At 52.9% G+C, this 276,473-nt stretch overlaps 12 protein-coding genes, 1 long non-coding RNA gene and 1 pseudogene across 74 annotated transcripts; 6 read left to right on the forward strand and 8 right to left on the reverse strand.

Moving 5' to 3' along the window:
• Window positions 1–2,574: 2,574 nt before the first annotated feature.
• Window positions 2,575–13,580, reverse strand: COQ4 (coenzyme Q4). 2 transcript variants are annotated; one of them, XM_055270932.2, is made up of 8 exons: window positions 13,447–13,580; window positions 13,229–13,360; window positions 11,136–11,232; window positions 10,492–10,594; window positions 5,588–5,677; window positions 4,357–4,486; window positions 3,705–3,798; window positions 2,575–3,173 (listed from the first exon to the last, which is right to left on the reverse strand). In XM_055270932.2, exons 1-8 carry the CDS (start codon window positions 13,514–13,516, stop codon window positions 3,002–3,004), a joined length of 888 nt encoding a protein of 295 aa, XP_055126907.1. In that variant the 5' UTR covers window positions 13,517–13,580; the 3' UTR covers window positions 2,575–3,001. The 2 variants fall into 2 exon arrangements, with proteins under 2 accessions (XP_055126907.1, XP_055126908.1); XM_055270933.2 differs by lacking the exon at window positions 5,588–5,677.
• On the forward strand, window positions 13,447–28,709 carry TRUB2 (TruB pseudouridine synthase family member 2). 3 transcript variants are annotated; one of them, XM_055270929.2, is made up of 8 exons: window positions 13,447–14,075; window positions 14,947–15,078; window positions 19,761–19,835; window positions 21,363–21,424; window positions 23,136–23,217; window positions 25,933–26,005; window positions 26,511–26,647; window positions 27,626–28,709. In XM_055270929.2, the coding sequence occupies exons 1-8, from the start codon at window positions 13,967–13,969 to the stop codon at window positions 27,949–27,951; spliced, it is 996 nt and encodes a 331-aa protein (XP_055126904.1). In that variant the 5' UTR covers window positions 13,447–13,966; the 3' UTR covers window positions 27,952–28,709. The 3 variants fall into 3 exon arrangements, with proteins under 3 accessions (XP_055126904.1, XP_055126906.1, XP_055126905.1); XM_055270931.2 differs by having other exon boundaries at window positions 13,453–13,893; XM_055270930.2 differs by lacking the exon at window positions 14,947–15,078 and having other exon boundaries at window positions 13,911–14,075.
• Window positions 20,088–23,215, reverse strand: LOC129478838 (uncharacterized). Its single transcript, XR_010119945.1, has 2 exons — window positions 23,120–23,215; window positions 20,088–21,566 (listed from the first exon to the last, which is right to left on the reverse strand). It is a non-coding gene; the product is annotated as an uncharacterized lncRNA (long non-coding RNA).
• An 18,956-nt stretch (window positions 28,710–47,665) lies between the features above and the next one.
• SWI5 (SWI5 homologous recombination repair protein) lies at window positions 47,666–61,836 on the reverse strand. Its single transcript, XM_055270945.2, is given in 6 exon segments — window positions 47,666–48,003; window positions 50,602–50,696; window positions 51,968–52,089; window positions 60,451–60,552; window positions 60,554–60,626; window positions 61,718–61,836. Coding segments are annotated over 6 exon segments (546 nt in total). The 5' UTR covers window positions 61,807–61,836; the 3' UTR covers window positions 47,666–47,938.
• On the forward strand, window positions 61,140–82,095 carry GOLGA2 (golgin A2). 16 transcript variants are annotated; one of them, XM_055270841.2, is made up of 27 exons: window positions 61,140–61,320; window positions 63,239–63,361; window positions 64,352–64,432; window positions 68,713–68,817; window positions 69,075–69,118; window positions 69,238–69,301; window positions 69,718–69,777; window positions 69,961–70,041; window positions 70,910–70,948; window positions 71,219–71,269; window positions 71,358–71,451; window positions 71,548–71,654; window positions 74,485–74,543; window positions 74,873–75,014; window positions 75,829–75,918; window positions 76,025–76,132; window positions 76,329–76,416; window positions 77,089–77,426; window positions 77,702–77,815; window positions 78,510–78,755; window positions 78,840–78,915; window positions 79,347–79,453; window positions 79,705–79,923; window positions 80,011–80,113; window positions 80,196–80,302; window positions 80,378–80,534; window positions 80,622–82,095. In XM_055270841.2, exons 1-27 carry the CDS (start codon window positions 61,237–61,239, stop codon window positions 80,834–80,836), a joined length of 3,102 nt encoding a protein of 1,033 aa, XP_055126816.1. In that variant the 5' UTR covers window positions 61,140–61,236; the 3' UTR covers window positions 80,837–82,095. The 16 variants fall into 16 exon arrangements, with proteins under 16 accessions (XP_055126816.1, XP_063491838.1, XP_055126820.1 ...); XM_055270844.2 differs by having other exon boundaries at window positions 61,165–61,320; window positions 77,107–77,426; XM_055270843.2 differs by having other exon boundaries at window positions 61,165–61,320; window positions 69,976–70,041.
• Window positions 82,096–82,673: 578 nt separating this feature from the next.
• Window positions 82,674–134,313, reverse strand: DNM1 (dynamin 1). 20 transcript variants are annotated; one of them, XM_055270896.2, is made up of 23 exons: window positions 134,039–134,313; window positions 119,330–119,403; window positions 118,902–119,051; window positions 118,381–118,584; window positions 117,548–117,646; window positions 117,293–117,453; window positions 115,511–115,653; window positions 115,248–115,383; window positions 114,984–115,051; window positions 111,679–111,817; window positions 103,773–103,859; window positions 98,406–98,476; window positions 98,126–98,177; window positions 97,909–97,920; window positions 95,560–95,673; window positions 91,422–91,531; window positions 90,412–90,523; window positions 89,961–89,972; window positions 89,143–89,313; window positions 87,544–87,785; window positions 86,961–87,176; window positions 84,777–84,813; window positions 83,206–83,267 (listed from the first exon to the last, which is right to left on the reverse strand). In XM_055270896.2, the coding sequence occupies exons 1-22, from the start codon at window positions 134,197–134,199 to the stop codon at window positions 84,792–84,794; spliced, it is 2,556 nt and encodes an 851-aa protein (XP_055126871.1). In that variant the 5' UTR covers window positions 134,200–134,313; the 3' UTR covers window positions 83,206–83,267; window positions 84,777–84,791. The 20 variants fall into 20 exon arrangements, 17 of the variants coding, with proteins under 17 accessions (XP_055126866.1, XP_063491859.1, XP_055126867.1 ...); XM_055270900.2 differs by having other exon boundaries at window positions 83,206–83,906; XM_055270898.2 differs by having other exon boundaries at window positions 83,206–83,909.
• On the forward strand, window positions 133,310–171,809 carry CIZ1 (CDKN1A interacting zinc finger protein 1). Of its 14 annotated transcripts, none has more exons than XM_055270866.2 (18): window positions 133,313–133,485; window positions 146,694–146,868; window positions 147,110–147,225; window positions 150,250–150,321; window positions 152,418–152,662; window positions 156,589–156,682; window positions 156,880–156,988; window positions 157,979–158,321; window positions 158,478–158,670; window positions 158,889–159,010; window positions 159,616–159,813; window positions 160,923–161,047; window positions 167,776–167,863; window positions 168,364–168,477; window positions 168,682–168,831; window positions 170,714–170,783; window positions 170,998–171,119; window positions 171,474–171,809. In XM_055270866.2, exons 2-18 carry the CDS (start codon window positions 146,699–146,701, stop codon window positions 171,681–171,683), a joined length of 2,541 nt encoding a protein of 846 aa, XP_055126841.1. In that variant the 5' UTR covers window positions 133,313–133,485; window positions 146,694–146,698; the 3' UTR covers window positions 171,684–171,809. The 14 variants fall into 14 exon arrangements, with proteins under 14 accessions (XP_055126837.1, XP_055126841.1, XP_055126834.2 ...); XM_055270857.2 differs by lacking the exon at window positions 133,313–133,485 and adding exons at window positions 145,448–145,700; window positions 168,183–168,260 and having other exon boundaries at window positions 157,979–158,670; XM_063635771.1 differs by lacking the exon at window positions 133,313–133,485 and adding an exon at window positions 145,973–146,122.
• A 2,146-nt stretch (window positions 171,810–173,955) lies between these two features.
• Window positions 173,956–177,990, reverse strand: BBLN (bublin coiled coil protein). Its single transcript, XM_055270949.2, has 2 exons — window positions 177,719–177,990; window positions 173,956–174,455 (listed from the first exon to the last, which is right to left on the reverse strand). The coding sequence occupies exons 1-2, from the start codon at window positions 177,795–177,797 to the stop codon at window positions 174,283–174,285; spliced, it is 252 nt and encodes an 83-aa protein (XP_055126924.1). The 5' UTR covers window positions 177,798–177,990; the 3' UTR covers window positions 173,956–174,282.
• Window positions 177,991–184,711: 6,721 nt separating this feature from the next.
• LCN2 (lipocalin 2) lies at window positions 184,712–188,684 on the reverse strand. Its single transcript, XM_055269915.2, has 7 exons — window positions 188,474–188,684; window positions 187,769–187,899; window positions 186,445–186,524; window positions 186,137–186,256; window positions 185,878–185,979; window positions 185,037–185,063; window positions 184,712–184,852 (listed from the first exon to the last, which is right to left on the reverse strand). Exons 1-6 carry the CDS (start codon window positions 188,609–188,611, stop codon window positions 185,044–185,046), a joined length of 591 nt encoding a protein of 196 aa, XP_055125890.1. The 5' UTR covers window positions 188,612–188,684; the 3' UTR covers window positions 184,712–184,852; window positions 185,037–185,043.
• Window positions 188,685–204,071: 15,387 nt separating this feature from the next.
• On the forward strand, window positions 204,072–204,125 carry LOC129479951 (uncharacterized; annotated as a pseudogene).
• Window positions 204,126–206,475: 2,350 nt separating this feature from the next.
• LOC129478843 (putative uncharacterized protein FLJ37218) lies at window positions 206,476–207,393 on the reverse strand. The gene has a single exon (XM_055270960.1). The coding sequence runs from the start codon at window positions 207,302–207,304 to the stop codon at window positions 206,765–206,767; it is 540 nt and encodes a 179-aa protein (XP_055126935.1). The 5' UTR covers window positions 207,305–207,393; the 3' UTR covers window positions 206,476–206,764.
• An 86-nt stretch (window positions 207,394–207,479) lies between these two features.
• On the forward strand, window positions 207,480–215,547 carry PTGES2 (prostaglandin E synthase 2). 6 transcript variants are annotated; one of them, XM_063635899.1, is made up of 7 exons: window positions 207,480–207,924; window positions 210,819–211,016; window positions 211,713–211,771; window positions 212,412–212,561; window positions 213,128–213,328; window positions 213,785–213,902; window positions 214,966–215,547. In XM_063635899.1, exons 1-7 carry the CDS (start codon window positions 207,898–207,900, stop codon window positions 215,092–215,094), a joined length of 882 nt encoding a protein of 293 aa, XP_063491969.1. In that variant the 5' UTR covers window positions 207,480–207,897; the 3' UTR covers window positions 215,095–215,547. The 6 variants fall into 6 exon arrangements, with proteins under 6 accessions (XP_063491969.1, XP_055126933.1, XP_063491968.1 ...); XM_055270958.2 differs by having other exon boundaries at window positions 207,914–208,540; XM_063635898.1 differs by lacking the exons at window positions 207,480–207,924; window positions 213,128–213,328 and adding an exon at window positions 207,939–208,540.
• Window positions 215,548–226,957: 11,410 nt separating this feature from the next.
• Window positions 226,958–268,348, reverse strand: SLC25A25 (solute carrier family 25 member 25). Of its 6 annotated transcripts, none has more exons than XM_055270950.2 (11): window positions 267,933–268,319; window positions 235,243–235,369; window positions 235,069–235,156; window positions 234,335–234,370; window positions 233,963–234,074; window positions 232,615–232,773; window positions 230,314–230,466; window positions 229,936–230,043; window positions 229,673–229,840; window positions 229,027–229,177; window positions 226,958–228,946 (listed from the first exon to the last, which is right to left on the reverse strand). In XM_055270950.2, the coding sequence occupies exons 1-11, from the start codon at window positions 268,191–268,193 to the stop codon at window positions 228,762–228,764; spliced, it is 1,548 nt and encodes a 515-aa protein (XP_055126925.1). In that variant the 5' UTR covers window positions 268,194–268,319; the 3' UTR covers window positions 226,958–228,761. The 6 variants fall into 6 exon arrangements, with proteins under 6 accessions (XP_055126925.1, XP_055126927.1, XP_055126929.1 ...); XM_055270952.2 differs by lacking the exon at window positions 267,933–268,319 and adding an exon at window positions 244,364–245,047; XM_055270954.2 differs by lacking the exon at window positions 267,933–268,319 and adding an exon at window positions 237,719–238,398.
• A 319-nt stretch (window positions 268,349–268,667) lies between these two features.
• Window positions 268,668–275,337, forward strand: NAIF1 (nuclear apoptosis inducing factor 1). Of its 2 annotated transcripts, XR_010120185.1 has the most exons (3): window positions 268,668–269,942; window positions 272,662–273,188; window positions 274,745–275,337. XR_010120185.1 is itself a non-coding variant. In XM_063636811.1 (2 exons), exons 1-2 carry the CDS (start codon window positions 269,432–269,434, stop codon window positions 273,132–273,134), a joined length of 984 nt encoding a protein of 327 aa, XP_063492881.1. In that variant the 5' UTR covers window positions 269,204–269,431; the 3' UTR covers window positions 273,135–275,337. The 2 variants fall into 2 exon arrangements, 1 of the variants encoding a protein (XP_063492881.1); XM_063636811.1 differs by having other exon boundaries at window positions 269,204–269,942; window positions 272,662–275,337.
• Window positions 275,338–276,473: the final 1,136 nt, after the last annotated feature.

Raw genomic sequence — 276,473 nt, forward strand, 5'->3', positions numbered from 1 at the left:
TGGGTGACAGAATGAGACCCCATCTCAAAAAATAAATAATAATAAACAGAAGATGATAGCATGGAGAGAGGGGGAGGGGGACTAGGGACTGCTTTAGATGGCAGGAAGCCCAGGAAGACATCTCTGCGGTGACATTTGAGCAGAGATATGAATGACAAGGAGCTCACCATGTAACAAGCTGGGGACACAGTGCTGTTCCCAAAGGCAGGAAGAAGCCTGGTGTGTTCAGGGAGCAGGATGAAGGCAAGCATGGTTTACTGAGATGGGAGAATAGACATTTCTAGGCAGAAGTTGGTAGGGCCTCACCAGTGATTACCTATAGCCAGTTTGATTTTTCTCCAATCATGAGCTGGTAACACAAATGCCACCCTATGCTCAGGAGACCAGACTCCATTCCCAGCTAAGCCTGACACTTTGTGTCCATCTCACAAGTGCTATAAAGGCCCAGGGTTGTCCAGGCACTGCCTGCCTAGAGCAGGTGAGCTGCCCAGCTGGGCAGTGAAGGCCATCTGTCTGACCTCCGCTGCCACCCTGGCACTGTTGACTTTAGTGAGCTGCAGTGGGGGTGCCTGGGACCCTGGGAAGCTGCAGAAACAGCTGGCAGGTCTGCAGAGACTGGTGAGGATGGGGACTCACTAGCATGGCCTCCTTTTCCCGCAGAGATTCAAGGAGCTCAGAACAAGGTTTCTCTCCTGAAAAGTCCATGGTTCTGAGGTAGGCCTCCAGCCTCCCCTGCCCTTCCTCTGCTATTGGGATCCCTGAACCAGACGTGGTGTGCACAGGGAAGGCTGGGGCCCTGGTATGGCAGTGCTGAGCAGGTCTTCAGACAACCCGTGGTTCTAACCCCAGCTTTACTCGTTAGTAAAACACAAGCAAAATACCACCTCACTCCTTGGGTGGTGACCTTGAGGTGTCAATGCGATAATGCATCTCAAGTGCTTAGTACTGCCTGACATATAGTACAGTTAGAAACTGATTATAGATAGGGAAACTGAGGCACTGGTAAATGTACCAGGGGGCCTGTGGCCTGTGTTTTAGTTACTCCAGGCAATTCTCTGCCTGCCTCTGGCCATCAATCATCTATTCACGCAATGAGGAATTGGCTTGAAAAATGCTAAAGCCTCTTCTATCTTGGGGCTTTTCTGGTTCTAAATCCCAAGCCAGGGCCACCCACTCTTCTAATACCTTTCATCCAGCCGGTCCTTGTTCCTTGGCTCTTACCCAAGGAAAATGCCTTTTTGCCACTCCAAAATGAACTGCAGCCTTTTGTGCTTATGAACACAGTAAGAATAAAACAGCTCCTGATTGGCTGGAAACAGTGGTTCACATCTGGATTATTTGGAAGGCCAAGGGTGGCAGGATCCCTTGAGCCCAGGAGTTCAAGCAGCCTATGCAACATAGAGAACTCATCTCTACAAAAGATTAAAATTAGTTGGGCGGCCAGGTGCGGTGGCTCACGCCTGTAATCCCAGCATTTCGGGAGGCCTAGGTGGCTGGATCACCTGAGGTCAGGTGTTCAAGACCAGCCTGGCCAACATGGTGAAACCTCATCTCTACCAAAGATACAAAAATTAGCAAAGCATGATGGCATGCACCTGTAGTCCCAGCTCCTGGGGAGGCTGAGATGGAAGAATTGCTTGAACCTGGGACGCAGAGGTTGCAGCGAGCCGAGATCATGCCACTGCACTCCAGCCTGGGCAAAAAGAGTGAGACCCTGTCTCAAAAATAAATAAGTATAAATAAAAAAAAATTAGTTGGGCATGGTGGTGCGTACCTGTGGCCTCAGCTACCGGGGAGGTTGAGATGAAGACTGCTTGGGCCCAGGAAGTTGAGGGTGCAGTGAGTCAAGGTTATGCCACGCACTCCAGCCTACATGACGGGGCAAGAGCTTGTCTCAAACAACAACAACAAACCAAAAAACCCCACCTCCTGCTCCTTGGGCCCTTTTTCTGAATTCCGTCTTCTGAATGTCCCCTCAGAAACTCCCACAATAGTCCTAGGGGGTGAGTGCCTTAGGATTCCACTTTTCCTGATGAGGAAATTGGGACTCAGAGAGGGGAAGGGACTTGCCCTAAGTCCTCTGCTGGAAAACAGGGAGGAGTTGGCTGGGCGCGGTGGCCCATGCCTATAATCCCAGCACTTTGGGAAGCCGAGACGGGCAGACCACGAGGTCAAGAGATAGAGACCATCCCAGCCAACATGGTGAAACCTGTCTCTAAAAATACAAAAATTAGCTGAGTGTGGTGGCACGCGCTTGTAGTCCCAGCGATTCGGGAGGCTGGAGCAGGAGAATCATTTGAACCTGGGAGGCAGAGGTTGCAGTGAGCCGAGATCTCGCCATTGCACTCCAGCCTAGCGACAGAGAGAGACTCCATCTCAAAAAACAAAAAACAAAAAAACAAAAAACAGAGAGGAGCTGGGAATTTGAATCCATGTCCACCCAACTTCGGCCAGAGGAGAGGGGACAAGCAGCTAAAGCCCAGGCTGGGAGGGAAACTTCTGCCCTAGTGCTTGGAAGGCACAAGAGTGCCAAAGTCAGGGGCATCCCTGGGGGAAAGGAGGACAAGCAGACACTTGACCTGATGGGAGCCTTTATTCACATACTCGCCTCCCCCTCCACTTCTCTCTTCTTAGGCTTTTGGAATTGGGTATAGCCCTCACTCCTGTGAGGACACCCAGCCTGGCCCCCAGCAAACCTGGCTGGCTGGGAGGAGTTGCAACAAGAGTGCTGTGACATCCCAGCATGAGCTCAGACGACTGATACTGTTCATGCGTAGTTCTCCTTGGGCAGCTGCTGGTCCCCCTGGGAGTGCCACTGTACTGCTTGCTCCCTGCGGGGTTCGTCCTCAAGGCCACTCAGCAGTGGCTGTGACAAATTATGATAAATGTTGTCCAAGGATCAGTGTTCAAAGAAGAGGAACAAAGGTGGTCAAGGGAGCCCTCTGCCTCCAAGGGAAGCAGTGGGTGGGGGAGGTAGGCCAGGCCCCGCTGGCTCAGGAGCTCAGGCCAAGCCCTGGACGTGCATGGGTGGTGCCGTAATGCCCAGCTCCTCCCGCAGAGCCCTCAGGGACTGCTCCCAGCGCCGCTCATAGTACAGGTTGAGGACACATGGGGCTCTGCGCCCGTTCTGAACGGCCCATGGGATCAACTCCGAGACCAGCACTTGCAGGCTCCTGTGGGGCAGCAGAGGAAAAAGAAAACATCAAGTCCCTGGGGGCCAGGCACTCGACTGCTCGGCACTTGTGCATTTTCTCAGTTCATCCTCACAAAGACCTCGGAAGGAGGTAGTTATTATCCCTGCTTTTCAGATGAGGCAACAGAGCTCAATGAGGTGGAATCTCAAGCCCAAAGCCACACATCTTGAACATGTCGAAGCTCAGATTTAAATCATGGCTCCCTCACTCCAGAATCTAACACCAACCTGCCTTCCCACTGACGCTGGTCGTTCTGACCCTGCACTTAGGCCTGGCCCAAGAGACCCCAGAGTCCTGTGAAACTTACAGGCTTTATTTGCTCACTTGAAGACCCTTGCCCCAGGCCAGTTTCACATCTCTGCTCCATTCTTTCTACCCTTACTTCCTGGAGAACTGGAAGGGGCTGCGCAGGGGCCTGTGTGCTCTTCCTACTTCTAAGAGCCCTGGTCCCTCTGAGTTCTGTCCTGATACCACCCTCAACCCCGACCCGGCTGCCACTTGAAAACTTACTGAGCACCAAGTCGGATCGGTCCAAAGAGTGCACCCAGGATGCACATGGGCAGGCCAGTCTGGACAGCCTCAAACCATTTCACCACGATCTCCCCTGTGGGTGAGGGATGGGTTGGGAGGTGAACAGGCTATCTGAAAGAAAGGCTAGTGGTGCTCACAGCAGGGTAAAAAGAGGCAACTATTCCTCCCTAATCTCTACTGGGGTCAGCTGTGCCCAGTCCTGGCCTGTGCTGGGCCCTGGGGCACTTGGCTAGAGGGCCCAAGAGTGAACAGAAGGGAGTAAGGGATGGAAAGGAAGCCTGGGGTCAGGGCGCCGAGGACCCCATGACCCCATAAGCCAGGCTAAACACTCCAGGATGGTTCCTGCAGGCCTTAGGGAGCTACTGAGGTTTCAGAGCAGGGAGGCAGCTAAAGCCTAAAAAGACACCAGGAGCCTTCAAGATGGGCTCTGCTGCTCCATTAGTGCAGGAGCCCTGAGGAGCAGTGGGAGGGAGAAGGGGGACATGTGCCAAAGATGCTACTAAGATGTTCAGGTAAAGCAGAAATTGAGGCACCAAGCCAGGTGATACAGAGGGTGGTGGAGATAGGCAAGCCCTGCCCTGGCCCTGAAGCCACCCCAGGGAGACAGGCCGTTAGGGTTGGGGGCACTCACCCAGAATGTTGGTGGGCATCCCCAGCAGGGTGTGAAGCATGTCGTGCACCTCCCGGTACCGCTGAATCACATACGCTAGCTCCTCATCATCCACGAAGCGGGTAGGTGCTCGGGTGTCTGGGGAGACCCTCTGACAACCATGAGCCTCCCCTAGAACCCTTCCTGATGGCTCCAGGACCCGATTTGCCAGTCTGTCTCTGACACTGTCACAATTCTCACCAAACTCATACCCTACTAGAAAACTCTGGCGACTAGCCGGGGGCCGAGGCTCATGCCTGTAAATCCCAGCACTTTGGGAGGCTAACGTGGGCGGATCACCTGAGATCAGGAGTTCAACACCAGCCTGACCAATACGGTGAAACCCTGTCTCTACTAAAAAATACAAAAATTAGCCGGGTGTGGTGGTGCACACCTATAGTCCCAGCTACTCGGGAGGCTGAGACAGGAGAATCACTTGAACCCAGGAGGCGGAGGTTGCAGTGAGCCGAGATTGCACCACTGCACTCCAGCCTGGGTGACAGAGACTCGGTCTCAAAAAAAAAAAAAAAGCCAGAAAAAAAAATACAAAAATTAGTCGGGTGGGGTGGTGTGTGCCTATAGTCCTGGCTACTCAGGAGGGTGGGACAGGAGGATTGCTTGAGCCCAGGAGTTTGAGGTTACAGGGAGCTATGACTATACCACTGCACTCAAGCAAGACATTGTCTCTAAAAATAAATAATGAAGCCCCAAAGACCCTCATCCTAGCACAAGCTGCTCCCAGCTTGGGGTGCTCTCTCCCACTACCCCCATCTTCACTGTGGTAACTCCTACTTATCCTTCATGACCTGGGTTAAGTGTCTCCTGTCCCCCGTCCCTTCCCCCCACCACAGAGAGGCCACCCCTAACCTACAGACCAAGTGGGTTCATGTTATGGTCTCTGGAAGCATCATTCACCTCTTAGTGGCACTCAAAATAACTGTACCTTGATGTTTAGTGGATGTGAGTATTAATGTCTCCTAGACCTGCACTGTCCAGTATGGCAGCTGCTTGCCACATGTGGCAAGAAAGGTGTCCAAGTGAGATGTGCTGAACATATAAAATACACACTAGACTTCAAATACTTAGTGTGAAAAAAATGTAAAACTCTCAATGATTTAAAAATATTGATTACTTGTTGAAATAATACTTTGGATATATTGGGCTAAACAAGATGCATATTTAAAATCAATTCTAGCCAGGCACGGTGACTCACGGTTATAATCCCAGCACTTTGGGAGGCCGAGACAAGCGGATCACCTGAGGAGTTCAAGGCCAGCCTGACCAATATGGTGAAATCCCGTCTCTACTAAAAATACAAAAATTAGCCAGGCATGGTGATGGGCGCCTATAATCCCAGCTACTTGGGAGGCTGAGACAAGAGAATTGCTTGATCCCAGAAGGCAGAGGTTGCAGTGAGCTGAGATGGTACCATTGCACTCCAGCCTGGGCAACAGAGTGAGACTCTATCTCAAAAAAACAAACAAAAAAATTCCACCTTAATTTTAATGGCAAAAAAATTAATTTATTTTTGCTATTAAAGTAGCTGGCAGAAAATTAAAAATTACCTACGTGCTCACATTTATTTATTTTTATTTATTTATTTTTTTTGAGACGGAGTCTCGATCTGTCTCCCAGGTTGGAGTGCCATGGTGCAATCTCCGCTCACTGCAACCTCCTCCTCCCGGATTCAAGCAATTCTTCTGCCTCAGCCTCCTGAGTAGCTAGGATAGGCATGTGCCACCACACCTGGCTAATTTTTTTTTTTTTTTTTTTTAGTAGAGACAGGGTTTCACCATGTTGGTCAGGCTGGTCTCAAACTCCTGACTTCGTGATCCACCCGCCTCAGCCTCCCAGAGCGCTGGGATTACAGTTGTGAGCCATCGTGCCCGGCCGCTCACATTTTATTTTTATGGACAGTATCCAAACAGCTTGTCTGCTACACAAGGGCAGGACTGGCTCTGTTTGGCTTATTCTTTTACCTCCAGTAGCCTGATCCAGGGCCTGGATGAATGAACATCTCTTGAACATATGAATAAAAGGCCAGTCCTGGGCTCTTATCTGATCCCAGAACTCTCCTCCTCTTAACTGCCCACTGCCTCTGAGTACTCAGCAGCACCCATACAGAGTGGGAACAGCCTGGTCTTCCTGTTCCCAAAGAATGGCCTTAGCTCGTTGTGTGAAGCTGAAGGTGATCATAGAGTATCCACCAGGTGCCGGCACCTATGGTGTCTTTTACATATATTATCCTTTCATCCTTGCAATCTTAGAGGTAAATACTGTTATTACTTCAGATATAGATAAGGAAAACAAGGGCCGGGCGTGGTGGCTCATGCCTGTAATCCCAACACTTTGGGAGGCCAAGGCCAGCGGATCACCTGAGGTCAGGAGTTTGAGACCAGCCTGGCCAATATGGTGAAATCCTGCCTATACTAAAAATACAAAAATTAGCCAGGCGTGGTGGCGTGTGCCTGTAGTCCCAGCTACTCAGAAGGCTGAGGCAGGAGAATTGCCAGGAGGTGGAGGTTGCAGTGAGCCAAGATTGTGCCACTGCCCTCCAGCCTGGGTGACAGAGCGAGACTCAAAAAAATAAATAAATAAATAAAAATAAGGAAAACAAGGCTCAGAGAGATAAAGTAATTTGCCCAAGATCACACAGCTAGTAAAGTGGCTGAGTCAGCATTTGAAACCAAGTCTGCTGGATTCCAAAGCCAGTGGCTTTAATATCCATTACCAAGGCCGATAAGTGCCCTGGAAGATATATGGGAGGTCCTCTTACTTCTGATGAGGAATCTGAGACTCAGCCAGGTCAAAAGATTTGTCCAGGCTTGTAAAGCTGGGAAGAGAGCCAGGATTCTCACTCAGGCTCCTCCTAATTCTCAAGCCCATGCCTGTAGTCTTGATACTACAAGATGACCACACCTCTCACCAAAATCAGCCTCAGGGAGGAGAGGGTGGCCTCACCTTGAACCTTTATCTAAATCTCTGTGGGGACAAAGGTGCTCCTTCACATTCCATGAGCTGCTGATTTCCTTGCTCTGGAAGTGTCACAATCGCCAACGCGGTTACAAATGGGGCTGTGGCTGAGCAAGGTGTCCTAGCAGTCCTATTCCTGCTACCCCCTCCCCTCTACAGCAACAGGGCTAAAGACTGGGGGAAATTCAGAAGACTGTCCCTCCCTGTGTAGCACTTGAGGCAGGTCACCCTGGTGAGTTTCCCACTGATGAAATGACTTGCATCCTGGTGAAATCTAAAAGAGATGGTTTAAAATAGGGCAGGTGATCGCCCCGTCAAGGTAGCTGTGCGGGAGACTGTGAGGAACAGAACATCGTCTCGGGGACAATAACTATTTAGAGCAGTGGTTCTCAACTGCCCACCATGGGACATCTGTAATCTCTGGAGACACCTGTGGTTGTCACAACTTGACGGGGGGGTGCTCCTGGCATCCAGTGGGTAGAAGCCAGGGATGCCACTAAACATCCTACCAGGCTCAGGACCGCCCCCACAACAAAGAGTGATCCAGCCCAAACATTAACACTGCCCAGCTTGAGAAACTGTTCTAGGGCAACCTTTGGAGACCCCTCACCTCCATCAGCCTGGCTGGCTCTAGCAGCCAGGCTGGATAGCCATTTGGCAGGGGTGCCTTGATGGGATGTGTCTGTATTGGAGGAGGGAGGGAAAATGACAGGGACAGGGAAGATGGGCCAACTGGATCCTAAGGTCCTTTACAGATCAGGTCACTTTACTATCCTGCTCAAAACCTTCCACAAGTTTCCTACTGCTCCTATTACAAAACACAGACTCCTTCTGGTGGCCTACAGGGTCCAGCCCTGGCTCCCTTTCCAGCCCACTCACTGTCTCCCTGCCACTCACTCCTCTGCGGCCACACTGGTAGACCTTCCTTTCCCTAAACACATGGGGCCTCTGCCCTTGCCATTCCCTCTACTCAGAATGCTCCTCAGCTCTCCACAGGGTTGGCTCCTCCTTACCTTCCAAGTCTCCTCAGAGGAGCCAGCCCTGACCACCCCGTCAGAAGTGGCCGTACCCTTCCCAGTACCAAAGCTGTCTTCTATCACACTAACTTGTTCTCTTCATAGCTGCTAGAATGTAAGTTCCACAAAGGCAGGCTTTTTGCTGGTTTTGTCTACTGTATCCCAACTGCTGACAGTAGTGCTGGTATACATTTTTTTATTTTTGAGACAGAGTCTTGCTCTGTTGTCCAAGCTGGAGTGAAGTGGCGTGATTACGGCTCACCGCCCTCGACCTCCTGGGCTCAACTGATCCTCCTACCTCAAACTCCCTCCCAGGTAGCTGGGACTATGGGTATACACCACCACACTTGGCTAATTTTTGCATTTTTTGCAGAGACAGGGTTTCACCATGTTGCCCAGGCTGGTCTCAAACTCCTGGGCTCAAGTGATCTGCCCACTTCAGCCCCCCCAAAGTATTAGGATTACAGGCATGAGCCAACATGCACAGACCAGTGCCAGAATATTCTAATTACTTGAAACATTTTACCTGTATTTTTATATGAATTTTTTTTGTTTTGTTTTGTTGGAGACAGAGTCTCACTCTGTCGCCCAGGCTGGAGTGCAGTGGTGTGATCTCAGCTCACTGCAACCTGTGCCTCCCGGGTTCAATCAATTCTCCTGCCTCAGCCTCCCAAGTAGCTTGGATTACAGGTGCATGCCATCACACCTGGCTAATTTTTGTATTTTTAGTAGAGACAGGTTTCTGCCATGTTGGTCAGGCTGGTCTCAAACTCCTGACCTTAGGTGATCCTCCCGCCAGCCTCCCAAAGTGCTGGGATTACAGATGTGAGCCACTATGCCCTCCCTGAAAAATTTTTAAAACTATTTTATTGTCTACCTCTCCAAGTAGAATAGAAATGAGGGCAGGGAACTTGGCTGTCTAGTTCACCATTATATCCCCAGTACACAAAACAATGGTTGGGCTGGGCATGGTGGCTCACGCCTGTAGTCCCAGCACTTTGGGAGGCTGAGGCAGGTGGATCACTTGAGGTCAGGAGTTCAAGACCAGCCTGGCTAATATGGTAAAACCCCATCTCTACTAAAAGTACAAAAATTAGCCGGACGTCGTGGTGCGCACCTGTAGTCCCAGCTACGTGGGACGTTGCGGCAGGAGAATTGCTTGAACCCAGGGAGCTGAGTTGCAGTGAGCCGAGACGGCGCCACTGTACCCCAGCCTGGGTGGCAGAGCGGGACCCTGTCTCAAAACAAAACAAAACAAAAAGGGTGGGCCGGGCGCGGTGGCTCACGCCTGTAATCCCAGCACTTTGGGAGGCAGAGGCGGGTGGATCATGAGGTCAGGAGATGAAGACCATCCTGGTTAGCACGGTGAAACCCCGTCTCTACTGAGAAATACAAAAAATTAGCCGGGCATGGTAGCGGGCGCCTGTAGTCCCAGCTACTCGGGAGGCTGAGGCAGCAGAATGGCATGAACCCAGGAGGCGGAGCTTGCAGTGAGCCGAGATCGTGCCACTGCACTCTAGCCTGGGCGACAGAGCGAGACTCCCGTCTCAAAAAAAAAAGAAAAGATGGCACATAGCAGAGCCTCAGTTAGTGAATGAGTTTGCCAATAGTTGGGACACCCCCTTCCCCCTCTCCTTGTCCTCCCTGCCTGGGGCTGGAGAGTGCCACACCTGCCATACCATAGGGAAAGCAATGTCCTTGGAATAAGGGGACACAGTACAGCAGTGAAGAGCATGACTTGGGGTTGATTACCATCTCCACTAATACCGCTTATGTGAAATTAGCAAGTTTGCTTCACTGCTCTGAGCCTCTGTTTCCTTATCTACTAAAAGAGGATAATAATAGAACATACTTGACAGAGTTGTGGAGGGATTCAGCAAGATCATGGATGAGGCTGGCATCAGGCATGCAGTGGGAGGTTAATGAACACTGGCCAGTATTATCAACTGGAGGCATGTTCCCACCCATTTGCCTATCCCATAGAAAATGACAAAGCCTTGGCATGAGCCTGAAGAGCACTCCTGCCGATGGTGGCAGCTTAGGGCTCCTCTTTCCTCAGGGTGTCATGCCTGTGCTATTCCTCTGTCTTGTCTGGTGACTGCCAGATACACAGGAGCTGAAAACTCACGTTCACATCCAGGAAACGGAGATACTCGCGACCCAGGGAGCCTTCCGGCAGGCTCTGGAGCTTGCCCAGGTCGAGGGTGGACGTTGAAATCCGGGGACGCTCCCTGAAAGGCAAGACTTGGGCATTGGGAGGGTGTGGGCAAAGGTAGGTGAACGATCCAACTACAGCGAGCTGAGGGGCGGGAGAATGTACAGAAGAGCAATGTGGCCACCACAAGGCTTAATGGAGCACCTACAACTGGCCAGGCTAGTGTCAGGGACTTAGGATACTACCCCAAACCAAGGACATGGGCAGGGGCACAATCTCAGCAGGAAGACAGTCCTCGAATGTGACCAGAGTACTTGCAAAAGGTACTGCAAGGGAGGGGTAAAGCCAGCACATGTTATGGGAACTTAATGAAGGCACAGAGCCCTGTGGCTGAAACTGGGCCAAGGCCATCACACTGCACAACTCAGAAGTCATCACAGTGTATACACATGTATGTGAATGACACCCCTGGAATTGGGCAGTGCCCAGCCTGTGCAACCACATGTAGCCAGGGTATCAATAGCTCCCTAGCGGAACAGAACAAACACAGTGTGATTCTAGAGAGGTCAGAATACCTAGAGAATGCCCCCAGACCCCCAGGCAGAGCTGGGACCTACTGCAGGATCTGGGCACCCTCTGGATCCCTCCTCATCTGGTCTCTGAGGACCTTCAGGGTGCGGTGTCCTGTGGTCTCCCCTAGAACTGCGACCATGTCTGAAAGGAGAGAAACGGGCACAAGTGGGGGATGTCATCTTAGGTAAGTTACCTGACCTGGTCTAAGCCTTTGTTTCCTACAGGATAAATTAGGGATAATGTCTAGCTCTTTGTTATAAGGATTCACGTTAAACACTTAGCAAATTACCCAGCACACAACAAGGGATCAGTATACATATCTATAGTTCTTATTCTTAATCTACCGGGGCGGGACAGCTCTGGTTAGCACAATGTTCTAAAGATTTTACAAATCACTTTTCACAATACAATATCACGTCTCCATTGACTGGTAGAGGCTTAGGCATCAGAGATGCTGGACTACAGTCCAGGTGTGTTCACCATCTAGGTGACCTAGTACAAATTGCTTCACATTTCTGGTGTTTTGTTTTGTTTTTTTGAGACAGGGTCTTGCTCTGTTGCCCAGGCTGGAGTGAAGTGGTGTGATCATAGCTCACTGCTAGGACTACAGGCATGCTAGTTTTTTTAATTTTCTGTAGAGATGAGGTCTTGCTATGTTGCCCAGGCTGGTCTTGAACTTTGGCCCCAAGTGATCCTCCCACCTTGGATTCCCAAATTGCTGATATTACAGGTGTGAGCCATCATGCCTGGCCTGCTTCACATTTTTCAGCCTCAGTGTCTTAATTTGTGAAGTGCAGACAACACCTTTCTTAGCTGGTTAATGTGAGAAACCATGAAAATCATGCATATATAACACTTAGTGGCCAAGTGTAGCGGCTGACACCTGTAATCCCAACACTAGGGGGCTGAGGCAGGATGATCACTTGAGGCCAAGAGTTCCAGAGCAGCCTAGGCAACGTGGCAAGACGCCGTCTCTACAAAAAAATTAAAAACTTCGCTGGCCTTGGCCGGGCGTGGTGGCTCATGCCTGTAATCCCAACATTTTGGAAGGCCGAGGCGGGAGGATCACTTGAAATCAGGAGTTTGAGACCAGCCTGGGCATCATAGCAAAATCCCGTCTCTACTAAAAATACAAAAATTAGCCAGGTGGCACAGGCCTGTAATCCCAGCTACTCAGGAGGCTGAGGCACAAGAATCGCTTGAACCTGGGAGGTGGAAGTTGCATAGAGCTGAGATTGCGCCACTGCACTCCAGCGTGGGCCACAGAGCAATACTGTGTCTTAGAACAAAACAAACAAAAAACCACTGGGGACATGGAGATATAGTGTTTCTTTGTTTAAGACAGGGTCTCGCTCTGTCGCCCAGGCTGGAGTGCAATGGTACAATCACAGCTCACTGCAGTCTCGAACTCCCCGGCTCAAACGGTCCTCCCACCTCAGCCTGGGAATACAGCCACATGCAACCAGGCCCAATTAATTCTTGTACTTTTTTTTGTAGAGATGGGGATTCGCCGTGTTGCCCAGGCTGGTTTCAAACTCCTCAGCTCAAGCCATCTGCCCGCTTCGGCCCCCCGATAGGGATTATAGGCGTGACCACTATAATAGTGCCTAGCCTGTTTTTATTAGTAGGAATAACAGTACTTCCCAGAACTCAAAAATCTAGAAGGCATGAGAAAAACACTGTAGAATCTTAGAATGTTCTAGTCACACATCCAGCAAGTATTTATTGAGCATTTACTATGTGCCAGGCACTATCCATAAGGCTGCAGATGCAGTGGAACGAGGCACACATGGTCCTTGACCTCGGAGTTGACTTTCTAGTAGGATGTTATAAACTGATCGGTACTTATGAATCACCTATTTAGTCTCTAGATGTTCTCAATATGGCTGCGTGACAGATTCTCCCAAGTAGTTTAAAGACAGACTTTCGGTTTCCACGCCCATTTCTCCCTCCACTGCAGATTCAGATTCAGATTCAGTGCGTTTTGGTGGGATCCAGGAATCTGCATTTTCATAAACGTTCCGAGTGGTCACGAGCTGCAACCAGGTTCTGGTACTCCGACCTAGGCTATGCTCCAGTTACCCACAGGAAACGGCTCCAAGCCGCCCCCACGGAGGCGAGCCGCGGGCGGTCTTACCGTGGCGGTAGGGGTTATAGAGCGCCATCGCCGCGGAGCCGGCGGCCAACAGCGCTTTCTGCAGCGGGGAGGTGGGGATGTGGTGCGAGTATAGCGGGCCGGCGCCGTCGCTCCTGGCCCGGAGGGGCATTTCTGCGGGGAAGAAAAAGGCCGAGGTCAGAGGAGCCGGGCGCCCTCAGGCTCCTTCCCGCCTGCGCCCGGAACCCGGCGCCACTTGCCTGCCGCAGGCCGCGGTAGGCCGGGGAGCCCGCGGAGCCGGCTCCGGACAGGGCGCAGCAGAGTCGCCATAGCAGCGGGCGTCCGCGGAGGATGGGCGGGCACGGAGAACACGGCGATTCTGTCAGGCGATGGAGCGTCGGAGGGGTCAAAAAACACTGAAAAACCGATTCTGACCGCGTTGCCTACGGCCTTTCGAGGAGAAACATCGCTGCACGGGCAGAAGACATGTAGGCCAAGTAGGCGAAGGAAACGCACGCGAACTGTCTACCGTCTACGTCCACCGATCCAAGACTCTCGCCATTTCACCTCGCCCCAGAAAGTGTCTGCAAAGGACACGCAACCACGCTCACTCAGCGCCGGGCCCTATTTCCTTCTCCACAGCCGGTTTTCCCCGAAGACTATAAAATGCGAACCTCTTCCGGCTGTGGAACATGGCGGCGCCCATGGTAAGGACCACATTTGGGGGCGGGGCCTTGCGGTACTTCCGTCCAGGTCCAGCGGGTGCTGTGATCTTCAAGTATGGGGTCTGCTGGCTTATCGCGGCTGCATGGGCTTTTCGCGGTCTATAAGCCCCCGGGGCTAAAATGGAAGCACCTGCGGGATACAGTGGAGCTACAACTGCTGAAGGGTGAGTGCCTCGAACCAGACCCACGTTCCCGCTCTCGTTCTCTTGGAAGTCCATCTCCGCTTCTGGTCCTTCCCGCAAAACAAAATCACGTGACCTATTCGCCTGGGCAGAGCGCTTTCCCAAACGCCTGTTCTCTGTGCTTTCTTACTCCTCACTTTCCTCTGTTTTCCGAGGGGGGAACTGACAGTATTGTTCTTTGTCACACGGTTACTACGTTGTAGAGTCTATTTGAATCCTCCTGTTTCTTAACTACTGCTATTCTGCCCTCTGCACCATGGGCTTCTGCTTTGACTTCTATGTCATACTTCCCTGTTGTCTAATCCCCCAAGTGTTTGGACAGAACAAGATATTCCTGGCCAGGCGTGGTGGTGCATGCCTGTAATCCCAGCTACTCTGGAGGCTGAGGCAGGAGGATCGCTTGAGCCCAAGAGTTTGACATTACAGTGAGCTATGATGGCGCCATTGCCTCCAGCCTGGGCGACAGAACGAGGCCCTGTCTCTTTTTTTTTTTTTTTTTTTTGAGACGGAGTCTTGCTCTGTCACCCAGGCTGGAGTGCAGTGGCGCAATCTCGGCTCACTGCAAGCTCCGCCTCCCGGGTTCACGCCATTCTCCTGCCTCAGCCTCTCTGAGTAGCTGGGACTACAGGCGCCCGCCACCACGCCCGGCTAATTTTTTTGTATTTTTAGTAGAGACGGGGTTTCACCGTGGTCTCGATCTCCTGACCTCGTGATCCACCCGCCTCAGCCTCCCAAAGTGCTGGGATTACAGGCGTGAGCCACCGCGCCCGGCTGAGGCCCTGTCTCTTAAAAGATATTTTATATGTACATATATTTGTATGTATGTGTGTATATATTATCTCTGTGTGTTCAGGTCTCAATGCCAGGAAGCCTCCCGCCCCTAAACAGCGTGTTCGCTTCTTGCTGGGCCCCATGGAAGGCAGCGAAGAGAAGGAGCTGACCCTCACAGCCACCAGCGTACCCTCTCTCATCAACCATCCACTGGGTAAGGCAGATTTAAGCAGGATCCTGTGTGTCACTTCCCAGGAAATCCCTGAGCAGAGTCAGTGTCCCAGTGCTCAGATTCCTGTGCCAGGCCCTTGAAGGTCTACAGAGGAGTGAGGTATTAGACTAGGAATTGGCAGATTTCCTTGGAAAGGGCCAGATACTGAATATTTTAGTTTTCAGGCCATGTGATTTCTGTTGGAACTGCTCAACTCTGCCAATGTAGTGCCAAACAGCTATAGACAGTATCTAAAGGCATGAGCCTAGCTGTATTCCAATAGAACTTTATGAACATTCATATTTGAACTTAAGGTAATTTTCACGTGTCACGAAGTACAGTTGCCTCTGAGTCTATGAGTTCCACATCCCATGATCCAGCTTCAGATTGGCAATATTTGGGAAGAAAAACACAAAGTTCCAAAAAGCAACACTTGAATTTGCTGTGCACCTAGTACTGTGTTGAATCCACTCAAAGTGATGCATAGGCATTATATTAGGCATTATAAGTAATCTAGCCAGGCGTGGTGGCTCACGCCTGTAATCCCAGCATTTTGGGAGGCCAAGGATGGTGGATCACGAGGTCAAGAGATCGAGACCATCCTGGCCAACATGGTGAAACCCCATCTCTACTAAAAACATAAAAATTAACCGGGCGTGGTGGCAGGCGCCTGTAGTCCCAGTTGCTCGGGAGGCTGAGGCAGGAGAATCACTTGAACCCGGGAGGCGGAGGTTGCAGTGAGCCGAGATTGCGCCACTGCATGCCAGCCTGGCAACAGAGCAAGACTCCGTCTCAAAAAAAAAAAAAAAAAGTAATCTAGAGATGATTTAAAATATGTAGGAGGGCCAGGCCTGGTGGCTCCTGCTTGTAATCCCAGCACTTTGGCAAGCTGAGGTGGTGGATTACTTGAGCCTAGGAGTTTAAGATCAGCCTGGGCAACATGGGGAAACCCTACTTCTACAAAAGAATACAAAAGGCCGGGTGCAGTGGCTCACACCTGTAATCCCAGCACTTTGGGAGGCTGAGGCGAGCAGATCACCTGAGGTCGGGAGTTCGAGACCAGCCTGGCCAACATGGAGAAACCCCGTCTCCACTAAAAATACAAAATTAGACAGGTTTGGTGGCACATGCCTGTAATCCCAGGTTCTCGGGAGGCTGAGGCAGGAGAATTGCTTGAACCCGGGAGTCGGAGGTTGCGGTGAGCTGAGGTTGCGCCATTGCACTCTAGCCCGGTCAACAAGAGTGAAACTGTCTCAAAAAAAAGAAAAAATTAGCCAGGTGGGGTGGCACATGCCTATAGTTCCAGCTACTCGGGAGGTCGAGGTGGGAGGATCACTTGAGCCCAGGAGTTCGAGGCTGCAGTGAGCCGAGATTGTGCCACTGCACTCCAGCCTGGGTGACAGAGCGAGACTCTGTCTCCAAAAAAAAAAAAAAAAGAGGCCTAGGTGGGCGGATCACGAGGTCAGGAAATCGAGACCATCCTGGCTAACACAGTGAAACCCTGTCTCTACTAAAAATACAAAAAAATTAGCCGGGCGTGGTGGCAGGCGCCTGTAGTCCCAGCTACTCTGGATGCTGAGGCAGGAGAATGGCATGAACCCAGGAGGCGGAGCTTGCAGTGAGCCGAGATCGCGCCACTGCACTCCAGCCTGAGCGACAGAGCGAGACTCCGTCTCAAAAAAAAAAAAGTGGCCAGGTGTGGTGGTTCATGCCTGTAATCCCTGCACTTTGGGAGGCCAAGGTGGGTGGATCACTTGAGGTCAGGAGTTCAAGACATGGGAAAGCCCCGTCTCTACTAAAAATTGGCTGGGCACGATAGCACGTACCTGTAATCCCAGCTACTCAGGAGGCTGAGATACGAGGAGTCGCGTGAACCTGGGAGGCGGAGGTTGTGGTGAGCCAAGATCGTGCCACTGCACTCCACCTGGGTGAAAGAGTGAGACTCTGCCTCAAAACAAAAAAAAGGTATGTGGGACGACATGCCTAGATTATATGCAAATACTATGCCATTTTATATCAGGGACTTGAATATCTACAAATTTTGGTATCTGCAAGGGATCCTGGAACCAATCCGCCTGGATACCAAGGGACAACTGTAGTATTCTATTTATTTAGAGACAGGGTCTCACTCTGTCACCCAGGCTGGAGGGCAGTGGTGAGATCGCGGCTCACTGAAACCTCTGCCTCCTGAGTTCAAGCAATCTTCCCACCTAAGCCTCCCGAGTAGCTGGGACTACAGGCACAGGCCACTATGCCTGGCTAATTTTTTTTTTTTTTTTTGAGACGGAGTCGTGCTCTGTTGTCCAGTCTGGAGTGCAGTGGCGCGATCTCGGCTCACTGCAAGCTTCTCCTCCTGGGTTCATGCCATTCTCCTGCCTCAGCCTCCCGAGTAGCTGGGACTACAGGTGCCCGCCACCATGCCCGGCTAATTCTTTGTATTTTTAGTAGAGACGGGGTTTCACCATGTTAGGCAGGATGGTCTTGATCTCCTGACCTCGTGATCCACCCGCCTCAGCCTACCAAAGTGCTGGGATTACAGGCATGAGCCACCACACCCAGCCATGCTTGGCTAATTTTTGTATTTTTTGTAGAGATGGGGTTTTGTCATGTTGCCCATGCTAGTATTGAACTCCTGGGCTCAAATGATCTGCCTGCCTCGGCGTCTCAAAGTGCTGGGATTATAAGCGTGAGCCCCTGCAACTGTTCTCTTGATTTATTTATTTATTTTTATTTTTTATTTTTTTTGAGACGGAGTCTCGCTCTGTCGCCCAGGCTGGAGTGCAGTGGCACAATCTCGGCTCACTGCAAGCTCCGCCTCTCGGGTTCACGCCATTCTCCTGTCTCAGCCTCTCCGAGTAGCTGGGACTACAGGCGCCCGCCACCACGCCCGGCTAATTTTTTGTATTTTTTTTAGTAGAGACGGGGTTTCATCGTGGTCTCGATCTCCTGACCTCGTGATCCGCCCGCCTCGGCCTCCCAAAGTGCTGGGATTACAAGCGTGAGCCACTGCGCCCGGCCTCTTGATTTATTTTGAACCATTGAAAAATGGAAAAACCATTCTTAACTCATAGGCCACAAAAAACAAGCCAGATGCGGTGGCTCATTTCTATTATCCCAGCATTTTGGGAGGCCGAAGCAGGCGGATCACTTGAGGTCAGGAGTTCAAGACCAGCCTGGCCAATGTGGTGAAACTCCGTCTCTACTAAAAATACAAAAAAATTAGCTAGGTGTGGAGGCAGGTGCCTATAATCCTAGCTACTCGGGAGGCTGAGGCATGAGAATCGTTTGAATCTGGGAGGTGGAGGTTGCAGTGAGTTGAGATCGTACCACTGCACTCCAGCCTGGGCGACAAAGTGAGACTCCGTCCCAAAACAAAACAAAACAAAACAAACAAACACCAAAAAAAAAAAACAGTCTTCAGGATTTGACTTGTGGACTGTAGTTTGCTGACCCTTTTTCTATTCTGGGACTCCAGGTGAGAAATGAGACCCTAGGTAGAAGTCCTAAGGTAGGAGTTTTAGGGTTTCTGGGAAAGAATGATTTTTTTTTTTTTTTTTTTGACAGAGTCTTGTTCCGTTGCCCAGGCTGGAGTCTGGAGTGCAGTGGTGCGATCTCAGCTCACTGCAACCTCCACCTACCAGGTTCAAGCTATTCTCTTGCCTCAGCCTCCCAAGTAGCTGGGATTACAGGTGTGTGCCACCACACCCAGCTAATTTTTGTATTTTTAGTAGAGATGGGGTTTCACCATGTTGGCCAGGCTGGTCTCGAACTCCTGACCTCAGGTGATCCGCCCACCTTGGCCTCCCAGAGTGCTGGGATTACAGGCATGAGCCACCGCGCCCAGCTGAAAGAGTGATTTTTTTTTTACTGAATAAAGTTGCCCAACAATGGAACTGGTTCTGGTAATGTGCCCCCATCACTAGATGTGATTAAGGCATGTGTCAGGGAATCTAGAGGTTTGACCAGAAACCTCTAAAACCCCTTGGACTTGTGATATTCAATGACTCTATTATATGGTAACAATAAGAAGTGTAATATATTGAGTCGCCACTCTGTACTAGGTATTGTGTTAAGCTTCCCCCAAGTACAATCCTCATTGATATCACCACAGTCCTATGAGATGGGTCCTATTTTCATTTCACAAGGGAGAAAACTGAGGCTCAGTGTTGACATTTAGTAACATGGCCTGGATTCAGTAGGCCTTTAACTACCCTGGACCCTTCCCCTAGATTCCTCTTAATCTGTAGAAGTGTAAACACTTCTGGCTCATTCCTGCATTTATTCTTTCAATAGTTGTTTCCTGAGCAGCTGGTGAGTTGACATACCCAGGTTCTGCCTTAAGGAGCTCACAGCCTCCATTTTCCTCCAGGGACTCTTCTTCAGTAGAGCTGGGCAGGGAACCCCGCACTCTTGACCTTCAGTGTTACGCCAGTCTTCTTAGAGCCTCTCACTGGGAGACTGATGATAGGCAGAGCAAGAGGCATCTTGGGCTGCCCTTTGGATCCCAGGGCACTGAGGATACAGTTCAGGGTCCCAGATTCCATGACGGGGAAGCCTGAGAGTCTAGCCTGATGCTAGTTTGGGCTCCTTGAGGCTCCATTCTGAGAACGAGGTCAACATGCAGCCCAAAGCCATCCTGGGGTGGCATTTAGTTGAGAAAATGGACCCTGTTTGTTTGTTTGCAGTATGTGGACCAGCATTCACCCATCTCAAGGTTGGCGTGGGACATCAGCTGGATGCCCAGGCTTCTGGAGTACTTGGTAGGTGATGTGAGAAGCCTGGGGCTACAGTGATAAGGCTTGAGAAAAGATCCCGAAGCTACCAGGAGCCCAGCCCACTTCTTACCTGGCACCCACGTCCCACCACTCCTCTCCTGCCCTGATTCCTGCCCCAAGGCTGATCAGCTGGGGAGTGGATAGGTGGGATGGAGCTAATCAGAGGTTAATACCACAGTCACCCACCTTTATTCAGTGATTCCCACACATGACGTAGTTCGAGGCCCTTTATGCACATTTATTTACCACAACAACTTTATTAGGTAGATATTGTATGATTTTATGGAAGAAGAAAGTAGGACTTAGGTGACTTGTTCTGGGTCCCATGGCCAGTGAATACCCCTGGTCCGGAGAGGGAAAACCATCATTGCATCATGGGGCAGCCAGGCACGTGACTCTGGACCTAATGGCCAGGGCCTGCATGTGGCTGGGTCTGGACACACAAAGCCCTAGTCATGAGCCATCTGTGTCCCCAGGGTCAGGTGGTGCCCACGTCCTCCAGCCGCGACAGTCACAGTCCCCTTGTCTTGCTTCCTGAGGCACAGGCAGGCAGACATGATCTCATGCCCCCTCTCCCTGTTCTGTCTCCCCACGAGTGAATGCAGGGTCATTCTCTCCCTCAGCCAGAGGGAGAAACAGACTGGGAGAAAGGCAGGAAGTGACCACAGTGGCCACCGTTTATTGGGCCCTTCCTGTGTGCTGACTGCACAGCACCCACAGGAATCAGTATTTTTTTTTTTTTCCTGAGATAGAGTCTTGCTCTGTCTCCCAGGCTGGAGTGCAATGGCGCGATCTCGGCTCACTGGAACCTCCGCCTCCTGGGTTCAAGCAATTCTCCCTGCCTCAGCCTCCCGAGTAGGTGGGATTACAGGTGACCGCCACCACGCCTGGCTGATTTTTTTTTTTTTTTTGTGAGACGGAGTCTCACTCTTGTTGCCCAAGCTGGAGTGTAGTGGCATGATTTCGGCATCACACCTGGCTAATTTTGTATTTTTTTGGTAGAGATGGGTTTCACCATATTGGCCAAGCTGGTCTCAAACTCCTGACCTCAGGTGATCTACCTGCCTCGGCCTCCCAAAGTTCTGGGATTACAGGCGTGAGCCACTGCCCCTGGCCTTCAGACAGTATTTTTACCCCCATTTTACTGGTGGGGAACTTGATGCTCAAAGAGGCTAAAGATTATACTCAGAGCTGCCCCTGATTTGAGTGCAGGTTTGTGTGACTAGGCCAGGGATCTCTTCCTCTCAGGTGTCAGAATCCCCTGGAGAGCTTGGCAAGGATCCTAGGCCCCCTCCAACCATGAGTCAGATTCAGTGCATGTGGGTAAGGCCCAGCAATCTGCATGTGACATATACCCAGAGGGGTGCACTTGCCCCCTGTAGATCTTTTTGCCTTCTTGTTGCCTTTGGCAGCATCAGAAAACGGAGTATTCCGATAGTGGGGTAGGGGTGGGGATACTTAGGGGAATGGGAAGGGGGTCCCAGGTGTGAGATGAGGCTGGCTGCTTTTCAGTGCTCGGCGTGGGACATGGATGCAGGCTCCTCACCGATATGTACAATGCTCATCTTACCAAGGTATGAGGTTCTGGGGACAGACTGCTTCTCCCTTGGTCCTTTCCTGGGGGTCACCAGCAGGATTCTGAAGCTTAGAGGATTCCGTGGGGGAACACCCAAGCCGTAAGCAAGCATTTTTTTGATGATCGTGTGCGTGCAGGGGCTGTAATAATAATAACAATAATAACTACTGGCGTTAGTGTATGCCGACTACTCTGTGCTGAGCACTGTACCTGGATTCCTTTAGGGAAGCCTCACAGCCTCCCTGTAAAGTGGAATCTGTTGTTAGCCCCATTTCACAGATGAGAGAACTGAGGCTCAGAGAGGAGCTGTCACTTACCTAGATCATGTAGTTGTTAGGGCTTTAAGAGCTGGGATTTGAACCTAGGTCTCTCTAACACCAGAGCTTGATCATGGTGCCATTCCCTATTCTGTCCCAAGACTGAGAGGTAGATGTCAGCATCCTGCCCACAGGGAGCTTACCATCCAGAGGTGGGGTCGGGGCTATGGAGTTTGATACCACAAAGTATGTACGCAGGTGCCACGTTATGGGGCCCACATTTTTAGTGGTTAAGGGCACAAATTCTGGAGCCCAATGGCTTCAGTTTGAACCCCAGCTTCCACCACTCTGACAGCTGTGTGTCCTTGGGTGGATTACCTAATTAATATCTGTGTGCCTCAGTTTCCTCATCTGTAAAATGGGAATGAGGGCCAGGTGTGGTGACTCATACCTGTAATCCCAGTACTTTGGGAGGCTGAGGCAGGAGGATTGCTTGAGCCCAGGAATTTGAGACCAGTCTGGGCAACATAGCAAGACTCCATCTCTATTTAAAAAATTTTTTTAATTATTATAATTTTTATTTTTTTTTAATTTTTTTAAATTATAAAAATTTTAAAAATTGTGGCCGGGCTCAGTGGCTCCTGCCACTTTGGGAGGCTGAGGTAGGTGGGTCACTTGAGGCCAGGAGTTCAAGACCAGCCTGGACAACATGGTGAAAACCTGTCTCTACTAAAAATACAAAAAAATTAGGCAGGCTGGTGGCGCATGCCAGTCCTCCCAGCTACTCGGTGATCCACCTGCCTCTGTCTCCCAAAGTGCTGGGATTATATGTGTGAGTCACTGTACCCAGCCAATCATTACTTATCTGTGGCAGATGGGGTTAGCTGCACAGATTCAGAGGAGGGAGAGTTTTTACAAGCAGGGATGAGCAAGGGCCTGATCTGGGCCATGAAATCTTACTCTATTTAGAGGTGTAGAGAGAAGCCGACAGGGCATGTTAGAAGGGGCTTGGGGTGAGAAATTGCCGAGTTAGGTTGGAGAGGAGAAACATGGAGGCCTGGGGTGGCCACAGGGTGGCTGTCAGCGGTCAGCACCTTTGGAGGCTGCCAGTGCTCGTTGTCATGGAAACCAGCCAGCAATCTTGTAGGAAGCCTGCTGACTGGGAGCCAGGTACCATGTCCTGCTGAATCCGGGCAGCAGCACTGTGAGACTGGCCCTGTTACTGTCCCCAGGTGACGGGAGAGCTTGAATACAAAGAGAGCAAGAGCTGCTGAAGGCCACATGACAGAGCTGGTGCCCTTCCTCATGGGGCCGTGGAGCAGTTGGGCAGGGGCTGGGCACATGAGCTCCCTGAGGGAGACCTGAGGACCCCCCACCCCCAGCTTCTGGGGCAGGGGCTACTAGGGCTTAGAGTGGGGTCTCTGACGGATCTTTACCTCCCTGTCCTTGAAGGATTACACAGTGCGTGGCCTCCTGGGCAAAGCTACAGATGACTTCCGTGAGGATGGGAGGCTGGTAGAGAAGACAACCTATGGTGAGAACCGGAAGTGGCTGCCGCTGCCTCCCTCGCGTTTGCTTTCCCTGAGTCCTCTCCCCGCCCTAGGCCACGCTGGCCACTTCTCAGTTCCACTCCACACACCAGGCTTGGGCTGAGGCTTTGGCCACGGGATCTGTGCTCCAGGAGCACCCTCTACTCCCCTGCTTGCCTGGCTCAAATGTAACATCACTTCCAAAGACTCTACTCTCTCTCCATATCGTCAGTTTTTTCCCTTTTCCTTTTCTTTTTTTTTTTTTTTTTTTTTTTTTTTGAGATGGAGTCTCGCTTTGATGCCCAGGCTGGAGTGCAGTGGCACGATCTTGGCTCGCTGCAAGCTCCACCTCCCGGGTTCACGCCATTCTCCTGCCTCAGCCTCCCGAGTAGCTGGGACTACAGGCGCCTGCCACCACGCCCGGCTTTTTTTTTTGTGTGTATTTTTAGTAGCGACGGGAGACGGGGTTTCACTGTGTTAGCCAAGATGGTCTCAATCTCCTGACCTCGTGATCCGCCCACCTTGGCCTCCCAAAGTGCTGGGATTACAGGCATGAGCTACCGCGCCCGGCCTTTCCTTTTTTTTTTGAAACGATGTCTCGCTCTGTCGCCCAGGTTGGATTGCAGTGGCTTGCGATCTCAGCTTACTGCAACCTCCCCTCCCAGGTTCAAGCAATTCTCCTGCCTCAGCCTTCGGAGTAGCTGAGATTACAGGTGCACACCACCACACCCAGCTAATTTTTTGTATTTTTAGTAGAAATGGGGTTTCACCCTGTTGGCCAGTCTGGTCTGGAACTCCTGACCTCAGGTATTCTGCCCACCTCGGCCTCCCAAAGTACTGGGATTACAGGCGTGAGTCACCACGCCTGACTACTGTTCTAAATTTTGAAAACAGGCTGGGCGCAGTGGCTCACGCCTGTAATCCCAGCACTTTGGGAGGTCGAGGTGGGTGGATCACAAGGTCAGGAGTTTGAGACCAGCCTGGCCGATATGGTAAAACCCCATCTCTAGTAAAAATACAAAAATTAGCCAGGCGTGGTGGCAGGCACCTGTAGTCCCAGCTACTCAGGAGGCTGAGGCAGGAGAATCGCTTGAACCTGGGAGGCAGAGGTTGCAGTGAGCTGAGATCGCACCACTACACTCCAGCCTGGCAACAGAGTGAGACTCCATCTCAAAAAAAAAAAATAATAGTAATAATAATACAAAAAATTAGCCGGGCGTGGTAGTGCACACCTATAATCCCAGCTACTCGGGAGGCTGAGGCAGGAGAATCGCTTGACCCCAGGAGGTGAGGGTTGCAGTTTGCCGAGATCTCACCACTGCACTCCAGCCAGGGCAACAGAGCGAGATTCCATCTCAAAAAAAAAAAAAAAAAGGCCAGGTTCGGTGGCTCACGCCTGTAATCCCAGCACTTTGGGAGGCCAAGGCAGGCGGATTGCCTGATGTCAGGAGTTCGAGACCAGCCTGGCCAACATGGTGAAACCCCGTCTCTACTAAAAATACAAAAACTAGCTGGGTGTGGTGGCGTGTACCTGTAATCCTAGCTTTTCAGGAGGCTGAGGCAGGAGAATTGCTTGAATCCAGGAGGCGGAGCTTGCAGTGAATGGAGATTGTGCCATTGCACTCCAACCTGGGCAACAGAACAAGACTCTGTCTCAAAAAAAGGCCGGGTGCAGTGGCTCACACCTGTAATCTTAGCACTTTGGGATGCCAAGGCGGGCAGATCACAAGGTCAGGAGATTGAGACCATCTGGCCAACATGATGAAACCCCGTCTCTACTAAAAATACAAAAAAAAAAAAAAAAATAGCTGGGCGTGGTGGCACACACCTTTAGTCCCAGCTACTCGGGAGGCTGAGGCAGGAGAATCGCTTGAACCCAGGAGGCAGAAGTTGCAGTGAGTTGAGATCGTGCCACTGCACTCCAGCCTGGGTGACAGAGCGAGACTCTGTAACCAAAACAAAACAAAACAAAACAAAGAACTTTTGAACACAAAGAAGGAAACGATACTGGGGTGTACTTGAGGTAGGGGAGGGTAGACAGAGGGAGAGAAGCAGAAAAGGTAACTATTGGGTACTGGGCTTAATACCTGGGTGATGAAATAATCTGTACAACAAACCTCCACGACAAATGTTTACCTGTGTAGCAAACCTTCACATGTACCCCTGAACCTAAAATAAAAGTTATAAAGATAGAATGCCCTCGCCGGGTGCGGTGGCTCAAGCCTGTAATCCCAGCACTTTGGGAGGCTGAGGCGGGCGGCTTACGAGGTCAGGAGATCGAGACCATCCTGGCTAACACGGTGAAACGCCCTCTCTACTAAAAATACAAAAAATTAGCCAGGCGCGGTGGCAGGCGCCTATAGTCCCAGCTACTCGGGGGGCTGAGGCAGGAGAATGGCGTGAACCCAGGAGGCGGAGCTTGCAGTGAGCCCAGATTGCACCACTGCACTCCAGTCTGGGTGACATACAGACTCCATCTCAAAAAAAAAAAAAAAAAAGATAGAATGCCCTTACAATGCTGAGTCATGTGTATCTTTCTGAGAAGAAGGTCCAGTGCTTTCATGAGAATCTCAAAGGACTCCCAACCACCCCGCCATGGGGATCCCTCCAAAACATCCTCTCTCCGTGTTCCAGGGATGGGGCTGGCCTCAGGGGAAGGAGTTTGCTGTGACCAATCCTCAGCAGGTACCTGCGCACTGACAACCCCCTGCCTTTTCCAGACCACGTGACCAAAGAGAAGCTGGACCGCATTCTGGCCATGATCCAAGGCTCCCATCAGAAGGCCCTGGTGATGTGAGTAGGGCCCTCAGGGAGGTACTGGGAGAGCAGTAAGTGCCCTTGGCTCCCATAGGCTCCCCCAAACCTGGGGCAGATTCCATGGATCTTGTTTTTAGAGCCCAGAACCAGACAGGAGCTACCTGTTTCTTTCTTGGTGTTAAGAAATGGTTCTGTGTGCCAGGTCTTGGGTTGGCCAATGAGAGGCCAAGAAGAGCAAGAGAACCAAGCTGTCCTGCTGAGATTATATGATCTAATGGCAGGGAAACCAGGGACCACATCATCGGAGCACAGAGCTCAAGGGCAAGAGCAGCCAAGGAGTTAAGAGCTTGGGCTCTGGAGCCACCTTACCTGGGTTTCCTGACTATCAGGCACCTGGTGATGAAGGAGGGCAGGGAAGGTGGCTGGAGGAGCCACGGTGGCAGGGCACACAAAGCAAGTGAGGAGCTTCCAGAGAGGTGCTTCTCATGTGAGGGAAAGGGTAGGTGGCCCACCCAGCTGCAGCCCCCCTCCTGATCTGCAGGTACTCCAACCTCGACCTGAAGACCCAGGAGGCCTATGAGATGGCTGTGAGAGGCCTGATCCGGCCCATGAACAAGTCCCCCATGCTGATAACCGGCATCCAATGCCTCTACTTTGCACCTCCGGAATTCCTCTTAGGTAGGTTGGCCAAGGAAGTTGGAGCAGTGAGATGGGGCCCCTGGGTTTGGGAGTCACTCAGGAACGCTCTTGCAGAGGTCACTGTTGTCTGGCTCAGCTGAGGCCAGCACACGCCGCCCTGATCTCTGTGGGCCAAGGCATCAGGTGCCAACTTCCTTCCCAGCCCTGGCCTGGACTTGGCTGATGACAGAGCTCACAGAACAAAAGCTCTCTTATCTCTTGCCAAGTCACCCTTGGAAGCCAGACCTTACCAAGCAAAGGTTATATTTAGTGGCTCATTTCCAGAGCTGCCATGTTTGAAGCTGTGAGGGCTCCATCAGACACAACTCTTACCTCCCCAGTCCCACCTAGCTCAGGCCCCTCTTATCTGTGTTCCTTTTGTCTCTCCCTGCCCCCGCCCCTTTTTTCTGTTGGTCATGTTAATGCCTGCTCCTCTGCTTGGGCACTGAACTCTCTGTTTATTAAGCACTTTCCATAAATGATCTCTGTTACTCCTCATAACTCCCATTTTACAGATAGGGAAACTGAGTCTTAGTAAAAGGCAGGTTCTAACCTGGGCAACATGGCAAGACCCTGTCTCTACAAAAAATAAAAAATTAGCCAGTTGTGATGGCTCAGAATTGTAGTCCTAGCTACTCCAGAGGCTGAGGCAGGAGGATCATGTGAGCCTAGGAGGTCGAGGCTGCAGTGATCTGTGATCATACCACTGCACTCCAGCCTGGGTGATGGAATGAGACCTTGTTGCCAAAAAAGGGCAGATGCTGACTTAGCAAGTCCCGGTGGGGCCTGAGGTTCTGCAAGTCTAACACATTTCAAGTGGCACCCACAGGGCAGGTCCTCTGAATAGCACAACCTGGAGAGCTTAGGGGTCTTGCTAAGGTTGTTACATACCTAGGAGGTATCCAAGGGGTGTGAGTTCACAACCACACTAGAGGCTGTGCTCTCACCACCATGTCTGTCATTGTGTGTCCCTGGCAGAGGTGCAGTGCGTGCATGAGACGCAGAAAGAGCTGCGAAAATTGGTTCATGAAATCGGCCTGGAGCTAAAGACCACTGCTGTCTGCTCCCAAGTGCGGCGCACGCGCGACGGCTTCTTCACGCTAGACAGTGCCCTCCTGAGGACCCAGTGGGACCTAACCAATATCCAGGATGCTATCCGGGCTGCTGCCCCCCAGGTAGCTGCAGAGCTGGAGAAGAGCTTGAGCCCAGGGCTGGACACCAAGCAGCTCCCCAGTCCGGGATGGTCCTGGGACTCCCAGGGCCGGAGCTTTACCTTGGGGCTGGAGAGGGGTGCGGGGCAGTGAGTGCCCAGGCAGCTGCTGGGGCAGTGGATGGATAAATAGAAGAACTGCTATGAGCTGGACCTGATAGCTGTATAGAAAGTGACAGTAGGAGGCTGGGCGTGGTGGCTCACGCTTGTAATCCCAGCACTTTGGGAGGCCGAGGCGGGTGGATCACGAGGTCAGGAGATCGAGACCATGGTGAAACCCCGTCTCTACTAAAAATACAAAAAATTAGCCGGGCGTGGTGGCGGGCGCCTGTAGTCCCAGCTACTCGGAGAGGCTGAGGCAGGAGAATGGCGTGAACCTGGGAGGCGGAGCTTGCAGTGAGCCGAGATTGGGCCACTGCACTCCAGCCTGGGCGACAGAGCGAGACTCCGCCTCAAAAAAAAAAAAAAAAAAAAAAAAGAAAGTGACAGTAGGGGCACCTTTTCTACGTGTGACACAAAACTCAAGCTGTAACAGAAAGATCAATGGACTTGACCCAACTGAAAAGGAAAAACTTCTGTATGGAAGAAAAGACAGTAAACAAATGACAGACTGATAGAAAGTATTGGCAAACCAGGCGTGGTGGCGGGCACTTGTAATCCCAGCTAGTCCCAAGGCTGAGGCAGGAGAATTGCTTGCACCCAGGAGTTTAAGGTTGTAGTGCGCTAGACGGCGCCTGTGAATAGCCACTGCACTCTAGTCTGGGGAACATATAAGACCCCCCCATCTCAAAAAAAAAAAAATCCCCAATAAACTATGTGCCCATGAAAATTAAAAATTAAAAAAAATTATAAGTATTTGCAGTGTCATTAACCAAGGACTAATATCCACAATATACAGAGAGCCCTTAGAAATCAATAAGAAAACGGCCGGGCGCGGTGGCTCACGCTTGTAATCCCAGCACTTTGGGAGGCCGAGGCGGGCGGATCACGAGGTCAGGAGATCAAGACCACGGTGAAACCCCGTCTCTACTAAAAATACAAAAAAATTAGCCGGGCGTGGTGGCGGGCGCCTGTAGTCCCAGCTACTCGGAGAGGCTGAGGCAGGAGAATGGCGTGAACCTGGGAGGCGGAGCTTGCAGTGAGCCGAGATTGCGCCACTGCACTCCAGCCTGGGCGACAGAGCCAGACTCCGTCTCAAAAAAAAAAAAAAGAAATCAATAAGAAAACAATGACAAAATTAGGCAAATGAGATGAAGTGTGTATCAGAAGAAATCCAAATGGCTAGTATGCCAGAAATGACACTCAACCTCTTTAATACTGGAAGACATAAATGAAAATGAGATGATTTTTGTTGTGTTTCTGTTGTTGTTTTGAGACGGAGTCTCACTCTTGTTGCCCAGGCTGGAGTGCAGTGGTGCGATCTTTGCTCACTGCAGCCTCCGCCTCCCAGGTTCAAGTGATTCTCCTGCCTCAGCCTCCCAAGTAGCTGGGATCACAGGCGCCCGCCACCACACCTGGCTAATTGTTTGTATCCGAGATGAGGTTTCACCATGTTGGCCTGGTTTGGCCTCCCAAAGTGCTGGGATTACAGGCGTGAGCCACTGCACCTGGCCGGGACCTTAGTCTTTTCTCTTAAAGATCTTCAGTTTATTGAATGAGCTCCACCCACAATTGTGGTGGATAATCAGCGTGACTCAAAGTCTACCAGTTGACTGATTGAAATGTTAATCTTTTTTTATTTTTGTTTTTGAGACTTGCTTTGTGGCCCAGGCTGGAGTGCAGTGGTGCGATCTAGGTTCACTGCAACCTCCGCTTCCTGGGTTCATGCCATTCTCCTGCCTCAGCCTCCCGAGTAGCTGGGACTACAGGCGCCCACCACCATGCCCAGCTAATTTTTTTGTATTTTTAGTAGAGACGGTGTTGCACCGTGTTAGCCAGGATGGTCTTAATCTCCTGACCTCGTGATCCGCCCGCTTGGCCTTCCAAAGTACTGGGATTACAGCCGTGAGCCACCACACCCGGCCTGTTTTGTTTTTATTTTTCTGAGATGGAGTCTCACTCAGTCATCCAGGTTGGAGTGCAGTGGTGCAATCTCAGCTCACTGCAACCTCTGCCTCCCAGGTTCAGGCAATTCTCCTGCCTCAGCTTCTCGAGTAGCTGGGATTACAGGTGTGTACCACCACACCTGGCTAATTTTTGTATTTTTAGTAGAGACAGGTTTCACCATGTTGGCCAGGCTGGTCTGGAACTCCTGACCTCAGGTGATCCACCCATCTCGGCCTCCCAAAGCGCTGGGATTACGCCCACCTTGGCCTTCCAAAGTGCTGGGATGACAGGCATGAGCCACCACACCTGGCCTGTTGTTGTTTTTTAGACAGGGTCTTGCTCTGTCACCCAGGCTGGAGTGCAGTGATGCAAACATGACTCACTGCAGCTTTGTCCTCTCAGGCTTAACCATCTTTCCACCTCAGCCTCCGGAATAGCTGGGACTACAGGCACGCACACGGTATCTGGCTTATTTATTTATTTATTTATTTTATTTTTGAGACAGGGCCTCGCACTGTTGCCTAGGCTGGAGTGCAGTGGCGCGATTTTGACTCATCGCAGCCTCGACCTCCTGGGTCAAGCGATTCTTCCTGCCTCAGTCTCCGGAGTTGCTGGGATTACCGGTGTGCACCACCAAGCCTGGCTAATTTTTGTATTTTTAGTAGAGACAGGGTTTCACCATGTTGGCCAGGCTGGTCTCGGACTCCTGACCTCAGGTGATCCGCCCACCTCGGCCTTCCAAAGTACTGGGATTATAGGCATGAGCCACTGTGCCCGCCCTGTTTTTTTTAGACAGAGTCTTGCTCTGTCACCCAGGCTGGAGTGCAGTGGTGCAAACATGACTCACTGCAACGTCATCCTCCCAGGCTCAACCATCTTCCCACCTCACCCTCCAGAATAGCTGGGACTACAGGCGTGCACCATGATGCCTGGCTAAATTTTTTTTTCCAGCTAATTTTATTACTATTTTTTTGAGACAGAGTCTTGCTCTGTCATCCAGGCTGGAGTGCAATGACACGATCTCAGCTCGCTGCAACCTCCGTCTCCCAGGGTCAAGTGATTCTCCTGCCTCAGCCTTCCAAGTAGCTGGGATTATAGGTGTTCGCCACCATGCCCAGCTAATTTTTGTATTTTTAGTAGAGGCGGGGTTTCACCATGTTGGACAGGCTGGTCTCAAAGTCCTGACCTCAGGTGATCTGCCCACTTCAGCCTCCCAAAGTACTGGGATTACAGGCGTGAGCCACTGTACCTGGCCCACCTGAGATCAGGAGTTTGAGACCAGCCTGGCCAACATAGTGAAACCCTGTCTGTACTAAAAATACAAAAATTAGCCAGCTATGGTGACGCACTCCTGTAATTCCAGCTACTTGGGAGGCTGAGGCATAAGAATCGCTGGAGCCCAGGAGGTGGAGATTGCCATTAGCTGAGATTGTGCCCCTGCATTCCAGTCTGGGCGAGAGAGTGAGACTCCGTCTCAGAAAAGAAAGAAAAAAAAAAAAAGGCCAGGCACGGTGGCTCACGCCTGTAATCCCGGCACTTTGGGAGGCCAGGGTAGGTGGATCACAAGGTCAGGAGTTCAAGACCAGCCTGACCAACATGGTGAAACCCGTCTCTACTGAAAATACAAAATTAACCGGGCGTGGTTGCGCGTGCCTGTAGTCCCAGCTACCCGGGAGGCTGATGCAGAAGAATAGCTGGAACCCAGGAGGCGGAGCTTGCAGTGAGTGGAGATTGCGCCACTACACTCCAGCCTGGGTGACAGAGTGAGATTCTGTCTCAAAAAAAAAAAAAAAAGAAAAGAAAACAGAACAACATCAGCAATATTTAGGCAAGCAGAATCCAACGAAATGGTGAGGAAAGCTGGGTGGGAGTGGACAGTATCGGCAAAACTCAGTTCTTTGGAAAAATTAGGTAACTTGAACGTAGGGCACATGGGCTGTCACACCACCCTATTTAGAGTCCTTATTGGCATAGAGCTGATAAAAGTAGACTCTGTGATGGCCTCTCATGATCTCAGGATAGCAGGATAGGGGAACTCTGAGTCATGGCCAAAATATTTGGTCAATGTACAGCCTCAGACAGCTGGGAATACCACCCCAAATCACTTGGATAAGGAGATGTTTTCCTTATTCTGTGTCTTTAACTCTGAGAAGGATGGAGTTGCACAATCAATGATTGTTAAAAATGTACCAAATCTGTAAGCATCATGAGGTGTTTAAGCTGAGCTTTTAAATTAAAATTCTGCTGGGCGTGGCAGCTCATGCCTGTAATTCCAGCACTTTGGGATCCCCACACAGAAGGACTGCTTGAGCCCAGAAGTTTGAGACCAGCCTGGGCAACACAAGGAGATCCTGTCTCTACAAAAAAAAAAAAAAGCCGGGCGTGTTGGTGTGTGCCTGTAGTCCCAGCTACTAGGGAGGCTGAGATGGGAGGATCGCTTGAACCTAGCAAGTCAAGGCGGCAGTAAATGGAGATCTGTACTCCAGCCTGGGCAACAGAGCGAGACCCTATGTCAGAAAAAAAGGAAAAGCCACCCAGCAGGCTAAGCATGGTGGCTCATGCCTGTAACCCCTGCACTTTGGGAAGCCAAAGCAGGTGGATCACTTGAGGTCAGGAGTTCGAGACCAGCCTGGCCAACATGGTGAAACCCTGTCTCTACCAAAAATACAAAAACTAGCCGGGTATGGTGGTGCTTGTCTGTAGTCCCAGCTACTCCAGATCTGGGCTGAGGTGGGAGAATCATTTGAACCTAGGAGATGGAGGTTGCAGTGAGCCGAAATCACACCACTGTACTCTAGCCTGGGTGACAGAGTGAGACCCTATCTCAAAACAAACAAACAAAAACCCCACCAGCAACCTTGCTAACAAATCCACAGGCCCCCACATCTGCCAGTTGCCCGCCTGGATGAACTGGGCTCCTGGGGGAGAGGTGTGGCCCCCAGGCTACTCATCTTGGCTTTGCCAGCTGAAGGGCCTGGGTCGAACCTCAGCTTACTGTGTTTACTGACTGGGTAATGTGACCTCTGTGAAGCTGGTCACCTATCTATAAAATGGGGATTAAAATGACACTCACTGGCTCATTCTCTTTCATCCCACCCACGTGTGTTAATCGCGTGCTCCTGTAGGCCAGCCACTGCTGTGGGTGCTAGGACTTGGTACTCAAGGACAGATGAGGCTGTAGGTCTCACAGAGATTATGACATAGTGGGATCAAGCAAGAAAATAATGGAGTGATGAGCACAGGGAGGAGATCTGGCTGGTCGTGAAGCAGAGGCTGGGAAGCTGATTTATTTTATATGTCAGTATGTATGTAATTTGTTTTTTTTTTTTTTTTTGAGACAGAGTCTCACTTTGTCACCCAGGCTGGAGTGTAGTGGCACGATCTTAGCTCACGGCAACCTCTGCCTCCCAGGCTCAAATGATTCTCCCTCCTCAGCCTCCCAAGTAGCTGGGACTACAGATGCACACCGTGACACCTGGCTAATTAACACTCTTAAAAAAAAAAAAAAAAAGGCTAAGCCAGGTGCAGTGGCTCACACCTGTAATCTCAGCACTCAGCACTTTGGGAGGCTGAGGCGGGTGGATCATGAGGTCAGGAAATCAAGACCACCCTGGCTAACATGGTGAAACCCCATCTCTACTAAAAATACAAAAAAATTAGCCGGGCGTGGTGACGGGCGCCTGTAGTCCCAGCTACTCAGGAGGCTGAGGCAGGGAGGCGGAGAACCCGGGAGGTGGAGCTTGCAGTGAGCCGAGATCGCGCCACTGCACTCCAGACTGGGCGAGAGCGAGACTCTGTCTCAAAAAAAAAAAAAAAAGGCTAAAATGATAAATTTTACATTATGCACATTTTATCACACCCACATAAAAGCCATAAAAACAAAACAAAAGCTCTTTCTTGACCTCATAACTCTTTACAATTACTGCATTCCTTTGCCTTCTTTAGAGCAAAACTCCTGGAAAGGTTGTCTCTAGTCACTCCCCAGTTCCTCTCTTCCCACACTCCCCTGAATCCATACCAATCAGACTTTCCTTCGCCAACACGCTCCTGAAATGACTCTTGTCAAGGTCAACAATGACCTCCTCCTGGTTAAATCCAGCAGCTCCTTCTCAGCAGCATCTCATACAGCTGGTCACTGCCTCCTCCCAAAAAAACACTGCCTTCAGGAGGCTTCTCCTGGTCTCCCTGTCTGCCTCCCTGGTTCCTTCTCAATCTCCTTTGTCTTTTTTTTTTTTGAGTCAGAGTCTGGCTCTGTCCCCCAGGCTGGAGTGCAGTGGCACCATCTCGGCTCACTGCAAGCTCTGCCTCCCGGGTTCACGCCATTCTCCTGCCTCAGCCTCCCGAGTAGCTGGGACTACAGGCGCCCGCCACCACGCCCTGCTAATTTTTTTGTATTTTTAGTAGAGACAGGGTTTCACCATGTTGGCCAGGATGGTCTCGAACTCCTGACCTCGTGATCCGCCCACCTCGGCCTCCCAAAGTGCTAGGATTACAGGCTTGAGCCACTGCGCCTGGCCTCAGTCTCCTTTGTGGGGCTCCTCCTCTCCGAAGCTCCCCTCTGGCCCTGGTTCTTCCTCTGCCCACACCCAGTCCCTTGGTGACATCAACTCAATATTGCCATGGTTTTTCATATTATTGTTGTGAGATAGAGTCTCGCCCTGTTGCCCAGTCTCACTCTTTTGTTGTGTAGTGGCGTGATCTCAGCTCACTGCAACCTCCACCTCCTGGGTTGAAGTGATTCTCATGCCTCAGCCTCCTGAGGAGCTGGGACCACAGGTACGAGCCACCATGCCTGGCTAATTTGTGTATTTTTTGTAGAGACAGGGTTTTGCCGTGTTGCCCAGGCTAGTCTCAAACCCTAGACTCAAGTGAACTGCTCACCTCAGCCTCCCAAAGTAGTGGGATTACAGGCATGAGCCACTGCACCTGGCCACCATGGTTTTTAATAGCATTGATGCATTATACCAATGGTGCCCATTTTTACACCTTTAGCCTGACTTCTCCCATGAACTCCATTATACTGTTAAGCATTTCCACTTAGGAGCTGTGTTTGCATCTCAAACTGAACACTTCTGAATCCTAACTCCTCATCTTCCCCCAAGACTGGCTCTTCCCAGGGACTCCCTCACTCCAGCGCATCACAGCTTCACCCTTTTCTAGTTGCTCAGGTCAAAACCCTAGCAAGGTTCCCTTTCCTCGGACCCCATATTTATTTGTTTATTTATGTTTTGAGATAGAGTGTCACTCTGTTGCCCAGGCCGGAGTGCAGTGGCACGATCTCGGCTCACTGCAGCCTCCACCTCCTGGGTTCAAGCATTTCTCCTGTGTCAGCCTCCCGAGTAGCTGGGATTACAGGTGCATGCTACCATGCCCGGCTAATTTTTGTATTTTTAGTAGAGACGGGGTTTCACCATGTTGGGCCAGGCTGGTCTCGAACTCTTGACCTTGTGAACTGCCCACCTCTGTCTCCCAAAGTGCTGGGATTGTAGGTGTAAACCACTGTGCATACCCCATTTTTTTTTTTTTTTTTGAGACAGAATGTCACTCTGTCGCCGAGGCTGAAGTGCAGTGGTGTGATCTCAGCTCACTGTAACCTCTGCTTCCCAGTTCAAGCCATTCTCCTGGCTCAGCCTCCCAAGTAGCTGGGACTACAAGCACACACCACCATGCCTGGCTAATTTTTGTATTTTTAGTAGAGACAGGGTTTCACCATATTGGCCAGGCTGGTCTCGAACTCCTGACCTCAAGTGATCCACCTTGGCCTTCCAAAGTGCTGAGATTACAGGTGTGAGCCACTGCACCTGGCTCATACCCCATTTTATTTTTATTTTTTGAGATGGAGTCTTGCTTTGCTGCCCAGGCTGGGCACCCAGTGGCACGATCTCAGCTCACTGCAACCTCCACCTCCTGGGTTCAAGTAATTCTCCCACTTCAGCCTCCCGAGTAGCTGGGATTACAGGCATGAGCCACAGCACCCAGCTATAATACCTCATATTTAAATCATCAGGCTCTAACTTCAAAATACGAGTGTTTCCAGAATCTGACCACTTCTCACCGTTCACCTGCTGCTCTTGGTCCTCCTCCACTCAGTGGACAGAAGTCTCTTCTAAAAGTACAATTGGGCCATGTGCGGTGGTTCATGCCTGTTATCCCAGCACTTTGGGAGGCCGAGGCAGGCGGATTATCTGAGGTCGGGAGTTCGAGACCAGCCTGACCAACATGGAGAAACCCCGTCTCTACTAAAAATACAAAATTAGCTGGGCATGGTGGCGCATGCCTGTAATCCCAGCTACTTGGGAGCCTGAGGCAGGAGAATAACTTGAACTCAGGAGGCAGGGGTGGTGGTGAGCCGAGATCGCACCATTGCACTCCAGCCTGGGCAACAAGAGCGAAACTCCATCTCAAAAAAAAAAAAAAAAAAAAAAAAAAGTGTATTTGGATCTTATCACATTTGTGCCCTTCCCATCTCACTTAGAATAGAAACCCAAGACTGGGTGCCTTTAATCCCATCCCTTTGGGAGGCTGAGGCAGGAGGATTGCTTGAGGGCAGAAGTTGGACACCAGCTTGGGCAACAAAGTAAGAACCATGTCTACAAAAAATTAAAAATTAGCCAGGTGTGGTGGCACACACCTGTAATCCTTAGCTATTTGAGGGACTAAAGTGTGAGGAACGCTTACCCCAGGAAGTTGATGCTCCAGTGAGCAGTGATCACGCCACTGTACTCCAGCCTGGGCAACAGAGTGAGACCCTGTCATCTCTAAATAAATAAATAAATAAATAAACAGAAGCTCAAGTCCTTAAGTGGCCTGAAGCCCTCATGATCTACACCCCCCACTCCATTCCTTCTTAACTTCTCCTCTGCCCTCTCCATTGATGCCCTTGCTGAGTCCACACTGGCTTCTTTTTTTTTTTTTTGAGATGGAGTCTCATTCTGTCTCCCAGGCTGGAGTGCAGTGGCGTGATCTCAGCTCACTGCAACCTCTGCCTCCTGGGTTCAAGCGATTCTTATGCCTCAGCCTCCCAAGTAGCTGGGATTACGGGCTTCCCACCACCACGCCCAGCTAGTTTTTGTATTTTTAGTAGAGATGGGGTTTCACCACGTTGGCCAGGCTGGTCTCGAACTCCTGACCTTGTGATCTGCCCGCCTCGGCCTCCCAAAGTGCTGGGATTACAGGCATGAGCCACCACGCCCAGCCCTAGCTTTTTTCTTTCTTTTTTTTTTTGAGACGTTGTCTCGCTCTGTCACCCAGGCTGGCATGCAGTAGCATGATCTTGGCTCACTGCAATCTCCGCCTCTGGGGTTTAAGCCATTCTCGTGCCTCAGTCTCCCAAGTAGCTGGGATTACAGACGTCCTACCAACATGCCCAGCTAATTTTGTATTTTTAGTACAGACGAGGTTTCACCATGTTGGCCAGGCTGGTCTTGAACTCCTGACTTCAGGTGATCCACCCATCTTGGCCTCCCAAAGTGTTGGGATTACAGGTGTGAGCCACTGTGCCCGGCCCCTCTGAGCACTTTAGCAGGAGCCTGGAAACTTATACCAGAGATAGGCTGGGTAACAGAAGGGACTAACATTAGTCACACCAAAGGAGCTCCTATCTCGGTGACTGTGTATCCGGATGCTGCTGTGGGTGGTGGAGGCTGATTAGGAGACAAGCATCGCAGGTAGGCGGCCAGGGTGTGGTTAGTGGTGGGGGTGGGGGTGCTGTCCCAGGGCCTTCTAGCAGCCATGGGGTCTGCAAAGCAGGCTGCGGTCAAAATGACCTCCTGCCCGCACTCTTCTTCCAGCAGTTCCCACCTCAAACCCTACGTGTACTTTCTGACCACCTATGAAATCAGAAGCGAGAAGAGCCCTAAGATGGGAAAACAGGTCTTGCTCCTCCCTGGCAAACCAGCTGCGCAGGTTTGCTGGTGCAATTGTGGAGAGTGGAGGAGCGGGGAAACTCCAGGGAATGAATGGAGCCGGCAAATGCCAGGGTCTGGGAGACAGCTCTGGGGCGAATCCAGATAAAAATCATGCCTGGGTTTGATCTAGCACGGACCACAGCAAGCATTTAGGGTCAGGTGGCTGTGTAGATGTGTTTGAAGATGGGCTGGTTTTGAGGCAGGATTTCAGAGGATGTGATTACTGGTAGTCAGAAGAAGCAATTTCATCAACCATCAAGATATGCGCGCAGAGCAATGTAGCAAGAACACCCAAAGGGCCAGGCACGGTGGCTTACGCTTATAATCCCAGCACTTTGGGAGGCTGAGGCAGGTGGATCACTTGAGGTCAGGAGTTCGAGAGTAGCCTGACCAACATGGTGAAACCCTGTCTTTACTAAAAATACAAAATTAGCTGGGCATGGTGGCACATGCCTGTAATCCCAGCTACTTGGGAGGCTGAGACAGGAAAATCGCTTGAACCCGGGAGGCGGAGGTTGCAGTGAGCTGAGATTGTGCCATTGCACTCCAGCCTGGGCAACAAGAGTGAAACTCTGTCTCAAAAACAAAACAAAAAACACCCAAGGAGTTTATTAAAATATATTTTTGGGCCTGCAAAGTCAGGATTCCTAGAGGTTGGACACCCACATCTTTATTTATTTATTAGAGACAGGGTCTCTTTCTGTCACCCAGGCTGGAGTGCAGTGGCATGATCTCGGCTCACTGCAGCCTCGACCTGGATCCTCTTGCCTCAGTCTCCTAAGTAGCTGGAACCACAGGGATATGGCACCACACCTGGCTAATTTTTGTATTTTTTGTAGAGATGGGGTTTTGCTATGTTGCCCAAGCTGGTGTCAAACTTCTGGCTTCCAGTGATCCTCCCACCTCAGCCTCCCAAAATGCTGGGATTATAGGCACCCAGCCCCAAATCTTTACTTAAAAAATCCCTCTCAATCCCAGCAGTTTGGGAAGCTGAGGTGGGCGTATTGCTTGAGCCCAGGAGTTCAAGACCAGCTTGGGCAACATAGGGTGACACAATCTCTACAAAAAATACAAAAATGAGTTGGACATGGTGGCATGCGCCTGTAGCCCCAGCTACTCAGGAGGCTGAGGTGGCAAGATGGCTTGAGTCTGACAGGTTGAGGCTATAGTAAACCCTGATCACACCACTGCACTCCAGCCTGGGTAACGGAGCAAGACCCTGTCTCAAAAAAAAAAAAAAAAAAAAAAAATCCCCCTCAGATAATTGTGCTACTCAGAAGTTTGGGAATTAGTACCTGGCCTTTAAAGAGCAAGTGTTTGAAGCCGGGCGTGGTGGCTCACGCCTGTAATCCCAGCACTTTGGGAGGGAGGCTGAGGTGGGCGGATCACGAGGTCAGGAGTTCGAGACCAGCTTGGCCAATATGGTGAAACCCCATCTCTACTATAAATACAAAAATTAGCCGGGCGTGGTGGCGCGTGCCTGTAGTCCCAGCTACTCAGGAGGCTGAAGCAGGAGAATCGCTTGAACCTGGGAGGCGGAGGTTGCAGTGAGCTGAGATTGCGCCACTGTACTCTAGCCGGGGCAACAGAGTGAGACGCTGTCTCAAAAAAAAAAAAAAAAGAGCAAGTGTTTGAAACCTCTTCAACTCTGAATCTGCTCCTTCTCTGTGCTTCCTTGGGAAAGTGACTTAACCTCTCTGAGCCTCATTTACCTCATTTGGAGAATGGGGACAACTCTACCTACCTCTCAGGGTGGCCATGAGGAACACATGTGATAGGCAGAGCATTAGGCTCAGGGTCTGGCACAGAGAATGTTCTCCAAGTTAGAATGTGCTCATTAGCTGCTATAATGATTATTCTGCCAAGAACTTTTGGGATTGTGGGATGAACATGAGAAGCTGAAGGAGTCAAAGGTCAGGAGGGACTTTACTCCTGTCCAGAGTTAGGAATGAGAGGCTCACTGGGAAGGAAGCCGAGCAGGCTACCTACAGGAACCAGGAAGGAGGGGCCCAGACCAAGTCCAAGGCAGAGGCTGTTCATTTCTGGCCACTGACCTGGCCGCTAGGTCAGGGCCCTGGGCAGATACAACATACAAGAAACATAGCAGGGCTCTGTGGTTAAGGCCTGAGGCTTAAGGGCTTGGAGAGTGCTGGGTTCAAGTTCTGATTCCTGTTTTAGTAATGCATGACCTCAGATAAGAGACTCAAGAGGCTCCACTGGGGAGGCAGGCAACACACTGTGGCTACTCAGCCAGGTTCTGGAATCAGATAGCTTCGCTGCTTATCTGCACCCCCATGAGCCTCAGTTTGCTCCATTTGGAAATGGGGACTCTCAACCACTCTCTGTTGTTGGGGGCAGTCAGTGAGATACTGTGGGGCATGGTGACTCAGCTCCCTGTCTGACCTATAGAATTGTATATGTGCTGGTGATTGTGGCCATCAATCCCTTATCTGGTGAAACCTTTGGCTCATAACTGGTTTGGGTGTGTGATTGTTACCTTTCACCTCATTCTCAGGCCCATCCACATGACGTGGAACCTGGAGCTTTCCTCCCAATTCCTCCAAAGAATCAGGGTTAGGGGCCCCAACATCCCTTAGCCCCAGCCACAGAGGCACTGGCCCCTTGGCTGGGGCTTCCTGCCTTCCCTCTCTCCCCAAGTGGCCCCTCCTTTTTTTTGAGACAAGGCCTCACTCTATCACCCATGCTAGAGTGCAGTGTGTAATCATGGCTCACTGTAGCCTTGACCTCCTGAGCTCGATCGATCCTCCCACTTCAACCTCCTGAGTAGCTGGGTACCACTATGCTTGGCTTTGTTTTTTTTTTTTTTTTTTTTTGAGACGGAGTCTTGCACTATCACCCAGGCTGGAGTGCAGTGGCGCAGTTCGGCTCACTGCAAGCCCCGCCTCCCGAGTTCACGCCATTCTCCTGCCTCAGTCTCTCGAGTAGCTGGGACTACAGGCGCGCGCCACCACGCCCGGCTAGTTTTTTGTACTTTTAGTAGAGACGGGGTTTCACCGTGTTAGCCAGGATGGTCTTGATCTCCTGACCTCATGATCCGCCCACCTCGGCCTCCCAAAGTGCTGGGATTACAGGCGTGAGCCACCGTGCCCGGCCCATGCTTGGCTATTTTTAAAATTTTTTGTGGAGGATAGGTCTCACTATGTTGCCAAGGTGGTCTCGAACTCCTGGGCTCAATTGATTGTCCCGCTTTGGCCTCCCAAAGTGCTAGGATAATAGGCATGAGCCACCACACCCTGCCCAGCTGATGTGGCCCCTTCTGAGCAAAACTAGAGTGGGGCATTATTTGGTGACACTGCTCTGTGACACATTTCTGTGTCAGGCCACCCAAAAGTGACCCTTTCAGTCCCCGGGGACAACAGTGCAGGCTGTACTGCGTTAGTATTTTGAACTCCGTAGGTGCCGGATGATAAATATTTTTGAGTAGGGTTTGTACCGGATATGATCAAACAAGCCATGTATGTGTACACACCAGGCAGAGTAACCTCTGCCACCTGTTTTCCAGCACATGGGGGCACGCCCTGAGGAATCCACATCTCGCAACTGCTTTCTTCTTACTGCCCCTGGTTGCTTCGAACTCCTGAGAGGGGTGCTGCCAGAGAACCCCCTCTTCTATGTGTTCTGAGGATTCAGCCTTCGTGAATCTGGCCTGGCAGGCTGGAACCTTTCCAGCAAGGCCTTCCCAGGGCTTGCTTCCCAGGGCAGTTGGGCACATCTCTGAGTGGACACTGCCCCCTCGAGGCTGTGCCCACCATGACACCTGGGAGAGCTGAGCTCACACAAGAGAAACAGACCCAGGTGGATGCTTTCCTTCCAAGTGTCCTCCCTGGGTGCCTCAAGGTTGAACCAAAATGCAGAGCTGCGTTACGATTGCGTTTAGGGGAGACTTTCATCTTGCACCAAGAATCCAAGTGGACATAGCCTGCAAATCACCATCCCTGATCACCTTTCAACGAGACCAAATCCCTTTGTGTCCTGGGCCAAGTTTTCTGCCTCTGGAATACTCTCCCACATTTTTTTTTTTTTTTTTTTTGAGACAGAGTCTCACTCTGTTGCTTAGGCTGGAGTGCAGTGGTGCCATCTTGGCTCACTGCAACCTCTGCCTCTCGGGTTCAAGTGATTCTCTTGCCTCAGCCTCCTGAGAAGCTGGGATTACAGATGTGTGCCACCATGCCCAGCTAATTTTTGTATTTGTAGTAGAGATGGGGTTTTGCCATGTTGCCCAGGCTGGTCTCGAACTCCTGACCTCAGGTGATCCACCCGCCTCAGCCTCCCAAAGTGCTGGGATTACAGGCGCAGAGCCCTCTCCCACATTCTTACCTGGCTGCCTCCTACTGGACAGACATGGATGTCTCTTCCCCTGGGAAGTTTCCCAGTGTCCCATATTAGTTGGATGCAGCTCCAACATGCTTCCATAACCCTGTGGCAGCGTTTTATCCATATTGTCATGGCTGCTTGAGTTTCTGACCTCCTGCTGGCAGGTGAGCACTGTGTGGCAGGGACCCAGAGCCTGGGGCTCCCCAGCACCTGGCCCTGACAGTTTTTTTTTTGTAGGAAGAGGCAAGACCAGCCAGCTCTCCACATAGAGAACATGGTGCAAGGTGAGAAAACCTCAAGGAAGGGCTCACCTCTCATGGGGCTCCCACCCATTCAGAGCCTGGCTGCTTCCCTCTCCTCCTCTTCCTCCACCATAAAACCAGGTTGCCGGCCAGGCGTGGTGGCTCATGCCTATAATCCCAGCACTTTGGGAGACTGAGATGGATGGATCACTTGAGGTCGGGAGTTTGAGACCAGCCTGACCAACATAGTGAAACCCTGTCTCTACTAAAAATACAAAAATTAGCCAGGCATGGGGGTGGGCGCCTGTAATCCCAAATACTTGGGAGGCTGAGGCAGGAGAATCGCTTGAACCCAGGAGGTGGAGGTTGTAGTGAGCCAGGGTTGTGCCACTGCACTCCAGCCTGTGGCAACAGAGTGAGACCCTGTCTTAAAAAACAAACAAACAAAAACACAAAAGACAAACCCATGTGGCCCAGAACATTAAGGGAGGAGAGCAGGTAAGGCACTCAGGCACTCACCATCTCAGGTAAGGCAAAAGCTGGGAGGGACTGGGTAGAGCGCGGTGGCTCACGCCTGTAATCCCAGCACTTTGGGAGGCTGAGGCAGGTGGATCACCTGAGGTCAGGAGTTTGAGACCAGCCTGACCAACAAGGTGAAACCCAGTTCTACTACAAATACAAAAATTAGGCAGGCGTGGTGGCGCATGTCTGTAATCCCAGCTACGTGGGAGGCTGAGGCAGAAGAATCACTTGAACCCGGGAGGTGGAGGTTGCAGTGAGCTGAGATTGTGCCACTGCACTCCAGCCTGGGGGACAAGAGCAAAACTCCATCTCAAAAAAAAAAAAAAAAATTAAATTAAAAAAAGCTGGGTGGAACCTAAGATACGTGAGAGCCTCAGAAGCCCTTCACAGTCCTGGTTCTATCTATCTCCAGTGAGGTCACTAGCGCTCACCCAAGACCTAAGGGAACAGGAGCAGAGCCATGTCCATCAAGGCAAATGCTGAGTGTGTGTGAGATGCAGGTGGAAAGGATGTCGTCTGACGTGAATCTGACAAAATCTTGTTCCCTGGGGGCATCTGGTTTGGTAAGAGTCTGATGTGAGGCCTTGTGTGTAGAATGGGGTTAGACAGATCTGGGTGTTGGTGCCAGCTGCCCCTGACTCACTGTGGGACTTTGATAGGTTGTTTCCGCTCTTGGAACCTGTTTCCTCATCCAAATGGGAACAATTAGGGGACTTAGCTCGAAGGTGGTTGTGAAAACCTGTTGACATGAGGAGAAAGTAGAAAGCGTAAGAAATGACAAGGAAATCCCAGAAATGAGAAGGAAATGACAAGGAAATCCCAGAAATGAGAATGCCTGCTGCCTGGGGCCACTGTCACTGAGGCTTGTGCTTTTTGTGTGTGTGTTTCTTTTTGAGACAGAATCTCACTGTGTTGCCCAGGCTGCAGTGCAGTGGTGTGATCTCAGCTCACTGCAACCTCCACCCCCCAGGTTCAAGGGATTCTCTGCCTCAGCCTCCCGAGTAGCTGGGACTACAGGCATGTGCCCCCATGCCTGGCTCTTTTTTTTTTTTTTTTTGTATTTTTAGTAGAGGTAGGGTTTTGCCATGTTGGCCAGGTTGATCTTGAATTCCTAGCCTCATGTGATCTGCCTGCCTCAGCCTCCCAAAGTGCTGGGATTACAGGCGTGGGCCACCACACCTGGCAGTGTGTTTCATCTAGAAGAGCTGATAGATGCAGAAGAGTGTCTGAAGTCTGGACCAGGACCACAGCACACTTGATGGCAGGGTGTGGGGGTAATGAGTTGCTGTCTAGCTCAACCCTAGGAGCCCGGTTGTGGGCAGTTGCCCACCAAATACTCAAAGCACCCTTTGGAGGTGGGTCCTTGTGGCTGACTCCCTATAAAATACCTGTGTGCTCATTCATATTTCCCAGCCTCCCTCTTGGTTAGTTTGGGCCAAGTGACTAGTTATAGACAAGGAGCTGTGAGTAGAAGTTATGTCTCCCAAATATGGGGGAGTTGGTTTGGAGTTGATGTGTCTTCATCTCTCTCTTCCCCTGCTGTGGTCACTCTGGTGGCCACATGTTTGGATGGTATAGCTCAAAATAGAGGAGGGCAACCAGACCCTCATTAGACTCTGAGACAAACATACCTTTACTGTGTTCAGCCACAGAGGTTTTGTGGTGGTTTGCTGAGTCGGCTAATGCTAATTACCCTAGTGAATACAGCACTACTATTATCTCCACTTTATTGGGGCCACGTCAGTTGCTCATAGTCATACAGCTCGTAAGTGGACAGAGCTGAGACTCAAATCCAGGCCTGATTTGCATGGCTTTTTTTTTTGTTTGTTTGTTGAGACGGAGTCTAGCTCTGTCGCCCAGGCTGGAATGCAGTGGCGCAATCTCACGCCATTCTCCTGCCTCAGCCTCCCGAGTAGCTGGGATTACAGGCACCCGCCACCATGCCAGGCTAATTTTATTTTTATTTTTAGTAGAGACGGGGTTTCACTGTGTTAGCCAGGATGGTCTCGATCTCCTGACCTCGTGATCCACCTGCCTCGGCCTCACAAAGTGCTGGGATTACAGGTGTGAGCCATCGTGCCCGGCCATGGCTGGTTTTTAGAAACCAAGTTTAACCAGGTTGGCCAGGCTGGTCTCAAACTCTTGACCTCAAGTGAGCTGCCTGCCTCAGCCACCCAAAGTGCTGGGACTACAGGTATGAGCCACCACGCCTGGCCTAAAATTTATTTATTTATTTTTATTTTTATTATTTATTTATTTTTTTTGAGATGTTGTCTTGCTCTGTCGACCAGGCTGGAGTGCAATGGCGTGATCTCAGCTCACTGCAACCTCTGCCTCCCAGGTTCAACAGATTCTCCTGCCTCAGCCTCCTGAGTAGCTGGGATTACAGGTGCGCACCACCATGCGTGGCTAATTTTTTATATTTTGAGTAGAGACGAGGTTTCACCATGTTGGTTAGGCTGGTCTCAAACTCCTGATCTTCCTGCCTCAGCCTCCCAAAGTGCTGGGATTACAGGTGTAAGCCACCGCGCCTGGCCTATTTTTATTTTTTGAGAAGGAATCTTACTTTGTTGCCCAGGCTGGAGTGCAGTGGCATGATCTTGGCTCACTGCAAGCTCAGCCTCCCAGGTTCAAGCTGTTCTCCTACCACAGTCTCCTGAGTAGCTGGGATTACAGGTGCGTGCCACTACACTCAGCTAACTTTTTGTATTTTTAGTAGAGATGGGGTCTCACCATGTTGGCCAAGTGGTCTCGAATGATCCACCTGCCTCAGCCTCCCAAAGTGCTGGGATTACAGGTATGAGCCACTGCACCCAGACCCTAATACATAAATTTATTTGTTTTTTGAGACAGAGTCTCACTCTGTTGCCAGGGTGGAGTGCAGTGGCACAATCTCAACTCACTGCAACCTCTGCCTCCTGGGTTCAAGTGTTTCTTCTGCCTCAGCCTCCAGAGTAGCTGGGACTACAGGCACATGCCACCATGCCCAGTTAAATTTTGTATTTTTAGTAGAGATGGGATTTCACAATGTTGGCCAGGATGGTCTCGATCTCTTGACCTCGTCTCCGACCTCCTTGGCCTCCCAAAGTGCTGGGATTACAGGCGTGAGCCACTGCAACTGGCCTACTTTTTTATTTTTATTTTTTTTCGAGACGGAGTCTTGCTCTGTTGCCCAGGCTGGAGTGCAGTGGCGCAATCTCAGCTCACCGCAAGCTCCGCCTCCCAGGTTCACGCCATTCTCCTACCTCAGCCTCCCGAGTAGCTGGGACTACAGGCGCCTGCCACCACGCCCAGCTAATTTTTTTGTATTTTTTTTTTAGTAGAGACGGGGTTCCACCGTGTTAGCCAGGATGGTCTCGATCTCCTGACCTCATGATCTGCCCGCCTTGGCCTCCCAAAGTGCTGGGATTACAGGCTTGAGCCACTGCACCCGGCTACTTTTTTATTTTTTTGAGACGGAGTTTCACTCTTGTCGCCCAGGCTGGAGTCCAGTGGTGAGATCTCGGGTCACTTTTTTTTGTATTTTTAGTAGAGATGGGGTTTCTCCATGTTGGTCAGGCTGGTCTCAAACTCCCGACCTCAGGTGATCCACCCTCCTCGGCCTTCCAAAGTGCTGGGATTACAGGTGTGAGCCACCGTGCCTGGCAAAATTTATTTTATTTTATTTTTTTTTTTGAGACTGAGTCTCGCTCCGCTGCCCAGGCTGGAGTGTGGTGGCACAATTTCAGCTCACTGCAACTTCTGCCCCCCGGGTTCAAGCGATTCTCTTACCTCAGCCTCCTGAGTAGCTGGGACTATAGGCACTCGCCACCATGCCTGGCTAATTTTTTGTATTTTTAGTAGAGACGGGGTTTCACCGTGTCAGCCAGGATGGCCTTGATCTCCTGACCTCGTGATCCCCCCGCCTCAGCCTTCCAAAGTGCTGGGATTACAGGCGCGAGCCACTGCGCCTGGACAAAATTTATTTTTAACAAGAAAAAAAAATTTACCTCTGGGAACACAGAAGATAATTTTTAAACAAAAAGGGGGTCTCTCAGCTGGGCACAGTGGCTCACACCTGTAATCCCAGCACTTTGGGAGGCCAGGGTGGGTGGATCACGAGGTCAAGAGATTGAGACCATCATGGCCAACACGGATGTAGTGGCACGCTCCTGTAGTCCCAGCTACTTGGGAGGCTGAGGCAGGAGAATTGCTTGAACCCAGGAGTCAGAGGTTGCAGTGAGCCGAGATCGTGCCACTGCACTCCAGATTGGGTGACAGAGTGAGACTCCATCTCAAAAAAAAAAAAAAAAAAAAAAAGAAAGCAGAGGGGTGGGGGGGGGGGGTCTCTCTTCATTGCCTTGGCTGGTCTTGAACTCCTGGCCTCAAGTGAACTCCTGCCTTAGCCTCCCAAAGTGCTGGGATTACAGGCATGAGCCACCACACCTGGCCCACTCTAAGCTCTTGCCTGCTTCTTCCCAGCCCAGAAAGGCAGTATTGCAAAGCACAAGCTTGAGTCTGACCTGAGCTCAAATCCTTGTTCTGCCACTTACTAGCTGTGTGACCTTGGGCAAGTCACTTTGTGTCCTCTCTGAGCCTCAACGTCTTCATCTGTAAGATGGGGATAATTATGCTAATTCCTCACAGGATGATTTTAAGCATCAGAGACAATGGATATACAGCATTAGCACAATGCCTGGCTCATGTAAGCCTGTTCTAATCAAAGGCACGCTCTCTTTATCCCAGGTACTATCGGGGGCTATTGGAGAAGAGGGAATCAGTGTACAGATATGTTTATTGACAAATAAAGTACATGTACCCCTACACAAGTATCACTGCGACATTTCAGGAACCTTGGAGCTGGGAACGCCCCTTCCTCCCTGCCCGCCTCTTCTCTAGCCTCCTCCTGATTGGGCTTGGGCTCTCTAGAAAAGTGCTTCTGGCATTTTCTCACTGGAAACTCTGTAGGTGTGCTGGTTGGGCTCTCAGCGTTTTATCATATCCACACCCTTCTGTCCCTGGGGCTGTGGACAAGGGGCGATGAGCCTGCTCAGTCATTCATGTCCAGCCCAAACTCTGGATACAACTCTTTGGTTGTGACACCTCGGATCACAGCTGAAAGGAAGGAAGGCAGGCTGAATCTAAAGTGGGGAGAGGTGGGAGGGAGTAAAGCCAATGCCCCGAGCCAGTGTCACTGCCCTGACCCACCCAGGACCATCTCTGGCTTCAAGCCGGTCCCCACACTTGTGCCTCACCTAACTGGCCGAGGTAAGCTCCCTGCTACTCCTTCCAGGCTGTCCCCCGCGGGCCTCGCCTAGCCACGTTGGAGCTTCGCCATGTGCCAGCCACTGTATTCAACAATGGACCTACGAGGACTCCTTGGACCCTCACCCCATTTTGCAGAGGAATGAAACAGAGCTCCCTTGATTCCATTCTCCACACAGAGCTGCTGGATTCACCTGTTTCAAATGTAAGCTGATTGTATGCTGTGCCTGCTGAACATTCCAGACTCCTCAGCATGGCCCACATGCTCGAGTTTGCCCCTCTGCAGCCTCCATGATGCTATTCCTCCTCTGTTCTCCACAAAGACTGGTCCTTTCTCCTGAGGAAGGGTTCTCAGAGGCCTCCCCTGACCACCTATCTTACCCCCACCGCCCCCCTGTTCATACCTCAATATTCTCCCCATCTCTGCCCTTTGTCGCCTTCACAGCACCTAACACATTTTGTAATTAACTGCTGAGTCTACTTACTTCCTGGGCATTCCTCCACCCCCAACAGGAAAACAAACCGCATGAGAGCAAGAGACCTTAAATTGTCTGGTTCACCAGTGTCCTCAGCACTCTGTAGAGTGCTGGGCACAGAGCAGCTGCTCAGTAAATGTTCACTGAATAAACAAAAACGACACCAGGTGCGGTGGCTCAGCCTATAATCTCAGCACTTTGGGAGGCCAAGGCGGGTGGATCACTTGGGGTCAGGAGTTCGAGACCAGCCTGGCCAACATGGTGAAACCCTGCCTCTACTAAAAATACAAAAATTAGCCGGGGGTGGTGGCGGATGCCTGCAGTCCTAGCTACTCAGGAGGCTGAGGCACTAGAATCACTTGAACCTGGGAGGCAGAGGTTGCAGGGAGCCGAGATCACGCCACTGCACTCCAACCTGGGTGACACAGTGAGACCCAGTCTAACAAAAAAAAAAAAAAAAAGAAAAAAAGGGATAGGCCACTGGCTCCAGGTCATATGACCTGGAAGTGACAGGCCTCATGCTGATTCTCGCTACTAAGAGCTTGTATTCTTTTTTTTTTTTTTTTTTTTGAGACAGAGTCTGGCTCTGTCGCCCAGGCTGGAGTGCAGTGGTGTGATCTCGGCTCACCGTAACCTCCGCTTCCTGGTTTCCTGGGTTCAAGCGATTCTCCTGCCTCAGCCTCCTGAGTAGCTGGGATTACAGGCATGTGCCACCACACCTAGCTAATTACAGGGTTTCACTGTGTTGGCCAGGCTGGTCTTGAACTCCTGACCTTGTCATCCACCCGCCTCGGCCTCCCAAAGTGCTGCTGGGATACAAGTGTGAACCAGCGAGCCTGGCCTTTTTTTTTTTTTTTTTTTTTTTGAGATGGAGTTTCGCTCCTGTTGCCCAGGCTGGAGTGCAATGGCACGATCGCAGCTCACCACAACCTCTGCCTCCCGGGTTCAAGCGAGTCTCCTGCCTTAGCCACCCAAATAGCTGGGATTATGCATGTGCCACCATGCCCAGCTAATTTTATATTTTTAGTAGAGACAGTTTCTCCATGTTGGTCAGGCTGGTCTCGAAATCCCAACCTCAGGTGATCCACCTGCCTCGGCCTCCCACAGTGCTGGGATTACAGGTGTGAGCCACTGCTCCCGGATGAGCTTGTGTTCTTAACCACTAGGCTACGCTCCCCTCACACCCCCATCTTCTTGGGCCCTGATCACCCCCCTCTTTTCATCCATCTATAGTTCCCACCTCCAGTTTTTTCCTCTCCTCCTCTGGGGCCCATTGTCCAATGAAACACAGAGAAGCCCTCCCTGCCATGGAATCCTGGATGCTGAAGGCATTTCTGCAACAAGTGCCAAAATTCATGCAGCAACTGGGCAGACAGCCCAGCTCTGAACACTACCCCAGTGGTCACTGGCTGCTGAACATCAGAGTGCCCAGCACTCCAAGCCAGGGGATGGAACTGAAGGGTTTGTAGGGGCCACCTGCACATTTCCTCACCTCCAAGGTAGGCTGTCCTAGCCAGCATGACACGCAGGTGTTGGTGCCTCGGCTAAAGCCCTCTAGATAGCAAGATTTTGTTCAGGGAGGAACAAAATACTTCCTTAAGACATAAAGGGTCACCCTTGCACTTGCTGCCTCTTTAGCAAGCTAGCCACTTGAGGCATGGATGGTATCTCGATCACTCTGAGTAGGTCCCAGAAGACCGGGGAGACCCTGAGTTCTCCGTCTGGCAGATGGGCAAGCCCCGCTCAAACCTGGCTGCAGCTCCAAAGCAGGTTCTGTACTTGAGGAACAAACCTAGGTGGCCAGGGAGACCAGAGGCTGGTCAGGAGAGGGGCTGGGGCAGCCTAGGAGCAGGCCAACTGCGGAGGGCGTGAGATTTGGCAAGTTAGGAGGCCCAGGAGCAAAACCCAACACCCCTAGGTGAGACGACACCCTATGATGCCTGCCTGTTGCTCTGGAGTCCCAACTACTCACCTAGTTTGCCCATCAGCATCTGCCCCACATCCTTGATGTCATTGTACTCGTGAAGCTGGGTAATGTGGTCCTCCAGTTCATCCACACTGTAGCCTCTGGGATGAGCGATGGAGAGAGGGGGAAAGACAGCCCAGTTAAGAAAGCAGATGATGGCCCCAGGCTCAGACAGTAATAAGGCATCTGTAAGGGCCTACTCGATGATAGGTACTAGGGATATGGTGACAGCAAGATAGGCCTTGCCCTCATGAAGCTTACAGCAGGGCAGGGGATCTTCCCAGGTCCTCACTCCTGGCAAATGTGCCCTGTCTCCTTAGGGTGGGGTCTCCAGCCACAGTGGTACTATGTGACCCTGGCCACAGCTGAGGGACTCGCAGATGGGCACATGATCCAAACAGCTAGGTGGATTCTCTCAAGTGTGAAATGCACATTCAAAGGCAGCTCAGTCTCTGCCATGTGGCTGGAACAAGAGGTGTGGGGAACTCCAGGAGGCGTTCAAGAGCCAGCTTTCCCTACACACTGAAAACTACACCTGCAGAGAGAGAATGGAGTCTGTGCAGAGGGAAGCAGAGGCGGAGAACATGGCTGCAGAGACTGGGAGAGCGAGAGCTTCCATCCCAGATAGCTTTCCAGGTCCTAGTTCAGGCCCTCCCACAGCCTGAGCATCTCCCTACCTGAGGCTGCTGATATGTCCTGAATACAGAAGCATAGTCCCTTCCTTCCTTCCTCCCTCCCTTCCTTCCTTCCCTCCCTCCCTCCCTTCTCTTCCTTCCTTTCTTTCCTTCCTTCCTTTTTCTTTCCTTTCTTTCCTTTCCTCTCCCTCTCCCCCTCTTTCTTTCTTTCTTTACCAAGTCTCACTCTGTAGCCAGGCTGGAGTGCAGTGGCGCGATCTCGCCTCACTGCAACCTCTGCCTGCCAGGTTCAAGCGATTCTCCTACCTCAGCCTCCCGAGTAGTGCACAGTCCTATTTCTACGCTAGGCCAGTGCGACTGGGTTTTTCAGTTACTGGGCAGTTAGAGAGTTAAATCTTTTTTTTTTTTTTTTTAAGACAGATTCTCACTCCATCGCCCAGGCTGGAGTGCAGTGGCATGATCTCAGCTGACTGCAACCTCCATCTCCCAGGTTTAAGCAATTCTCCTGCCTCAGCCTCCCAAGTAGCTGGGACTACATGCACGTACCACCGTACCCGGCTATTTTTTGTATTTTTAGTAGAGACAGGGTTTTGCCATGTTGGCCAGGCTGGTCTCAAATCCCTGACCTCAAGTGATCCACCCGCCTCAGCCTCCCAAAGTGCTGGGATTACAGGCGTGAGCCAGTATGCCTGGCCCAAAGTTATCTTAACCATAATGGGGAACCCAGTGAAACTCACTCAGATATGAACTGGCAGATCTCCTTGTCCAGCATGTCCCTCTTCTCCTTCAGTTTCTGAATGTCAAGGTGCAGAGACTCCTCGCTGGTACCATCAGCCTGGCCAGACTTAGGGGATGGCCTCTGAGAGGCAGAAAAAGTCATCAGCCACACTGATCAGTTATCCACAATTCACAGCCTACATGTCCCCCAGTAGTCACTCCCTGCTTCTGCTTGCTAACAGGCACCCTAACCCCCTAAATAAGACTGCATTTCCAAGCCTTCCTTGGAATTAGATGTGGCCCTATGACTAAGTTCCAGCAAGTAGAACTTAATAATCTGGGATTTTTTTTTTTTTTTTGAGACGGAGTCTCGCTCTGTTGCCCAGACTGGAGTACAGTCACCTGATCTTGGCTCACTGCAACCTCCGCCTCCCAGGTTCAAGTGATACTCCTGTCTCAGCCTCTCGAGTAGCTGGGACTACAGGCATGCGCCACCATGCCCGGCTAATTTTTTTTATTTTTTAGTAGAGATGGGGTTTCACCATATTGGCCAGGCTGGTCTCGAACTCCTGACCCCGTGATCTGCCCACCTCGGTCTCCCAAAGTGCTGGGATTACAGGCGTGAGCCACTGTGCCTAGCCCCACCCCACAATATATATATATATATATATATATATATATATATATATATATATATATTTTTTTTTTTTTTTTAATAGGGTCTCGTTCTGTCACCTAGGCTAGATTGCAGTGGCGTGATCATAGGTCACTGCAACCTCAAACTCCTGGGCTTAGGTGATCCATCCTCTAGCCTCAGTCTCCGACAGTGTTGGGATTACAGGCATGAGCCACTGTTCCCAGCCAGTGACTGGGAATTGTCCTCCCAGGAAGAGGGCATGCCTTTCTCTGGCCGTCTTCCTTCCTGCTGGATGGAATGTGGATGCAGTGCTGGAGGTGAGCAGCTATCTTGGATGATAAAGTACAAGTCATACACTGAAGATGTGGTGGAACCAGATGGAGGCCTGGGTGCAAATGAACTGTTTAAACCACTGTTATTTGGGGTTTTCTTTCACTCCTAGTCAAACCCCGTCCTAACTAATGGGCCTGCCCTTGTCCCCAGTCTGACCCCACAGAATCTGCTCCAGATCTGTCTCGGGCTCTCCACTCATTTACAATGTCACTGGTTGTTGTTTTTTCTTTTTTTTTTTTTTTTGAGACGGAGTCTCTGTCGCCCAGGCTGGAGCGCAGTGGCACGATTCTGGCTCACTGCAACCTCCGCCTCCCGGGTTCAAGCAATTCTCCTGCCTCAGCTTCCTGAATAGCTGGGATTACAGGTGCACACCACCATGCCCAGCTAATTTTTGTATTTTTTTAAAACAGAGTTTCACTCTTGTTGCCCAGGCTGGAGTGCAGTGGCGCAATCTCGGCTTACTGCAACCTCTGCCTCCCAGGTTCAAGCGATTCTCCTGCCTCAGCCTCCTGAGTAGCTGGGATTACAGGTGCCCGCCACCATGCCTGGCTTTTTTTTTTTATTTTTATTTTTTTTTTTATTTTTAGTAGAGACGGGGTTTCACCATGTTGGCCAGGCTGGTCTCGAACTCCTGACCTCAGGTGATCCACCCACCTCGGCCTCCCAAAGTGTTGGGATTACAGGTGTGAGCCACTGCTCCTGGCCTAATTTCTGTATTTTTAGTAGAGACAGGGTTTTTGCCATCTTGGCCAGGCTGGCCTCAAACTCCTGACCTCAAGTGATCTGCCTGCCTCGGCCTCCCAAGGTGCTGGGATTACAGGCGTGAGCCACTGTGACCAGCTGTCACTGGGTTTAAAATCTCATTGGATAAAACCCTTCCTTAGGGCTTTCATCTTTGCCCTTTCTGCCTGTAGAAGCTGTGAAGGCCAGTGCCTAGTACACAGCCAGTCTTCAGGAAATGTATGTTGGATGAGCTGTCTACACATGATACAAGAAGGGACCGAGGAAGACGGTCTTCCTGGTTTTAGGTTAGTGGCTTGTAACCAGTCACTCAGAGGAGTGAGTGAGCACTCTCTGCCAGGAACCGACAAAGGGTCCAGGAGTGCAGCAATGAATGAGACATCAAGCCCAGCCCACTGCTCTCATAGAAGGCATAGCCTAGCCCCAAAGAGAAAGCGCCCAGTAATGAAGTTCTTCCTCCAGATGCTTCCACTTAAAGTTCTACTTATGTATCGCCCCATCAGAAAGGCCCTCTCTGACAGCCCTGTCTACAACAGTAATGTCTCAATCACTCACTATCCCTTTTTCCTGATTTTTAATATTTTTTTGAAATTTATTTATTTATTTATTTATTTATTTATTTATTTATTTTTTTTTTGTATTTTTAGTAGAGACGGGGTTTCACCGTGGTCTCGATCTCCTGACCTCGTGATCCGCCCGCCTCGGCCTCCCAAAGTGCTGGGATTACAAGCGTGAGCCGCCACGCCCGGCCATTTTTTTTGAAATTTAATTTTTCTTTCTTTCTTTTTTTTTTTTTTTTGAGACAGTCTCGCTTTGTCACCCAGGCTGGAGTGCTGTGGCGCCATCTCAGCTCACTGCAACCTCCGCCTCCTGGATTCAAGCTATTTTCCTGCCTCAGCCTCCCGAGTAGCTGGGATTACAGGTTCACGCCACCACACCCGGCTAATTTTTCCATTTTTAGTAGGGACGAGGTTTCACCATGTTGGTCAGGCTGGTCTCAAACTCCTGACATCGCGATCTGCCCACCTCAGCCTCCCAAAGTGCTGGGATTACAGGCGTGAGCCACCGTGCCCGGCCTTTTTTAAATTTAATTTTTCTTTTAAGATGTGGTCTGTCTCGCTCTGTCATCCATGCTGGAGTGCGGTAGCACAATCACGCCTCACTTGTAGCCTCAACCTTCTGGGCTTAAGCAATCCTCCCACCCTAGCCGCCTGAGTAGCACAACAGGCATGTGCCATCACACTCAGTGAATTTTTTTGAAAATTTGTAATTTTTTGTAGAGATGGGGTCTTGCTGTGTCACCTAGTTTGTTCTCAAACCCTGGGCTGGAGCAATCCTCACATCTTGGCCTCCCAAAGTGTTAGGATTGCAAACATGAGCCACCACACCTGGCCTCCTGATGTTTTATAGCATTTTTCATCACCTGACAAGTTATGCATTTCATTATTTTCATTGTCTTACATTGCTTTACATCACTGAAGTGTAACCTCCATGAGGGAAGGGACTTTTGTTCACTGCTGATTGCACAGTGTCTACAACAGTACATGGCACATAGTAGACACTCAATATTAATATTTATCAATGAATGAATAAGTAACCAATAAACGAATTATAAGTCTGAAAAATGCTTTGAAGTTGAAGTACAGTGTGCTATGGGAGAGTCTAACGGGGCAACTGGACTGACCCAGGAGTGGGGATAAGGCTTCCCTGAGGAAGCTAAATTTTAAAGGATGAGCAGGCTTTAGCTTGGCAGAAAGGTGGAAGAAAGTATTGCAGACAGAGGGGACAAAACAGTTGGCCCTCTGTATCAGTGGGTTTCACAATGAAAACATCTGATGGAAAAAAAGCATGGTTGGCCAGGTGCAGTGACTCACACCTGTAATCCCAGCACTTTGGGAGGCCAAGGCAGGCAGATAACGAGGTCAGTGGTTCGAGACCAGCCTGGCCAACATAGTGAAACCCTGTCTCTACTGAAAATACAAAAATTAGCCAGGCATGGTGGTGCTCACCTGTAGTCCCAGCTACTTGGGAGACTGAGGCAGGAGAATCCCTTGAACCTGGGAGGCAGAGGTTGTGGTGAGCCAAGATCACACCATTGCACTCCAGCCTGGGTGACAGAGCAAGACTCTGTCTCCAAAAAAAAAAAAAAAAGCATGGTTGAGTCTGTATTAAACACGTAGCCTTTTTTTTTCTGGTCATTACTCCATGGGGATCCTGGCAGCAATCTCCATGGATACCCAGGGGTGAATGTGTATCCAAATGCCTTAAGGCAGGAGACGGCACATGTGTTCAGGGGAATGAAAGTGGTTTCCACGTGTGTGAATGGGTGAGTGAGGGGACAGTGGTGTGAAAAAGAACAAATGCGAAAAAGAACAAATGCAACTGGGCGCGGTGGCTCACGCCTGTAATCCCAGCACTATGGGGGGCCGAGGCGGGAGGATCACGAGGTCAGGAGATCAAGACCATCCTAGGTAACACGGTGAAACCCGTCTCTACTAAAAATACAAAAAATTAGCTGGGCATGGTGGTGGGCACTTGTAGTCCCAGCTAGTCGGGAGGCTGAGGTAGGAGAATCGCTTGTACCCAGGAGGCAGGGGTTGCAGTGAGCTGAGATTGCACCACTGCACTCCAACACTCCAGCCTGGGTGACAGAGCAAGACTCTTTTTTTTATTTTTTAACTTTTATTTTATTTTTATTTATTTATTTATTTTGAGACGGAGTCTCGCTCTGTCACCCGGGCTGGAGTGCAGTGGTGCAATCTCGTTTCACTGCAAGCTGCGCCTCCCAGGTTCACACCATTCTCCTGCCTCAGCCTCCCAAGTAGCTGGGACTACAGGCGCCCGCCACCATGCCCGGCTAATTTTTTATATTTTTAGTAGAGACGGGGTTTCACCGTGTTAGCCATGATGGTCTCGATCTCCTGACCTTGTGATCCACCCACCTCGGCCTCCCAAAGTGCTGGGATTACAGGCGTGAGCCACCGCGCCCAGCCTGACTCTGTTTATTTAAAAAAAAAAAAAAAAAAAAGAACAAATGCAACCATGAGTAGTGCTATTAGAAAGGAGAAGAGGCAGAGCCCACTTCAAGAGCTTGGGGTTCCTCTGATGATGCAAGGGCAGTTGGAGGAGTTGGTTTGTGGTCCTGGTTAGGAGGCTGAGTGTGATTTCAGACTTGGCAAGTGGGAAGGCAAAGATTCTGCAGGCAGCTCTGAGTGTCCCAAGAAAGGTCAGGGCTGGAGAGAGATAGGAGGGTTGTGGGCACTGGGGTGGGCTGAGGGAGTGGGAGTCAGACCTTGGAGCAGGTGTGTAGAAACAGAATGGCAAGAGGAGAGCAGAGCCACTCGTAAATGTGTGGGCGAAGGATTACCCAGGTGCCGAGGCAAGAGACTGAAGGCACAAACTGTTTCAGTATAATAAAGAAAGTAGTTAGAATAAGAATAGTCATAATACAAATTAGACATAGAGATGATCATGGACAATTATCAATCATTAGTATAAACACTATTAATCATTAGCTTTTAATATTACTTTGTTGCATTACTAATATAACCTAAGAATAACCGGCGAGTATAGGGTCAGGTGCTGAAGGGACATTGTGAGAAGTGACCTAGAAGGCAAGAGGTGAGCCCTCTGTCACGCCTGCATAAGGGTCGCTTGAGGGCTCCTTGGTCAGGTGGTAATGCCAGTGACTGAGAAGGCACCCGTTACTTAGCAGACCGTGAAAGAGTCTCCTTTCCTTAGAGGAGTCAGGGAACACTCTGCTCCACCAGCTTCTTGTGGAAGGCTGGATATTATCCAGGCCTGCCTGCAGTCATCCGGAGGCCTAAACCCCTCCCTGTGGTGCTGTGCTTCAATGGTCACGCTCCTTGTCCACTTTCGTGTTCCTCCCGTACTCCTGGTTTCTCTTTGAAGTTTGTAGTAGACAGTGGTAGAAGAAATAGTCAAAGTCTTAAAGTCTTTGATCTTTCTGATAAGTGCATAGAAGAAAATGCTGATGTATGCTGCCTTCCCTCTCTGCTTTGGCTACCTAGAAGGGAAGGGTCCACTGGCCCATGATCACGTGACTTGCTTGACCTTATCAATCACTTGGATGACTCACCCTCCTTACCCTGCCCCCTTGTTTTGTATGCAATAAATATCAGCGCGCCCAGCCATTCTGGGCCACTACTGGTCTCCATGTCTTCGTGGTAGTGGTCCCCCGGGCCCAGCTGTTTTCTCTTTATCTCTTTGTCTTGTGTGTTTATTTCTTACAATCTCTCGTCTCCGCACACGGGGAGAACACCCGCCACGCCCCGTAGGGCTGGATCCTACAGAAATGCCCACATTTACCTCAGGAGTGGCAGGAAGCAAAGGAGTCAGCCAAGTGGGCACAGAAAAAGAGGCAGGAGAGGTCAGGAGGGTGCTTCTGCAAATAGGCCCAGAGAGGAGTAAGCCCAAGGTACCGCTTAAGAGTTCAGTTCAAGCCCAGGTGCGGTGGCTGACGCCTATAATCCCAGCACTTTGGGAGGCTGAGGAGGGTGGAACACTGAGGTCAGGAGTTTGAGACCAGCCTGGCCAACGTGGCAAAACCCTGTCTCTACTAAAAGTACAAAAATTAGCTGGGCATGGTGGTGGGCACCTGTAATCCCAGCTACTAGGGAGGCTGAGGCAGGAGAATCACTTGAACCTGGGAGGCAGAGGTTGCAGTGAGCCGAGATCGTGCCATTGCACTCCACCCTGGGCGACAGAGCAAGATTCCGTCTCAAATAAAAAACAAAAAACAAAAAAAATCTCAGTTTCTCAGTTTAATGCCCCCAGCTCTGCTGCGTCCTGGCTATATTCATCTGTCTGGAACTCACAGGCCTCACCTCAACATGAGGACAGTAAAGCGTCTTCTCAAAGGTTGCTGGCTGGAAGGAACTGGAAAGATGATGTATTAAAGGAAGCTGAAGGGACAGTGCTCAATAGAGCCTCCTTTTTGTTTTTTTTTTTTTTTGAGATGGAGTCTCGCTCTGTTGCCCAGGCTGGAGTGCAGGGTGATCTCGGCTCACTGCAACCTCCACCCCCTGGGTTCAAGCGATTCTCCTGCCTCAGTCTCCCAAGTAGCTGGGATTACAGGCATGTACCACTATGCTCAGCTAATTTTTGTATTTTTAGTAGAGATGGGGCTTCACCATGTTGGCCAGACTGGTCAAAATCCTGACCTCAGGTGATCCGCTCACCTTCTCCTCCCAAAGTGCTGGGATTATAGGCGTGAGCCACTGTGCCTGGTCGAGCCTTGTTTTTAAAAGTGGAAGGAATGGAAGCTGGGCATGGTGGCTCATGCCTGTAATCCCAGCACTTTGGGAGGCCAAGGCGGGCAGGTTGCTTTAAGCTCACGAGTTTGAGACCAGCCTGGGCAACATGGCGAAAATCTGTCTCTACTGAAAATACAAAAAAATTAGCCAGGCGTCATGGCACACAACTGTGGTCCCAGCTATTTGGGACGCTGAGGCAGGAGGATGGGTTGGGCTCGGGAGGCAGTGGTTACAGTGAGCCCAGATCGCGCCATTGCACTCCAGCCCGGGCGACAGAGTGAGATCCTGTCTCAAAAAATAAAAAATAAAATAAAAAAAGAGAGAAGGAACGAATTAGCATGAATGAGAAAGGCGTGATCTGCAGTGAGTTACCCCGTGGTCAAAGACAGTGGATACCAACCCACTTGCAGAGAGAAGCTCAATCAGCCCGGTGCTTTTGGCAAACTGTGGCTGCCACCCCGTCATCGTCATCTGAGCTCACTGTGAGTTGCCCTTCAGGCTTTGCCTCTGACCCTGCCATCTCTGGAGAGCCCTCTTTGCAAGCCCAAGCCTGGGCTCCCCATCTCAGAACCATGTGCATACTTTTGTCCTGGAATTATTTTTCTGCCTGTGGCTCCTGGAGGGCAGGGGGCTATCTGGCATACACCTGCAATGCAGCAGTTGCTAAATCAATGAACAAATACCAAGTCTTTCCCGATCTAACTTCTTTTTTGTTTCTGAGACTTAGTCTAGCTCTGTTATCCAGGCTGGAGTGCAGTGGCGCAATTTCGGCTTACTGCAACCTCCGCCTTCAGGGTTCAAGCAATTCTCCTGCCTCAGCCTCCTGAGTAGTTGGGATTACAGGCCTGCACCACCATGCTCGGCTGATTTTTTTGTATTTTTGGTAGAGACAGGGTTTCACCATGTTGGGCAGGCTGGTCTTGAACTCCTGACCTCAAATGATCCGCCCGCCTGGGCATCCCAAAGTGCTGGGATTACAGGTGTGAGCCACCGCACCAGGCCCTCACGATCTACCTTAAGAGTGGTGGTAGTTGTAGTGGCAACTCCATCTGGGGGATGAGAGAAGGAGGAGACTGTGTTTTGGGGGTGGCTTGCCAGAGAAGAGGAGAGACTATTAGCAACTAAAGAAGTGGCCAGGGTGAACGCCAGGCATTTTCCTGATTGGGGAGCTGTGGGTTTGTTTAAAGGCAGGGCTGGGTGAGGGGTGAAACGAGCGGGGAGGAGAGATGGCTGGTGCTGGACTGGAGTGAAAGGCATCTGAGGGGCCAGGAGACAGGATGGGGAGGGAGAGGAGTTAGCCTAGGACAGGACACGATAGCACTTCTTTGAAGACTGGCGGGCATGAGGAAAGGAAGGGGAGGGGTTCAGGGATGACCTGGAGGTTCTCAATCGACTGGGAGAAGATATGGAAGAGGGCCAAGCGGGGATTGGCTGCTGTTGGGATGGGGAGGAGGGCCGGGAGCGCACAAGGGAAGGTCGAGGATGGGAAGGGGGGTGTGGAGGAAAAAATACTCACAGGGGATCGGAAGGCCCCGCGGCAACTTCGGGTAAGTCTTGGTTCAGTCCTAGAGAGGAATCCGAGGGGAAAGCCTGATTGGACCCACAGCCCGCTGTGAGGACAGGGGTACTGTGGGGATGCGGGAGGAGGAGCAGTTGGGAGGTAGAAGCGCCAGGGACTGGGACTGGATCCATCTGGAAACGGGGCAGATACGCTCTCAGGATCAGGATAGAGACCCTCTAGGAAGGGGGCGTTCTGGGACGGGGGCTGTCTGGATCACTGGACGGGAGTCTTTGGAGGTGATTTCTGGGAAGGGAAAGTCTGGGGCAGGGCTGTGAGGAGTCAGGAAAGAAATCGTGGAGTCCGTTCCTCGCTCACCTCCTGAGCCCTGGGGTCCGAGGCCCCCGGATCAGGGGGTTCAACGGCGCAAGAGGGTCCAGCGCGGGAGTCGGAGAGCCGCCTCTCAGGTGCAACGGGCAAGGAACTCTGACCGGAGCGTCAACGGTCGCACAGAAAGCTGCGCGCGCACCCAAGGAAAGCCGGCCCACCCCCCCCTCCCGAGGTGGGCGGGGACAGCTGTTGCGTGCGCAGCTTTTGTTGTGACGCCACAGGTCCCTCTGGCCACTCCGCTGCCTAGCCACGCCCCCTTCCGCTTCATATTTCTCATTGACCAATGGGGTTTGATCTTTGAGGCCACGCCCCTATTCTGCGCTCTAGTACCGCCCTGGTTAAGCCTCTTCTGGCTCCGTCGCACAGCTGCGCGGTGGCTGACTGACTTCCGCAGTGGTTGCCGGGATCGCGCTGATGTGGCCCCAACCCCGCCTCCCTCCCCGCCCCGCGATGTCGGAAGAAACCCGACAGAGCAAATTGGCCGCAGCGAAGAAAAAGGTAAAGTGCACCGGGTCGCGGCCCCCCGACCCAGCCCCAGCCCCACTCCGATGGCAGGACCATGGCCAGAGTCCGTGCCACTCCTGAGGCACACCGGGCGGGGCTCCCCCCGGCGCGTCTGGGCTCCCCCTACCAAAGTCTTGTCAGCCAGCCCCGCCCCCTCAGCCGCCCAGCCCCCGCCCTCGCCAGTCGCCCCCGGGTGACTTTGGGCTGGTGACTCCCGGGGCTCCCCGCTCCAGACTCGGCCCTCACCTCCTGCCTCCCGAAGTCCGACCTCCCTGGGCTGTTTGGGCTGGCCTCTCCAAGGACCTAGGACCCCAGCAATTCAGCCCCTGCCCTCGCCAGTGACTTTGGGCCCGTGACTCCCGGGGTCCCCCGCTCCAGACTTGACCCTCACCTCCTGCCGCCCCAAACCGGACCTCCCTGGGTTCTTTGGGCTCGCGTCTCCAAGGACCTGGGTCCTGGCCCTGCGGTCCCCTCCCCCATCGCGGAGCGGCGACTCGGACGTCGCGCTGATGTTCCCCCCAGGAGTGGAATGTAGTGACGTCACAATCCCCCTCGGAACCGTAATTAGTGCGCGAGACCAGTCTTTGATCTTAGGATCCAGTCCCCTAAGTGTTCTCATCCCGCTTCTGGTTCCTCTGGTCACAGCATAAATTTCCAGCTAGAAGGGGATCGGGGACTATGGGACCTAGGAGGGAGAGGTTTCAGGCTGCCTTACACCCTTAACATAGACATTGACAGTGTGAAAAGCCTACACTTCACTCGTGAGCTGAAAACATTGGCAGTATCTCTGGGTGGCAATGTGAGAACGGGATTGGTTTGGTTTTCCCCCAGGCTTCTACTCTCCAGAGAGACTTTAACATTTTTTTCTGACTTCTCCACCTCGTATTGAAATTCTCCATGGTTCTGGGACCAGAGTGCCCTTCAGGGGTCTCTGGAATGAGATCTGCTTATCTTCTGTGGAACAGGTCTTGGGAAACTGAACTTGACAGCTTGAATCTTCCTCATATCATCTCAACCTGGGGTACTTGGAGTGCCACAGGATAAATATGGGGCATCTTTCTGAAGCATCAGTTTCCCTTTATTCTCTTGAGAGAGAAAAAACAATGTACTTAGGGATGACAGTCACATAAATTTCTAAGAGTATACGAGACTTTTCTCTGAAATGAGGCTTGGGTTGTCCTCTTTCTGTTAAATTCCCAGGTTCAACAGAAAGGCTGCCTTCTGCCATGAGGATACATTGATGTAAAAGTTTGAGAGGCATTGGTGCATTTCTTATATTAACAAACGTGTGAGGATGTATGACTCTAAACCACACAGTGTACAGTTCCTGCCGACTTAATATTCCGGCCCACATTTTAAGATACATATTTATTTTTAGAGATGGGGTGTCACTGTGTTGCCCAGGCTGGCCTTGAACTCCTGGCCTTAAGTAATCCTCCTGCCTTAGCCTCCCAAGTAGCTGGGACTCCAGGCTTGACTTCTCCACCTCATATTTGAATTCTCCATGGTGGAGTGGAATGTAGTGATGTTGCATTCCCCCTTGGAACCGTAATTAGTGCGTGAAACCGGCTTTTGATGGTAGGACCCAATCCCCTAAGTGTTCTCATCCTGTTTCTGGGATGAGAGGTAGAAAAGTACCTCTGCCTCTGGTTTTGGCACCTGGCAGCTGCTGATTTGTGGCAAAACCCCAGAGCTTCGAGTCAGAAGACTGAGTTTAAGTTCAATTCTTGCCTTTTTTTAAGCCATGGTATCAATCCCTCTCAGTCACTAAGTGATTGTGACAAGACCTTGTGGAGTTGTTAGTGGCATTAAATCAGATGGTATATAAGAGTATTTTGGAAAAATTGTAAAGTAGGATGTATCTGTGGGGGCTCGTAGATCTCATGAGTATTATTGCTCTTCTTTTCCACAGTTGAGAGAATATCAGCAGAGGAACAGCCCTGGTGTTCCTACAGGAGCGAAAAAGAAGAAGAAAATAAAAAATGGCAGTAACCCTGAGACAACCACTTCTGGTGGTTGCCACTCACCTGAGGATGTGAGTCTTGGATGGCCAGGCTCCTGGGGACAGGGGGCCCAAGGGGCAGTAGAGGGTAATTGTTATGATTGTGGAAGAACTGTTGGGTACTGATTAAGAGTTCTGGGTTTGTATCCTACCTGTCCATCTGCTAGGGATGTGATTTAGGGCAAATTGCTTGAGCTTTTTGGGCCTCTCTTTTCACAACTATAAAGTATTGTTTTACTTATACTTGTGAAGTTTAAATGAGATTTGTTATTATTGTTGTTTTTATGTTAATCCCTAGTACAGGGCCTGCTGTCCTAAACACCCAGGACACCCAGGAAATGGTAGTTGCTGTTTCAATTTCCTCATCTCCAGTCTCAAGGGGAAGCCAGGCCAATGAGAACAGCCACTTGCCATCAGGCTATCCCTTTAGGAGTCACTGAAAGGGCCCCAGGGTGTGGTGAGGAGAGCCCCAGGTGCTAGGATTAGGGGAAGATCTAACTTTTGAGTTCATCTTTGCCACTAGCTTGCTGCGTGACCACAGAAAAACCACTTCTTCCCCTGGGCCTCAGTTTCCTCCTCTGTAAGGTGACATTGGATAAGATCAGTGTCCTTCAAGCTTGTTTTTTAGCTGGAGCCCCCTTTGTTCAAGTGAACCCTTACTCAGAAGTCTGGTTTTTAAAATGGAGGTGGAGGTCTGTAGTTCTACTAGATTCATTGCCCACATCCTGGGCCTAAGGAGAAGGGTCCAAACAGCATATTAATAGCTGCATTGGTCAGGTGACTCCACTCTGTGTGACTGCATCGTTCAGGGGACTTTTCCATCTATTTGTTTCTGCCCCTGGCAAGACAGCAGGTGGCCATTTGGAAGGATGGCACAGGCCATGGTATGATCTCCTCCACTCTTCTTCAGTATTTCATTTCCCTGAACCCACATCTTCCTCCTTCCCTGACTTTCTTGCCTCTCTCTAAGCCACTTCTACCTTTTTCCCCCTGCCCTTGTTTTTCCCTTTTCGCCTCCTGTAGATTCAGGACATTCTGAAGGTGCTGGTGTCCGACCTTAACCGTTCCAATGGGGTAGCGCTCCCCCCATTGGACAAGTGGAAGGTGAGGCAGTGCCGAGACCCCTCTCTGGCTTGCTCTCTCCAGCTGTGCATGCCCCTGAGGCTTCTCTGGTTTGGGGGATACTTCGCCTCTGGCTTATTTTATGTTGCTGCCATTAACCTTCCGCCTGTTTATGTCCGCTTCTTCACCTGCTTGATTGATTGGGTTTTTATTCTTCCCCCAAATCTTTTATCATCTTGGAGAAGGTGAGACATATCTTAAAGTTTAAAAGTTTAAAGGTAATTTGGGAATAACTTTCAGAGCAGGTGTGTGGGATTTGGGGCTTTTTTTTTTTCTTCTTTTTTCAGAGACAGAGTCTCACTTTGTTGCCCAGGCTGGAGTGCAGTGGCACAATCTTGGCTCACTGCAACCTCTGCCACCTGGGTTCAAGTGATTCTCCTGCCTCAGCCACCTGAGTAGCTGGGATTACAGGTGCCTGCCACCATGTCTGGCTCATTTTTGTATTTTTAGTAGAGACGGGGTTTCACCATGTTGGCCAGGCTGGTCTTGAACTCCTGACCTCAAGTGATCCACCCGCCTCAGCCTCCCAAAGTGCTGGGATTACAGGCGTGAGCCACTGCTCCCAGCCTGGGATTTGGGCTTTTGAATGCCCAGTGTGGGTACTCTCAGACTAGGAGAAATGAAAAAAACAAACAAACAAAAAACCCAACAGACCTTTAGGTTTTGCCCTAAAGGCAAAGATCAGTAAACCACGTAGAAGTTAGTGATTTTTTTTTTTTAATTAATTCACTTTGGCTTAAGAGTGGGGAACAAAGGGTTAAAAGAAAATGAGTTCACATTATAATTGGAAGGATTGAAGCTATCTTTTCAGAGGAACTAACTAAAAGTTGTGAGGTTAACCAAACAGATGAGTGACCAAGACATTCTGCCCCTAATCTCTCCAAATGGACATTTAGCCATATTCACTGGGCTCTTGACAACAAAGGCACTTTGATACATAAACAATGGAGAAAATAGATGAACAAGGTAGGCTGCACACCGAGGGAGGCAGACTCCTCTGAAGGAGGCAAGAGAGAATTTTGGAACATTCCAAATGCTCAGCTCAGGGGGAGGTTGGTTCCAAATGGACTCCAGGCTGGAGAAGGTGGCATTTGAAGCTGGCTTGAAGATTAAAGGTGGGTAACATTAATCCATATGGGGAGTGGGGGAGGCAGGGGGAGCGGTGAGGCCATGGTCAGAGTGTGAACTCACAGAGCACCTTTCAGGAACACAGGGAGCCTGGTGGGGGGCAGGGCATGGAGGTACACAGGGCTAGGAGACAACCTCCTCTGGCTGTGATTTGGCATTTCTTCCATCTCTAACTCACCTGGGAGACTCCTTCCTGCCAAGCCAGAGGAGCAGGGCACAAATAGAGCCTGATCCTGTTGGAGATGGGTATGGGGAGAGTGACTGAGACAGAGCAGCCTTGGCTGCTGTTAGAGAGTTGTCCTTGGCTGCTGTTAGAGAGTTGTCCAGTCGTCACACCTGTTACCCTCCAGTTGATCAGGTCTGTCCAGGTGCTGTGACTCACCTTGCCAGCTCAGAGGAGACACTGAGTGGTACGGTTGGGGAGCACAGGCCTAGAGGCATCCTGCAGCCAAGTATTTGGCTTTTGCTCTGCCAATGGCCCAGTGGATTAGGGGGTCTGCAGCCTGTTTCCTAATGCTCTGAGATTCTGTGCCAGCCCAGGTCTCTTTGTTCTGGAAACAAAGGCCTAGATCCCCATATTTCCTTCTTGCTGTTTTGTTTTTGTTTTTGAGAAAGAGTCTTGCTCTTTCTCCTGGAGTGCAGTGGTGTGATCTTGGCTCACTGCAACCTCCCCCTCCCAGGTTCAAGTGATTTTCATGCCTCAGCCTCCCAAGTAGCTGGGATTACAGATGTTGCACCATCACGCCCAGCCATTTTTTTTGTATTTTTAGTAGAGATGGGGTTTTGCCATGTTGCTCAGGCTGGTCTTGAACTCCTGGCCTCAAGTGATTGACCTGCTTTGGCCTCCCAAAGTGCTGAGATTACATGCGTGAGCCACCATGCCCAGCCCCTTGCTGTTTTTATACCTTCTCTATATCCATAACTGTTTCCAATGTAGGTTTTGTTTTTTTTTAATTTCTCATTTTTATTACCATGTAAGTTTTCTACTCCAGGAATGCAGGCCTGTGATCGTAGTATCCTGAGCGGAGGTGATAACATTTCCAGAAGTAGGGAATAATGGAGAGAGAAAAAATATCTTAATGGGATGGGACATTTTGAGGAGAGTAGGCTTTTTTAAAAACTCCGTCTTGGCTACAAGACTTAAAATTATGAAATAACTTGGTTGCTCACAAAATAATCATGCTATGTGTGTCAGAAAGTCCTCAGAAAAATGCTTTTTCAGCCGAGTGCAGTAGCTCATGCCTGTAATCCCAGCACTTTGGGAGACTGAGGAGGGTGGATCACCTGAGGTCAGGAGTTTGAGAGCAGCCTGGCCAACATGGTGAAACCCCATCTTTACTAAAAATACAAAAATTAGCTGGGCATGGTAGCATGCACCTATAATCCCAGCTGCTCGGGAGGGTGAAGCAGGAGAATGTCGAGCCCAGGTGGCGGAGGTTGCAGTGAGTGGACATCTCGCCACTACACTCCAGCCTGGGCGACAGAGTGAGACTCCATCTCACACAAAAATTAAAAAGAGAAAAAAAATTCCCTTCCTCTGAGCGTTCTTGTGTCTAATCCTAGAGATCAGTGGGAACCCAAAATGCCAGGAGGGCCCTAAAGCCTAGCAGGGTCCATTACTAGGAGTGCCAGCCTTCCCTCAAGGCTTATACCTGGCCAGCAACTGAACCCTTGCTCTGACCTATTAGATTCAGTTGTAGGCATTGTCAAGGCAACACCAGGTTCCATGGTCACAGTAAACTTGCAAAGATGCAAAGGCAACTTGGCTCATCTTCAGTTCCACCAGCCTCTGCAGCACTTGCTCTAAGGAGGGAAGCAGATTTGGGTTTTCAGAGGCCAGGGCTGAAGGGTCCAGTGAGCAGGCAGTCCTTTCCCTGGAGAGAAGTGTAGCCACTTCTCCCAGACTCAGCTTCCGTGGCCAGGCCCTGGCTCCTTGGTGTTTTTCTCTTGTCCAGCTTAGCTGGTCAGCCAGCTTTTTCCACTGTCTGCCCATCTGGCTTGTCAGATATTAGAAGATCTCTAGAACCAGAGGCTTGGGCCAAGAGTAAGGTCAGAGCCTGGAGAGAGGCTGGGTGGGGCTCTGATCAAGCAGGTAGGTCCAGTTGGGGGCAAGGGAGAGGCTCCACATGACCCCAAGTTCTGAATCCTAGGATTGTCCCCAGGAACTATTCCCAGGAAAGAGGCCCCACAACTTCCAAGTTGCCAAGAGCCACAGGGAAGATGTCTTACCTCTGTTTTCTTGGGTGGTTTCTTGGTTGGGTAGATGTTTTTGGAGGTAAGAGGTTGGGGTGGGAGTGTTGGCCATGGTTTATTCTCTTTTTACCTCCAGAGAGTTGGGGAGAGGCTTCTAGTTGGGCAACTTTTTTTTTTCCCTGAAAAGGCCTGAATCAGAAACACGGCCAGTAGGCCAGGTGCAATGGCTCACACCTGTAATCTCAACATTTTGGGAGACCAAGGTGGGAGGATCACTTGAGCCCAGGACTTTGAGACCAGCCTGGGCAAGATGGCGAGACCACGTCTCTATAAAAATTAGCTGAGCATGGTGGTGTGCACCTGTAATCTCAGCTACTAGGGAGGCTGAGGTGGGAGCATTGCTTGAGCCCAGGAGGTGGAAGCTGCAGTGAACTATGATTGTGCCACTGCAGGGGAGAAGGGAAGGGAGGAAAGGAGGAGAGAGGCAGATAGCTACATTGTGCATTGCCCAGACAACTACTCCCTCATCACCATCCTCCGCCCACTAGGGGCCCAGTGAGGGTCACTCTGCAGCACAGACTGGCCTTCTGGAAGAACAGTGCCTTTCTCCTCCCTGACTTTGGCACACCTTCCTCCCGCCTGCTGTGGCTGCCACAGGTCAGAGCCTGCTGCTGTCTTTTGCTGAGCTCCAGGGAGAGCGAGGTCCTCGTGTTCATGAAGGAGGCCGTGCAGCCCCTGCTTTGAGCTTTGGCCATCTGAAATGCTGCCTAGCAGCCCAAGGCCTGGGCAACCAATCCACACCCGAGTGGCTCCTAGCATGTGTGACTGTCACTCTGACTGCAGCAACACCTGTCCTACCTGTTCCACACCCTTGTGTTCATGGCACTGAGGTACCTTCTCTCCTGCATGGCCCTCTAACCCCCTGCTCTGTTCTGTGACAGACACCCAAGGACAATGCTGCTTCTCTACAACCATCTGATGACACCGTGTTACCTGGCGGTGTCCCTTCCCCTGGTGCCAGTCTCATTAGCATGGCGGCATCTCAGGTTTGTGCCTCCTCCCCCTCTGCCCACTGCCCTCCTGTACCTATTATGGATTGTCGTCTCCTTTCACAGGTAGCTTGTTCCCTAGGGTCAAGGGCTCTTCCTGGGGACTGGGCTGGGGGAAGGCTCAGACTGGGCTTTTCCTTGAGGCCTGGGGAGATGGAAGATTGTTGGAATGAGTTTGGGAGCTTGACTCACCCCATCCTGGGTGATTCTTACCAGAAATCGAATGACCGTCTCATATGTTTCTTCCCACACAGAATCATGATGCTGACAATGTCCCTAATCTCATGGATGAAACCAAGTGAGTGTCTCCTGTTGGGGCAGCAGTCTCTAGGCTGAGAGATTCAGGGAGGCCACTGCCCATGACCTTCTTTCCCACTGAGCCACCTGCACCTCTGACCCCTGTGTCTCCATCCCTAGGACTTTCTCATCAACCGAGAGCCTGCGACAACTCTCCCAGCAGCTCAATGGTCTTGTTTGTGAGGTACCTCAGGAACTGAGGCCCAGAGTGGGGTGGGGGGAAGGGAACTATGATAGAAACTGAGGTAGGGATTCACAAGAGAGAGGGAAGATCCTGGGACCAGCCAATATGCTGGGCAATGTTAAGGAAGTCACCTCTTCCCTGAGCCTTCTCCCTTGAAGTCGTGCACATGAAGGAGTTGGACCCCGTGACTGGTTGCATCATTTTATCCTGCTGCAGAAGCACTGGATGAGAGCTGCTTGAGAGGGAAGGATGGTGGGGAAATAAGAACCATGAGAGAAGTTGGCACAAAGGGGTTACGGGACAGAGGGTCCAAGTTAGAAAAGAAAATGTTGCCAATTGCTGGGGAGAAAAGGAAGTCAGAGGGCTTAGACACTGAGGGGACAGAACATCTCCATGTGCACTCTCGTCTCTTATAGTCTACGACATGTGTCAATGGGGAGGGCCCTGCATCATCTGCTAACCTGAAGGATCTGGAGGTAAGAGGCCCTGGGCCGTGGCCCAGTGACCCTGCAGGCCAGCCCTCCAACCTCCTCCCACAGCGGGGGCTGGGTGCCCCTCTGCCAGCTGAGACAGCCCACACACCCCCCAACCCTAATGATTGCTCTCTCTACCTCTCCCCCCAATCCTCCTCCAACTCCTCCTCTCTGCATGCGCCTCAGAGCCGGTACCAACAGCTAGCGGTAGCCCTGGACTCCAGCTATGTAACAAACAAACAACTCAATATCACGATAGAGAAATTGGTAAGAGTCCAGTGGGGTCCCCTGATTCCATGCTGCTAATCCTGGGCTCCAGTTTCCCCTTGGGACCCTGAAGAAAGGGGCAGGGGGCCCCTGGTGCCAAGGGCGAATGGGGAGCTGGGGGGCCCAGGCCTCAGCTGGAGGGACCCCAGAGCACGGAGCATGCAGCATGGCTCTTCTGTTGCTGCCCTCTTTGCCTACTCTCTCTTCTCTAGACACCCCTGCTCGAGTCCTTGCCACACATGCCCTGGGGTTGTTGCCTCTTGGGGAAGCGCTAGCCTGACTGGTTGTCAGGAGCCCTGTATTTCTGCCCTGACTCAGTCCTTAATTTGCTCTTTGATTTGGGACAAGCCACCTCTCCTCCTTGGGCTTGCATTTCTTGAGGAGGTAGAGTTAGAGAGTATCAAAGGTCTCTTAGCTCAGAGAGTCCAACATTTAAAGGCCCATTAGAATGTAAACCTCAGGGCCAAGGGCTCCTGTCTGTCTGTTTCTGTCTGGTATCCCTGCTATTAAGAACCGTACCTGGCCTGTGTGTGCTCAGCAAATGTTTGTTGAATGATTACACCTTTCTAAATCACAAACTGGCAGAGGGTGGGCTTTTCTCACATTCCATCTCTAGAGGTTTATGTTACTGTCCTTTCAAGAGAATCCAGATTCAGACTTTCAGTTCTGTGGCTGTGGGCAAAAACCAACAAAGACACAAATCCCCTTTCCTTGAGAGCCTGAGGAGAGTTTACCAGTTCGTGTTCCCATTGGGTCTGAGAACTTTGCCTTTAAAATCCATTCCTCGCCCCTGCCTACCCCTTCCTGGTCTGGGGAATAGAGTTGAGGGGGCCACCCTCAGTCACCTTCCTTTGACTCTTCCCCACAGAAACAACAGAACCAAGAAATTACGGATCAGTTGGAAGAAGTAACGTGATTTTTTTGTTTGCTCACATCATGACTGCTGGGTTTGGGGGGCACTCAAATGTAGAGGCCTCAGTCTCGTCTCACCTACTCCCAGCCTGGGAAAGAAGGCTCACCCCCCTCCCCAGATTCCACCCCATCCCCACAGGGTCCCTGATAACCTGGTCCCATGGGTGGGCCTGTACTGGGAAATTGGTGGCATTCTGAGGGCATGTCCTTTGCTGTGCCTCCTATGCCTCCCCCTCGTAAGAGCTCTGTCTTCCTCTTCCTATAGGAAAAGAAAGAATGCCACCAAAAGCAGGGAGCCCTAAGGGAGCAGTTACAGGTGAGTGGAGGGTGTGAAGTTCCGTCCTGTCCTCTGGAGAATGTTTCTTTCCTTCTTTTTCAGCACTTGCTTGGGTTTCCTCCCAAAGGTTCACATTCAGACCATAGGGATCCTCGTATCAGAGAAAGCTGAGTTACAGACAGCCCTGGCTCACACTCAGCATGCTGCCAGGCAGAAAGAAGGTGGGAATCTGGGCACCCCATCATCCTTCAACCTGGCACTTGGACAGGCCTTTAGGGGGTGTCCTTTGGGCCCCATCTCAACCTCTCTCATTCCAGGAGAGTCCGAAGATCTGGCCAGCCGCCTGCAGTATTCCCGGCGGCGTGTGGGAGAGTTGGAGCGGGCTCTCTCTGCTGTCTCCACGCAGCAGAAGAAGGCAGACAGGGTGAGTCCAACTGCCTGCCCCCCCCCCGGCAGCCTGGCTTCCCAGATGGAGGAGTGCGCCTCAAGGTCCCTTCTGCAGGGTTGAGTGTCCTGCCTAGAAGGCAGCATGGGCCATTTGTCATTGCTTTTTTTTGTTTTGTTTTGTTTTGTTTTAAGACGGAGTCTCGCTCTGTCGCCCAGGCTGGAGTGCAGTGGCGCGATCTCGGCTCACTGCAAGCTCCGCCTCCCGGGTTCACGCCATTCTCCTGCCTCAGCCTCTCCGAGTAGCTGGGACTACAGGCGCCCGCCACCACACCCGGCTAATTTTTTGTATTTTTAGTAGAGACGGGGTTTCACCGTGGTCTCGATCTCCTGACCTCGTGATCCGCCCGCCTCGGCCTCCCAAAGTGCTGGGATTACAAGCGTGAGCCACCGCGCCCGGCTTGTCATTGCTTTTGTGTGTGGTTGCTAGAGGCATCCTGGGGCTGAGTCAGCTGCTGTGGGTGAGTTTGGGGGCACTGTGGGGAGTGAACACTGGACGCAGAGCTCGGAGGCCAAATGTCCACTGTGCCCTTACCTGGCTGTGGCCTTGGCCAAGTCCTAGGTGGGGAATATGGTACTTGTACTGTGAAGGTACAGAAGAGTATCTTTAGTATGTTACCATTTGTGTAGAGAGAGGGAATGTGTGTGTGTGTGTCTGTACCTACGTATTATGACAATATACATAAAACATGTCTGCTATACATAAAACAGGAGAGAGGAACAGCACAGCTGGAAGATATTTCCCTTCTGCACTTTCGGAGTTTTGGACTATCTGAATGTGTCATCCTTTCAAAAATTGAACAAAAGATTAATTTCCCCCTTCCTATCTGTGCCTCACCCTCAGGGAACAAATGAGCTTAGAGACTCACATATACCTGGGTGTTCAAATCCCAGCTCTGTCTAAATGATCTTAGGCAAGCACTTAACCTCTAATATTCCATGTTTTCCATCTATAAAATAGAGGTAATAATAGTAACTGTCTCATGTGGTGGTTATTAGGATTAAATGGGATTGTTAGCATGGTGCCTGGTGAAGCATTCAATAAAGGTTCAAACAGTGGTAGTAATAATAATAACAATAGCAATATTCTCTGATCTCTCTGGGCCTCTGTTAGCCAACTGTAGATTCGATCTTGGCCAGGTGTAGTGGCTTACACCTGTAATCCCCGCACTTTGGGAGGCCGAGGCGGGTGGTTCATCTGAGGTCAGGAGTTCGAGACCAGCCTGACCAACATGGCAAAACCCTGTCTCTACTAAAAATGCAAAAAATTAGCTAGGTATGGTGGCGTGCCCCTGTAATTGCAGCTACTTGGGAGGCTGAGGCAGGAGAATTGCTTGAACCCGGGGGCGGAAGTTGCAGTGAGCTGAGATCGTGCCACTGCCCTCCAGCCTGGGTGACAGAGGGAGACTCTGTCTGAAAATAAATAAATAAATAAATAAATAAATAAATAAATAAAAATATAAAAATTAGCCAGGCATGGTGGCGCATGCTTGTAATCCTAGGTACTCAGGCGCCTGAAGCAGGAGAATCACATGAACCTGGGAGGTGGAGGTTGCAGTGAGCCAAGATGGCACCAGTGCACTCCAGCCTGGGTGACACAGGGAGACTCCATCTCAAATAAATACATATATACATACACACATACATAAATTCGCTCTCTCTCCCTGTCCCTTCCACCCTTACCAAGTCCTTTTTTTTTGAGACGGAGTCTCACTCTGTCGCCCAGGCTGGAGTGCAGCGGCACCATCTTGGCTCACTACAAGCTCAGTCTCCTGGGTTCACGCCATTCTCCTGCCTTAGCCTCCCGAGTAGCTGGGACTACAGGCGCCCGCCACCACGCCCGGCTAATTTTTTGTATTTTTTTTTTTTTTTTTTTTTTTTTTTTTTTTAGTAGAGACGGGGTTTCACCGTGTTAGTAGCCAGGATGGTCTTGATCCCCTGATCTCACGATCCGCCCCCCTCGGCCTCCCAAAGTGCTGGGATTACAGGCGTCAGCCACCGCGCCTGGCCACCCTTACCAAGTTCTTTTAAAAACAAATGAGACCTGCCGGGTGCAGTGGCTCACAATCTGTAATCCCAACACTTTGGGAGGTTGAGGCAGGCGGATCACTTGAGGTCAGGAGTCAAGACCAGCCTAGCCAACGTGGTGAAACCCCCTCTCTACTAAAAATACAAAAATTAGGCCGGGCGTGGTGGCTCACGCCTGTAATCCCAGCACTTTGGGAGGCTGAGACGGGCGGATCACAAGGTCAGGAGATCGAGACCATCCTGGCTAACACAGTGAAACCCTGTCTCTACTAAAAATACAAAAAAATTAGTCGGGTGTGGTGGCGGGCACCTGTAGTCCCAGCTACTTAGGAGGCTGAAGCAGGAGAATGGTGTGAACCCAGGAGACGGAGCTTGCAGTGAGCCAAGATCGTGCCACTGCACTCCAGCCTGGGCGACAGATCGAGACTCCATCTCAGAAAAAACAAAACAAAACAAATTAGCCGGACATGGTGGTGCACGCCTGTAGTCCCAGCTACCCAGGAGGCTGAGGCAGGAGAGTCACTTGGACCAGGGAGGCAGAGGTTGTGAGCTGAGATCTCACCACTGCACTTCAGCCTGGGTGACAGAGGGAGACTGTGTCTCAAAAACAACAACAGCAACAACAAAATGAGACCATGGGCTTGGAAATGCCTTGAAAACATGTCAAGTGTGATTGAGAGTGAGGAAGTGTTACTGTGGAGTAGGTACTATAGCTATTGTTACTGGTCGGCCAGCTGCTCCTCTGCCTGCTATATCCTGACTTAACCTTTCTGTATTTGCAGTACAACAAGGAGTTAACCAAAGAGAGAGATGCCCTCAGGCTGGAGTTATACAAGAACACGTAGGATGGGGGATGGTGGGATGGGAGGTCTGGGGGCCCTCAGCATGGGTGGTGTGCTGGGAGGTGGGGGGTGCAGGTAAGCATGGTGAGGTGGTCATACAGGTCTGCATGTGTGCCCAGCAAAGCTTTAGTGCCGGCTGCGCCACTGACTCATGGCATAGCCTTGGGTAACTCGTGTCTTCTCTCTGGCCTGTACCTGTGACTTCTGATTCCTGGGGTTCCTTCCAGTGCCACAGTTCTGTGGTTGTGGGGCAAGGGTAGAGGGTGGATCACCAAAGCAGTCCTTTCTGTTCTTCGTTCATTCCTTTCTCTACTGCCTCTGGCCATAGCCAAAGCAATGAGGACCTGAAGCAAGAGAAATCAGAATTGGAAGAGAAGCTTCGGGTCCTAGTGACTGAGAAGGCTGGCATGCAGCTTAACTTGGAAGAATTGCAAAAGAAGTTAGAGATGACGGAACTCCTGCTTCAACAGGCAAGAGGCTGCAGCCCCATGGGTGGTGGGAGCGCCATCCAGCTGGGGCCATGGTCTAGGGATCATGCAGGGCATGGGGAGACTCCAGCCAAGAGCTGGAAAATTTGGGTCCTTGTTCCGGTCCTGGCATAAAATCCTCTAGAGAGTGCTAAAAATCTACAAATTGGGGACCTGGAGAATCAGAATCTTAGGGTTAGGGCTTGAAACAATTTTTGTTTTGTTTTGTTTTAAAGCATCATGGGTGAAAACCATTATTTTAGAGATTACATTTATATGGCTAGCTCATGAGTCTGTTTATTTCCTTCTGAGGTTCAAGCCAACACTTTCACTAATAATAGAGAGTAGAGATCTTTTTTTTTTTTTTTTAGACGGGGTCTCGCTCTATCACCCAGGCTGGAGTGCAGTGGTGTGATCTCAGCTTACTGCAACCTCTACCTCCCAGGCTCAAGCCATCCTCCTGCCTCAGCCTCTCAAGTAGTTGGGACTACAGGCGCACACCACCATGCCTGGCTAATTTTTGTATTTGTAGATACAGGGCTTTGCCATGTTGCCGAGGTTGGTCTTGAACTCCTGAGCTCAAGCAATCCACCCACCTCAGCCTCCCAAAGTGTTGAGATTACAGGCATCAGCCACCATGCCTGGCCTGAGATCTTTTTAAAATTATTTTTTATTTCTAAAGCAAAGAAACTTGATAGCAGAGTTTTATTGACTGAGTTGCACATTGAGCCTAGCCCTAGCCCTAGCCCTTTTAAGGGGCACTGTTTGGAACGGCCTGGGCTCCCCAGATCTAAACTTCTCGCTCTTCACCATCCAGTTTTCAAGCCGGTGTGAAGCCCCTGATGCTAACCAGCAGTTACAGCAGGCCATGGAGGAGCGTGCACAGCTGGAAGCACACCTGGGGCAGGTGAGGCTTTGCAGGGGAGAGATGTAGAAGGAAGATGACCCCAGGTGGCCAGGAGTAGGTGACAACCAGTGACAGTCCTTCCTAATTTCTGTGGCCATTCTTGCAGGTAATGGAGTCGGTTAGACAACTACAAATGGAGAGAGATAAATATGCGGAGAATCTCAAAGGAGAGAGCGCCATGTGGCGGCAGAGGATGCAGCAGATGTCAGAGCAGGTGAGACCTGACCCTTCAGCTTCCCCTCAACCTCAGATAGGTCACTTGATCTTTCTGGGCGTCTGTGAAATGGGAGGAGCACAGCCAGAGGTGGCCATGGGTCTGGGCTTTGTGGAGGTGGGGGCAGAGAGGGAGATGGCAGCCTGTCCAGCCACCAGCCCCTCTCCAGGGCCCTTTCCTGCTGTGCTTTGGGCAGGTGCACACATTGAGAGAGGAGAAGGAATGTAGCATGAGTCGGGTACAGGAGCTGGAGACGAGCTTGGCTGAACTGAGGAACCAGATGGGTAAGCTGGGGCTGGGGTGACCTGGGAGCCGGAATGGTGTCAGAGGGCTGTGGGGGTGGTTTAGAATGCCCCAGGGAGTTGGGTGGATGGAAGGGCTTTGAGGCAGAGGGAAAGAGGTCTGTGCCAGGAGATGGCAAGTCTCATCATCTCCATGAGCCTCAGTGCCCCATCAGCAAAGATGGAGGAGTGCCCATTGTCAGCCACCCACAGTTGTCGCTATCAGAAAGTGGTTTGGGGCCGGGCGCGGTGGCTCACGCTTGTAATCCCAGCACTTTGGGAGGCCGAGGCGGGCGGATCACGAGGTCAGGAGATCGAGACCACGGTGAAACCCCATCTCTACTTAAAATACAAAAAAAAATTAGCCGGGCGTGGTGGCGGGCACCTGTAGTCCCAACTACTCAGAGAGGCTGAGGCAGGAGAATGGCGTGAACCCGGGAGGCGGAGCTTGCAGTGAGCCGAGATTGCGCCACTGCACTCCAGCCTGGGCGACAGAGCGAGACTCCGTCTCAAAAAAAAAAAAAAAAAGAAAGTGGTTTGGAAGATTGGCTAACATCCGGGTGCGAGGAATCATTAGCAGGGAAGACAAGTTTGGGGAGCTTGAGAGGAGCTATGGACCAAGAGGAGGGTTTTTTTGAGAATCCAGAGGCCCTTATTGTCTGCTTCCTTTCTCAGCTGAACCCCCACCCCCAGAGCCCCCAGCAGGGCCCTCCGAGGTGGAGCAGCAGCTACAAGCGGAGGCTGAGCACCTGCGGAAGGAGCTGGAGAGTCTGGCAGGACAGCTCCAAGCCCAGGTGCAAGACAATGAGGGCTTGAGTCGCCTGAACCGGGAGCAGGAGGAGAGGCTGCTGGAGCTGGAGCGGGCGGCCGAGCTCTGGGGGGAGCAGGCGGAGGCGCGCAGGCAAATCCTGGAGACCATGCAGAACGACCGCACCACCATCAGCCGCGCACTCTCCCAGAACCGGGAGCTCAAGGAGCAGCTGGCTGAGCTGCAGAGCGGATTCGTAAAGCTGGTGCGCTGCCCCACCTGGAGAGCCTGCCCTCCTCCCTAGCCCTCCAGGCCTTTGTTTTCCCACCTGTAAAGTGGTGCAGTGTAGCCCTCACGTGAAATGGTACTTCTGGAGGCACCTGTGAGCCAGAGCCCTGCTCTGATGGCTGTGGGGGAGAGGGGATGATTTTTCTAACCTGGCTCCACCCTTCCCGGTGCCATGGGAGGCAGACACCAAGGCAGCAAGTTCTGGGGTCTCCAGCTGCAGTGGGTGGCCACTGATTGCTTCTCTCTGTCCAGACTAATGAGAACATGGAGATCACCAGCGCACTGCAGTCGGAGCAGCACGTCAAGAGGGAGCTGGGAAAGAAGCTGGGCGAGCTGCAGGAGAAGCTGAGTGAGCTGAAGGAAACGGTAACCCCGCCCCATCCAAGAAGGGCTGGGAGGCGGGCACCAGCCTCTGGGGAGGGGTGGTGTGAGGCCAGAGGCAGCTCCAGACTGGGGAGCAGGTGACCCCAGCACCCTCCAGGGCAGTCCTGCGACTGTTTCTTGCTCCCTGCCCTCTGACTTTCAGAGGTGGATAGCCTTGGGCTCCTCTCAGGTCTGGACATCATCGTCCCAGCTAGAGGCATGGATTTCTCCCAATCATAGGGAAAGAGACAGCAGTATAAGAGGCTCCTTAGATTCAAACTGGATTCTGGCCTGTGCTCCACTGGTCACCATTCAACTACTTTGCATCTCTAAGCCTCAGTTTCTTTAACTTAAAAAGGAAGTTAGCATCTTCCTTGCAGAGGTGCTGAGGATTAAATGAGAGAATACATGGAAAGCATTAGGCATGTAGCACACTTAGCAAATGGTGGTTGGCTCCCTCTGTGTTTCCACAAGTCTGTGGCCTACAGTTTAAATGGTGGGAAGAAGGATGTGAGATTTGAGGCTGGGGAAGGAGGCATGAGGCTCTAGGCAAGGGAGGCAGTCACTTAGGCCTGGAGCAAGGGGCCAGAGGTCTGGGCAGGCGACAGAGCCTCACAGAGCCCTCGCTACCCTATTTGTGGGCCCTGAATCTGGAAGCAGGCCACCACCTGCCCTCACGCCCCAGGTCTTCCTACAGGTGGAGCTGAAGAGCCAAGAGGCTCAAAGTCTGCAGCAGCAGCGAGACCAGTACCTGGGACACCTGCAGCAGTACGTGGCCGCCTATCAGCAGCAGGTGGCCACCTATCAGCAGCTAAACTCTGAGAAGGAGGCGCTGCATAATCAGTTACTGCTGCAGACCCAGCTCGTGGACCAGCTGCAGCAGCAGGAAGCTCAGGGCAAAGCGGTGGCCGAGATGGCCCGCCAAGAGTTGCAGGAAACCCAGGTGAGGGAGTTGCTGAGGGCAGGGCCCTGAGGGGGACAACCTGGCAACCTCCATGCCTTCTCACTCTCTTTCCTGGTCCCTTAGGAGCGCCTGGAAGCTGTCACCCAGCAGAACCAGCAACTACGGGCCCAGTTGAGTCTCATGGCTCACCCTGGGGAAGGTACGGGAACCTGCTCACAGGAAGAGGAGAGAGCCCCAGGAGGAAGGGGGGACTGTTAGCAGCGTAGAATTGAGGAGTTGGAAGAGACCTTTAGAACAGCTGGTCATTATGCCAACTGGGTGTCCACACTAAGTTCGGCATCAGTATGGTGACTTCCTGGGAGCAGGGCACTACCAGCTTACCTAAGGATGGGTGAACTGGCCCAGGTCAGAAATGAAGCAGGTCAGAACTCCCATGCTGATCGGTAGTGGGACTGCACCTGGGCAGCATAGCGAGCCCTTGGCTCTTAAAAAAGAATAAAAATAAAGAACAGATGCTCATTTCCTTCTGGGGAGGGGCTGGCCCAAGGTTACACAGTGAGGGTAGGGGCAGAGGTGGGCCCACTTTACCCTTGTTGGGTTGTCTGATGACCCCTCTGGCCACCCCCGTAGGAGATGGACTGGACCAGGAAGAGGAGGAGGAGGAGGAGGAGGAGGCAGCGGAGGTGCCTCGGCCCATGCCAAGCATCCCGGAGGACCTGGAGAGCCGGGAAGCCATGGTGAGGCTGACTCCCCCTCCCCGACCTTTGCTGCCTCCCTGTGTGGTCCCTCCCAGACCCCCTTCTGCTCTTGGTTTCCCGGCCTTCTGATGTCTTCGGACCCTTACCCCTTTCCTGGGGCAGTGGTGAGACACCATTTCACTTGGGACCAACAAGTGCACTCTCTGAGACCCCAAGGGAAGGGCTGCTCTCCACCTCCCTGCCCTGTTCACCCTATATCCTCCTACAAGAATGCACCCCCTTGCCTGCAGGTGGCATTTTTCAACTCAGCTGTAGCCAGTGCCGAGGAGGAGCAGGCAAGGCTTCGTGGGCAGCTGAAGGAGCAAAGGGTGCGCTGCCGGCGCCTGGCTCACCTGCTGGCCTCAGCCCAGAAGGAGCCTGAGGCAGCAGCCCCAGCCCCAGGGACTGGGGGTGATTCTGTGTGTGGCGAGACCCACCGGGCCCTGCAGGGGGCCATGGAGAAGCTGCAGGTGAATGAGTCTCTCCTGGCATGGGTCAAGAAGGGTGGGGGCGGGGCAGGTCGCTGCCGATATGTGACTCCATTATTTTGGTTCCAGATCCGCTTTATGGAGCTCATGCAGGAGAGGGCGGACCTGAAGGAGAGGGTAGAGGAACTGGAACATCGCTGCATCCAGCTTTCTGGAGAGACAGACACCATCGGTGAGTGGGAGGCCAGGGCACGGCAGGAGGAGCTGCACAGTGGTCGGAGGGAACCCAGCATCTGAGCCCTGTCCTCCCGCAGGAGAGTACATCGCACTGTACCAGAGCCAGAGGGCAGTGCTGAAGGAGCGGCACCGGGAGAAGGAGGAGTACATCAGCAGGCTGGCCCAAGACAAGGAGGAGATGAAGGTAGGGCGTGGAACATCTCTGGGGGTGGAGGTGGGCACGGGCATGGGCATGGCAGCTTAGCACCCCTCCCGCCAGGTGAAGCTGCTGGAGCTGCAGGAGCTGGTCTTACGGCTTGTGGGCGACCGCAACGAGTGGCATGGCAGATTCCTGGCAGCCGCCCAGAACCCGGCTGATGATCCCGCTTCAGGGGCCCCAGTCCCCCAGGAACTTGGGGCTGCTGACCAGCAGGGTGGTGAGTAGAGCCCTCGGGAGGGGTGGGCAGGCAGGAGTAAGAGAGGGCTCGCGTGGCACTCAGAGCCCTGCCTCTCTCTCTCCAAAGATCTTTGTGAGGTGAGCCTCGCCAGCAGTGTGGAGCCTGCCCAAGGAGAGGCCAGGGAGGGTTCTCCCTGTGACAACCCCACTGCACAGCAGATCATGCAGCTGCTTCGTGAGATGCAGAACCCCCGGGAGCGCCCAGGCTTGGGCAGCAACCCCTGCATTCCTTTTTTTTACCGGGCTGACGAGAATGATGAGGTGAAGATCACTGTCATCTAAAAGCCGGCTACTGCCAGCAAAGCCTGAAGAAGTGGGGCTGGATACCCTGCCCCCACCATATCCCTACCATCCCTTCTCAGTCACCCCTTTACCCTTATAGTAGCAAGCACAGACCCCTGTCTAACGGGGGTAGACAGGTGCAGATGAGGTGAAGATCACTGTCATCTAAAAGCTGGCCACTAAATTAAAAAAAAAAATTAAAAGTTATGGGATTAAAAAAAGTTATGGGATAAAAAAGGTTATGGGTAAGTTATGGTATAAAAGTTATGAAAAAAGGCCAGGCGCAGTGGCTCACGCCTGTAATCCCAGCACTTTTGGGAGGCTGAGGTGGGTGGATCACCTGAGGTTGGGAGTTCAAGACCAGCCTGGTCAACATGGTGAAACTGTGTCTCTACTAAAAATACAAAAATTAGCCAGGCGTGGTGGTGCGTGCCTGTAATCCCAGCTACTCGGGAGGCTGAGGCAGGAGAATCGCTTGAACCTGGGAGGTGGAGGTTGCAGTGGGCTGAGATCACACCATTGCACTCCCGCCTGGGCGACAGAGTGAGACTCTGTCTCAAAAAAAAAAAAAATTATGAAAAAAGTTATGGGATTAAAAAAAAGTCAGGATAAAAGTTTTAAAAAGCAGGCCACCGTCAGCAAGGCCTGGAGAAGTGGGGCCGGAAGCTCCGCCCCCATCATGTCCCTGCCACCCCTTCCCAGTCACCCCTTTACTCTTACAGTAGCAAATAAGACCCCTGTCTAATGAGGGGAGACAAATGTGTAGACCCTTTGCCACCTTGGCCAGGGCTGACTCCTTGAATTTCTGGATGATGATGATTGTAATTTAATAGCCGGAGGCTCATATAATTGGCTTGTTTGGAGGAGGCCTGATGGCCTCCCTACTCTCACCAAAGCAATTTTTCCCTCAGGGGGGCTCCCATCTTCTTACACAGAGAGGCAGCTGAGGCAGGACAGTGGGGCTAACTGTAGACCAGGCGAGGGCACGGCCTGCTGGGGTGGCCCCGCTTCCCCAGTGTACATATTGTATCTGTGTAACATTTTGTATATTCCAGGGGTAGGGCCGCCCCCTGTATCATACCTAGCGGAGGTTGGAGCTGGCACATGGGGAGGAGGTTCTAATAATTATTTGGGGCTGGGAAACTTATTTATTGATAGCATAGGACAGAGGAAGGAGGCGGGGATGGGGTCGTGGTGCCCTGGTGATGCGACTCCTGTTTATTTTGCTTTTTATTTCGGAATAAATGGATTTAGCCATACTGCTCTGCCTGGCGTGTTCCCGTTTCTCTCACTGGGTCCTGGAGTTTGTGCCACTGAACAGGGAGCCCCAGAGTGTCTGAGCATGTGCAGCTGGGCTGTTGGGACCTTCCAGGCCTGTTACTTGTATGCTGCCTGGTGACATCTGGGGGATTACACGGGGACTACCGTGGTACCTATGGGGACAGTTTGGCCCCGATGGCCAACAGTCTCAGAAGCCTGATCTAGTGGTGGCCAAGAAGGCAGGATGCCAGCACCCAAGGGCACTGACTTCCATCCAGCCCAGGTGTCTTTGTTCTGTCCCCATGCCTCCCTCGCCTGCCTGAGCCTGGTGGTCTGTCTGTCCCTCCAGAATGCTGGCCGCCCCGCCGGCTCCCTCCAGGCTGAGTTAATGGCCCTGCCCCCTAGTGGCCAGAGCCCGCTTCACAGGATGAGAGCCAGCTAAGCTCCAGGGGCTTTCCAGGAAAAATGTCCCTTGGAAGAGATGTGGTCTTTTCACCGCCCCCAACATCACCCTAGTAATGGCTTAGCCCTTCCCCTCCCCTGAGCTCCAGAGAGAACACAACCAGCAGAGGAGACATTCCCCATCATCCAGAAATGGGTTTTATTCTCAGCCGAGGGACAGCAGGACTGATGATAGAGACTGTCAGGCCACACGGCTGCCTGCACAGCACCCCCATGCTTGGTAGGGGGTGGGAGGGATGGTGGGGGCTGGCTGTCCACAGGCCGGGCATGACAAGGAGGCTCACTGGAGGTGGCACACTTTGGAGTGGGATGTCGGGGGACAGCGTTCTCTTGTAGTTGGGCCACAAGACTCCACAAGGATAGCACAGTGACTGATTCCCAGCACTAGAGGCGAGGCGGTTGGCCATGTGTAGGTGTGTATATATATGAGTATTTATAGATATTTATAGAACAGGGCAAGGGCGTACCACAGAAGGGGCACAAGTTTTCACCAACGGTCACGCCTGAATGTGTCAGCTCACCACTACAACAGACTAAGTCACAGACGAAGGGGGCTGGCTTTGGGGCTGGGGGAGCCACTGTCAAGTCACAGAACAGCCGTCCAGGCAGGCTTGGAAAGGGAGGTCTCCGAGAAGAGGAGGGATCTGTTTAGAGGTCGAAGGGGGGCCTGGGGCTCTCAGGACGGGATGGACTTGCCTGACCCGATCGGCTGGCAGTTGGAGAGAAAGCAGAGAGAAAATGGGAGAGAGAAAAGCAAAGAGAGAGCTGGTAAGGAAAGTGCAGCACACGGCCGCGCAGCAGCAGTGGTGGGAGGGCCGGGGAGGGGAGGGCGCAGGTGTGGGTGTGGCAAGGTTCCTGGAAAAGAGGGGCTAGAAGGGAAAGGGGAGGAAGATGGAGGGAGGAGCCGTAGCTTCACAGGTAGCGCCTGGGGGCTGTGGCGGCCCTCCCCATCCCACACACACTGGCCTCTCACACGGCACCCAGGCAGGGCACCTGCAGTTCAGGCTGATGCTCGGCCCCCTCGGGCTTCCCTCTTTTCTGGTCACCCTGTCTTCCAACCCACTGGCCTGGGGCCACCCCTTGCCTTGGGGAGCCCCACGCAACAGCCACCAGGTCTGATAGAGAAAGAACACTGCTTGAACCAGGAGGGTAAAACTAAAAGGGATGGCTGGAGGGAGCGCCAGAGGCCCCTCTGGGTGGTCAGGAAACCCAGGACCCTCTGAAGGGACCCTGGGGGAGGCAGGGAGGACAGGCAGCCGGATGCCAGTGGCCATAGACTTATATGTCTAAGAGGGGAGCCTCAGCTGGTCGGGGGGCTGCAGGTCGCGTAGGTGAGGCTGGGCCCTTCCTGCTGGGAAAAGCAGAAGAGTGAGAGTCAGTGGCAGGAGAAGGGGGGGTGGGCTCACTGGGCAGAGCTCAGCTGGGCCAGCAGGCACGGTCGTCCCCTCGGCTGAATGGCACAAGTGACCCTGGGAGCAACAGGCCAAGGTGCGTGAGCCCGCTGGCTGGCTACGGTGCTTCAGCTGGGGCCAGGGACACTGCCTTCAGTCACACTAGCAGCTATGATGGTACCTGGGAGGGAGGGAAGGGGGCTGTGTGTCCCTGCCTGGCCTGTGAGGTATATTGTGGGATGACCGTGTGTATGGGACTCTCAAGCTTTTACCCTAGATCAACACTGGATTGCCGGCAGATAGAGGAGGTGGGACCCTGACTATCACCCTGCTCTGCAGTGGTTTTGGCTCTCAGCGCCCCCAGGCTGGGAGCTGGATGCCCTACCCAGGGAGCATGACTCAGATTGCACACCAGGCATGGCGTGCCCAGGATGACGTTCCTAGACCTCTGGCCGCCTCAGAGTCCAGCCCCACACACGACCCCCTCCAAGCTCCCAGCCTTTCCACCATAAACCATGAGCTCTCTGCCCTCTCTGATGGCTCCAGAGAGCACCCATGTCTGCCAGCTTGGGCGCGGAGCCTGTTCCAAGAGCCCCCAGGCTCAGCCATGGAGGCCTTGGGCAGTGGCACTGAGTCCCGAGGCTCGCAGGGAAGGGAGGTGAGAGAGCCAGCGGCACGAGGACAGAAAGAGGAAAGAGCAAGTCTGCAGCTGCAGAAGGGAGGGGCGGGGAGCCTGGCTCTGAGGTCCCAGTTGCGCGCCCCGTGTGGAGCTAGTGCAGCGGGGCAGACACACCATTCATGCAGCAGGCGGTGAGGCATGTACCTACCATGGCTGACGCTCCTCAGGGGTCACTGATAGTGATTCTGAAAGACAGCACGAAATCAACATGGCAGTTCACACGCACGGGTGGGGCAGGCCTGGGGGTGGGGGACACACACACGCACACGCCCGGGCGTGCACACACATGCCGTGAGGCCCCATGGCCCACATGCACACGCTAACACACATGCCCACAAATAACACGCATACGCCTCCTTCCCCGCCACCTCCCAGTGCCCAGCACCCTCACTGGCCGGCGGCGCGTGCAGCACGGATCTGGGGCATGCAGCCACTCAGCACACTGAAGCACACGTGTGGGCAGAGTCACAACACAGAAGCTCACCCGCACACAGAGGCATTTGCACCAGCTCCCTGCACACTCGTGCCTGGTGTGCTCAGAGGACCACCCGTGCTGCTCATGGAGATAGGGCTTGCTTGCTTGCTAATGTCCAGCTGTCATTTCTCCACCTAAGAGCCTTCTGTGGTTCCCTACTGCCTACAGCATTGAGCCCCAACGAGTCAAACTTTTCGGACTTTGAAGGTTCTCCACCTTGTGCCCCACCCTCCCCACAGAGCTCTTCCTCATTCTGTCTCTGTTCTCTGCTTTGTCCAGTGGCTGTCCTCGATGCAGCCCACACTACACCTCTGCCCACACTGCAGCTCTTGACCCAGATACCCTCCCGATTCCTTGCCACGTAAGCCTATCTCAGCCATGCCTCAGACTGCACTGAAGTCAGGTTGCCTTGAAGAAGCTCTCCCAGACTGCTCTTTTCCCCAAGGTAAGGTCATAATTTGCCAAATGTTTCATGTGTGTTAGCAAGACTGGAGTTGGGGCAGGCATCAAGCCTTACATCACATATCTCACACCGCACCATAGACCTGGGTGCCAAATACCCTGAAGAATCTGAACTCACGTTGGCAGTTAGCAAAAGTGCTCCTACGGCTGCATCTGCAGTTAACACAGCATCCCTATAGCCACTGTCTCCCTCAATCCCCACAACCACCCTGGGAAAAAGGCAGAATGTCATCATTTGATAGAAGGGATGCTGAGGCTCTGGGAGGGAAAGAGACATGTCTAAAGGCCCAGGGTGAAGCAGCATCTCTGGACTCCCAGTCCAGTCCTCTTGCCCAATACCATGCTGCTTGCCTCTACCCATCTGCTTTGGTCATCAGAGCATCATAGGGCAAGCCCCAATCCCTGCCTCATTTTGGTTTATGGGTGCTAGACCGACAGCCCTACCCTCCAGCCATGCAGAAACAAAACAGTTGCTATTGTTCTGCTGTGTTCTTCCTTAGAGAATGTGGCCAGTGGAAACAGGGCAGACTGGGAATTGGAGTGAACTTCCTTGAAAGAGGGTCATGGGTCAAGGAGGTCAAGCCAAAGGATGTAGTAGAAAGCTTTTCCCTAGAAATCTTTGGGAATGAAGCAGGCTTCAGCCACTCCCATCCCTGCCCCTGCTGCCACCCCTACCACATTGGTTTAGACTGGGTAGGGCCAGAAGAAGGGGGAGGAAAAAAGCCATCAGATTGTCCATGGCCCCAGGCTGCTTCCCCAGCTGCTCCTGTCCTAGCCCGGGCCTGGGTGCCATTCTTACACTCTCACACTCGTGTGCACGCCCACACACACATCACACACCTTTCTAGTCACACAGTCACAGCCTGGCCTCTGCTCCTGTGGGCCAGTGGCTGGACACCCCCTGGGATGGCTCAAAGGAGTCAGGACTGGGAAGTGGGGACATCAGGGTAGCTGAAGGAAATCCACACACTCAGGGCAGATCGGGGTTCAGACTCAGACCTAAGGTAGGCTCCCCAGGGGCTGGGAGAGGAATTGGACGGAATGGAGGATAGAGAACAGCAAGAAGAAAGGAGGAGGAATGCAACGTGTGGGCGGCCGCCAAGAGTGAAAATAGAGGGAAGCGCCATGCAAGTGCTGGAAAGAAGGGGGCAGGTGGGACGAGCCCCACAGCCCCCTCCCCAGAAACGACCACCTCCGGGACTCAGCGCTCCCTCGGGGGCAGGCTCCGCCAGCCCTCGGCCACACGTGGCGTGGCTCCGGCACCCAGAGTCCGATTGCCTGGGATGGAAACGGCCTGTTCCGGCGGCCAGGTCCGATGCTCTGGAATCCAGCCCCATTTCCCTCCCGGCCACGCCCGTCTGGCAGCCTCTCCAGCTGCATTCAGCCCCTACTCACCTGGGGACCCCGGGCGGAGCGCGGTTGGGGCGCGAGGGCACCTGAGGGGGAGGGCCGAAAGGGTCAGGGGAAGCCCCCGGCCTGGAGGGCACGGGGGGCGCTCCCCCCAGGGCGGACCCAGCAGGCGGAGGCCCAGGAGCAGGGCCCCGCGACCCGGGCCGGGCTGGGGGCACGGCGGGGGCTCGGCGCTGCGGCGTGGGGCTGGACGTGGGCGACCTGAGGGCGACAGGGAGCGAGGAACAAGGAGAGGCGAGATGAGCAGCTCCGCCCACCCAGAGGCCCCGCCCCAGCCCAGTGCTGGCCCCGCCCATGCACGCAAGCCCCTCCCTGCCGCGCCGCTAGGCGGTCGCCGGAGCTTAAGCCCCGCCCCCAGCGGCGCCAACGTCCCAGCTCCACCCAGCCTTGCAGCCAGCTCTCCACGGCAAGCCCCGCCCCGCGACAAGCCCCGCCCTCTCTAAGCTCCGCCCCTCGCTCCAGGTGGGAGCCACCCCGGTGACGCGGGCGCGCCACTGCCCGGTCCCGGCACTCCTCCCGCGGGCCCCGGGCTGGGGGGCTTTGGGGCCGTGGGGGCCGGCCCTGGTACCTGCGTCCGGCCGGTACGCTCTGCACCTGCAGCCAGGAGTCGTCCACGGGCGGGGGCATGGGCGTGCTGACGGTGGTCGTGTTGATGTCGCCGATGATACTGAGCGCCTCCTTCAGCGCGTGGTACATGCGTAGCATCTCGTCGCGCCGCTGTGCCTGCTCCGCCGACTCCTCCATCAGCGTGTTCTGGTCCCCACACGAGTACAGGTTGGCCAGCAGCTCCGAGAAGATGAACTCCTTGGTCTGCGAGTAGGCAAAGAGGGAAGGAGGTGGGGACCTGATGCCTGTGCCGCCCTGGCCACCCCACCGGGCCCTGCTGGGACTGTGAGCTGGTATGGCTTTTCAGACGCGGCTCCTACACTACGTAGACTGGAAGATTCGCCTCCCCACCGCGCTTTTCTCACTCAGATGAGGACACTGAGGTCCACAGGAAAAGTCTCCTGACCAAGGTCACAGATCCGGGACGGGACTTAGGACCTATCATGCCACCAGAACTCTTGTCTACTCAGTTGTTGTTGTTTTTTTTTTTTCTGGAGATAGGGTCTCGCTCTTTCGCCAGACTGGAGTATAGTGGCGAGATTACCACTCACTATAGCCTCAACCTCCTGGGCTCAAAGTTATCTTCCAATGTCAGCCTCTCCAGTAGCTAGGACTACAGGCACGTGCTACCACCAACTCCAGCTATTCTTTTTTTTTTGAGACGGAGTTTCACTCTTGTTGCCCAGGCTGGAGTGTAATGGCACAATCTTAGCTCACTGAAACCTCCGCCTCCCGGGTTCAAGCAATTCTCCTGCCTCAGCCTCCTGAGTAGCTGGGATTACAGGCATGTGCCACCACGCCTGGCTAATTTTGTATTTTTAATAGAGACAGGGTTTCTCCATGTTGGTCAGGCTGGTCTCAAACTCCCAACTTTAGGTGATCTGCACATCTCGGCCTCCCAAAGTGCTGGGATTACAGGCATGAGCTACCGCGCCCGGACAACCCTCGCTATTCTTTAAAATTTTTTGTGTAGTGACAAGGTCTCACTGTGTTGCCCAAGCTGGTCTTGAACTCCTGGGCTCAAGTGATCCTCCTGCCTTGGCCTCCCAAAGTGCTGGGATTACAGGCATGAGCCACCGTGCACAGCCCCTCATTATATTTCTTCTTTTTCTTTTTTTTTTTGAGATGGAGTCTCACTCTGTCGGCCAGGCTGGAGCGCAGTGGCAGGATCTTGGCTCACTGCAACCTCCGCCTCCCAGGTCCAAGTGATTCTCCTGCCTCAGCCTCCCAAGTAGCTACAATTACAGGCTCACGCTACCACACCTGGCTAATTTTTCTATTTTTAGTACAGATGGGGTTTCACCATGTTGGCCAGGCTGGTCTTGAACTCCGGACCTCAATTGATCCGCATGCCTTGGCCTCCCAAAGTGCTGGGATTACAGGTGTGAAGCACCGCGCCCAGCCCCTCGTTATATTTCTATTGGACAGCTCTGGTCTGGACCATGCCTCCCTCCCTGGACCTGGTCCCATAGGGCTGGTTGGCATCTCCCCCAGGCCAACGTGGCCACCTGCGTCCCCAGTGCCACAGGATTTCCCTGCCCCCATGCGGCGGAGCACGCACATTGTTAATCATGAGGTGCATGATGGTCTTGGGCATGAGGTCCCTCACGGTCTTGTTGACAATGGCCATGTATGAGTCCACAAGATTCCGGATGGTCTCCACTTGCCGTTCCAGCTGTGGGTCCATGGAATGCATGAAGCTGTCGGAGCCATTCTCCTCAGTCTCGCTGGCCTGCCATGGAGAACACAAGGGCATCAGGGTGGCCAGGCCATGCAGCCAGGCTCCAGGCATCCCCAGGATCTCAGCCCCTCCAAGGGTACCCAGAACATTGAGGCACAGAGAGAAGCGACTGGCCTGAACACACACCCGGCTCCGCATCCCTGTGCCTCTCAGGACCCTAGACTCCCCTGATTCAGCCTTGTCTTGGTTCTGACTCTAGTGCCTAGAATTTGCCTCAGTTTCCCAATCCAGAAATTATTATTATTTTGAGAAAGAGTCTTGCTCTGTCACCCAGGCTGGAGTGCAGTGGTGCTGTCTTGGCTCATTGCAACCTCCTCCTCCTGGGTTCAAGTGATTCTCCTGCCTCAGCCTCCTGAGTAGCTGGGATTACAGGCACGCACCACCATGCCTGGCTAATTTTTGTATTTTTAGTAGAGATGGGGTTTCACTGTGCTGGCCAGGCTGGTCTCGAACTCCTGACCTCGTGATCTGCCCACCTAGGCCTCCCAAAGTGTTGGGTTTACAGGTGTGAGCCACTGCGCCTGGCCCCAATCCAGAAATTAGAAAAGAACATCTCCAGGTCCCTTGCTTGAAAACCTGGCTGGAGCTGGTGCCAGGCTGCAGAGGCCTGGCAGGAGGCAAGAGAAGGACACACTCACTTTCTCTTTGTCCTGGGAGGCCCACACACCAACATTGCCACCGCCGCCACCACCAGGGAGCACAGCCGAAGGAAACACACAGAGAGGAAAAGGGGAGAGATTGAGTGAACCTGGGACACTGCACCCCAACTCTCAGGCTACTCTAGACATCACCACAGTGAAATAGGGGAGAAAAGAGAAGGCAGTCACAAGAAACTACCATCATAGAAAGGGGATGCAGGAAATGGCATCTGCAACAGAGACAGAGACACAAAACTGCCACTGGAGAAGGAAGGGGAGACCAGGAGACTGATCTCTGTTCCTACCCCGAGAGTGGGTAGGGGGGAGGATTCCTATTATTTCTGAGCCAAATAAGGGCTCGGAAACATGTCATGACTTGGCATCACTGAGGATGGTGCCCCAGGGGCCCTAGGATCATGCTTGCCCCTCCTCTCCTTGCCCTGCCACTCACCCCAACACGCTCAGGGTACACGCCAGCCCTCAGGAAGGAGGCCTTCCAGCTGTCCACCTCCTCCTGTGTCTCACAGGCCAGCTCCAGCTGCCGATAATCCTTGTAGACATTCCTGCAAGACAGGGCAGGTGGTGAGGGCAGATGGGCAAAGCCTGACCTTCCCTGGGGGTTAAGGGCATGCCCAGACTTTGGGGTCAACATGCCTGAGGCCAGCTCATTTCCCAGCTGTGTGACCCTGTGCAAGTCCCTTCCTCTCTCTCAGCCTCAGTTTCCTCATTGGGAAGATGGGTTAATAATAATTCCTGCCTCCTTGGGTCACTGAGGATTCAGTGAAGTGAATGGTAAAATGCTTAGAAGGGGACTGGACCTTTGATAAGAGGACAACCATAGTCAGTGAAGTCTCTAGCTTGGGGCCCAGATCCCACCAGCTTCCTCCGTGGCTCTCTAAGGACCCCTCTGATGGCAGCTGGACTGAACCCTCATCTCTGAGTAGCAGAGTCAGCCTTGGGTCAGGAAGGAAGAGGACTAGTACTACCACCACCCTATAGGAAAGAAAGCAGGAGAAGAGGAGCAGGCCTGACTAGGGCCCTTTGGCTCCAGGGCCTGGCAGAGTGTCTCATGAAGAGCATGCACTATACCAGTGACTATAGAAGGGAGGAAGGGACGGAGGGAGGGAGGGAAGGGGAGACTGGAAGGAAGGGAGGAAGGGAGGGAGGAGGGAAAAAAAAGGAAGGGAGGAAGAGACGGAGGGAAGAAAGGAGGGAGGATGGAAGGAAGGAAGGGAGAAAGGAAAGGAGGGAGGGAAGGAGGAGGGAAGGGAAGGGGGAGGGGATGGGAGGTCTTGACATGATGTCTAGCTCAAAGCAGGAACTCAAGAAGCATCTGTCAGTGGATGGCTTGCTGTGGGGCCTAGCGGAGGTTCCTCTCCTCCCTGGATCCCTGTACCCAGCTTCCACTCAGTGAGGGTGGTTTTGGGGCTGCAGCAGCCACAACCAGGGGCAGGCAGGCACCTCTGCTCCGTGTTAAAGAGGGCAAAGATGTGCTTGCTCGACATGAAGCCCTTCTCCACGTCCCGCAGCTTGAGGTTGTCCACAGACAGCATGTATTTCTTCTCTTTCTCCTGTGGGTGGAGGTAGGAGCAATGGGGTGAGGTTGGCACTGTTCTCTGCCACACCTCACTCCCTAAGAGTCCCCCTGACTGGCCCGGGGCTTCTAAGCATCAGCCCCCTCCCACTGTGAAGGTGCAGCTAGATAAAAGCCTGGCCACGGACTGTAGGCCTCCTGGGCACCGCTGGCCCCCACTGGCATTCCAGCCAGTCTCACCAGTTCTGCATATATGCCGGAGGCCAGGGGGCTGGTGAGGGGTGGGGGGGAGGCTGAGAATGGCTCCCACAATCCCTCCCCAGGCAAGTCCTGGATACAAGCCAGGCCGGCCTCAGGCAGGGACCGCACACTCAGGCCTCTCTCGCCCCCGGCCTGGCTGCCTCTGATTTCATTTCCTGACTGCAGAGACCAGGAAGGGGGGCCACCAGACCCGGCGGCTTCAAAGGGCCGGCTCAGCCCACTCCCCCGAGCTCCCCATGTGTTAGCAATAGGGCAGCCAGCACAAGCCTGCAGATGGTGTGCCTGTGTGTGCAACATGTGTGTAGTTGTGTGTTTGTGCCAATACATGCAAGCCCAAGTACATATCCTATTACCTATTGTGTATGTGTGCACATGTGCCCAGCATGAACCATGTGTCAGTGTGTGTCTGCATCTCAATGTGGATGTGTGCACATTTTGTGGATGTGTGTGGCAATTGTGCAAGCCTACATGTTTGCATAGCTATGCCTGTGGACTTATACTGGGGTACACATCTTACCTGCATACTGTGGTACAATGGGCTGTGTGTTTGATTTATCTAGAGCTGTCTGGGAGGAGTTATGTGTATCTGTGCACAGGCGTGTGCGGTGCTCGGCCCATGTGTGTGCTCGGTGTGGGCACATGTGTATGTAGGCTGCTGTGTCCCAGGGGAGGGGTTCAGGGATCTGGGGAGGAGGTACCCCAGGATGGGGCTCTGGGAGAGGGGAGGGGTTTTTGTCACCCATGCCCTACTTGCTCACGGGGGTCGTCTGTGTGGGCCTCGGGGACTCAAAGAGCTTGGGCATGAGCCTTGCCTAGGAACTCAGGTGGGGGGCTGGGTTTAGGGGGACCTTGCTCCCCCATCCTGGCGTCATCCTGCCCACCCCTCTCTGCCCCCAACGCCCCCCTGGCCCATGCAGCCACATAAAGCCCTCTTTATGCCAGGCGGGTGGCCTGGAGCCCCAGAGGGCGGCTGGGGGAGGAGAGGAGGAAGTTGCACACACGGCCAGGGAACATCTGGAACCGTTCGAGAGAGGCCCCGCCACCACCCGCCCTGTGCTTCGGGGTTGGACACTAGGTAGGAGCGGCCTCCTCCCCCCACCCCTCCCTTCCTGCTGGCCGGCCCCCTCCTCAGGCCCCTCCTTCTCAGCCCCAGCTCCCGCTCACCCCTGCCACGTCAAAGGAGGCAGAAGGGGAGTTGGGAGCAGAGAGGGGACCACGGGCTGGCTGGTCTGGGGCTAGGGGTACACAGGCTGGGGTTGGGGGGTTCTCGGATCTCCAGGGGATGGGGCTGAAGCGCCCACCGGATGGACAGACACTGCTGCCTGGATGGACCAGAGGACACCTCCACTCCGTCTACCCAGTGTTTAGACTATCTGTTCAGGACTCCCAAATTGTACAGTAGTCTGCACATTGGTTAGGCTGGGCTGGGTTAGACCCTCGGCGCCGCCGCCACTGGAGAGCTGGACCGACCCCTGCTCACCATCCCAGAACCGGAGCCTGGAGCCAGGGGGTTGGGGCACAGGGCGGGCTGGGAGGAGGCACAGAGGGATGGGGGTGCCACCCTGCTGTGGGACTGGTGGGGGGTAGCGGTGGTGGGGGAAGGGTGGCCGAGGAAGACTGAGAGGATGGGGGGGTCAATGGGGGCTGGGGATGTGAGCAGCTGCCGGTCTGCCCAAAGAGCCTCCCTCACCCCAAAACCTGAGGGCTGGTGGCTGGGTAGAGAAGTACAGACCACTCTCCCACCAGCCTGGACCACCTCCACATCCCCAGGGTTCCTAGTGCAAGAATCCACTCACATTCAACACACACGCACCTTGACACTCACAGCCCCAGAACTCACACACACGAGCACCCCCACACTTTCCATCTCACACCCATGTCCCAGACACACACAAGTGCATGCACACACACCCATACACACCCTCACGACTGGAACACTCCCCCCATCCTCACATCTCAAAGACATACACAGATTCTCAAACACCCCATACTCACACCCTCCCTCCTAGAGCCCCCTCCCCCCACACACCTGCATTTATACCCCAAGCACAGGCACATGCCCAGAGTCACTCCACAGGCACACAGATTTCACCCCCAGATGCAAATGCAGACCACATATTCCAAACACACCTAGATGCTTATACCCCAATCACACTCCTAAAAAACACCCACACACCAGACCCACAAGCCACACACATACACACACACAAACACACCCCGCCTCCCAGCACCCACAGCCCACAGCCCATTCCCACCTCCCCACATACGATTCTCAGAGCTGTTTTCACACACGACTTAACTCAGATGTACACAAAAGCTCCAGAAAGACCTACAGGCTCAGGCATGAGATCAGGGGACCCCCTCCGTGGCACGTGCCCCTCCCCCACAGTGTCGCCCGGTCTCAGGCCCTCAGCCCCAGGTCACATAGTCTCCTTGGCCCTGTGTAAGGAACCTCAACATGGGAGACCCCAAACCCATGGGGGCATCTAGGGAGCCTGCAGAGAGACCGGCAGGAAGCCACCCCCCACCCGCACCCCACGCCACTGCACACTCCATCCCTTCCAGGGGCCCCCATGGTGGGGGAGGCCAGGGTTGGGGTAATGAGGTCCAGATGGCTTGGCGCCCCCGCCAGTGACGACAGAGGGCCCCTCCCAAGGTGGAGAGTTGGGGCCCCTGCCCAGGACAAACTTGGAGGAGACAGGGACCTGGGAGGGGGCTTGGAGGCCAAAATCACAGGTCCCACCAGAGCCCCGCTCCCCCGTTGAGGATGCTGTAGCCTCTAAGAGCCCCCTCAGGAAGAAGAGGGTCCCTTCCCCCACTCCTTGGCCAGCTGGAGTTCATTACCACAAGCCCACCCCCAGCCCTCCCCATTCTCTCTGGTCACCTCTGGAATCCAGATGTGAAAGCCAAATAGACTCATTCTTAAAGGAGACCAGCAACAGGGGAAGGAGGTGGCAGGGGCTTCTGTGCACCCTAGTGGGCGGGGAGGGGTTTTGTGTGGCACCTCCGCAAGGCCCCCACACTCCTTGCCCCTCAGCCTGGGGGCACCCTGGGCATTTCCCTTGGACTGCAGGGGTCTAGGGGACTGGGGTGCAGGGGTTAACTGGGTGTCTGGCAGCTGGACTCGTGTGTGTCATGGGCCTGTGGGGGCCACAGAGGAGGCGGCACGCCCTGCAGCAGGAAAACAGGAAGGCTGCTGGGCCGCAGGGTCAGGGAGGGGCACCCAAGGCCCCTGCCCACCCTCCCCAGGGCGCTTAGCCCCAGGCTCCTCAGTCCTGCCAAGCCACCTTCTCCTTCCAACCTGGGTGAGAGGGTGCCTCCCCCTGAACCCCCAGGGTCACCTGCCTTGGACCCTTGCATCCCAACTCCACCCGTGGATCCTTTTTTTTTGAGACAGAGTCTCACTCTGTTGCCCAGGCTGGAGTGCAATGGTGCGATCTCGGCTCACTGCAACCTCCGCCTCCCAGGTTCAAGGAATTCTTGTGTCTCAGCCTCCCTAGTAGCTGGGATTACAGGCGCCCGCCAACACACCTGGCTAATTTTTGTACTTTTAGTAGAGACGGGGTTTCACCATTTTGGCCGGGCTGGTCTCGGACTCCTGACCGCAGGTGATCCACTTGCCTCGGCCTCCCAAAGTGCTGGGATTACAGGTGTGAGCCACCATGCCCAGCCTGCCCACGGATCTTTGACGAGACATTTAAAAACCCTATTCCATGGTCTAGCCCACTCCAAGCCCATGGGAGGGTCTGAGCCTGACTCTGGCCACCAGCCCAGCCCCTTGATGACCACTGACCCTTGACTCACCTCATCATCCTTGTACCAGGACAGATTCTCAGCAGTCAGCACAAACCAGTACTCCTTGGAGCCCCCTTTCATGATGCCAATATTATTGATAGTCAGCCAGCCCTTGCGGATGACCTGGAGGGTGATGGGGCAGGAGGTCAGTGGACAGGGCCTGAGCCTCCCCGTGGGGGATGGGGTAGGCAAAGAGAGGCATTCGAAACCCCACCCCTCCCCCAGCTGTCGGAGGCCTGGCAGTCAGGGATGGTGGGGGCCAGACCTGCCTTAGTTTGAACCACAAGTGAACAGAGTGGAAGACAGAGGAAGGCTGAGATCAGCTCAGGATAAAGAGCCTTTGACAGGCAGACCTGGCCGAGTAAGGAACTGGAGGCCTGGGTAGGGGATGAGCTCCCTGTCACTAAAAGTATGCAAGCAGAGTTTATGGGGCCGATTGGGGAAGCCAACTGCGAGTCTTGGAAGCTTAAGGTCTCATCTGTTCTGAGATGTGTTTCTGACTTTACACATGCTGCTGCTGCCTCTGCCTAGAAAGCACTTTTTCCTTTTTGCCTGGCAAATTCCTACTCAGCCTTTGAGTATCAGCTCAGGATTCACATTCTCAGGCAGCCCCTTCCTGGCCCCTAGGATAAATCAGGATTCCCATAATAATCTTTGATCACTCCCTGAAGTCAACTTCTGTAACAATGACTTCGATTTTTAATTAACTTCTCTGCATGCGTGTGTGTGATTGTCTGTCGATGCAGCCTCCCCTGCTAAATCATGAACTCTTGGTCACTAGTACATCCCAGCACCTTGCAGAGGGCCTGGTAGATAGTAAGTGATCAATACGTATTTGTAGTATGAATAAATAAAAGCTATGACAGTATGGTTCTAAGGGTCTTTGGCTCCAGGTCCCCAGGGGCAAGGGCTGAGCCACAAAGTGCCTAGAGCAACAAGCTAAGGTCCCTTTTCATGGCAGGAAGCAGCTGTCCCCAGGACTGTCCAGAGCCATGGCCACAGTCCAGGGCCTGTGGATTCTACTTCAGGGGTAGGGTCACTGGCCAGGCACTGGTCATGGGTCAGACCAAGAGGATGAGGCAGCTGCTTCTGCTCCCTCCTGGACCCTGACCTCCCCAGCTTCTTCTCTGAGTATCCAGAGAAGACTCAAGGAGGCCTGGGGCTGGCGGCAAAGCCCTCTGGGGACAGGCTTGCTTCTGGAGCCCTCCTTATGCCTCTCTGGCTTCCCTGAGAACCTGGCTGAGAACCCGAGCTGCACAGCCCAGCAGCAGTTGAGCTGAGGGGAGACCACCAGCTGCCTCTCTCACCCCTTCCCGATCAGGCGAGGATCCCCACAGGGTCTTGTCACCATCTTTGGAATTGAGTCCACTGTGTCCCAGGATGTTACCAGCAGATCTTGCCACCTGCTCCCCACCCTAACTTGTAGTCTTTGTCCTCCCCCTTGGCCACACCCAGCCCTGAACTCCTCTCTGCTCATCCTAAGCCCTCTCTGCAGCCCTGCACCAGGGACCTCCTGCTCTCCCAACTCCCACCCTGCCTGGAGCTCTCAGGGGCCTTAGCTGGGCCCCACCAGCAGGCCCAGGTCTCCACGTCCTGTCCAGAGGCCAGCACCATGTAGGCACCAGCTAGTGTTGGCTGAATTGAATTGTCCTGATACTTCGTTCATTCCTCCCTTCATTCTGTTGAGCACCTACTGCGTGCCAGGCTAGGGGCTTGAGCTGAGGATTTAATGATAAACGGGACAGACTCAGCCCTCCCCTTATGGGGCCTGGGAAGGAAATAGACATTAAGCCAATAATCACATAAACACCTAGAGTCTTACAAAGAAACTACGGCCTCTGGAACCTATGGAAAGAAAAGCTGAGGACCCTCGGGCTCATGTGTACAACTGAGCAAGCGCTTCTGACGAGGGATGTTTCCGCAGACATCTAAGGACAGAGAGCAGGAGGCCAGGTGAGCAGTGACTTCGTGACTTCTCTTGACTCCTCATTCGTCTCTTCATTCAAGTCCAGAGGCGATGGCTGTCAGCTTCTTAAAAATGTGTCTTGCTCACGTGCATCCATCCATCCAACAGGTGCTTAAGGAGCACCTACTCCGTGCCAGGCCCAGCCTCCTCACCCACCCAGCCCCACACGGTCTAGCTCTGCCTGAAGTAGGTGCTTGGCTCGTGCACACAGATGGACGGGTGGATGCGGCTGGGCCTGCCTCTGGCCTGAGGGCAGGTGTGAAATGCCAGGGGCTGGTGTGTACAAGCAGCTTCAGCCAAAGGGTGCCCTCCTACCCACTGCAGATCCCCACTGCCGATGGACCCTCCGCCCCCTCACTACACAAGCCAAGAGCCCCAGTCCTGGTACTCACCAGAATCTCATCCTGCAAAGAGGTAACCATAGCAACCACGACAGGCATCGGGGAGAGAGGAGAGAGGGTTACTGAGGCAGAGTGGGAGGCTTGTGACTGGCAGCTGACAGGTCCCTGGCCCCCATGGGACCCTTCCCCTCAGGGGAGGGGGCTCTCAGAGTCTGGTGTCCGTCCAGCACCCTCCATCCCTCGGGCTGGGGTGCTGCGGCCCACTCACCTGGTTCCCTGAAGTCTTCTTCTTGTTCATCTGGTTGCTCCTCTGCTGAGCACTAATGGGAGGGAGGGGAGGAGTCTCAGAACTTCTCTCAAGAGGCCCAGCTCTACTGCCCACTGCTTAGTGGGCACAGGACCCAGAGGGTTAACCTAGCAGACCTGGGCTCTACACATCTACACACACGCACACACACACACACACACAGACAGACACACACACACACACACACATGTTACCTTCTCTGCCCAGGAAGCACTCACTTTTTGCCTGAGGGAGCACTCACTTGGCAAAGCCTATGAAGTCCTCATGGTTGGTGTTCATGTAAGCCAGCTCGATATCGATGAGAAGCATGACCTTCAAGGATACATAGGTTGGTGGGCAAGTGGAAAAGACACCACAAAGTTTTAAAACGCAGGGCAAGCTGGGAGAAAAATACTTGCAGCACATATAGAAGGTTAGTATCCATAATAAATATAGTCCCTACCATCAGTGAAAGACAAAATCTGAGCGTGGTGGCTCACACCTGTAATCCCAGCACTTTGGGAGGTGGAAGTGGAAGGATTGCTTGAGCTTAGGAGTTCAAGACCAGCCTGGGCAACATAGGGAGACCTGTCTCTACCAAAAAATACAAAAGTTAGCCAGGCATGGTGGCATGTGCCTGTAGTCCCAGCTACTTGGGAGGCTGAGGGGGGAGGATTGATTGAGCCCAGGAAGTTGAGGCTGCAGTGAGCCAAGATTGCACCACTGCACTCCAGCCTAGAAGACAGAGCAAAACCCTGAGAGAAAAGAAAAGAGGAGAGGAGAGGATGAAAGAAAGAAAGAAAATCACAAATTGGCCAGGCACGGTGGCTCATGCCTGTAATCCCAGCACTTTGGGAGTTCGAGGCGGGTGGATCACGAGGTCAGGAGATGGAGATCATCCTGGCGAACACAGTGAAACCCCATCTCTACTAAAAATACAAAAAATTAGCCGGGCGTGGTGGCGGGCTCCTGTAGTCCCAGCTACTTGGGAGGCTGAGGCAGGAGAATGGTGTGAGCCCGGGAGGCGGAGCTTGCAGTGAGCCGAGATCGCACCACTGCACTCCAGCCTGGATGACAGAGTGAGACTACGTCTCAAAAGAAAAAAAAGAAAATCACAAATCAAAATAGTCAAGAACATGATGAATAATTCATAGAAGAAATGCATACATCCACTAAGGATGTATAAAAAATCCTTACTCTCATTAATAAAGAAATGTAAGTTAAAAATGAGGCTTTTAGCCAGGTGCAGTGGCTCACGCCTGTAATCCCAGCACTTTGGGAGGCCGAGGTGGGCAGATCACCTGAGGTCAGGAGTTGGAGACCAGCCTGACCAACACGGAGAAATACCATCTCTACTAAAAATACAAAATTAGATGGGCGTGGTGGCACATGCCTGTAATCCCAGCTACTTGGGAGGTTGAGGCAGGGGAATCACTTGAACTCAGGAGGCGGAGATTGCAGTGAGCCGAGATTGTGCCATTGCACTCCAGCCTGGGCAACAAGAGCGAAACTGTCTCAAACAAACAAACAAACAAATAGAGGCTTTTAAAATGATCAGCATGGCACAAGTGTTGGGAAATGAGCTCTCTCATATATTGTTGATGGAAGTGTAAATCAGTATCACCTTCTCTGAGGGCAATTTGGCAATATTTAACAACATTAAAATGCACAGGGTCAGGTGTGGTGGCTCATGCCTGTAATCCCAGCATTTTGGGAGGCCGAGGCAGGAGGATTGCTTGAACCTAGGAATTCAAGACCAACCTGGGAAACATGGAGAAACCCTGTCTCTACAAAAAATAGAAAAATTAGCCAGGTGTAGTGGTGTATGCCTGTGGTCCCAGCTACTTGGGAAGCTGAGGTGGGAGGATTGCTTGAGCCCAGGGATACAGAGGTTGCAGTGAGCCATAATGGCACCACTGCACTCCAGCCTGGGCGTCAGAGCGAGACCCTATCTCAAAAAAACAAACAAACGGGCTGGGCGCGGTGGCTCACGCTTGTAATCCCAGCACTTTGGGAGGCCGAGGCGGGCGGATCACGAGGTCAGGAGATCGAGACCAAGGTGAAACCCCGTCTCTACTAAAAATACAAAAAATTAGCCGGGCGTGGTGGAGGACGCCTGTAGTCCCAGCTACTCCGAGAGGCTGAGGCAGGATAATGGCGTGAACCCGGGAGGTGGAGCTTGCAGTGAGCGGAGATCGCGCCACTGCACTCCAGCCTGGGTGAAAGAGCGAGACTCCGTCTCAAAAAACAAACAAACAAACAAACAAACAATGCAATATTCACTTCCAGAATTATATCTCACAGATACACTCATCAAGTGAGCAAAGATACATGAGCCAGAGTATTCAAAGTGGTACAGTTTGTAATAGAGAAAAATTGGGAGCAAGCCAGTGGCCATCTGAGGGTGAAATAGATTATGATACTCTCTAGACAAGAAAGCACCCTGCATCTGTTCAAAAGAACAAGGACGGGCCGGGCGGGGTGGCTCACACCTGTAATCCCAGCACTTTGGGAGGCCGAGGCAGGTAGATCGCTTGAGATCACAAGTTCACAAGTTCGAGACCAGCCTGGCCAACGTGGTGAAACCCTGTCTTTACAAAAATACAAAAATTAGCCAGGCATGGTGGCATGCACCTGTGGTCCCAGCTACTCGGGAGGCTGAGGCAAGAGAATGGCTTGAACCCGGGAGGCAGAGGTTGCAGTGAGCCGAGATCGAGCCACTGTACTCCAGGCTGGGCAACTGAGAGAGACTGTCTCAAAAAAAAAAAAAAAAAAAAAAAAAAAAAAAAAGAACAAGGATAATGTCCAGGTTCCGGCCTGGGAAGACCTTTGCAAACGATTAAATGTGAACATATTTGGAATTGAGTAGTGATGAGAATGACTTTCCAGATGGGACAAAGCCTGCCAGGTTCAGACCCAAGCCCCACTGCTTCCTGTGAGCTTGGGGTCTGTCCTCACTCAGCCTCAGAGTCCACAAATGTAGCGTTTCTGCCTCTTAGAACTGGTGAAGACACAAGAGATGAAATACTCAATAGATGCTAGGTATTACGATTATCTTCAGAGGAAAAAGGCAAGGCACACAGCAGGCTTGCGGTTTAGGATAAAGATGGAATCTGGATTGCGTGTGTTTGTATGTAAGTGCACATGAGTAAGAAAATGCCTGCAAGGTGACACACTAAACTGTTTTGCTTTCTGGGGTATTACTGAGGCAGAGTCTCGCTGTGTTGCCCATGCTGGAATGCAGTGGCATGATCACGGGTCACTGCAGCCTCCACTTCCTGGGCTCAAGCGACCCTCCCACCTCAGCCTCCTATGTAGCTAGGAATTCCAGTGCATGCCGCCTCGCCTAGCTAGTTTTTAAAATTTTTTGTAGAGACGGGGTCTTGCCATGTTGCCCTGGCTGGTCTCAAACTCCTGGGCTCATATAATCCTCCCACCTAGGCCTCCCAAAGTGCTGGAGCTACAGGTATAAGCCACTGTGTGGAGCCCCAACTGTTACTAATCGTTATTTTTCAGGAAGAACTGGGGGTGGGGAAGAGTGAATGGAGGGCTATCTCCTTGTAATTTAACCACTTCGATACTGATTGAATGTTTTATTGAGTATTTATGATGTTTGTAATTAAAAAGCAATCAATAAGGATTTAAAAATATGACATCAACAACAAAAACATGAATGAATGGAGATGGCACCATCATGGAGAGATGTGTGAAAACAGGAAATGGGAAATGGGAGCCAGAGGGGGCTACAACAGACAGGTAGGGGCATGGCAGACATGGATCAGGAAGGAGGACTAGCCTCTGAGCTCCGTGAGGGCCACGATGGGCCCTGCTCACCTCTGCTCCGTGCAGCTCAGAGGTAGCGTTCAGTGGCTATGTTTGTGATTGAAGGAAGAAATGAATGAATATTTGATGAACGATGACATAAAAGGTGGGGGTGGCTATGAGGGGTATAATGTGACCCAGAGAAACAGCAAATAGACAAAGAGAGGCCCAAAGAGAGGACCACAAGGATAGACTGCCAGAAAGTGAAGAAAGCCAGACTAGCCTGGGCACGGTGGCTCATGCTTGTAATCCCAGCATTTTGGGAGGCTGAGGCAGATCGCTTGAGCCTAGAAGTTTGAGACCATCCTGGGCATCATAATGAGACCCCCGTTTCTACAAAAAATTTTAAAATTAGCCAGGCGTAGTGGCATGTACCTGTAGCCCCAGCTACTCGGGAGGCTAAAGTCGGAGGGTTGCTTGAGCCCCGGAGGTCGAGGCTACAGTGAACCGTGATCGTGCTACTGCACTCCTGCCTAGCAGGGGCGACAGAGCAGGACTCTGTCTCCAAAAACATAAGCATAGAACTAGCCTATGGCCCGGCATTTCCACTTTTAGGTATATACTCAAAAGGGTTGAAAGTGGGGACTCGGATAGGGATTTGTACACTCATCTTCATAGCAGTGTGATTCACAATGGCCAAAAGGTAGAAAAAACCCACATGAATAAACAAACTGTGGTCCATCCATACAATGGAATATTATTCAAGCCTTAAAAAGGAAGCAGCTTTTGACACATGCTACAATACGGATGGCCCTGGAAGACATTATGCTAAGTGACAGATACTGTATGACTCCACTTACATGAGGTCCCTAGAAAAGTTAAATTCATAGAGACAGGCCAGGCACGGTGGCTCATGCCTGTAATCTCAGTACTTTGGGAGGCCGAGGCGGGTGGATCACTTGAGGTCAGGAGTTTGAGACCAGCCTGGTCAACATGGTGAAATCCCATCTCTACCAAAAATATAAAAAATTAGCCAGGTGTGTGGTGCGCGCCTGTAATCCCAGCTACTCGGGAAGCTCAGGCAGGAGAATCGCTTGAACTCAGGAAGCGGAGGTTGCAGTGAACCGATTTCATGCCACTGTACTCCAGCCTGGAAAACAGCGAGGCTCCGTCTCAAAATAAACAAACAAACAAACAAACAACAAATTCATAGAGACAGAAAGTTGAATGGTAGCTGCCAGCTGCCGGGAGCTGGGGGAGCAGGGAATGGGATGTTAGTGTTTCATGGGGACAGTTTCCATTTTGCAAGATGAAAAGAGTTCTGTGGGCCGGGCGCGGTGGCTCACGCCTGTAATCCCAGCAGTTTGGGAGGCCGAGGTGGGCAGATCACTTGAGGTCAGGAGTTTGAGACCAGCCTGGCCAACATGGTGAAACCCCGTCTGTACTAAAAGTACAAAAATTACCCGGGCATGGTGGCGCATGCCACCTCCCAGTAGCCTCCCAGCTATTCGGGAGGCTGAGGCAAGAGAATCGCTTGAACCCATGAGGCAGAGGTTGCAGTGAGCTGAGAGATCACACCACTGCACTCCAGCCTGGGTGACAGAGCAAAGACTGTCTCAAAAAAAGAGTTCTGTGGATGGATGGTGCTGTGCAAAAATGCAAATGTACTTAGTGCCACTGAACTGTGCACTTAAACATGGCTAAAGTGGTATGATATGTGTATTTTACTACAATAGAAAAGAGAGAGAAGCAGAGAGTCAGTATGAGAGAGAGGAAGACTGAGACAGAAGAGACAAAACGAGAAGGAAGCAACCCCAGGGCCAGGAGTGGAAGGAAGGCGCGGCCAGGCCGGGTGCTGCGGGCTCACCTGCTCCTTAGTGCGGCCCTCGCGCTCCCGGATGTGGGTGGTCACGATGCGCTCCATCTCCTCCCGCAGCCGCGGGTACTGCTGGAGCTGGGGAAGGGCAGGAGGGCAGAAAGCCACGTACACAGAGGGCACGGGCAGGGAGCACCCACACCCCACGAGTCCAGGGATCCGCGGCGCAGGGTGGGAGGCACACACAGAATGCCCACAACGCCGGGAAGAGAGACCTGGGGTCCCAGGACACTGATGGCACCAAGCCACGGCCACCCCTTTCCCCCAAGTGTGGGTTCCAAATGGCGATTCAAGGGTCTTCCTGGTTCCGAGCCCTCTTCACTGGCCTACCTGGGCAACTTCAGGGCAAAGGGGTGGTTCCCGTGGGAGAAAGGCCGTGGGAATGAGCCTGCCCTGCAGACTAGTTAGGTTGAGGCCTCTGGGGACCGTTAGCTCCCAAGGTGTTCCCTCATACTCAGGGCTACCCCGTGCCTTCCTAAAGGCGTGGAGGGACAGCTAGATGGGGAATCGGGCAGGGGACAGCCTCTGGATTCCTATCCAGGAGGAATCGGGGGAGGACAGGGCCCAAGGTGCCAGTTGGCCTCCTGAGTCAGGCTGGGACAGGCAATGCTCCTTGTCAGAGCTGGGGAGGGGGTTCAGGGGAAAACCAGCAGTCACACCAGAGGACATGCAGGAAACACAAGCAAAAGCATGCGAGGGCTGGGGGACATGCGAGGCGGGGGCCAGCAGCATGAGCAGTACCCCGCGGGGCCTGGCTGGGCCCTGGCCCTCTTGGTGGAATCCATTCAGCTCTGTCTCCCTTGCATGCCCCTGCCCGGCACCACCATCCCCAGTCACATCTGCCCGGCTCTGGCCAGCCACACTGTCTTGACCCCACTCCTTTGGGGTAGGAGCTCAGCAGCACCTCTTTCCCCCCAGTTCTTATGAAGGGAGGCTGAAGGGGAAGTTGCTCCAAGCCCGTCCCCCTCTGCCTGTGAATCGTGCCCTCAGCTCAGTAGGGCTCTGGATGCAACCCAGGTGATTCACTTGACTACAGGGTTCTGCCCGACTTCAGCTCCTCCAGAAAGCCTGCCCCGACTGCCTGAGAGCTGAGTTAGCGGCCTCTGTCCACTCCTCTCCCACTCCACCTCCTCCAATCAACTGGGTGGCACCTGCCCCCAAGGCAGGGCTGGGGCAGGGCCAGGCCCATGGCCAGTGCTGGAAGAGGGCGTGTTGGAGAATGAGGGAATGAATGAAGGATGGATGCCAGGGTGAGTGGCACAGGGTCCTTGGCCCTCTGGCCCATGATCAGCTCTTCTGGGGAGGAGACTCATTGCATTTCTGATGGTGGGAGCCCACCCCCAGGGGCTCCAGTCCTGTGGGCCCACCCTCCTCACGCGGTGGCCACCTGGGGCCCAGGCAGCATGATGGGGCAAAGCTGAGAGCACTCCTCATCCTTCTTCCCGTGGCTTGGTCAGGCCCTTCAGGTGGGTCCCCCAGTGGAGGAAGAGGCCCAGGGATTGGTGTGCCTGAGTCACAGGTGGTGATTCTGAGGGCAGGATGGAGGCCAAGGAGTTTTGAGGAGAGGCATCGGGAGAGGCAGGAGGATGGGGAGAAAGCAGGGCCCTGGATATCGGTCCAGGATGCCAACACGAGGGATGCCCACATCACACCCATCATCCCGTGGCTGTGCCAAGGGCGTGGCTGATGTGGCTAAGCTCAGGAGACCTGAGGGAGGGGCAGCCTGAGACCAGGGGCTTAAAAACGGTGACTAGAGGGGCCCTGTGAACCCCACTACTCCTGAGGCTCAAGGAAGGGCTCCCGCTCTTTGCAGTCTCCAAGTCTGGGCAGACATTTGGGACTGGGTCACCACCACCAGGCCTCCTCTGAGGTGGTCCCAAGTGCTCCCTCCCAGGGTAGAGTTTGGAGGAGCGGGGAGAAGGAGGGAGGAGGAGGGAGCAATTTGCCAAAGAGCATGACCAATTCTCCCACTAACCGCCTGGATGTCACATGTCTCAAGTTTTCCACGTGTCACCCATGGCAGGGCAGCCTCCGCCCCTTTGAGAAGTTCTGTTCCCTTTGAGCATCTTTTTCCATTCTGGCTGCCTCTGAACATTTCCAGGACGTTTCGCCAGCTTTTCAAAAGGAACTTTCCCCTCTCAGCCCTTGGCTGAGGGGGCAGTCAGCCTGGAGCCCACCGGGTTAGCAGTCAGGGACACAGCCCCTGGAGCCATTCAGACCTGGGTTCAAATCCAGCCGCTGTCTGCTGACTCTCCTTAGAAAAATGACCAGGCTGCTCCGGGCCTCAGTTTCTCCATGTGGAAAATGGGGTAGTAATGACACCTTCCCTCCTAGAGTTGTTGAGAGAACTGAGCAGCACACCCCATGCCCAACATTAAACTCTTGATTTCACTCAGACATGGCAAGTCTAATCCCAGCAGGGCTGGCAGTAGTGAGAGTTCACTTATTAATACTCATTAAACTTCTGGCAGGAGTGACTTGCTAACCTTAGAAAACTCGAGGGGAGGAAAAAATATAGATACAAAGATAGGTGAGTTTTGCCTATAAGGAAAAAAATAATTATGATCCACTAAACCAATCAAAAGGCAAAAGTGGCCGGTCGCGGTGGCTTGCACCTGTAATCCCAGTACATTGGGAGGCCGAGGTGGGCAGATCACCTGAGGTCGGGAGTTCAAGACCAGCCTGAACAACATGGAGAAACCCCGTCTCTATCAAAAATACAAAATTAGCCGGGCATGGTGGCGTGTGCCTGTAATCCCAGCTACTCGGGAGGCTGAGGCAGGAGAATCACTTGAACCCAGGAGGTGAAGGTTGCAGCGAGCTGAGATCGTGCCGTTGCACTCTAGCCTGGGCAACAAGAGCGAAACTCTGTCTCAAAAAAAAAAAAAAAAAAAAAAAGGCAAAAGTATCAGTTTCCTCCTTTTAGACCAAAGCTTTCCTTTTCAAATATTTGTTGATCAGTTTTTTCTGCTCACAAAAATCACACAGACGGCAGGGCACAGTGGCTCATGCCTGTAAACCCAGCACTTTGGGAGGTCGAGGCAGGCAGATCACTTGAGGTCTGGAGTTTGAGACCAGCCTGGCTAACATGGTGAAATCCCGTCTGTACTAAATACAAAAATTATCTGGGCATGGTGGTGCATGCCTTTAATCACAGCTACTCAGGAGGCTGAGGCACAAGAACTGTTTGAATCCAGGAGGCAGAGGTTGCAGTGAGCCGAGATCGTGCCACTGCACTCCAGCCTGGGCGACAGAGCAAGACTTTGTCTCAAAAAAAAAAAAGAAAAAGAAAAAGAAAAAGAAATCACAGACTCACCGTAAAAGATTAGAGCATGACTAAAATTTATGAAATGGGCTGGGCACAGTGGCTCACGCTTGTAATCCCAGCACTTTGGGAGGCCAAGGCGAGTGGATCACCTGAGGTCAGGAGTTCGAGACTAGCGTGGCCAACATGGTAAAACCTCGTCTCTATTAAAAATACAAAAAATTAGCTGGGCGTGGTGGCGGGCACCTGTAATCCCAGTTACTTGGGAGGCTGAGGCAGGAGAATTGCTTGAACCTGGATGGCGGAGGTTGCAGTGAGCCGAGATTGCACCATTGCACTCCAGCCTGGGCAACAAGAGTGAAACTCCATCTCAAAAAAAAAAAAAATAGTAATAATAAAAATAAATAAATAAATAAAATTTGTGAAGTGAAAATAAAAAGATTCCTATGGTGAATACGCCTTTGAGATTTTATCATTCACATATATTATTTTTTCTCCAAAATACCATACATTCTTTTCTGAAACCTCCTTTTTTTTTTTTCCCAACAATATGCTGTGGAGGGACAAGTGAATCTCATCTTTTTTTAAAATTTTTAATTTTCTATTTTTTTTTTTTTTTTGAGACAGAGTCTCGATCTGTCGCCCAGGCTGGAGTGCAATGGCTCAATCTTGGCTAACTGCAACCTCCGCCTCCTGGGTTCAAGCAATTCTCTGCTTCAGCCTCCCGAGTAGCTGGGATTACAGGCACCTGCCACCACACCCAGCTAATTTTTGTATTTTTAGTAGAGACAGAGTTTCACCATGTTGGCCAGGCTGGTCTTGAACTCCTGACCTTGTGATCCACTCGCCTCAGCCTCCCAAAGTGCTGGGATTACAGGTGTGAGCCACCAAGCCCAGCCCCCCACCCTTTTTTTTTCTTTGAGACAGAGTCTCGCTCTGTCACCCAGGCTGGAGTGCAGTGGCATGATCTTGGCTCACTGCAACCTCCGCCTTCCAGGTTCAAGTGATTCTCCTGCCTCAGCCTCCTGAGTGGCTGAGATTACAGGTGCCCGCCACCACACCCGGCTAATTTTTCTATTTTTAGTGGAGACAGGTTTCACTACTTGGCGAGGCTGGTCTCAAACTCCTGATCTCAGGTGATCCACCTGCCTTGGCCTCCCAAAGTACTGGACTGGGATTACAGGCATGAGCCACTGCACCTGGCCAGGTTGTTTTTTTTTTTTTTTGATAAGGTTTTGCTCTGTCTTCCAGTCTGGAATGCGGTGGTGTGATCACAATCAGAGCTCACTGCAGCCTTGACCTTCCAGGCTTAAGCAATCCTCCCACGTCAGCCACCTGAGTAGCTGGGACTACAGGCGTGTGCCATCATGCCCAGCTAATCTTTTTATTTTTTGTAGAGACAGGGTCTTACTATGTTGCCCAGGCTGGTCTCTAACTTCTTTTTTGTTTATTTTAGAGACAGGGTCCCTAAAATAACCCAGGAGTGCAGTGGTGCAACTGAACTCCTTGGTTCAAGCCATCCTCCTGCCTCAGCCTCCCAAGTAGCAAGGACTGCAGGTGCACACCGCCACACCTGGCTAATTAAAAAAAAAAAATTTGTAAAGACAGAGTTTTGCTATCTTGCCCAGGCTGGTATTAAACTTCTGGCCTCAAGCAATCCTCCTGCTTCAGCTTCCCAAAGTTCTGGGATTACAGGTGTGAGCCCAGCCTATATAAACATTTTAATGGGTGCATAATATTCTATTGAATAGATTTATCACAGTTTACTTAACTATTTTCCTATTGGTGAATATTTAGTCTCCAGTTTTTCTTTTTCTTTTTCTTTTTTTTTTTTTTTTTGAGACGGAGTCTCGCTCTGTCGCCCAGGCTGGAGGGCAGTGGTGTGATCTTGGTCACTGCAACCTCCGCCTCCCAGGTTCAAGCAATTATCCTGCCTCAGCCTCCCGAGTAGCTGGGACTACAGGCATGTGCCACCATGCCCGGCTAATTTTTGCATTTTTAGTAGAGACGGGGTTTCACCATATTGGTCAGGCTGGTCTTGAACTCCTGACCTTGTGATCCACCCACCTCAGCCTTCCAAAGTGCTGGGATTACAGGCATGAGCCACCACGCCTGGCCAGATAGTCTCCAGTTTTTCAATATTCTAAATAACCTGACAATGAATATCTCTGTGGATAGAGTTTTGCTTTTCTTTCTCTGTGATTGTTTCCTTAGGATAGATTCCTAGAAGAGTGATTACTAGATGTAAACATTTAAAAACCATGAAACACTTTGACTCTCATCCAAAAGGAAAGCAGTAATTATGGTAAAATTTGGAAACAACCCAAATGTCCATCAAGAAGCCACTGTTGCCAGACGGTGGCTCATGCCTATAATCCCAGCATTTTGGGAGGCTGAAGCAGGAGGACTGCTTGAGGCCTGGAGTTCAAGAGCAGCCTAGGCAACATAGTAAGATCCTGTCTTAACAAAAAAATTACTAGGCCAGGCGGGGTGGCTCATGCCTGTAATCCCAGCACTTTGGGAGGCTGAGGTGGGAGGATCACTTGAGGTCAGGAGTTCAAGACTAGCCTGGCCAACATTATGAAACCCCATCTCTACTAAAAATATGAAAAATTAGCTGGGCATGGTGGGAGGCGCCTGTAATCCCAGCTACTTGGGAGGCTGAGGCAGGAGAATCACTTGAACCTGAGAGGTGGAGGTTGCAGTGAGCCAAGATGGCACCACTGCACTCCAGCCTGGGCAACAAGCGTGAAACTCTGTCTCAGAAAAACAAACAAACAAACAAACAAACAAAAAATTAGCTGGGTGGGTTGTGGTGGTAAGTGCTTGTAGTCCCAGCTACTTGGGAGGCTGAGGCGGGAGGATCGCTTGAGCCCAGTTTGAGCCTGCAGTGAGCTATGATTGTGCCACTGCACTCCACGCTGGGAGATACAGCAAAACCCTGTCTCTAAAAAAGAAAGAAAAAACAACGGGATAAGTACTATAAATACATCTATAAGGATGTTCACTGTAACATCGTTCGTGAAGGCAAAAAAAAAAAAAAAAACCTGAAACTTAAATGTCCGTCAAGAGGACATTGAACATATAAATCATGCCACATTTCTACAGTGGAATACAACTCAGTAGTTAAAGAGCATGAGACCGGCTGGGCACGGTGGCTCACACCTGTAATCCCAGCACTTTGAGAGGCCAAGGTGGGCAGATCACCTGAGGTCAGGAGTTCGAGACCAGCCTGGCTAACATGGTGAAACCCCATCTCTACTAAAAATACAAAAATTAGCCAGGCATGGTGGTGCTCACCTGTAGTCCCAGCTACTTGGGAGACTGAGGTGGAAGTACCGTTTGAACCCAGGAAGTGGAGGTTGCAGTGAGCCGAGATCATGCCACTGCACTCCTAGCCTAGGCAACAGAGTGAGACTGTCTCAAAAAAAAAAAAAAAAAGGCATGAGACCAATCTTTGTGTAGCAACATACAAGGATTACACAACACACTGCTCAGTAAAAAAGAATGCGCGGTGGCTCATGTTTGTAATCCTAGCACTTTGGGAGGCCGAGGCAGGCGGATCACCTCAGGTCAGGGGTTCGAGACCAGCCTGGCCAATGTGGCAAAACTCCATCTCTACTAAAAATACAAAAATTACCCAGGTGTAGTGGTGCATGCTTGTAATCCCAGCCACTCGGGAGGCTGAGGCAGAATACTTGAACCCAGGAGGCAGAGGTTGCAGTGAGCCAAGAGGGTGCCACTGCACTCCAGCCTGGGCGACAGAGCAAGATTCCACCTCAAAAAAAAAAAGGAATGGAGATGATTGATCCTTATTTGAAACTCAATGCTAAGGCGGATGTGCCTCCACCCACCAGCATAGGGAAGTCCTTCAGATATAGGTGAGGCTGGGCTCACCCCTGGTGCCTCTGATTTAGCCTGCTGGAGAAGCTCCTGCAGGCAACTGATTCTCTTGCACTCCCCTGGGAAGAACTGCTTTAGACAACCTGGCTAAGAATCCTCAAAATGCCCAAAAGCAGACAAATAGGAAAAAGGCATCTAAAAAGTCACAGACAACTCAAAAGAGACCGCCCCTGTCTCTCACGCACGGATTACTGTAAAGTGAGTAATCCAATATGCTTTCAGGCAAATTGGTTTTGAGGAACTAGGACAGCTCCCCCTGCCCAGGAGGCCCTGACCTCAGACCCCTTCCTCTGTCCTTCCTAAATATGAATCGCACTCTGCTTCTCTTTTCTGAGACTCTGTTTTGCCATCTGCAAAATGGGAATAACAACACTACCCACGTCTTAGGGTGGTTGAGAGGACTGAGTCAGATAGTAAGGGCAAGCACTTAGCCCGTGCTTGGCACATAGTAGGTGCTCAGTAAACAGCTGCCATCTCCTTAACATCATCTTCATCACTAGCATAGGTGCCACCAAGGAGGCTTGGGTTGGAGTCAAGTCTTCTAGTAGGGATGGGGGCCTGGAGGGGTCATGAGTGCAAGTACCCAGGGTTAGAAACTGGCAGGAAACACTAGGGCTGGGTCCCTGTGGGTAGCCGTGAGGCCGGCTCAGCGGATCCTTCTGCCCACGGGAGGCCGTGCCCACAAGGAATGGACGGCCAGGCCCAGCCTCACCCGGGCGGCCGTCATACCTTTTCGCTACACTTTCTGATGGTGGCTGTGAGCTCACTGACTACCATATCCACACACTTGATACTGGGCTCTTTGAGCTTCTGCACCTGCTTTTTCACTGTAGCTTCAAAAGCGAGGTCAGGTGTGAAGAGGCCCGTCCTGCACCCGGGGAGGAGGTGGGGACAGGAGGAGGAGCAGCCGTGGGTGGGGAGGAGAAGTGGGTGAAAGCCAAGCAGGGACAGGAATCCAGGGGTGGAGAGGATGGCACGGGCACAGGGGAAGAGAGAGACATCGACACAGATAAAGAGAGAGAGAGAACAGAAGACAATGTGAGCGTGGGACCGACCCTCCCTTGCCACCCGGGGTTGGCACCTCCCAGGTGCTGCCAAGCATCCCCTGGGTTCCATGGGTATGGCCAGAGGTACGAGGGACCGAGCCCCTGCTCCGTACAAGACCCCTATTGAGTTCAGATCCTCTTCCCAGGGATGCCCCCCTGCTCCTCGGCCTCACTGAGGCTGCCTGCTCTCTCCCAGTGCCGTCTTTGTCCACAGCCTTGGGTTCTCCTAAGGAGCTGACCCAGGCCAGGACAAGGCCAGGACCTCATCCACCCATCCTGTTCAATTCTACTTTTCCCAGTGTCCCGGAATTTGCTGCATCCTGACTCCAAACCTCAGTACCATTCCCTATCTCTAGGGTTGCCGCATCCAGCTGCCCAGGCCATGCACTGCACAACTCCAGGGGGGTCCATTCCCATAAACCATGGTGCAGAGGCTGCCTCCTGGGGTTGCAGTATAGCAGCCTGACCTCCACTCTCCAGCTTCCTGCTCTAGTCCTGCCCCTCCCTTTCTCTTCAAGGGGCATTCCTTGCCTCTCCTCCACAGGGGTTTGGTGGAACCAGAAGACAGAAAGAGAAGAGGAAAGACAGAAAGAGTAGAGGTGGTGATAGAGAGGGGCCGGGACAGCAGTGGGGAGAGGAAAGGAAGGGAGGCTGGAATCGAGGAGCACTGGACTTGGAGTCCAGAGCCGTGGCTTCAAGTAACAGCTCTGCCACCTCCTGACTACTGTGACTTGGGCAAGCCACTTCATCTCCTGGAGCTTCAGTGTTCGTGCTGTGAAATGGGCACCATCCTCCCTGTCCTGCCTCCCTGCGTGCTTCTGTGAGGCTTGGATGGTGGGGCAGATGGGGGAAGGGCTCTATCCCTGGAAAGCCAGATGTGGATGGAAGGGAGGGAGAGGCCCTGCGTGAGGGTCCTGTGTGAGGGTCCTGTGTGAGGGTCCTGAGTGAGGGTGAGATGAGTATGGGGAGGATGAAGGACAGCGGGGAGACAGGGCACCTGCTAGTCCTGGGTCCTCTGCACCCCCTCTGGCCACCCAGGCCCACCGAGCAGTGCCCGAGAAGGCCCTGCACTTCACCTGTCTCCAAGGCTAAGGTTTCCCCAGACCCCTCCCTGGAGCTCCCAAAGATGACCTCTCTGAGGACAGGGAGGGGGCTCAGGGTCCCCTCAAGCCCTATTCTCTGAGCTGGGGGAGCTCTTGGTGGGCTCTTGGGGTAAACAGCCAGCCATCATCCCTGTCTCACCCATGTCCAATCCCTGAGTCCCCAGGCCTGGGGGCCAGGGGTGGGTGAGGCCCCCTCAGAGGCACCTTGTCTCCTATTCAGTGGTGGCCTGCCTCCCCACCCCGCTGAGGTCTGTACATGCTACCGAGGAGGCAGGGGGGGACATGGGGAAGGAGCGCCTGGCAGCAGTGCAGGGCGGGGCAGAGGCGGTGGGGGCTGGCCCGGGCCTCCGGGTTACCTTCTTGGTGCACTGTCTAACGGTGCTGATTAGCTCCGAGATAACCATGTCCACACACTTGAGACACGGTTCTCGGATCTTCTTCACCTGCTTTTTCACAATGGTCTCAAAGGCCATGTCTGGGGTAAACAGCCCCGTTCTGAACGCCCGGAGCGGGAGAAGGGCACAGTGTCACAGGCCAGTGCTGGCCAGGAGGGCCAGGCCAAGGCGCCTCCCCTCCCCAAACCCATGAACTCTGCCCGAGGGGCCCTTCCGCTACCCCTCTCTGGGCCTCAGTGTCCCCAGCTGTAAAATGGGAGGGAGGGGTTCTAATGAAGGGTTTTTTGTTGTTTTTTTTTTTTTTTGAGACGGAGTCTTGCTCTGTCGCCCAGGCTGGAGTGCAGTGGCGCAATCTTGGCTCACTGCAAGCTCCGCCTCCTGGGTTCACACCATTCTCCTGCCTCAGCCTCCCGAGTAGCTGGGACTACAGGCGCACGCCACCACGCCCGGCTAATTTTTTTGCATTTTTAGTAGAGACGGGGTTTCACTGTGGTCTCGATCTCCTGACGTCGTGATCTGCCCGCCTCAGCCTCCCAAAGTGCTGGGATTACAGGCGTGAGCCACCGCGCCCGGCCCTAATGAGGCTCTTTGGGGCAAGACAAGGTGGTTGAGAGGATTGAGTATCTGATATGTAAGTCCTGCTTCCTCGTAAGGGTCTGTGCATATAGGAGGTTCTATGGCCAGAAATGGCTTGAAAATTGCCAAACTTGGTTCTCCATAAGAGCCTTTCCAAGAATAGAGTGTTTTGTTTTAAGACTAGGAAAGAGATCTTTTTTCTGTGAATTGGCCAGTGCAGTTATCAGGAAGTAAATACCATGCCAAATCTTGGAAATGAACCTGCATGAGAGCAGGGGACACTGGGTCTTGTTCACTGCCTAGCATAGGGTAGGTGCTTTAAATTTTCCTGCCGAATGGATTTGTTGGATGAACACAGCATAGATCTGGGTCCCTGAAGGGGATCTAAGCTTTTAAGGAACAGATTCCACCTCCCAATCCTGTTTCCTACTCCACAGGTTGCCTAGAAGGAGCGCGGTGGGGTGGAATGGGACTGACTCTGGGCTAATGTGAATACAGGAGGGTCTAGAGGGTTGCAAAGTCCCCGGCCGTCATAAAAGGACACAGCCTCATACTTAGATGCTCCACCCCAGGCCCTACCTAGTGGTTTGGGCATCTTTGTCCAGTTACCCGGGTGGTACTGGGGGAGCTATCTCACCCTGGGTATAGGCCCAGCCCCAGAGGGTGTTTCCCTGGCTACCTGCACCCTGGGCTGTGCCCAGTTGGCCCAGCAAGTTGCAGTACTTGGGGTGGCCCGGGTCCACCTCCCCAAGCTACAGCCTGTCATGCAGGGAGCCAGAAAGTTGGGGTCAAGAGGACTGGGGAACAGAGCTTTCAGTCCTTCCTGAGGGAGGCCCACTTCATCACTCCCTGCGCCTCTGTCCCAGACCCCCTACTTCTGGGGTTCAGCCCCCCTCCCAGGCCCCAATACGTGCCTAATGCCATGGATATTCTTGATAGCATAGCTGATCTCCCTTCGGAGTTCCTTCTCATCAAACTCCATCTGTGTAGAAAAGCAGAGAAAAGGCTGGTCAGGGCCTGTCCTACTACCTGGGAGGTCAAGACAGGGCCCACCCCACACCCAGGGCTGGGCATCAGGGCCTCTGGGGTGGGGGTCAGCAAAAGCACACGCAGAGAGAGTCCTGAGTGAGGGTGGGGGGAGTCCTGAGCCATCCTGTCCCCAGGGCTGCCTGACCTACCTTGACCAGCTCAAAAGGGAAGCGCTCGTGGAAGATTCGGTTAATGCGGGCTCCCCCCGACAGTTCATAGGTGTCGATCTGATCTCCTGAGCCCTCAATGCGCTTCTCAAAGTCTACGGCGAACTGCTGGACCATCCTGGGGGGAGAGTGGTGTGGCCTGAGGGGCCAGGAGCAGCCCAGCAAAAGGAACCCTGGGAGAGCCCCACGCTGAGAGGCTGGGGGCGGGGATTCAGTGTTAGGAGCAGGAGCTGGGGGAGCCTCACTGCAGCAGGGCCTTGGTCTTGCGAGCTGGGTCATCAGGGCGGAAGTTCTTGTATTCCTCCACCTCCTTCTCAATGGACAGCAGCTGGCTCTGCAGCTTGTTCCGCAGCCCCGGCAGCGTGTCCCGGATGTGATTCGTCAGTTGCTGGGGGTAAGGGCGAGGAAAGGGTTAAGGACAGATGGTCACAGGGCCAGGAAAGGACTTGGATGCCAGGGGACTGTGTGAATGTGGTGAGGTGGAGAGCTATGGAGAGCAGCCCTGCCACTGCTACCCGGGCCACTAGCAAGAAAACTGGTTCATAGAAGGAGCTTGCAGAGATGTATTAGTTGAATTAATGAGTGCATAATTTTCAATAAAGCCAGAAATCTGGATTTGTATTTGGAATTCCCTGATTTTTGGCCAATTTAATATTGTTATTTGTATTTCTTTTTTTTTTTGAGATGGAGTTTCACTCGTCACCCAGGCTGGAGTGCAACGGTGTGATCTCAGCTCACTGCAACCTGCGATCTCTGCCTCCCAGGTTCAAGCAATTCTCCTGCCTCAGCCTCCTGTGTAGCTGGGACTACAGGCATGCACCACCCCGCCCAGCTAATTTTTTGTATTTTTAGTAGAGACAAGTTTTCACCTTGTTGGCCAGGCTGGTGTTGAACTTTTGGCCTCAAGTGATCTACCCGCCTCAGCCTCCCAAAGTGGTGGGATTACAGGCATGAACCACATACCATCCCAATTTAATATTTTTAGACGTGCGTCTGAGGCAGGGGTGGCCAGAGGGCTGCCCCTTGGAGCCTCTGGGTTTAAAGCCTCCTTTAAGGTCATTCTCAAGTTCTAGCACTCATTCTCACTAGGTGCCCCCACACAGTGTCTCCCTGAACCTTTACAACAATCCTATGAAACAGGTCTGATTATCACTGTCTCCATTTTACAGATGCAGAAATAGAGGCTCAGAGGCCAGGCACAATTATGGCTCATGCCTGTAATCCCAGCACTTTGGGAGGCCAAGGCGGGCAGATCACCTGAGGTCAGGAATACAAGACCAGACTAGCTAACATGGTGAAACCACATCTCTACTAAAAATACAAAAATTAGCCAGGCGTGATGGTGTGTGCCTGTAATCCCAGCTACTTGGGAGGCTGAGGTAGGAGAATCACTTGAATCCAGGAAGCGGAGATTGAAGTGAGCCGAGATCTCACCATTGCACTCCAGCCTGGGCAACAAGAGCAAAACTCCATCTCAAAATAAATAAATAAATAAATAAATAAATAAATAAATAAATAAAACAAAGAAAAAAGAAATAGAGGCTCAGAGAGCCAGAGAGAGTGTCTCAGACGGGTAGTGACAAAACTGGGATTGGAACCCAGGTCTTGCCGACACAGACAGACAGACACACACACACACACGTTTCAGTTCTGGATGCCCCATTCCAGATGGAGAAAAGTCCTGGGGAAGCCCCTGGAATTCCCTGTCAAGGTCTTCAGCCAAGTATACTTGAATCCTGTCCCCAAACCCAAGCTCTTCACCATAACACCCTCCACATAGGTCTTGGCCTTCTCCGTGTTGGGGACTTCCGGGGCTTCCCTGGCACGTCCCAGACAGGGAAAGGTCAGTGAAGCTTTGCTGCTACCTGGCTGCGGGGCTGTGGGCAAGTTGCTTTGCTTTACTGAGGCTCAGTTTGTCTATCTGCACTACGGAAAGGCTAACCTCTGCTGGTCACTCTCAGAACACACTTAAATTATCCTGTTTTCATGCTCGTTTCCCCAGGCCCCATCATGGCTTGGTCACCTACCTGATTGAGGACCTTCTGCAGGTAGGGTGTGCCCATACGGTCAGCCAAGTGGCGATAAGATGGATGAGAGAGGAAGAACTTTCGTTCGGCAGCCAAGGCGGCGGTAATGTCCTTCTTGCCATCAATGTCCTTCTGGCTCCGGTTCACCACCCCAATGTAGCCTGTGAACAGTATCAAGGTCAGGGCAACCAGCCTCAAGGTGAGGAGAAGGGTGGGGAAGGGCTCGGGAGTGGTTGAGGGGCATGGCCTGCTTACCTCTGCGCAGGGGGAGCAGCTTGTTCTCCAGCACGTCACGGGCATCTGTGCCCTCGTCCATCAGGTCCAGCTTGGTGATGACCCCGATGGTGCGCTGGCCTGGGTGCACCAGCAGGAGGGCCGTCTACAGCTGCACCCGCTCTCACACACAATTCCATGCACTCCCACTCCCATCCCCCTGCCCTCCTCGGCCCCCTGCCCGCTCACTGCCTCCTCTCTTTCCCCCTTATTCATTTTCCACAGAGTAGCCAAGATGATTTTTATTTATTCTTCTTGTTTTTTTTATTTGTTAGAGATGGGATCTCGCTTTGTTGCCAGGCTGGTTTCCAACTCCTGGCTTCAAGCGATCCTCCCAAGTTGGCCTCCCAAAGTGCTGGGATTACAGGCATGAGCCACTGCACCTGGTCTTTTTTTTTTTTGAGACAGGGTCTCACTCTTGCCCATGCTGGACTGCAGTGGTGCGAGTAGGGCTCACTGCAGCCTCAACCTCCTGGGCTCAAGTGATTCTCTGGCCTCAGCCTCATGAGTAGCTGGGACCACAAGCGTGCACCACGGTGCCCGGCTAATTTTTAAATTTTTTGTAGAAATGGGGTCTCACTATGTTGCCCAGCCTTGTCTCGAACTCCCGGGATCAAGCAATCCTCCCGCCTTGGCCTCCCAAAATGCTGGGATTACAGGCATGAGCCACCATGCCTGACCCCCAAAGTGATTTTTAAAGGTACAAATCTGATCCCACTACTATTCTTAGACGGTTCAGAAGCTCCTGTTTACACTAAGAATAGACAGCTCGCAAGCCTGGGGTTTTGTGCATTGGCCACCGGGTGGGAACCTACCCTGGGGGTCCACCTCCTTGGCGACCTTGAGGGCGTCAGAATTGGCCAGGTCAGAGTTGGCGGGGGACACGGCCAGGATGAGGCAGTTCTCCTTGGTGACAAACTGCATAAGCATGTCTCGGATCTGGAACTCGATGTCGGGAGGTTGGTCTCCCACCGGGACCTTGGTCATTCCGGGCAGGTCCACCAGGGTCAGGTTCAGCACTGGACAGGGCGGCGAGAGGGCGGGCTCAAGGCGAGGGGCGTGGCCGTGGGCGAGGTTAAGGAATAGGGCGGGGCTAGAGAAGCTGCTTGGGAGCAGGGTGGCAGGTGGGTGGGACTAGGAAATCTCAGGGCGAAAGTGGCTCCCTGTTGGAGGCGTGGCCGGAAGTGGGCGGAATCACGGCTGGGTGGAGCTTGGAATAGGATGATGCAGAGGCAGGGTCGCTCTAGGGGCGGAGTCTGCAGGAGGAGCGAGGCACGCAGAGGCGCGTGGCCAAGAAAATGATTCTTAGAGGTTGGGGCGGGGCCCGGGTCCTCACCGTGCGGCGAGTAGACGCGGAGGTTGATAGGCACCGGAGAGATGCCCTTGTTGGTGCCGGTGACCCGGTCGGTCTCGGCCTCGATCTCAAGGCGCACCTCCTCGAAGTCGGTGAATTTCTTTCCCTTGCAGTGCAGGAACTCGGCATATTCTGCCCCAGAAGCGGGCAGGGAAAGGGCAGTAGTCATCAAGGTCTGGAACCCCATCTGGGGGTTTTCATCTCCCACCGGTAATAGAACCCCCTAGACCCACCCAAGCAGAACCACCACCCACGTCTCCATTATGTATTTTGATCCCCGCTATCCCTAAGGGGAACGAGGTCCACAGTCACACGGCAAGCAAGTTCCGTGGCCAGGCTGGCCCTCAGCTTGGGGACGGGGGAGAGTCTGGAGTGGGCAGGCCTGGCTGCTGGTGAAGGAGGGCACGCACCTGTGGTTGCATTGACCAGCTGCAAGACCAGGGGACGTCGGGTGACAATGCCAGATCCTCGAGGCAGGAAGTCCCTGCAATGAGTTGGAGGTCAAAGGAGGGTCAAGATATGAGGGGGCGCCCTCTGTCCCGAGGGTACCTGTCCTGCCCCTGGGAGAGCCAAAGCTCTCTCCCAAAGTGCTGGCTCCACCACTCCTTAGCCCAAGGGCTTCAGGTAACTAAGAGCATATGGCAGCCCAGAAAGGTGGAAAATACTTTTCCTCAAGTCGCCTGGGTCACAGAATTTATGCATCTGCGCTGCCAGGAGACTGGATCAACTCCTAGATACGTCCTGTGTTGGTTTTGAACCAATAGGAAGTCCCTGCCCCAACCCAGCCACAGAGAAACTGAGGCATGGGGTCTCCCACATGCCTATGTGTCCAATGCCCACAGAGTGGATCCCAGGAAACAGAGCTGTAACTTCTCCCCTCCCTTCCGCTGTGGGGCGGGGCGGCATCTCACTTCCCCTTCTTCAGGCTCCATATGGCTAGGGTTGAAGAAGAGTGGGGAAGGAGGCGGCAAGGAGCAGGATTCATGGGCCGGGTGCAGTGGCTCACGCCTGTAATCCCAGCACTTTGGGAGGCTGAGGCGGGCGGATCACCTGAGGTCAGGAGTTCCAGACCAGCCTGGCCAACATGGTGAAACCCTGTCTCTACTAAAAATACAAAAAAATTAGCCGGCGGGGTGTCAGGCGCCTGTAATCCCAGCTACTTGGGAGGCCGAGGAGGGAGAATTGTTTGAACCCAGGAGGCGGAGGTGACGGTGAGCCAAGATCGTGCCATTGCACTCCAGCTTAGGCGACAAGAGCAAAACTCCATCTCAAAAAACAAAAAAACAAAAAAACTCATGCTTCTTAGTGCCTACTGCATGCCAGGCACTTAGTGGGGCTCCATACTGTAGCCCCATGAGGCAGGTGCTGTTATTACCCCCATTTTGCAGATGAGGGAGCTGCAGCTTAGAGACATTCAGGTTGCACAGCCAGTATCTGGCAGAGCAGACCCTGGTCTCGGATATATTTCACTCTGCAGTGAGACTCCCCTGCCCTTCAGCCCCCTGTGAACCGAGCCGCCTTTGAAGGACTGGACTGAGGGGTCCCAAAGTCATCCCCTGTCCCCAGACCTGACAGTCTATAGCTCAGACATCTGCTCCTGCCAGTGTCAACCTCAGCTGTCCTTTCAGCTGACTCTTGTGGGTGCCGGTTCTCTGCCCAGTCAGCTCTTTTCATCTACCTCCCTCTGCACCGCCCTCCAGGCTGGTGCAAGCACAAGGGTGAAAGCCTCTCCAGGAATCAGGATGTCAGAATTGCCAGTCATGGGATCTCCAGGGCCCAGGAAAAGGGGGAGCAGGTTGAAGCCCGAGGGACCATTGAGACACAGCCAGTGCCTTATTCATGGAGAGGCCCAGGGAGGGAAAAAGATACACTCAGGCTCTACAGAGCCAGAGGTGGAACCCAGGTCTCTTGCCCCCAGCCCAGAGCCTGACCCAGACTCACAAGTCTTCTTGCACCCCAGGGTCAGGAGCTAAGGGTCTTAGGTACAACAGACTAGACCCAGAGCTCCTAGGTTCAAAGCCCCCTCTTGAAGCCTCTCCACTGCCTCACGTTTGGGGAAGCAGAGGCTGCTAGGGAGGAGTCAGGAGTTATACTGGAGAAGGAGAAGGATGATAAGCCCTGTGTATATTTATCATTTCTATGCACCAGGCAAATGCTTTACATTCTTGCCAGACAGTGAGCACGGCAGCCTCTTTCTGTCTGCCACTGTATCCTAGTGCCCAGGACAGGGCTTAGCACACAAGGGGCACTCAATAAATTCTGATTGAATCCCCAAGTCCTCGAATCTGTGCTGCGACATAGAGATTATCATTTTACAGAGGAAGCAGCTGAGGCTCAGAGAGGTGAAGTGACTCACCGAAGGTCACACAGCGGAGCGGGGATTCAAAGCCGAGTGTCTGTTGGACCCTCAGCCTGGAAACTTCCTCATGCAATGGTGCTGCCTCAAACCCAAGAAGCCAGACTTGGCTTTTTATGTAATTCAATTAAATTCAGTCTGTGCCGGGCCCTGTGCCGGGCTCTGGGGATGGGAGATGATGAGTCAGACAGTTCCCACCCTGAGGAACTCACAGTGTGGTGGGAGAGACAGACAAGTAAACAGATAATGCAATGCAGTGTGGTATGTGCTAGAACAGAGGTGTGCCAGGCGGCACAGAGGGAGGGCGTTTGCTGGGGGGTGGGAGGACTTCCGGTCTCAATCTCTCCCATCCTTTACTCAAAGACTCCTTTGGGGGCGTGACTTCCAGTTTTGGGAGTCCCCCAGGGCTGTGGAGATAGAACAGCTGTTCTCATAGAAGCTGGGTGGGTGTGGGGGCCGGGGTCCACCCTCTTCTCCACCAGCTCCTCACCAGCAACACCATGGCAATAGTAGTTGCCATGGAAACTGCAGGAGGGGCTGGAAAGGATGGGACTCCCCACAGAGAGTCCCCCATGCAGAGACATGGACTTTCCCTGGAGTTCTTCCCCGAGAGGCCTCTCCTTGAGCAGATGGGCCCACCCAGCCCTGGTGAGCCTGAGGGGTGGAGGTCTCCAAGGTGCCACATAGCGGGTGCTGGGAGCCCAGGGCCCAGCTGGCGAGAATGCTGGGTGGTCAGGGTCTGGGCCAGCTGCCCGCTGCCTCCCCAGGGCTACTTAAAGGACAAGTAGCTTCTGGGAAGCAGAGACTAGACGCAGGGCCATGTCTGGGGGTCAACCCCTCCCAGGGCCAGGATCTCCTGGTGCCCAGATGGGGAGATGGCCCATCTCTGTCATGGCCCAGGTTCTCAGTGAGGCCCTCATACAGCCTGCATCAGAATGCCTTCGGTAGTTTGTCCAGACACATGCTCCTCAGGCATGCTGGGCTAGAATCTCAAGAGGGCTTCACAGGGAGGCAGAACCTGGATTTTAAACAGATCCTCAGGTGGTTTCCACACTCCGTGTTAAGTTTAAGGACCATCTGCCACGTGCTGAGGAACCAGGGCCAGGCTGGCTCCTACATCGAATCCTACATTGGCCTTTCCTTGGCCTGGTGCCTGGTGCCTGGTGCCAGGACCCGAGAGGTCTGCTTCCCGGTCTCACGTCTGGACTGACAGTGGGGAGGACCAGCAGGTCCCCAGGTCCGGACAATGAGCTCCTCACTCACTTCTGGGTTCCTGCCTGGCACAGGCCCTGCACGTAGTAGGTGCGCAGGCAACACGGGAAGGAATGTGCATGACTCAGCAGCTCCCTAGCTCTTCCCTTTCACCTGGACACACTGTCCCACTTTAGCCCTCTGTTTAAGGGTCCCCTGGGTGGCCCTCCTTCCCCCCAGTGGGGATCCAGACCAGATCCAGCCTCCAGCTCCTGGTTAGGCTGAGGGAGGACAGAACCGGTGCCCAGAGAAAAGTGTCAGGCCCACCAGCCTCGGAGGCCGCGTGCTGTGCCCGGCGTGGGAGGGGAGGCTGCTGGCATGCCAGTTCTCCCCACTCATTTGGACCAGATGGTGGGTTCCCAGGGAGGCTGTGCCTGGCCATCTGCAGAGGCACCTTCAAATGTGAAACATGAGGGGACGAAATAAACACCTCTCAGGAACCCCAAATGCCACACTCCCTGTCTGAACTGGAATTGTCACCGTGAGAGGGGTCTGGAGAAACTGAACCCAAGGGCTGACGTGACCCCTACCCCTACCCCTACTCTAGGACCTGAGACTTGGGGCCAGAGCTCTGGGATCCTGGTTCCCAGGCCCTGCTGAATGCAAATGACGCCAGGAAGTAACACGCTTAACTGGCCGTGCACCCAGTGCCGGTCATTCTTCTATGCCTCCTCTTTCGTGGGCTCTGATGTCGGGTGGACCCCTCATTGAATGTCTGAGATGTCATGTAGGAGCTGTGTGGCTGTGCACAAATGACCATACCTCTCTGAGTGTGGTGAAACTCAGTTTCAGTGAAACGCCTCAGTTTCCACATCAGTAAAATGGGTTGCTGTGAGGCTTATACAAGCTGATGGCTGAACCAATCGTGGCTACTATGATTATAAATAACGATAGCTTGCTGGGCATGCTGAGACCACAGGCTGGACTCCCACAGCCTCATCACCAGAAGAGGCAGCGGGGAGAGAGTTGGATGGTGGGTTTCCTGGAGGATGGCAGCGAGCGTGGGGGTGAGGGCAGGATATTTCCAGCCAGATCTTGACCCTGGAGGTGGAAGGCAAGAGGGGTGGGCAGGGGCGTGCTCTGAAGCAGGGAGCTGGGGTGCCGTCAAGGGAGTGGGTGGGCCAAGAAATACAGTTGGGAGGAGGTGAGGCTGCCCCCAGGCAACAAGTCCCTCTCTGTTCCCGCTGCCCCAGGGGACCCTAGGCAGCCCTGTCACAGCTCATGAATTTCAAGCTGAGGTTTGAACACTGCAGGGCAGTTCTGGCCTTGGCTTTCCTTGATGTTCTGATGGCCCCGGGAGCAAGGACTAGGCTGGACCTGTTCGTCACAATATCCCAGCACCCAGCACTGGGTCTGGCATGTAGCAGACTCTCAGGACACCCGCACTGACCAAAAAAGTGAATGAAAGATGAGCTCTACCATCGGCTTCGTTGTGTAGGGGTAGAAACTGAGACACAAAAGGGAAGAGTCTTGCCCAAGATCATGGTGCAAGTTGGTAACAAGGTAGGACTGGCACCCAGGGCTCCTGATTCCGGGTAGGTGCTCTCTCCACAGCAATCTTTCTCCCTATTAAGCAGAGCCTATTACCTTCTCTTATTTCTTATCCTCTCATCCTTCCTACTTTCTTTCCCACCCTCCCTCTCTCCCTCCGTTCCATCAATCCAAGCATTGATGACTTTATATTTTCAAAATGGAAATAGATCTCTTTTGCCTCTAATTTTTAAAATCATATGTTCTCCATTTTAGAAGATTCAGAAAATGACGAGGCGCGGTGGCTCACTCCTGTAATCCCAACACTTTGGGAGGCTGAGGTGGGCGGATCGCCTGAGATCAGGAGTTTGAGACCAGCTTGGCCAACATGGTGAAACCCCATCTCTACTAAAGATAAAAAAATTAGCAGGGTGTGGCGTGTGCCTGTAGTCCCAGCTACTCGGGAGACTGAGGCAGGAGAATCGCTTGAACCCGGCAGGCGGAGGTTGCAGTGAGCCGAGATCCTGCCACTGTACTCCAGCCTGGATGACAGAGTGAGACTCTGTCTCAAAAAAAAAACCAAAAAAACAAACAAAAAAAAGATTCAGAAAATACGTGAAATATTCAAAAAATAAAAACCAATCGTCATCTCAACACCTGATGAGAGCCACTGTAAACATTTTATCATTAATCATCATCATCATGGCTAAACACAGATGAATTGCTGACTGTCAGCCAGGGACTCTGCCAGGGACTTGAAAATCTACATCAGCACAAGATTTCTTTTTAGGGTGACGGAAATATCCTAAAATTAGATAGTGATGATGGTTGCACAACTCTGTAAATATACTAAAAATCATTGAATTGTGCCTTTAAAATGGGTGAATTGTATGGCATGTAAATTATACCTCAATAAAGCTGTTTAAGAAAATCTACAGCCTTTGGATCGATTCTTGCATGGCTGTGTGAAATCAGAGTGATCAGTTTCTCCATGTTACAGGGAAGAAACAGACTCAGAAAGGTGAAATCACATGCCTCTCAGGCACCCACATGCACACTGGGTTATCAGCCCTTTGATAGCTTCTCTATTCACCTAACATGTCATAGACATTTCCAAAGTTATTCACTATGCAGCTACATCTGGATCCTCTTTCTCTTTCCTACCTTCCTTCCTTCTTTCCTTCTTTCCTTCCTTCCTTCCTTGATTCCTTCCTTCCTTCCAGCCGGGTCTTGCTCTGTCGCCCAGGCTGGAGTGCAGTGGTACGATCATAGCTCACTGCAGCCTCAAATTCCTGAGCTCAAGCGGTCCTCCCACCTCAATCTCCCAAGTAGCTGGGACTACATGTGTGCACCACCATGCCCGGCTATGGATCCTTATTTCTTATCACCAGCATCTTGATGAGAAGGAACCCCAGCTCGGCCACGAAATTATTTCCCTGTTCTGAACCTCAGTTTGCCCATCAGTGAAATAGGACACAGGCCAGCAGCTGCCTCCTAGGGCTGCTGAGGGAATGCCCTGAGATCCTGGCTGTGGAAGGACCTAACGGGGGTGCCCATTGGCAGGTCCCAGTTCCTGAGCACATGCCATGTGCTGGGTGCTTTATGTGCTACAGCACTGCATTCCTTCAAAATGGGGACCCATGTTGGGGGTGAGGGTGCATTCACCCGCTGAGATTTTTCTCCCCACCCTGGCTAGTGGCCTCCTTTCCCTGACCTAAGAAGAGAGGCACATGAGACAGAGTGATTAAAGAATAACATGGTCATGACTAGATGCGTTGTTAATATTAACCATGGCTGGAGCCACCCTCTGCCAGGAGCTCTGAGCCCAAGGCAACGGGCTTCTTTCTTCCTCTACAGCTTCCCATCTGGGAGAAAACAAAGCCCTACCCCACACAGGGAGGGCCAGGTCATGGCGGGAGAGGGTGATCAGAGAAGGCATCCCAGAGGAGGTGTTGGCTGATGTGACACTGGGAGAAAAGACCCAGTGAAAGAGGAAGACAAGGGCAGGGTGAAGAGCTTTCCAGGGGCCAGGCACGGTGGTTGGAACCTGTAATCCCAATACTTTGGGAGGCTGAGGTGGGAGGATCGATTGAGGCCAGGAGTTCAAGCTCCAGCTTGAGGCCAGGAGTTTGAGACCTGGCTTGGGGCCAGAAGTTTGAGACCAGCCTGGGTAACATAACAAGACCCTGTCTGTACAGAAAAAAAAGAGGCTTCCAGGCGAGAGAACAGCATATGCAATAGCACCCCAGGAGAGTGAGAGAGAGGGCACGGCCCTATTTTTCCCACGAACTGTAATATATTCAAGTAGACCAGGAGGGAGAGGCTGAAAGGAAGCAGGACTGGGTAATCAGTCCTCAGAGGCCCAACTCAGGTGTGGGGTTCTGTTTTGAGGGCAGGGAATCCAAAGAGGGCTTCAAGCTAGGAAGATAGATTGGGAGGCTGGAGAGAGTTTCATGCTGTTGGGCGGGGAATGAGTTAGGGGGGCAAGGGAGGAAGCTACTCTGCTGCTAAGACGAAGGGGCTGGAGTTGGAGGTAGACAGGAGTGAACTGGGCAGAATCCATAGGGCATGGGGACCAAGTTAGATGGGGAGGATGGGGGAGCCGCCAGGCAGCTGATCTTGGGGCCTCTGGCCAGGGCACTGGGAAGATGCCATTTAGGAGAATATTTTGAACACTTTCCAAGCTCAATATTACTTTTTTTTTCTGTTGCTTATAGTAATTCTAAGTTGCCAGGCCTGACTTCTCCAAACGATTCTTGTTTCTTAGCCAGATTTCATTCCAGGGAATGGGTAAGTGTGCCAGAGAGTCGCCCAGAAAGAAGAAAGGAGGAGACGCTGAGGTGTGTAGGTGTGTGCACATGTGGGTGGGACTGGGGTGGGGAATAGGGTAGACAGAAACATGGAAAAGTGTGGACTGGAGGCAGGAGACCCATGCCTGTTCCTGGCCTGCCTCTGATTCAATTGCTGTGTGACATTAGGCAGGTTCCCTACGCTCTCTGTGTCATTTTTGCCATCTAAAAACCTGGTGGCTCACACCTGTAATCCCAGCACTTTGCAAGGCCAAGGCGGGCAGATCACCTGAGGTCAGGAATTTGAGAACAGCCTGGCCAATATGGTGAAACCCCATCTCTACTAAAATACAAAAATTAGCCAGGCATGATGGCGGGTGCCTGTTAGCTACTTGGGAGGCTGAGGCAGGAGAATCGCTTGAACCTGGGAGGCGGAGGTTGCAGTGAGCTGAGATTGTGCCACTGCACTCCAACCTGGGTGACCGAGCAAGACCCTGTTTCTAATAATAATAATAATAATAATAATAATAATAATGCCAAATAAATACAAATAAAATAAAAACCTGGTTGGAAGGCCAAAGTGGGAGGATCACTTGAGTTCAGGAGTTTGAGGCCACCCTGGGCAACACAGTGAGACCCCATCTCTACAAAAAATAAAATAAAAAACTTAGCTGGGTGTGGTGACGCATGCCCGTCATCCCAGCTTCTCGGAAGGCTGAGGTGGGAGGATGGCTTGAGCCCGGGAGGTCAAGGCTGCAGTGAGCCAAGATCGCCCCACTGCACTCCAGCCTGGGTGACAGAGTGAGATCCTGTCTCAAACAAAACAAAACAAAATAGATAAAACAAAACAAAACAAAAACTTGGAATGATAGAAGACATCAGTACTGCCCTTAGGCCTGGGGAATGGAGCCCTTAGTCCCAGACTTACACTTAGGGGTCCCTCTCTGGACCTCCTCTGGCCTCACCCACCCCATGGGACAAAGAGTTCCCCAGGGGCCAGGGGAGGTGCCCAGCTGAAGCCTGTGCTCCCCTCGTAGGCTACGCTCAGGTGCCCCAGAATTCCCTCTCAAGCAGTTCCAAGCCCACCGCCCAGGCTCAAGTGGGGACCAGCCCAGGCCCAAGGTGGATCCTTTTTGGAGCTGGGATATGAGGGCTGGGGTGTTCACAAGTGAACCCCGGAGGGATAAAGAGGGAAATGATGGGGCAGCCCGGAGAGAGGGGACACCTGTCCCCACGCCTCCACATCCACCACGGAACTCCAAGGAGTCTGAAATTCTGAATTCAAACCCAGCTGGCCAGGTTGTGATGAAGGTGCGTTTGTTATGGTGGGAGGGCAGAATGCATTGCATTTAGCAATTCCTCAGCTTGATTTATAACTGGAATACATAGACATATGGCATGTGGGCGTCCATTTCTCCACGCCTGACAGCACTGTGTCCATGACCCGCTTCCTCCACTCCTGCCCTGCCCACCCTCTCCACTCTCCCACCTGCACCCCCTTCCCTGGGTCCGACCCTCTGACCCAGCCAGGGCCTGGGAAACTCGATTCTCCTGGCACCGAGATCAGATACTGTCTGCCAGGGTCACCTTTCACTCCCAGCTCCTCTGGGCCACGGTGGGGTGTGGGTTTGGAGAGGATGTTCTCTGGCTATGGATAGGTGCATTTCCATATTTCCAGCCCCAGGGGTGTGCTCCACATGTGGCCCACAGGCAGTGTGTGCTTAGCATGTGGCAGGTGCGTGCTCTGAGCATGCAGAGGCCAGAGCAGAGTGTGGCAGCTCTCCAGGTGGGTGGGGGACTGTCAAAGGGCCCCTAACAGGCCCCTCAAGAGCCGCCTCCCCAACCCTCCTAGTCTCACCTCTGGCCTCTGCTCCTCACTCAGCCACACTGCCCTTCATCCTTCATCCGGGTTCTCAAACCCATTGGGCTCTTTTCCCCCAACCCTTTGCTCAGGACAGTCCCTGCACCTGCAGAAGTCCACACCTTGGCTTGACCACGTCCTAGTCTTGCTCAGGTCCAATCTTAAATGCTACCTCCTCAGGAGGCCTTCTAATGGCCCAGAAAGCCCCCCTCTCCTCAATGTCAGGCTCCTTGCAACACAGGAGCAGCCTCCTTCAAAATACACAACAAACATGCTCTTTGTGGATTTCATGTCTGTCTGCCCCGATCAGCTGCAAGCCTCCCCAAGCAGGATGGGTCTGGCTGATTCACAGCTGTATCCTCAGGGCCTGGCACACAGCAAGTGCCAAGGAAATATTAGTTCCCTCTGCTCCCTCCAGGTCATCAACACTCTGCCTAGGATGTCTCATTTATCCCCTAATAGTCTTTGGCCTCCATCTCCAAATCTGAAAAATGGGACCACTATGATGCATCCCGGTGTGTTCAGAGGAAGAGACAGAGCTTAATAGTGGGGAGTGGGCTGTCTCCCCTGGGAAAGGCTAGGTTTGACAAAGAGAGGGACTCTCAGAGGCCGGAGACCAGCACCACGTCCATGCTGGGATAGAATGCAGAGGAGAGAGCTGAATGCTATGGCTCACGCCTGTAATCCCAGCACTTTGGGAGGCTGAGGTGAGTGGATCACTGGAGGTCAGGAGTTGAGACCAGCCTGGACAACATGATGAAACTCCATCTCTATTAAAAATACAAAAATTAGCCCGGCGTGGTGGTGCACGCCTGTAATCCCGGCTACTCGGGAGGCTAGGGCAGGAGAATCACTTGAACTTGGGAGGTGGAGGTTGCAGTGAGCTGAGATCGCACCATTGCATTCCAAGTCTGGGTGACAGAGTGAGACTCTGTCTCAAAAAAAAAAAAAAGAAAAAGAAAAGAAAAGAAAAAAAAGAATGTGGAGGAAGGGACAAGGGCATTGGGAGAGACAGAAAGCCTGGGGGTGGGGGGTAGGCAGAGTCATGGGGAAACCTAAAACCCTTCCTCCCAGGCTGCTCCTTGGGCTCTGGGCAGAGGGTCGCTTATCAGGACCCCTACCCTACCCTGGATGGAGAAGATACCCAACCCGTGCTCCCGTCCTGGTGCACCTCCCAGCCCACGCCACCCCAGAGGGCTTGCCTGTCTGCGCCCAGGCAGGGATAGAAGCAGCGCAGCCTCCATGCCAGGCCCTGCCCCGAGTGCTTCCTGGGGATTGTTTCAACACTCAACATAATCTCACAAGGGATGTGCTATTATTATCCCCATTTTACAGATGAGAGAATAGCAGCTGGGCAGGGTTTGAGGAACATGCCCAGGGTTTCTCTGCTCGTAAGTGGCAGAGTTGAGCTTCATACTCGGCAGGTCTGACTCCACATCATGCGCTCGGCCCCTCTGCCACATTCCCACCGGACTTGGCCTGCCCTAGGACAACCCACTCTTGGCCCTAAAGGAGCACTGGGGTGAGGGGGTGTAGCAGGGCGGGGGTGATAAAGAGGAGCTGGAGGGACAGCGAGGAGGCCCCTTTGGCCTAGGGCACCAGGCATCTGTTCATGAAAGGCTGGCGTGGGCTGGGTCCACAAACACTCCCCCATCTACACTTACCCCCAGGATGAGCTCATCTACTCTCAGGTTTAAATCCCATCTCTACACCAACGACTTCCAAATTTTTATTTCCAGCCCGCCTTCCCCCTGAGCTCTCGACTTGCATCACCAAACTGCCAGCTGACATCTTCCACTTAAAAGTCTAACAGGCATCTCAGGCTCAATATGTTCAGAACCAAACCCTGGTCTTCCCCCGTCCCCTCAGTCTGCTCCTCCTTACTCTTCTTGACTCTGTTAATGGCACCAACACCCACCCAGGAGCTTAGGTCAAAGTCCCAGAAGTCATCATTGATTCCTCCTTCCTCACCCTCCACATTCATCCTCCAGCAGGACTTCCTCTAAAATATATCCTGAAACCCACCCACCATTCTCCTTCTCGTTGCAGCTGAAGCCCTCATCCAGGCCCCCCACTACCCCCTGCCGACTGCAGCAGCCTCCCCACCAGTCTCCTGTCTTTTCCCTCACCCCCTCCCCAAGTCACACCCTTGCTAGAATTAGCTCGTCACTCCACTACTAAAAAGCTTCCCACAAGAGGGAAAATAAACCCAAACTCCTCACTCCTCCTAGGCTAAGGGCTTTGTAGATCTAGCCCCTGCCTATCTCTCAGGTCCTGTCTCCCCCTTGCTAGCCGAACACCAGCTACAGGGTCTCCTTTCTGTTCTTCAAAGGCACCAAATTCTTTGCTACCCCGGGGCCTTTGCACCTTTCCCTTGGCCTGGAACTCTCCCGCCCCTGGCAAGTTACACAGCTTCTCATCCCTTGGTTCTCATCTCAGATGCCACCTCCTCCTGGAGACCTCTGACCTCCCTGGGGAGAGCAGCCCCGCTCCCCTCCCTGACGTCCACCACATTTTCCAGTTGTCTTCTGAGTTTCTCCCTCTGCCATGCAGAGCCTTGGTCTTTTCCACCATAGAATTCCCAGTGCTGAGACATCGTGCACCCTCCACAAATGTTTGCTAAATGACTGAATGAATTGGCCTGTTTTCCCTTCTGTAAAAGGGAAGGGGGTGAAGAAATAGTATAGACCCAGACAAGTTCTAGCAGCATCCCAGGCAGCTGCAAGGCTGCCTCCATTGCAGAGTTGACAGCAGGATCCTCCTGAGTGCCCAGAAGCCCGGGTGGGCCTGGGGAAGCCCTGATGCATTTTCCTCTAAAGCATTTTCCATGGGGGATTGGCTCCTGGGCAGCCCCAGGAGACAGAATGGCTGTTATGCTCACCCGTCTGGGGACTGAGCCCTGCTGGAGAGGTCAGGAGTCCTTAAGGGAGCTGGCAGGCTGAGACGGTGGAACCCACTGAGCCTCAGTTTCCCTGGCCTTCTCACTAGCTTTCAGGGGATCATGGATGCTTTCCTGCCTACTCCTTCACATCAACCTACGCCCCCTCCCCTGCCCTGGGCCTGCATCTAGACACCCTGCACATCCTCCTGTGGGGACCACGGCCAAGGGCATTGGGGTGGAGAGGGCAGCCAGAGGGCCCAGGCCTCCTGAGGCACAGTCCACACCTTGCTCCGCCACTCAACAAGCAAGTACTAGATGAAATCTGCTGTGGTCAGGGATGGCCCCTGCGTCATGGGCTCCAGGAGGGCAGGGGCTGGGGATGCGGGTCCCCAAGCCTAATTGGCTATCAGCGCCCCCTCCTGCATGTTTACAAAAGCGCCTTTCCACCCATGAACTCAGTGGAGCCCACAGTCACCTTCTCAGGAAGGCAGGGCAGCGGCTGTCAGCGTTTCCATTCCGCAGATGGGGAAAGGGAGGCCCACCCACCCGCACGTCCCTGTGCCTGCTGCAGGACCCGGCTCTCAGAGGATGTGCAGCGTCGAGATTAGGAATTGGGCTTTGGAGTCTAACAGCTGCTGCCCTTCCTGAATGTGTGACCTTGGGCAAGGCATCTAACCTCCAGGGTCTCAGTTTCCTCATCTGTAGGATGGGCATCATGGTACCTGCCTCTTGGGGAGCTCCTGGGAGCCTATGAAGGACTCAGCATAGGAGGGTGCATGGGATGGGCTCAGTAGATGGGGGCTGAAATCACCAGTTGGTCCCCTCCCTACCCCAAGCCTGGAGCACGCAACCTGGCATGGGGCAGGAGTTCAGCCAACATTCAAAAGACGAGAGGTAGGAATATGGTTTCTCCACTCTAAACTGCTGGGTATCCCTGACTGCTGGCCCTTGGGGAAGGGGCCCGTGGTGTGTCTGTTGCCTGTGTCTCTGCAGCTCTGGGGGTCATGTGATCAGAAGGGGGGTTCTGCAGGAGCCATTGGAGAGACAGATGCCTCCCCCTCTGCTGACCAGATGGGCACGGCCGCCCCCACGGTGGCCTTCCAACATCCCACACACACATGGCTCCAGTCAGGCCCTCTCCCTCTCACCTCTAGGGCTGGCATGGGTTTCCCAGGACATTTGAGGGGCAGGAACAACCACCTAGTCCCACTGCCCATGTTAGAGATGGGGACACTGAGGCTCAGAGGGGGCAAGTGACTTGCCTGAGGTTTTGCAGCAGAACCTGGCTTGGACAGAACTGCTGTCCCTCTGCGGACAAGGGCCCCTGCCTCCCTCTCCCATGTGCCAGTCACTTTTTTGGCCCTGAAGGTCATTGGAAGAAAGCAAGAGTTTCTGAAGAAGATGGGGGGGAGATGAAAGACGGGGTCAGTGTAAACTCTCTCACTTCATCCCCCAGTCTGCCCAGCCCCCAATCCCACCTCCAGTACCTGGAGATCCCCTATCTTTCCTCTCTCTCCTCAGCACCAGAAAAACTATTTCTGCCCCACTTTGGGGGTTTGGGGGGAGCCTGCGGGTCACGACCCTGCCTGCCCCGCTAAACCCAGGACCCTTTGTCTTTGTGGTTGTTCCTCTCTCCGCCACCTAGGCCTCTCAGCGCCTTGTGGGATCAGAGGCGGGAGGGGGATTAGGTTCTGCAAATGGCTCCCCCCTCCCGCCATCCCTGTCTTAGTCATCTCTGCCCGCTGCCGCCTCTCCCTCCATCACGATTCCTCTGGCCAGGCCAAGGGGAGGGCGACACTGACAGGCGCCCCCCACCCAGGGACCGTGGCGAAGCACTGGGCCGGCTGCTCAGAAAAGGATAAGAAGTGGTTTCTCCTCCCCTCTTCCCTTCCTCATCCTGCAGCCCGCGCCTCCCCCCTCCGCCGCGCTGCGCACGGATGGCGGCGGGAGCCGCAGAGGTGTGTATGTGCTGGCGGGAGGCCGTGCCGGCCTCGATGCCCACGGGACTACGTCCTCTTCTAGGGACTGGGATGGGCGGGCTGACCCCTGCCACGGCCCAGGAATTCCCATGGGGGTAGGGGGATGTCCCCCATTGAGCCCGGTGAGGGGGGACGCTGCCCCCGGGTGCTGCCCGCTCCAAGGGACTCCCGGAGCCCAACGGAGGCGCTGAGTAATGCGGGCTCTCTCCATGCCCATGTTGGGGGCAGGGGGCAGCCCTTTGCCCGGGGCTTCTGGCAGAGCGTTGTCTGCCCTAAAGGATGGGACGGAGGAGGGGGTGTGATTCGGCAGCCGGAGGCTTGACGAGGTTTGCAGACTAGCGGGCGGCACTGCTGCCCCCAGGGGCTCTCGCGGTGGGGGGAGGGCCTCCTCGCTCCGGCTGGGGGTGGGGGGCGCGCCGGCCGCGGGTGCAGCGTCGGGGGCTGCGAGGTCGCCGCGCCGTCGGTGCCCAGGGCGGGGACTCCGGGGATTCCGGGGGTCGGGGGTCGGCGCCTGGGGGCGCGCCGCGCCTACCTGCCTACGAAATTCTCGAGCACCGAGCTCTTGCCGGCGCTCTGACCGCCCACCACGGCGATCTGCGGCAGGTCGAGGTCCGCGTTCTGGCCGATGGCAGAGAAGGCGTCTTGCAGCCGGTTAACCAGCGGGATGAGATCTTCCATGCCGCGGTTGCCCATGGCTGCGGCGGGCCCCGCAGGCTGCGATCCGGCTGCCGCTAGCGCTCCCGGCTCCGACTCCTGCTCCGCCGCTGCAGCCGCGCGCCCCGACTGCCTGCGCCGCGGGGCCCCCGCCCCTCGGGGATCGGAGCGGGCACCGCTCCCGGACGCCGCTAGGGGGAGCCCGCTGCGCTGCGGGCCGGCCGCCGTGCGCAGGCGCCGCCCGGGGCACCATGGGTGTCGTAGTTTTCACCTTCTGCGGCTTTCGGGGTGCTTTAGCAGTGTCTGAGGTGCGCAGATGCTGCGCAGAATATATTTGTCAATGGGTGGGGTCTCACTCCTAGTACCAGGCCTCTTGGATAGTGGTCATGGCTGTTTCACTCCATCTTACCGATGAGGAAACTGAGGCCTGGAGAGCAGATGGGCTTCCTCTGAGGTCACAGCCTCCTGATCCGGAGTTCCCCTTCACCTTGCTGCCTTCTACCCCTAGATCCTGACTCTGATCTCCAACATGTCCTTTTCTGCCTTTGGTCCTCAGTTTCCTTGTTTCTAGAAGGAGAAAGTTGGAACATGAATTCAACAAATATTTACTAGGTACCTGTTAGAAGCCAGGCCCTGTCCTAGGCACTGAAGATTCAGCAACGAATAAGACAGCTAAGGCCTCTGCCCTCATAGATCTTGCATCAAGCTGGTGAGACAGACAGTAAATGAATAAGCAGATACATGAAATAGTAAAAATGAAAATAGTTCATAGAGAGATGGAGGAAAGAAACAGTGTGAAAAAAAAGGTATCTTTGTGGGTGTGGAAAGTTCACATTGGCTTGGCGGACTCGGGGGCGGTTCTCTGCAGAAGTGACATTTGAGAAGAGACCAAAATGATGAGAAGCAGCCAACAGCAAGCAGATCAGGGGAAGAGCATATCAGGCTGAATGACCAGCAAGTGCAGAGGCCCTGACACCTGGAGGGCCCTTCTTGGGAGAGTTGGAAGCTCTTGTCCTAGAGAGTGGAAGTCTTTGCTCCAACCCATCAGGATGGTGGTAAAACAGCGTAAAACAGTGGGATTCAAATCCAGGGCTCCTACAATCCTACCCTGCGTACCCTTTCACACAGATAGACCATGGGGCCCTGAGCCCAGCCGTCCACCTCTGCATTTAAGAAACTTAATTAGTATTCACGGTGGAGGCTAGGAAGGGAAGGCTAGCCTACACTGTGCTCATGGGGAGTCAGTGAGTCATTTCCCTGTGCTGTGAACAGTGTGGGGGCACTGCTGACAAAGTGGTCTGTGAATTGGAGACTGTTCACTTACTCATCCATTTAATGCATATTTGTTGAGCCAGGTACTATGCTAGACTCCAGAGATAAAGCAGTAAGCAAAACGGACAAAGTCCTTACCCACATGTGGCTGACAATTCAGTGGAAAAAGGCAGACAATATGCAAATAGGGCAATAACAATGGCCCTGTTAGATGGTGTGCCCTGCAGAGCAAGAAAGCAGGGGTGGGGTAGGATGGTGTTGCTATTGTGAAGATGGTGATCACAGTGACCCTTGTGGGGAGGAATCTTCGAGGCAGGCATGGGGAACAAGTAGGCCCTCTCCCTGATAGCACCAGGGAGTGGATTAGGAGCCTAATCTGGGCCTTAAACAAGCTGCGTGACCCAGGTCCCTCCATGTCTCTGAACCTCAGTTAACTAATCTGGATAATGGGGATAATAATAGATCAAATGCCTGTGTAGGGCACAGCCCAGGCCTGGTGCTCAGGGGGCCTTTATTAAGCTGCAGCTGTGAGGATGCCAATGATAACAGCTCACCAGACAGCTGGAGCATCAGTGCCACACAACTTGCATGGAACCTGGCAGCTGTTCCATGCCAACCTGTTATTATGCTCTGAAGACAAGAGAAGGCAGAGATGGAAGCCTGGATGAGTGGCACCAGGAGGGGGTGCAGTTTATAGATGTCTGCCTAGAGGGCATCATGGCTGGACTTTTAATATTATTTATTTACTTATTTATTTTATTTATTTTTGAGACGGAGTCTCACTCTCTCGCCAGGCTGGAGTGCAGTGGCGTGATCTCAGCTCACTGCAACCTCTGCCTCCTGGGTTCAAGCGATTCTCCTGCCTCAGTCTCCCGAGTAGCTGGGACTACAGGCACCTGCCACCACGCCTAGCTAATTTTTGTATTTTTTGTTTGTTTGTTTTTTGAGACGGAATCTCGCTCTGTTACCCAGGCTGGAGTGCAGTGGTGCGATCTTGGCTCACTGCAACCTCCACCTCCCGGGTTCAAGCGATTCTCCTGCCTCAGCCTCCCAAGTAGCTGGGACTACAGGCTCGTGCCACCACGCCCGGCTAATGTTTTGTATTTTTAGTAGAGATGGGGTTTCACCGTGTTAGCCGGGATGGTCTCCATCTCCTGACCTTGTGATCTGCCTGCCTCCGCCTCCCGAAGTGCTGGGATTACAGGAACGAGCCACTGCGCCCAGCCTATTTATTTATTTATTTATTTTTTATTTATTTGAGATGTAGTCTTGCTCTGTCTCCCAGGCTGGAATGCAGTGTCGCGATCTCAGCTCACTGCAACCTCCGCCTCCCAGGTTCAGGTGATTCTCCTGCCTCAGCCTCCCAAGTAGCTGGGACTACAGGCATGCACCACCACGCCCGGCTAATTTTTTGTATTTCTTTCTTTTTTTTTTCGAGACAGAGTCTCGCTCTGTCACTCAGGCTAGAGTGCAGTGGTGTGATCTCGGCTCACTGCAACCTCTCCCTCCCTGGTTCAAGGAATTCTCCTGCCTCAGCCTCCTGAGTAGCTGGGACTACAGGCACTCGCCATCGTGCCCAGCTAATTTTTGTATTTTTAGTAGAGACGGGGTTTCACCATCTTGGCCAGGCTGGTCTCAAACTCCTGAGCTCATGACCTGTCCGCCTCAGCCTCCCAAAATGCTGGGATTATAGCTGTGAGCCACCGTGCCCAGCCAGCTTTTATTATTTTTACTTTTTTCCCCCTAATTACAATATTGAAACTTATTGTAAAACCAGACCTTACACAAGTATTTGAAAACCTCTGGTCACCCTCCCACCTAGAGATAACCACTATAGCTTAGGGTTTATTCTCTGGCTTTGTTTTTCATATATATACATATTCATCTTGTTCCATTTTGTTTTTACAGAAATGGAATTATACTAAGTATCCTATACTGCTGTATCACTGATGCCAGGCCAGCAGCCTGGCATCACATGGAGTTGGTTGAAAAGAAGAATCTCAGGGCCAGGTGCAGTGGCCCACGCCTGTAATCCCAGCACTTTGGGAGCCCAAGGCGGGTGGATCACTTGAGGCCAGGAGTTCGAGACCAGCCTGTCCAACATGGCGAAACGCCGTCTCTACTAAATATACAAAAATTAGCTGGGCATGATAGCCCGCACCTGTAATCCCAGGTACTCAAGAGGCTGAGGTGGGAGAACTGCTTGAACCTGGGAGGCCGGGGTGGTGGTTGCATTGAGCCGAGATCACGCCATGCACTCCAGCCTGGGTGACAGAGCAAGACTCTGTCTCAAAAAAAAAAAAAAAAAGAAATGGCTTCTTTACTCTCTCTTGAGCTCCCAAAGCTTTTTTGTTTTTGTTTTTTTGTTTGTTTTTAGAGATAAGATAAACCTTGCTCAGCTGCCCAGGCTGGAGTGCAGTAGCACAATTGCAGCTCTGTGTAGCCTCAGACTCCTGGGCTCAAGTAGGCTTCCTGCCTAAGCCACCCAAATAGCTGAAACTACAAGTGCACATCACCATGCCCAGTTAATTAAAACAATTTTTTTTGCACAGACGGGATCTTGCTTTGTTGCCCAGGTTGGTTTTGAACTCCTGGTTTCAAGTGATCCTATTGTTCTGGCCTCCCAAACTGCTGGCACCATAGATGTGAGCCACCATACATGGCTGAGCTCCCAAAGTTTTGACCACCAACTGTGCTGGGCAGAATTTTTTTTTGTTGTTGTTGAGATAGAGTCTTGCTCCAGCTCCAAGCCAGAGTGCAGTGGTGTGATCTCTGCTCACTGCAACCTCTGCCTCCTGGGCCCAAGCAATTCTCCTGCTTCAGCCTCCTGAGTAGCTGGGATTACAGGCGCCCACCATTATGCCCAGCTAATTTTTGTATTTTTAGTACAGACGGGGTTTCACCATGTTGGCCAGGCTGGTCTTGAACTCCTGACCTCAGGTGATCAACCCACCTCGTCCTCCCAAAGTGCTGGGATTACAGGCGTGAGGCACCGTGCCCAGCTGAGAAAGTTTTATTAGCCTCCTTTGACAAATGAGAAAACTGAGGCACAGAGAGGTTAGTAAAGAACATATCTGAGGTCACATAGCCAAGAAATGATGGAGTCAAGGTGCGGACGGATGTCAGTGTGACTCAGAGCTTCCATATTTACATCCTACACTGTGCCAGCTCTGGTAATCGATGGTTTTCTCCCAGAGATGCTGTGTGGTGAATACATATTTTTAGTGTACATAAAATAAAACCCTTTCTTTTTTTTTTTTTTTTTTTTGAGATGGAGTCTTGCTTTGTCGCCAGGCTGGAGTGCAGTGGCACGATCTCAGCTCACTGCAACCTCCGCCTCCTGGGTTCAAGCAATTCCCCTGCCTCAGCCTCCCAAGTAGCTGGAACGACAGGCACTCGCCACCACACCTGACTAATTTTTTGTATTTTAGTAGAGACGGGGTTTCGCCATGTTGGCCAGGATGGTGTCGATCTCCTGACCTCGTGATCTGCCCGCCTCAGCCTCCCAAAGTGCTGGGATTACAGGCATGAGCCGCCGCGCCCGGCCAAAACACAAGCCATTTCTGACAGTGCTTGTGTGGTATACACACACAGTAGGTGCTCAATAAATGCCAGTTGAATTGAGCAGTGGCCTTATTACACAGCTCCGGGGTCAAGTCATTATATTTAGTCACTAAGTCTGCTCAGGGTCTGGCTCTTTGGAGTCATTCATTCATTCATTTTTTCCACAGGTATGGATCAGTGGCTACTATGTGCCAGATCTCAGCAAGACACAGGGGGATGAAGAGGTTAATAAGATGCAGGGATCATCCTGCTGGAATGGAAGTCACAGGGGAGGGGCTAAGGGGACCAGGTGCATGGAACACGGGCACCTGGCACAGCCTGGGGCAGAGTCGCCGCTGAGGAAACAGCTGGGTCAGGCTGGGTCAGGCTGGGCCTTCTCTACATGGTTGCAGGCTGGGCACCAATATTTCCTATGGGCTTTGGGGCTCTGGTAGTCCAGGCGTCTGTGCCTGCACCGCCTCATCTGTTGAAGGGCTCCCCATCAGCCTGGAACAGGGCAGGTGCCTATGTGTGGTGATTGTGCCATGGTTAGGTCTGAAGCCAGACTGCCTGGTGTTCAAATCCCATTTCTGTCACTTTCTAACCTGATGACCTTGGGCAAATCATTTCACCTCCCAAAGCTTCAGTTTCTTCATCTGTAAAAGGGGGGATTATAATAACCCCTAACTCATAGGATTGTGTGAAGGTTCAGTGATGTAATAATAATTTAGGTAAAGCATCCAACAGTGCCTAGAACTGTGAACAATGAGAGCTACAAATAGTGTCATTATAACCATCATCACCAATGAAACTGTCCAAAGAAACTTCTTCGGTGTTGCGAAGGTAGCAGAGGGTGTGGCTGGATGCAGTAAGGGTGGAGAGAGAGTCTGTTATCCACAAGTCTGTCCTGTCTGGCACAGATGGCCAAACTCGAGCCCTAAGTCAGGACCTACCCTGGGTCCCCCGGAAGGTAGGGGCAGCAACAAGGTCGTGCCCATCCGGCTATTCCTTGCCTCTGTTCTCTGCCTTTCACACTCCATTTATTTTTAGGAAAAGGCACAGGTGGGTGACAGCCACTGGGGAGGCCACGTGATAAACACATGGTCTTATATATTTCTCTGCCTCTTGTCTGACCTGGATCTATTACCGAATACAGCCTGTTCCCAGGGATTCTGAGCTGGGGCATCTGGTGGGGGTGCCCACCTTATGGCCTATGCTGGGTGCCTCACTGGAACTTGCCTCTGTAGGGTGATGGACACAGATATCAAAGGTGCGAAGGGCTGCTATGATGAACACTAACCTGAGGACAGAGGGAGGAAATTGCATCCTGAAGTAATCCATTCATTCATTCATCATTCACTAATTTAACCAGCCTTCACCACACAAACCTGCGATGTGCAGGGTTCTGAGCTGGGTCCCAAGAACATGAGGACAACTTGGCAGGTGCTTCTACCATCAAGGGCACACGACATTGCTGAGGACAGAAATAGTGCAAGGTGAGGAGGTGGCAGGTTACAAGATAAAGAAGCTATAGTCAATAGCCAGTTAGAAAGAGTACTGGGAAAATAGCAATAATAGCTACCATAGAAACTGTGCAAGTACTAGGTGAAGAGGCCTATGAAACTAACTTATTGCAAGGCTTGAATAAATAGAGACATTCGCGGCCGGGTGCAGTGGCTCACGCCTGTAATCTCAGCAGTTTGAGAGGCTGAGGCAGGGGGATCACGAGGTCAAGAGATCGAGACAATCCTGGCCAACATGGTGAAACCCTGTCTCTACTAAAAAATACAAAAATTAGCCGGGCGTGGTGGCACGTGCCTGTATTCCCAGCTACTCAGGAGGCTGAGCCAGGAGAATTGCTTGAACCCGGGAGGCGGAGGTTCCATTGAGCAGAGATCGTGCCACTGCACTCCAGCCTGAAGACAGAGCGAGACTCTGTCTCAAAAAAAAAAAAATAATTAAATAAATAAATAAATGAGACATTCACCTCATTCTTTTCTTTCTTTTCTCTTTCTTTCTTTCTTTTTTTTTTTTTTTTTAAACAGGGTCTCACTCTGTTGCCAAGGCTGAAGTGCAGTGGCACGATCATGGCTCACTGTAGACTTGACCTCTCTGGCTCAAGTGATCCTCTCACCTCAACCTCCCAAGTAGCTGAGACTACAGGCACACACCACCATGCCCAGCTAATTTTTAGCTATCTGTAGAGACGGTGATCTCCCTATATTGTCCAGCCTGGTCTCGAATTTCTGGGCTCAAGGAATCCTCCCACCTTGGCCTCTCAAAGTATTGGGATTATAGGTGTGAGTCACAACACCTGGCCCATTTACCTCCTTCCTTAACCGGGGGTAAAGATGTCAGTTTTTCTCTAATTTAAACATATTTAGTGCAACACCAATCAAAATTCTGATGAGGTCCAGGTTTAGTGGCTCATGCCTGTAATCCCAGCACTTTAGGAGGCCAAGGTGGGTGGATCATCTGAAGTCAGGAGTTTGAGACCAGCCTGGCTAACATGGTGAAACCCCATCTCTACTAAAAATACAAAAAATTAGCTGGGTGTGGTGGTGCACGCCTGTAGTCCCAGCTACTTGGGAGGTTGAGACACAAGAATCACTCAAACCCAGGAGGCAGAGGGTGCAGTGAGCCAAGATTGCACTACTACACTCCAGCTTGGGCGACAGAGCGAGACTCTGCCTCAAAAACAAACAAAAATTCTGATGGGATTTCAGAGGCTGAGGAAGGTTTGACAAAATTCTATAAAGTATCTGAAAAAATATATAATTGGGAATTAGCAAAAATTTTTTAAAGAATAACAATGTCAGGGGCTTGCACTGTCGGAGGTAAACATATTCTAAAGCTATAATAATCAAAGTATGTGGCATCATCATGAGACGGGATAGATAGATAAAGTCCTGGAGCAGAATAGGTCTGGAAGGCCTGGCACGGTGGCTTACGCCTGTAATCCTAGCACTTTGGGAGGCCAAGGTGGGTAGATCACTTGAGATCAGGAGTTCGAGACCAGCCTAGTCAACATGGTGAAACCCCATCTCTACTGAAAATACAAAAATTAGCCGGGTGTGGTGGCGCATGCCTGTAGTCTCAGCTACTTAGGATGCTGAGGCAGGAGAATCACTTAAACCCAGGAGGCAGAGGCTGCAGTGAGCCGAGATTGCACCACTACACTCCAGCCTGGATGACAGAACAAAACTCTGTCTCAAAAAAACAAAACAAAACAAAAACATCTGGGGTGGTAATATGCATGCATTTTATAAGCTGGTGAGCTCACTTCACATCATATTGTGGGTGTTTATCCTTTGAAAACATAATTTCTGATGGCTGTGCACTGTTCCTTAAAAGGTGACACCATGACTTATTTAGCTATTCCCCTAAAGTTGATTATTTTCCAGACAGCTATTATAAATAATGTTTTGGCTGAATGTGGTGGCTCATTCCTGTAATCTCAGCACTTCGGGAGACCATGGCAGCAGAATCACTTGAACCTATGAGTTCAAGACCAGCCCGGGCAATGTAGTGAGACCCCTGTCTTTAAAAAAAAAAAATACAAAAATTAGCTGCACATGGTGGCATGGGCCTGTAGTCCCAGCTGCTCAGGAGGCTGAGGTAGGAGGCTCTATTGAGCCAGGGAGGGAAAGGCTGCAGTGAGCTGTGATCGTGCCACTGCGCTCCAGACTGGGAGACAGAGCAAGACTCTGTCTCTTTTTTTGTGTTTTGTTTTGAGACAGAGTTTTGCTCTTGTTGCCCAGGCTGGAGTGCAATGATGTGATCTTGGCTCGCTGCAACCTCTGCCTCCCAGGTTCAAGAGATTCTCCTGCCTCAGTCTCCTGAGTAGCTGGAATTACAGGTGCCCACCACCAGGCCCAGCTAATTTTTTGTATTTTTAGTAGAGATGGGGTTTCACTATGTTGGCCAGGCTGGTCTCAAACTCCTGACCTCAGGTGATCCACCCACCTCAGCCTCCCAAAGTGCTGGGATTATAGGCGTGAGCCACCACGCCCAGCTGACCCTGTCTTTAAAAAAAAAAAAAGAAAAAAGAAAAAATATATAAATGTTTCCATGAACAACCTGCTATCTTGTAAAAGTCTCATTTCTGATTATTTTCTTAGGCTAGACTCCTACAAATGGTGTTATTGGGTCAAAGGGCAAAACATGTGCAAGATTCTTTTTTTTTTTTTGAGATGGAGTTACGCTCTTATCACCCAGGCTGGAGTGCAGTGGTACGATCTTGGCTCACTGCAACCTCCGGCTCCCAGGTTCAAGCAATTCTCCTGCCTCAGCCTCCCGAGTAGCTGGGATTACAGGCGTCTGCCACCATGCCCGGCTAATTTTTGTATTTTTAGTGGAGATGAGGTTTCACCATGTTGGCCAGGCTGGTCTTGAACTCCTGACCTCAGGTGATCTGCCCGCCTCGGCCTCCCAAAGTGCTGGGATTACAGGCATGAGCCACCGCACCGGCCCAAGATTCTTGATATAAAATTTGCAAATTGCTTCCCAGAGAGATGAACCAACACAGGAAGTTAGTGCTGGCTTTCCACCTTCACCAGCACAAGCATTATTTTTAGTTTTTTCACTTTGGCAATTTGCTAAGCTCCTTCTGTGCCAGGTGCCAGTGCTAAGCATTATGTAATGTCATCCTTACCACCCCGGGAGGGGGCACACATTTCACCAAGGAGGAAACCAGCTAAGAGGCCTCTCCCCCAGCCAGTGTCACCTAGCCACAAGGCAGGGGAGTCACGATTCAATCCTGGACTTCTCCAACGCTAGCACCCAGATCAAGGTGTTAACATGCTTGCTTGGCAGCCTGGGCAGTCTTTTATTTTTATTTTTTGAAATGGAGTCTCGCTCTGTCGCCCAGGCTGGAATGCAGTGACGTGATCTCAGCTGCAACCTCTGCCTCCTGGGTTCAAGCGATTCTTCTGCCTCAGCCTCTCGAGTAGCTGAGATTACAGGCGCCCGCCACCACATCCGTCTAATTTTTTTTGTATTTTTAGTAGAGACGGAGTTTTACCATGTTGGCCAGGCTGGTCTCGAACTCCTGACCTTAAGTAATCCACTCGCCTGGACCCCCGCCCCCTGCAAAGTGCTGGGATTACAGGAGTGAGCCGCTGTGCCCAGTAGAGCCTGGGCAGTCTTGACTCGCCCCTCTCTCCTCACTGCTTCTGTCTTGGTTTTCACGGGAGCGGGTTTTCTAATTGGCAGATTTGATGCTGTCACTCATGAGGTTCGCACCCTTCTCCAGTGCTCCCTACCCTTACAGGATAAAGTCTACTCCTCAGCCCAGCATTCGAAGTCCCCACCCTCCAGGCTGCCTGTTCACCCATAGGCGCCGACGTTTCCCGGGCCCCGGACGTCACCCTGAGCTCCGGCCTCGCCGAGTCACTTTCGCGCCTCTAAGTCCTAGCTCTTCCGCGACTAATCCAGGTCGAGTTAGGCTCCTCAGCCGCCGCCCATCTGCCGCAGAGCCAGTCCAGAGCTTTGGAGCGGCGCTTGTCACATGACTGCAGTGATTTCTGGACACGCGAGTTCTGCTGCCCGAGCGCCCTCCGTCAATACGCTCCGCCTGCCCGGGTCTGCGCGCCGCCAGCGCCCCCGCGCGCCCTGCCCGCCCAACGTCGGCGCGGAAGGCAAGGCGAGGAGTCGCCTGGCCTGTGACAAGCACAAGGCAGGGAGCCACAGAAAAGGGAGACTGAATTGCTACTTAGTCCGAGAGAGGTGGCTCACCCCTGTAATCCCAGCACTTTGGGAGGCCAAGGCAGGCGAATCACTTGAGGTCAGGAGTTCAAGACTAGCCTGACCAACATGGTGAAGCCCCGTCTCTATTAAAAATACAAAAATTAGCCGGGCGTGGCGGGCCGCGCCTGTAGTCCCAGGTATTCCGGAAGCTGAGGCGGGAGGACCACTTGAACCCAGGAGGCGGAGGTTGCGGTGAGCCCAGATCGTGCCACTGCACTTCAGCCTGGGCGACAGAGTGAGACTCCGTCTCAAAAATATAAATAAATAAAAAATAAATAAAAGAACTACTACTTAGTAGCCAAGGATTGTTACGGCGCGGGGACGGGGGATACAGCGGTTGTTAAGGGGGTCCTTGAGGGCAGGACCATTTTAGGTGCAGGATAAGGGAGCAGGGCTCTCTTTTTCTCTCCTTTTCTTTTTAAAATTTTTACTTTATTTATTTATTTATTTATTTATTTATTTTGACAGCTCTTGCTCTGTCGCTGAGGCTGGAGTGCAGTGGCGCGATCTCAGCTCACTGCAGCCTGTGCCTCCCGGGCTCAAGTGATCCTCTTGCCTTAGCCTCCCGAGTAGCTGGGACTACAAACGCCCGCCACCACCCCGGCTAATGTTTGTATTTTTTGTAGTGAGGGATTTCGCCATGTTGCCCAGGCTGGTCTCGATCCTCCAGCCTCGGCCTCCCAGAGTACTGAGATTACAGGCGGGAGCGCCCGGCCCCTAGGACTATTTTTTGATAATTGGACTCGACCCTCCTCACCCACTCCTTCCTTAGCCAAATCTACTGAGAAACGACTTTGAGGTGGACTCCCCCCTCCACCCCTCCGTGGGCAAACTCCTGCCGGACTGTAAGACCTTGGCCGCCCTCTCGCCTGGCCTGGGTTCCCTCGAATGAATGTACATCCGCCAACTGCGCGCCCCCTCCCACCGCAGCCCGGCGCGGGGCCCCAGGATCGCAGGACCGCGGCGGCCGCAGGGAGGTGGGTTGGGAACAGAAAGAAAGTCCCCCTAGATGCCCGCGGGATGGCTGACCCTTCCAGGCGGCAGACGGACCTTGGTCTCCAAGCCTCCCCTTCGCGATGCGGAGGACGCGGGACAGAGGGTATGAGCCGCCCAGGACTCCCTCGCACCTGCTAGCGCCCCGCAGCCGCCCCCCAGCGTGACCCGTGCACTGGGCGGGCTCGGGTGGCGCGGCCGGCGGCGCCTGGACCTCCCGTCCCCCAGAGGGCGCTGCCCCGGCCGGCCCCGCCCGCATTTGGGCCTTACAAGCCCACAGGCCCCGGAGAAGCAGCGGGGAGGCCGGGAGCCCGCGGGCCGGAGCCGCCCGGCCGGAGCGTGGGGGCTGCGGGGCCGGCCCACCCGTGGGGGCGACTTGAGCGTTGAGGGCGCGCGGGGAGGCGAGGTGCGGGGCCGGGGGCGGCTGGGTCGTGGGGCTCCGCGCGCGAGCTGGCTGTGTCTGCGGAGGAGGCGGCTGGCGGGGTGGGAGCGGGCGGAGTGGGGCGCAAGGAGGTGGCGGTGGTGGGGAGAAGCCGTCCCACGGAGCTCAGGACCACGGTGACCGGGTTGGACGGGTGCCGATGTTATTGACACCCGGGGGCCGGGAGAGGGTTGCGGTATTGAAAAGGGGGTGTGAGTGAGGAAGTGATGGGCGCAGAGAGAGGCCTGAGGCTGAGGGTGGGAGGATGGAGCCGCCAGAAATGGAGAGATGGAGGGACTTGAAGGAGGGGCTGTTGGCAGTGTCTGGGGGGCATTGGCAGAAGGGTGGTTGAATCTTGCCCCTAGCAGGATTGGAGGTAACTTGGAAGGATGGGCCAAGCGAGTGTGGCAGGCTCTTGGCAGGACTGGGAGTGCAGCTGCGAAAGCTCCTCAGCAATCTCTGTGGACTGTTGCTGCGGGGAGTGGCGGTGGATGGGAGGGGAGCAGGCCTGACCTATGGTGGGGACCCCTGGCCTTACTCTGCATTCTGCCCCTAGCCACCATGTTCAGCCAGCAGCAGCAGCAGCAGCTCCAGCAACAGCAGCAGCAGCTCCAGCAGTTACAGCAGCAGCAGCTCCAGCAGCAGCAATTGCAGCAGCAGCAGTTACTGCAGCTCCAGCAGCTGCTCCAGCAATCCCCACCACAGGCCTCGTTGCCCATGGCTGTCAGCCGGTGAGTTTCCCCCTCAGGGGCCGGTGGCTTCAGCCTTGCCACTCAGACCCATGTCTCGGAGCTCCCAACCCCATCCTTTTTCCCAGTGCCATCCCCGTTTGAGTCCTGGAGATCACCAGTTCCAACCCCAAGGGGTCCTCTGTCTACCACAGAGTGGGGCAGAGAATGGAGGTGAGAAATCTTGGGGAAGAAGGAAGGTCTGACTTTCCAAATAACCCTGACACCCCCTCCCATCACACAGGGGGCTCCCCCCGCAGCAGCCACAGCAGCCGCTTCTGAATCTCCAGGGCACCAACTCAGCCTCCCTCCTCAACGGCTCCATGCTGCAGAGAGCTTTGCTTTTACAGCAGTTGCAAGGTATGGATGGCCCCAGGCCTCTTCTCAGTCTCTTTTGGTGGTAGCTCCCTAGCAGCCTATTGCACTAAATCTCAACTCCACACAGCGACCTTGAGAGGGAGCTATTCTCAGCATCCTAATTCACTCATGAGGACACTAAGGCTCCAGGAGGTGAAAGTCCCTAAGCTGCTAATTTGAATGCAGGTCCGTCTGATCGCAGAGGTGTGTCCTTGGCCATGGTGCTGGCTCTTTGGGCAGTACTCAGCACACTTCACTCACATTCAGATTAGATGCCATTTGACAGACGAGGAAGCTAAGAAGGGAAATCATTTGCCCTGCATCAGCAGTGGCTAAGCTGGGCCGATGCCTGGGCCTCTTGACCATCCAGATATCTGAGTGGTTATCTCTAGCCCTGTGCATTAAGCCTGTGGCCTTGTCTCAATTTCCCAATATGGAGAGCAGTCTCAGCTCTTCCTGCCAAGATGCTGCTCCTTTATTTTTTATTTATTTTTATTTTTATTTTTTATTTTTTTTGAGACAGAGTTTTGTTCTGTCGCCCAGGCTGGAGTGCAGTGGTGCGATCTTGGCTCACTGCAACCTCCGGCTCCCGGGTCCAAGCAATTCTCCTGCCTTAGCCTCCTGAGTAGCTGGGATTACAGGTGCCCGCCACCATGCCCAGCTAATTTTTGTATTTTTAGTAGAGATGGGGTTTCCCCATGTTGGCCAGGCTGGTCTTGAACTCCTGACATCAGGTGATCCACCCGCCTTGGCCTCCCAAAGTACTGGGATTACAGGCGTGAGCCACTGCGCCCAGCCAAGATGCTGCTCCTGATTCTACTGATAACCCCCGTAAGGAGAGGTACAACCACGATCCCATTTTACAGATGAAGAAACTGAGGCCCAGAGAGGGGTCATGTGCCCAAGATTACATAACAAGTCGGTATTGATTAGATGGTTGTCAGTCTGTGGACCTGTCAGGGCCACATGGATGTGGTCCTGGGAACTGACTTAAAAATGATAAGCAGAGCCGGGCGCGGTGGCTCACGCTTGTAATCCCAGCACTTTGGGAGGCTGAGGCGGGCGGATCACGAGGTCAGGAGATCGAGACCACGGTGAAACCCCGTCTCTACTAAAAATACAAAAAAAAAATTAGCCGGGCGTGGTGGCGGGCGCCTGTAGTCCCAGCTACTCGGAGAGGCTGAGGCAGGAGAATGGCGTGAACCCAGGAGGCGGAGCTTGCAGTGAGCCGAGATTGCACCACTGCACTCCAGCCTGGGCGACAGAGCGAGACTCCGTCTCAAAAAAAAAAAAAAAAAAAAAAAAATGATAAGCAGGTAGGTAGAGAGAGAGAACCACACACAGGGACCTGCCACATATACATTTTCCTTTTTTTCTTTCCTGTTTAAAAAATTACACCCTTCAGCCACGGGTTGTGGCTCACGCCTGTAATCCCAGCACTTTGGGAGGCCAAGGCAGGAGGATCACATGAGTCCAGGAGTTCAAGAACAGCTTGGGCAACATGGTGAAACTCTGTCTCTATTAAAAATACAAAAATTAGGCCTGGTGCGGTGGCTCACACCTGTAATCCCAGCACTTTGGGAGGCCAACCGAGGTGGGCGGATCACGAGGTCAGGAGATCGAGACCATTTTGGCCAACATGGTGAAACCCTGTCTCTACTAAAAATACAAAAATTAGCTGGGTGTGATGGTGTGCACCTGTAGTCCCAGCTACCCAGGAGGCTGAGGCAGGAGAATCGCTTGAATCTGGGAGGTGGAGGTTGGTGTGAGCCGAGATCGCGCCACTGTACTCCAGCCCAGCAACAGAGCAAGACCCTGTCTCAAAAAAAGAAAAAAAAAAATTAACTGGGCGTGGTGGCGTGTGCCTGTAATCCCAGCTACTCAGGAGGCTGAGGCATGAGAATTGCTTGAACCCAGGAGGCGGGGGTTGTGGTGAGCCAAAATTGCATCACTGCATTCCAGCCTGGGCAACAGAGCGAGACCCTGTCTCAAAAAAAGAAAAAGAAAATAACTCACACTCTTGGCCAGGTGCAGTGGTTCATGCCTGTAATCCCAACTCTTTGGGAGGTCAAGACAGGAGGTTTACTTGAGGCCGGGAGTTCAAGATCAGCCTGGGCAACATAGCAAGACCCATTCTCAAAAACAAACAAAAGAATAAAAGTCACACTCTTTAAAGTGGAAAAAAAGGTTAAAAATGGGGATAGGAAAACCCACAGTGTCATCTGTTGACTCACTTACCACCTGAAGAAAACCACCAGTCAGCATTTTTGTCTCTTTCATCCCATTTTTTTTCTAAGCACAGACTTGGGGATTTGTATCTGATGATTGTGATTGATATAAGTCCCAGGCTGGCCGGGCGCGGTGGCTCACGCTTGTAATCCTAGCACTTTGGGAGGCCGAGGCGGGCGGATCACAAGGTCAGGAGATCGAGACCACGGTGAAACCCCGTCTCTACTAAAAATACAAAAAATTAGCCGGGCGTGGTGGCGGGCGCCTGTAGTCCCAGCTACTCGGAGAGGCTGAGGCAGGAGAATGGCGTGAACCCGGGAGGCAGAGCTTGCAGTGAGCCGAGATTGCGCCACTGCACTCCAGCCTGGGCGACAGAGCGAGACTCCATCTCAAAAAAAAAAAAAAAAAAAAAAAAAAAAAATAAGTCCCAGGCTGTACCTTGTTTCTTTTTCACTGAATAGAATGGCATGATCGTTTACCATAGGATTTGATCATCTGTGTTAAGATTATTTTTAATAGCTGTTTAATATTGCACCAGAGGGCTATGCCTTTGTTTATCTAAACCTTCTTAGCTGTTTGGCTCTTTCCTTTTTTTTTTTTTTTTTGCTTTTTTCTTTCTTTTGCTTTTTTTTATTTTTTGTTTTGTTTTGTTTTGGGTTTTTTTTTTGTTTGTTTTTTTTTTTGCTGTTTTAAGTAACCCTGGGATGAATATGATGTTTGAGGTTGTTTTCTTACTGAGTCAGGGGGGATGGATGTTTTATGGCTCTTGATAAGTATTGCCGAATTGCTTTCCTAAAGGACTGGACCAGTTTGCAATGCCACCAGCCACGTATGACACTGCCGGTCTCACCATGCCCACGGCAACACTGGGTATTATATGCTTTTTATATATATATATATAAACGTATATATACATATAATTAAGTTGGTTGGCAAAAAGAAGCTATGTCATGAATGTTTTACATTTCTTAGAGTGCTAGTGCAGTTGAACATTTTATATTTGTCTGTTGAACATTTTATTTCTTTTTGTGACTTGTCCATGTCCTTTGTTCATTTTTCTTTTAGGTTGTTTAATCTTTTGTCTTATTGTTTTTAAGAGCCGGTTGGCTCTCTGCACATATGTGTATATGTATTTGTTTCAAGTTAATGTTAATTGAACATTTACTATGTACCAGGCACATTTGTATATCTCATTGAATACTCATGAAACATTGTGAGGCAAGTGCTATTATTATCCCCATTTTACAGATCAGGAAATCAGGCTAAGTAGGGGGAAGTGATTTGTTCAAGGTCACAGAGCTTGCACTATAGAGTCTGGATTTGAACCCAGCACTCACAGCACAGCTGACCCATGCTTTAAGCTTTAAACCCTGTGCTTCCCATCCCAGCACTGGGGCAAGAGTTCCAACTGCCTTTCATCCCTTAAATACTTCCCAAGCTCTGGGCCTCCCCTGAGGTGCAGAGCTGAGTTAGATGATGTGAAGCAGAAAGCAGACAAGGAGCTAGATGTGGTGGCTCACACCTATAATCCCAGCACTTTGGGAGGCCAAGGTGGGCGGATCACCCTGAGGTCAGGAGTTTGAGACCAGCCTGGCCAACATGGTGAAACCCTGTCTCTACTAAAAATACAAAAATTAGCCGGGCATGGTGGCCCATGTCTGTAGTTCCAGCTACTCGGGAGGCTGAGGCAGGAGAATCACTTGAACCCAGGAGGCAGAGGTTGCAGTGAGCCGAGATCGCACCACTGCACTCCAGACTGGACAACAGAGCAAGACTCCCTCTCAAAAAAAAAAAAAAAAAAGCAGACAAGGAAAGTATGAAGTATGTAGCTCGTCCTAGAACTGGAAGCTGGGGCCTTTGGGGACACAGTCTGCAAAGGTCTCTTGGAGGAGAGACACCTATAGGGAGGTGTGAAGGGTGACTAGGAGTCAGCGGGTAGAACAGCCCAGGCAGAGGGAACAGCACATTCAAAGGCCCTGAGGCAGGATGTCTGAAGGATGGCACAGGGACATGTGACTGGAATATAGTGGGGACATGTGGGGAGAATGGCAAGAAGGGAGGCTGGAAAGGTGGGAAGGGCAAGATCATGCAGTGAGGAATGGGCTTTGCTACCCAGCAGCAGGGAGCTATGGAAGTGTTTGGGCAGAAGGGAGAGATGAACTCAAAATATGGTTTGAGGAAGATCACTGTTTGCTGCCATCTTGTGCAAAAGCTGTGGCTGGAATTCAGGCAAAGGATCAAGTGGTTTTGGGGGGAGGCAGGGAGTAGGAGTGGGAATGGAGCGGGAAAGTCAGATTGGGAAGAGGCATAGGAGACAGAGTTGATAGTATCTGGGGATGGCTTGCATGGAATAAAGCAAAGAGAGGGAGGAATGAGGAATACCCCAGAATCCTGGCTGGGGCAGTAGGTGGATGATGGTGTCCCTCATAGCGACCCTGGGCAAGCTGCACCTCCACTGTGTCTCCATTTTGTCATCGGTAGAGATAACACCCACCCTGAAACCTGCTGGGCCGAGGGACTGAGGCAGTGTGAGGAATGGGCTTAGCACAGTGCCTGACTCATAGTTGCTGCTGATGAAGGGTAGCTGGTAGGGGTGGGGGTGGGTGTCTTTTTATCCCAGGGACCAGCCCTCCTGCTGGTTCTCCCTATGGGCTGTGCTAAGTCTCTCACCTACTCTATGGCAGACTCTAAAGCATGCCTGAGGGTGAGCAGGGTTTTGGGGAATGCGAAAGGCAGCACCCCTACCCCTAGCTGGGGCAGAAAAGAGCCCTAAAGCTTCCTTCACCACCAGTGCCCAAGATGGGGCTGAGCCTCAGCTCTCGTCTCTTCCCTTTGGCTGCCCTTGGGTGGGAAGGTCCCTTTCAATTATCTGGGATGTTCCCATGATGCTCTGGGGCACTGACGCCTGACCCTACCTTCTGCCACCCGACCACATTGTGACCCCTCTTCTCTCTTCTTGCCTGCAGGTAACCTCCGAGGCTACGGCATGGCATCCCCAGGCCTCGCAGCCCCTAGCCTGACAGCCCCCAGCCTCACACCCCCTCAACTGGCCACTCCAAATTTGCAACAGTTTTTTCCCCAGGCCACTCGCCAGTCCTTGCTGGGACCTCCTCCTGTTGGGGTCCCCATGAACCCTTCCCAGTTCAACCTTTCGGGACGGAACCCCCAGAAACAGGCCCGGACCTCCTCCTCTACTACCCCCAATCGAAAGGTGAGTGGTGGCTGGGGTGGGGCAGGTGGGGATGGGAGTGGGCGGGAGGGGACCCTGGGTGTCAGCCCCAGTGCCACCCGCTCTGGCTCAGCCTAGGCCTTCGGACAGGTCGCACTCCCTTTATGCCTCAGTTTCCTCATATGTAAAATGAGGGGGGCAGGAATGGATTTGTTTAGCGTTTCCCAAACTTCAAATATTCTTGTTTATCAGCGAAGGGATTTTTGCCATGCCCAAACACTATCAGTACTATCATTTACTTAATGTTTCTTTTTTCTTTGTTTTTTTGAGACGAAGTTTCGCTCTTATTGCCCAAAGAAACATTAAGCTGGGCACAGTGGCTCATGCCTGTAATCCCAGCACTTTGGGAGGCTGAGGCGGGAGGATCACCTGAAGTCAGGAGTTTGAGACCAGCCTGACCAACATGGAGAAACCCCATCTTTACTAAAAATACAAAATTAGCTGGGTATGGTGGCGCATGCCTGTAATCCCAGCAACTCAGGTGGCACATGCCTGCAATCCCAGCGCGATCTCAGCTCACTGTAACCTCCGTCTCCCAGGTTCAAGCGATATTCCTGCCTCAGCCTCCGAAGTAGCTGGGATTGCAGGCATGTGCCACCGGAGTTGCTGGGATTACAGGCATGTGCCACCACACCCAGCTAATTTTGTATTTTTAGTAAAGATGGGGTTTCTCCATGTTGGTCAGGCTGGTCTCAAACTCCTGACTTCAGGTGATCCTCCCGCCTCAGCCTCCCAAAGTGCTGGGATTACAGGCATGAGCCACTGTGCCCAGCTTAATGTTTCTTTTAAAATCATCAGTGTGGCCAGGCGTGGGGGCTCACACCTGTAATCCCAGTACTTTAGGAGGCCGTGGTGGGTGGATCACCTGAGGTCAGAGGTTCGAAACCAGCCTGGCCAATATGGCGAAACCCCCTTCTCTACTAAAAATATAAAAAAGTAGCTGGGCATGGTAGTGCATGCCTGTAATCTGGGCTACTCAGGAGGCTGAGGCAGGAGAATTGCTTGAACCCAGGAGGTGGAGGTTGCAGTGAGCCAAAATTGTGCTATTGCACTCCAGCCTGGGGAACAAGAGCAAAACTCTGTCTTAAAAAATAAATAAATAAAAATAAAATTATCAGGGCATGATGGTGCATGCCTGTAATCCCAGGGACTTGGGAGGCTGAGGGGGGAGGATTGCTTGAGGCCAGGAGTTAGAGGCTGCAGTGAATTACAATCACACTACTGCACTCCAGCCTGGGTGACAAAGTGAGACCTTGTCTCAAAAAAAAAAAAAAAAAATCAGCACTGCCCAGTAGAAATAAAATACAAGCCATATATGTAATTTAAAATTTTCTGGTAACCACATTATAAAGTAAAAAGAAATGGGCTAAATTAATATTACTAACTTATTTAACCCAATCCCATATGAAACTATTATCATTTCGACCTGTCATCAATATAAAAAACGAGGCATTTTACATTCCTTTTTTAAAAACTACAAAATCTTCACAATCTGGTGTGTATCTGATACTGACCTCTCAATTCAGCCCCGCCAGTTTCAGGTGCCCTCCCGAGGCTGTGGGGCGACTGTGTGGGAGAGTATGGCTTTAAATGAGTGAGCTTCCTTTCTGTTACATTTATTTTGAAAGGAAACATCATATCATAACCTGACATTCTAAAAACTATCTAAGTTAATTGCCATTCATAGAAGTATAAGAAATTGCTGGGTGCAGTGGCTCACGCCTATAATCCCAACACTTTGGGAGGCTGAGGAGGGCAGATCATTTGAGGTCAGGAGTCCAAGACCAGCCCGGCCAACATGGTGAAACCCCATCTCTACTAAAAATACAAAAATTAGCTGGGCCCTAGTGGCAGGTACCTGTAATTCCAGCTACTCAGGAAGGCTGAGGTAGGAGAATCTCTTCCACCTGGGAGACAGAGGCTGCAGTGAGCCAAGATCATACCATTGCACTCCAGCCTGGGCGACAGAGTGAGATTCCGTCTCAAACAAACAAACAAACAAACAAAAGTATAGGAAACATAACTGGGGTAGAACAATGCCATAAAATCCTAAGCTATACTCTGTTGCCGGCTATAGGTTCCAGCCCACAGGCCCCTGGCTCCTTGTGTGTTTGAGAGGTGTTTACCTTTCTCCTGGCATAAGCAGGAGATCTGCAAAGGGCTCACCCCCTCCCTAGACTGTCCTGTCCCTGAAGGTCCCCGCAGCTCCTGCTCACACCCTGTTCTTGGGTGTATTCCAGGGCAGGGGCAATGCCCCCTTTGCTGCCGCTCCAGGGCGGGCTACTTCTGGAGGTGATGCATTTTCCTCCAGCGAGGGGCCCCGCCTCCAGCCTTCCAACGGGCCTGTCATCACAGATCTGGTCTAGTGTCTAACCCGCCCTGCCCTCATTTTTTTACATATGGAAAAACCCAGGCTCAGAGATTGGGATAGGGGTGGTCCTGAGCCCCACAGCTGTCGAGGTGGACCCAGAGCCCAGGCCTCCTGACTCTCAGGCTGGTGCCTGTGTCGTGCAGGGTGACACCTGGGTAGTTTCTGAAGGGCAGAGTCCTGATATGTCCAGATTGCCATTCCCTGCTCAGTGCTCATTCCTTGGGCTTAGCAGGAGGGAGGGAGGGAGGCTGCAGGCTTCTGGTGGCCTCCTGGGGTGCCTTGGACTGGCCAGAGAGAGCTGTGTGTTCATTTAGCAGACATCTGGAAGTCCCTGAAGGGGACTCCCTGGTGCAGATGATACATCTGGCCTGGCCCTCCCTGAGGTCTTGGACAGGAATGGGGCGGGCGATGAGAGATATTAATGCAAATAATGCTCCAACCAATTAATTGACTGTGGAGGCCGGGTGCAATGACTCATGCCTGTAATCCCAGCACTATGGAAGGCCAAGGCAGGAGGATCAGTTGAGCCCAGGAGTTCGAGACTAGCCTCGGAAACACAGTGAGACCCTGGCTCTGTGGAAGAAGAAAAAAAAAGAATACAGAAATGCCACGAAAAGGAAGTGGGTTCTGGACCCATTCTGGAGTCTGGAGAGCTTCCTGCAAGAAGTGCTTCTGAGGCTCCAAGTGAAGGCCTGGGGGCAGGGACGGGCCTGGGGCTTGACCAGAGAGAAGGCCAAGGTAGATAAGCAGAGAGGGCTGATTGTGGGTGCATGGCCGGGGCAGGGAGTGTGCAGAGGCCAGTTTGTGCAGGGAAGGGGTGGGTGTGCAGAGTGTTTTCAGGCTTGGCATAAGGCATGCACCAGGGCTGCAGGAAGCCATGGGAGGGCTTTAAGCCTGGAAGAAGAGACATGATCAGGTTTGCATTTTAGAAGGACCCCACTGGGTCAGGTGAGGTGGCTCACGCCTGTAATCCCAGCACTTTGGGAGGCCGAGGCGGACAGATCATCTGAGGTCAGGAGTTTGAGACATGGTGAAACCCCAGCTCTACTAAAAATACAAAAATTAGCCAGGCGTGGTGGCATGTGCCTGTAATCCCAACTATTTGGGGGGCTGAGGCAGGAGAATCGCTTGAACCCAGGAGGCAGAGGTTGCAGTGAGCCGGGATTGTGCTATTGCATTCCAGCCTGGGCCATAAGAGTGAAACTCTGTCTCAAAAAAAAAAAAAAAAAAAGGATCCCACTGGCTACTTGGTGGAAAACTGGGTGGGAAGTCAGGTCAGGAGGTAGCACTGTGGCCAGGAGAAGGCTTCATGTCCTCCAAACCTGGGTTTATTTAACAGACAACTAGGTAGAATCCCCTAGACACCATTGTTGGGACATTTTTACTAAGATCATCCAGTTGGCAGCTCTGGGGCCAGGCCCACCAGAGGTCCTCAGGCCCCCATCATCCCCTGAAGGATGGGGGCAGCTGCCCTTGGGCAAGGGGGTATTGATAGCGGTGGGTATCGGATGTCAACATAGTTTCTGAAAGGAAGCAGGATTCTTCTTCTCAGACAATGCCTGTGGAAGACAAGTCAGACCCCCCAGAGGGGTCTGAGGAAGCCGCAGAGCCCCGGATGGACACACCAGAAGGTGAGGGAGGGAGGCTGCTGGCCCTTCAGAGGGACATGAATCGGGGGGGGCCAGTGGGCGGGTCAGCAGGTGATAGAGGCAGCTGTGGGAGGCAAGGGTTCTTGGTGGGTAGGCGGGGAGCCCAGGCCCCATCTCATGGAGGTCAGAGATGCTTGCTCTTCCCAACATGAGTTCCCTCGCTCATGCTTCCATTCCAGACCAAGATTTACCGCCCTGCCCAGAGGACATCGCCAAGGAAAAACGCATTCCAGCACCTGAGCCTGAGCCTTGTGAGGTGTCCGAGCTGCCAGCAAAGAGATTGAGGAGGTAACTGATGCTGAAAACCTGACCTGGGCCCGGGTGCCCTCTGCTCTCATTCCTGCAAAGGCAGGGGTGGCAATGGCAGAGGGGATGCACCCTTCACTGGAGCTGGAGCAAGGAAAGGGCCTTGGCCTCGGCCTCTGACTTGGAGGAAGGCCTTACTTATTTCCGCACCTGACCTGGGGAAGCTCCCAGCCAGACTCTGGTGTCTTCCTTGGGACTGAGCCACCTGGAGGCCAAACTGGATGGCTGGGTGGGAGGGGTGAAGACGTTCATCTGGGACCATAGTGGGCAGGCCGTTTACAGAGCCAGTTGGATACATGTCAGCAAGTTGTGGGAGGTGAGAATGATCCTCCCCGGTTTATTTAGGTGAATTTGAGGCCTAGACAGCCAAAGGAGTTTGCCCAAATCCCCAGCCTGTAAGTGGTAGAGCCAGCATTAGAAACTGAGTCTTGGGCTGCATGCGGTGGCTCACACCTGTAATCCCAGCACTTTGGGAGGCTGAGGTGGGCGGATCACCTGAGGTCGAGAGTTTGAGACCAGCCTGACCAACATGGAGAAACCCCGTCTCTACTAAAAGTACAAAATTAGCTGGGCATGGTGGTGCATGTCTGTAATCCCAGCTACTCGGGAGGCTGAGGCAGGAGAATCGCTTGAACCTGGGAGGCAGAGGTTGCAGTGAGCCAAGATCGTGCCATTGCACTCCAGCCTGGGCAACAAGAGCAAAACTGCATCTCAAAAAAACAACAAAAAACCAAAAACAAAAAGAAACAGTCTTGGGCTGGGTGCGGTGGCTCACACCTGTAATCCCAGGTTTCACCACATTGGCTAGGCTGGTCTTGAACTGCTGACCTCAAATAATCTGCCTGCCTCAGCCTCCCGAAGTGCTGGGTTTACAGATGCGAGCTACCATGCTCGGCCTAGTTTTGGCCTTCCTTGGGAGCCCCTGGGGCCTCTTTGAAGATACGACTGGGATTTTCTTTTGATCCTTCCTAGCTCAGAAGAGCCCACAGAGAAGGAACCTCCAGGGCAGCTACAGGCGAAGGCCCAGCCACAGGCCCGGATGACAGTACCGAAACAGACACAGACACCAGACCTGCTGCCTGAGCCCCTGGAAGCCCAAGTGCTGCCACGATTCCAGCCACGGGTCCTACAGGTCCAGGCCCAGGTGCAGTCACAGACTCAGCCGAGGATACCACCGACAGACACCCAGGTGCAGCCAAAGCTGCAGAAGCAGGCACAAACACAGACCTCGCCAGAGCACTTAGTGCTGCAACAGAAGCAGGTGCAGCCACAGCTGCAGCAGGAGGCAGAGCCACAGAAGCAGGTGCAGCCACAGGTACAGCCACAGGCACATTCACAGCCCCCAAGGCAGGTGCAGCTGCAGCAGGAGGCAGAGCCGCTGAAGCGGCTGCAGCCCCAGGCACATTCACAGCCCCCAAGGCAGGTGCAGCTGCAGCTGCAGAAGCAGGCCCAGACACAGACATATCCACAGGTCCACACACAAGCACAGCCAAGGGTCCAGCCACAGGAGCAGCCTCCAGCACAGGTGTCAGTACAGCCACCAGAGCAGACCCATGAGCAGCCTCAGACCCAGCCACAGGTGTCGCTGGCTCCAGAGCAAACACCGGTTGTGGTTCATGTCTGCGGGCTGGAGATGCTACCTGATGCAGTAGAAGCCGGTGGAGGTAAGTGAGCACTGGCTCCCAGCTGGTCTGGTGATGGGACAGCTCTGCCCAGACCCTTCATTCCTCCCCTGACTGGGTGCTGCCTGGGGCTGAGGGCTAGGCCTGGAACCCAGGTCCAGGGCCATCCATGCTGGGAGCCTCAAGGTTCTGGTTGCGGACAGAGAAGGCAGCTCTTGGGCCTGGGGACTCTGGGAAACAGAGCACATCTGTCATTTCAGGCATGGAAAAGACCTTGCCAGAGCCTGTGGGCACCCAAGTCAGCATGGAAGAGATTCAGAAGGAGTCGGCCTGTGGCCTAGATGTGGGCGAATGTGAAAACAGAGCGAGAGAGATGCCAGGGGTGGGTAGAGGCCCTGATGTGGCAGTGTGAGGGCCACAGAGCCCAGCAGGGTGGGATGGCCTCTTTCTGCCCCAGGCCACCTCAGGGCCTCCTTGTGTTTCCCCCACCATGAAATGGGATGACAGCCCTCTGCCTAGGATGGGTGGACAGACCAGGCTGGGCTTGGCAGTGGTCTGCATGGGACCCTCTTGCTGTTGTGCTGTCTTCACATCCGTCCCTTCCAGCTTGCCCATCCTCAAGCCAGAGCCCCAGTCTCCTCGCATGGGTAATGTTGCTCTCGTGGAGAGAGCACAGAGTGGAAGCCTCTCTGTGGGGTTTGGGTCCCAGCTCTACATAACTGTGGGCAAACCCTTTCCCTTCTGAGTCTGTTTCCCCATCTGTCATACAAAGGGTGGGACGGGTGGTACTTTAGGCTGACCTGGGTTCGCATCCTGACTGCAGTGCTTTCTAGCTGTGTAAGCTGGGGTGGTCACCTAACAGCTCAGAGCGTCAGTTTCCCTATCATCAGGAAGATCTGATGAGACAATGTTGGTAGATGTTGAATGCTGGGCTGGCTCACTGTAAGTACACAGTTGGTGGAAGCTCAGTGCCTACTCCCCATGCAGGTATGGGGTGCCGGGGGCTCCCTGAAGGTCACCATTCTGCAGAGCAGTGACAGCCGGGCCTTTAGCACTGTACCCCTGACACCTGTCCCCCGCCCCAGTGACTCCGCCTCCTCCACCCCTGCGGCTACCAGCACTCCCTCTAAGCAGGCCCTCCAGTTCTTCTGCTACATCTGCAAGGCCAGCTGCTCCAGCCAGCAGGTACTGATACAGGAGATACGGGTGGGGAGGGGTGGGGCCTGCATGGAATGCCCAGCCTGCCCTCCCAAGGCTGCCTCAGGCTGCACTGGGCCCTGCCCCGAGCAGCCATGCATTTGCTTGGGAAACATTTCCTGACCAGCCAAGAAGGCAGGTTTTGGTGGTTTTGTTTTTTGTTTTTTGTTTTGAGACAGAGTCTTACTCTGTCTCCCAGGTTGGAGTGCAGTGGCATGATCTCAGCTCACTGCAGCCTCTACCTCTTGGGCTCAAGCAGGTTTTTAGAGTCAGTCAGACCTGGTTCATATCGGCTATGAGTAGCTGGGAGGCCTTGGAAAGTGAATTCCACCCCATGCCTGTTTCCTCTTGCATCAGACAAAGGAAAGTTTAGGGTCGGGCACGGTGGCTCCCTCCTGTAATCCCAGCACTTTGGGAGGCCGAGGTGGGCGGATCACGAGGTCAGGAGTTTTGAGACCAGCCTGAACAACATGGTGAAACCCCATCTCTACTAAAAATATGTGGTAGCATGCGTCTGTAATCCCAGCTACTCAGGAGGCTGAGGCAGGAGAATTGCTTGAACCCAGGAGGCAGAGGTTGCAGGGAGCCAAGATTATGCCACTGTACTCCAGCCTGGGTAACAGAGCGAGACTCTCTCAAAACAAAACAAAACAAAAAAAAGAGAAACGTTTAGAATCCACCTCACTGGGTGGTTCTGGGGATTCAGCAATGTGACATTGGAGTCCTGAGCGCAGGCCTGGCCCAAAGTGAGTGTAGCAGTAATCATGATCGCATTGTACTTGTGTTATTACTACTCTTGTCTGTTAACTGTGTTACTCTGTGCCTCACCTAGCAGAGCCTTGGAGACCTGGATGCTAACCAGGCTGCTCCTTGTCTTTGAGGCACTCACACATTCTCTGGGAGGGGCAGAAGCTCGGGCTGGCATGTACCCTGTGTCTCAGTTTATCATGCCTGCTCTAGCCTACACAAGAGAGAGATGTGTGGTGAGAGAAATGGGCTCACAATGATGAGGCTGGGGTCTGCCTCCCCAGGCCTCAGTCTTGCCCACTGTTCTGGGCTCATGCCCCAGGCCCAACCCTCTTTCCCTCCTGCCGCAGGAGTTCCAGGACCACATGTCGGAGCCTCAGCACCAGCAGCGGCTAGGGGACATCCAGCACATGAGCCAAGCCTGCCTCCTGTCCCTGCTGCCGGTGCCCCGGGACATCCTGGAGACAGCGGATGAGTGAGTGGGGGATCGTGGAAGCTCGGGCTGCAACCTCGTCGGCCAGGGCCTGAATCTACCATCTACAGGGTTTACCTTTGGGTTAAGCATTGACCCCTGGCCAGGCCTCCTCACACTGTTAACTGTGTGACCTTGAACCTCAGTTTTCCCTGCCTGTAACATGACTTGGTGAGGGATATAGTACAGGAATTCATGACATTCTCTTAAGGTTCCCTCTAGGCAGGAACAGTATGACCATCCCTGTGGGAGAGGACAGGTTGTGGCACAGACTCCTGCCCCCTGTGGCTTGTGTGCTAACCCCGCTGTGGGGTGACAAGGCTGCGGATCAGGTTCTTTTGTGGTTGGAGGTTAGGGTTTCCCTGTGTCTCCGCCTTTCATTGTCATGGGAGCCTGTTTAATCAGAAACTTCAGCTCTCCTGGAGTCTGGAACTAGACTGGGATGGGAAGGCCTGGCGGGCAGCCGGAGGTGCTTTCAGGACTCTGTGGGCAGTCGTAGAGGTATGCAAGGGCTGGGACGTGTCATCTCAGCAGCAGGACCGTGTTAGCTAGGGCCACAGCGGGCACACAGGCTCTGTCTCAGGAGACAGCTGCTTCTCAGCTCCGGATCTCTTAGTTTTAAGAAGAATCCAGAAATCCAGGTTTGTATGTGAAATCTCCCAATTTCAGAATGTTAACAGCTAGTTCAGAATTGAAACAAAACAAACCCTACAGAGAGCAAATCAAACACTTTCATAGGCTAGACGGTCCCTTGAGTCAGTGGTCACGGGCTCTGTCCTGATTTTACAGAGGTCACAATTTGAAGCTTCCAGGTGGGGCTGAGGGGACAGGAAGGGCTCTTGGTTGGCCTCCGCTTGCCTGCCTTGTGTGACAGGGAGCTCTCTCTCTGCAAAGGTAGCCTGTGTCTCTGTTAGCTGTTTCTCATGTTGAGAAGAGTGTCCTTGAGTGGTTTTCTACTTGGGTGAAATAATCATAAACACAGGAGAATGATGACTCACCAAGACGTTCTTTGCTATTAGTATCATGGTGAAAAAATCTAATGGGAAATGATCTGAAATACTCGAAAGTAGGGGATTGGTTAGATGATGAAAAAGCCCGTCCAGCTCATGGAACAATGAATAAATAGGATAACTGGAGAATTTATAATAATGTGGAAAGGTGATGCAATGTCAAAGTAAAACAGGATTCAAAATTGCATCTGCAGAATGAGCTTGTTTGTATAAAAATACATCTTGTGACACAGAAGAAAACTAGAAGGGCATACGTAGCACAAGCTGTTAACAAACTGCAGGTGTCAGGGATTCATCAAACCCTCTCCCAATGATATCTTTCCATGAAGTCTTCTCTTGAATCCTACTTGGCCCCGAGGCCATCGAGAACATTATGGTCAGGTGCAGTGGCTCAGGCCTGTAATCCTAGCACTCTGGGAAGCTGAGATGGGCAGATCACCTGAGGTCAGGAGTTCAAGACCAGCCTGGCCAACATGGTGAAACCCCCCCCCCCACTAAAAATACAAAATTAGCTGGGCATGGTGGCGGGGAGGCGGAGCTTGCAGTGAGACGAGATCACGCCACTGCACTCCAGCCTGGGTGACAGAGCGAGACTCCGTCTCAAAAAAAAAAAAGAAACAGCTAAGGTAGGCAAGGGCTTAGTTCACAGCACCTGCCCTGTGGGCTTTGAGGAAGGAGGAGAGGGGCACCCCCACCAGCTAGGGTATTGAGATCCAGCCTTCAGCCCCATTCCTGGGAACACCCCCCTGCCTTCCATGGGGAAATGTATTTCCATGTGGTTTAGGTAGAGCTGGCCTGCCTAGGCCTAGCCAGTCAGAACGCCCCATCCCGGGCCAGGGGATTGCTTCAGAAGCGTGCACGTGACCACAATCAGATTAACCGGCATTTCCCCTAGAAACTGTTCTGCTACCGCAGACACAGGTGACTGCCCTTCCTTGGAGGTCACTGTGCAGGGAGGCTGGGGCTGTGGGTACCTGGTGCCCACTGTAGTGAGAGATGGAGCCTCTCTAATAAATGGTATCGCCTGGGTCCAGCTGTATCTCTTGCCTTCCCACTTACCTAAGCCAGAAACATTGTTCCTTTTTGTTCAAGCTAATTTCTGTCTTATAGAAATTAGAATTTTTTTCACTTACAACCGCAAAGAACCCCCACTGATGCAGGAGGACAGTATTGATGTCTTTGTGTTGGGGACCAAGGTGAGGTGGTCGTAGGTAGGGACTGGAGGGACTTTTTAAATTTTTATTGTTGTTTTTGAGACGGAATCTCTCTGTCACCCAGGCTGGAGTGCAGTGGCGCGATCTCGGCTCACTGCAACCTCCACCCCCAGGTTCAAGTAATTCTCCTGCCTCAGCCTCCTGAGTAGCTGGGATTACAGGCATGCGCCACCGTGCCCAGCTAATTTTTGTATTTTTAGTAGAGATGGAGTTTCACCATGTTGCCCCAGGCTGGTCTCAAACTCCTGGCCTCATGTGATCCCCTAACCTTGGCCTCTTTTTTTTTTTTTTGAGACGGAGTCTCGCTCTGTTGCCCAGGCTGGAGTGCAGTGGCGCAATCTCGGCTCACTGCAAACTCCACCTTCCGGGTTCATGCCATTCTCCTGCCTCAGCCTCCCGAGTAGCTGGGACTACAGGTGCCCGCTCCCAGGCCCGGCTCATTTTTTGTATTTTTAGTAGAGACAGGGTTTCTCTGTGTTAGCCAGGATGGTCTTGATCTGCTGACTTCGTGGTCCACCCGCCTTGGCCTCCCAAAGTGCTGGGATTACAGGTGCAAGCCACCATGCCCGGCCTGCGTTGGCCATTTCTGGGCAGCCTCAGACATGACACTGGCACAAGGTGTCCGCCTGTTTGATGACCATGTTCTCTACCCACCCCCTTTCTTCATTTATCGTGTTTTTTCTCTCACAGAGATTAAAATGCACATTGCAAAATAGAGCCAGGCTGGCACGGTGGTTCACACCTATAATCCCAGCACTTTGGGAGGCTGAGGTGGGGGGGATTGCTTGAGTTTAGGAGTTCAAGACCAGCCCATCATAGGACCCTTGTCTCTGTAAACTAAAAAAATTAGCCAGGCCTGGTGGCATGCACTTGTAGTCCCGGCTACTTAGGAGGCTGAGGTGGGAGGATTGCTTGAGCCCAGGAGGTGGAGGCTGTGGTAAGCCTTGATCATGCCACTGCACTCCAGCCTAGATGACAGTGTGAGACCCTATCTCTTAAAAAAAAAATTCAAACTTTACAAAACTGTGTTTAAAAGGAAAATTCCACAGCAATGCTCCCCTCTGGAGCAAGCTGCTTTAAAGTCTGATTTTGTTGCTTGCAGCAGTACTAAGAAGATTTTACTGAGGACAGTAAATGTCCCTAAATCCTCAAATCTAAAATTTGGTACTCTCACTGTGTGGCTGACGTGCCTTTTTTGACTAAAAAAAAATTTTTTTTTCTGATTATAAAAATAATTCGCTCATTATATAACGTTTTGAAAATACAAGGACACAGACACACGAGAAGATAAAAATCACCCATAATCCTATTACCCAGAGATAAACACTGTTTACATTTTGACCTAGTTCTTCTTGTGATCCTTTCTGGATTTATACAATCTTTAAAAATAAAAATCGGAATCATGCTACATGACAACACAAACATTTTCTGTCTCTAAGCAGCCCTCCCCAGCAGAACTCTTACAGGGCTTCAATGGACATGTGTCCCCTAAAATTTATGAAAAATTGTGTATTTGCGGCCAGGCACGGTGGCTCACGCTTGTAATCCCAGCACTTTGGGAGGCCAAGGCAGGTGGATCACGAGGTCAGGAGATTGAGACCATGATGAAACCCCATCTCTACTAAAAATACAAAAAATTAGCTGGGCGTGGTGGCGGGCACCTGTAGTCCCAGCTACTCGGGAGGCTGAGGCAGGAGAATGGCGTGAACCCGGGAGGCGGAGCTTGCAGTGAGCTGAGATTGCACCACTGCACTCCAGCCTGGGCGATAGAGCGAGACTCCGTCTCAAAAAAAAAAAAAAAAGTAAAGAAAAATTGTGTATTTGCATATTTTATAGAGTCTTTATTTTCGCTGATTCAGACACTTTTTTTTTTTTTTTTAATGGAGTCTCGCTCTGTTGCCCAGGCTGGAGTGCTGTGGCGCAATCTTGGCTCACTGCAACCTCCGTCTCCCAGTTCAAGCAATTCTCCCGCCTCAGCTTCCTGAGTAGCTGGGATTACAGGTGCCTGCCACAACGCCCGGATGATTTTTTTGTGTTTTTAGTAGAGACAGGGTTTCACCATGTTGGTCAGACTGGTCTTGAACTCCTGACCTCAGTGAGCCACCGTGCCCGGCCAGGGTTTTACATGTATTTGGCTTTTCTTTTTTCTTTTTTTTTTTTTTTTTTTGAGACAGTGTCTCACTCTGTCACCCAGGCTGGAGTGTAGTGGCATGATCACAGCTCAATGCAGCCTCAAAACTCCTGAGCTCAAGGAACCCTCCTCCCAAAGTGCTGGGATTACAGGCATGAACCAGCGGTATGCCCAGCCTTGGTTTAGGAAGCTGCCTACATAAAGGATACACTCTGGCCAGTGATAGCACAGCCCTTGTCATTGACATTTGTTTGCTTTTTAATTTTCTTATATCTTTCAACATGTAGAAGTTTTAAATTTTTATGCAATCGGATCTATCAGTTTTTTCCTTTATGATTTCTGGCTTTGATGTTATATGTTGCAATGATCTTTCCCAACCCAAGATTAAATAGTTGCTCTCCCCTTGTAAAATAAATATTATTTTATTTATTTATTTATTTATTTTCTGAGATGGAGTCTTGCTTTTTTGCCCAGGCTGGAGTGCAGTGGTGCGATCTTGGCTCATTGCAACCTCCGCCTCCTGGGTTCAAGCAATTCTCCTGCCTCAGCCTCCCAAGTAGCTGGGATTACAGGTGTGTGCCACCACACCCGGCTAATTTTTTTTTTTTTTTTGTATTCTTAGTAGAGATGAGGTTTCACCATGTTTGTCAGGCTGGTCTTGAACTCTTGACCTTGTGATGTGCCTGTCTTGGCCTCCCAAAGTGCTGGGATTACAGGCGTGAGTCACCACGCCCGGCCCTATTTTATTTTTTGAGACCGGGTCTCTCTCTGTCACCCAGGCTGGAGGGCAATGGTGATCTTGGCTCACTGCAACCTTAACCTCCTGGGCTCAAGGAATTCTCCCACCTCAACTTGCCAAGTAACTAGGACTATAGGTGCATACCACCATGCCTGGCTAATTTTATTTTATATAGAGACAAGATCTCACTATGTTGCCTAGGCTGGTCTTAGACTTCTAGGCTCAAGTGATCCTCCTGCCTCAGCCTCCCAAAATGCTGAGATTATAGGCATGAGCCACTGCACCTGGCCCCCTTTTTATTTATTTATTTATTTATTTATTTATTTTTATTTTTTTTGAGACGGAGTCTTGCTCTGTCGCCCAGGCTGGAGTGCAGTGGCGCGATCTCGGCTCACTGCAAGCTCTGCCTCCCGGGTTCACGCCATTCTCCTGCCTCAGCCTCTCCGAGTAGCTGGGACTACAGGTACCCGCCACCACGCCCGGCTAATTTTTTTTTGTATTTTTAGTAGAGACGGGGTTTCACCGTGGTCTCGATCTCCTGACCTCGTGATCCGCCCGCCTCGGCCTCCCAAAGTGCTGGGATTACAAGCGTGAGCCACCGCGCCCAGCCTATTATTTATTTTTGAGACAGCATCTTGTGTTGCCCCAACTGGAGTGCAGTGGCACAGTCATGGTTCACTGCAGCCTCGACCTCCTGGGCTCAAGCAATCTTCCCACCTCAGCTTCTGAGCAGCTAGGACTATGGGTATGTGCCACCAAACCCAGCTAATGTTTTTTATGTTTTGTAGAGATGGGGTCTTGCTGTGTTGCTCAGGTTGGTCTCACACTCCTGGGCTCAAGCAGTCCTCCTGCCTTGAGGACTGGGATTACAGGTGTGAGCCACTGGGCCTGGCCTCCCTTTTTAAAGTATATGGTTTTTATTTTTATGCCTAAATCTCTGGTAGTTCAGCTAGAATTCATTTTCAAGTAAGGTAGAAGGTGGAAGCAGAAGGCGTTTCTTCTCCAAGTAGACAACAAATTGTTCTGACATAACTTGTTGTATAATCTATGCTTTTCAATACCAATTTATCAGAAGCGGAATTCTTTTTTTTTTGAGATAGGGGTCTCACTCTGTCACCCAGGTGGGGTGCAGTGGAGCTATCTTGGTTCACTGCAACTTCTGCCTCCCAGGCTCAAGCGATCCTCCCACCCCAGCCTCCTGAGTATCTGGGACCACAGGTGCATGAGCCACCATGCCTGGCTAATTTTTTGTATTTTTGCTAGAGATGGGGTCTCCCCATGTTGCCCAGGCTGGCGAAGCTGTGTTACCAATATTTGAACCTGTTTAGGACTTTCCATTCTTTCCCACTGATACACTGTCAGGATGTACATCATACTACACAGTTTTATCTATTGTAGCTTGTGGTTTTCATTTTAAAGGTTGGTATCCCCAGTGCTGCATTCCCCTTCCCCCTAAAGTTTCCTGGGTTATTTCTGCTTAAGTACTGATTCAGATGAACTTCAGAACCATTTTGTTAAGCTTCCCTAAGAGATCCTGTGGAAATTGCTACTAGAATGGATTATACTTATGGAGCACTCTCGGACAGCTGCTGTCTTTCTGGCATCACATTGTACTTGCTTTGACTGTTGTCATTCAGGGAGCCTCCACCAAGGCGCTGGTGCAACACCTGCCAACTCTACTACATGGGGGACCTGATCCAACACCGCAGGACACAGGACCACAAGGTAGGAGGGCCTGCACGCTGCAGAGGCACCCGCACTGCCGTCTCCAAGTGGAGGCCAGGCAACACAGAGCCCCAGTTGGAAAGTAAACGTTCCTCTTTGCCCCTGCACACCCATAACCCACAATGCAGTTTCTGGATGAGTCAGTCTTGTTTCTTCTTCGGGCTTCAGGTTCCCCATCTGTCCAGTGTAGGCCAGGCCCCATCTCACCTGCCATTCAGCCATGGGGCTCACAGGGGTTATTTGGGCAGCTGCCCTCTCTCTCGTCTTCTCTCTGTGTCTGTCCAGTCTCTGTGTTGCCATCTGTCATCCCATCTCTCAGCCACCCACACCACGAAGAGATGTGTTTGCCCATGTTCCAGTGCAGGGGTGGAGCACAGCCCGGCTTGTTACAGATATGGTGGGCCTGCCCGGGGGAGGTGAGCTGTTGCCGGGCCCCGCCTGGGTGCTAGTCAGGGGGCTTGCACCTGGGGACACTGCTTGGTTGGCCTGCCTTTTTCCAGATTGCCAAACAATCCTTGCGACCCTTCTGCACTGTTTGCAACCGCTACTTCAAAACCCCTCGCAAGTTTGTGGAGCACGTGAAGTCCCAGGGGCATAAGGACAAAGCCAAGGAGGTAACCTCAGCTCCCTCAGAGGACATGGGCCCAGAGAGGTACAGAGCCTTGGCCAAGGCCGTGCAGCAAGTTGAGGTTTATCCCAGCCCAAACTCACAGCGGGTCTGGAGGGATTGGGACTCTCAGGGGAGGGGTGGCGTGGGTAGGGCATGGCCCCTTGGCTGTTCAGAGCTGACCTGAGCCCCTTGCCTACTCCCTGGGCAGCTGAAGTCGCTTGAGAAAGAGATTGCTGGCCAAGATGAGGACCACTTCATTACAGTGGATGCTGTGGGTTGCTTCGAGGGTGATGAAGAAGAGGAAGAGGATGATGAGGATGAAGAAGAGATCGAGGTTGAGGAGGAACTCTGCAAGCAGGTGCTGGGGGGAGGGTGTGGGAGGCGGGCTCGGTGCTGGATTCCCAGCCCAGGACAGACCTCATCCCACCTCCCGGAGGCCAGACACTGGGCTGGCATCTGTGAGCACTAATGCTTGCCAAAACTGATTATTACTGTCAACTGCCTTCTGCATGACTATGTAATTATGCATGATGACTAGAGAGTGGCAGTTAAAATATGCAAAGCCTGACTGAAATTTGGACCTGTGTGGAGGAAGGGAAAGGGAACAGCATCAGTAAAGGCACGGAGATGGGAAACTATGTAGTGTGCAAAGGAAAAGTCAGATGATGGTGATGATAATGGTGAGACTGACAGCAGCAGACATCTTTTTGAGCACTTAGTGTGTTCCAGGCGTGTGTACCAAGCACTATCCTGGCTGAATCTCATCAGATTAGATGGCAGGAAGTAAAACTTCAGAGTCCACGTTTCCAATGCCGCAGCTACCCTGTCTCCCATGAATGAGGAGCTGGAGGAGCTTGGATTCTTTGCAGTTTTTTTTTTTTTTTTTCTCGAGACGGAGTCTCGCTCTGTCGCCCAGGCTAGAGTGCAATGGTGCGATCTTGGCTCACTGAAACCTCCACCTCCTGGGTTCATGCGATTCTAATGCCTCAGCCTGCCAAGTAGCTGGGATCACAGGTGCCTGCCACCACGCCCGGCTAATTTTTGTATTTTTAGTAGAGACGGGGTTTCACCGTGTTGGCCAGGCTGGTCTCGAACTCCTGACCTCAGGTGATCCACCCACCTCAGCCTCCCAAAGTGCTGGGATTACAGGCGTGAGCCACCATGCCCAGCCAGATTCTTTGCAGTTTAACACGTTTCCCGAGAGTGTGTTCTAGGTCAGGCCCTGGTGCTGGACGTAGGGACCCATGAGGGCCAAGTCCTGGTCCTTGCCCTCAAAGGCTGACCCAGTTATAGTCCAGGGTGGTGAGGAGCCAACTGGGGCTGCCCATAGCCTCTGGCAGCCAAAGTGGGGTATTGAGGGGCTGGGGAGGAAGCATTGTGGGGGTGGCCTGCAGTCCTAGGCAGGGTAGAATGAGGCCCAGCTTTGTTGCTCAGTAGTCATATCATCTCAGGCAAGCCACTTGGCCTCTCTGAGCCTCAGTCACCTCTGCTCAGAAGTAACAATCTGAACTTGGACTATAAGGGAAGCCCAGGGCCCACAGCTTGGTCCTAGGAAGGGCTTAGCAAACTGGGGTGGTTGTCCTTCTTGGAAGCCACATTTGTTTGCCTGGCGAGTGGTGGAGGGCACTGCTAGGCCTGCTAGGGCTGACACAGCCAGTGTCAGATGACCTCATCTCACATCCAGCAGGTGAAATGCAGAGTCTTTGATCCCTTGAAACCCACCTGCTAGGACCAAGGTCACTGCAGTATTGGATAGGACCTCAGGGAGTTAGCAGGGGGCTCATGGTTAAGAGTGTGAACTATGGCTTAGACCTACAGGGTTCCCTGCCCAGCTCCTCCACAAACCAGCTGTGCAACCCTAGACAAGTGAGTTAATGTCCCTGGGCCTCAGTTTCTTCTTAGTAAAATGTGTGTAGCCATAGAGGGCTGTTATGAGGATTCAGTCAGATGACACATGATGTCTTGGGCACACCTGGTGTGGATTATGGTGCCTGTAGGAGCAGGAGGGCTTCCTGGAGGAGGGGGCTAGTTGAACAGAGTCTAGAAAGTATAGATTGGGAAGAGCACTCTGGGAGGCAGGATCACCACATGCAAAGGCTCAGAGAACGCCGCCCACTACCTCCTGGAAATCAAGAGGATTCTGTGTGTCCAAGGGCATTGGTGGTCTCTAGGCCCCTGACCTGTGTCTGGGAGGTGTCAAGGGGAAGCCAGATACAAGGCCCACACTTGCATGTTTTCAGATGAGGTCCAGAGATATATCCAGAGAGGAGTGGAAGGGCTCGGAGACCTACAGCCCCAATACTGCATATGGTAAGGCCCCAGCTCTGAGCTCACCTGCAGGAGCTTCGGCCCTTGGGCCCAGCCTCCACATGACCCTCCCATATCCCAGCTTTGGCATTCTGGCTGGGAAGCCTTCTCTTCTGCTCCTGCCTAGAGGGTCGGGGAGCACACGGGCCCCTAGAGAGGGAGGGACACCTCGCTGGTACAGGGATGTGAGTGCAGACTCTGCTGTCCCGTCCTACAGGTGTGGACTTCCTGGTGCCCGTGATGGGCTACGTCTGCCGCATCTGCCACAAGTTCTATCACAGCAACTCAGGGGCACAGCTCTCCCACTGCAAGTCCCTGGGCCACTTTGAGAACCTGCAGGTGAGCCGGACGTCCTGCCCTGTCCTCCCCTGGCCACAGACTTAGTCTTAATCCAAGCTGATCCGGGTGGCTAGTGGCCACCCCCTCTTGTGCTGGGCCTCAACCCCCAGGCACCACCCCTGCACCAACAGGGAGAGAATTAGAGCTGGGCTGGGGTTGGGCTCTTATTGTTCAAGGGGATGTTGAGTGCCAGGCTGTTAGCTCCAGAGCCTTGGCCCAGAGAGGCCGAGTGCATCCCGCAGGGTCACAGAGCACACTAATACTGTCTCAGCCAGAGCTGGGGAAGTAGCTGCTGGCCAGGAGCATACCATGTAGGGAGGAGACCCTGACCTTACCTGCACCTTCTGTATCCAGAAATACAAGGCGGCCAAGAACCCCAGCCCCACCGCCCGACCTGTGAGCCGCCGGTGCGCAATCAACGCCCGGAACGCTTTGACAGCCCTGTTCACCTCCAGCGGCCGCCCACCCTCCCAGCCCAACACCCAGGACAAAACACCCAGCAAGGTGACGGCTCGGCCCTCCCAGCCCCCACTACCTCGGCGCTCAACCCGCCTCAAAACCTGATAGAGGGACCTCCCTGTCCCTGGCCTGCCTGGGTCCAGATCTGCTAATGCTTTTTAGGAGTCTGCCTGGAAACTTTGACATGGTTCATGTTTTTACTCAAAATCCAATAAAACAAGGTAGTTTGGCTGTGCAGTTCCCACCAGTACTTCTGTCTGGGTGGATAGGGGAAGGGGAGCACCCCAGCCAGCTCTCAGCCAACACCTAGCCTCTCTGGGCCATGTGGCAGAACCAGAAGGCCGGACAGGCTCCCTGGGAACCAGGGACTCTGGATCACGAGGCACTTCACCTGTCTGAACTTCGGTTTCCCTCTTTTAAAAAAATGTTTAGGCCGGGCATGGTGGCTCACACCTGTAATCCCAGCACTTTGGGAGGCTGAGGCGGGTGGATCACCTGAGGTCAGGAGTTCAAAACCAGCCTGGCCAACATGGCGAAACCGTCTCCACTAAAAAACACAAAAATTAGCTGGGTGTTGTGGCAGGCGCCTGTAATCCCAGCTACTCGGGAGGCTGAGGCAGGGAGAATTGCTTGAACCCAGGAGGTGGGGGTTGTAGTGAGCCGAGATCGTGCCTGTGCACTCCAGCTTGGGCAAAAGAGTGAGACTCCATCTCAAAAAAAAAAATTTAATTTTTGAGCCTGGCGTGTTGGCTCATGCCTATAATCCCAGCACTTTGGGAGGCTGAGGTGGGCAGATCACCTGAGGTCAGGAGTTTGAGATCAGCCTGGCTAACATGGAGAAATCCCGTCTCTACTAATACAATTAGCTGGGCATGGTGGCGCGCACCTGTAATCCCAGCTACCCGGGAGGCTGAGACAGTGAGGCAGGAGAATCACTTCAACCTGGGAGGCAGAGGTTGCAGTGAGCCAAGATCATGCCATTGCACTCCAGCCTAGGTGACTCCATCTAAAAAAAAAAAATTAATTTTAATTTTTATTTATTTTTTGAGATGGAGTCTCGCTGTGTTTCTCAGGGTGGAGTGCAATGACCCGATCTCAGCTCACTGAAACCTCCACCTCCCAGGTTCAAGTGATTCTCCTACCTCAGCCTCCTGAGTAGCTGGGATTACAGGCACACGCCACCATGCCCAACTTTTTGTATTTTTAGTATAGACAGGGTTTCGCCATGTTGGCGAAGCTGGTCTTGAACTCCTGACCTTAAATGATCTGCCTGCCTTGGCCTCCCAAAGTGCTGAGATTACAGGCATGAGCCACCGCACATGGCTAATTTTTATTTTTTTGAGGCAGGGTCTGGCTCTGTTGCTCAAACTGGAGTACAGTGGTGCCAATCTCGGCTCACTGCAATCTCTGCCTCCCAGGCTTAAGCCATCCTCCCACCTCAACTTCCCAAGTAGCTGGGACCACAGGCGTGTGCCATGACGCCCGGGTAATTTTTCTTATGTTTTTGGCAGAGATGGTGTTTCGCCATGTTGCCCAGGCTGGTCTCAAATTCCTGGGCTCGAGCAATCCGCCCACCGTGGCATTCCAAACTGCTGGGATTATAGGTGTGAGCCACTGTGCATGGCCGTTTCCCTTTTAATAACGTATCAGAACTGGGGAAGTTCCTTTGGCTGGAGGCCTAGCAAGGTCAAGTGACTTGCTGAAGGCCACGCAGTTGGTAAGTGGTTGGAATTTGACCTGGGCCTGAGCTCTCTGACCCGTGCTGGCCTGTCTCTCCAGCTGCACCCTTTGGAGTGCAGGAGTGGGGTCCTTGCTGCTCAGGCCCTCTGGTTCTCTTCTTGGTTCACTAGTAGGCCCCCGCCCTCCTGGTCAGGCGACCCTAAGATGAATCATGGGTGGATGGGGCCTGGGCTGAGTTGACCCTTTACTTCTGCTATTTCCTCATTAGAAAGACCCATAGAGATAAACGACCAGACCAACTCTGTTATTGGGGAGATAGGCCAAGAGTGGGAGGGCAATGCTGAGGCTGCATAGCATGTATAGCATGTCTTAGCATGTTGGCTATCTTGGTGAAAGGCCCTAGTACCCAGAGAGGCTGAGAGCATCACATAAGGTCACACAGCATGTCCAACAGTCTCAACCGGGCTTCTGGGCTAGGAAGCAGCTGCTGGCCAGGAATGTACCAGGTAGGGAGGAAGCTCTGCCCTCACCTGCACCTTCTGTGTCCAGAAGTACAGGTGACCAAGAACCCCAGCCCCACCACCTGGCCTCTGAGCTGCCAGGACGTGATCAACACCTGAACACCTAGACGGTCCTGTTCGCCTCCAGCAGCTGCTGGGGTTCTCGTCCTGGGATACAGAGGAGAGAGGCACAGCGGTGTGGGAGACCCATTTAATGTGGACACTCAAGGCCTGGGCAGAGTGGGGAGTGCCCAGGAGTTGGGTGGGCAGGCAAGTGGGTGGGTTGCAGGCCCACTCTTGGCCCCAGGAGGGCATGCCAGGCGGTGGGGGCTGGCCCAGGTAGGCCAAGGGGAGGCCCAGGCAGGAAGGGTGGCCCAGGCAGGAAGGGTGGCCCAGGCAGGCAGACCCACCAGGGGGCCCTGAAGGCCAGCCCTTGAGAAGGTGTCTAAGCCAGGGGGTGAGTGCCCAGGCCAGAGCCTAGCCCAGGGAGGCAGGGTTGGGTCCCAGTTGGGGGCTCTTGGAGCCTAGGGGCTGGCATCACTGGGGGCCTCCCCGAGCTGCTGCTGGAACTCCAGGCGTGTCTGCCGGTTGGACTCCAGCAGCTCCTGGAGGCGGGCGTGGAGGTGGTCGTTCTTCTCCTCCAGGTGGTCCAGACAGGAGTTGATCTGGTCCAGCATGGAGTTGATGGCAGCGTATTCTGGGAGGAAGGTGAAAGACAGAGCCCAGATCCTGTGTCTCCTTGGGGCTAATGGACACCCTCCCTCCACCGTTTCCCAGCCTGCTTCCCAAAGGGCTTTGTGCAAGTCCCTACTGCTTCCTGAGCCTCAGTGTCACTGTCTGGAAAATGGGTGGATACCAAAAGAGGAATGGCTTTGAATGAATGACACCTTAGTACTGCATCCTTTTTTCTAGGGTTAGGGTGGTCACAGGGTGGCGAGCCAGTGTCCTACATGGGAAGTCCTGCCAGGTGCCAAGTCTCTGCACTTCCTGCAGCAGGTGCTTAGTGGCCAGAGCCCACATTCCTGAGTTGGGCATTCAAGGCCTCTGTCCCCAGATGGGCCCTGTTCGCTAGCCCTTCTGTGGCTCCCTCAGGATAAAACACCCAGCGGAGTCTCCAGCCCCTGCCTCCTAGCTAGCCCTGCCTCCCTGCCTCTTCCTTTCCTCTCTCACACCTGCCTTTACCTACCTCAGGCCCTTTGAACATGCTGCTGTCTCTGCCTGGAATGTGCTGGGTCCTCCCATCTTCCTTCCCTCTTCTCCTCCTGGATGAGTCCCACTCATTCTTCAAGTCTCAGTATGGATGTCACCACCGGGAGCCCACCCAATGCCCCAGACTGGATCAGGCCTCTATGCTGAGCCCATAGCCCTCCTCAGCCCTCCACGACCCTCTCTCCAGGATTGACTGCTGTGCTTATCTGAGTGCTGTTCTGTTTCCCCATGAAAGGTGAACGGTCTTGTGTTCGCTGCTGGCTCCCTGGTGCCCTCACAGTTTTGCGATAAGCATTTGTTGAATGACTGAGTGAGTGAATGAATGAAGCCTCTGACTTTCCAGCCTCTCTGCCATTGCTCAACTATCCCTGCAACCTAGAATGCCTCAACCACAACAGCCCTTCAAGGACCAGCTCAAAATGCCTCCTCCAAGAAGTCTTCCCCGGTCTCCACTAGAAACCATCACTCCCGCCGGGCGCGGTGGCTCACGCTTGTAATCCCAGCACTTTGGGAGGCCGAGGCGGGCGGATCACGAGGTCAGGAGATCGAGACCACGGTGAAACCCCGTCTCTACTAAAAATACAAAAAAATTAGCCGGGCGTGGTGGCGGGCGCCTGTAGTCCCAGCTACTCAGAGAGGTTGAGGCAGGAGAATGGCGTGAACCCGGGAGGCGGAGCTTGCAGTGAGCCGAGATTGCGCCACTGCACTCCAGCCTGGGCGACAGAGCAAGACTCTGTCTCAAAAAAAAAAAAAAAAAAAGAAACCATCACTCCCTCCCCTCCACGGCCACTCCAGAGCTGCCTTGCTCAGCAACACAGTGTCCCTGAGGACTCAAGGTCTGGGCCTGTGCCCACTGCGGGACCCAGTTCTGAGCCAGCCCATGACTCAGATACACTCGGCTGCCAGCTTGAGACCAAGGGGGAAGCAGCCGGTGGAGGAGCTGGAGGAGCGTATCTGGGTTATGGGTGCACATGTGCCTGTGTTCTGGGAAAGGGCACCCGTTGCCTAGAGTCAGCCACCCTCACAGACAACAGAGTCCTGGGAAATCGGCTGCATCTTAAAGTCCAACTCCCTCATGGTATATAGCTAGGGAAACCGAGGCCTCAGAAGGAAGGAGCCTGCCCAGGGTCCTCCAGGTTGGTAACAGCCAAAACTCAGGATTGAACTTGGGGGTCAGGGGCACTTGGGTTTGAATTCCAGCTCTGCTTTACCCCAGCAAGTTGTACCTTTCTGGAAAAAAGGGAAAATAACTGGGTGGTTGTGAGGATTCAAACATATCAAGAGTTCAGACAGTGGCCGGCGTAGTGGCTCATGCCTGTAATCCCAGTACTTTGGGAAGCCAAGGCGGGTGGATCACCTGAGGTCAGGAGTTCTAGACCAGCCTGGCCAACATGGTGAAACACTCTACTAAAAATGTATAAAAATTAGCCAGGCGTGGTGGCAGGCACCTGTAGTCCCCACTACTCGGGAGGCTGAGGCATGAGAATCGTTTGAACCCGGAAGGCGGAGGTTGCAGTGAGCCAAGATCACGCCACTGTACTCCAGCCTGGGCAACAGAGCAAGACTCCGACTCAAAAAAAAAAAAAAAACAGGATCTGGCCACAGCAAGTACTTAGTGGATGGTCATTATTATCAATATTTCGAATTCTGTGTCCATACAGGCTGGGAGGAGGAATTGGGGAGGCAGGTGCCCCATACGCCTCCAGGCCAGGCTTTATCTGTGTCAAGGGTACTTCCCAGTTCCAAGCCTTTGCTTCTGCCTGGGACACCACCCTCCTCCCCACTGTTCTAAGTACTGTCTGCCAACATCCACTCAATGTGGCCTCCTGGGAAGCTCTTCCTGATGCTCCCAACAGCATTGCCCAATGCAGAGCTACCTAAAACTATTGTGATGGATGCACAACCCTGGGAATACACAAAAGCCCACTGAACTGTACAGTTTAAATGGGTAAGTTGTATAGCTCAATAAAGCTGTTACCCCAAACAAAACAAAGAGCATGCGCCATACTTACACCACATTTACTAAATCCTCAGTGTATGTTAACATGCCAATCTTTACCAAAGAGAATAATGACAACTATTTACTGAACTCTTGCATGCTAGAACCTGCTAAGGATTTTCCTTTTTTTTTTTTTTTTTTTTTTTTTGCATTTAATTCTGACACATCCCAGTGCAGGAGACACTAATGGTTATTCCTATTTTATAGAGGGGGAAACTGAGGCTGAAGAAGGTGAGAAGGGAGCTGATGGTTCTCTCTCCACACCCCACCCCTGCACTCGTAAGCACGCAAAAGGCTGCTCTGTAAGCTGCTTACATTTGGCAAGGCTGCGAGGCTACACCAGCAAAGCCAGGTGGCTAGGGATGCTGAATCCGCAGAGCGACGCCCCCGCGCCCCCCACTCCACGCCCCGGCCCGGCCCCTCCGCTAAGCTCAACCCTGCCTCCCTCAGGTGCCTCGGTCTCCCCCGGGACTTAAGGAAGTAGTGGAGCAAGGCCCACAAGGGCGAGTGTCCCCGAAGCTGCCTTAGTTTCCCCATCTGTAAAACGGGACTGGTGACCTGCAGCTCTCACGAGGCTGGCGACCGGCTCGCGGGTGCTCGCGCTGCATCCGAGACAGCACCTACAACTCCGGATCCACTCGGGACGGAATGGGGTGGGCTCTTTGTTCCCTTCCGAGACCCCATCCCGATTCCCCTTCCCGGTAGGGCAGCCCTGAAAATGCAAGGTTGCTCCAGCAGCCCCCTCGGGTCACCTGCTTCCCCGAAGCCGTCCTCCTCGCCTTCCGCTCCCGCCTCCACCGGCATCCCCAGGTCTCCATTGGGGCCCGACATTGCGGGCTCGGGCGCCCGAAGGGCCGCGCGACGATGGAACGCGGCGACCGTCGCGCCGAAAGCCGGCGCCGGATGGAAGGTGGAGGCGGCGGATAGAACACCGGGCCGGAAGGGTAGAACGCGGCAGCAGATCTCCGCCCAGAGGCCAGTGCCCCGCCCCTGAAGCCGGAATCCCGCAGCTCCCGCCCCGCCCCGCCCCGCCCCCAGCCGGAACTCCGCCCCCGCCCCGTTCTGGCCCCGCCCCACCTCCAGACTCCGCCCCCCACCGCCGGACTCCCGTCTCCACCTCCCTCACAGTCGAACTCCGCCCATTCCGCCGCCGGCCTCGCCCCTCTCCCGGGCGCTGGGCGGGGCCACCACGGGGCTGCCCCTGGAAAAGCCCAGGAGTAGGGAGGTCCAGGAGGAGGGGCGGGAGACCGTCCAAGCCCATCTGCTGCTTCGGCCCCTCCGCGTGGGCGAAATCGAAAACGGGATTTCCTTGATATTTTTTGAGATAGGGTCTGGCCCTGTCTTCCAGGCTGGAATGCAGTGGGGTGATCTCGGCCCACTGCAACCTCCGCCTCCCAGCCTGAAGCGATCCTCCCACTTCAGCCTCCAGAGTAGCTGGGACTACAGGCTGGCTATTGTATTTTTTGGAGACGGGAGGTTTCGCCATGTTGCCCAAGCTGCTCTCGAACTCCTGAGCTCGAGCCATCCACCCGCCTCAGCCTCCCAAAATGCTGGGATTACAGGCACGAGCTACTGGGCCCAGCCTTGGAAACGGGGTTTCCACACCTCTTGTGGCTTCCGGATATACCTCTTCACAGCCTCGCTGAGAGTCACGAAGGGTCTCCTTCCTCCTCGCCTCTCTGCCTGCACCCCATTGGAGAGGACCCAACACCCCTACCCCTGGATCTGGCCCTTCCTGGTCTTCAGCGCTTCTCTTAGGGCTCATTGGTTACAACCTGTGGGTGGGAATCAGGCTGGACTCCAGCTCTAGACAAGAGAAACAGGAACATTAGCTAGGAGGGGTGGCTCCCACCTGTAATCCCAGCGCTACAGGAGGCCCAGGTGGGAGGATTGCTTGAGCCTAGGAGTTGGAGACCAGCTTGGGAAAAATAGTGAGACACCCCACTCCCACCCCGGCCCACTCAGCTCCCCCCACCCCCGTCTCTACAGAAAGTACAAAAAAAATTAGCAAGACCTGGTGGCATTCACCTTAGTCGCAGCTGCTTGGGAGGCTAAGGCAGGAGGATCACTTGGGCCCAGGAGTTCGAGGCTGTAGTGAGCTATGACTGCACCACTGCACTACAGCCTGGGCAAGAGTGAGACCCTGTCTTTAAAAATAATAATAATAAATGAATTAATTAATTAAAAATAAAATGTTTAATTAGCCAGGTGTGGTGGTACATGCCTGTAGTCCCAGCTACTCGGGAGGCTGAGGCAGGAGAATCACTTGAACTGGGAGGCAGAAGTTGCAGTGAGCAGAGATTGTGCCCTTGCACTACAACCTGAGTGACAGAGTGAGACTTCATCTCAAAAAATAAAAATAAAAAAAATTACATGTGAGGCCAGGCACGGTGGCTCATGCCTATAATCTCAGCACTTTGGGAGGCTCAGGCGGGCAGATCACGAGGTCAGGAGTTTGAGACCAGCCTGACCAACATGGTGAAAACCCGTCTCTACTAAAAATACAAAAATAAGCCAGGCGTGGTGGCGTGCGCCTGTAATCCCAGCTACTCAGGAGGCTGAGGCGGGAGAATCACTTGAACCTGTGAGGCAGAGGTTGCAGTGAGCTGAGATTGCACCACTGCACTCCAGCCTGGACAACAGAGTGAAACTCCGTCTCAAAAAATAAATAAATAAATAAATAAAAAGTTTGGCCTGGAGCAGATCTACCTTTGTTTGTTTGTTTGTTTGTTTGTTTGAGACAGAGTCTCGCTCTGTTGCCCAGGCTGGAGTGCAGTGGCATGATCTCAGCTCACTGCAACGTCTCCTTCCCGGGTTCAAGCAATTCTTGTGCCTTGGCCTCCTGAGTAGCTGGGATTACAGGTGCATGCCACCAAACCCGGCTAATTTTTTTTATTTTTAGTAGAGATGGAGTTTCACCATGTTGCCCCAGCTGGTCTCAAACTCCTGACTTCAGGTGATCCACCTGCCTTGGCTTCCGAAAATGCTGGGATTACAGGTGTGAGCCAGCCACTATGCCTGGCCTGGACCTACCTCTTTTTTTTTTTTTTTGAGACAGAGGCTCGCACTGTCGCCAGGCTGGAGTGCAATGGTGCGATCTTGGCTGACTGCAACCTCCACATCCTGGGTTCAAGCGATTCTCCTGCCTCAGCCTCCCGAGTAGCTGGGACTACAGGCACGCGCCACCATGCCCAGCTAATTTTTGTATTTTTAGTAGAGACGGGGTTTCACAATGTTTGTCAGAATGGTCTCGATCTCTTGACCTCGTGATCCGCCCACCTTGGCCTCCCGAAGTGCTGGGATTATAGGCGTGAGCCACTGCGCCTGGCCCCTGGAGCTAACTTTTTAAGTTGAACTTTGAGAAGCCAAAGAGAAAAAAAATTAAATAAAAATTTAATTTTTTTTTTTTTTGAGACAGAGTCTCACTCTGTCACCCAGGCTGGAGTGCAGTGGTGCAATCTTGGCTCACTGCAACATCTGCCTCCTGGGTTCAAGCAATTCTCCTGCCTCAGCCTCCCGAGTAGCTGGGATTACAGGTGTATGCCACCATGCCCAGCTAATTTTTGTATTTTTAGTTTCACCATATTGGCCAGCTGGTCTCGAACTCCTGACCTCAGGTGATCCACCCGCCTTGGCCTCCCAAACTGCTGGGGTTACAGGTGTAAACCACCATTCCTGGCTAGATTTAATTTTTTTTTAATAAAGAGAAGTAGGAATAGTTCATTTTAGGGAGAGCCCCTTAACTGGGACAGGGGCAGGACAGAGGTGAGGCTGCCCTTAGTTCAAGCTCACCTCAAACTCACCCAGGACTGTGTGTCACATTCTCCAGTAAAGGAAAGGTTTGTTGCCCCCGCCTGTGGGTGCTGCAGTGGAGGATGGAGGGCCGTGGGCAGAGTGCTTCATGGACTGCTCATCAAGAAAGGCTTCATGATAATCGGCCCAGCTGCTGTCATCCCACATTCTACTTCCCAGCTAGGAGAGGGCGGCTTGCCCACAGTCACCCAGCTGGCAAGTGTCACCCCTGGGTTGGACCCAGAGCTATGATCTTGCCCAGGGGTCCAGCTGAGAATCAGGCCCGAGTTCTAGGCAGAGGGGCCCACCTACTGGGATGCCAGTGGCTGTAGTGCATGGAGGCCTCATGGCTGCAGCAGCCTGGACCTGGTCTCACACTGGCTGTCCCTGTGGGCAGGCCATCCTCAATGCTGGGTCAGGCCCAAGCATGTATCCCAGACAGTGACAATGGGGTGGAATCCTCTCTTGTCCCAGAAGCCACCCTCACTGTTCTACCTAAGGAAGGCAGGGGCATGGTGGAGTCTGAAGCCTGCTGTGAGGGTCTCCACTGACTTGCACATGGTCAGCCCTGTCTTCTCCTCCCTGAACTAGATTGAGCGAGAGCAAGAAGGACACTGAACCAGCACCCAAAGAATTTTGGGGAACGGCCTCTCATCCAGGTCAGGCTCATCTCCTTTTTAAAATTTAATTTTTTTTTTTTTTAGGGACAGGGTCTTACTGTGTGGCCCAGGCCGTAGTGCAGTTGCACAATCATAGTTCACTGCAGCCTCAAACTCCCCACCTCAGCCTCTGGATTAGCTGAGACTACAGGTGCACCACCACACCCAGCTAATATTTTTATTTTTGTAGAGAGAGGGTTTCACCATCTTGCCCAGGCTGGTCTCAAATTCCTGGGCTCAAGTGATCCTCCCACCTCAGCTTCCGGATTAGCTGAGACTACAGGCATACTACCACCACACCTGGCTAACATTTTCAATTTTGTAGAGACAGGGTTTCACCATCTTGCCCAGGCTGGTCTCAAACTCCTGGACTCAAGTGATCTTCCCACCTCAGCCTCCCACATGCTCAGATTACAGATGTGAGCCATGGTGCCCAGCCTAGCCTGCCCTCCTTGGCTGAGAGTGAGGCCTCAGCAGAGAAAGAGATTTGCTGATGCTCCACTGCCCTTGAAGGAGGAAGGAGCCACAGGCTAAGGGGTGCAAGGAAGATAGCATGAGAAGCTGGGAAAGGCAGGGAGCAGCTTCCCTGAGAGCCTCTAGAGGGAGCACAGCTCTGTGGACACTCATTGCTGCCCAGTGAAACTGATTTCAAACTTCTGACCTCCAGAACTGAAAGCGAATATATAGGTCCTGTTTTAAACCCACAGTTTGTGGTGATTTGTGATAGTGACACAGGATTTTTCTTGGTCATTCTGCCAACTGGAGAACCCCAGCCAGTGACACCCCTGCCCAGGCAGATGTCAGCCCTGTTACCCGCTCTGGCCTGTGGCTCCAGAGCTGGCTCAACCCTACCACTGTTACAGCTTTCTTTGTACCCTCACTTGGTGGGTCCCAAGCTCTTGTCTGGAGTCCAAGAAGAATGAGGATACGCTGACAATCAAAGGATGAGGAGGACAGAGAATAATTTTGTTGAGTGATGGAACAGCTCTCAGCAAAGAGGGGATGTGAGGGTGGTCCCGCACCCCAAATTGGGCAGTCTCTCCCTCAGTGTGGCTGGGTCTTTTCTGGCTGGGTCTTTTTCAGTGGGCTTTTCTGGACTCAGAATGGGGAGTGCATGCTGATTGGCTTGTGAGTATGCAAAAAAAAAGCTAAAACAAAGGCACCACTCAAAGGTGGGCGTGACAGTGTAAAAAACCAATTAGGTACTTTGGGAGGCCAAGGCGGGCAAATCACGAGGTCAGGAGTTTGAGACCAGCCTGGCCAACATGGTGAAACCCCGTCTCTACTAAAAGTACAAAACAAAAAAAAATTAGCTGGGCATGGTGATGGGCACGTGTAATCCCAGCTGCTTGGGAGGCTGAGGCAGGAGAATCTCTTGAACCCAGGAAGTGGAGGTTGTAGTGAGCCAAGATCATGCTACTTCACTCCAGCCCGGGTGACAGTGCAAGACTCCATGTCAAAAAAACAAAAACAAAAACAAAAAACAACAATTAGGAATGGGGAGGTGTATGTAAAATAGGTGAAGGGTGAGGATCAATCAGAGGAAAGCGTGCCAAATGGGATTACAGGGTCTTAATCTGGTCCATGGATTTGAGTTGGAGCGTGGCTTTCAGGCTTTAAACTGTCTTTGGCTTGGAGGTGGGGTTTCACTGGGGACTTGCCCCTACCTGTCAAGATATTTGTCTGCCTCTTCCTGCCACTTTTCACTTTTTTCTTTTTTTTTTTTCTTTTTTTTTTTGAGATGGAGTCTCGCTGTCTCTATTGCCCAGGCTGGAGTGCAGTGGTGCAATCTCAGCTCACTGCAACCTCTGCCTCCAGGGTTCAAGCGATTCTCCTGCCTCAGCCTCCTGAGCAGCTGGGACTACAGGCGCACGCTGTGATGCTCAACAATTTTTTTGTATTTTTAGTAGAGACAGGGTTTCACCATGTTGGCCAGGCTGGTCTCGATATCCTGACCTGGTGATCCGCCTGCCTCGGCTTCCCAAAGTGCTGGGATTACAGGCGTGAACCACTGCGCCTGGCTATCCTGCCTCTTTCAATAGTGGCAATAGGAAACTCAAACCTATGGCGACCTGGAAGGAAACACAAAGCCCTTCTAGGCCCTGAGGGTTTGATCCTCAAAGGCTTAGCAGGCCCAGGGAGTGACAGGAAGCTGCCTTGCTTGGGCCAAGCTAGGAAGCTGGATCTGCTGCCCCACTTGGAGCCCAAGGGCCAGGCGTGCTGGGTGCACTTCCCACCCCCTTGGCCAGCTAGCAGTCCCTGGGTGGCTTTCTCAGCCTAGAGCCTCTCTGGGCTTGGGAACAGTCCCATCCCTCTCTCAAAGCCCAGGCTGCACCAAGCTGGCCTCTTCCAGGAGTCTGGACCAGACTTCCGAGGCTTTGGCAGCATTTGGTGGGCCTGGGTCTCAGGCCTGTCCTGCTCCTTGGGGTCCGAGGCTGGAGCCGGTTCACAGTGCCAGCATCTCTCCTTAGCGCAGCCGAGGGTGAACGGGGTGGTGTGCCTGTCCATGGTGTTTCCTCAGAACCCCACCCACTCTGGCCTCTGACTTTGCACATGGAGAAGGGGCTGGGGAGGGAGTGCCTGTGCGTGACGCGGACCCGGAGAAGTTGCCTCTGCGGCCAGTGGGGGACCAGGGGCTTGTCAGGCCTGACACACGCAGCCAAGTGATGACTGCAGGCCTGGAGCCCTCTGAGTCCTGGGGAATTGGATTCTTGGCGGCACAGCCCCTCCTCACTTCCCCCTGGCGCTGCCCCTGGCATCAGAATGCACCCCAAGGTGGCCTGGATGTCATCAGGTGAGGAGGTGTGGGGTAAGGGGCAACGCGCTCTGAAACGGCGTTAGCATGGACATGGCCCCTCACCCATGGGGCCCACAGTGGGCCGGCAGAGGGGCAGGGGACCACCCCCGCCGAGCCGATCCTCTTCCTGGAACGGCCTCCAGCTGTGCATGCCCCTGTCACACTCTGATGGGGTGTGGCCCACCGTGTCTGCGATGGACTGGGCACCCTCCTAGGCAGGGGAATGTGAGAACTGCTGCTGCTCTGGGGCTGGGCTCCATGTCACAGCAGGAGGGAGTACAGTGTTGCACCACATGGGAAGGACTCAGGGCAGTCAGCCACAAAGCTGCTGGTGATGACCGGGGGCTTGTGTCTTCACTCTGCAGCCCTAACACCCAGGCTGGGTTCCCTGGGCTCCATTCTGGGGGTGCAGACCCTGAGAGTGACGCCAGTGGGAGCCCCCCCGCCCCTTCCCTTCCTTGAAGGCCCAGGGGTCAAAGAGTGTAGACTCAGAGGCCTGGGGGCACATGTTTATTTAGCAGACAAGGTGGGGCTCCATCAGAGGGGTGGCCTGGGGAGCAGCTGGGTGGGTGGCACTGTGGGGAGGGTCTCCCAGCTCCCTCAGTGGTGTTCGGGCTGGTGCGGCAGCTGGTGGCACCCTGGACAGAGGTGGATATGAGGGTGATGGGCAGGGAAATGGGAGGCACCCGAGACGGGGACAGCAGAATAAAGACAGCAGCAGTGCTGGGGGGGAGGGGGAAGAGCAAAGGCAGGCCCAAGACCCCCAGCTCACTGCACCCTGGCCTCCCACAAGCCCCCTCGCAGCCGCCCAGCCACACTCACTGTGCACTCAGCCGTCGATACACTGGTCTGTTGGGGAGAAAGTCCGTCAGAACAGGCAGCTGTGTGTGTGCGTGCGTGTATGAGTGTGTGTGTGTGATCCCTGACTGCCAGGTCCTCTGCATGCCCCTGGGCAGCCCCTGCCCCACCTGGCCCAGCTGCAGAAGATGTGGGGGTTCCTTTCAGAGATGGGGCAAGAGAGGGGCGGATGGCAGGGCAGGGGATGTGTGAGAAAGGCCTGGAGAGGGGCTGCCCTGAGTGAGGCCCAGCTCCCAGGCTCCTCGGGCACCCAGGTCTCCTGCCTGTTTACCAGTCCAGGCAGCCTCTCAGCCTGGGGGAGGCCAGTGGCTCTCTGAATGGCGTGGCTGGAGCCTCCTGCCCAAGCCAGGCTCCCTGGAGTCAAGGACAGCTCCCAAGTCAGTGGTGAGCAAGTCCCCAGGGGAGAGAGGACAGCCAGGACAGCAAAACCCAGGGTGACGAGGCCTGGGAGGGTGGGGGGAGATGGCCCAGAACAAGGGGGCCTGGGAGGGTGGCCAGAGGTGTCAGGCCAGTGAAACTGAGAAATGGATACTCGGGCCTGGGTCTGGAATGCTCATCTGGGCAGACCCCGACTAAACTGTCAGGAAAGAGCACTTGCGGCCCAGGTCCCTGGGAGTCCTGTAGACCCTGGGATGGGGCACAGTCTTCCTGGGCCTAGAGTGGCTTCCAAGGAGCTCCTGGACCGTCCACTGCTCCAGTGACTGAAGCTGAGGACAGAGTCTCTCCTCTCCCTGAACCCTGGTAGGGAAGCATCCCGCCTGAACAGTCCCCATGTCCCCGTCCCCTCATCCAGACTGGCCATTACCGATTGGGACAGGGAAGACGATGTGGTTTTCAGGGAGGCCCAGAGATTTGGAGAAGCGGATGAAGTTCTCCTTTAGTTCCGAAGTCAGCTCCTTGGTTCTCCCTGTGACCAAGATGGCCAGTGAATGGCCGGCAGACACCACATAAATATTGTTGAATGAGTGGATGAGGCCTCAGATCCCTTCCTCATGGGAGACCAGCCTCCCCTCCTGCTAAGTGTGATCAGGAGCCAGTCCCCTAGGGGATGGGAGAGGACCCACCATAGAGGGTGATCTTGAAGTACTCCGTGTTTTGAGAAACTTTCTTGAAGAACACCATGGCATACTGGTTGTAGTTGGTGCTCACCACTCGGACGAGGTAACTCGTTAATCCAGGGTAACCTGCAGGTGTGGAGGGTGAGGGGTCAGCCCTGCCCTGGATGGGAGGAGGGAGCTGTCCCCTCCCTCCCCAGCCCATCAGCATGGGCTTCTCCCCATACAACACATCTGTGTGGAGAGGCAGGAAGGTCTGTGCCCCTACCCAGCCCCCCGGAGCCCCAACTCAGTGCCCCACCTCACTCAGGACTCACTCTTAGCGTTGCCCAGTGTGAACTCGCCGGGCTGGGAACCTGGAACAAAAGTCCTGATCCAGTAGTCACACTTCTTTTTCCTTGGGAGGGAGAGATGGGTGGGTGAGAGGGGAGACAACCCAGGCTTGGGCCTCCTGTGCTGGACAATGTGGGGCCAGGGCAGTAGTAGGGTTCTGAGGCTCTCAGTCAGGCCCAACCTGTGACGGCTCATCCCCCACTACCTGGAGGGGCCCTACCCCACCCAGCCAAGATGGGCCTGGGCCTTCTCCCTGAGCCGACCCCAGGCTGTCCCTCCTGGTCTGCTGCCTGGGGCCCCTGGACCCAGCTCAGACCCTCCAGCACCCGATGTCCTTCTTTGCTTTGGCTGCCTCCCTAGGTGGCTTTCCCCCTACACACAGCAACCCCACATTTCTCCCCTGCGCTCAGCTTGCTGCTTCCCTTCCTATACCCTCTCCCGGGGATCCACCTCTGTACTTCCAGTCTGCTCCATGCCAACTGTTCCCCTAGCTCTCGGGTCAAACCTGACCTCATCCTTGAGTCCTCCCACTTCCCATCCCCTGGCACCCCAGGGCTGAGCTCCCCAACCTGTCTGTATTCTGCTCCTTGCTCCACAAATGCCCTAATCCCAATCCACTCAGCTGCCAGAGTCAGAAACCCACTGGGGGCGGCTGATCCCTGGCTCCCTGCCCCTTCACCCTGCACCTGTTCTCTCACACCAGTGACGGCCCCGCTTCGCTTTCGCTGGTCTCCCGACCTCCCAGGCTGCACCCCACCAAGTCTCCCCACCCTGCAGCCCAGGGGCCCTGCTCTAAGCCACTCCGCAGCAGATCCGCTGGGGCGAGGCCTGAAGACCGTGCTAGATGCTAGCGTGGCCGCCTGTCCCTCCAGGCTGTTCAGCAGCTCTGCTCAGGGTGACCCTGCGACGGCTTGCTCCTTCCTGAAGGGGGGGCTCTATCTGACTCCAGCCCCTGCTGGGAACACCCCACACTTCCTTTTGAAGCAGGTTGGCTCTTTTAAGGCCACTTCCATGAAGGCACTGGGTGGGGTTCCAGGCTGGATCCAGTGTCCCCTCCTCCCGCTCTGGGGCAACCCTCCTCTCTCCATCTTGTTTTCTAATGACTGTTCGTGTCCATCCCCACCACTGTCTGTGTGTCTGCACAGAAATGCGCTATAAACATTGCTCTAAGGAACAGAGGAAGGATGAACACAGATGAATTCCGGGCAGAACAGTGAAGTGAATGACAGGATCCCTCCGCTTTGGCCTGGCCATCCCTTGCCTATGATCAGTCTGACTCTCACACCCTCAGGAGATGTCAGCCCTCACCTGAACAGGATGGAGGTGACGTTGTAGCTCTTGTCTTCTTTCAGCTCATAGATGGTGGCATACATCGGGTCTTTGTCTTCTCTGCGAATTGCATTCCCTGCCAGGCCTACCACATACCACTTCCCCTGGAACTGCAGGGGACTGATGAGAGGCACAGCCCAGGAATGGCCCTAGGAGCCACCCCTCCAGCTCTGTCCCTGTGGCACCTCTGGGCAGCCCAGCCTGGAACCGTGAGCCCCTCTAGCTGGGCAGCAGGGCCCAGGCTGGGCCTGCACTGGTGAAGGGGCAGGAGCAGGAGGCCATCAGTCTAGAAGGGAGGCCTGGGGGAAGAGGCGGTGCTGAGTCTGGCAGGGAGGAGGGTGACCTTCTCACTGGAGGAGGCATGTGGCTGGTGGGCCTTTCTGAGCCTCAGTTTCCTCATCTGTGCAGGGGGACTAAAAGTGTTCCCACGTTCCTTGGACAATGGGGGTTATGAGAGAGGGGATGTGGACCTGGGGGAGTCTGTTCAGGCTGAGATGGGGTGGGGATGGGGGGAAGGGGCATGGTTTCCATCAGGGGACACTGGTGGCACAGAGTGAGCTGAAACCTGGACCCTGGACTCCTACAGTCCTGCCCAACGTTCTTCCTGAGTCTCTTCACCTCTCCTCCCCTCTGCTCCCACTCTTCCCCGGGCCCTGCCTGCAGGTGCACTTCTTGGCCCCTTACCTGGTTGTCCTGGAAGTTCCGCTGCAGAGGGACCTTGCTCAGAGGTGGGGCCGGGATCAGGTCTGAGGTGGAGTCCTGGGCCTGGGCATGCAGAGCCCCCAACAGGGCTAGGCCCAGCCACAGGAGACCTAGGGGCATGATTTCAGGGCTGAGGAAGCAGGCACTGTGGTGGCTGCTGGGCCTGGCAGGGATGGAAGAGGAGGTGGTGAGTGAGAGGCTCACGTGGGTGGCCCTATTTATGGGATCTAGGGTGGGCTGATTCATTCTTTGCCAAGACCAGGAAGGTGAGGCAATTGCCAGCAACTCCTGCGGAAACACTTGGCAAGATTTCTGCACCTGGTCAGGATTGGGCAAGACAGAGGGACGGGGAGAGTTAGGGACATTCCCGCAGTGCTGCACCTCTGGCAGGGACAATGACTCCCTCTGTGCCCTCCTTGTGCCATTCCCTTCTTCTGATTGCCCTGTATGTGGGCCGGTGGCCTGTGAGCCGGAAGAGCTGTCATCTCTGACCCCCCTGCTCAGCTGGATCCCAGGGTGGGGTATGTGCCCTGTGGTCCCCTCCCCATACCCACAGAAAGGAAAGAATGAATGCCTCCTTCCCACATATCATGTGCTGTTTCCTGGTTCTTTTAAGGGCCAGGGAAGGGTGGGGTGGCTGACAGTGGACAAGGAAAAACAAGGCATCTGCTCTGAACTCATGGAGCCCAGAATCATGGCCCTCCCAGGAGCCCCAGGCCAGGACCTGCATGTGCTCCAGAGGCCTTGAGACAGCTCCTTGCTCCTCTTCTTGCCCCATTTGCAGGAGGGGACCACAGCGGACCCCTGAGGGACCCTGTCTCTCCTGTGAGTGCAGTGGGGGGAGACCCCACGCAGGGCACATGGGTTGAGTGCTGAGGCTATAGTCCCTGTCCTGGGTGAGTTGGACTGATGGGTGGGGGCGTGAAGGCGCCACACTGCTCCTCTGGATACCTGTTGCTTGGGGTCACTGAGAGTGCAAGGATCTGGCCTTATCCTTGAGGTCACTGAGACCATTCTCCTGACTCTAGTCACAGCCTTTGTCCATTGAACCCAGCAGCCCAGGCCAGAGGTTCCGGAACTGTCACTGAGATGGCTGGTCCTAGCCTTGTCCAGCAGGGAAGCAATTATCTCAACGGGGGCCTGGCTGGCATCCTTGGGAGGCAGTGATGGATCGTAGGCCCTGTGCAGTGTCCACAGAGATGGCTCACCCATGAGGGCTGAGGCCGTCCTGGATGCCTGACCTGAGGCTGGACTGAGGGTTCGCTGGTTTTAGAGCTTTCAATGGGACTAACGGGGACCTCACTGGCTCTGCGTATGTGCTGCTTGGGATCCCCAATCTGGGCTCGGGGGCAGCAGGGCCTCAGGGAAGGGGCTCTGGGAGTCCTGAGCTGGGGTTAGTCTAGAGAGGCCCCCACTGGATCCCTGCCCCCTCAGGCCCTGTCCTGCCTGCCCGATTGGATGATGAAAGGGCAGGAAGCAAAGATGAGCAAAACTGCAGAGGAACGATGTTGCACCAAAGCCTTCCCTCTCTAGAGGTAGCCAGTGGCTACTCCCTCCCTCCGAACCCCCTCTTCCCCTCATGACCCTGTTCCCAAGAACTCCACCTCTGCTACTGTCTTTGACCTTAAAAAGCATCCTTGGCCAGCCGGGCGTGGTGGCTCACGCCTGTAATCCCAGCACTTTGGGAGGCCGAGGCGGGCAGATCACGAGGTCAGGAGATCTAGACCATCCTGGCTAACACAGTGAGACGCCGTCTCTACTAAAAATACAAAAAAATAGCCGGGCGAGGTGGCGGGCGCCTGTAGTCCCAGCTACTCAGGAGGCTGAGGCAGGAGAATGGCGTGAACCCCGGGGGGGCGGAGCCTGCAGTGAGCCGAGAACGCGCCACTGCACTCCAGCCTGGGCGACAGCGAGACTCCATCTCAAAAAAAAAGCATCCTCGGCCAGGCCGAGTGCGGTGGCTCACGCCTGTAATCCCAGCACTTTGGGAGGCCGAGGCGGGTGGTTCACGAGGTCAGGAGTTCGAGACCAGTCCGGCCAACATGGCGAAACCCTGTCTCTACTAAAAATACAAAAATTAGCAGGGCATGGTGGCAGGCGCCTGTAATCCCAGCTACTCAGGAGGCTGAGGCAGGAGAATAGCATGAACCTGGGAGGCGGAGGTTGCAGTGAGCCGAGATCACGCCTTTGCACTTTAGCCTGGAACAGAGAGAGATTTTGTCTAAAAAAAAAAAAAAGTATCCTCGGCTGGGCGCAGTGGCTCACGCCTGTAATCCCAGCACTTTGGGAGACTGAGGCGGGTGGATAACCTGAGGTCAGGTGTTCAAGATGAGCCTGACCAACATGGTGAAACCCTGTCTCTAGTAAAAATACAAAAATTAGTTGGGCATGGTGGCACATGCCTGTAATCCCAGCTACTCAGGAAGCTGAGGCAGAAGAATTGCTTGAACCTGGGAGGTGGAGGTTGCAGTGGGCCAAGATTGCACCATTGCACTCCAGCCTGGGCGACAGAGGGAGACTCCATCTTGGGGAAAAAAAAATGTATCCTCAGGGACCAGCCTGGCCAACATGGCAAAACCCTGTCTCTACTAAAAATACAAAAATTAGCCAGGTGGGGTGATGCACGCCTATGATCCCAACTACTCAGGAGGCTGAGGCAGGAGAATGGCTTGAACCCGGGAGGTGGAGGCTGCAGTGAGCCAAGATCGCAGCACTGTACTCCAGCCTGGGCGACAGAGTGAGACCCTGTCTAAAACAAAAAACAAAAACAAAAAAAACACGTATCCTCGGGGAGGCTGAGGTGGGAGGATCACTTGGGCCCAGGAGGCTGAGGCTGCAGTGAGCTATGATTGTGCCACTGCACTCCAGCCTGGACGATAGAGTGACCTGACTCTAAAAAGTACCCTCTAGTCTATGGTGACTGCTTCATGTAGCTGAGACCAGTGGGTGGAGCCCCAGAGAATTTGAAGTTGGGGGTGGGGCAGCGTCATGGATCTCTGAGGACCCAGGACTCCAGGTATGAATGTGGTGGGTGAGCAGGGCACTGGGTCCACAGCGGAAAGACACCAGAGCCAGGTGCAGAAGGGGAGATGACCCCGCTCGGGGGTCCCCCAGGCCGTCTTGAAGCCTGGCTCTTCCACATGCATGCAGATCTCTGCCTAGCTCCCACCCAAATCAGGCGCTCCTCCGAAGAGAGCGGCTCTGCGCTTCTGTGAGGTCGTGCAGGGACAGCACCGGGCCCCAGGGTGTCCCTACACAAGGCTGAGTTTCTGATCAAACCCATGTAGGGCTCATTCCTCTCTCTGCACCAGCTCCAGACCCGTCTCCTACCCACTGGCCTTGGCTCTCTTCAGGGTCCAGCAGGGCTGCAGGGAGGAGGTCAGCTCTACACACACCCACCACACAAGCTTCAGGATTCAGCACTAGGAAGGCTGGGTAAGGACCGTGGTGTAGACCTCCTATTCAGACTTGACTGACTCCAAGGGCTCCAGGGTCGACAGGACACTGGAGCCCCATTCCTCACCCACCCCCTTCCCACTGGGCCCCATTCACTGGGCCCCACTCATTGGGTCCTGGCCAATGAGGGTACACAAGGGTTCACACTGCTCAGCGCTTGGGGGAGTCCCTGGGCCCCGGGGCTCTTGGGACAATCTCCACAACACATGTGGCACCGTGCATGGCATGCCAGGCACCCACCCGCCTCCCCTCGGCCCCTCCTATGGTTTCCACCGTGGCCCCTAGACTGGTCCTGCCTTCTCTCAAGGAGCTGCAGGTGCCTCTAGTGAGCCCTCAATGAGCCACACAGAAGCATTGGGGCCAAGCCTCTCCTGAGAGGAGCTGGGCCGGGCTCCCAAGTCCTGCTGTGCAGGTCGGTTTAGCAACAGCAGGAGCTTAAAGACAGGTCCCTGCCTGGGTTTCCTGTGGCCAGAGACCAGAAGTACTCCGGCTGCTCCCGACCCTCCCGCAGTCTCTGGCAGGCAGCTGTCCCCACTCTCCATGCCCAAGAGTGGGTGCTCCCTGGAGACTGCAGCAGCCTGTCCTCCCACGGAGAGGCCCAGGTCTCATCCATGCATGAAGGCAGCAAGACACTTCCTGGCAGTCCTTGCATCTCAGGAATCCAATCTGACACCCCGTTCTGGTTTCCGGATCTTGTGAGTAGTGTTCAACGTGGCCATGAATGGTTAGCCCTCTGACGTGTTTGAAGGCTGGGCAGGAGGTGACTGGCTGGGCTTCTAGGAGCCAGGTACCACACCTGGAAGGAGTCTACAGTCAAGATGCCCCCAGGAGGCCCAGTCACAGACGCAGGAAGTCTTGGTGTCTGCAGATCAGCCCTCCTTGGTCACGGCAGGTCCAGGCTGGGCACCCGACTCTCAAACACCCAGGAACAGGAGGGGCTGTTTAGTGTGAGGAGCTTGCCCTGCCAGGGCCTTGGGCTGAGTCTCCTGTTTCCAGAAACAGTTTTCCAACCCCCATCCTCTCTCATGCCAAGGCTCACCGAGGGGCCTTGAGGCCCTCCTGCCCCTTCTACCTGACAGGGACCCTGCCCGCCTGTAAAAATCCCCTCCCAACCCTCCCCCAAGCACACCCACTGGATTCCTCCCTCTGATGAACCCCTGGGGTCTGCCAGACATGGGGAAGCAGGCCCTGCTGCTTGAGGTCTGGGCCCAGGGCCCTTGCTGGTTCCATCCCTAGGTGCCTGGCCCAGGCATGCTGCTTAGATGGGTGCTCTGCCTTTTACTCCGAAGCCTGGACTCCCATGCGGGCGAGAGGGCCCACAATGATCATAGGTGGCAGCGGAGTGGACGTCAAGGCTCTGAGCAGGGTCTAGGGTGGACACAGGCAGCGGCAGGCAGTGGTGGATGCCAGTCTCCTGTGGAGCTGGGCCAAAGTCCCTCTGTCATAGGCCTCTGTCCCACATGGCCCTGGCGCTGCTCAAGACCAATGCTCCTCCCAGCTCTGCACCCCTCCTGCCTGGACTGCAGCCCCCAGCACCCCAGGAAAGGGGCATCTCCACGGCAGCCACTCCTGCATTACCCCACATGCTCCCGTGCTCCCTGCTCTCCAGGCCCTTGGCTGGGCCTCCGCTGGCACCATCAGAGGTGGCTGGGTGAGAGGACCAGTCTGGCTCTCCTGAAAGCTGGTTCTCCCGAGAGCCAGGACAGGCCAGGAGCATGCCCAGCCCAGGGGGCAGGGTAGTAGGTTCCGGAAGGGTCAAATGAGACCAAATGTCCTTGAAGACATCCCTAGCTCCAGAACCACAATGCACAGCCTCCTGCCTGGGGCCCCTCTGGTGCCCTGCGGGGGCTGAGGATGGAGTGGGCTGCAGCCTCTTACGCCCTCCGCTTCATCCCAGTGGTGGAGGGAGATCGCAGACAGGGCCCCACTCCTCCCTGGCAGCACGTGTTTATTTCAGCTGAGGGGGTGGGTTCCGTGGCTGAGCCTCCCCCTCTGGGGGAGGGGGACATGAACAAGGCTGTGACAGGCAGTGAGGACCAGGTCTGGCTCCAAAGGGAAAGCGTGTCCAACTTCAAAAGAAGAGGCCAACTTGGACCAGTGCAGAGTGGGGTGAGGGGCAGGGAGGGCAGTGCCAGTGGCAGAGCAGCAGGAGACGCCAAGAACACCCAGAGACCTTGGCCTTCACCTGGCCACTGTCCTTCTCAGCCCGATTCTCAGAGGGCCCAGGTCAGAGGTCTGGGGGGGAAGTGTAAGTTTCTGGGTACAAAGCTTGGTGGCCCAGACCTTGGGCCGGAGAGAGGACCACTCCCTGCCCCCTCCTGTGACTCTCAGAATCACCTGTCAGGAGGGGGAGCCCTCTGCGTTGCCACCACGGGCAGATCTAAGGCCACAGGGCACAGGTCTGGGTGCCTTTCCCGGGGCCCAGACTCCCTCAGGCCTTGGGTGGGCACTGGCCTCTCCCAGGTCACTGCAGTCCCAAGCGCCCCTCCCTGGGAGCTCAGCCTGGGTCTGCCCCAACTGGAGTGTCTTGTGGTTCTCCAGGTTCTGCCTACAATCCGAGGTCTCCCTGTCCTCGGCCACCTCCCCACACCGCTGGGTCCCACCTCCTCCTGACACTCTTGGGTCCCCTGTCCTGAACTACCTCATCCCACACTGCTGGGTTCCCTTGATTCAGGTCCCTTCCTTCCCATACCTCTGGGGCCCCCGGCTTGGCCACCTCTTCCCCACTCCACAGGCCACACCCTTGGCTTTCTCTCAAGAGTTTGCTTTCTTAACAGTGAATTTCCTATTGTTAGCATCTTCTGCAATCTAGAGAAGCTGAGAATTTCCCAAATCATCAAATTACTAGAGCAAATTACCACAAAGTTGCAGTGAGCTGTTATCACACCACTGCACTCCAGCCTGAGCGACAGAACGAGACCCTGTCTCAAAAAAACAAACAAACAAAATCCAAAAGGAATGAGAACATTGCTGCTCTTCAGGAAAGGAAAAACATCTGGGCCACACCACCACCACTACCACCAAAAAATAGCTTATGTGTCATTTGCCTTTGAGTAATGTACATACGTCATTCATTCTCCTTAAAAATCAGGCATTAGGTACTGTAACAAATGTGCACCAAGAAAAGAACAGGCATTAGGATGTTAACCATTATGAAATGTAAAAAATAATAATAAAGAATAAGATCCTTAATCATTTGCAAATACTTTTTTTTTGAGACAGAGTCTTGCTGTCAGCTAGGCTGCAACGGTGCGATCTTGCCTCACTGCAATCTCCGCTTCCTGGTTCAAGCGATTCTCCCACCTCAGCCTCCCGAGTAGCTGGGACTACAGGTGTGTGCCACCATGCTTGGCTAATTTCTGTATTTTTAGTAGAGATGCATGTTGGCCAGGCTGGTCTCGAACTCCTGGCCTCAAGTGATCTGCCCACCTCAGCCTCCCAAAGTGCTGGGATTACAGGTATGAGCCACCACGCCCAGACTTTGAAACTTTTTTTCTACATAAAGTTACATTTACATTATTCATTTACATGGATATATTTTGGGGGACCATTTTCCAGCCAGCATAGTCTCCTTGACCCCATAGACCCCTTCTCCCCACACCCCAGATTCCTCTTGTCCTGGGCCACCTGCACTACAGACCTCTTCACAGAGGGACTTGGACTCCCTTCAGGAGGGGACCCGGGTCGTGGGCAGCCCCACCTGTGTAGAGAGCTGCAGCTGGGCTGCTCAGAGAGCCCCCAGCCCAGGGCTGAGGAGCTTCAGGGCTCAGCAGTGTCCCAGGCAGGTGCTGGGGCTGGGGGGGTGGGAGCCTGGCCCTTCTCCTACTGTCTCCTGCTCTTCCTTTTTTTTTTTTTTTGAGACTGAGTCTAGCTGTGTTGCCCAGGCTGGAGTGCAATGGCGTGATCTCAGCTCACTGCAACTCCCGCCCAGATTCAAGCAATTCTCATGCCTCAGCCTTCCTGAGTAGCTGGGATTACAGGTGCGTTCCACCACACCCGGCTAATTTTTGTGTTTTTGGAAGAGACGGGAGTTGCACCATGTTGGCCAGGCTGGTCTCCAACTCCTGACCTCAAGTGATCCTCCTTCCTCCACCTCCCAAAGTGCTGGGATTATAGGCATGAGCCACCACACCCAGCCTGTCTCCTCCTCTTCCTGCCTCCCCCCCACCCTGCCTCATCCCCTTCCTGTGTAGCTCAGGGTATGTACAGGCTCCGAAGTGCACACCCAATGTGTCCCCCGCTACTAAATGTGCTATGAGCATTACAATCCACCCAGAGGGCCTTGCCTCCTATGCAAAGGGCTCAAAGGTCCTTCCTTCCTGACCTGAGTCTCTCTCCTTCTAACTAATTATCCTTACTAGGAGCAGGCACTAGGAGAGAGCTGCTTCTCTGCCTCCTGCCCAAAGAGGGCCATTTCAGAGAACCACGGTAGAAGAGGAGCTGACTGCCAGCCTTGGAGCTTGTGGACTGGGGTCCAACTATTGCCAAGAAAAGTCTAAAGGCAAGGGATGGGCTGGATCTGCTCTTGCTGGTGAGTGGAGAGGAGGCTGTCCAAGGTCTACCACTCCCCAAGGGCAGGCAGGGGTGTCTGGTCTTCCTGTGGCCTGAGCGAACCTTGGGGAAGATCCATTCAAAAGCAATCCTGGCCGAACAGGAGTCTGGAAACTTTGAAGACCCCCTTCTACCAGACAACAGGATCAATTAAGAAACAGACTCTGAGGCCGGGCACGGTGGCTCACGCTTATAATCCCAACACTTCGGGAGGCTGAGGCAGGCGGATCACCTGAGATCAGAAGTTCCAAGACCAGCGTGGCCAACATGGTGAAACCCCGTCTCTACTAAAAATACAAAAATTGGCCGGGTGTCAGCCGGGCGCGGTGGCTCACGCTTGTAATCCCAGCACTTTGGGAGGCCGAGGCGGGCAGATCACGAGGTCAGATCGAGACCACGGTGAAACCCCGTCTCTACTAAAAATACAAAAAATTAGCCAGGCGTGGTGGCGGGCGCCTGTAGTCCCAGCTACTCGGAGAGGCTGAGGCAGGAGAATGGCGTGAACCCGGGAGGCGGAGCTTCCAGTGAGCCTAGATCGTGCCACTGCACTCCAGCCTGGGTGACAGAGCGAGACTCCGTCTCAAAAAAAAAAAAAAAAAAATTGGCCGGGTGTCATGGTACGCACCTGTAATCCTAGCTACTCAGGAGGCTGAGGCAAGAGAATCGCTTGAACCCAGGAGGTGGAGGTTGCTGTGAGCCAAGATCGTGCCACTGTACTCCAGCCTGGGTGACACAGCAAGACCCTGTCTCAAAAAATAATAAAATAAAATATGTTTAAAAAGAAGGAAAGAAAGAAAACAATCAGGAGAAGAAATCAAGAAGACAGAAAGATCTTCCTATTTTATGGGAATATCAAAGCCAACAGTTGACTCTTGGAAAAGACTAATCGGATAGAAATTTGGAAAAATTTCTCATGACAAAAGGATATAAGACACAAACAAACAACTGTAGAAATAAAAAAGGAACAGAACTATAGAGTTCTAGAGCTATTAAAAAGATAACGAGCCGGGTGCGGTGGCTCACGCCTGTAATCCCAGCACTTTGGGAGGCCAAGGCAGGCGGATCACGAGGTCAGGAGATTGAGACCATCCTGGCTAACACGGTGAAACCCCATCTCTACTAAAAATACAAAAAATTAGCCAGGAGTGGTGGCAGGCGCCTGTAGTCCCAGCTACTTGGGAGGCTGAGGCAGGAGAATGGCGTGAATCCGGGAGGTGGAGCTTGCAGTGAGCCGAGATCGTGCCACTGCACTCCGGCCTGGGTGACAGAGTGAGACTCCGTCTCAAAAAAAAAAAAAAAAAACGAAAGAATGCAATAAATAAGGAAATGAGAAATTTCCCAGAAAATTATAACTTACAAAAGAGATTCAAGAAGAAAAAAAAATCTGAGTTATCCTCTGACCGTTAACAGAAATTGAATCAGATGTTAACAAATCTTCCCATAATGACAACACCAGGCTGAGTGCCATGACTCACATCTGTAATCCCAGCACTTTGGGAGGCCAAGGCAGGAGTATTGCTTGAAGCCAGGAGTTTGAGACCAGCCTGAGAAACATGGCAAAACCCCATCTCTACAAAAAAAATTAAAAATTAAAAAAAAAAATTAGCCAGACCTAGTGGTATGCACCTGTAGTCCCAGTTACTCGTGAGGCTGAGGCAGGAGAATCACTTGAACCCCAGAGATAGAGGCTTCAGTGAGCCATGATCTCACCGCTGCACTCCAGTCTGGGCAATAAAAGTAAAAAAATAAAATGCCAGGCTTGGCGTGGTGGCTCATGCCTGTAATCCCAGCACTTTCGGAGGTAGAGGTGGGTGGATCACCTGAGGTCAGGAGTTCGAGACCAGCCTGGCCAACATGATGAAACCCCATCTCTACTAAAAATACAAAAATTAGCCAGGCATAGTGGCATGTGCCTGAAATCCCAGCTACTCAGTAGGCCAAGGCAGGAGAATCACTTCAACCCGGGAGGCGGAGGTTGCAGTAAGCCGAGATCGCGCCACTGCATTCCAGCCTGGGCGGGCAACAGAGCGAGACTCTGTCTCAAAAAATAAAAAAATAAAAATAAATGCCATCTTTGCATCACATCCTATTCAAGGGTACTGACATCAACGTGACTTATCACCATGGATGTTGGCCTTGATCACCTGACTGAGGTACATTGGTCAGGTCTCTCCACCAGACAGTCACTCTTCTCCTTCTCCCCCTTACCATACTCTACTCTTTGAAGGACGTCCCTATACACAGCCCACGCCTAAGAAGTAGGGAGTTTTGCTCCACCTCCTTGGGGGGCTGAGTATCTGCAGAAATTATTTGAAATTATCCTTTGATTTTTTATTTACTTATTCTTTTAAAATTTTTTTTTGAGACGGGGTCTTGCCCTGTTGCCCAGGCTGGAGAGCAGTGGTGTGATCTCAGCTCACTGCAACCTCTGCCTCCCGGGTTCAAGTAATTCTCCTGCCTCAGCCTTCTGAGTAGCTAGGATTACAGGCACCCGACACCACACCCGGCTAATTTTTGTATTTTTAGTATAGATGGGGTTTCACCACGTTGGCCAGGCTGGTCTCGAACTCCTGACCTCATGATCTGCCCACCTTGGCCTCCCAAAGTGCTAGGATTACAGACATGAGCCATTGCGCCCAGCTGTTTATTTATTTATTTTAATTTAATTTTTTTTTTGAGATGGAATTTTGCTCTTGTTGCCCAGGCCGGAGTGCAGTGGTGCGATCTTGGCTCACTGCAACCTCCGCCTCCCGAGTTCAAGCGATTCTCCTGCCTCAGCCTCCTGAGTAGCTGGGGTTACAGGCACCGGCCACCAAGCCTGGCTAATTTTTTGTATTTTTAGTAGAGATAGCCTTTCACACTGTTGGCCAGGCTGGTCTCAAACTCCTGACCTCAAGCGATCTGCCCTCCTTGGCTGTTGGGAGCAGGCCACCCAAAATCTGGCCATAAACTGGCCCCAAAACTGGCCATAAACAAAATCTCTGCAGCACTGTAACATGTTCACAATGGCCCTAATGCCCAAGCTGGAAGGTTGTGGGTTTACGGGAATGAGGGCAAGGAACACCTGGCCCGCCCAGGGCGGAAAACTGCTTAAAGGCATTCTTAAGCCACAAGCAATAGCATGAGCGATCTGTGCCTTAAGGACATGCTCCTGCTGCAGTTAACTAGCCCAACCTATTCCTTTAATTCGGCCCATCCCTTCGTTTCCCATAAGGGATACTTTTAGTTAATTTAACATCTATAGAAACAATGCTAATGACTGGTTTGCTGTTAATAAATACACGGGTAAATCTCTGTTTGGTGCTCTCAGCTCTGAAGGCTGTGAGATTCCTGATTTCCCACTTCACACCTCTATATTTCTGTGTGTGTGTGTCTTTAATACCTCTAGTGCTGCTGGGTTAGAGTCTCCCCGACTGAGCTGGTCTCGGCACTCAGCCTCCCAAAGTGCTGGGATTACAGGCGCGAGCCACTGAGCTTGGGTATTTATTTTTAAGACCAAGTCTCGCTCTTTCACTCAGGCTGGAGTGCAGTGGCATGATCTCAACTCACTGCAACCTCTGCCTCCCAGGTTCAGGTGATTCTCCTGCCTCAGCCTCCTGAGTAGCTGGGATTACAGGCGCCCACCATCATGCCTGGCTAATTTTTGTATTTTTAGTAGAGATGGGGCTTCGCCATGTTGGCCAGGCTGGTTTGGAACTCCTGACCTCAGGTGATCTGCCCACCTCGGCCTCCCAAAGTGCCAGGATTACAGGCGTGAGCCACTGCGTCAGGCCAATTTTTGTATTTTTAGTAGAGACGGGGTTTCACCATATTGGCCAGGATGGTCTCTATCTCTTGACCACGTGATCCGTCTGCCTCAGCCTCCCAAAGTGTTGAGATTACATGTGTGAGCCACAGGGCCCAGCCTATTTATTTATTTATTTTTTTTTTTTGAGACGGAGTCTCGCTCTGTCACCCAGGCTGGAGTGCAGTGGCGCGATCTCGGCTCACTGCAAGCTCTGCCTCCTGGGTTCTCGCCATTCTCCTGCCTCAGCCTCTCCGAGTAGCTGGGACTACAGGCGCCCGCCACCACGCCTGGCTAATTTTTTTTTTATATTTTTAGTAGAGACGGGGTTTCACCGTGGTCTCGATCTCCTGACCTCGTGATCCGCCCGCCTCGGCCTCCCAAAGTGCTGGGATTACAAGCGTGAGCCACCGCACCCGGCCTCTATTTATTTATTTGAGATATAGTCTCGCTGTATCTCCCAGGCTGGAATGCAGTGTCGCGATCTCGGCTCACTGCAACCTCCATCTCCCGGGTTCAAGTGATTCTCCTGCCTCAACCTCCCGAGTAGCTGGGACTACAGGTGGGTACCACCACGCCCAGCTAATTTTCTGTATTTCCTTTTTTTTTTTTTTGAGACAGAGTCTTGCTCTGTTGCCCAGGCTAGAGTGCAGTGGCCTGAGCCACCACGTTCGGCCCCGAGATTATTTGGAATTCTTCTGCACAAATGTGTTTTTTGTCCCTCACTTACTTATTCAATCATTTATCTATGTAAGTGTGGACTTGTTTGATAAAATGTATAGGAGCCCATTGGTTTGGACTGTGCTCCTGCACCAGGCCCAATAGACCGAACCAAAATGGAGTCACTGATGCTGCAGCTCCAGGTCACCAGCCAAAACTAAGTTGTTTATCTGACCCTCCTTCCTAGAAATCAGGAGAGTGACAGATCAGATAAAAACCAGATCCCCACACAAGCCAGTTTTGGCCAGCATGATAAGGAAGTCCTTTTTGCTTTATTTAACCTTTACAAGGAAAGTAACTTTGAAATGATCAATTTGCTCTTTGTTCTCTGACCCTTCTTTCTTCAGCCCTTTTCTGTCTATAAAATCTCTGCCCAGCTCATGGGAACACTCATTCAATTTTATAGAACGATATATCATCTGATTTTAGAGTAGCAAATAAAATCCAATTAAGATCTTTAACTTTGGCCAGGCATGGTGGCTCACACATGTAATCCCAGCATTTTGGAAGGCCAAGGCGGGAGGGCTGCTTGAGCTCAGGAGTTCAAGACCAGCCTGGGTAATACAGTGAGACCATATCTCCACAAAAAATTAAAAAATTAGCCAGGCGTGGTGGCGGGCATCTATAGTCCTAGCTACTTGGGAGGCCGAGGTGGGAGGATTGCTTGAGCCCGAGAGGTTGAGGCCGCATTGAGCCATGATTGGGCCACTGCACTGCAGCCTGGGTGACAGAGCGAGACCCTGTCTCAAAAAATAAAAATAAAATAAATGTTTTGTAATTTTGTCTTCTGGCTGACTCATGGATGTTTATTTTATACTTTGGGTTATAATCCAATCCCACTTATTTTTGTTGCTCAAATTGTTTCAGCTTTGGTCACTGGGAGCTCCTGAGACCTTCTGACATACTCCTTTCATTGTGTTTTGTTTTTTTTGGGGGGGGGAATGGAGTCTTGCTCTGTCACCAGGCTGGGGTGCAGTGGCAAGATCTCGCCTCCCTGCAACCTCTGCCTCCTGGATTCAAGCAATTCTCGTGCCTCAGCCTCCCAAGTAGTTAGGATTATAGGCTCCTGCCACCATGCCCAGCTAATTTTCGTATTTTTAATAGAGATGGGATTTCACCATGTTGGCCAGGCGGATCTCAAACTCCTGACCTCAGGTAATCTGCCTGCCTTGGCCTCCCAAAGTGTTGGGATTACAGGCATGAGCCACCGCACCCGGCCCATTGTGGTTTTTGAGCAATTTGGTAAGTAGTGACATACATAAATGCCCACAAAACCACCACCACAACCCAGATGGTGAGCATATCCCTCACCGCCGAGTCCTCCCGCCCTTGGTAATCCTTCCCTCCAGTTCTCCACCACTCTTCGCAGCCCCTGACCTGTTTCCTGTCACCGTAGATGACTCTGCATCACCTCTCTATATGGGACCATATAGTAAATGCTCTTTATTGCCTGGCCTCTTTCACTCAGCACAGTAATTTTGCAATTCATCCCTTCAGCAGGTTCTGGATGTGATGAGGGGCAGTAGGACACTCAGGGAGAGACCCCCTGGGTGGCAGAGAGGGGTAATTGGTGGGTCAGCAGAAGTGGCAGAGCGGGGCCAGGGGGTTGTGGAGAGGGCAGAGGCTGGCAGGACTCCTGGGTTCCCCACTGGCCACTGAGGAAGGGCAGGTGAGAAAGATGGCAGGTTGGGTGGCTGTGTCTCCATGGTGGGGGTCCCTGGGGGGCATGCCAGCTAGCTATCCCAGAGGCAGGTATAAACCCAGGCCTAAAGTCTGGATAGGGCTGACCTAAAGCCACAGGCTGGAATTTTCATGACACATGTGTGACAGAAACCAGGGGAGGGAAGAGGTGGCCAAATGTATGTGTACCAGGCCCAGAGGGGACATGACTTAACCTAATTCTTTTATTTTTCTTTATTTTTATTTTTATTTTTTTTGAGATGGAGTTTTGCTCTTGATGCCCAGGCTGGAGTGCAATGGCGTGATCTCGGCTCATCGCAACCTCTGCCTGCCGGGTTCAAGCGACCTGCCTCAGCCTCCCGAGTAGCTGGGATTACAGGCACGCACCATCACACCCAACTAATTTTGTATTTTTAGTAGAGACAGGGGTTTCTCTATGTTGGTCAGGCTGGTCTCGAACTCTCGACCTCAAGTGGTTTGCCCGCCTCAGCCTCCCAAAGTGCTGGAATTACAGGCGTGAGCCACCGTGCCCAGCTTTTTCTTTCTTTCTTTTTTTAGAGACTGGGTCTCACTCTGTTGTCCAGACTGGAGTGCAGTGGCATGATCCTAGATCACTGCAGCCTTGACCTCCTGGGCTCAAGCGATTCTCCCGCCTCAGCCTCCCAAAGTGCTAGGATTACAGGCATGAGCCACTGCATCGGGCCCAGAAAAACCTAAATCTTTTTTTTTTTTTTTTTTGAGACAAAGTCTTACTCTATCACCCAGGCTAGAGTACAGCAGTGGCACGATCTCGGCTCACTGAAACATCTGCCTCCCAAGTTCAAGCGATTCCCCTGCCTCAGCCTCCCAAGTAGCTGCTGGGATTACAGGTGTGAGCCACCGCACCCAGCCCCATTTTTGTATTTTTAGTAGAGATGGGGTTTCACCATGTTGGCCAGGCTGGTCTTGAACTCCTGACCTCAGGTGATTCACCCGCCTCAGCCTCCCAAAGTGTTGGGATTATAGGCTTGAGCCACGATGCCTGGCTGGGAACCTAATTCTTAAGAGGCAGGCTGCAGAAGAGGCAAGGGCAAGGGAGATAGGGAAGTGTGTCCAGAGAGGCTGAAGGAAACCCAGGGACACTAAGGTCACAGAACTGTAGAGGGGCACATGTCCATGAGACTGGCCACTGGTTCAGACACCAAGTGCAGGTCATAGAAGTTATGGCCCAGAATGGGGCTTGTAGGCTGGCAGGATCCGGGTTCTGCCTGGACGGGGGCTCCCTTCTCTCCTGGCTGTGAGACTCCTGGGTCCTGGCCACCTAGCCACCCCGGGAAGAGTACGGCTGTCTTAGTGTGTTCCTGTTGCCATAACAAAATACCACAGGCTGGGCAATGTATGAAATAATAGAAGTGTTATAGCTCTTTTGGAATTTATCCAGCAGGTTTTCCAGTTTTCACCCCTAAAAAGAAAGAAAGAAAAGAAAAGGGCCGGGCACGATGGCTCACGCCTGTAATTCCAGCACTTTGGGAGGCCAAGGTGGGCAGATTACTTGAGGTCAGGAGTTCGAGACCAGCTTGGCCAACATGGTGAAACCCTGTCTCTACTAAAAAATACAAAAATGAGCCAGGCATGGCCGGGAACGTGTCTCACGCCTGTATTCCCAGCACTCTGGGAGGCCGAGGTGGGTGGATCACGAGGTCAGGAGTTCAAGACCAACCTGGCCAAGATGGTGAAACCCTGTCTCTACTAAAAATACAAAAAAAATCAGCCTGGCATGGTGGCAGGCGCCTGTAATCCCAGCTACTCAGGAGGCTGAGGCAGAGAATTGCTTGAACCCGGGAGGCAGAGGCTGCTGTGAGCAGAGATCGTGCCACTGCACTCCAGCCTGGGCAACAGAGACTCCGTCTCAGAAAAAGAAAAAAAAAAAAAATTAGCCAGGTGTGGTGGTGTGTGCCTGTAATTCCAGCTATTGGGGAGTCTGAGGTAGGAGAATTACTTGAACCCAGAGCCGGAGGTTACAGTGAGCTGAGTTTGAGATTGCACCACTGCACTCCAGCCTGGGTGAAGAAGCAAGACTTCGTCTCAAATTAAAAGAAAAAAAAAAAAAGGAAATGAAAGGAAAAGAAATCTATTGCTCACAGCTCTGGAGGATGGGAAGTCCAAGATCCAGTCACCAGCAGGTTCGGTATCTGATAGGGGCCTGTTTCTCACAGATGGTGCTGTCTAGGTGTCCTCACATGGCAGGAGAGATGGAAGGGCAAAAAGGGCCTAGCTAGTTCCTTTAAGCCCTTTTATAAGACTACTAATCCATTCAGGAGAGCAGAGGCCTCATGACTTAATCACTTCCTAAAAGCCTCATCTCTTAATACGACTATGCTGAGTCTTGAGTTCCTACATATGAACACATACATTCAAACCACAGCAACAGCCATGCCTAGGATGGGACACTCTGCCCCTTCACCAGGCTGTAGGGGGAGAAGACTGTGCCCACTTGCTCAGCCCTCAGATGAGGAAGGGCTGGACTAGGATCAGGGCAAGGTCAGGGAGGAGGCCATGAGCACAGGGAGGCGGAGGCAGAGGAAAGGGGTGAGACGGGGCAAGGCTGGGATAGAGGATGGGGTTGGGACTGATCAGAGACAGGCTGGGGCTGAGATGGGGAGGAACAGGGGCCTCACAGCCCAGGCTGGCTCGGTGCCCCGACTCCCATATGAGCCTCTGAGATTTGCTCAGACTTGGGCCTAGAGCTCTATCTAGCTCTGCCACAGTGGGCTGCTCAGCCCTGAGGTTCCCCTGGGCATTCAGCAGGGCTGTGCTCAGTGCTGGCCGCAGGTTGGAGGTCTCCGGTGGAGTGAATTAAGGAAGAGGCAGTGCAGGGACCAAGGGCAGTGAGGCAGAAGGAACACTGGACAGCAAGCCAAGCAGTCTCATGGCCAAGACAAAAGAAAAAGAACTTTGGGTTGGGCGCGGTGGCTCATGCCTGTAATCCCAGCATTTTGGGAGGTCAAGGCGGGCAGGTCATTTGAAGTCAGGAGTTTGAGACCAGCCTGGCCAACATGGCGAAACCCCGTCTCTACTAAAAATACAAAACTTAGCTGGGTGTGGTGGCGCACGCCTGTAGTCCCAGCTACTTGGGAGGCTGAGATGGGAGAATCACTTGAACCTGGGAGGCGGAGGTTGCAGTGAGCCAAGATTACGCTGCTGCACTCCAGCCTGGGCGACAGAGTGACTCTGTCTCAAAAAAAAAAAAAAAAAGAGAGAGAAAGAACTTCGCCAAATATTTTGGCGAGGGGCTGGTCATTGCGTTTCCTTTCTAGATTTGGCAAGAGATGAATCCTCTTGTGCTAGGGCGGAGCAGCTCCCAGGTAGGCCCTCCCAGGCACCAGCCTCACTAGTTTCCAGCCTCTCCCCACTCATTTTTCCATTTAATCCTGATAGGAATCATTATTCCTATTTTATAGGTGGGCATCTCCGGGCTGGAGAAGGTGGGAAGGAAGTCGATGGTTCTCTCTCCACACCCCACCCCTGGACTTTTTTTTGTGAGACAGGGTCTTGCTCTAGCTCAGGCTGGAGTACAGTGGTATGATCACAGGTTCATTGCAGTCTCCAACTCCTAGAGTCAAGCCATCCTCCCACCTCAGCCTCCCAGTAGCTGGGAGCACAGACGTGTGCTACCACACCCAACTAATTTTTCCATTTCTTGTAGAGACAGGGTCTCTCTGCTGCCTAGGGTGGTCTCAAACTTCTGTCCTCAAGCTATCCTCCCAAAATGCTCTACCTCCCAAAATGCTGAGATTACAGGCGTGAGCCACCACGCCCTGTGTCACCTCAGCAGCTTAAGCACGTACAACTGGTTGCTCTGTAAGCTGCTCACATTTGGCAAGGCTGCGAGGCCACACCAGCAAAGCCAGGTGGCTGGGGATGCTGACCCAGCAGAGCTTCGCGCTCCCCACCCCGGGCCAGCCCCTCCTGCTAAGCCCAGCAGGCCAAACTCGGACCCGCCCCCCTCAAGTGCCTAGGTCTCCCCTGGGCCTGAACACATCAAGTTACATTTTGATGGAGTTAGAATCTGGAAAATCAAGAGTGTGGAAGATCAGGCGCAATTAATGTAAACAGGAGGAGGACGAAGCTGGGTCCCGTCTAGCAAGCAGGAGCGTGAGAGTGGCGCTGGGAGACGGCATGGATAGCGATAGAGTAGAGCACAGAACATGGGGCTCACCCTTAACCACTCCTAAACACTCTAAGCTCGAGCAGTCCCTGAACTCCTGGTCTGTAAAGTGGCTGAAGGAAGTGGGTGGAACAAAACCCATATGGGCGAGTGTCCCAGCAGCTGCCTCAGTTTCCCCATCTGTAAAACGGGGCTGGGGACCTGCAGCTCTCACGGGACTGGTGACCCGCTCGCGGGTTCTCGCCTTGCATCCGAGACAGCACCTACAACTCCAAACCCACTTGGGGCGGGTCGAGGTGGGCTCTTCGGTCCCTTCCAAGCCAACGTCCCGATTCCCCTTCCCGGGAAGGCACCCCCGGAAACGCAAAGGTCGCTCCAGCAGTCTCCTCGGGTCACCCGCTTCCCCGAAGCCGTCGTCCTCGCCTTCCGCTCTAGTCTTCACCGGCATACTCAGGTCCCCGCTGGGGACTGACATTGCGGGCTCGGTCGCCGCAAGGACTGGAAGGAAGACGGAAGATGCGGAGCGAAGGCGGAGCGAGAAGAGTGGGACACGGCGGAGCAGCAGAGCCAGGACTCGGAGCTCCTCCCCCTCCCCGCCCATCTCCCCGCCCACTCTGCGAGTCCCGCCCAGGACCCCCGCCCACTCCACCACCCCCGCCCCTCTCCCGGGCGTCGGGCGGGGCCATCCTGGGGCTGTCCGCGGAGACGCCTATGCGGTGGAGGCTCTGGGCTTCAGCTAGGGCGGGCGAGCCCAGCAGAGGGGCCGGGCAGCCTGGCACCTCACTTTGCCATCCTGCGCCTGGAAACCTCGGGGTCTGCGGGCCGGCCGCTCCGCGTGGGCGAAATCAGAGACGCGTGGTTTCCAAGGCCCCCTCGGGTTCGGGAAAATTTTATGGTTCGAATCACAGTAGGAAGCGGACAATGAGGCGGGAGGGCAGAGAGAACCGCACCACCGCCGCGCACCTGGTGCCGGATCTGGCCGTTTCAGGGGCCTTCGGTGGCCGGAAGTTCGGTGGCCGGAAGTCGCGTTCCCTGTACTGACTCTAGAAAGGACTGGATTTGTTTCGAATGGGCGTTCGCAAGAGAAGTGGCCAAGTACGTGTTACAGACGGCCACGCCGCCCCTTAGGCGGTCAAGGTGGGGCGAGCAGGCAGTCGCCCCCCGCAGTCGACCGGGTCACCACCCAGGGGCCTTTGGAGGCGGAAGCATAGAGCGGTCTGCTAAACGTTCCAGAGCGTGCCTCTGCGGCTCTGGCGGGCGTTTCGAACCTGGGCGCCGGGTACACGCCCAGTCCCAAGAGCGCTGAGGGTCCCCTTGGCGCCGCCGTCACCCCGGGCAACCCGCGGGGCGTCCGAGTCCTGGCCCTTTAAGCGCCGCGCGTGCCTCGGCGTCTTCGTTTCGCGCGCCCGCCCGCGGCGCCGGCGGAGCGAACATGGCCCCGGCTGCGCGGGTGGTACGGGCGCTGTGGCCTGGCGGGTGCGCCTTGGCCTGGAGGCTGGGCGGCCGCCCCCAGCCGCTGCTCCCCAAGCAGAGCCGGGCTGGCTTCGCGGGGGCGGCGGGCGGCCCGGGCCCCGTGGCTGCAGCTCGTAAGGGGAGCCCGCGGCTGCTGGGGGCAGCGGCGCTGGCCCTGGGGGGAGCCCTGGGGCTGTACCACACGGCGCGGTGGCACTTGCGCGCCCAGGACCTCCACGCAGAGCGCTCAGCCGCGCAGGTAAGGCCTGGCCCGGCCGGGGATGGGGATGCTGATCAGCGCCGAACTCGGGACTCCTGGGACCCCGCGGGGTCAGGAGTTGCCTCTGCCCGCTTGTGACCTTGGGCGAGTGACTTGGTCTGAAGTCTCCGAACCCTCGGTGTTCTCTTCTGTAAAATGGGGCACCCCTGATGCCTACTACCTGGAATTGTTCGAGTTCTCATAAAATCGTTCTTCTACCGTGTTTTTTTGTTGGGCTTATTTATTTGTTTATTTTTTTTGAGACGGGGTCTCGCATTATCGCCCAGGCTGGAGTGCGATCGCGGCTCACTGCAGCCTCCGCCTCCCAGGTTCAAGGGATCCTCCTGCCTCAGCCTCCCGAGTAACTGGGACTATAGGCTCACCCCACTGCGCCCTGCTAATTTTTGTATTTTTTTGTAGAGATAGGGTTTCACCATGTTGCCCAGGCTGGTCTCGAACTCCTGGCCTCAAGTGATCCGCCCACCGTGGCCTCTGAAAGTGCTGGGATTACAGGCGTGAGCCGCTGCGCCCAGCCTCTGCCATGTTTTTTTTTTTTTTTTTTTGAGATGGAGTTTTTTTGCTCTGTTGCTCAGGCTGGAGTGCAATGGCGCGATCTCGATTCACTGCAACCTCCACCTGGTGGGTTCAAGCGATTCTCCTGCCTCAGCGTCCCCAGTAGCTGGGATTACAGGCGCCTACCACCAAATTAGCCCGGCTAATTTTTGTATTTTTAGTAGAGACGAGGTCTCACCATGTTGGCCAAGCTGGTCTCGAACTCCTGACCTCAAATGAGCCACCCACCTCGACCTCCCAAAGTGCTGGGATTACAGGTGTGAGCCATGGAGCCCGGCCTCTACTGTGTTTTAAAGAGACTTTTTTTTTTTTTTTTTTTTGAGACGGAGTCTCGCTCTGTCGTCCAGGCTGGAGTGCAGTGGCGCAGTCTCGGCTCACTGCAAGCTCTGCCTCCCAGGTTCACGCCATTCTCCTGCCTCAGCCTCTCCGAGTAGCTGGGACTACAGGCGCCCGCCACCACGCCCGGCTAATTTTTTGTATTTTTAGTAGAGACGGGGTTTCACTGTGGTCTCGATCTCCTGACCTCATGATCCGCCTGCCTCGGCCTCCCAAAGTGCTGCGATTACAAGTGTGAGCCACCGCGCCCGGCCGTTAAAGAGACTTTTTTGATTAAGAAATGGGAGATCACAGGAAAGGGAAAGCCTTTTTCACTGTCCAAACGTTTGTCATCCTCTCTCCCCACTGCCCCCAGATCCTAAGGCTGTGTATTTATTTAGTAGTAGTGGTGGTGGTACTTTTATGGAACTGATGACTTAGACTCCAGGCTGAAACAAGAAGAGGTAGGAAGGTGTCCCCCCACCAAGTGGTGGCCCAGCTGTCTTGAGACACTTTATACCTACCCCGCACCTTCCAACTCTTTATTGCTTGACCCCCACCCGCCCACAGATGCTTTTTTGCTGGACCAGAGGGAACAGAGGTGGGTGAAAGGGGCGTGGAGTACTCTGTGTCTCCCTTCCTGCCTCCACGGTCCAGCTTCCCCTCTGAACACAGGGAGGTGGTCTATAATTGTGGCTTTCTGGCATGAACGTGCAGCAGGCTCCCCTGGGGGCTCTCCTGCGGAGCTTGCCACACGCAGGCCATGGCCCAGATACCACCCTCCCCCTCGGATATTTGAAATAGGCTGAGGCTGGAGGATCACATGAACCCCGGAGTTCAAGGCTGTGGTGAGCTGTGATCAAGCTACTGCACTCCAGCTTGGATGGCAGAGTGAGACCCTGTCTCTAGAGAAAAAAACAAGAAAGAGATTGGAGGTAGACCCCACTGGTGAACATGAGCCTGGGTGGTAGCCCGGCTCTGCCCCCACAGGTCCCTGGGGTTAGAGGAGTGGGAGTGAACAAGCAAAGTTGAAACAGTTGTTCCGTGTTTGTGGGAGTGGGGTGTATACCCTGGGGCTGTCTGGTGTCCCCTTGAGACTGGAGTGAGAAAAGGGGTCTGTCCAGTATGGGACAGAGACTGGAAGATTCCTCCTACACAACCTCACAGCAAAGGGTAGGACTCCCATAGGGACCGTGCTGGCGGGGGGCTTAAACCTGGGCTGCCATCCAGTGCCTCCCTTTCCCCTTACCACCCCCTTCCATCTCTAGTTCCTCTTCCCGATGCTCTAGCGTCATCTCAGAAGACTCCTCTGGAAAACATACTTGCTTGGGGGCAGGGCCTGGGCCTGGGGGTGCCAGGTCTAGAAGCCCCTTCCATCTGCTGCCCGCAGCTCTCCCTGTCCAGCCGCCTGCAGCTGACCCTGTACCAGTACAAGACGTGTCCCTTCTGCAGCAAGGTCCGAGCCTTCCTCGACTTCCACGCCCTGCCCTACCAGGTGGTGGAGGTGAACCCTGTGCGCAGGGCTGAGATCAAGTTCTCCTCCTACAGAAAGGTGCCCATCCTGGTGGCCCAGGAAGGAGAAAGCTCGGTGAGCCCCAGGGAACCCCCTGCATCCTTCCTCCTTTCCTGGGTTGTCCTGGAGCGCCCCCTAGCCTGGCCTGGCTGTGCAGCCTGGGAAGGAACTTGTGATCCTTGTGCCTCTAAGGACTATGGGGAAAGTAGCTGCATACAGTGGATGCTCGATAAATGTAGGCTCTCTCCTTCCGTACCAAAACCAAACACCTGCTGGGTCTCAGGGAGGCAGAACACCACAGCTTAACAACATAGATTCTGAAATCAGCGATCTGGGTTTGAGGTGTGATTCACCCCCTCACTAGCTGTGTGACTTGGGGCAAGTCAGTTAGCCTCTCTGCACTTGCTTGCTTCATGAGTCAACAAGGGGCCATATTCTGGCTTGCAGGGACAGCAGATATGAAATGCCTGGCACAGTGCTTGGGGTCTAGTATGTAGCTTCCAGAACCCACCCTGCCCCTCTACCTGGGAGGCCAAATGGGTGAGTGGGCTGGGGCTTAGACCCCACGGCTTTCCCACACCTTCCTCCCCATTAGCCACAACCGTGTCTCCCTACTCAGGATGGGTGCCCTGAGGGCAGGGCGGGGAGGACTCTGGGCATGTCCCCAGGAATGGATAAACAATGCCCAGAGCGTCTTGTTGTTAAAGAGCCCCTGGTGACTCCCAGTGGCTGGGTTGCAACCTCTGATTAAACCACTCTTTTCTCTTCCAGCAACAACTGAACGACTCCTCTGTCATCATCAGCGCCCTCAAGACCTACCTGGTGTCGGGGTAAGGAGCCCCTCGGAGACCAGGCGGCCATTGCTTTTGGTGGCTTCTTCCTCCAGGGAGGCCTCCCCGAGTTCCCTGGTGGGAGCAGGTGGAGCTGCTGCTTAGATTTCCAGAGTACGGAGTGGCTCGCACCTGTAATCCCAGCACTTTGGGAGGCCGAGGCAGGCAGATCACTTGAGGTCAGGAGTTCCAGACCAGCCTGGTCAACATGGCGAAACCCCATCTCTACTAAAAATACAAAAATTAGCCAGGCATAGTGGCGAGTGCCTGTAGTCCCAGCTACTCAGGAGGCTGAGGCAGGAGAATCGCTTGAACCCGGAAGACAGAGGTTGCAGTGAGCCAGGATCGTGCCACTGCACTCTAGCCTGGGTGACAGAGCGAGACTCTATCTCAAAAAAAAAAAAAAGATTTTCCAGAGAAGCCTGTGGCCGTCCTACTCCAAGCCCCCCACTTTGTCCTCCCCACACCTCCCTCTCTTGGGGAAGTAGCCCTGGCATCTACTCCAAATCCCTCTTACTGCAAGAGTCCAGAGAGCCTTTGTTGGTCCTGGCTCCACTTTGAGGCTGGGGCAGCAGGGTTGGTCGGCCACAGGGGACAGGAGGGGGAAGGAGTTGGGGTGAGATTGTGGCTCTCTCTGAAGGCAGCCCCTGGAAGAGATCATCACCTACTACCCAGCCATGAAAGCTGTGAACGACCAGGGCAAGGAGGTGACCGAGTTCGGCAATAAGTACTGGCTCATGCTCAGCGAGAAGGAGGCCCAGCAAGTGTATGGCGGGAAGGAGGCCAGGACGTGAGTGGGGCTGGGGCTGGCGGGGGAAGGTGGTGACGGCAGGGGTCTTCTGTAGAGTAGGACCAAGCTGAGCAAGATGGTGTGAGCCGGGAGCAGCATGGGAGACCAGCGGGGCTGGGGCCAGGCCATGCCGGATTTCAGTAGAGACCTTCCTGCAGCCGGGCGTGGTGGCTCACTCCTGTAATCCCAACATGTTGGGAGGCCGAGGCAGGCAGATCACCTGAGGTCAGGAGTTCAAGACCAGCCTGGCCAACATGGCAAAACCCCATCTCTATAAAAATACAAAAATTAGCTAGGTGTGGAGGCACACCTATATTCCCAGCTACTAGGGAGGCTGAGGCAGGAGAATCGCTTGAACCCAGGAGGCAGAGGATGCAGTGAGCTGTCGTGCCATTGCACTCCAGCCTGGGTGACAGAGCAAGACTTTGTCTCAAAAAAAAAAAAAAAAAAAGACCTCCTGCTCAGGCTTCAGCTTCCCACCCGTGCAGTGGGTATGTTCTAGAGAATGCAGCCTGCTCCCGACACAGCCTAGGTCCTGGCTTAGGACGTCCCTCCCGTGCCCGCAGGGAGGAGATGAAGTGGCGGCAGTGGGCGGACGACTGGCTGGTGCACCTGATCTCCCCCAATGTGTACCGCACGCCCACCGAGGCTCTGGCATCCTTTGACTACATTGTCCGAGAGGGCAAGTTCGGAGCCGTGGAGGGTGCCGTGGCCAAGTACATGGGTGCAGCGGCCATGTACCTCATCAGCAAGCGACTCAAGAGCAGGCAAGTGTGTGTGCACATCCGGGGCCTGCTGTCCCCGAGCCTCCGGTGCCACGAGCAGTGGTGATCCCATCACGCCCCTCAGGAGACCAGCGGGAGGCTGAGGCCTAGGGCAGGTGGGAAACGAGTTATGGATTATGGGTCCCTTGGCCAAGACGGGACTTGGACCCAAAGCTCCTGCTCACCTCCCCCCGGGGACAGCAGGGCTGGCCTTGAAGCCGGAAGCCTGGGCCCTGGCTGGCGCCGCCTCTGTGGCTGTCTCCCTGGTCTAGTCTCTTGCCCTTACCACAGCCTCCCCGTCTGGGACAGATGCTCCCTGAGGCACCTGCAGATGTGATGCTGTCACCTGGGGTGCCGTCCTGGCTTCCACACCTCCCCCCTCTCCCCAGAGGAGACCCCTCTTCCCTGCTGGGCTGGGAGTGGGGGCTCCCCTGAGGGGCTTTTCCCTTCCCCGCCCAGGCACCGCCTCCAGGACAACGTTCGCGAGGACCTCTATGAGGCTGCCGACAAGTGGGTGGCTGCTGTGGGCAAGGACCGGCCCTTCATGGGGGGCCAGAAGCCGAATCTCGCCGATTTGGTGAGTGTGGTGGTGGCAGGTGGTGCCTGGACCGAGGGTTCTGTCCTCAGAGTGGGGGAGGTTTGCAAGGGAAAGCCTGGGCAGTGCCTGCATCTTGCCAGAAGAACCTGCCTCTCTCTGCCATCACGGACAGAAACTTGCCTTGAACTGGCTCCAGGAGAGAAACCGATGACCAGGAACCGCCTTGGTTCACATAACTGACAAGTTCAGGGAAAGGGTTGGCTTCGGGCTCTGCTGGATCCAGAGGCCCCGGGTGGTGTTACCAGAGCCCAAGCTCTACCTGTCGCCATCAACACTGCCCTCCCTGGAGTTGGCTTCAGCCTCAGGCGGGCTGGGTCCGGTGCTCCGGCTTCTCCCAGCAAAACCCCTGGGATGACGTCTCACTGGCCTGGCTTCGCTGCCTTGTTTCTTTTTTTTTTTTTTTTGAGACCAAGTCTCATGCTGTCACCCAGGCTGGAGTGCAGTGGTACAATCTCAGCTCACTGCAACCTCTGCCTCCCAGGTTCAAGCAATTCTCCTGCCTCAGCCTCCCGAGTAGCTGGGATTACAGGCCTGTGCCACCATGCCCGGCTAATTTTTATATTTTTAGTAGAGACAGAGTTTCAGTATGTTGGCCAGGCTGGTCTCAAGCTCCTGACCTCAGGTGATCCACCCACTTTGGCCTCCCAAAGTGCTGGGACTACAGGCGTGAGCCACCACGCCCGGCCCACTGCTCATTTTTAAAATTGTCCTGCCCCTGGGTGACCTAGGTCTTGAAACTGGGTGGTGGGGTCTCTTCTCCCCAATCTCAGGACCTGAGATGGGGGGAGGGCATTTATCCCAAGGAAACTTGTGGGGGAGGGGTCTGTGGCCCAGAAAAGGGGGTACAGGTGTGAAGCAGATGAGACCTGCAGCCACCCCACACGCTTTGTTCAAACCCTCACCTGTGCTGCTGGCCCTTGAGTGGGTCGCGAGCTCCAAGCGGGGAGGGGACGGGACCTGGCCACACAGCTGGCAGGGAACAAAGGAGGTTTGGATGCCTGTCAAACCAGCCGTGGTGACACGTTTCTGTTTCGTGCCCCAGGCGGTGTATGGCGTGCTGCGTGTGATGGAGGGGCTGGATGCATTCGATGACCTGATGCAGCACACGCACATCCAGCCCTGGTACCTGCGGGTGGAGAGGGCCATCACCGAGGCCTCCCCAGCGGACTGAATGTCCCCGCGCAGAGCAGGAGGAAGGCAGCGGAGGACGCCAGCTGCCAGGGCCTGGGGCCACTGGGCCAGCGCCTGGCGATACTGGTGGGGGGCAGGATCATTCTGCCCCTTGTCCACCCACCCCCACCAGCCCTCTTGCTTCTAACACAGGGCACCTGCTGGGGCTCAGGGATGTTAGGGACGAGTTCCAGCCCTGCCACTGCCCTGGGGCAACCCCTCCCTGTCCCTGCCTCCCTGCTCTGCCACCCCTCTCCCTGGTCCCTCAGTGGCTGTCCCATGGCGACGTCCTGTGGGTGGGGGACCCTCGACAGGACAGCAGGACGGTTCGTTTTTGGTGGAATCCCATCCCTGGGTTCCCCTAGTTCCCACTCTTCCCAAGCCTCCCGGGACTGGGACACGTTTGCAATAAAGGAAAGGTTTGTGGCGCCTGTCGCGGCAGGCATCTCCTGGAGCTCCGTGTGGCTGAGTGCTGCGTGGGGCTGGCGGTCAGGGGAGGCATCAGGCTTGGGCTGTGGCAGCCCTGGCGGTAACTAACCGCTGGCCTGGTGCTTCCCAGGTGGCAGGCACGGTACGGCTCTGCAGGCTTTGTGTGGCATCAGCTGGGCCATGGAGCCCAGGAGCCAGGGTGCAGTTTGGTTCCTGCCCCTACCCACGGTGGGGCTCTGCAGTGGGGTCCCTCATCAAGCCTCAGTTTCTTCGTCTGTCCCCGCCTTGTGGGAGAGTTCAGTGATAGGAGCAGGTCCAGCGCACAGAGCAGGGGCACCTGGTCCAGGGCACCAGGCTGTTCAGACCCCTGCTCTACAGACGGGACCAAGCCCTCTCAGTGGCGGCCCGGGGCTTCAGCTCCAGGCTGGGCCAGGCTTTATGGGAGAAGAGGCTCTGCCTTCCAGGGTGAGTGTGGGTTGTGGGTGGGACCCCTTTCCTGCACAGAGGACCCAGGATGGGGCTCCCCAGTCCCGACATAACTGAGGTGGGGTGGCCTGCTAGGGGCCCTCCAGAGGCCAGTGAGCCCAACTCCACCCACTGGCCCTTCTGATGGACTGGGCAACGCCCCCATACCCTCTTGAGAAACTTTTTTGTTTTGTTTTCTATTTTTTGAGACAGGGTCTCGCTCTGTCACCCAGGCTGGGATGCAGTGGCGCGATCATAGCTCACTGCAACCTCAACCTCCCAGGTTCAATTGATCCTCCCACCTCAGCCTCCAAGCAGCTGGAACTGCAGGTGCACACCAACATGCCCAGCTAATTTTTTGTTTTTTATATTTTGTAGATCCTGGGTTCTGCCGTGTTACCCAGGCTGGTCTCGCACTCTAGGGCTCAAGGGAACTGCCCGCCTCAGCCTCCCGAAGTGATGGGATTGTAGGCGTGAGCCCCCACGCCCAGCCAGGAAACTTTTTTAAGTTTTATTTTCTTTATTAGTATTTTAAAAACAAAATAACTCATGTTCCTGTAATAGCTAACATTTGAGTAAGGTAGAAGTGAGCGCTCGAGGCAGGCAGTGTGGCGTTTGGAAGCAGGTGGCTGTGCGGTTGGTGACTTTGGTTTTTCCCACGGGGCTGGTCTGCCACTGGCTGTGTTCTCGTCCCCATCCTGGGCGTCTACCTGTCGGCATATGTCACATTGGCTTGTTCTCATGGCTGCATAGTGCCCTGCCGCCTGGATGCACCACAGTCCTTCAGCCGGCCTCCACTGTGTGCCCTCTGTGGGTGTTAACTCCAGGAACTTGGGCTGCAGGGTAGAGGAGGCAGCCAGGCCTGAGGCTGTGCCCATCTGTGGCCTTAGGAGTCACAGCAGCCGCCTCTGAGAGGCCAACAGGTGTCAGGGCACCCAGAGCCACCACTGTCCAGAACGGCGTTTCCACTTCACTGGCCAGGCCTAAAGTCCTGAGGGGCCTTTGCTCCAGGGACCCAGGGTGCCTCCCTCAGCAGGGCAGGAACTAGGCCGGGAATACCATGGGGCACTGAAGGAGGACCCTCCCTCTATCCCTGTAACCCTCCATCCCTGCACCCCTCCATCCCTGTACCCCTCTATCTCTCCATCCCTGTACCCTTCCATCCCTGTACCCCTCCATCCTTCCATCCCTGCACCCCCATCCCTCTATCCCTGCACCCCTCCATCCCTGTACCCTTCCATCACTCCATCCCTGTATCCCTCTGTCCCTGCATCCCTCCATCCCTGCACCCCTCCATCCCTCCATCCCTGCACCCCTCCTTCGCTGTACCCCTCCATCCTCCATCTCCGCATCCCTGCACCCCTCCATCCTCCATCCCTGTACCCTTACATCCTCCATCCCTCCATCCCTGCGTTCCTCCATCGCAGCATCCCTCCATGCCCCCGTTCTCTGCATCCCTCCATGCCCCCATTCTCTGCATCCCTCCACCCCAGTATCCCTGCACCTCTTCATCCCTCCATTCCTGCATCCCTCTGTTTTTCCATTCCTCCATTCCTGTATCCCTGTACCCTCCATCCTCCATCGCAGCATCCCTCCATCCCTGCTCCCCACTCTCACTTCCCTTCCCTTCACAGACAGGCTTTTCCTGCCGTCCTCAGACCCCGCCCAGGGTTACCTGATGCCTTTCCAGCTGCGCACGGAGACTGACTCACCTCTGTCTTTCTCAGTCCCAAAGTCCCGAAAGAGAGCATCTGATGTGGCCAGCTTGTGACAAGGCTGTCCATGACACGGAGGCCAGGGGAGGGTCTCACTGCCCAGAACCCCACCCTGTGCTCCCAGGCCTTTTGAATGTTCCTCCTGCTCAGCCCAGTGACTGCGGGGCTGTGGCTACTCCTTCAGCCTTCCCTCGAGGTCCTGGTCTTACTTAGGAGGCCCCGGGTGTAGATCCGGCCCCGCCCACCAGGCATTGCCCCTTTTCCTGGCTTCACAGACTCGGGAATAAAGTTTCCTTCCGTTTCCCCTCTTGCAGAAGGAGATCCGGTTGGCAGCTAAACCGCGTTGGGAACAGGGGCCTGAGTCCTGGACCAGGGCTGTCCCCGGGGCTGCTGCAGATGGGGAGGAGCCTACACCCTCCTCCCGAGTGCTCACCTTGATGAAAGGACTGTGCTAACCAGACCTGACAGGCTGGAGAATGGCCAGTCAGCCTGAGGCCACCGCGGGACACCACCTAGGCCCAGCTTCTCCCTGCGAGTATCTCTCTCCCAAGAGGTAACAACTCTACCTCAGTTTCCCCGATGTTTCTCCGTCAGACTTCTTGGCGTGTTTTCCCACAGCCACCAGAGGGCGCCAGAGCCCGCCAAGCCTCGTAGGCGATTGAAACAAGGCCTGCTGCTGCCACCTAGCGGCCGATTCTAGGAATGACTCTCGGCACTCTCATTACCCAGCGACTCTGCACATCTGTAAAATGGGCTTAGCTGTAAGGGTCCGAAGATGAGTGGCTAGGAAAAAACATGTCTCTTGAGGTTGGGCACAGTGGCTCATCCCTGTAAACCCGGCACTTCAGGAGGCTGAGGTGGGAGGGTCACCTGAACCCAGGAGTTTTAGGCTGCAGTGAGGTTATGATTGCCCCACTGTACTCCAGCCTGAGTAACAAAGTGAGACCCTCTAAAAAAAAAAAAAAGAAAAAGAAAGAAGAAGAAGAAGAAGAAATGCCTCTTCTTACCTTCTTAGGAATGGGCCCCAAGCCAGGATTCCATGCCCCATTAGTGCCATCCTCAAGTCACGGCATGGCCCCTGTGGTCTTTTTTTCTTTCTTTGTTTAAAAAATAGAGGCCGGGAGGCCGGGCGCGGTGGCTCACGCTTGTAATCCCAGCACTTTGGGAGGCTGAGGCGGGCAGATCACGACGTCAGGAGATCGAGACCACGGTGAAACCCCGTCTCTACTAAAAATGCAAAAAAATTAGCCGGGCGTGGTGGCGGGCGCCTGTAGTCCCAGCTACTCGGAGAGGCTGAGGCAGGAGAATGGCGTGAACCCGGGAGGCGGAGCTTGCAGTGAGCCGAGATTGCGCCACTGCACTCCAGCCTGGGCGACAGAGCAAGACTCCGTCTCAAAAAAAAAAAAAAAAAAAATAGAGGCCGGGGAGGTTGCAGTGAGCCGAGATTGCGCCACTGCCTTCCAGCCTGGGCAACAAGCAAGACTCCGTCTCAAAAAAAAAAAAAAAAGAGGCCAGGAGGGGTGGCTCACGCCTGTAATCCCAGCACTTTGGGAGGGTGAGGCATGTGGATCACTTGAGGTCAGGAGTTTGAGAGCAGCCTGCCAACATGGCGAAACCCTGTCTCTACTAAAAATACAAAAATTAGCCGGGTCTGGTGGTGGATGCCTGTAATCCCAGCTACTCAGGAGGATGAGGCAGGAGAATCGCTTGAATCTGGGAGATGGAGGCTGCAGTGAGCCAAGATTGTGCCACTGTACTCCAGCCTGGGCGACAGAGGGAGACTTCATCTCTAAACAAATAAATAATAAAACATAGAGACAGGTTCTTGCTACGTTGGCCAAGTTGGTTTTAGATTTCTGGCCTCAAGCAATCCTTCCGCTGTGGCCTCCCAAAGTGCTAGGATTACAGGCGTGAGCCACCATTCACGGTTCCCTGTGGTCTTCATGGCTTCAGAAGGCCTGAGTTCAGGACCTGGCCACTGCCCACTGTGCCCTTGGGCAAGCCCCTTCCTGACTGGGAAATGGCATTAGTAAACCTCCATGGGCGAGTAAGGCCAGGGCTGGGAAGGTGTTTTGGATGATGATACGCAGAGTCAATATTCGAGGGGTGTATTTATGAAGCCGGTAGGGTCCGCTGTCTGTTCTCAGAACACATGCCCTGCTGTGTTCCCCACTGGCTCAAAGACCTCCAGGTCAAGGACTCCAGGAAGTAAGAATGGAAAGAGTCCTGAGAACAGCAAGCTCCGTCCTCCCTGGGGAGAGTGAGCTCATGGGGAGGGTGCTGGTTTGCTTTTGTGTGTCTGTTCTTTTTTTTTTTTTGAGACAGGGTCTTGCTCTTTGTCCAGGCTAGAGTACTGGGGCATGATCATGGCTCACTGCAGGCTTGAACTCCTAGGCTCAAGTGGTCCACCCACCTCAGCCTCCTGAATAACTGGGACTATGGGCACGTGCCGCCATGCCTGGATAATTTTTTTTTTAATGTTTTGTAGATACAGGGTCTCACTATGTTGCCCAGGCTGGTCTCCAACTCTGGGCTCAAGTGATCCTCCGGCCTCAGCCTCCCAAGTAGCTAGGACCACAGGTGTGTGCCACCACACCTGGCTAACTTTTGTATTTTTTGTAGAGATGGGGTCTTACTGTGTTGCCCAAGTTGGTCTCCAACTCCCAGGTTCAAGTGATCTCCCTGCCTTAGCCTCCCAAAGACTTGGGATTACAGGCGTGGGCCACGGCTCCCAGCCATTTGTGTTGTTTGAAATCACCAAGTGTGTGGTTATTGGTCGCAGCTGCCCCAGGACACTAATACATAGATTTAAGCCAGGTGTAGTCAGGGAAGAGAAACAGCAACGGGGCATGTGGTGACTTAGGGAAGTCCCAGGGTTTCCAGCCTGTCCCAGTTTCCTCATCTGTAAGATGAGGGGGTGGGAGGCTGGGCTCTTCGGTTCAGCCAGGGGTGCCCCGTACTGACTAGCGTGGGTGGGGCCAGCTCCATCTCTCATCAGCCTCAACAACTGCCATGGGAGATAACAGCTCCTCCTGGGCCACGGGGCTGTGCTGGTGGGTGATAGCAAATGACCAAGAGAAGCATGTCCTGCGGCTGTTCCCTGGCCAGCCCCTGTGTTCAGAGGAGCTGAGAGCGGGAGGCCTAGGTTTATCTTGCCCCTCGGGGAACTGGGGCAGGCCTGGGGCCCTCCCTGGCCTCAGTTTACTCATCTGCAGGATGGAGGTGCTATCATACCATGCCCTCCCTGCTGCCCGCTCCTGGCCAGCCCAGGTCACGTGGCCTGCTGCTGCTGCTGCTGTAGGGAGCAAGGTCCGCACCTGGGCGGCTGGGCCCAGCACACCCGCCCCACCTGTTCCCACCCTTCCGCTACTTTCCAATGCACTCAGACCAGTGAAATCTGGACTAGAGCTGCACAGGGCGAGCCCCAGGTGAGAACAGGGCTTCCGTGTCAACAGAGCTGGTTTGAATCTGTTTCACAGTGACCCTTTATGTGAACCAGAACAGTCGCTTCCCCCATAAGCTGTCAGAAGGCGTCGTGCCTGTCTTGCTAGTGAGGAAACTGAGGCTCAGAGAGGCACAAGACTTGCCCAGGATCACACCACCGGGACCCAGGATTCAAGCGCAGGTCTGCCCAACGCTTCCCAGGGCAGCCAGGGACCAGGTGCCACCCTTCTGAGGTGAGGCAAGAAATGCCCGTCCCTTGGGCACGTCTAACTTGGTGAAGGTCCCACGGGTGGGTTGTGGCATGGTTCCAGCTTGCCGGGTCTGGTGTGGGCAGCAGCTCTCTGCCTTGCCTCAAGTTCCTGGTGGGTAGCCTCAGCAGAGCCCACAGCAGCTTCACTCCCCTGCGTGCCGCCTGCCAGTCGGGGGTCCACTGCATCGTAGGTCCTGGGCAAGTCCCCTCCCCTCCTGAAACCTTAGTTTCCTCGTCTGTGAAATGGGGACGTGGCGGTGGTGGCACCTCCTACACCCGCTGAGAGCTACGTGAAGTCTTGCGCGGGCAGCGCCCCTGCGAGGAGGACCCACCGGACCACACGGCCCAGGTGGCTCTGGATTTCCTCGCAGGCGCCTGAGATCCCAGGCCCGAGAGGATTAAGGCGGGATTACCTCGAGCGTGTCTGAATGCTGGAGGAAGGGCAGCTGGGAGATGAAGCTGTTAGGACGGGCCACATCCCATTTCCCGCCTCGTTTCAATTCAACTTTCCAACAGCCCTCCCTGGCTCGTCTTGCTCTCCTCTAGTGGACAAACAGGCTCAGAGAGGTGGTGTGACTTGCCCAAGATCACTCAGCTTGGATGCTGTGGAACAGGGACGCCCACTGTCCCAGTCTGTTTATGGGAAGCCGCTCTGCAGCTGCCCTGGCCCACCACATGCTCCGCCGCTGTTTCTCTTGCCCTGACCCCTCGTTCCCTGGACCAGGGTGGCACAGCTCCAGGCTCTTGGGCCCTTCTCGGAGGGCAGGCACCTGTGACTGTGTCCCCAAAGACCTGAGTGGCTGAGGGGGCCCACTGTGCTTGGGCTTCCTGGAGGACGAGGAGGGGCCTGCCAGCCACCCACACCACCCCCGCCCCAGGGCTCCCCTGGAGCTTCCATGCCAGCCGGACTCAAGTGGGTCTGGGGGAGCACCATGCCTCCAAGCAGACCTTGAGATGTGCCCCCTGCCCCAACTGTGCCCTCCCCAGCCCAGGACTCTGGTTGCAAACCCTAAGGTGATTTTATCTCCACCAGGGGGCCAGTAGGTGGGAAGTGGCTTAAACAATGCAGGTTTATAATCTCACAGTTCTGGGGATCAGGAGTCTGAAATGGGTCTCACGGGGCTAAAATCAAGGTGTCTGCAGGGCCGTGTTCCTTCTGGAGGCTCCAGGGGAGGAAGGGGAGGATCCACTTCTTGCCTTTCCAGCTTCTAGAGGCTACCTGTGTTCCTTGGCTCGTGGCCCCTTCCTCCACCTTCAAGCCAGCAGCGGAGGCCTGAGTCCTTCTCATGCCGTCTCTCTGTTCTCTCTCCTGCCTCCTCCTCCACACTGAAGGACCCTTGTGATTACACTGGCCCCCCCAGGTGGCCCAGGATAATCCATCTCCCTGTTCGAAGGTCGGCTGATTAGCAACCTTCATTCCATCTGCCTCCTTCATTCCCCCCGGCCATGTAATGGGATTCACAGCTTCTGGGGATTAGGACATGGACATCTTGTGGCGCGGGCATAATTCTGTCGATGACACCAAAAAACACTTGGATGCTAAGGATTCATTGAACACTGTTCAGGCTCCAGGTGCTGGGAGCAGCAATGAACAAAGCCAACAGACACCGCCACCCTCAAGGAGTTCACGTTCATGGGCAAGGGAACAGTTGAGAAACCCAGCAATGAAAATAAGTAGCGTAACTGACTTGAAAAGTGCAGGGGGGAAAGAGAAGACGGATGGAGAATGACACCTGGCCCCTTCTCTATTTCTTTATTTTTTTTACTCTTGTTGCCCAGGCTGGAGTATAATGGCACGATCTCGGCTCACTGCAACCTCTGCCTCCCAGCTTCAAGTGATTCTCCTGCCTCAGCCTCCTGAGTAGCTGGGATTATAGGCGTGCACGCCCAGGTAATTTTTTTTTTTTTTTTTTTTTTAAGTAGAGACGGGGTTTCGCCATGTTGGCCAGGCTGGTCTTGAACTCCTGACCTCAGGTGATCCACCCGCCTCGGCCTCCCAAAGTGCTGGGATTACAGGCATGAGCTACCGTGCCCGGCCCCCCTTCTCTATTTCTAAGGTGACCCAGACTCCTTTACTGCTTTCTGGAAAATCCACCTCTGGCCAGGCAGTAGGCTGGTGATGCAGGGTTTGAAGGCCATAATGGGGACTTTTGTCTAATGGTGAGAAAAGAAACACTGGAAGGTTTTTGCTTCCCTTTTTAAAAAATTCAGGTATGGCCGGGCACAGTGGCTCATACCTGTAATCCCAGCACTTTGGGAGGCCAAGGTAGGCTGATCACCTGTGGTGAAGAGTGCAAGACCAGCCTGGCCAACATGGTGAAACCCCATCTGTACTAAAAATACAAAAATTAGCTGGGCGTGGTGGCGGACACCTGTAATCCCAGCTACTCAGGAGGCTGAGGCAGGAGAATTGCTTGAACCTGGGAGGCGAAGGTTGCAGTGAGCCAAGACGGCACCATTGCACTCCAGCCTGGGCAACAAGAGTGAAACTCCATCACAAAAAACAAACAACAAAAAAATCGGGTATAATTACATACAGTGAAATATATGGTGACTCAAGTACACAGTTTAGTGTTTTTTTTGAGACGGAGTCTTGCTCTGTTGCCCAGGCTGGAGTTCAGTGGCGCGATCTTGGCTCACTGCAACCTCTGCCTTCCAGGTTCAAGCAGTTCTCCTGCCTCAGCCTCCTGAGTAGCTGAGACTACAGGCACGTGCCACCACACCCAGTTAATTTTTTGTATTTTTAGTAGAGATGGGGTTTCACCGTGTTAGCCAGGATGACCTCAATCTCTTGACCTTGTGATCTGCCCGCCTTGGTATCCCAAAGTGCTGCGATTACAGGCGTGAGCCACCGTGCCCGGCTGAGATGGGGTTTCACCATGTTGGCCAGGCTGGTCTGGAACTCCTGACCTCAGGTGATCCACCTGCCTTGGCCTCCCAAAGTGCTGGGATTACAGACGTGAGCCACCGTGCCCGGCCAGTTCTATGAGTTTTGATGAATGTGTTCTGCTTCTTCCCAGGCTCCGCCATCTCTTCCCCTAAAGGCAACCACCATTCTGATTTCTCTCACCAAAGACTGGAAAAATATCCCAATACCCGGGTGTATACCTCACGTGCCCCGCTGGCCCCAGCACCCAGGTACAGTTACTGCTATGCCTAGCTTCTCTCTTTTGTTTTTTGTTTTTGTTTTTGAGACATAGTCTGGCTCTGTAGCCCAGGCTGGAGTGCAGTGGCACAATCTCGGCTCACTGCAACCTCCACCTCCCAGGTTCAAGCGATTCTCTTGCCTCAGCCTCTTGAGTAGCTGTGACTACAGGTGTGCACCACCACGCCCAGCTAATTTTTGTCTTTTTAGTAGAGATGGGGTTTCACCTTGTTGGCCAGGCTGGTCTCGAACTCCTGACCTCAAGTGATCCGCCCGCCTCAGCCTCCCAAGGTGCTGGGATTGCAGGCCGGCCTTACCTGGTATGGTTTTTAGGTTCATGTTAATGCCTGGAGTTTCAGTAATTCCCTCCCATTCGTTGCTGAGTAGCACTGCAACGCATGCAGGCAGCAGCCGTTTGGGGATCTTTTCACCTGTTGATGAGTGTCTGGACTGTTTCCAGTTTTTGGCTGTTACAAATGAAGCCTCTGTGAGCCATGTACAAGTTCTTCTGTGGATGTTTTCATTTAGAGAAAGGGGTAAATAGGAGTGGAAGTGCTGGGTCACAAGGCAAATGTCCATTTGACCTTATTAGAAACAATTCTCCAAAATGATTGGCATTTTACCTTGTACTAGCAGAGTCTGAAGAGTGTGGCTGCTCTCCGATTCTCATCAAACTACAGTGCTGACATTTTTAGTTCTGGTCCTTCTAGTGTGTATGCATTGATATCTTATTAAATGCCTTTAACTGTTTTGGTAGAGATGGGGCCTTGCTGTATTGCATAGTCTGGTCTTGAACACCTGGCCTCAAGTGATCGCCAGCCTCACCCTCGGGAAGTGCTAGGATTACAGGTGTGAGCCACTGCTCTGGGCCTTATTCAGTGTTTTGCTTCTCCCTGACAACTAATGGAGTTAAGCTCTTTCTCATGTTTATTGGCCATTAAGTAATCTTGCTTTTGGAAGTGCCGGTTGTTAACTGGCTTTTCCTCTTCTTTTTGCCTTACGACAGTTAATACATGCTGGAGATTACACGTACTGCAAAGATTTTCTCCCAGCCTGTGGCCTGTCTTTTTCGTTTTTGTTTCTGTTTTTTTTTTTTTTTTTTTTTTTTTTTTTTCTGAGATGGAGTCTCGCTCTGTCGCCCAGGTTGGAGTGCAGTGGCATGATCTCAGCTCACTGAAACCTCTGCCTCCCAGGTTCAAGCGATTGTCCTGTCTCAGCTTCCCGAGTAGCTGGGATTACAGGCATGTGCCACCAAGCACAGCTGATTTTTGTACTTTTAGTAGAGACAGTTTCAGTATGTTGGCCAGGCTGGTCTTGAACTCCTGACCTCAGGTGATCCGCCCACCTCAGTCTCCCGAAGTGCTGGGATTACAGGCGTGAGCCACCGCGCCTGCCCAGCTTGTCTATTCATTGGAGGATTTGAGTGACATGAGCAACTTAGGTTTTCTTTTTTTGAGACAGAGTCTTACTCTGTCGCCCAGGCTGGAGTGCAGTGGCATGATCTCGGCTCACCACAACCTCTGCCTCCTGGGTTCAAGCCATTCTCCTGCCTCAGCCTCCGGAGTAGCTGGGATTATAGGCACCTGTCACCACGCCTGGCTGTCCACTTAGGTTTTCAAAGGGCCCCTTGGGCTTGGGGTGGAGAGTGAAGGGAAGCAGGGGGAAGAAGTTTAGGTCTTGCAATCGTCCAGGTGAGACATGACATTGTCTTTGACCAGTGGCAGGGGTGGAGGTCGGGAGAAGCGGCCAGAGAGCAGATCTATTTGGCGGGTGGGGCTGACGGTTTTGCTGGTGGACTGCCCTGGAACCAGAGGGAAGTACGGAGTCAGGTTGACTATAAGGTGTTTGGCTTAAGTTCATAGAAGAAAGGAGTTGCCATTTGCTGGCATGAGGAGAATGGAAAAGCAGATTTTGGGAGGAAAATGAAGGGTTTGGCTTCTGACATGCTGAACTTGAGGTGCTGTTTAAGTGGATGTGGATTTCACAGTTGTACTGATGAAGCTGGAATTCGTTCAAGTATAAAAGGGTGTCATCTAAATATAGATATTGAAGGTAATCCTCAGTGAGATGAGGTTACTGAGAGGGTGTGGGGAGGCAGAAGCGGGGTGAGGCTGGGAGGGGCAGCTGGGGGGAGGGGAGAGAAGCCCAGCGATGTCCTCGGCGTCTCTGTGAAGATGGCACTTCTGGGGGAGGGAGAGATCCCCCCACACCCTGCCTGAGACAGGCTGAGGAACGACCCTACACAGCAACTCAGGGCACCCCAAATCGAACACACACCCATTAAGGAGGGAGTGCCTCTAAGAAGCCGAAAGGGGGCGCCACCCAGGCTCCAGAGGGGAAAACATGGGCTCATTTTCTAACATGTCACCACCTCCAGACCACCCAGGCCCCTGTCAGAAAAATACTGGCTCCATGATCAGCTTTGAAACAACTTTATTAGAAGGCTGCTTTAAATGACAACTTCTAACTTCCAATTCTTTCTTAATTTGCTTTTTGATGACTCCAGTTATAACTATATATTCACATATAACAATAATTTTTGCATTGATCTTTGCATCCTATTGAAGATTTCCTCATCAGGTCATTCTGGTGGAATGGAAGTGCAACCGTGGCATCGCCAGTTGGCCAGCATTGTTAAGCAAGGGCAGCAGAAGGCTGGGAGGGAGGGAGCCAGCCCCCCACCCTCACCTCCAGCCCCTGCCCACCACAAATTCACAGTGAGAGGCACCTCACTGCCTTGACATTCAGAAAGAGTGAAATAAACCCTCGCAGTGCAGGAAATAACTGGATTCCACCTTCAAGGTTATTGAGGTTCCTCCCTCTCTCTCCACGCCCCCAAGTCAAACCCTGAAATCCTAAGGCTCGGGGCAAGCCCTTCCCCAACCTGCCAAAGGAAAGGAGCCAGGGCTGCTGCCTTCTGGCCGCTTGGCTGCCTCCAGTCCCAAAAGGAATTTCTCTGGACAGATGTGACTGCAGCGGCCCAAGGCCCCCCTTCTTCTCCTCTTCCCACCCCACTGGGCGGGCTTGGGAAGGTACAATCGACCATGAACATAAATATGAATAAAAAATGAACTTGAAAATGACAAGCTATTAAACAAATCTATAAAAATAGTTAGGACATAACTCTGTTCAAATAAATACAAAATAAATAGGTTCCAAGCAGTGACACGAGTGGAATGTGAGGCTGGTCCCGCTGCGCCCCTGCTGGGGTTGGACAGGAACCCCCAGGGCGTCAGAACAGACTCTGAGCAGTCAGCCAAGCTCCCTGCTCCTTCGTCTTCCTCTGGAAGCACAGAAGTCGCTCATTTGTCCGGCCTGTCTTTCTGGACAAAACCCTTTTCCCAACAATGCATAATTAAGGCCTCCAACACCTTTTCCTTCCCTCGCCAGAACACACAAACACTCTGCCCTTCGCCCTCAAACACGGTGCTCCACTGCCCTCATGCCACAGTGGGGACAGTGAGTTTGGTTCTGAGGTGGTGCCCATCCTGACAGGGTCCGGGCCAGCTCAGAGCACCATGAGCCCCAGCACTTGCCTTCGGTGCAGCCAGGCCAGGCAGCCCGAGCCCCCTGCACTCCCACGCATGCCTGGGAGCCCCAGCCATCAGCAGGGCTCAGATGCCAGTGACTGCAAGGCCAGATCCTTTCCTCTTCCTTGCACAGCCAAGTTGGCGTTGATGCTGTAGGTTGGGAAGTCAGGCCTGGGAGGCCACGTGACCTCACCTTTCACCATGGATTATGGGATTGGACGAGGGGGTGGGATGTGGGCTGTAGCCCTCCTCCCACCTTACATCAGCGGACAGGCAGGAAGCAAGAGGGCACAGGGAGATGCACGGCAGGCCAGAGGGCAGGGGCTGTGGCCAACAGCTGGCTGCAAGGATGAAATGGAACAACTAAGCCGGCCTCCAAGCTCCAAGCTCGCTATTGGCAGGCACTGCAGAAAATGTCCTGTCCCTACACATGTGAGCCCGGAGCCTGCTGAACCAGGACCCTAAGGAATGCCTGTGGTCTTCCCTGGAACCAACAGGAGGGTCTGCTGGGGTCAGCAGGACAAGCCCTGGGCCTGCCAGCTCTCCCCACCCTCCCTGCGGGTGCGTCTAGGGTTTTCACAGCTTGGCTCGAGACAGCTTAGTGTTGGCACATTCACAGAATGAGATGGCTGCATACCCTGGGCTGCAGCCCAGGATCAGCGAGTCCACCGCGGGGTGGCCCTCCCCCAGTCACCGCGACTGCACGCCCAGGGTGATCTTGAGGTTCTCGTAGACCACGTAGCTGATGCTCACTGCTGGGATGACCTTCATGAAGTTGGGGGCCAGCCCCCTGTACAGCCCGAAGGCCCCCTCCGTCCGCAGGATCTGTTTGAAGAGGCTGCTCATGGTCACCTCCGGAGCGCCCTCAATGGAGGCTGCAGGACAGAGGCCACCAGTCAGATGCTTCTGTCCGCACCCCCCGACCTCCCAGGGGACCGCCCAGGGCCAGCCTTACCTTGCGCCTGCATCCGGGTCCTGACTAGGGCCAGGGGGTAACTGGCCAGCTGGCCACAGGTACTGGACATGGTGCCACAGGCAAGGAGCACAAACACGCCGGGGTCCGCACTGTTCACTGCATAGCGCTGCAGCCAGGCATTCTTGAGCGTCTAGAAGGGGAAGGGAGCATGGGATAAGCCCTAGGAAGGGCTAGTGAGGCAGCAAGAGACAGGGGGCTGTTACTGGATCCTCAGGCCACTGGAACCCGACTGCCGGGCCTGGGGCCTGGCTGCCCTGTTTCTGCTGTCACTGGGAATTCCAGGACAAGGTAGAGGGAACACCTCCTTCCCCACACAGAAGGGCTGACTTCTGGGGTCTGTCTGGGGTGTGCTGGGGCCTGTGAGCCCCTGGGGGCCACCCTGCTCTGGGGATCTGCCTGCTGAGCCCCTGGGGATGCAGAGCCTGGGTGCAGGGCTCACAGGAGGTGCTGGGGGCTGCCAGGGGCAGGCAGGGTGAAGGAAAGCTCTGCAATAAACGGGAGAGCGGGAAAGAGACGCTGTCTTTGATGCAGTTTCCTGCACTAACCATGCGTCCATCAAGGAGGGAGACAGTAGGCGGAGGTGTGCTGGGAGGAGGTTTCTAAACCTGTCTGGTTTGGGCCTCACCTCGTAGACTGCCAGGTCGATGCCGGCATAGGGGATGATGCCCAGCATGTTGGGGACATAGCCTTTGTAGAAGGCGGCCACCCCCTCTCTGGCCAGGATCCTCCTGGCGCAGTCCAGCATTCCTGAGTACTGGCCTGTCTTCCGCAGCGCCATCCGGGTCTTCAGGACCTACACAACAGGAGCGGCGGGACGCATGAGCACAGCCTGCGCCTCTCCCCACTCCCGTGCCCACTGCCCGCCCCAGGACCCAGGCGGCCCCTCACCTCCATTGGGTAGATGCTGCTCTGGGCGATGGCCCCTGCCAAGGACCCTGCCACAAGCCTCTCGTGAATCCTCAGAGTCTCCTGGTCACTACCAACAAGGCGCTTGATCTAGAACCAGGAACAAACAAACCACCCGATATACCCAGAGGTTGGGGCACCTGCTGCTGCCCCTCCCTTCCAGGAGTCCCTGGCACATTTTATGCTGCACAGAAATGTAAGGAACTGGTGGTGAGCCCGGGCCTCCCGCCTCGCCCTGCGTGTCCCTGGGGTACCACGGCTGGCTCCAAGTGTCAGGGAGCTCAGTCCGGGGAAAGCCACCAAGTCCAGGCAGTGAGTAGCCACTGGCCGGTGACCCTCCCTGAGGAGCTGGGTCCTCACCTGCTCATAGGCCATGAATTTGATGGCTGATTCGGGGGCAATTTTGAGGACGTTGATGCCATTGCCCCGCCAGAGTGACCTGGCCCCTCCTTCTCGAATCATCTGAGTGAAGCCACCAACGATGCCCATGTTGTTGCTGCGGGAGGCATGGACCTGGGGGGGAGGATCAAGCAGTCAGACGGACCCGGGGGGCCACAAGCTGCCTCACCTGGCCGAGAGCCTCTGCTGGCCAACCAGCTGCGGCCAAAGGGAAGGCTCTTTCTTCCGTGCGTTTTGAAGACAAGCTTGGAATCATGAGACCAAAGTAACCTAACACAGCTAAGTGAGGCTCAGCTCCATCGTACTGGGTATCTGCTGGTTGCCAGCCTCGTCCTGAACATCTCCATAAAGATGACTTAAAAAAAAAAATTAAGGCTGGGCGCGGTGGCTCATGCCTGTAATCCCAGCACTTTGGGAGGCTGAGGCAGGTGGATCACTTGAGGTCAGGAGTTCGAGACCAGCCCAGCCAACATGGTGAAACCCCATCTCTACTAAAAATACAAAAGTTAGCCGGGCGTGGTGGCAGGCACCAGTAATCCCAGCTACTTGGGAGGCTAAGGCATGAGAATCGCTTGAATCCGGGAGGTGGAGGTTGCAGTGAGCCGAGATCGCGCCCCTGTACTCCAGCCTGGGCGACAGAGCGAGACTCTATTTTAGAAAAAAAAAAAAAAAAAAAAAAAAAAAGATAGGCTGGGAGTGTTGGCTTACATCTGTAATCCCAGCACTTTCGGAGGCCGAGGTGGGCGGATCACATGAGGCGAGGAGTTCAAGACCAGCCTGGCCAACATGGTGAAACCTCGTCTCTACTAAAAATACGAAAATTAGCCAGGGGTGGTAGCGCATGCCTGTAATAATCCCAGCTACTAGGGAGGCTGAGGCTGTAGAATTGCTTGAACCCAGTGAGGGAGGTTGCAGTGAGCTGAGATCATACCACTGTACTCTAGCCTGGGTGACAGAGTGGGACTGTCTCAAAAAATATATAATAATAATAATTTTTAAAAATCGAAGTTTTTCATTATTAAAAAAACTTAAAACATATTAAAAAATAGAATGAATGCTGACTCAGCTTAGACAATGATCAAACCACAGCCAACCTCTCTCTCCTGCTGCCCCACCCATGCTGGTTTAAAGGCACATCCCAGGCATTTGCTTTCACCCAAGGCCTGCTTTCAAGCTCTACATTCCTGATAATTCTGCTAAAAAAACAAAAGGATGAGGCAGTTGTTCAAGCCCCTATTTTCACAGAGGAGGGGAAGTCCTGGGAGGGAAAGGGGTTTGCTCAAGGCCACAAGAGGGAGGGAGGCAGCTGTGGTGGTGCCCCGGGCAGAGTCCAAGCCCGAGGTGCTCTGCCCTGAACCACCTGCTTCCTTTGTCTCTGTGTGACACGGGGAGGCCCAGCAAGGCAGGCCGGGGAGGGAGAGGAGGCAGCTCTTCCAAGCCGGGCTCCTGGCACAAGAAGTACTAGGTACGAGCAAGGGGACAAGTGGTGGCCAATCACCATTCAGACATCAAAGTCCACCAGTGTCGTCGTGTGGGTCAGTTTCACAATTCTGCCTTGACATCAGCCCAGCTTATCTCTGCTATGTGGACGTGGATTTGCGTAGCTGGCCAAGGTAATGGCGTGGCTTCCCACTGGCGTCTGGGTCAGGTGAGGCTCTGCTGGCCCCAGTGTGGGGTAACGTACACAAGACGTGCTTACAGAAATTGATTCCTGCCTCACCCAGTCTCGCTAGCTTCACCTGTCCACATTATGCCCCTGTAATGTGATGCCTCAGATAAAATTAGATCCGCTAGGCCAGGCGCGGTGGCTCACGCTTGTAATCCCAGCACTTTGGGAGGCCGAGGTGGGCGGATCACGAGGTCAGGAGATCGAGACCACGGTGAAACCCCGTCTCTACTAAAAATACAAAAAAATTAGCCAGGCGTGGTGGCGGGCGCCTGTAGTCCCAGCTACTTGGAGAGGCTGAGGCAGGAGAATGGCGTGAACCCAGGAGGCGGAGCTTGCAGTGAGCCGAGATTGCGCCACTGCACTCCAGCCTGGGCGACAGAGCGAGACTCCGTCTCAAAAAAAAAAAAAAAAAAAAGATCCGCTCTGCACAAAATGTCACCTAGAGTGACATTTTGGTACCCCCTGTCTGAGCAATGATTCCAGTCTAATTTATTGGGTTAGAAAAGTTTGGGCCCAAAGCAGGCACCAGCCAGAGAAAGGGAGAACTAGCCAAGCAGCATCCCCCAGGTGGAAACTGGCCCCTCCCTACATACCTGCATGAGCACCTTGAGCCTATCCAGCGGGGCTGTGCAGGTTCTGGATACGGCCCCTGCCCCACCTCCTGCCACCAGGTGTCTCCACCACATCCCCGTCTGCCTCTCCTCCACTGTGAACTCATCGGGGACCGTCAGATTCTCACCCACATCAAAGATCTGTGAGGAAAGATGGCACAAGCCTGACTCAGGACCCTTGGGGCAAGGCTGCTGGCACCTGTCGCCTTCTACCCTCTAGCACGGCTCCAGGCCAGGGACCACAGGACAGGGAGAAGGCCAAGGACCCTGGGTGGGAAGCGGGCTGGGGCCTTTCCCTTCACTCTGAAGGTAGCAGAGCTCTCACCCCTGCCGGGGTCCTGGAGAGGCACAGGTATAGAACCTCAGCTGAACACGGCCAGAAGGTGCCAGTTAGAAAACCATTCACTGGCCCTTTCCAATGCTGCCAGGGAGCTCCTGCAAGAACGGCTCACAGGCCTGTGTGAGATCGCCAGGCTGGCTGCACCGAAGGGATCAAGCCGGGGTAAGAGCCATCTGAAATCTCATGTGTAACCAGATCACGCTGGCAGAACATTATGCAAGGCCTCAGCAAACACGAGGGCTCGCTGCCTGCGTAACCTTTCTCCGGGTGGCATCCGGGCTGAGCAGAGCCACCTCTGCTCTGATCCCAGGGCTAAAGGCCAGAGCTCTGGGCCAGCTGCTCCCACCCCTGGAGCTGTCCATTTAATTTCACCTAAAGCCCTGGCTTGGCACTGCGAGAGGCAGATGAGGAGCACCTCTGGCCTCCCCTCCTGGAGCGGATGGTCCAGACGGACAGGACTGCACACCAGGACTCAGAGAGGGACATGCCAAGCGTGAAGGGCTCAGGGGCAGAGACCAACACAGACTCGCATTTCTGAACATGAAACCACAGTGGACGGGAGCAAAAGGGCAGCAAGTGTGTGACCATGGGGACACCTCACAGCTCTGCCTAGGTATTCTCTGTAGAGTAGCTTCTGCCCCAGCCCCCTCCCACCGGGGGGAAGGGCCGTACCAGCTTTGGGAGAACAGGCAGCATCATGGGAAGAGGTATATGAAGTGGCCCATGAGGAGCAGGGAGCATGTGGGGACAGAGGGTGTTCCTGGAAGAGGAAGCCTGTGTGTGAACGATGGGGCTGTTCAGGTTGGCTGGTGTGCCAGAACAGGGGGGACATGTGGACAGCTCTACTGGGCTGGCAGAAGAGGTGACAGTCTCCTGTGGAAGAGGAGGTGGCTGGAAAGCCCCAGCTGCACTCTGGGATGGGGACGACTGGGTGACTCCGGGCTAAGGGCCCCTGGGAGCAGGTGAGGGCCCTGGGCGCGTGGGGCTCACCGTGGAATGCTTCCAGTAGAGGATGATCTCGGGGATGTTTTCCACGGGGTGGAGGAGGTGGTAGTCTCTCCACTCGTTCCAGTCGATGGTCATCGTGCCGTTTTTATCCATGCTGCGAGACAGAGGCGAGGCTGTCCATGTGCCCACATGCTCATCCACCAGCTGCATCTCCCCGCCTCCCAGTGAGCCAAGGGCAGGCATTCGGATGCCCGGACACTACATGAGGCGCCTCTGCCCCCAGGAGAAAGAGCAGGGGGGTCTCCACACCCCACCCACCTAGCACAACAATGGCAATATAATGGCCCACAAGAATCCCGTTCTGATCAGGCATGGAAGTCAAGGGAGGCAGTCACAAGCGACATGGATACTTACTAGGTGACAGGGCCCCAGAAATGGCCCGTTCGTATTCTGACAGACAGACAAAGGGTGCGGAGGAGAGAGCAGAAACAACACGCATAAGTGCTTGGAGCCACGTTAGCGAAGCAAGCACACACCCAGAGACGGGGGCACAGCACGGCACTAGACGAGCCCGCCACAGCAGCTAAGCCCAGGGCTGCTGTCCCCGAGGACCAGCCAGCGTTCGGACTGCAGGGTTTCAGGAAGGTCCAGCCAGGACAGACGGCAACTCCCAGGGCTGTTCTGTGAGATTTCCTGGCAGCCGCCCCTCACCAGGGAGCTATCTTTTGGGGCAGCGCCTCTGACTAAAGTGTTAAGTGCAAGTTACTAGCCTGGGGAAGAAATTCACCTGGGATCGAGGCTGCAGTGTGAGTCCATCGCCCCCCCCCCCGCCCCCCCCCGCCCCACTCCCACCACACGCACAGGTGCTCCTTGCTGGCCTTTTACCTACTTGAACTACCCCCAAATTAGTTTTCCCTTCATGGGCCGCTAGCCGATGGGCAAAATTCCAGGTGATCTGTGATTCTTCAAATGAAAGCTGGCCTGCAACCCTGGGGAGGGGCTGGCCTCCCAGAGGGGTTACTTATTCATGCTTTCAAACCACGAGAAGGCCAAGTTCAGGGTCAGCCCAGGGAATGGCATCGCAGGGGTAGTCTCAGAGCCTTCCCCTCATCACACTTAAACCAAACAGAGGCTGGCTGAGCACTCACCTCTTGAGAATTTTTTCTGCCTGCTGTTCAGATATCTTGACTCCCAAGTCCCGCAGGGACTGCATGATCTCCTGTGCATCGATGCGTCCTACAAGAACAGAGGCCGTGAGCAGGAGCCAGGTGCACAGGGAGGCCCGAGGCTGGACCGGCCGCAGCTCTGAAGGCAACACTTACCATCATTCTTTTTGTCCAAACTCTTAAACACCAGCCTCAGTTTCTTCTCATGATCTTGGAGATAATGGACAAATTCTTCAAAGTCTAGCTGCCCATCGAGGTCCTTATCTCCAGCTTGTACAATTTTCTAGAAAAGAAAGGTAAGGTTTTGTCTTCTGGCTCCTGGACCAGCCTTTCCTTGTCCCTTGTGAGGCCCCATCCCCAGGCAATGACTGCACTAATGGCGAGCAGAGCTGGCCCCAAGGACCCAAGATGCTTCTGCTCCACTCCCAGAGCCACCACGGCAATCGACTCACATGCCAGAGCCACCACCTAGAGCCCCAAGTGCTGGCCAGAACCCAGGCAAGGACCGATCTTGTCTTCCTCCCAAGCAGAGAGGAAACAAGGAGCCTGGGAAGCGCCCTCCGGACAGAGGCCAATGGGGACAGCTGGGCACTTTCTCAGTCTGAAGACCCGCGTGCCGTACAGCCAGGGTGAGCAGGGTGGCTTCGCTGCAGCGCCGTCCCTGGGTCCCTGGACCCAGGCTTCAACCACACATGCTCCCTGCTGAGACGTGGGGATGGCCGTGGAGTCCAGTTTCCAGCAGGAACTCTGCAGCTCGCTCTTTCTCTCCTAAAACTGGCATTGGTCCAAGAATAATTTGGTGGGCAGGGTGAAAATCGGGGGCAGAGCCAGACTCTGCAACAGCACCCGAGGCTGGGGAAGTGTAAGGAGCCAAGGGCATGTGTATGATGGTACTGCCAGTCCCTGCTCTCAGGGAAGCCAGGTGATAGAGCCGCACTGGCTCTCTCAGTCACTCATTGAAAAGCACTTCAGTGTCCCAAGAAGGCTTTGAGAGACTGTTCCTTGGCAATGAGGTTCCAAAAGTAACCCCCCTGCTCCCACCTCCCAGGAGGTGGGCTTTGTTCAGCAGCTGGGACAGCTCCATGAGAGCACACATTTCCCCAGCACCTAGCATGGGCTGCAGGGCGTGCTAAATGCTTTACTTCTAGAACCCACTTACTCCTCGCAAACAGCTCTAGGAGGTAGGAAATGTCATTTCCCCCATTTTACAGAGAAGGAAACAGGAGTTCTGAGAGGCTAAACATTTACACAAGGTCAGACAGCTAGGGAAGTGGTGGGCGGGATGCAAGTTGGGCCGTGGTCCTCTCAAGCCACCTCCCTGCACATCCTGCTGCCACCCTCAAGGCTAACCTCCAGAACATGGGGGATGAAAGTGAGTCACCCCAACTCAGCAATGCCCTGAATCCAGAACCCAAAACTGGAACCGAGAATCTCCCAAGGAAGATGGTATAGTCTTCCTGTGTCCCCCGGATTTCTCACTGGGAGAAATCAACTGACAGCTAGCTGGGGTTTGGAAATGGATGGCCCACTGGCTAGCTCACGTCCTCAAAGGATCACCACCGCGCCTCTCTCTTAGACACACTACTGACGGTGCCTTGTGATTCCTCAGCTGCCAAGGGTGTCAGGGGCAGGGAGGCCTGAACAGATACCCCATGACCCGGCGCGATCAAAAGGCTAATGCGAGGGGCGTGGCTGGAATGTAGGACAGATGCTGGTACATATTTTATCTGCTATCTGAGGTTACATTTAACTTCCTGTGGACATCTGTGCTCTCAGCCAAGAGTGACATAAATCACCTACAGGGTGACTGCTCTAGATCTCTAACAGGAATGGAAATAGAGTGGACAAGCCATTTGGGCAGGAGGCGAACATCAGGCACAGAGCCCTCTGGGACCCAGCCGCCTGCTGCCAGGGTGAGCCACATGCCTCCCTGTGCTATCGCACAGACACCCAGAGCAGAGGGTGTGCTCACCGCAGCTGGCTTCAACGCATTCTCAAAATGCTTGCTTCTGCCTCACAGGGCCTGAGCCTCCTTCTGTCTCCTTCCTTGGATCTGCAAATCCCCCTTGGTGCACAGTGGGCACTGGGGGTAGCAGGGAAACTGATTAACTGAGAAGCCGAGTAGGCAAGGGGCCTCCAGACTCTGCAGCTTTGCTTCCCCACCTTCAGGGCAGACACAGGCCCTGCTCCACAGCGATGTCTGAGGGTCGAGAAGGTGGGAGGCTCCCTCACCCCCACACGGACAGCTCCACCGCGCAGCACCCTCAACTCCTGGGCCTCCCTGCCTTCTCCTCCCATGCACTACTGGCCTGCCCCCCACGTCCCTTTCTGGCTCTGCACTTCTCAGGAACACCCCCCCACCACCACATTCCAGCAAAAGGAATTTCCTTTCTGAAAGTCCACTTCTCACAACAGCCCTCGCTGGAATTCCAGCCTTCCCGGGAAGTCACATGAAAACCGGTCACTCCTGTGACGTACACGTGCCGGCCATAGCCGCATGACAATGGGAAAAAACTCCTACATTTCAGACATTCTTTCCTCTCGGTGGGGGATGGTTCATGCATGCTCAGCCATTCACTCAACAAATACCGGTTGAATGCGCCTCTCCCTTCCGCGCGGTCACCCCACAGACCTGCTTCCACTGGCGGTAGGTGGAGAATTCCTGGGAGGGGATGAAGACACTGAGCTTGAAGATGGACTTCAGCTCGGCGGGGAGCCCCTTGGACTCAAAGTACTGGAACTCGGTCTGGGCCTCCCCGATGACCGGCACGTACAGGCACAGACAGAGCATGCTGGCGGCCTGCTGGGTGCTCCGCTGCCCTCACCACCGGGAGCAAGTTCCCTAAATGCTGGCGGTCCCGGGAAACTTGCATAAGACAAGCCCGGCCTCAGCTGTCATTGGCTGCTTAAGCCCTGCCCTTTTACTTAATTGAAAAAAGAAAAAAGCCCTCCCACGGCAAGTCCTGCCAACAGCCAATGAACACAGAGCCCGGGGGAGAAGGTGGCATCAGGTTGCTCAAGTGAGAGGCACAAAGATCAGGGCTTACGTCACCGCTCCCTCCCTGCAGTTAACTCTTGGAGAAGAGGCTGCATGGCGAGTTGTGCCCGCCTGGGTACCAAGTACAGAGCCCAAACAAACCTTCACCCTCTGGCGGCCAACCCCTCCAAATGAACAAACAGCCTATGACTGCTTTCACACAAGGTCCCCAAACGTGTCACACATCAGTTTTCTCCTTTTAGTAAATCATTCCCAACTGAAAAATCAGTAGATGGAGAGAGACAGAGCTGATTGCCACTGCAAACGGGCCCAGTTCAGCTGTGAGGATAGGAGGCTGAGGGGTGGCTGAGAGCCAGGTGCCTAGCCACCCTGGAAAGTGGACCCCCCCATGGGCCCATGTATCCCGCAGGGGAGCTGCCCTGGCCACCCATGGCTCCAGGCACAGTTCTAGCTGGCTCCTGCTCCAGGGAACCTGCAGCCCTCCACAGCCCACATTGCATTGAATCCTCTTCCAGGCCATTCTGCAATGTGAGCACCAGCCTTCTCCTAGGGGCCCCAGAGTGCCCAGGAGCTGACATGATGGCGTTGGGAAGAGGACACCAAGCCCGAAGGACTCCCCAGAAGCATCAATCTGGGGTCAGTCGAGGCCTCACGAGACCCACAGTCTTTAACGCCCACATCTGCTCAGAACACGTAGGAGCCCAGTCTTAGTCACAGCTAGAACTTTGCTGTTCAACACAGAAGCTTTTTAAATGTAAAGTCATAGCCAGGCGTGGTGGCGCACGCCTGTAATCCTAGCTACTGGGGAGGCTGAGGCACGAGAATCGCCTGAACCCAGGAGGCAGAGGTTGTAATGAGCCAGGATTGTGCCACTGCACTCCAGCCTGGGCGACAGAGTGAAACCATGTCTCAAACAAAAAAGTTAATTCATTAAAATGACATGAAATTACTAACTCAGTTCCCCAGGATAGCCACACGTAGTCACCGGGCATTTCTGCCACCACGGAAACTTCACTGGGCAACACAGCTCGAGAACGACCCTTTCAGGGCAGGACGATCCTCTGCAGGCCAGCCTGAATTCTCCACTCATTCCTTCCCCACAGATTCGTGCTGCGGAGGAAGAGACCACGTCACCAAGATGAGAACAGGCTCAGTCTCACCCTTGTTTCTCCTACAGCGCGCCACTTCCTAATATAGACCATATCTTCCCACTACCGGGATGGATAAAAATGGATAGTTATTACTTGGGGATCACAGAAGTAAAAGGACTTTTTAATGCACTAAAAAGCTTGTTGTTAGCTCATAAAGAGGGTGTTACAAGATGTTGATACTTACACACAACATTATGAAACAGAGATTATGACAAGTGATATGACACTTGGGCCCTTCTAACAGAGATCTAATAACGAGTCTGTGAGAACAGGTCTTGGGCTACCCTAGTGACGGATCCTATGAGGTCGCACTGGATTATCCAGGCAGATTCCTGCTCAGCCTCCGCTAAATCCATGACACTCAGCTATCTCTTAAGCTGCCCAATCCAGAATGTTCTGCCTTGGGCTATTTTAACATGCATCTTATCTCTACCACCAGGGTCCTTGAAGGTAGAAGGCTCTTGCTTCAAACCCTTGGACCTCCTTGTCTGGAACCGCCCTCTTGCCTTGATCAAATACGGTGCTTCATGAACAGCTTCTAAATGAGTGAATTAGCTCAGGTGGCCTCTAAGACCTCAAGAAACAAACTCATAACCATGCTTGATGAAGGCCTATTTTTCTGAGCATCTGCAAATAGAGTTGTCAGGGCATTATACTCAAATGAACAGGATAATGTATCATTATTATTATTATTTTTGAGACAGACTCTCACTCTGTCACCCAGGCTGGAGTGCAGTGGCATGATCTTGGCTTACTGCAACCTCTGCCTCCCAGGTTCAAGCGATTCTTGTGCCTCAGCCTCCTGAGTGGTTGAGATTACAGGCGCCTACCACCACGCCTGGCTGATTTTTGTATTTTTAGTAGAGACTAGGTTTTACCATGTTGGCCAGGCTGGTCTCCAACTCCTGGCCTCAAGTGATCTGCCTGCCTCGGCCTCCCAAAGTGCTAGGATTACAGGTATGAGCCACTGCACATAGCCTCTATTATTTTATTTTAAAGGAAGTTCACATTTATAAATAAAAGCTGAACCTTAAAGTGCTGGTCTTTAGGAATGTTCACTCTACTTTATAAAATGAGATGTTGCCCTATTAAAAAAAAAATGCTGGTCTTCTTCTTTTGTTAAATTATTGTTTGCTTCTGAAACTAAATTATAAAGATCTGTTGAATATCTCATTTTAGTGATGACTGCAGTCATTCTAATATAAAAAAGCAAATATTTTGACTGAATAAGTTCAATTGGAGATTTCATTTTCTATTAAAGTATATTTTAAAAATAATTATGGCACATATTACTGTACCATTGAGTTTTATAATGTATTTAACAAAAGAAATCTGAGAAGAGATTTGAAAATGATACTAAATAAAAGTGAAACCTGTATTCTTCTTTTTTCTTTCCTAAGATGGAGTCTTGCTCTGTCACCCAGGCTGGAGTGCAGTGGTGCGATCTCGGCTCACTACAACCTCCACCTCCTGGGTTCAAGTGATTCTCCTGCCTCAGCCTCCCGAGTATCTGGGACTACAGGTGCCCACCAGCACACCTGGCTAATTTTTAAAAGGGTTCTAACTTATTTGCTGCTGTGACTGAGTCTCATGGAATGTCTTCATTGGATAAACTTCAATTGGCGTTTGCTTATTTAAATCATCCATCCTACTGAGTTTCACAGGTAACTCAGGACTCCATGTTCATATAAAAATGGAGAGTTCTACCCAAGTAAGCCCATCTCTAGGTGCTAGTGTCCAGGACAACTGCTCTATTCCTGGAACTGCAGACTGTGGGGGCCCAGAGGGGCTCTGGGATCATCGCTTAATCTCTGAGTTGAGCAAACAGGCCTGGGAGAGGTGACCTGATTTGCCCAATTCCCAAAGCCTGTCAAGGGCAGGGCAGGGCCTTGCACCCAGGATTCTTGTTACAACATCCACTTCAAACAGCACCCAAAACAGATTGTAGTATTCAGTTCCTAAAGGATGCTGGTAAGCCAGACACTGGGAATGACTGTAGGTGATACCTCATACTGGAAGGTGGCAGGTGTGTGGGAAAGGTGTAACTTGAGCAAGTTGAGCCCTAGCTAAATACAGCCAAAAACGGTGTTTGTGTAACAGCTTCTGAATGCCTCTATGAGAACTAGATTATGGAGGAACTAAAGCAGGCCTCGGGTTTCAGCCCCGATGCTTCACACCGGCCTTCTTGACATGCCAAGATCTGGGCACAACGCGCATTGTGTGCGATGCCTCTCTGCCCTTTATTATTCTGACTTTGTGGCATAGACCCTCATCTGTTTCAGCTCCTCCAATGTCCATTCCTATGACTAGTATTCAGAAACAGTGACAGCAACACTAGGTCCCTTAGGATCAGTGGCATCAGATTGCAATTAATCTATAAAGTCGCAGTTCCTCTCCTGAGCATCTTCTCACAGCAAATCTGCCAATGCCACCAAAAGCTTTCCTTGTTCTGCCACTATGTTACATGCCAGAAGAAAGCAGGTGCTTCAGGTAAAGGCCGGAATACCATGAATAAGAACAGGGCAGGTACAGTGCCTCTGGGAGTGTAGCATTAGGTCAGAAAGTTCCTCTCCCCTCCTCTGCAATGACTCAGACTGAGCCAGAAATATTAATATGAGGAAGCTTTGCCAGCATCCAGCCGCTCAAGCCCCACCCACCCTTAAGGCTCTCAAACCTCATTGGCGGCTGTGGCCACAGTGTCATTTGATGATCAGGTTGCCATGACAGCCTAGTGTAGCTGGTTTCCAATGAAACCTGCCTACACTTGGCAGTTACACACACAATGAGCAAAATTCTCTGTGCTTCCGAGAAGACAGCCCCTCAGGATTTGAAAGCTTGAAAGCCGCTGAGGGCACCTCCCACTCCAGAGTAATGGCTTTCTTCTCCAACTGAAGATTAACTGTAAGACAAAGATAAAGGGAAAAACTGGAACAGTTCCTAGAATAAAAGCTTGCAGGAACCTGACTCACTAGCAGACATATTTAAACAGGGGAAGTGAGAGCAAAACAAAGTAGTGCTTCTGGGACACTGAGAAGCCCGAGAACCAAAGTGAACTTTTCTTTTTTTCTTTTAAACAGTCTTGCTCCGTCACCCAGGCTGGAGTGCAGCAGCACAATCGTGGCTCACTGCAACCTCCGCCTCCTGGATTCAAGCAATTCTTCTGTCTCAGCCTCCCGAGTAGCTGGGACTACAGGCGCACGCCACCACGCCCAGCTAATTTTTGTATTTTTAGTGGAGACGGGGTTTCACCATATTGGCCAGGCTGGTCTCGAACTCCTGACCTCGTGATCCATCCATCTTGGACTCCCAAAGTGCTGGGATTACACGCATGAGCCACTGCGCCTGGCCTAAAGTGAACTTTTCAAAAATGTTTCCAAAACATTCTAGAGGTCCTTTTTGTGATTCGGTGAGGCCAGCCCCAACCCCAATCAGCCAGTGATCACAAACCCCAAACACCTTCGGAGCACTGTTCTGGAAAAGGATGCGGGCTGCATCCATGTTCCTGTTACTCCAGTTCTTGGTCTATCTGCTTTGAGAGTCTATGCTTCCCAGATGTGCTTTCTCTCTGGCTTCAAGCCCAACCAGCTGCTCCATATCCCACTTGGGGCTCCCCCCAGTTTGCAGCCAGCTGAACTGTCTCTCTTTTGGGGATCAGCCAGTAAAAGGTGTGGCTCTCTTGATTCTGCAGGCCAGGAAGTAAGCTGTTCAGAACAGACAGTCCTATCCTGAGGTAGCCCCTGGGGGGAGAGCTGGCAAGGGGGTATTGTATGATGCTGAAAAATAGAGCAGTTAACTGCTAAAGACAAAAATAGGTGATTTTAAAAGGCAGCCGGCCATTCGAGGTAGTAATAAGGCAAGCAGGTCTATAGATAAAAGTTCCTCACAAAGCTAGTGCCACAGCTATTCCAATCTTGTCTAAAACAATCAAAAGGTACAAAGTGACACCCTCTCTTTGCATATTAAGCACGCACATCTCAGGCATAACAGACTCTGAGAGACCCGCTGCTTTGCTCAGAAGGAACCCATCAAAGACGAAGACTTCTCCCCAGAGCCCACATGACTGCGTTATTACATCAAAAGTCCCTAGTAGCAAAGGCAAAATGAACTTTCATTTCTTAAATGTAGCAATTCATCTTAACATTTCTGTGGTATCTACAATGTGCCAAACAGGGCAGAATCTCCTTTTCTTCTCTGATTTTTATCCTGAGTAAAAAGATTCAAAATAACCAAAGCTCAGGAGGTGAACAAGGTCACTCCTACGGCAGGGAGGAGAAATCTGAGCCAAATGGCCATTTCCTTTCTAATACTGAGCACTCCATTAGTCTCCTTAAAAACTGCTTTCCTAAGGGGAAAACGAGGCAGCACAGGACAAGGATTTGGGGGTGAAATCTCAGTTCCACCTCTCTTTAATTGTTTAACCCTGGGCAAAGAATGTAACCGTTCTGTACCTCAGTTTCTTCCTCTACGAAATGGGGATACTACCACTTACCTTGGCTCTTGTGAGGATGGGAACCCACGCTCTAGGCTCAGGAGGGATGAAAGACCCCACAGTTGGCAGACCCGCAGTGGCCGCAGTCATTTCCAGAGGGGCACCAGCCTCTGCGCCTCATTGACTCCAGCCTCTCCTCGGACCCAGTCTCACGCCTTCACTCTTCCTCCCAGACCCAAAGGAGAGATGGACCCAGGCAAGGGGACTGTGACCTTCAGGATGCCAAGACCACCCCCACAGCTCCAAGCAACTGGGTTCCATGGTCGAGGCGCACTCTCCTGCCCCTTTAGCTTCGCCCTTCCTGAGCTGTTCAGATAAGCTAAGGCACACTTTCACAGTCTGCCCCTCACTTTCAAATGGCTTTCTTCAGCCAAACTAACAAACCCTAAGGCAAATCTATCGCAACCTTCCTTCCCTCAACAGCCACACTGGGGTGCTTGCAGTGGGTAATGCAGCTTTCACAGGGGCCACAGAAAGATTTTAGATTGAATTTGTGGGCTTCCTCATTGCCTACCACTTCTCCCTGAACCCCAAACTAACGTTGCGAGTTCTCCCTTCCTCCCCACACTCGTTTTTTCCCCAGGAAAATGATCCCAGACCAGGCCCTAAACTAGGAGGTCCTCTTGAGGCCAACATTACCTTAGGAAACTGCTCTGCAGGTCCAACCACCAGCAAAATGGTGGGTCTTTTTTCCGTGGCCTCAGCCCTTCCATCCTGTTTCCCCAAAAAGCTTGCCATCTGGTCTCTCCGGGCAGGGGCTGGGGTGCCTCTGACTTGATGATCGTCCCCCTCTCTGGAGCCTTGGCACCCAGCCCTAGGGAAAAAGCTAGCTAGGAAATGCCACAGCATCTGCAACATCACGGTCTCCTCCAAACGCCTCCGATGGTGACTGTTCACTTTTGAGGGATGTGACCACAATACCAAGGCTCTCTGGCTACACAGCTGCTGGGAAGACTGGCCTGGGAGTTCTCAGGCTGGAAGCTCTGTATGCAGGGGCGGTTTCCTGCTTTTTCAAATGTGCTAGCACTGCTGTCGTGCCCGGCCTGAGAAGTAGCTTACTCTAAGGAGCCTTGCCGGGCTGCCGGCAGTAAGGAGAAAGCAGCTGGAGCTTCTTCAATAAAAACTCACTTCTGCAGGTGATGGTGAGCAAACGTTTGGCTTTTTAAAAAAAAAAAAGGAAAACGCAACAGCCAAGCAGACCACTCCCGGAGGCAGCAAGCAACTTCGAGCTCCCAGTTATTCAGCTGTCCTCGCTCATCACCCAAGCCGAGGACCTGAGCATCCAGTCTGCATTCTCACTGCAGCAGAGCCCGGCCAATCACCTCTGCCGACACTACCAAGTTCATTATCCCTACCAGCACCAGCCCTCCAATCACAGGCAGCTGACTGCCTGCATGAAGCCCGGCAATTCTGCAGGGAGGTGCGGACTCAAGCTCCAGATGAGGCTCAGCTTACAGAATCCACTCTGAGCCGGCTCCTTAGCAAAAGTAACTCCCTGCCCTCCACCCGGGTTGCTTCCAGAAGGCATTCACCAAGTGCAACACCATCAACAGTCCTTGGCAGCATGTCCTAAGAGCATTCTAGAAACATTTTTCCTTGTTTCAAGATCCAGTTTTCTCCAACAGAGCACACGCCATACCACAGCAGCTACTTCTGCTGCGTCTCCCTCCAGAATATGAGCTGCCTGGGGGCAGGGACCGAGTCACAAACCTTTCTACCCCTAGGACCAGGCACAGATCAAGTCTGTAGACTGAATTGAGTACAAGGTCATAAATAAAAAGGAATTAATCTTTGGTCATTTGTTTCTTAGTTTACTAACAGATAAATGCACCGGCTACTGTCATCCCTCACTGAGGTGACCCTCTGATAGTGTTCACAACCTTTATTGATTGATTGATTGAGTTGGAGTCTCACTCTGTCATCCAGGCTGGAGTACAGTGGGTCACTCTCGGCTCAACGCAACCTCCACCTCCCAGGTTCAAGCGAATTCTCCTGGCTCAGCCTCCCGAGTACCTGGGATTACAGGCACCCACCACCATGCCTGGCTAATGTTTGTATTTTTAGTAGAGACGGGGTTTCACCATGTTGGCCAGGCTGGTCTCAAACTCCTGACCTCAAGTGATCCACCCATCCTGGCCTCCCAAAGTGCTGGGATTACAGGCGCGAGCCACTGTGCATGGCCCCACAACCATTATTTTCAAAATACAAACACAAGGCTGGATGTGGTGGCTCACGCCTATAATCCCAGCACTTTGGGAGGCCAAGGCAGGCGGAGTTCAAGACCAGCCTGGCCAACATGGTGAAACCCCGTCTCTACTAAAAATAGAAAAATTAGCCAGTCATGGTGGCAGGCGCCTGTAATCCCAGCTACTTGGGAGGCTGAGGCAGGAGAATCACTTGAATCCAGGAGGCGGAGATTGCAGTGAGCCAAGATCGCACCATTGCACTCCAGCCTGGGCAACAAGAGCGAAATTCCATCTCAAAAACAAAAAAACAAACAAAAAAACAACTTGTTAAAAGACAAAGTATAGAAGAAAGGGGATTGTGTGCTGCCATTTATTCCTAGCTTTTATTTGTGAAGACGGCCTCTGGAAAGACAATCAAATTGAAGAGAGGGTGTGGGGCAGGGAGGACACTTGGAGCTTTGAGAGGAGAAAGGCAGTTGAGAGACGTGTTTTCAACCAAACATCCTCTTATATCTTGCGAAACTGAACCATAAGCATATATGACCCAGGCATACACACATACACATGTAAATAAAACAATTATTGAAAAAGAAGGCTGAGCGCAATGGCTCACACCTGTAATTCCAGTACTTTGGGAGATGGAGGTGGGCCGACTGCCTGAGCCCATGAGTCTGAGCCCAGCCTGGGCAATGTGGAGAAACCTGCCTCTACAAAAAGTAAAAAAAAATAGCCAGGCATCGTGGTACGTGCTGTAGTCCCAGCTACTCAGGAGGCTGAGAGGTGGAAGGATCACTTGAGTGTGGGTGGTCAAGGCGGCAGTGAGCCATCATTGCGCCACTGCAGTCCAGCCTGGGTGAGAGTGAGACCCTGTCTCAAAAAAAAAAAAAAAAAAAAAAGAAGACAATCCAGAGAGAAAGTAAGATGGTTGAGATGGGGTCCTAAGGCTTGTTCTGAAAGCTGAAGGAGCCTGTATCAGTTGCCCTCTCACTACATAAACAGAACTTCTCCAGAAGCAGTTTTGCATGTTGATTAACTGCACAGTCTCTGGAGCCAGACCCCAAATTCCAATCTTGACCATCACTTATTAGCTGTGTAATCTTGGCTAAGATACTTCAGCTCTCTGTGCTTCACTATCCTTATGTGCAAAATGGAGTTAGTACTTCATAGAATTGGTTAAAGACTAAATTAGAGAATATATCAAGCTCTTAGGACAGTACATGGAGCTATTAGCTATTTTATTATTATTATCTACAAAATGATCGTGAGTCATGCAACTAGGTCATTTTAATACTAAAGAAGAGCCAGTCCACAGCCAAAAACCCTAAGTAAATAAAAATCCTTTGGCCAGGAGTGGTGGTTCACGTCTGTAATCCCAGCACTTTTGGGAGGCCAAGGCAGGTCTTTTGAGTCCAGAGTTTGAGACCAGCATGGCCAACATAATGTGACTCTGTCTCTACAAAAAAATAAAAAATTAGCCGGGCATGGTGGTGTGCACCTGTAGTCCCAGCTACACGGGAGGCTGAGGTGGGAGAATCACCTAAGCCTGGGAAGTGGAAGCTGCAGCCTGGTTGACAGAGTGAGACCCTGTCTCAAAAATAAATAAATAAATCCTTTAATGAATGTGAACCCTGTTTTTAGGCACAGAAAGTCTGGCCAGATGGAGGAGATAGTGATGTTTTGGCCTCCCAAAACATCACTTTTACCGCTTTTTAATTTAATGCACTTCCTCCTACCACAGAACTGAGTTATGAGTTCACGGGCTTCCAGCCAAGATGGGAGTAACAGGGACCAAGTCACCTTCCTGCCTATAACTACAAGTGCAGATAAAACATAAAAAACAATCTTTCCCAGCCACTGGACAACAGGCTAAGGAAACTGATTCCTGAGAAATGTATACAAATGAAGCCAGGAGCGCCTCCCATTGCCCCAGCTTCCTGCCTGGAGCTTCCAGTCTACGCGCAGAGCAGAGAAGCCAGATGGAACCCAGCAGCCTCCTGATGTTCAAGAGATGGGGCTGGGAGGCTGGGGAGGCCAGGCCAGGGCAGCTGGAGTGTGCCAGACAGAGCACCGGAGAGGAGAGAGCTGCAGAGAGAGTGAGCTCCCCCAAGGGTCCCCAGGGAGTCACAGCGCATGGGTGGGAGGAACCTACCTGAGCAAGGGAAAAGAACCATCCCAAAGGATCACAGGGCTAGGAATAGTTCCCGTTCCCGTCAGCCAGAGTGGAAAACCTCAGAATACAGGGAGGCTCAGAAAGAGTGCTCAGAGGGTTTTGCCTCTACAGTGAGGCAAAGCCAGCCCTAGGCTAAGTGCTGTCCTTGTTCCACCCAACAAAGCAAGCCCTGCAAGGGTCAAACTACTCCAAGAAAAAGCTCAAGAATATTCATAGGAATACACTAATAACCAGCACCCAAGAGGGTAAAATCCAGTAAAAAATGAATAGGAACTACAAAGAAGCAGGAAAAGATGACCCATAATGAGGACAGAAATCAATAGAGATTGAGCAGAAATGACAAGTATGATAGACTTAGTACACAGGGACATTCAAAATTATCATAATTGTACTTCCTATGCACAAGAAAGTAAGGGAAAGATCAAGTGTGTCAAGTAGAAACTCTGCAGATTAAAAAGCCCCACCTCAAACTCTAGGCAAAAACTACAATGTCTCAGATGAAAAATGGTTTTAACAGATCAGACACTACAGAAGAAAATATTAATAAACTTGAAGACACAGCAATAGAAACTTCCTAAAACACAGAGGAAACAAAACAAACAGAGCATTGGTGAGCGGTGGGATGATCCAAACAGGTTAACACCCATAGCTGGAGTCCATGAAGGAGGGGGCTGAAAAAATAATTTAAAGAAACAATGGCCAAATATTTCTCCAAATTTATTAAAAGCTACAGATCTACAAATCTAAGATGCTCAACAAACCCTAAGCACAAGAAACATCGAAAAAACTAACTCCGGCACATCACAACTAAATTTCGGAACACCAGGGATAAAGAGGAAATCTTAAAAGCAGACAGAGAAAACAAGACCCATTACATACAGATAAGAATGACTGGGTTCCAGCCAGGCGTAGTGGCTCATGCCTGTAATCCCAGCACTTCGGGAGGCCGAGGCGGGCGGATTACATGAGGTCGGGAGTTTGAGACCAGCCTCACCAACAGGGAGAAACCCTGTCTCTACTAAAAATACAAATTAGCCGGGTGTGGTGGTGCATGCCTATAATCCCAGCTACTCCGGAGGCTGAGGCAGACGAATTGCTTGAACCTGGGAGGTGGAGGTTGTGGTGAGCTGAGATCGCGCCATTGCACTCCAGCCTGGGCAACAAGGGCAAAACTCCGTCTCAAAAAAAAAAAAAAAAAAAAATTAGCCAAGTATAGTGGCTCACACCCTGTAGTCCTACATACTCGGGTGGGTAAGGCAGGAGGATCGCTTGAGCCCACAAGTTCAAGGTTGCAGTGAGATATGATCACACCACACATTCTAGCCTGGGCAACAGAGTGAGATCTTGTCTAAAAAAAAAAAAAAAAAAAAAAACCCCAAACACCCAACTTGACCACACTGACATTTACAAAATACTCCACCCAACAACAGCATAATACACATTCTTTTCAAGTGCACTCAGAACATATTCTACCCATAAAACAAGTCTCGATCACTTTCAAAGGATTCAACTCATACAAAGTATGTACTTTGACCACAGTGGAATTAAATTGGAAAAAAATGACAGGTATGCACCTTAGTTCCTGCTACTAGGGAAGATGAGGTGGGAGGATTGCTTGAGGCCAAGAGTTCAAGACCAGCCTGGGCAACATAGCAAAATCCAGTCTCTTAAAAAAAAAAAGATATTTGGAAAATACCTAAATATTTGGAAATTACATAATACAACTGTAAATGATTCACGTGATATGTCAAAGAAGAAATCAAAAAGGAAATTAGAAAGTATTTTGAATGGTGAGAAAGCACAATGTATTAAAATTTGTAGGATGCAGCCGCAGCAGTACTTAGAAGGAAATACCTATATTAGAAAAGAAAGGTCTCAAAATCAGTGACTTCAGCTTCCACCTTAAGAGATCAGAAAAGAACAAATTAAACGCAAAGCAAGCAGAAGAAAAAAAATAACAAACTAGGTGTTAGCGATCATGCCTTATTTTTCTTAAACTTCCCTAGACCAGCACCTAAGGCAGGAATCGATGGAAATGTGTTCAATTGCATACCTTGCCTATATGTATTTAAATATATATATTGCATATATGCAAAGATAGGGTCTTGCTATGTTGCCCAGGCTGGTCTTGAACTCCTGGGCTCAAGTGATCCTCCCATCTTGGCCTCCTCACCTTGGATTACAGATGTGAGCCACCACACCTGTTCCAATTCTTTTTTTTTTTTTTTTTTTTTGAGACAGAGTTTTCTTCTGTTGCCCAGGCTGGAGTGCGGTGGTGTGATCTTGGTTCACTACAACCTCCACCTCCTGGCTTCAAGTGATTCTCCTGCCTCAGCCTCCCGAGTAGCTGGGACTACAGGCGCCCGCCACCACACCCAGCTAATTTTTATATTTTTAGTAGAGATGGGGGTTTCACCATGTTGGCCAGGATGGTCTTGAACTCCCGACCTCAAGTGATCCTCCCACCTCGGCCTCCCAAAGTGCTGGGATTACAGGTATGAGCCACTGTGCCCGGCCCAATATATATATTTTTAAACATTTTTCTTGCGTCTTTGATTTCCTTGTAGGTTCATACAGTACATTTCTTTCCTTTCACATCTAGCTTTCTTGGGTAGGATGAATCACCCATATCCAGGGATAGACTGCCAAGTGTAACCCTCTTGTAAAAGTAGCTTATAAACATCAATAGAACCTAGTTAGGAGGAGGATAATACCTGCAGAAATAACCACTGTTCTAAGAATCTAGACAATAGAGGCTGATGGTGTCAATGAAAAGAATCAAATTCTGTAATATATTTAAAGAGGTTTATTGTGGGCCAAATATAAGTGACCAAGGCCCATGATACAGCCCCAGGAGGTCCTAAGAACATGAGCCCAAGGTGGCTGGGTGACAGGTTGATTTATACATTTTATGGGGACAGAAGTTACAAGAAAACATTAGTCAATACATGTAAGGTGTACATTGGTTCAGCCCGGTAAGGTGGGACAACTTGAAGGCGGGGGCTTCCAGATCATAGGTGGGTTCAAAGATTTTCTGATGGGAAATTGGGGTTGAAAGGGTTATTATCTAAAGAACTGGAATCAATAAAAAGGAGTGTTAGGCTAGGCGCGGTGGCTCACGCCTGTAATCCCAGCACTTTGAGAGGCCGAGGTGGGCGCCTGTAATCCCAGCTACTCCAGAGGCTGAAGCAGGAGAATCTCTTGAACCCAGGAGGCGGAGGTTGCAGTGAGCCGAGATCGCGCCACTGCACTCCAGCCTGGGCAACAGAGTGAGACTGTATAAAAAAAAAATCTGTTTTAATGTTAATGCTGGTCGGTTGTGCCTGAATTGCAGAGAGGAGCGTATAATTAGGCATGTCCCTCCCTTCCCATCATGGCCTGAATTAGTTTTTCGCGTTTACTTGGAATGCCCTTAGCCCACTGAGGTCCATTCAGTTGGTTGGTGGGGCTTAGAATCGGTACTTTTCAGAGAACAGTAATGGAATACACCTCTAGAGGGAAGTAGTGAGTTGAATCATGGGCACTTGACTTATTCCAAATTACCCTGATAAAATGCCCAGAGTATAAAGGCGCCTGGAGCACCACACACAAAGACAATTGGAGATTCCCAAGGGAGTCTTAGAAGAATAACGCAGAAAGCGAGTTCTCAGGACTGACCGACTCCACAGCAATCTCTAAGTCTCATCACCTCCTTGCTTAACTGCCCAGTACCTATCTTTAGAAATATTAACACTCAGCCGGGCATGGTGGCTCACGCCTGTAATCCCAGCACTTGGGAGGCCGAGGCGGGCGGATCACAGGGTCAGGAGATCGAGACCATCCTGGCTAACATGGTGAAACCCCATCTTTACTAAAAATACAAAAATAAAAAATTAGCCGGGCGTGGTGGCGGGCACCTGTAGTCCCAGCTACTCGGGATGCTGAGGCAGGAGAATGGTGTGAGCCCGGGAGGTGGAGCTTGCAGTGAGCGGAGATCGCGCCACTGCACTCCAGCCTAGGCGACAGAGCAAGACTTCATCTCAAAAAAAAAAAAAAAAAAAGAAAGAAAGAAAAAAAAAGAAATATTAACACTCAGAAGCCATGAGAGAGAAGAGTATTAATGCTTTTCAGAAAGTTAACAGATGAAGCGAGATTTTATTTGACAGAAAGTCGGAATGATTAGGCTGATTGATTTGATGAGGACTGGCACAGCCAATATGGTCATATAGAAGGCCTTTTCCATAAATTAAATGAGTCAAATATGCGGCTCTAAGATTTTGGCCAAAACCAGAACCCAAACCAAAACCAAAACCAACAAAAAAAAACTTTTTTTGCCGGGCGCGGTGGCTCACGCCTGTAATCCCAGCACTTTGGGAGGCCGAGGCGGGCGGATCACGAGGTCAGGAGATCGAGACCATCCTGGCTAACACGGTGAAACCCCGTCTCTACTAAAAATACAAAAAAAAAAAAAATTAGCCGGGCGAGGTGGCAGGCGCCTGTAGTCCCAGCTACAAGGGAGGCTGAGGCAGGAGAATGGCGTGAACCCCGGGGGGCGGAGCCTGCAGTGAGCCGAGATCGCGCCACTGCACTCCAGCCTGGGTGAAAGAGCGAGACTCCGTCTCAAAAAAAAAAACAAAAAAAAAAAAAAACTTTTTTTTTTTTTTTGAGACGGAGTCTCACTCTGTCACCTAGGCTGGAGTGCAATGGCACTATCTCGGCTCACGGCAACCTCCACCTCCCGGGTTCAAGCGATTCTTCTGCCTCAGCCTCCTGAGTAGCTGGGACTACAGGCGCCCGCCACCATGCCCAGCTAATTTTTGTATTTTTTGTAGAGATAGTTTCGCCATGTTGGCCAGGCTGGTCTTGAACTCCTGACCTTGTGATCCGCCCACCTCAGCCTCCCAACATGCTGGGATTACAGGCTGAGCCACTGCGCCCGGCCTCAAACAAAAACATTTAAAGCAGATGTACAGGCCGGGCACAGTGTCTCACACCTGTAATCCCAGCACTTTGGAGGCCGAGGTGGGTGGATCACCTGAGGTCAGGAGTTGGAGACCAGCCTGGCCAACATGGTGAAACTCCGTCTCTACTAAAAATACAAAAATTAGCCGGGCGTGGTGATCCTAGCTACTTGGGAGGTTGAGGCAGAAGAATACCTTGAATCCGGGAGGCGGAGGTTGCAGTGAGCCAAGATTGCGCCACTGCACTCTAGCCTGGGCAACAGAGCGAGACTGTCTTAAAATAAAATAAAATAAAAATAATAAAGCAGATGTACAAAATGTGCAAGGGGATATGCTGTTTTCTTTTTTCTTTTTGAGACGGAGTCTTGCTCTGTCGCCCAGGCTGGAGTGCAGTGGCGCGATCTTGGCTCACTGCAAGCTCCACCTCCCAGGTTCACGCCATTCTCCTGCCTCAGCCTCCCGAGTAGCTGGGACTACAGGCGCCCACCACCACGCCCGGCTAATTTTTTGTATTTTTAGTAGAGACGGGGTTTCACTGTGTTAGCCAGGATGGTCTCGATCTCCTGACCTCATGATCCACCTGCCTCGGCCTCCCAAAGTGCTGGGATTACAGGCGTGAGCCACCGCGCCTGGCTGGATATGCTGTTTTCAAAATTATTTTTGGGTGGTACAGGAGGCAAGAGTTTGAAGACTCTCTTTTATATACTGATATATGGCAGTGCCAGGCTATTCCAGAGGCAGGACTGTAGCAGGTGAACGTCAGTCTCCGCTGGAATGAACCAATCAGCCAACGGAAAAACTCAGCTCCTATGTGCTGCCTGCGCTGTGCGGCTGGAGTTTCAGGCTGTAAGGCAGGACTCTTAAACGCCCACTGGACAATGAAGAGGAGCCACAACTCACCTCATTTGGCACAAATGAAACTAAGGTATGGCAGATGACACAACTGCAATAATGAAAAAAGGAAATCCGTGATCTATTTCCATTTTAGGAAACAGAACCGGAAAATCTAGCTTTGACAAAAACTCCCTAAAGAAAACTCCTGTAACTGTGGAAGGAAAAGAGAAGTCTGGCACGAAAACCCTCAGTCTTGTGGATGGCTTCTGTTTACTCCTGGTGAAAAGCCAGTTCCCCTCGAGGTCCCAAGTTCAAGGTGAATGCATATTAAAGATGTCTTTTTCTTTTCTCTACAAGAAAGTTAGAGGCATACAAATTTACCCAACTCTAAGTGTAGGATTTTAAGATGTAACAAGTCAAGTTCTACAGAAGCAAGAGTCTGCGTGGAAATATGGCATTTCTATTTTATTTTTTTTGAGACAGGGTCTGGCTCTGTCGCCCAGGCTGGAGTGCGGGTGTGATCATGGCTCACTGCAGCCTCAACCTCCCAGGCTCAAGGGATCTTCCCACCTCAACCTCCCAAGTAGCTGGGACCACAGGCATGCCTGGCTAATTTTTTAAAATTTTTTGTAGAGATTGGGTCTCCCTATGTTGCCCAGGCTGGTCTCGAACTCCTGGCCTCAAGCAATCCTCCCACCTCAGCCTCCCAAAGTGCTGGGAGTACAGGCATGAGCCACCATGCCCGGCCTAATTTCTCTTCTTTTTCTGCTCTTATAAGAGCATGATTCTCCTTTAGATTAGACATGTGCACCAGCTGTAAGGAGCAGGGGATGAATATGGTATGGAGGCCAGAATGCGACAACCCAATCACCTAAAATGTTCAAAAAATTTTGAAGCAACCCAACACTAGCCAGTGGGAGCCACACAATTTGTCCATGTGAGCCTACTTGTTGTACCCACCCTGTCCTTATCCCTCCTTTCCTTCTCCCACGTGAAAAAGCAAACCAACAAATTTATTACTAAAGCAACATAAAATGTTTTTAGTTTCTGAAAACTGATATCAGGATTGCACTCACACTGAGATGGTCTGAATCAACACAAACTTAACTCTCACCAGCTGCTTGCTCTGCTTTGCACAAGGACCGCAGGCAGAAGAGAGGTCAAGGGGGTGAAACCCTCCCTGGGCTGCCTTACACGCAGCACAGCTGTTCAGGGTGGGAGGGCAACTGGGTGAATGCCGGCTAATAACTGGTTTAAACCAAGCCAGCTCTCCTAAACAATTCAGAAAAGGAATTCTTTAGCTATAGAACTATCTACCCTTAGATCCTATTTTTCCTTCTTCTACAGGTTAGAGAGGAAGAGACTGGCAAACAAAAATTACACCCAAGACGTGAATGAAAAAAGGAAAAAAGTTAACTGTGTCCATAAATGCATCACTAAGGGGTGCTGAGGAACCTTGTCTTTCTCCCTAATATCCCCCCTACAATGCCTTTATAGGACACTGGACAAATTGCTTAACTTCTCTGGCCTGTAAAATGTGGAGAGTGAACTGAACAACCTTGAAAACGCTCCAGTTCTAGCATTATATGGATTCCAACTCAATCTAGAGGCCTCAACCAAAAGCAACAACAGGGTTTTGGGCAAGTGGGATAGAAAAGGCCAACAATGGCTGGGCGTGGTGGCTCACACCTGTAATCCTAGCACTTTGGGAGGCCGAGGTGGGTGGATCACCTGAGGTCGGGAGTTCGAGACTAGCCTGGCCAACATGGTGAGACCTCATCTCTATTAAAAATACAAAAAAACAATTAGCCGGGCATGGTGGCACATGCCTGTAATCCCAGCTACTCCATGCCTCCATGCACTCCAGCCTGGGCAACGAGAGCAAAACTCCATCTCAAAAAAAAAAAAAAAAGGCCAACAAGGTTGATGAACGTGTGCACCATAGCTGGTTTTAACCAACAGGACCATTCCACTGTGTCCTATCTACTCTACAGATAAGGACTTAACAGACAGTTGGTTCTTTTATTTTTTTTTTTTCAGATGGAGTCTCGCTCTGTCACCCAGGCAGAAGTGCGGTGGCACAATCTAAGCTCACTGCAACCTCCACCTCCTGGGTTTTTTTCTTTTTTCTTTTTTTTTTTTGAGATGGGGTATCACTCTGTCGCCCCGACTGGAGTGCAATGGCATGATCTCGGCTCACTGCAACCTCCTCCTCCCAGGTTCAAGTGATTCACCTGCCTCAGCCTCCCAAAGTGCTGGGATTACAGGCGTAAGCCACCATGCCCGGATCCTCCTGAGTTTTTTTAAGTGATTCTCCTGCCTCAGCCTCCCCAGTAGCTGGGATTACAAGCATGCACCACCAGGACCAGCTAATTTTTTTTTGAGACAGAGTCTCACTCTGTCGCCAGGCTGGAGCACAGTGGCGTGATCTGGGCTGACTGCAACCCGTCTCCCAGGTTCAAGCGATTCTCCTGCCTCAGCCTCCCGAGTAGCTGGGACTACAGGCATGCACCACCATACCCAGCTAATTTTTGTATTTTTAGTAGAGACGGGGTTTCACCATGTTGGCCAGGATGGTCTCAATCTCTTGACCTCGTGATCCGCCCGCCTCGGCCTCCCAAAGTGCTGGGATTACAGGCGTGAGCCACCACGCCTGGCCCCTCCTGGGTTTTTTAAGCAATTCTCTTGCCTCAGCCTTCCCAGTAGCTGGGATTACAGGCATGCGCCACCAGGCCCGGCTAATTTTTTTTTTGTATTTTTAGTAGAGACAAGGTTTCGCCAGTTGGCCAGGCTGGTCTCGAACTCCTGACCTCACGTGATCCACCTGCCTTGGCCTCACAAAGTGCTGGGATTACAGGCGTGAGCCACAATGCCCAGCCAGTTGGTTCTTATTCTTGGTGATCTAAACTACCCCCTCCCCACTAATTTTTTTTTTTTTTTTTTTTTTTGGCATCAGTAGCATTTCAATCAATGGTTTTTGAGAGTCTTCTTACACAATGTAGGCGGTTTTGTGTTTTGGAAGAAGCGTCACATTAGACTCCAGCCAACAGGGAGGGAGGACAGGAGGGAAGGTATGGAGCCAGAGTTTGATGGAACAACATTGAAAGCTTCAGGCACCGGCAGGAACAGGGACAGCCACCTCTCCAGTTTCCCCATTGACCCTGCAGAAAATGAGTCATGATTCATCTCAAACTTCCGGGAAAAGCCAGCCAAGAGCTTAAAGTAGATAAGAAGCTCCTTATGGCCTTCGTTATTCATTTACTTTAAAGGAAGATGCATCTTTAAGACAACAGCTTCTTTTTTTCAGGTGTGGTGTTGAGTCTTTTATATCCCGTATTAGGAACAGCGTACCTATCATTTTAGTCATGGCTTCCTGTGCACCACCAGGGCCTTAAAATGCTGAGATATGCACAGGTATGTCAATGTCATAAACTATGAAAATAAATGTGGCCAAGTTCAGGCTGGTTTCCAGCTCCTGACCTTGAGTGGTCTGCCCGCCTCGGCCTCCCGAGGTGCTGGAACTGCAGACGGGGTCTCGCTCACTCGGTGCTCGGTGTTGCCCGGGCTGGAGTGCAGTGGCGTGGTCTTGGCTCGCTGCAGCCTCCGCCTCCCAGCCGCCTGCCTTGGCCTCCCAGGGTGCTGGGATTGCAGCCTCTGCCCGGCCGCCGTCCCGTCAGGGAGGTGGGGAGCATCTCTGCCCGGCCGCCCATCGTCTGGGATGTGAGGAGCACCTCTGCCCGGCCGCCCCGTCTGGGATGTGAGGAGCGCCTCTGCCCGGCCGCCACCCCGTCTAGGAAGTGAGGAGCGTCTCTGCCTGGCCGCCCATCGTCTAGGATGTGGGGAGTGCCTCTGCCCGGCCGCCGCCCCGTCTGGGAGGTGAGGAGCACCTATGCCCGGCCACCCCGTCTGGGAAGAGGTGAGGAGCGTCTCTGCCCGGCCGCCCCGTCTGGGAAGTGAGGACCGCCTCTGCCCAGCCGCCCATCATCTGGGATGTGAGGAGCGCCTCTGCGCAGCCGCCCCGTCTGGTAAGTGAGGAGCGCCTCTGCCCGGCCGCCCCGTCTGGGAAGTGAGGAGCGCCTCTGCCCGGCCGCCCCGTCTGGGAAGAAGTGAGGAGCGCCTCTGCTCGGCCGCCCCATCTGGGAAGAAGTGAGGAGCGCCTCTGCCCGGCTGCCCATCATCTGGGATGTGAGGAGCGCCTCTGCCCGGCCGCCCCGTCTGGGAAATGAGGAGCGCCTCTGCCCCGCCGCCCTGTCTGGGATGTGAGGAGCGCCTCTGCCCGGCTGCCCCGTCTTGGATGTGAGGAGCGCCTCTGCCCGGCTGCCCCGTCTTGGATGTGAGGAGCGCCTCTGCCCAGCCGACCCGTCTGGGAAGTGAGGAGCGCCTCTGCCCGGCTGCCCATCATCTGGGATGTGAGGAGCGCCTCTGCCCGGCCGCCCCGTCTGGGAAGTGAGGAGCGCCTCTGCCCGGCCGCCCCATTTGGGAAGTGAGGAGCGCCTCTGCCCGGCCGCCCCGTCTGGGAAGAAGTGAGGAGCGCCTCTGCCCGGCCGCCCATCGTCTGGGATGTGAGGAGCGCCTCTGCCCGGCCGCCCCGTCTGGGAAGAAGTGAGGGGCGCCTCTGCCCGGCCGCCCCGTCTGGGAAGAAGTGAGGGGCACCTCTGCCCTGCCGCCCCGTCTGGGAAGAAACGAGGAGCGTCTCTGCCCGGCCGCCCCGTCTGGGAGTTGAGGAGCGTCTCTGCCCGGCCGCCCCGTCTGGGAAGTGAGAAGCACCTCTGCCCGGCCGCCCCATCTGGGAAGAAGTGAGGAGCGCCTCTGCCCGGCCGCCACCCCGTCTGGGAAGTAAGGAGTGTCTCTGCCGGACCACCTCGTCTGGGAAGTGGGGGGCGCCTCTGCCCGGCCACCCCATCTGGGAAGTGGGGGGCGCCTCTGCCCGGCCGCCCATCGTCTGGGAAGTGAGGAGCGCCTCTGCCCGGCCGCCCCATCTGGGAAGAAGTGAGGAGCGCCTCTGCCCGGCCGCCACCCCGTCTAGGAAGTAAGGAGTGTCTCTGCCCGGCCACCTCGTCTGGGAAGTGGGGGGCGCCTCTGCCCGGCCGCCCCATCTGGGATGTGGGGAGCGCCCCTGCATGGCCGCCCCGTCTGGGAGGTCTACCACGGAGGCCAGACGCAATGTGGGGGCTGGACGTGGTGGCTCACGCCTGTGGTCCCAGCACTCTGGGAGGCCAAGGCGGGTTGATCACTTGAGGCTAGGAGTTCGACACCAGCCTGGCCAACATGGCGAAACATATGAAAAATACAACAGACAAACCAACCAACCAACCCAGCGACAACAAAACAAGTCTACCCTGGAGTCATACTCTAATTTTTTCTATTTTCCTCCCTTTCTGATCTTTTATCCCACTTGCTTTTTCTTCCTCTTCCTTCTCCTTCTTCTTTGTCAAATACAGGATTGAGTTATTATCATTGATCCATACAAAGTCCCTCTCTCATTTATTTTCTTTAATTCCCACCCCCATTTCTATTCCCCGTCTTCCTATGTGCAACCTTCCTAATATGTTTGATATGCATCTTTTTGTTTGTATGTATTTTTAGAAAATGTTTATTGTTTTGTGTGCAAAAAAAAAAAAATTAAAAAAAAATATGGCCAAGTTTTAAAGGCAAGTTAAATATCCACAGTCAAAGAAGGAAGGAGGCACTGCAGTGAGCTAAATGGGGCAGAGTCAAAATCCTGGGTTCTGGAACTGGCTTGGCCTCCAAGCAACCCAGCCTCCGAGCCTTATTCCCACTTCTGCAAAGTAATGCTGGTTAGTGAGATAATCTCCAAAGCTTTGAAGTAAGCTCCACTTGAGCTTCCACTTTCACAACTTCAAGGTCAACTCTGTACTTGGGAAAGACGATCCATGGCTTATAAGAGGGCAACAGGCTTGCAAGATAAGGAGGTCCCGTTTCTGTCCAGGGAAAACATGCGGGCCAAAGACATCTTTTTGTGTAGATAGAGTGAGTGACTCTACTACAACTTTTTATTGTTTCTTTGCTCATTTTGATGTCCACAGAGCCCAGGTTTTCCACAGCGGACAACCCCTTCCACACCACGGACGCTTCTCCCTCTCCAGGTTGCTGGGGTGGGGCTATGTCTCCCTGGGTGCCACACACCCTTTAATGCTGATGTCCCCAGGCTTTGCCCTCCCTTGCCTTTCTCTTTTCACCTAAGCAAACTAGGGGCAAAATATAGGTGATTATGACCAATTCTGGGCACCTTATTTTCAAAGAACCAATGGGGAAGTCACTTGGTGAATATGTGCCAGACCCAGTCCCGGGCTCTTTCTATGCTTTATCTAATCTAATTTAACCCACACACCCCCCTTATGCGGTAGGTCCTCATACCAACAAGTTTCTGATAAGGAAACAGACTTGGAGAGGGTGAGTCATTTGTTCAAGGTCACTCAGCTAGCAAGCAGCAGAAGGAACATTTGAACCCAGGTCTCGTACCATACAAATCACCCTTTTTTTTTTTTTTTTTTGAGACAGAGTCTCACTCTGTTGCCCAGGCTGGAGTGCAGTGGCGCAGTCTCGGTTCACTGCAACCTCCAACTCCCAGGTTCAAGCAATTCTCCTGCCTCAGCCTCCCGAGTAGCTGGGATTACAGATGTGTGCCACCATGCTCGGCTAATTTTTGTATCTTTAGTAGAGATGGGGTTGCTACATACATGTTGGCCAGGCTGGTCTCGAACTCCTGACCAGCCTCCCAAAGTGCTGGGATTACAATCATGAGCCACCCATTTAAAGTATACAATTCAGTGGTTCTCAGTATCTTCACAGATACGTGCAACCATCACTCCAGTCAATTTGAGAATATTTCCATCACCTCAAAAAGAAACTTCATCTCTCTTCCTTATCACCTTCCTATCTCTCTACCCGCCAGTACCCCACTCCCAGGTAGGAAAGCACTACTCAATTTTCTGTCTCTGTAGACTTCTCCATTCTGGACTTTCACCTAAATGGATCATACAGTGCATGATCTTTGTGACTGGCTTCTTTCAATCAGCGTAACATTTCCAAGGAAAGTCTGTACTATAAACCCCATGGGTTATTGTCTCAGCTAAGGGAACTGTAAGAGGTATGGACAGCACGTCACGTGAGAAGTGCATGATGATACCTGTTTTTAGCAGCAGCAGAAATTATAGGAAGATAAGACCACAGATTTCAGATAAAGGGCCCTTGGATCACTTTTCTGTCTTGCTCCTGCTGCTCCCTGGGGCAATGGGCAGCAGCAGATACAAGATTTCAGTCTGACATGACAGAGAACTCACAGTGACTCCAATTAGGTCCACAATAGAAAGGGCGGATGACCATCTGTGAGGGATGCTCCAGGAGAGCTTATCTCCACGTTGGGTGGAAGGCTGGCTAGTGACCATGATGGCTAAATTCTATGGATCCATAGAATTCTTGGACCCATCCAAGACTAAATTCTATGGTTCTGCCAAATTCGCATTAGTATAATTAATGGTTAAAAATAAAAAGTTAGGGCCGGGTGCGGTGGCTTACACCTGTAATCCCAACACTTTGGGAGGCCGAGGCGGGCAGATCACGAGGTCAGGAGATGGAGACCATCCTGGCTAACACGGTGAAACCCCGTCTCTACTAAAAAATACAACAAAAATTAGCCGGGCGTGGTGGTGGGCGCCTGTAGTCCCAGCTACTGGGGAGGCTGAGGCAGGAGAATGGCGTGAACCCAGGAGGCGGAGCTTGTAGTGAGCTGAGATCACGGCACTGCACTCCAGCCTGGGCGACAGAGCGAGACTCTGTCTCAAAAAAAATAAAAATAAAAATAAAAAAATAAAAAGTTAGGCTGGGCGTCGTGGCTCATGCCTGTAATCCTAACACTTTGGGAGGCCACGGCGAGAGGATCACTTGCATTCAGGAGTTCGAGACCAGCCTGAGCAACATAGAAAAATCCCGTCTCTACAAAAAATACAAAAATTAGCTGGGCATGGTGGTGCACACCTGTAATCCCAGCTACCTGGGAGGGTGAGTGGGAGGATAGCTTGAGCCTGGGAGGTCAAAGCTGCGGTGAGCTGTGATTGCACCACTGAATGCCAGCCTGGGTGATGGAACAAGATCCTGTTTCAAATAATAAATAAACAAATAATAAAAAGTTGGCTGCCAGGCACATGTCATCAAGACCCCTGAGGCTGTGTCACAGGCATAATAAAATAAAATAAAATAAAATAAAATAAAATAAAAATTTGGCTGGGTACAGTGGCTTAGGTCTGTAATCCCAGCACTTTGGGAAGCTGAGATAAGAGGATCGCTTGAGCCCAGGAATTCAGGACTCAGCTGGAATAGAAATGAAGAAATGAATACCAGTAAAATATTTGTTTCTATCATTCCCTTGTGGGGATGTGAGACTTCAACAAGTAATAACTCTTTTTTGTTGTTGTGTTTTTTTTTTTTTTTTTTTTTTTTTTTTTTGAGACAAGAGTCTCGCACTGTCACCCAGGCTGGAGTACAGTGGCGCGATCTCATCTCACTGCAACCTCCGCCTCCTGGATTCAAGTGATTCTCCTGCCTCAGCCTCCTGAGTAGCTGGGATTACTGGTGCACACCACAACGCCTGGCTAGTGTTTTTGTATTTTTAGTAGAGATGAGGTTTCACCATGTTGGCCAGGCTAGTCTCAAACTCCTGACATCAGGCAATCTGCCTACCTCAGCCTCCCAAAGTGCTGAGATTATAGGTGTGAGTCACCGCACTCGGCCCCCGTTTTCTTTTCTTTTTTTTTTTTTATTTTATAAAAAAACAGAGATGGGGTCTTGCTATGTTGCCCAGGCTGGTCTTGAACTCCTGAGCTCAAGCGATCCACCCATCTTGGCCTCCCAAAGTACTAGGATTACAGGTGTGAACCACTGCATCTGGCCAGTAATAATTCTTTGAACATCAAAAAAATTCATCCAGTTGAAGCTCCAGATCAGACAGGCTCATGCTCTCTCGTTCTCTACTTATACCTGTTTTGAGACAGGGTCTTGTTCTGTTGCCCAGGCTGAAGTGAAATGGCAGTCTCTGCTCACTGCAACCTCAGCCTCCCAGGCTCAAGCGATCTTCCTGCCCCAGCCTCCCGAGTAGCTAGACTACAGGCATGGGCCACCATGCCCAGCTAATTTTGTTGTTGTTGTTGAGATGGAATCTCACTCTGTCTCCAAGGCTGGAGTGCAGTGGCGTGATCTTGGCTCACTGCAACCTCCGCTGCCCGGGTTCAAGCAATTTTCCCTCAGCCTCCTAAGTAGCTGGGACTACAGAAAGGCATGCGCCACCACGCCTGGCTAAGTTTTGTATTTTTAGTAGAGACGGGGTTTCACCATGTTGGCCAGTCTGGTCTCGAACTCCTGACTTCAAGTGATCTGCCCACCTCAGCCTCCCAAAGTGCTGAGATTACAGGCATGACCCACTGCGCCCAGCCAATTTTTGGATTTTGTAGAGACAGGGTTTCACCAAGTTGCCCAGGCTGGTCTCGAACTCCTGGGTTCAAGCCATCTGTCCACCTCAGCCTCATAAAGTGCCAACGTGGCCAGCCTCGTATATTCTTTTTTTTTGAGACAGAGTCTGGCTCTGTCGGCCAGGCACGCTTTGGCACCATCTCGGCTCACTGCAACCTCCGTCTCCCGGGCTAAAGCAATTCTCCTGCCTCAGCCTTCCGAGTAGCTGGGATTACAGGCGTGTGCCACCATGCCCGGCTAATTTTTGTATTTTTAATACAGATGGGGTTTCACCATGTTGGCCAGGCAGGTCTTGAACTCCTGACCTCAGGTAATCCACCCACCTCGACCTCCCAAAGTGCTGGGATTACAGGCGTGAGCCACCACGCCGGACCCTATTCTTATTTGTTACTTGGTTTTAGGATCAGGGTATGGGACTGCATCTTTCCAAATATCAACTCATTAAAAAAAAATCTTCTCAGCTGGTCATGGTGGCTCACGCCTGTAATCTCAGCACTTTGGGAGGCTGAGGCGGGCGGATTGCCTAAGGGGTCAGGAGTTTGAGACCAGTTTGGCCAACATGGTGAAACTCCGTCTCTACTAAAAATACAAAAAAGTTAGCCTGATGTGGTGGTGTGCACCAGTAATCTCAGTTACTCGGGAGGCTAAGGCAGGGGAATTGCTTGAACCAGGGAGGTGGAGGTTGCAGTGAGCTGAAATTGCACCACTGCACTCCAGCCTAGGCGACAGAGTGAGAATCCATCTCAAAAAAACAAAAAAAACAACAACAAAAAAACTTCTCAAGGACAGGCATGGTGGCTCACGCCTGTAATCCCAGCACTTTGGGAGGCCGAGGCAGGTGGATCACTTGAGGCCAGGAGTTGGAGACCAGCCTGGCTAAAATGGCGCAACACAGTCTCTACTAAAAATATAAAAATTAGCAGGGTATGGTGGCTCAGGCCTGTAATCCCAGCTACACCAGAGGCTGAGGCAAAGAATTGCTTGAACCGGGAAGGTGGAGGTTTCAGTGAGCTGAGATCATGCAACTGCATTCCAGCCTGAGTGACAGAGGAAGACTCTGTCTGGAAAAAAAAAAAAAAAAGTATTCTGGTTGACTTGATAATTATGACTTTGAGCCAGGGACCGATTATGCAACAATATAACACAATTAGTTTAATATATGAATTTAATCCAATCTGTGAAAAGCATTTTTCTTTTCCTAAAGGGCCATTATATTATAGCAAATAATGTCTATCTCTTACAAAGGAGCTTCCTTCTGTAGACTATCTGGCTCTTTTGATAAACATCCACAAATGGCCAAACATTTAAAAAGTATAGAGTTCAACAGTCTGTCTGATTAAGCAATACCAACTTGACATTACTGATCTCCATTCAATAATTTCAAGTCAATAGGGATTGCCTCATGTGCATTGCTCGGGTCAGGGAGAGAAATAGGGGAGGGCGGATTCTTGTTCTTTGACAGGGTAAACTGTGGATAATCTGGAAACCTATACTTTGGGAGCAAAATATGTGGTTCTAAACGATCTCTCCTCCTCTTTCTCAAGTTTCCCCAAAAGAACTTGAGAATTCTCTTCATGTTCCTGAAAAAAACTGCGTTAAGGAGGAGAGGAGCAGGAATCAGAAGATGGTTCCAATTCCTTCTCTGGTCCAATTTCCTAGCAATCAAATGATCTTTGAGGTTGTTCCATTGTCTTTTTGAACCGTTGTTCCTTCCCTAGTAAAATGGAGTGAAGATCATTTTAATGACTTGCTTACTTCACAAATTTTTGTGGGGCTCAAAAGAGATGGTGTGGATGCCAGTCTCTAAATGAGCAAACTGCAGCTCATCTAGAACCTCACCTGCAATAAACACCAGCCCCCTTACAAGAGCTCCAAAGCCTCAGCTGAAGAGACAACTGTTTACACACAACACAGCTTGCTTGCTTCCCCTAATTGGCTGCCTGAGTTCTAACCTATGTTTTAAATTTGTTTTAAGACACAGATTGTATTCGGTCACATGAAAATGCCTTAAATAGGCAATCTATAATTAGCTCTGGCTGAGTCTCATCTCCCAAAGTCACTACTGTTGTCGTCATCTTTTTTCTTTCTTCTTTAATGAACTCTTCCCTTTTTTTGTCCCAGAACAAGCTTCTCGCTTACATGCCCTTTACAAAGAAAATTTCCCTGGCTGGCTGCCATCAGTTTCTCTGCCCACTGCCATTTTAAGCAATTTTTAGGAGTGTCCCGTCTCTTCTCAAACAAAGGCAGATGGCAAAACTTGCTGGTTTACTTTTAAAGAAAACTTGACCCAGACTGTTACAAGCTAAGAAGAGGCTTTGTGAAGTCACATGGCCTGGGTTTACCCATCACCCCCTGATAAGCACTCACAGCTGATTCCTGTGCAAACCCTAGCATCTCACACTGGTTTCATATGGGCCATAGGAAGCACCTTCCAAAGTCTGATGTGTTCTTCAACATCTATTCCCATGGCAGATGACCCATTTTGACCCAAAGGGCCCCAGAGTTCTCTTTCGGCTCCTGCTAGCTCTGCAAAGCCGCAGCACTGCTTTTTCTGTAGGCAATTAATACTAATGCTAATTCAACAGGAAGTGGTATGGGGGTACAAGAGGCAGGGTGTCTTCCTGTTGCCCAGTTATTTACAAAAAGGCAGATCTTCTCTCCAATACTTCAAACGTTCCCCACAGGACTAACTTGTGCTCCTTTACAGGTAATGAGCTAATAAATTATTTCGGATCTCAAAGCTGTATAACAACTGAATTTGTTCAAAAGCCAAAAAAGTTGTAGAAATACAGTCTATACTGCCTGGTGCAGTTGCTCACGCCTGTAATCCCAACACTTTGGGAGGCCGAAGCAGGTGGATCACTTGAGGTCAGGAGCCCGAGACCAAACTGGCCAACATGGTGGAAGCCCATCTCTACTAAAAATACAAAAATTAGCTGGGTGGCCGGGCGTGGTGGCTCAAGCCTGTAATCCCAGCACTTTGGGAGGCTGAGGCAGGCGGATCATGAGGTCAGGAGATCAAGACCCTCCTGGCTAACACGGTGAAACCCCATCTCTCTTAAAAATTAAAAAAAAAAAAATTAGCCAGGCGTGGTGGCGGGCACCTGTAGTCCCAGCTACTAGGAAGGCTGAGGCAGGAGAATGGTGTGAACCTGGGAGGCGGAGCTTGCAGTGAACCAAGATCGCACCACTGCACTCCAGCCTGGGTGACAGAGTGAGACTCTGTCTCAAAAAAAAAAAAAAAAAAAAAAAAAAAAAAATTAGCTGGGTGTGGTGGCACATGCCTGTAATCCCAGCTACTGGGGAGGCTGAGGCGGGAGAATCTCTTGAACCCAGGAGGCGGAGGCTGCAGTGAGCCGAGATTGCACCAATGCACTCCAGCCTGGGAGACAGAACCAGACTCCGTCTCAAAACAAACAAACAAAAAAAACTTGTCTCTAAATCTCCTGGACTTAACCATTCTATCTTGCGTAGTGTCACTCTTGGTCCTCCTGGGCTGATCCTAATAGTTAGCGCTAAATACCTTGGATGTTGATCCAAGAATCTTGAACATGAGTTAACAACACCTATGTACACCCACCCAACAAATTGGTTTAATTCACTGGCGGTTTACCAGATTCTTTTCATACTTGGCTATGAGATTCTCTAGTTGTCATGTGTACAAACAGACCAAACTAACTCAGCAGTGAAACAGGTTCTTAGGTAAAGTACTCAGGAGTCCTATTCCAGGTTGTAAATCAGGCTAAGCTACAGTAAATGAAATACTTGGGAAAATGGCAGCTACACCTGCCAAGTGAGACTGAAGGGGAAGAGACAGAAGGGAAAGAAACAGCCTCTGCTCTGAGGTTCTCATACAGAAAGGCCAGCACTTCTCTTCCTGGCAGGCCCAGGGATGACCATTTCTCTGCGCCCCTATGCCCACACCTCGGCCAAGAGCCCACAACAGTAACAATCTCGCTTTGACTTTTAGAAAAAAATTTCCCCCAGATTCTTTCACTCCGTCCACACTCCAACCCCGCAGGGATCACGATCCCATTTTCTGGACAGGGCAATGGAGATGAGCCTAAACTATGAGAACTGTCAGTCTTCGCCGCCCACGTCCACACGGATCAGCCTGAAACCCCAATACCAATTTTTTTTCAACTCCCACATGTTCCTGAGAGGAACCAGATCAGGGCCCACGGCTGGCATGGAAACGAGAGGGAAAGGAGGGGGTGCTGCTGGGGACTGATGGATGAACCCATCTTTGGGTGAAGGGAGCGTCCAGCTTGGCCTTGAGGTCAGGAGGTGACAAAGGCACACTCCTGAGACCTGGCCTTCTACTCTGGGCAAGAAAGGGCTTTTCGCCCATCAGAAAGCCCAGAGAATGCCCACCTGTGTCCACGAAGGACCCGGCTCAAGCACCCAAAGAAGTCAGGAAGGAGCCCCGCTCCCACCAGGGCATAAGTGGGGTGTTCCTCCGTGAGTCAGGGGGCACCCTTCCTCTGGACAGTGGGGGTTCCGCCCAGCCCAAGGGGCCGTCCCCCGAGACCTGTCACCTGGCCCTCGAGGGGGCTCCCTCCCCGCCAGTGCTGAGGACGCGCGCAGCCTACCTGGAGCTCGCCCTCGGTGCGGTGCAGTCCCAGGCGCCGCAGCCCCACCGCCAGGTCGTTGACACACAGGCCGCCGTCCCGGTTGACGTCGAGCGTCTGAAAGAGCCTCCACAGGCGCAGCCGGTGGTCCGGGCCCCCGCAGATAGCGCCGCCGCAGGGGTCCCCCACGGACGCCGGCGACGAGGCAGACGAAGAGGCGGCGGCGGCGGCGGCGTCCGGCGGCGAGGAGGCCACACAGCGGCACAACACACTGCTCACCATCGGGCGCGAGGCAGGGGCTCCGGGCGCGGGCGGGAGCGGGGGCGGCGGGCCGGCGGGGACCGCGCGGGAGGCAAGCCAGGCGTTCTGGAGCTGGGAGCGCGGGCTCCGAGACGCCGGCAAGCTGGCGGGAGGGGCGGCTTCCGGGAGCCCCGCCCCTCCGCGCCCCGCCCTGCCGGCCACGCCCCCGGGCTCACCGAAGGCCAGTCACAGGCTCGGATGGAGAGCCGGGAGGGGCGGAGCCTATCTAAGGACAGCCCACACTGCCACAGACTACCCGGATCAATGGGGTGGGCGGGGTCACCCGGCTCCTCCTGGGGCCGATTCAAACTGAGGGAGGCGGGGATTGGCTGAGCTGGGGCGGGGGGGGGGGGGGGGTGCCAAGAGAGAGAAAATCACGCAGCGATAGGTAGGAGTCATGTGATTGGCAGGCGGAAAACCCTGTGTCCAGTTTCCATTGATGAACTAACTCTGTTTAGACTGCGGGATCTTAAGGATGGGAGGAGCGGTAGTGTACGGAGAGATCGTAGCCTCTGGTGGGAAATAGGATTTGTGTGAGAGCATTTGTGAACTGCAGTTGCGAGGCACAGTTTGTGCCGGTGGGAGGAATTAAAAATTAATTGACCCATGGCTCACGGCCGAAAGCACTAAGTATCCTCAGGAAGCAGGGTTTTGGTAATCTAACTCCCTAAACCACCAATAAAATAGCTGAATTTAACGGCTTAGTAGTCGTAATACTGATAATTGAACGACAGAATGATTTTCCAATGGAAGTGAATAAAGGTTAGGTGGGCGGGGCGCTCTGGGCGACGGACACAATTTTAGACCAATGATCAGGTGAATACAGTAAGTAGGCGTGCTCTTTAGCTGAGCGACAGATCGAAAGAACCAGTGATCGACGTGATATTTGAGCAGCTACCAACCGGGAAGGCAGGTTCTCCGGGAGAAGCGCTGGGAGGCGGGAAGAGGGGAAGTGGGCGGATCTCCGCACACCTCGGCGGAAGAGGCAGATTCAGGAAGCCATTACGCTGCTGGCTGGTAGCGGCCGGGCCGGTCGGGGCTGGGCCCTACGCACTTTGCGTAGCGAGGGGGGTTACCAAAGGCCTAGTGCTTGGCCCCGAGCAAGCCTGGCCTATCCCCTGTAGGGGGTGGGTGAGGGGCGAGGCTGAGGAAGAAGAGAAGGGGAATTGGGGCGCTTGAGGGGATTATAATTTCTTTAAAAAGAGGGGAGGGGAGAGGCCATGGCCGTCCCAGCCAAGAAGAGGAAGATGAACTTCTCGGAGCGGGAGGTGGAGATCATCGTGGAGGAGCTGGAGCTGAAGAAGCACCTGCTGGTGAACCACTTCAACGCCGGGGTCCCCCTGGCCGCCAAGAGCGCGGCCTGGCACGGCATCCTGAGAAGGGTCAATGCCGTGGCCACCTGCCGCAGGGAGCTGCCTGAGGTCAAGAAGAAGTGGTCTGACCTCAAGACCGAGGTCCGTCGCAAGGTTGCCCAGGTCCGGGCCGCCGTGGAGGGTGGTGAGGCGCCGGGGCCCACCGAGGAGGACGGAGCTGGGGGGCCTGGAACAGGCGGTGGCACTGGCGGCGGTGGCCCAGCTGTAGCCCCAGTGCTGCTGACCCCCATGCAACAACGTATCTGCAACCTGCTGGGCGAGGCCACCATCATCAGCCTGCCCAGCACTACAGAGATCCACCCTGTGGCCCTCGGACCCTCGGCCACCGCAGCCGCAGCCACGGTCACCCTGACACAGAGTGAGTGACCGCTCCTGCCCAGGCGGCATGCATAAGTGGGAAGGGCCAGCAAGCTCTGGGGTGGCCTGGGGAAGGTTGGCTGCCAAGGGTCAGAGGTCAGATGGGGGTCTTGGAAGACCATGAGGCCTTCCAAGAGCAGCACCCAGACAAAAGTGATCTTGCCCTCTTTGGGACTTCCTCAGCACGTAGGCTGGACTTCTGACGTGCTGGATAGCTCGCCACTGAGCATTGCCACCATGTTTGTCCATGACTTACCTCCACTTGCCGAACTGGGTGGTCCTTGAAGACAAGAGACCGTGTCTGTATCCCCACAGGACTTTTCACAGGGCCCGGCTTGTAGTAGACAGCCAGGCCATGTTTGTTGAAAAAATTGATGGGAATAATACTGCCCAAGTGAGACAACGATTCTGGATTCTGTTTTCAGTGCGGGGGATCTTTCATCAGGTGCTGCTGGGGAGCCTCATGGTTCCTGGTGTTACTCCATTCATTCATTCATTCATTCATCAAACATTAGCACTTATTCTGTACCAAACCCTGTGCTGGGCACTGGGACTACCAAGTTGTCTAAAATACAGGCCAGTTATGTTCTAGTAGGACAGAGATGACACATATAGGAATAGCTTCACCAATCAGTTGGGAAAACCTAAGGCCCCGGAAGAGGAAGGGGGCTTCTTGGTGGCATGGGGACACATCGCTGACATTGGCGTTGAAGGGTGGAGGAGCTTGACCTCTCCCACATGCGTGGAGGCCCAAACAGCCCAGCCAGGATCCTTCCCAAGGTCCTCAGGAATGACAACAGAACTAACTTTGGTTGGATTTTTTAGTTCAGAGAAGAGTTTGTGCCCTGTTACCTCTGCTCGTTGTGATGACTGTGAGCTGGATCATTCAGTGATTCTCAGTGGGAGTTGGGGGAATTGGGTGGATGTGTGAGTGCCATCCCCTTGCAATGCTTATTTCTCAAGAGTACACTGGGGTGGGTTAAGGGGGACAAACACGAGTCTAAGTCAGATGCTGCTCTGGAACAGGAAGGATGTTTAAGTATCGCATTGACCCAGATGATGACGGACAGGGAGACATTGACTGGGTACTTTAGCTACTGCTGCCCCATTCCCACCTCCTTTTCTGCTTCACCACAGGGGCCTAGGAAGTCAAGTCAAGAAAGCATCAAAGGGCCAGGCACGGTTGCTCACTCCTGTAATCCCAGCACTTTGGGAGGCTGAGGTGGGCAGATCACTGGAGGTCAGGAGTTCGAGATGAGCCTGGCCAATATAGTGAAACCCTGTCTCTACTAAAAATACAAAAATTACCCAGACTTGGAGGTGGGCACCTGTAGTTCCAGCTACTCGGGAGGCTGAGGCACGAGAATCACTTGAACCTGGGAGGCGGAGGTTGCAGTGAGTCGAGATCGTGCCACTGAACTCCAACCTGGGTGACAGGGCAAGAGAGCAAAACTCTGTCTCAAAAAAAAAAAAAAGCAGAAAGCATCAAAAGAGGTAGGAATAATGTGGCTGCAAAGAGCGTGTGTAGAGTCCCACCCAAGATGCCTGCTGCATGGTACCACAGAGAGCATGTGACCCAGCCTCTGGGGTGCCTTTCTTTCTTTCTTTTCTTTCTTTCTTTTTTTTATGAGACGGAGTTTTGCTCTTGTTGCCCAGGCTGGAGTGCAATGGCACGATCTCAGCTCACTGCAACCTCCGCCTCCCAAGTTCAAGTGATTCTCCTGCCTCAGCCTCCCAAGTAGCTGGGATTACAGGCATGCGCCACCACGCCCGGCTAATTTTGTATTTTTTTTTTTTTTTTTTTTTTTTGAGACGGAGTCTTGCTCTGTCGCCCAGGCTGGAGTGCAGTGGCGCAATCTCGGCTCACTGCAAGCTCCGCCTCTCGGGTTCACGCCATTCTCCTGCCTCAGCCTCCCGAGTAGCTGGGACTACAGGCGCCCGCCACCACGCCCGGCTAATTTTTTGTACTTTTTAGTAGAGACGGGGTTTCACCGTGTTAGCCAGGATGGTCTCGATCTCCTGACCTCGTGATCCGCCCGCCTCGGCCTCCCAAAGTGCTGGGATTACAGGCTTGAGCCACCGCGCCCGGCTAATTTTGTATTTTTAATAGAGACGGGGCTTCTCCATGTTGGTCAGGCTGGTCTCAAACTCCTGACCTCAGGTGATCCACCCACCTCAGCCTCCCAAAGTGCTGGGATTACAAGTGTGAGCCACTGCGCCCGGCAGGGGGTGCCTTTCTTAGCTACGAGCAGCCCAGCGTGGAGGTCAGGAGTACATCGGGCTCTGCTGTTGGGGAGACCTGGGTTTGCCTCTTGGCTCTGCTGAATGAGCTCTGTGACCTTAGCAAGTCATTCTACATTTCTCAGTCTGTTTCCTCATCTCTGAAAAATGAAGATGACAGCACCAACCTCTTGGTGTCATTTTGAGGATTTGTTGAGCTAATGAGTACAAAGTGCCTGACATGTAGTAGTTGCCCTAAAAGTTTTGCTAGTATTATGATCAACATCTTTGCTTTTGCCAGATCCAGGGCTGGCCCTTTGATTACCAAGTAGATTAAGATTCTGATTTATATGTGAATAGCTATGCAGCCAGGGGAGGCCTGGATTCCCCTTTATGTCCCTCCAAGGCAGGACTTTATGACCTCCTCCCCACCCCATACAGCCAGCTTTCTTCCTTCCAGAAAGTGACCTCCCTTGGCCTCTGTTCTTTCTACCCTGCAGTCCCCACAGAGACCACCTATCACACGCTGGAGGAGGGCGTGGTGGAGTACTGCACAGCTGAGGCGCCCCCACCTCTGCCACCGGAGGCCCCTGTGGACATGATGGCCCAGCATGCAGACACGTCGGTCAAGCCTCAAGCACTCAAGAGCCGCATTGCTCTCAACTCCGCCAAGCTGATACAGGAGCAGCGGGTCACCAACCTGCATGTGAAGGAGATCGCACAGCACCTGGAACAGCAGAACGACCTACTGCAGATGATCCGCCGCTCCCAGGAAGTGCAGGCCTGTGCCCAGGAGCGCCAGGCCCAGGCCATGGAGGGCACACAGGCTGCCCTGAGCGTCCTCATCCAGGTCCTCCGGCCTATGATCAAAGATTTCCGCCGCTACCTGCAGAGCAACACAGCTAACCCGGCCCCCGCCTCTGACCCTGGGCAGGTGGCCCAGAATGGGCAGCCAGACAGCATCATCCAGTGAGGGCAGGGGTCGGGCCAGCCTTCTGCCGGGATGGGATGAAAACTCCATGGTCTTGTAAGTGGGTCCTGTGATTGGCCTTGGCCTTCGACCAGCCATGTGCACAGCTCCCTCTTTAATAAACGCTTAGGGGTTGCACTGTTTTGGAGAAGAGGAATTTGTTGGGCTCCTGGGACCCAAACTCTTACTCCCCCTACTTGAGCTGCCTTGCTAAGATCCAGAAGATTGGTTAGCTGGGGGTCACTTTTGCATGTGATGGGACACGTGTTGTCATGACCCCGGGCTTGTGACATGACCCAGCCTTGGTCTTGGACAACTGTAAGGAACAACACAACGGGCTGTCACTGGGGGCCATCGCCCAGCCTGGGTCTCTACTGAGCTGCCCTACCCCAGGTGCCATCCTTTCGAGTATGGTAATGTCACTGGTGCTGGCAGTTGAGCAATAATATCTTCCTCCCTTGGGAGGCAGTGTGACTGAGCCTGAGGAGGAAACCCCACCCTTTTCTCCTTCTCACTGTGCCTCAGTTCTCAGGGGACTCCAATGACTGTTTTGCTCTCCCCCAACCCCACCCCAGGCACAGCGCAGGCCCTTGTTAGGTAGTGCGCTGGGACGCCTCTGTAATACATGCAGTGTGCAGCCAGTCTGGCTCAGGAATGCTGTGTATGGTGGGGACGGTTTGGCCACTCTCTGGTTTTCAACAGCATCTCTGGGCAGCCCTTTGGTGGTTTGTCCCTAGAGCTTTTGACTCAAGTCAAGCTTTGGATGCTGTAAATTTTCGAGAAAGCCAACTAGTGTGGAAGCTTGCTGCCCCACTGCAGTGGGTCTGAGTGACCTGTTGGCTTTGTGCGGAGGCTTGCTTCCAGCCAGTTGTATTTATTCTGTGTGTGAACCCCTCCTAGGAAGGCCTCCAGGAGGGCTGCCCTGTGGCCACACCCTTCCTCCTTTCCTCTCTGCTGACTCCACATTTCCAAAATTCAGTGCAAAAAAAGCCCTGCTGAGCATCACATGCTGGACTCTTCCCCTGCCACACCGCTCAGTGCCTCCTGTTCTCTTGAGACTCCCTCTGAGTGGCTGAGTGAATCCAAAGCCATGATTGACCCTGAATGTAGGAGGAGGAAGAGGCGAAGCTGACCTAAGAAGTGGGACCCTGGCCGGGCGTGGTGGCTCAAGTCTGTAATCCCAGCACTTTGGGAGGCCGAGGCGGGTGGATCACAAGGTCAAGAGATCAAGACCATCCTGGCCAACATGGTGAAACCCCGTCTCTACTAAAAATACAAAAATTAGCTGGGCGTGGTGGCACATGCCTGTAGTCCCAGCTACCTGAGAGGCTGAGGCAGGAGAATCGCTTGAACCCAGGAGGCGGAGGTTGCAGTGAGCCGAGATTGTACTGCTGCACTCCAGCCTGGTGACAGAGCGAGACTCCATCTCAAAAAAAAAGCAAAGAAAAAAACAAAAAGACAAATGGGACCCTTTGGATTCTATGCTCAGGGAAGAGCAGGCAGAGCCTTGGAGTGCTGAAGGAGGTGCTGTTCCCTGTTCCATCTTTACACTTTCTCTTCTGAGATGTCCGTAAGGATTTTACCCAGATGCCATTTGTCTGTTTCATTTTCAGACTCACCATCAATTACCAAGGCCCTTGCATCTCCCGAGATCGTTTCCCAAGTTTGCTGATTTGCTGCCGGTGCCTCAGCCACATATGACCAATGGTTACAACTCAGGGCTCCAGACCTCAGCTAAAAAGTGAAGACGCCGCCCTCCTGGGCACGAACGTTTAGAATGCTCAGCTCCTCTATCGTGACCACAGGAAGGTGGCCCTGAAGATGCACCGAAGACAGTTGGGAGGTGACTGCTGTACTGTCAACCCCTCTGTGGAGGCATTCGTGCAGTGCCAGCTAAAAGGCAGGTGAAGGGGGATATTGGACCCAGCGAGGGAGGTGCTGGTAGAAGGAAAGCTCTTCTCAGTGTGGCTGGAGAAGAGCAGCCCAGCGGCTTGGGCACCTCCACTCTGTGTGGTCTGCTGGCCCCAGCAAGGTCACTGCAGGGACTTCCCGAGGATTTGGTTTGGTTTTTTTCTGGGGTTGGAAATCTGAGCCAATATTGTGTCTGTTCCATTTGGGTATGAAGAGGAAGTCTGGATCACTTAAACTGACTAGTTATTTCCAGGTCATAATTTTAAATTAAAGACATATCACTTTTTTATACGCACATCTCTGTGTCTTTATTGGTTATATATAGAATAGAACCAGGGACTGGCAGACGATGGCCCACAAACTCAAATCGGGCTCACCACCTATTTTTATAAATAAAATTTTATTGGAACACAGCCACACCCATTCATTTATGAACCTATGGCTTTTTTTTTTTTTTTTTTTTTTTGCACCACCAAAGCAAGAGTTCAGTAGTTCCAGAGACATCTGGCCCACAAAGCCAAAGGTGTTTACTCTCTGGCCCATTTACAGTAGAAGTCAGTCTATTCCTGGTTTAAGACAGTGTTTGGGACTCTTAGGAATTACCCGAGGCAGGCCAGGCACTGTGGCTCATGCCTGTAATCCCAGCACTTTGGGAGGTTGAGGTGGGCAGATCACGAGGTCAGGAGTTTGAGACCAGCCTGACCAACATGGTGAAACCCCGTCTCTACTAAAAATACACAAATTAGCTGGGTGTGGCGGCACGCACCTGTAGTCCCAGCTACTCAGGAGGCTGAGGCAGGAGAATCACTTGAACCCGGGAGATGGCGGTTGCAGTGAGCCAAGATCATGCCATTGCACTCCAGCCTAGGTGACAGAGCAAGACTCCATCTCAAAAAAAAAAAAAAAAAAAAGAAAAAAAAGAATTACCTGAGGCATTTGTTAAATATACCCAATCCCAGGCCTCACTCAAAACGTGGAGGGAGGACTCTAAGACTATGCATTGTAAACAAGCCCTCAGTAATCCTGATACTTTCTGAAGGTTAAGAATTTTTTTTTTTTGGCCAGGCATGGTGGCTCATCTCTGTAATCCCAGCATTTTGGGAGGCCAAGGCAGGCGGATCACGAGGTCAGGAGTTCGAGACCAGCCTGGCCAACATGGTGAAACCCCGTCTGTACTAAAAATACAAAAAAATTAGTTGGGTGTGGTGGCAGGCACCTGTAATCCCAGCTACTTGGGAGGCCGAGGCAGGAGAATCGCTTGAATCTGGGAGGCTGAGGTTGCAGTGAGCCGAGATCATGCCATTGCACTCCAGCCTGGGCAACAAGAAACTCTGTCTCAAAAAAAAAGACAGGGTCTTGGCCAGTTGGCGGTGGCTCATGCCTGTAATCCCAGCACTTTGGGAGGCCAAGGTGAGTGGATCACCTGAGCTC

Source organism: Symphalangus syndactylus, chromosome 3 (assembly GCF_028878055.3).
Source record: "Symphalangus syndactylus isolate Jambi chromosome 3, NHGRI_mSymSyn1-v2.1_pri, whole genome shotgun sequence".
Taxonomy (NCBI): Eukaryota; Metazoa; Chordata; class Mammalia; order Primates; family Hylobatidae; genus Symphalangus; species Symphalangus syndactylus.

Excerpts from the sequence above, each read along its gene's own strand:
- COQ4 (XM_055270932.2), bottom strand. The coding sequence starts at position 13,516 with ATGGCGACTCTGCTGCGCCCTGTCCGGAGCCGGCTCCGCGGGCTCCCC. Across the intron at positions 13,361-13,446 it reads CCTACCGCGGCCTGCGGCAG|AAATGCCCCTCCGGGCCAGG; the intron begins GCAAGTGGCGCC and ends TCTTCCCCGCAG. Across the intron at positions 4,487-5,587 it reads AAAGTGCTGGGATTATAACC|AGGGTCTCCCCAGACACCCG; the intron begins GTGAGTCACCGT and ends CATGGTTGTCAG.
- TRUB2 (XM_055270929.2), top strand. The coding sequence starts at position 13,967 with ATGGGGTCTGCTGGCTTATCGCGGCTGCATGGGCTTTTCGCGGTCTAT. Across the intron at positions 15,079-19,760 it reads TCTCATCAACCATCCACTGG|TATGTGGACCAGCATTCACC; the intron begins GTAAGGCAGATT and ends GTTTGTTTGCAG. Across the intron at positions 26,648-27,625 it reads ACCTCCGGAATTCCTCTTAG|AGGTGCAGTGCGTGCATGAG; the intron begins GTAGGTTGGCCA and ends TGTCCCTGGCAG.
- GOLGA2 (XM_055270841.2), top strand. The coding sequence starts at position 61,237 with ATGTGGCCCCAACCCCGCCTCCCTCCCCGCCCCGCGATGTCGGAAGAA. Across the intron at positions 77,427-77,701 it reads AGAGCGGATTCGTAAAGCTG|ACTAATGAGAACATGGAGAT; the intron begins GTGCGCTGCCCC and ends CTCTCTGTCCAG. Across the intron at positions 79,924-80,010 it reads GGGCCATGGAGAAGCTGCAG|ATCCGCTTTATGGAGCTCAT; the intron begins GTGAATGAGTCT and ends TTTTGGTTCCAG.
- DNM1 (XM_063635789.1), bottom strand. The coding sequence starts at position 134,199 with ATGGGCAACCGCGGCATGGAAGATCTCATCCCGCTGGTTAACCGGCTG. Across the intron at positions 91,532-95,559 it reads CCTGGTACAAGGATGATGAG|GAGAAAGAGAAGAAATACAT; the intron begins GTGAGTCAAGGG and ends CTCCACCCACAG. Across the intron at positions 83,910-86,960 it reads GCTCCGCCCGGGGTCCCCAG|CAGGAAGGGCCCAGCCTCAC; the intron begins GTGAGTAGGGGC and ends TGCTTTTCCCAG.
- CIZ1 (XM_055270857.2), top strand. The coding sequence starts at position 145,616 with ATGTACATCCGCCAACTGCGCGCCCCCTCCCACCGCAGCCCGGCGCGG. Across the intron at positions 156,989-157,978 it reads CCAGCAAAGAGATTGAGGAG|CTCAGAAGAGCCCACAGAGA; the intron begins GTAACTGATGCT and ends GATCCTTCCTAG. Across the intron at positions 161,048-167,775 it reads ATCCTGGAGACAGCGGATGA|GGAGCCTCCACCAAGGCGCT; the intron begins GTGAGTGGGGGA and ends GTTGTCATTCAG.
- BBLN (XM_055270949.2), bottom strand. The coding sequence starts at position 177,797 with ATGTCGGGCCCCAATGGAGACCTGGGGATGCCGGTGGAGGCGGGAGCG. Across the intron at positions 174,456-177,718 it reads GGACGGCTTCGGGGAAGCAG|AATACGCTGCCATCAACTCC; the intron begins GTGACCCGAGGG and ends CCTTCCTCCCAG.
- LCN2 (XM_055269915.2), bottom strand. The coding sequence starts at position 188,611 with ATGCCCCTAGGTCTCCTGTGGCTGGGCCTAGCCCTGTTGGGGGCTCTG. Across the intron at positions 187,900-188,473 it reads GGAACTTCCAGGACAACCAG|TTCCAGGGGAAGTGGTATGT; the intron begins GTAAGGGGCCAA and ends AGTCCCCTGCAG. Across the intron at positions 185,980-186,136 it reads CTTCAAGATCACCCTCTATG|GGAGAACCAAGGAGCTGACT; the intron begins GTGGGTCCTCTC and ends TCTTGGTCACAG.
- LOC129478843 (XM_055270960.1), bottom strand. The coding sequence starts at position 207,304 with ATGTCAGTCCCCAGCGGGGACCTGAGTATGCCGGTGAAGACTAGAGCG.
- PTGES2 (XM_055270958.2), top strand. The coding sequence starts at position 208,262 with ATGGCCCCGGCTGCGCGGGTGGTACGGGCGCTGTGGCCTGGCGGGTGC. Across the intron at positions 211,017-211,712 it reads CCCAGGAAGGAGAAAGCTCG|CAACAACTGAACGACTCCTC; the intron begins GTGAGCCCCAGG and ends TTTCTCTTCCAG. Across the intron at positions 213,903-214,965 it reads AGCCGAATCTCGCCGATTTG|GCGGTGTATGGCGTGCTGCG; the intron begins GTGAGTGTGGTG and ends TTCGTGCCCCAG.
- SLC25A25 (XM_055270950.2), bottom strand. The coding sequence starts at position 268,193 with ATGGTGAGCAGTGTGTTGTGCCGCTGTGTGGCCTCCTCGCCGCCGGAC. Across the intron at positions 232,774-233,962 it reads TCTACTGGAAGCATTCCACG|ATCTTTGATGTGGGTGAGAA; the intron begins GTGAGCCCCACG and ends CTTTCCTCACAG. Across the intron at positions 230,044-230,313 it reads AATTCATGGCCTATGAGCAG|ATCAAGCGCCTTGTTGGTAG; the intron begins GTGAGGACCCAG and ends TCCTGGTTCTAG.
- NAIF1 (XM_063636811.1), top strand. The coding sequence starts at position 269,432 with ATGGCCGTCCCAGCCAAGAAGAGGAAGATGAACTTCTCGGAGCGGGAG. Across the intron at positions 269,943-272,661 it reads CACGGTCACCCTGACACAGA|TCCCCACAGAGACCACCTAT; the intron begins GTGAGTGACCGC and ends TCTACCCTGCAG.